Source organism: Cyanistes caeruleus, chromosome 2 (genome assembly GCF_971803275.1).
Source record: "Cyanistes caeruleus chromosome 2, bCyaCae1.hap1.1, whole genome shotgun sequence".
Lineage (NCBI taxonomy): Eukaryota > Metazoa > Chordata > Aves > Passeriformes > Paridae > Cyanistes > Cyanistes caeruleus.
Window position 1 is genome coordinate 61368482 of NC_141702.1, and position 288358 is coordinate 61656839.

A 288358-nucleotide genomic window follows, 5' to 3' on the forward strand; every position below is an offset into this window, starting at 1 on the left:
CTATTTCCCCCTGCAAAATTGTTACTTTACCAATTAAAATATATCATAAAAGCCTTCTTCCAATAGAAACAGGTATTTTGAATTGTTTCTGTACATTAAAAGACTTCATCAGTCCCTGTTAGCTTGTCTCCATCTATTATTCACAAAACTATTGGAGGAATATTGAAGATGCTTTGAATCCACCAGCAGTCAGGCCACTCCACTGATGTGTTTGTTACCATGTCCCTTCCAGTAAAAAGGCTAACTTTTCACATAAAGGCAGATTTCTCTGTCTGTAACATACAGACATGAACCCGAGGGGTTTTTTATGAATACAGAAGGATTCAGAACTGACTACAAATCCTATAAATTTCATTCACATTATGGACCAGTCACAATCAAAATAACTCATGTTCACAGTATAAATATTTAAGTTCACCCCAAACCTACAGATTTTGGCCCTCAGCTCACCTTTAGGAAGTTTTTACAACAGCAGTAGTGGGTACTTAGTTTGTATTCCAATTAAACCAAATTTAACACAAGACCTGAGGAAGATATTCCAGAAACACTAAGACAGTGACTATCTGCAAACACAAACTATTTATCCAAGTATCTGCTGTTTGTTTGCCATCCTGCTCACACTGAGTACTTCCAGCAAAGCCAATTCCAATGGCAACATTAACAGTCACTGAGTGCTGTAACTACAACACTCCTTGTGACGGATTTTATTTGCCAGGAAATGTAAAACTCACGTTAGGTAACAGGGACATCTAGCTACAAAACAGCTTTCCAGACACCTTTGTTTACAAAAGGCTTCCATCATAGTACCAAAACAATAAATAACCTACCCAAAAATAAGAACCAAGGAGTGGGTGTATATTCCTTGACTTACAAAACTGTATCATAGCAAGGAACTATATTCAACCATCAGTATAAGAGAGAGAAGACATAAATGAAAATACTGTTTTGTAAACTGAAATAATTTAATAGAAGAATCTAATCAGATCAAATCTGTAGGATATTGCTGATTTGTTGAATACATTCAACAATTACATATATAACTCTGTTCAGTGATAACTTGTAAGAAAAATATTCATAATTTTAATACACTTTTACTGTAATGAAAGTTTGCAGCAGTTGCCATGTCACTCATGACAGAATAGATATCGCCAGTACATTATTTTATATAGAATTTCACTTCAGAAAAAGTGACAAGTTACAGGATCTTGTTAGTGAGATTTGAACAACCCCCTTTGAGCAGGACTGGCAGAAGTGTGAGTCAGCAGTTCCCTTCTCAATACAAATGAAAAATTAGGGTTGTCTCCACAGTTTCATCAGGACAGCTTCAGACCTTGCACATTTTGTTTCAGATTGAGCAACTCTTTCTCTTGTCTTGTTTTCTCCTGTTTGAAGGCCAGCTTGTTGGCTTTCTTCTCCATTCTGCGTTCCTTTACATAGGATTAATGAGAAATTTAGTAAATAGGAATTAACATGCAAAATCAAACCATTCCAATAACTTCTAAATCATGAAAACAGCAATCTGGTCAAAACCATTATTTATGGCACTAATTATTAGTAGTCAAATTAGTATGAGTACAAACAGGATAAATATCTTTGGTTAGTTGAAGTTTCTGATATGCTGGCAATTTCTGTTCCTAAATAAGACAGCTAGGATTACATTGTGGCCAATTAGGATTTTCCACATTTCTTTCAGATACTTTTCACTTTGTGTGATCTGAGACATTGTAACTATTTCCTTTGCTACTCTAGGTTGTAAAGAAATCTGATATTCATTCAGAAACTGTATCTGCAGTAGCAGCCACAGTAAACGACCCCAAGTTTTGACACTGGAAACCAGTAAGCCAAAAGTCTTTCCAGTAGATTTTTTTTTTGCAAAGAAGCAATAATTAGTCGTTCGAGACCAACAAGTTTTTCCCATTACCTTCAGACATGACAAGTGAGCTTCAAACAAAGTTTGTAAGACAGAATCCAGGTAACATAAAATGCTTTGCAAGGTTTTATTTGCAGTCAGGCATACCTTTCGCTCCTCTTTTATTGCCTGTTTTCTGGCTTTGCGATCCTCTTTGCTCTCAGCTTTGGAACGAGGCTGTGTCGATGCTTTTGGCAGGTCACTGCCATTTATCATTTGCATGCGTTCCACCTGCTTAGCAGTGAGACCTCTCTGAGGCAAGATGTGTAGGGGAATTCCAGTCTTCTGAGAAATTTTTATTGGCTTGGGCTAAAACAGAGAGTGCATATGAATTAGTGGCCCCTAGCTTTCTCTCCAAAAAGTGCACATGGCACTGCCTTATCAGTGTAGAAACTTCAGATCCAGATTTAACAGTAATAAATGTTAAGTCTCCTCATACTATTTAACTCCCTCACAAAAACACACATTAATCCCAAAGTAAGAAATCAAAACATCTATGACAAAAATCTGGCCTTCCAGAACAAGTAATACATTTTTATTTCCCCAATACTGAAAAAATAAAGAACTTAAGTAGTTACTTAATATTCCCTTATAAGCTTGCAAGAGAAAGGCTCCATTTCAAATTTGGGGATATCGAGCTGTGCTCTAATGATGAGGAAGGCATGGAAGACAAAAGAAGTAGAATAAATTGTTTCAGACCACAGGAAAATAAACCTGAACAAATATGTGGCTGGGAGACACAGGTTACACAAAGGATGTGTCACAAACAGCAACAAAGGAAACTGCTTGCTCTGTTTCTGCCTACCTATTGGAGAAATTTTGAATTAACTCAGTTTTCCTTTTAATAAGAAAAAAATATATCCAAATTCTTCCTTAGTGAAGAAATAATATCAGAACCCTGCCCAACCCTCATTTCTGCTCCCTGTCTTTGAAAACAGATACCCATTGAGAAAATAAAGACATGTATCTCAAGTTTGCCCATTGTTATTCATCAGAGTAAGTTTATTAATTTTACCTTTGATGGCTCCTTAATAAGTGTTGGGTGATTATACAAGTTTGAATAGGTACCTAAGTCACAAAGAAAAAAAGAAAGTACTCAAGAAAGGCTTGCAAATAGAAATTATGAATTGTACTGCTACTTAGGTTTTGGAAATTCCTCCTGTTGTGCTCAAGAGAATAAACCATTTTACCTGAAGCACCGTCAGGAAAGTTCTGAAATCATCTATCATTTACTTTGAAATCCTAAGAACAAATAAGCAAACTCCAAAATACTTACTCAAAATGGATTCACAATCCCACTTTTCTTTTGACTCCTCAATAACTACAGTTACTATTTCTTCCTTTTCTTCCTCACTTTCTTCATTTGCAGGAGAGTCCAAATCTTCATCAGGTTCAAGAGCATCCATTTTCACACAACTTTGAAAAAGTTCAGAGAAGAAATAAATACAGTTTATCTTTTTGAAAAAATTACATAATCCCAGACTCCCTTAAGTAAAGCCCCAGACCCAAGAAAGCCATTTCCAATGAAATTTTCAGCAAAAATTGAGTTTCCTTATGTAAGCCTCCTCAAAATAAATTAAAAACATTAGAACAAAGACACAGCCAACAAAAGAAGTATTTCTACTTTTCAAGAGAACGAATGCCTCTAATAGATACTGCTTACATTATGTTCAACAGTTATACAAAAGGAGCATAACCTACTCAAATCAACAAAATTCCTCCACTTAATTTTATCATACAAATGGATAATACTCATATGCAGATGCTTTTATTGTGGGATGCAATCTTGGAGTACATGAACTTGAAACAACACACCTAAAATTTTCATATAAACAGAGGATTACAGAACTACTTATGTGAAGCACTACTTCTGGGAATACATACTTCTTTGCTTTCTCTTTGTAGTAATCATCCAGGACTTCCTGCAACCGAGCATTGTCTGTGTTAATGTAACCTTCTAACTCCACATTATCTAAGGCTCCAATCTCATCTTCATCAAATTGTTCATAAAACTAAAATAAAGAAGTGGATATCTGTAATTAGACCACATTTGTCATGCAACTTCTTGATAGCTCAAAGAAGAGCCACACGTTTCTTTATATTTCCCTCTTTTTCCTCTCCCCTCTGATATGCTGAACCACCAAGCACATCTGCAGTAGGATTTCCTCCTTACTGTCAGTATTCTTTCCGCATGGGACTCACAAAGTTATAATAATATATAAATCAGCTCCTAGAAAACGTCTTTTATTCTGATGCATTATTTCAATCTATGCCTTAAGAAGTCTGTCACTGCTCAGAACAAAAGTTACACCCTCTATTTCCACCCCTCTGACATCACTTCATGAATATATACTTCACCAGGGACCTGTAAATGGTTTGCTGTGTTGAACTGAGCCTCTCAGACAAAAGTGTTAACACTAATTATGAATGCTCATATTGTCACTGGAGTAATTTTGTTTACCTCCAGCAGTGCTAGGCCTTTCAATAGCAATTAACACTATAACCTGGGTGACACAAACCTCTAAATGTGCCCAGTACTAAACACATGCAAAGAGCAGTGGCTTGATGCCCTGACTACTAAAAGCAGTAAAATCAGCACAGGTATACAGGACACTGCCTGATGAAATGAAGAATACACAAAGACAGTTACACTCTTGAGCTGCCTCACCTTCTCAAATCTGTCATCCAACAGGGTTAACTGCTCATTTCGTCTTATTACTGAAGATGACATAGAATATTCGGTGAAACGACTCCTGGTTTCTTCTTGCATAAAAAGGAATTCCTTTGTTGGTCCATTAACCTCATCATCTGACAAAGGACCTTCTGAATCATAGTCTTTATCAGTACTGCAGCTATCCTTTTCATCACTATCATCTTCCATATCTTCCCATTCATCCTCATCCTCAGCATCTGGTCCCCTGAACAGAAGTATAAAACAGTTTTAGAGTCATGCATGGACCTTTACATAGCTCTGACCTATGCTGGGTTATCTGAAACAATTTGGCAGCAACAGATTTTAATCTTGAGCAAGACTTTTGTCTGAGAGCTGAAAGCATTGCTGGCTGGATGATGCAGCTGTGCACTGAGACTGAAGTTATTTTTATATTCAGCTGACATGTCAAAGCAGAAAAAAACCAGCTGCATTCTTGACTATGAAAGCAAGCAAAATTTCTGAATGTTCATGAAATTATGAGAATGATACAAAACCTAAGCAGATAAAATACAGTGGGGTATCACATGAAGCTTTTGCAAAGGTTTCAGAAACAGCCATTAGTCTTCACCAATACTATTACTGACGTCTTTTACATGCAATAGATGACAATGTTTTAAACAGTTCCAGAACACTATTATTCCAAACATTGCCTATAATCCATGAGCTCAGGGTAACAAATGAAACCCATCTCTTGGATAACACAAGAAATTTGACTTTGCAAGCTACCATCCAAATATCACAAGATAATACTTCTTTCAACACACCAAAGTATTCCATTTGAAATCTGAAACCACCACATTCAACAGCAAATAGTGCCTCTCCTATTTACATATGGCAAGTATTTCAACAAAGCTCTATCTACCGCCTCTGTGGTTTATTTGCTTGTAGAACAAAATCATCTTCCAGGATATTTTCTGGATTGTCAAAGTCAAAATCATCATCAAGAGCTGCAACAATATCTGGATCAAAATCTAGCCGTGGTCCTAGAAAGTTGAAAAAACAAAACAAATATTTACATTTCTCTGAGATAATAAAGCTACTTTCCTGGATAAAAAGTAATCCAATTGGGCTGTTAATTTGCAGTTATGAAAGCTTAAATCAAAGAACCACAAAATTCCTCAAGAATAGTTGTAGATTTGACAGAAGCCAGGGCATGTCACCAATCTCTTGTCAATTTTTATCACTCAGAAAAATACATTTCCCAGAGGTCTTAAGCTTCCATAAATGTATTTTAATACAGAATATTGTAAAAGAAAAAATATCCAGGTTAAAGCACCACATGATCAACTACCAGCATTAGCTCCAACCCTAAAATTCCCTCTATTACAAAATTCTCTACAATTACAATAGAAACATTAGAAAATGTTTCTCTGATGCAATTAACAGAATTGCCTTTAGCATCCATCTGTCAGGACAGAGAGAACTGCTACAACTCCTTACTGCTATGAAATATGGAGATAGCTGTGGAGTCAATGCCCAGTGCAAACACAGATACATAACAAAAACCTACTTACAGCCTGTAACACTGAAGTAAAACTAATGAAGGAATGTAAACACTATGCAGCATTTGAAAAGAAATTGAGTGAAAATCCAATTCCTGACTCAGATTCAAACAGACAGAATAGTAAATTAATAGTATTACCTACAGTTTTTCCCTGCTATTAGTTTTTATTTGCTACACAATAGTAAAAGCACATGGATTCACCCTTTTCAAGCAAAGCTAAAGAACTCATATTAGTGAATAACAGATTTAAGTCTCAAGTTGAAACACGGGTCTCACAGATAATTCCTTATGTCTGCTACTGAGCCTGTTCTAAGCCAAAAAAAAAATGACACCACAAGAGCAGCCTCAATTACCATCTATTTCCTAGATGGCAACTCGCATCACAAAAAGGTGGAAAATACCTGAAACAGGAGCAGCTTTATTTAACAAGCCCACGTCCTCTTCAAACTCTGTGGCAAATACCGAGGAAGGCAACTTAATGGATGGAGCCTTAGAAAAAGAAACAGAGAAACATGATCACAATGTATTTGTTCTCAGTTTCTTATTTGAGCTCACGTTAAAATCATGCAGACACTCCTGTGACCAAAAGAAACCCTGTGAGTGCTACTTAAATGTTCCAACAAGTGCTATGTTATCTGCAGCAAATTTTCAGAGTTAGACAATGACAGCTGCTTAAAAGGGCTGGCAGCATCAATTCTCATGTCAATGTTCTCCAGGTATAGAGACAATATTTTTTGCATCTCTGAAACCTTTTAGAGAATGGTTATGCAGCAGTGTCCTGGTTTAGGGCACACTGAAATTTTAAATTTTTTGTTTGTTTTGGAGAACATTAAGACACATCTGAAATCACCCCTTTACTGAAAGGCTTTTTTAAAGCTTCACAGCATGCATATCTAACCTAACTTTAAACCTTATGTAGTATCACCAAGCTGTACCTGAAAGGTACTTCTGACCAAGACTATTGGTTTTGAGTAAAAATTACAGTATTTGGTTAAATCAAACAGCCTCAGCTATAAGTGACTGGCAATGGCAAACTTTATTGCTTCAAAGCATTTACTGCTTTTCCATTCCAGCATCATGAACTTCCACAAGTTACGCCAGCAATTGAAGTTTTTTTTTATTCCATCTGGTTTCTATCACATCCCTCTTTACAAACCTGGTGTGCTGATAATACAGCTTGGCACATTGATAACTCCCAGAGCATTCAAAAGTTCTAAAAAAACCTTAAAAACAAACACCCACCCCAGAAAAACACATGACTTGTTCAAACAAACATCTTTGCAAGCCATGTCTGTAGAGAAAAGTTTGTCATGGATATGTGTTGTAACACTGTGCTAGCAAAATAATGTTCATCATCAGTAAACTCTGCCTTGTCAGCTTCTGGGTTTACTTGTAGGAAAGTCTGGTTGTGGGTCAAAAGGACACTTATAAATAAACAAACAAACACATATATATATACACACTCACACTTAATGTGTCTAGAGGATGTTAATGCTCCAAAGAACAGTATTACCATTAGAAAAAAATACTACTTACTGAAATTCTCTGAATTTCATCTTCTATGTGCCCCTCACTTGTGATGACAATTCTGCTTTGCTGTCCACGCACAGATGGGACAAGCTCAGAAGGACCAGAGGCTTCTTTGAGGTGCTGCAAGTAGTCATAGTCATCATCAAAGAAGACACCATACTTGCGCTGCTCTTCTCTTCTTTGCTCCTCATGCCCCTAGGAAGCAGGGGGAGAAGAGAATAATCAAAAGGAATACATTTAGTTATTCAAGTCCATTTAAAACTTACTAGCAAAAAGAAAAGCAACACATCTACTTGAGAGTATCTGAATATTGAAGTCCTTGTAGTCCCCTCTCCCTAATTCACAGCTAATTAGAATGTTGTAATCAGCTGGTTCCCTGTCTGGGTGCTGCCTGAGCAGGACTTTTCCATCAGCAATATAACCAACAATGCTTGTTTTATCACAGTGAGTCAGCCAAGTTTTGTTTCTGTTTTTTAAATACATTTACACTTCTAATGCCAGTTAAATCATCCTTCAACCATCAGGCACAAACTCACAACTATAAAACTCCCTACAACATCCCTTTTTTTTAATAAGCTGAACTAAAAACTACTTTCTCTCTGGCTATGTTTTTGAATTGCATAATTGCATACCAACTGTTTTCCTCCATGGCGTTTCTTATCTGAATGAAGCTCAGTATTAAAAGTGAGTATTTACTTTCTGTGTGGGCAGCAGAACTCTCTGGGGTGCAGTATCATCAGCAGCAAGAGGATCCCTCTGACTTCGGTGCACTAAGTGAAATGTTACTGCTTTCTTCTTCTCTATGAAGGGTTTTTTCTTCTTGTGAGGCTGCAAAAGGAAATATGGTTAACTGTTAACAAAAAACGAAATACTAAATGCACCTAAAGAGAACCTTTCCTCCGTAGTGTGCTGCTGCACTCGTTTTAAAGCAAGGCCTTATAAATATATGCTTGTAGACAAAGCATAGAGGCCAGTGGGAGCTTAACTCATCTCCCCCCACACACGACAGACATTTAATATGTTCTAACAGCAAACGCAGCTTATTCACCTGCAAAACGGCAATACATCGAACAGTAAATATCTGATAACAGCACATACAGCTTAACATACAGCCCTATAAAGGAATTCCGCAACACACTTCATCACAGAAACACGGGAAACTGATATAAGGAAATTCATCTAGACACATCTTGTTTCGTGAGAGCTCTTTAGACGGCTGCTCCTGCAGCAGCAATTCAGCATCAGTCATGAGGGCCATCCGCAGCACCGCTGCCCAGGCACAGCTCTAACATGGAAACACACATTCCTTCTCAATCAACAAACCCACCAAGTACTCTCAACTGGCTGGAAGCCATACCTACGAGTTACCAGGTCTGACCTGGAAAAACACTTCCAGCAAGGTTTCCGGCTTTACTTACCTAACAAAACGCGCTACAGCCGATACAGGCAACCTGGGGGGGTGACTCTATTGCTCTAACCTGCCTTGTTCCCCTGGCAATTCCGAGTACAGAGCCCCGCACACTCACCATGGCGCTGCCCCCGCCGCTCCCGGTGTCCCGAACCCCACTCGCTCCCACGCGGGTCAGGCCTCAGCGCCCCCGGGCCGTGCCCTCCATCTTGGGACAGACCAGTGACCAACGGGGGGAAGGAGATAGGCGGCCAGTCCGGCCACGTTTGTAAGGTTTCGTTTTCCAGTTAAAAAACAAAAACAAGGAGTCTTTTCTCAGACTGAAATAGTATTTTGGTAAAAGAGAGACTCAGTGAGCCCAAGCAGGATGCTCATCGGAGAGACATTTTTTTCAGTTCTCCCCTCACAATGGTGAGGAATGGTTCGGGCCGCCAGCAGTCCCAGTGGCAGCACGCGGCGCAGGCGGCCAAGGGGCAGCGCGCGTGCGCAGCAGCAGGGCCGGGCCGGGCTCGCTGAGGGGAGGGGCGGGCAGCGGGGGCTGAGTCTGGAGGAGCGGGAGGAAATAACGCGTGTTGGTGCTGACGGTGTTTTGCCATAGTTGAGTTCTTGTTTTTGATGAGCAACAGCTGGGCGAACTGGGTCTGTTCAGAGGAGAGACGACTAAAAGGGGGCTTCGTCAATGTCTATGAGTATCTGGCGGGACCGTGTCAAGAGTTTGGATCCGGGCTCTGCTTGAGGGTGCCCAGCAATAGGACAAGAGGCAACAGAAACTTATGCACAGGAAGTTCCACCTGAATATAAGGACCAACCTTTTTACTGTGCAGGTTATGGCGCAGTGGAGTAGATGGTCCAGAGAGGCTGTGGCGTCTCCCTCACTGGAAATATTCAAGAACCGACTGGACACGTTCGAGTGCCATGTGCATTAGGATAGCCCTGCTTGGGCAGGGGGGCTGGACCAGGTGATCCACTCTGGTCCTTTCCAACCTGAACCATTCCGCTGTATCACACTGTAGTTGTATCAGTTTTACCTACACCACGTAGTGGAGCTGTGTACAAACACAGGCACTCACGTACAGGCTCCTTGCTAAGAAAAACAGAAGTATGGGTGATATTTTAAAACCTGCTTTGTTATTTTTCAGAAGAAAGTGTAAAACGCAGAGCAGTTTTTTTTTTTTCCATGTGTTTGCCGGCAAATAAAATAGTAATGGCTAAGCAGAGGTTTCACTGAAGATTCAAAAAAGTCATCCACATCAGTGTGTATGGATGCAGCTAAATATTTATATATGCGTGTACCTTAAAGTATTAGCTTTAGTCATATTTGGGTGGATTTCACTGGTTTTCAGTAGGTGTCACTAAAGCTCCAAAAGAACCCAAATTTTCACTCTTCTGGCTGTTTTCTGAAGTCTGGAATCTTTACCAAGTTTCATCACACCACTCTTGCAGAAGTGCACAGTCTAGTCTGATCCACTCCATCAAACTGAAATAACTCCTCGAAGGATTTAGATGATCCTTGCATATATCTGTGCAAAGGCTGGACTTTCCTCTTTCTTGCAAAAAGTGCCCGGTGGGTGTTTTGCTGCTGTCAGCGGGTGTGCTACACACCTCATGGCACAAGGACATCAGCAATGACCCCTCCGGGACTGCAGGCTGCCAATGGATTTTTCATGACTGCACCCAAGAGCGACAAGTCCCTCCCTACCGTATGTCTGTACTGCCAACCAAGTGACAGCTGGAATAGCAGAACTGGATTTTCACAAGGTAATTAAGAGCAGAATCACTCAGCTGTTGAAAACACAGTACTTAGCATTTATTTGTGAGGTAATGATGTAGATTAGATTACTCCTTGTTGCTTCCAAGTTCCTGACATGCCTCTCTGGCATCCACAGAAGTGCATGTGTATACACATGGTGACAGGATTACACTTCACAATCCCTTAAACCTGGTGACCTCCATATCTGGTGGTGGCAGTACTGTCATTCTGCACGCCTCAGATCTGGTCTAGGAGCATTGTACTAGTTTGGATGTGGGAAAAAATAACTTTTGTTCTCAGCTCTGCTGTTAGTCCCCTGTTTCCTAAGTGTAATGTAAGTTTACCTGTTCAGTTAAGTCTCAATGTTTTCTGTCTTTAATTTACATCTTCTCCTGAATTTCCTGGCTACTTTCTAAGTATTTAGGGGGAAGGATATGTATTATATGTTCACACAGAGATTAAAACAGGTTCCTCCCCATATCACAGAAGATTGCTAATGTATACTAAGAGTAGTACATCTGGGGATGAGTTTGAATCGAGGATTAGCAACAATAGGCACCACATTGCCTCCTTTGTTGACACCTGAGGGCGAATCATCTCCTGATTTACATAAAAATGAAATATTTAGTATTACATACATGTGAACTGTGTGTGAGAGAGTGTCTCGGATACTCTGCTTAAGCTTCTCATTTCATCCAAGCCTTACAAGGCCATTCATCCCACTGCACTCTCTCACTGGGTTCTTTGCAGAGACTACTTACAGAACTCAGCAAAGAACATCTACAGAGACTGAGTGGGTTAGTGCTTAAGTCACTAACCACTTCTTTTATGCTTGCAGAGGAAAAATGGTCAGTATTGAAACAGTCTCACTGTCAAGGCAGCCACTTAAAAGATAATATGCTGGAAGCATATTCTTAACATAATCATCAACTTGCCTTTTGTGTGAAGGAATTTATGCTCATTTTTTTTTCTCTTAGTTCCTGCAAAGAAGAAATTATTCCAAAGTAATTAAAACAAAGGTTATTGTCAGTCACTTTGAAAGTTAAAAGATTGGCAGATGCACTGCTGTCTAGGCTGAGCCCTCAGCTGTGCAGAGGGTGTATTTCCACTGCAAATCTGCTGTGAATTAAACTGGTAAAAAACACTTCTTGCTGATAAGGGGGAATTGAAAACATAGATTAGGTCTTCAAACCACTGAGCTACAACCCTAACTTTGTATTTTTAAACCAAGTATCACCTCTTGGAACACACCTCTCCGTGAATATACCACACACAGGGAATTTACCAGATGTGTTTGAAGGACTGCCAGAATTCAAAGGAAGGTTTCAGGAAACTTTTTTTCATTTCATTTCCACAAGGAGGGAGTTTAATTCCTCCTTAATTTCTCTGGAGGCTCTCTGAATTTAACTCTGTGTGCCCATGTGCATGCTAGAGATTCAAGAACAAAATATTTTCAGTAAAGATTTTCTGGACAATTTTATTGAGATGATTTTTAAAATTTTCTATTTATATATATTCATTCATATATATATCTATAATTGAAAGAGCTAAACAATTGCTCTGAGGCACTTGGAACTGTGCACAGCAGAGTATCCTACAGTACTGTCCAAATAGGCAGCACACTTGCATAACATATGTACTGTATAACCCCCCCATACATTCTTTATGTTTTTCAGGTGATGATATTTGTGTGCATATATGTGTATGTATATATATATATATATATATATATATAACGTTACAGACAAAAAGAAGCAGCTATCATTAATTTGTAACAATTTCAGCTGTTTGCATTCACAGATATGACACACCTGTGTAAAATGCAGTGTCAGATCTGTGACCTCTTTAGAGTTACCACATTCGATCACAGTGAGCCAAGTAGATGCATTCACTTTATAATTGTTACATAAAATCTGCCCTGCGTAAGCTGAAAAGTTACTGGTATTGATTCTCCACAGCCTTCCATCTTTTGAAAGTAATGAAACATGTGGAAAGTACATTTTAAAGGGACAGCAGTTCTAAGCTGGTAATGTTTCAGATACATTTTTTGGTAGTTAACTGTAACTCTTTAGCATGACGGGCAGTGGGGAAACAAGGCTTGAATTTTGTTTGCCTTACTTAACTTATAAATGGGAACATTTAATGAAATCAAAGCAAGTTACTTAAAGAATAATTTTTTATCAAATTAATAGAAACAATAAAGTCTAAGAACTGGCCCAGTGCGTACGAATAGGTGACACTCTATGCAAAATTTTAATTCCAATGAAGTAGTGTGCAAATTCCATTTCAGGTGAATGTGGCCACCCTAGAGCCTATTCAGCAAGTAAGAATCTTCTGGCTGTACTGGACCCTTGGAAGACCCTCCTGGAGCTTAGCAACCCGCACTGGTGTGGATGTGGGATCAAGCCTGCCTTACTGGAGTCTTGTTCCACAGTGTCTGTGTAGACTTGCTTGGAAGAGGCAGGTGTGCAATGGTTCCTACAGCTGAACCTACCCTGGTGTACTGCAGCTCTGCCAGAAGGTACAGCTGGGTCCAAAGCACGGCACACAGATGTTGCCATGATTTACTTGTTTGAGCTTTTGTTCCACAGAACGCCAGGGGAAGTGACACAAACTTAGCAGCTTTATTAGCTCCTGTGTATACAACAGTGTATGTGCACTGCAGTCTTCTTGTGCCTCCCCCAGATTTGCAGTTGTAAATGGAATTCCATTTGTTTTTAAGGAAATCTGCCCTCCCCCCACAAAACTTAAGAGCTATTTAAACAGTTGCAGGCAATTAAGCATGTGCCATGTCCAGACCCTCCCCACGCTGCTGATACAGTCAGATGCCCGTTCACACAATTTTTGTTTCAAATCACACCAGCTGAAATAATAATAATCCAAAACACAGTATTTCTTTAATTCCAAAATTTGTACAAGTTTACAAATCAATATACCACCACACAAAGTAGTGAAAGGAAGAGATGTTAAGCAACGTTTTAACGTTTTACTATATCATAACAATGTTCAAATATTGTTAAATTTGACATAGTATTGCGAGATTATTTTTTTAATATAAAGAATTTATGCTTGAACAAGAAGATACAGATAATGCCATTGCTTTCTTTGTTTCTATCCAATGCAGTATGCAGCTTCTAGAAAATATTGATGAAATGCTGTATCTAGTTCATATGAGCTTTATTTCCATTAAAATCTTGAAACAAAATGGGAACACAAAGTGAAACAAAACCTTATTAATTATTAAAGTTAATAAATAGAAACCTGTTTGAACATTACAGCACATATATATTATTTTCACTCCATTTCTCCCTTTCTCTCTATAGATACAGTTTCCTAAGTTTTGGTGGTGGTTTTTTCAGATTTCTGTTAAATAGAAGTTTTAAGCTATTCTGGGGACTTGCTTTTTTTTCTTTTTTTTTTTTTTTTTTTTTAATTTGACCTTCAAAATATTTTTGTACTAACCTTATAAAATTTTTCAGAATATATTTTTTACTTTTCATCAGACTCTATGTCCCATCAGTGAGCATTGCACTTATCTTGGTATAATTAGAATACAGATAGGAACAGTAATGAAACTAAACGTGGAAGGTCTTAAAGGCAGGAGGCAAGTTCATCCATTTTTTTTTTTTTCACCCTGAGTATGTTTTTAGTTTAATTTACAGCAATGGCACAGGGCTCCTGAAGATCATTGAAACCAGGGACATGAAAAGTGTTAAACACACGGTTCATGTGTACCTGACAGTCTCATGCAAATGTAGGCTTTTAGCTTGGTTTGCTTTCATTATTTTCATTGATCATTCATTCGTCAAAAAACATTTCATTGTTTTTATCATTAAAGCATTAACAGACATTGAGACACGGGCCAATATTCTGCTCTCTGCTTAGGATGTCAGCAGTGCTCACACAGGCCTGTTCTGCCAGGTACCCAGGTGACAGTGTGGCTCTCCCTACCCTCACTCCAAGTCTTGCCAGCTGCAGACAGTCAGGGAGTTTTGGTTGATTCCCAGGCTGCCAGACTGGATTAGATGTTTTTAGTCTGTTGCTGGCTGGATCTTCTTGCACTTTATGATCATACAAATTCAGGGCTCAGACTGAGTCTATAGTCAGGTTAAGCAACTGTTCATTTGAAACAAATTCTCTCATGTACTATATTAGCTGTAGTATTATTAGTTACACATCTGAGTTTTCTCTGCAGGAAATCAAGCACTAATTTCAGCTGGAAGGAGGGGTCTAATTTCTGTAATATCAGGGATATTTCATCCCTTTGTTTCACAGCTTTCATTTGATTTTCAAGTTAAAAAATGGGTGCTCATCTGATATGGTTTTTCCATGTCAACACTGAAGTTGTGGTGCTTCTGTAAGACATGCTCAGGGTGGCCAAAGCAGATGTGGGGCTGTCCTGCCCCACACCACATCAGAAGTTCATAAAGTCCACCACAGCAAGGGACGTGCACAACTGTAGGTAAATGATAAACCCAACAAATAAATGCAGTATTGTAGAACTACAAATGGCCATTAATACTTACAGTGAATTTGAAGAGATGTTGCTTCTGGTCCCACCATGTTTCAAATCATCAGCTGAAATGGTATTTAGCTTAAATAATCATTAGCATTTAGTTAAATTATTTTTTTTTTTGTACTTGTTGAGTCAATATATATAGTGCAATTAAAAAAAATACAAATAAGACTGTGTTTGAGTTATAAAGACTAATATGTACTACCCCAAAAAAGAGACAGATGAGACACTCTAGAACCATTTCAATTTTTTATATGGAAAAGAAATTAGGATTTGATTAAGCATCCATTCTTTTGTGCCCACAGCAGCATGCTGTGATGTACGATTATACTGATAAATATTATAAATGAGATAATTTCAGAAACCACTACTTCAAGCTGCTCATTTTCTCTTTCTGTGGATGTAGACATACCTGATTCTGTGGAACATAGGTATCATGTGTGAGGTTTGTCATATATTGTGGATGACATTTAAATGATTTGTCCAACTTGATAAAAATTACCATACTGATCCCTCTTAGCCAATTGGACTGTACTACACTTTGGATGAAAAGTGCTATTTTTTCTTTGCCTGTTTAACATCTTTTTAACTCTAGGATTACTCACTCATGAATTTCTCAGGGCTCATCCCAATTTTTCCCTTCTAGCAGGCATGCAGCACCATAACTGGTATATAGTGTAATAATTCCAATGGGTTGTTGATGTAACTGGAAAACATTTGAAATTATCAATACAGAGGGCTAGAAGAGGCAGCAGAAATTGACTTCAGGCTTCTCAAAGCAAACTTGCTTCACTGCACATGGTGACATACCAAATACTCGTTATTTTTTATTTCATGGACAACATTTTTCAGCTATTGTTTTTCTGTGATATTTATATATATATAAAAATAGTATATAAAATTCTATAGCTCTGTGGGGGGATACAATACACTGGATAGTTTGTAGTTCTAATTCTGCAAGTATCTACATAGGATTTCTACATAAGTTCTAATAAAGGCAACTCTTTTTGTCCAGTTATGTAAATGTGTTTAATTAGTTAGCTGAACTGTGGGCCAAACAATGCATCTTGTTATTATCAAAACAGTAAGAAACTAAAAATTAGCTCAGCATCTCTACCAAGGCTAGTGTTCTGCATCTAGCAATGGCTTGGAGGGAATACTTTTAAAAAATCACCCTCCAACCCCAGAAGGAGGATAGGGAAAGCCTAAGTGATACCTCACCTATACATGTTATGACATAACTTCAGCTTGAAGAAGCTGAAGCCAGAAGTTGTACCTTCATTTTTGTGTTATTACTCTTAAAACAAAGTTGGCACATGACTTTGCATCCATGGTCCAGGCCTAGTATTGGGGAATTTCTTCTTGCAAAGTCAATTTTTTCACTTCATCCTAAGTTTAACAAGTTTTACTTTGCTTGTGTAACCTGTGTGTACCTTGGCATGGTGGTGGAGCTCCTGTCTTACATAAAATATTTATAGTCTCACCTTACCTTTGTCCGAGTTACTCTGCCTGTGCAACAGCTCTCTTTCTGCCTTCAGTATCTTGGCTGCTTTCAAATGTTTCAATGTGATTAAGGCAACACTAAGATCTATTTATTTGCTTCACTCATTTCCTTTGAAGTGAAATACTGTGTTTTATACTTCAAAGTCAACATAGTAGACCTTTATATGATTTTGGACACACATTCCAAAATTTGGCAACATCAGCAAAAAAAAGTTTAAGCAGAACTATTCTAGCATTACTTTTAAGTTTACCCTTCAAATTCTAAAAATAAAAATTAGCATTTTACCAGAATTGCTGACAAACCTTAGCTCTAATGCCCTGCTTATCCCTGTATGATTTAGTGCCAAAGAATACATTTTCACTGCTTCCTTGATGTCAAAGTGGTGTTTCTATATTTATAATATGATGGGCTTTCCAGAAGCTTGTTTTCTGCAAATGGAATCCTAATGGCTCTTATTGATTCCATTAAAAAAGGAAGGTGCTGCTTCCTTTTCTTTGCTGCAAGCATGTAGATGGCTTTTTAAATTCAGTTATTGATATTCTATGGCTTGTACATCATTAGATTTTTACCAATGTAAAGTGTAATGGATCCTAACAGTCATTTAAATCTTACCTTTCTAGAAAAGGTTTGCCAGTGTCTTTAAAAATAATAGAGTGACAGAGAGCGATGGCTGTGGGAAAACACTCTCCTGTTACTAGAGGTGCTCTTCATTAAAATAATCCACCTCATTTATGCAAACCTGGTCTTGTTGGAAATAGCTCTGAAGAGGGATATCTAATTTTAGCTACAAAACTGCCTTCCTGCCTTTAGGCTGACATCTCTAACAACAACCTTCAATTTTATAAACTAAACACATTCCGCAAGAATCTATCACAGGTTTTGAGGTAAAAATCACATCTACACAGACCTTTTATTGCCAGAAAAAGAAATACTTACACTTCATAATTAAAAACTGAACAGGACACATAAAAGACAAAAATAAATTGTAATATGTACACACATTAGAAAGGATAAATAGCAAATATATTGTAATACTGCATTAAATGTATGCATATGTGAATTCTGGACCCCCCCCCCAATGTTGTGTACACTAATTCAAAGGATAAATAAGTGCTAATATAAGACAGAGAATTTCTTAGTGTAAACAACACCACAGGCTTTTTAATAGGCCTTTGGGCCAACTTAGAAAAACCATGTATTGCCTTTCACACTCCATACCACTTAATTTTCATAGTACTGTATTCACATGTACAAGATAGTATAAAAAATTACGAATCTAAGAAGCATTCTCCACACTCAACATAAACAGGCTGGAGACACTCCAAGGATTTTTCTTTCACTTTTAAAGGACCACTAGCTGAAGACATACTGATTCACCTGGGAGTTACTTCTCAAAGCAGTGCAAGAGTCCTTAAATGTAAAAAGTTACATTAGTAATCACTGCTCAGGCCTATCAATAAAGACTTCTGTGCCTAATTTAAATTCTGACTTTGGATTCACACTAGCATGATGTCAAAGTTGTCACCACTGCCTGCCTTGGATGACAAAGATAATGATCCCTCTGGTTTGAATGGCAAGTAACAGACAGCAAGGAGTGTTTCTAAACACAAAGCATTTCATTGCATTCATAGTGTCACATTATTTGTCTTTCAAATCTTGTTTATGTATTTCTGAGGATCCAGAGTATGTCAACATTAAAAAACAAAAAAATATATTACTTATTCTGTATGAATGTTCCATGTGTTTTCCTGAAGCTTGTGCACTGGGATTTAAAAAAAGACAGTTGAGTTATACTAGGACTAATTTCTGGCAACTGTATTTACTGGCACCGAAGAAAAGGATAGTTCTTCCTAAAGTACTGATGACACGAGGACTTATGGCTTTCTATCGTTTTAAGACAGGCTGCAGCCACTAAAAAACCTACATGCACTGTTGCACTCTCATTTTTTAAAAAAAAATAATTCTTTCCACTGGCCAAGTGCATTGATGGGCAGACCCATCCATTCCATTTTTCTCTGTGGACTGACAAAGTCTCTTTTCCCCCAGGTCTCAGTTCTTTTGTCACCCCCCTCCCTCTTTGTTACCCTCAATCCCAACCCTATGAAGCCCGATGAGATCCTGGCAGCAGGCTCTCCAGCGATTGTCTTCAGCACTTCCTGACTTGTGGAGCTCTGACAAAGAAGTCGACTGGCTTGTCCCGGTGGGCTGGCCACAGAACCGTGGACTGTCTGGACATGGACAAACATTTCCCGTGGGTTCTCCTCCCAGACTAATCATTTGTCCATTGACAAAGACAAGGGCTACTTTCTTCATTAGCCTCAGGGTAAGCTGTAGCACACACTCATACTCAGTCAAGTTCCAGTGCAATTTCAGGTCTTCAGGACGCAATGGTTTCCCCAAAGAAAATTGTTACTTGAATTATGGGATGTGGTCAAACAGTTATGGACGATGAAACCTGAAAAGATAAATTAAAAAACTTAGAATTGTGTTATTTCAACTGACAATGACACTGATCCTCATCCTGCCCTCATAGCTGTTTCCTTTTGTGGGCCAATTATTCCTGATTTCCCTGATCTGTGTTAGTATGGACAGACCTGTTATTTCCTGCTGTCCATCTCTCTTCTTAGAAAACCAAATAGAGATTTGGTGTGGCTCAAGCACTGGTACTGGTACAGGTCTGTCTGTCCATACCATTAACCTGCCATAGTTTTGCTTCGGTCAGCCAGTGCTTTCAGGTTCTGCCTGGGCATGGCTGGGCTTAGGACAGCAGGAAGGCTGGGCAGGGGGGGACATCACCCTGTTTTGAGGTGAGAGAAAGAACTTAACTGCATGGATTCAAGCTGTGCCAAGCCTGCTGGCCTCAGGGCCAGAGAACAGTCTCCAGTCTGTTTTGTTTGCCAATATTTAGCCACAATTGCATCCATTATTTGGAGACGCTGTCAGTAACTATTATCAGAAAAGCTTTGCTAAACCATAAAAATTAAATTCCTGGGGTTTTAATCCTTGTGCAAAATGAGGCTAACAAAAATTTTGTATTTTCTTTTAAGTAAGCAACAAATTTTATAGCCCTTCAGATGATTTCTTCTTATTAACAGTGAACTGAGGTACATGAAGGCCCATATATACCTCACTTTTTTTTGGCTTTTAGGTAGGGCACGTACATCACTCCAGATTGCCTGTATGATGGCTAGAGAAGTGGGTTGTTCCAAAAAGTGTCACCAACCCTTTCTATAATAAGTTAGGAACCTACAGCAATTGAAATTCTAAATCATGTTAAGTGTAATGAATCCAAGCAAAAGGTTAAGGAGGGCACCAGTATCGGGTTCTCAACGTGTCTATTGACAGACATAAATGTCTGTTTAAATAACTTTAAAAATGTGTCTGTCCATGAAGTAGTAAAAGATGCAGCAGCTTGAAAAAGGCATAGTTAATGATGCATCTACACAACAGATTTACCTAAGTTTTTTTTTGACACATTTTCTCTTAATGGTTCCACACATTATCCCTCTAAGTTGATTCAATACAATACAGGGGTGCATTTTCAAATGAAGGAGGAGTGCACAAAGCCTGACATTAACAACTATGCAGATCATCTGCTAAATGAGGGTCCAGAGGATTGCTAAGAAAATAGGGAGTTTGTATGTTTGTAGAAAAACAATATACTGGACTATATATAACATTTTCATTAGAAACACATCATGAACACCTACTAATATGCTCCTCCCAAACTTGTATTCATTTCTCTGTTTTTAGAAACTAATTTTCTTGGATTTTGTTATGAAATAACAGAAAGAGTCAGTCTAAATTACTAGGAATAGAAAACCAGTCATTTGGCAGTCATTACAGTAAATGATGAACAATGAAGCCCATTGTTCTTTCTTTTCTAAGTTTAATAAAAAAATTTAACATTTCAAATATATGAAAAGTGCTGATTATAATATTAAATCATCTATATTTAATCTGCAATCATATAGGAAACTATATGCTATAAACTGTTTTTGTTTAGTAAGCAGCTTCCTTGTTTTCTAACACAGAATAGCCTGTGTGCTAATCAGGTGCCAATGCAAGTGCCTTTTGATTTGCATTATCTCAGTGATCTTCTTGAAGATAAAGTATGAGAAATTAATTCTTTGGCTAGAGACTTCTGTCTATGGTATTCTTAAATCATTTTTGTTGTATCAATCCAATATTATATAGCAGAAAGTACATAATTTTTAATGAGACATTTCAGAGAAAATGGGATCTCTTTTTGTTTTCAAAATTGCAATTGACTTTAGACATTTGCATGTTATTCTGCTCTTAATTAGTTTCTTCTAGTGTTACTCTTCTGACCTCTGTGTAGTAACTCCACAGCATGACCAGTGAAACAGAAGAGCATGGACAAGGAACAGAAAAAACCTAATTTCCCTCACACTGAAATTCTTTCAGGACCCTATAGAACCATTGCCTATATTTATCACAATTTGTCTGTGTCTATTCTTTACTCCATTTTCAAAGGCCCTCCTTGAAAAAATAATTCACTTTTTTACTGGCTGTCACTCCACTAGATTCCTGGTTTAGCTTTCAAGAATCCAGTTGTAATCTGTCTGTTCTCAAAGCTCATGAAAAAATACCCAATTATTTTTGTATGAATCGTGCCTGTCTGTACTTAGGCTTCAATATTGCAATGCAACTCAAGAAACACAACAATGTAAGCAGGGGGTTGGTTTCTATACCTGCTATTTTTATTCTCTCCCTTGGGATGCTCTTTCTTAAAAAGTAGTATTTTTATATATTCTGAAAAATATATAATACCTGTTACCTAAAGAGAATAAAATACCAGAAGCCAAATGAAAAGACACATCTCCTTGTTTGAAAAGGACATTTTCTAGTGGTCAGAATGCAACATTCAATTAAAACCATGTGTCCCGGTTCATCTTCTGGCTTAGGTTTACTGTCTGTGAAACTGGTTCAAATTTTTAAAAATGAATTTGTTTATGTTGTATCTACACAGAAGTGACTTTAAGAGTATTATTTTTTAAAAGTCCATATCTTGGTGAGAAAGAAATTACTGAATTTTTGAAATCAAGCAGTGAAGTAGTAGATACATGAAACACCCATCACCCATTATCAATTTTCTTTGTGATACATTCTTTAATTAGGTGATTCACATTCACTAGCTCAGATCCTGAGTTTGGTTGAAACAGTAGCAGGAAAGGGACTCAGTCAATTGTTTCTATTTGACTTAATTTTCTTCAGAAGCAAAGACATGAATACTACATGTACAATATTGGCCAACCCTAATATTCAGTTTTGATTGCTGGTGGCAATTTTCAGCCTTAGTAACTTCCAAGAAAAATGAACGCGTGCCAATGAAAAATGACACACAGAAAGTGCGTCCCTCCCCCTAGGAATGATTCTGCCGAATTTGAAAGCCTGCTAAAAAACTGTGGACACTTCAGACCTCCTTAAAATAATAATGCTTCAGACAACATCTTGGTGTTATCCAATGCAGAGAACAAAACAAATCCACATTAACACAACAGAAGTGACAACAAGGGAATCTATCTTGTTCCCCAGAAAGTGCTGCCAGGAACCTAAGTGACCCTTAGAAAGCTCGCTAAGACACTGGTCAGCTTTTCTGAAGTTCAAAACATCATCTAGTTTTCACCTAGGAAATACATCTACATAAATGTATACTTTAATGAGCAAGAAAGTGCTGCCAGAGAAGAAAATCTCTTTTATTTTGTGTGCTTGAGGATTACTAACTTAATCTGTAAGAATTGATGAGTTCTTTCAAAGGATTATTTTTTAGATTCCCCAAACAATCTTTTTCTACATGGTGACCAGTCCATTGCAGTCACCTGCACTGCTGTATCAGCTAGAGATGGCATCAGCAATCCTAGGAATTCCAACAGAATCAGTGGTGGTATTCAAGGGGACTCATGATAGGAATCCACACAAATCATGACTCAACTGAGAACTTGCAGAAAAGCAGAGGGTTGCTGTCATACTCGTTTCTCACACTTACAAGAAGAGGGATTCACCCACCTGGTAAATTGTCGACTTTCCTCATGTACTTCCATTTCTGTGCTTTTAAATTCATTCAGTTCTTTCCGTATTGCTGCCTAATAAACAATGATATATGCAACCGTAAGAAATACAGATTTTCAGGAAAATAAAGAGTCTGAAAGAAACATGCCCCTACTCTTGCAGGTGCCTTACAGTTCCCATTTCCATTCTCCCTTACTGTAATCCACAGCTCTCACACATTTCTGATCATCAACATGAACGACTTTTCAATTACAGCAGTTCAAAGCACTCGTCCACTACTAAGAAATGTGCACCAAAAGTAAACCAAAAAACACCAAATCAACTGCAATGGGTGAACAAAGCCCACACTGAAACAGAGCACTTTTGTGGATGACAATGAGAAAGGGGTTGGATTACCCTGACAATCACTTGCTGAGTAGGCAGACAGGAGGAGATTCTATCTCCAGACACAACCCTGAGGAGCTGGTGAGTCACTGCCTGCACAGTCACTGAATCTCTTGTATGTCCTCTCTGGAGACAGGACTAAAGGAATGCAAGATGAACAGCCTTTTTTGTTGTTGTTGTTGTTTGTTTGTTTTGTTTTGTTTTTGTTTAAGTGGAATTAGTCACCTGGTTTGATTAATTTTATGTAACATTATATGAATTATTGGCACATTTCAGGCTTGGGTTTTCATTTGGCAGATACTAAAGAACAACAAAAATTCAGTACAGTTTGTAAATGCCTTGGTGCTTAGTTAAGAAACTGATGAGCAATTTACTTCATCAAGTGATAAATACAGTTTCTGAAATATTTTAATATATACTACAAGGGGTTTTGTTTCTATGCCACACACCTTCTTACCTTCACTGTTAAAAAAAAGACAGTGTATTTTTACTCATTCTTTTCTTTCACCAATTTAAATAAAGTATCATTTCATTAATCCCTAAAGAAATGTCATCTGGTGCATGCCTTTCAGTGCAGAACAGACAAGCAGCACGATAAAATTATAGCATCACCAGGCTGCAGTCTTATAAATGAGAAACTTTTTTTTAAGCAGGGGCAGTCGTGTTTAGTCGCAACAGCACACTTACATGAGGCTGCTGTAGAGCTAGTAAAGAGACAGTATTTCTGAGCACCAAATCAGCAACAAAGACAGCAGAGCTCCAGCTCTGTAATACAGTTACAGCACAATTTTCTGCTCCCACTGGAATTAGAAGAATGATTTCTCTGGGAAAAAGAAAGGACAAGAGAGTTTCCAGGCAACCCCAAGTCTGCCTTTCTGCTAAGGCCAACAAACTTGGGGCTCACAGAATTGGCCTTGGGCACCTGTTAATTACAAAATTAATTGAGACTAAAAAATGCTACCCTGAAGTAGGTGGGAAACTCCACTGTTTTTTTTCTAGTGCAGTTTACCCTGATTGGACCTCTGTCAAAGTGGAGGTGCTGGGGTCCTCTAACCTCCCACAGACTATGGGAGGACTAGACAGTGCTCAGTATCTTCCATAACCAACATCTACAAACACTTATTAACTATTTTTAACTATTTCACCTTGACCTGATACGATTGTCAGATGAGCTGTATTTTTTTTAATATTAATATTAAAATACAGGCTGAAATAAAAGCAATGCTTCACTACCCTTAGCTAAAAGAGAGAGGGCTCTTACACACACCACTTTTCATGTCAAGCACATCTCACAGGAGTTCCATAAAGTCCATAAGTCTTGGTTCAGACCCAGTGCTTTAAGAGCCAGCACTTTTGGCTGAATCTTACAGCTCTCATTAATTAATATAGGAGAGAAATGGAAGAGTGCTTTGTGGTAATCTCTGACTGATAGTTTTTTAAAAGTGAAAATCTCAGGATCATGTTTCTCACCCTTTGTAGTCAGGCAGCAGAACTATTAACTGTTGGATGATAGGGGCAAACTTCCCAAGAAGGTGTGCTGGATGCATGTGGCCAGTCCCTGCTCTGGTGGTTGTGGCCAAGGACCCTGAGGAGAATGGAGCAGCTTCTACCTTTTTTCACTCAAATGATTGGCCAAAGCAACTCTTGGTAGCAGTGACACAGACTTCTGCCTGCAAACCCCTGCCTGAATTCCCACAGAGCAGGGCCACCTTTGGTAAACACTTACCTGTCTTAGAAAGGATTTAAAAATTAGAAAAAAAATTTAGAAATTCTGGCCTGAACTGTCATAAGAGAAGTGGAAAATATGCTCTTGATAGGCTCCTGAGTGGGTTTTCTTAGCTGCAAGCAGTAGATGCACAGTAGTACCATGACAATCTTTCTGTCACCAGCAGATGTCATTTGTGATGCTAGCATCATAAGAATGTAAACCAGAGAAAAGCTCCCCAAAAGTGACAGATGAAAGCATTTTCTTATAATCTAAATTTGTCCCTTGCCTTGTCTGCAGGAGTTAACCTGGCCCAAGGCTTGTCAGCACGACGGTCGTAATCTGGAGATTCCGTGACCTCCACGTACTCATTAAATCGAAGGATTCTTCTCGCTTGAAGTTCAGCCACTGTAGGCCTCAGGCTGAGCTGTAAGCGGGAGGCAGAAAATAGTATGCTTAATAAGATGAAATGAAAGAAAAGAGGAGGGTATGATGTAATCTCAAGAGAACTTTAATGGTATTTCTAAATAGGGTCACTTTCAGGTGTCTAAAAAAAGGCACCATCCTGGGAGTGCTGTGCAGGAATGGGGAGGCAGCCTAACCTGATTTCTTCAATTATAAAAATAGTCTTTGTCGGGCAGGTCACAGAGAATCATGACAGTTATCCCTGGAATATTAATTGTGACTTTGCAACTGTCACTACCCCACTAGGCCATTTGCATTAATGGTTATACTGAGTTAAAACTGTAATACCAAAAATATGTGAGATTTGGAAGTATCCACCTAACAAAAAGCCCTGGTTTTGACCATTTAGGGGTCATTATGATGCCAAATTGTTTCAGTCACCTCAAAGAATATTCACGTTAATTAACTAAGGATGATCATATTAAGGAAATTGTATTTTTGCAGAGACAGGCAAACCAGGGATATTTATGAAAACTCCCATCCTCTCCCAGAACAGATCTGTAACTGCTCCATTTCCAGGGACAATGAACATCATGATCCCACCTGCAGAAGCTAAGACCACTGATGTGGTTAGAAGAGTACTGAAGGGATTTTGTAGGGGCCATGTTGTTTTTCTGCCCTCTCCACTGCTGTAGGGAAGAATGGATCTACAGGTGTGGCTGCTCTGGATCCTACATGACAGGGGTGGTCATGCTACAGAGGAAATGTCACTTATGTCCCCTGCTTAGAAACACCAATATGGCCAGGCTCGGTATGCTTCTCCAGGTGTGGGGAGCTGGACAGCATGGGGTTTCTCCCAGCACAGACTTGGCTTGTACTGCTTTTTAAGGAGATTTATAATCTGGGAAAAAGACTGATGGGCATTTGCAGCAATGTCTATACACTGATTTTTAGATTCTTATAAACATAATTCTATGTATAAAAATACACAATACAAAAAAAGCACATCATCACCTTTCTACTGAGTCTACGTTTTATTTCTCTTTTGGCTTCCTGTTCCTCTTCTTCATTTTTCTCTGTTTTCAGAAAAGATAAAAAGGAGTGAATATTTAAGTATTATAACTGCACATACTGTATTTCTCTTGGTTGAAAGCTTCAGAACTCCAAGTCCTGGCTCATGTTTCCTCATATTTCTGGATGATGCTGTATGTGTTGTCTGCTTTTTGGCTTTTGTATGCTCTCATTCTTTTCCCTATCCGCATTTCCCCTGATTCTGTAGACATCTCAAGTCAACTGTGGGCCATGAGGACAGCAAAGAGAAGGTGCCTGTCATTTCCTTTCTGTGTACCAGCAAGCAAGTACCCTGGAAGAGTTGCCTGATGTTTCAATTACTTATTCTAACATTACAATCACTGTTGCTTTTACTTCCAACACTGATTTTAGAATAAGAGTCTAATTTGTAGATGCCAAATGAAGAGTTTGCTCTGGGTATTTGAATTATCCAAGTTTCTTCTACTGCTACAGGCCGCGAATCAATGACATTTGTTTCACTGTCATTTGATAGCAATTTGGTTTTATTATTTAAATTTTTTTTCTGTTTTTATAATGGGGGCATATGATCCAACACTCAAGCCTTAACTCTTGGTTAAGGGCCACTGGCTGGACCAAATGAACCAGTACAGCAGAAAATTATGTCCATTTTTAGAATGTATTTGGGCATATGAACGAAACAATTTCCTTTTAACAAACAAACTTTAGTTCTAACCAAACTTGATTTCTTGACTGACAATGAAAAGCACACTTAGAAAGACATGTTCATGTGGGCTCAGCATGTTTTTAAATTGATGTATGGTTTGAAGGACAGTATTTGCCCTTTCAGTCCAACTCTGGTGTTTATATGCAAAGTTTTGTGGCTGAAATATCCCACCTAGAGAAATCCATAAAATTCTGATCCTGTTTTATTCATGGCTGGGGATTATTGACTCTGCATTACAGTTCAAGACTAACTATTGACTCTGCATTACAGTTCAAGACTAACTATAAATTTAAAGAAATTCATTTGTTCTGGATATAGCCAACTTGTATAGATGAAAAGGGAGTTTTAAATCCTGGTGTATATATATGTTTTCCCTGATTCCTACGGCCAGCCTGCTGTGTTAGTAAAGGTGACCTGGCCACAGAAGAATTTCTGTGTAATGATTTTACATGGGAGAAAACACTGTGACCAGGACACCTCATGGTACTTGCAGATATCCTTTGCTTACTCAAATACTTTCATGTAAGAAGAATACCAGGGAAAAGAAGAGAGGACAATTAATAAAAAAGAGAAAGGGAAAAAGTAGGGAGAAGGCAATGCCTGCCCAAGATCTGCTCTGTGAGAGGACTCCAACTCCAACATCAGGTTTCCAAGAGCAAGGTGGAACCATAAAGGCTTGCTGCCAGGATTAGGTTGGATCTCAGGCTGATGTTGATGTTACTGAAATACTGAAATATGGATGCAATTTACAGTTTATTAATTGCTTTTCTCTTAAATGGAAAATAAATGGATAGCCTGTTTCCATAGAGGAACTGTAAATGGACACAAACTGAAGAATAACTATAACTGGAGAGTTACAGATTAATCTACATTTTAATTTTTTTAATTAATGCATCTATTAATAAATAAGTTGGGTATATTTATGGACTTATATATATTAAAGGATAACTCATAATATCCTCACCTAAAAAAAATCAAAAGGTTTTTGCTGTTTTAGCACAGATAAATCATCTGTTTTAGCACAGATAAATCATCTGTAGACTTTTGCAATCAATAGACACAGTAGGCAAGGTAATTAAACACAAACTATTACTTTGGGGTTCCATTCACTTGGGAATCATCTGACATAAAAAAAGTTGTCTCCTCATGAATGAAATTGCTTAAATCCTACCTCAGACAATCTCCAGTAGCAGACATAACAGGAAAAAAACAACTGAATGTACATATCACTGTACTGCCCTTTTCTTACTTTAGTTTGTAAAATATGCTGTGCATTATTCATATCTTGGCATTTCTTTGCTCTCTAAACCACAGTGTCTCCTAAGAAGCAGCAATAAGATGCTTCATGTAAGAAACAGGGGCTCATGCTGCTTAATGCATACCTTAAGAAAGAGCTACCAACCTAGAATGGCCACCTGAAATATTGGTTCTCTGTATTTTGGGTGAGGATAAAATACCTTAAAAAACTTGCTCTAGACATTTAGGAAGGTTGGAGATTAGCTGCCTATCCCAACCTGTGAAGCTACATCCCTGTAGAGCAGATGATTGCACACCAGGATGGCTGGATGAGGAAAAACCCCCCAAAAGGGCAAGCATTTTAGTGACTGGGCAGAGGGTCTGGGCACCCCTCAGAGCAGGCCATCTTCTGGAGGACAATACCAACAGGAGGCACTAGGAGCTTCCTTAAATCCTGGGCAAAGCAGGAAGGGAGCAGACCCATGGGGAGCAGACAGTCTTCTGCATGAGAGGTTTGGGACAAGATATGTTTTATACATTCAAGTTAGTTTACTTCTAGGAATAAAACTTAAGAGCTAAAGGAAATGGACTGAAATCTTGTGGCTGCTGCTAATACACTGAATTGCTGAATTGGCACATGGGCCCCTGTCTCTGGTACTGACTTGTACCTAAAGCACCTATTTCCCACCTCCAGCCTGCTGGGCAGAGTCTTGCTTTAAGCCTGGTGGTACAGAAACACTGCCTGGATACAAATTTCTACAAACAGTAAAAACGACAATGTGTTTTTGGTCTTTTAAGGGAAAAGTTTTGAAAGTTGCTGTAGGGAGTTAAGAAGATGTGTGGTGCTAAAAATAATGGGCATGGTGCTCCTGGTTCCCGTAGGTGTTGTGGAAAATTCCAGCCAGAGGGCCAAGATTTGGCTGCAGGTATGAACTGACTCACTTGGCCAAACAGGAACACATTAATGCACAGGAACATACTTATGACTGCTTTCCACCTTAAAAGCAGATCTAATCTGTGTGATGAGGAGAGAGGAAATATAAACACAGCGTTCTCAGCTGCAAGTTCCCTCCTCAGATGTCCTGCTGCTGCCCTACTGGCAAAGAACCAGACCAGCAAGAGCCCTTTGCTTGCAGAAGTCTCTGATTAGATCCCAGCAAAACTATGGCTTCCCTCCTTCCCTGCCTGCAGTTCCTAGGAGATCAAGCTGGGATTTGACTCCTAATTGAAACAATTTTGTTTAGCATCAGTATTTGTGGCCGTCAAGTTAAATAAACCACCAGTCAAGTCCAAACAAACAGCTTCCCTGTCATCTATACATTATTGCTCCTGCAACTTTTGCCACATTGAATCTGGTCATTTTCTGTTCTGTGGGATGTTTGTTTCATAGCAGAAGGGGAAAAGAGAAGAGACAAATTGTCCTGCCTGAGGACTGCTCTGTTCTTGACCAAAAAGTACTCCTAGAGCATAAAACTGAACTTTCCATTGTGTCCCTATGGGATTAGCTATGTTTAGACTTCTCTGCAGCCTTGCTAAGGAAAGAGAAAGAAAAGACAAACAAAGCACTTGCTTCTTGCAGTGCTCTGAAATGCACAGAGAGGTTTCTCTTTTCTGATTTTACAAGCAAAGATAACCATTAATATTCCTTAACAAGCATCCAAAGCTAAACCCCATTTTCTACAAAGCCATTGCTGGGAGGCATGCAGGTGCACTGTATAAGAAGTTCACTGTCCCTTACAAATACAGGAAAAAAATACAGTTATCTTAATCTGAAATTCTTGGAAGACTAAAAAGTTTCTTTGCCATAATGCAATACTATAAATACTGCTGGTTCAAAGCCAGTACACAAGAAGCCTGCCTTTATAAAAAAAAAAAACACAGGGCTTTATGTATTCCTTCAAGTGTACTCTTGAGTTATCGTAACTTTGTTTTAGTGTGGGAAGTCTCAGAAGTCTGGATAGTTTTATCCAAACAGTTTTTATACAAATCCGCCTGCAATGTCTTGCGATCGTACTTGGAAACAGGATTTTCAGTAACTGCTTTATCTGGAAATATTATCAAAACAAAGCTTCTTGCAAAACAGACTTCCTCACTAACTGGAAATACAAAAAAAGAAAAAAATAGGGATTTTTTTTTTTTCTCCTGAACTTCTTAGAAGATTTGAGCTGAACTTTATCCTGAAGTAAACATTTGGACCTTTACCACTTGATGTAACCTTAAATTCTGATAAATATTACTCAAAACAATACATCACCTTAGCTGCAGTTTACATACACACAATAACTCCTTCTCCCTATCCACTGCTTTAAAAATATTAGGAAGAATACTTTATGAAAGAAATCCCAAATAACTCACAAAAGTTGACTACACCAACAAAGGCATTTAAGACATGTAAACATTTTCAAATGACCCACAGGAAGGAATGGAAATAATTTTGATATAAAATGTAAGTGCCTTATGGCTTGGAGAGAACTTGCACCATGAAAGGACTCTGAGTCAGACTATCATCACAAACCCTGTCTTGCTTTTGGTTTGCTTTGGATTTTATAGATCACTTCAATCTTGAAATTTTTCATATCACAGGGGTATGAACAAAAAGCAGTTCCTCCATTTGCTCACCAGGGTCTCTGTGATTTTTTTGTGATTTACAATTCATCTTCCCAGCCTTTATTTTTTGCTCTCCCTGGCCTCTTTAAGACACCCCCCAGCAGCAGCAGGGGAGGATGGCAGGAGGCACTGAGTGCAAAGCCTGGTGTGCTGCCAAAAGCTTAAAGTAAACAAAGCTGAAACAGGAGAGGAAATCTATTAACTGCTTTCCAGTCTTGAGGCTCCTTACTGCAAAACCAGTGAATGGAATAAACACTGGCAAAAGGGATATTAAGTACATCACAGGTTCACTGCTGGGTTGGTTACCTCGAGATAAGTGAGAAAGGGCAATAACAAAGCCCAGCTGGTGTTCCCAGCTCAGTGGCCATATCCTGGCCCACCAAAGATGTTTTGGATTTGCCTTTCTCACATAGTCCAGCATGAGTAGTTTGTCATATATATAAAAAAAGTTCTTATTTACAATTTTATCTTTATTTATCTATGAAATTGATAGGTTTAAAAATTACAATTTTAGAAAGTCTGTTCACATTATGTGCCAGACAGGAGTCCCCTGATCCCTTTCCTGTGCAAACATGAACTGTAGCTTCCCTTTTCAGTAAGACATGGCACTACTTGGCATTTAAGAGCTCAGACAACAGCAGTAAGACTTTATTAGCATTTTATTTTCAGGATGGTTTGCTTGAAGGCCAGTAATTGCCCTCTCCCTGATTTGCTAGCCTGAGCAAATGACAGAGCCATCAGTCCATGGATATGTCACGTAAACATCCCATTTTCTTTTCTTCCCTTCCCATTAGCATGCCACACATCAGGGCTGACACTTGGGTTGCACAGATGAGCTCCAAATTACTGTACAATTGCTGGAAATAAAAGCATTATACCAACTCTTTGATCAGGTGTGAGAAGTTCTCATGCCTGAAGAGTTTTTTTATTTGTCTGATTTTTGATTTATTGCTATAAAGTGCCTTTTCTTCATTTCTTTCTTCTACGTAACCATCAAGTACTAGCTACCTCTGCAAGATGAGCACAGGTCTAGGTGGAGCTGGGCATAGCAACTGCTGCACTGTGTGTTTAGGTAACATCTTTATTATGGAAAGCTTCATAAAGGAAGACAAAACAACGCTTATTCTGTAGAGTTTTCCAGCCAAAGAACAGAAGCAACCTAAGTAAATGGCAGAATAGGTATAAATGTTAAACATCCAGTGTACTTTCTCTGCCCTTGACTGTTTGAATTACAGACTTTTTCCGAGCAGGAATGTGAGGAAGGATTCAATCAACGGGAAGATATTCAGTGAGAATCTCCTGCAGGTTTCAGTACAGAAATTTATGTCAGAAGTGGATATGAAGGCTAGCATGCTGAAGTAGTTGGCATATCCCTATTGACTTTCTGCTGAACAATTTTCCTTTCTTCTTTCTATTCCTCCTTTCAACCTCTGCCCTTACATCCCACCTTCACCTCCAGCTGATATTCCTTTCTCCTCCTCCACCTCATAAAAATCAGGTAGAAGTTTAACCAGCCTAGAAATATTTCTAAAGGGTATCCAAGTAATTCCTGGTCTTTGGGACCAGGTTCAAGAAGTGAGACTGTGACATGCAAAATTTGGCATATTGAATACATGGAATTTTCCAAAGCTACAATTACAGGTTAGTGTATAAATCAAGTGTTGACACATTCTTTTCTAGAACACAATTTCTCTCTATCAATGGTTCTAATACTGGAGCAACAATGGTGGGCTTCCATATGAATCAAACATATGCTCCCTTTCTAAGTAAACACTGTATGAAACCTGAATGAAATACTTACGCTTCAGGATGTTTCTTTGCTCCAGCTCTTCAGTTGTGGGCCTCTGGCTAAGTCTCCTGTGAGAACAAAGTAAGTGACTGATTTAAAACCAAATCTAAATGATGTATTAGGATTTGTAATACAGATTAAATAATGTAATTTCTGGAAGTAATTTCCAGCCAGTTACAATAACTGCTCATGCAACCAAGAGTGGCCATTTGTTTTAAAAGATGTTGCCATTTGAACACATGAATAACTGATACTTGAATAATATTACAGAATTTGTATCAACAAATTTAAAGTCCTCACAGGTATAAATTTATTAATGAATCCATAAACCTTCTTTGTTCCCAAGCACCATCATTATAGTCAATTATGCAACTGTTCGATTCTTCTCAGATATTTTGAATGAATTTTTGTATTTTTGATATTTTGAAGTCTTACTAAAGTTTTTTAAAAAAAACAAAACCAACAAAGCCCATCAGTTGTTCATTCCTCATTAATTTGTATGTACAATACAATTGGGAGCTTTACCTGAAACCTAATGCTTTTTAGTTACCTACATATAAAAACTGCCATTACAAAAAATCCCAAACTGAATGATTAATTTCCTGATTTGTACTGGGGAGACCATGGTTGATGTTGTCTCTGTGTTTACTAAAACAAGTCCACTTGTTCACTTGAGGAAAGGAGCAAGAAAAATTTCAGCAGTAAAACTTATTCTGCAGGTGTGTTCAAGATAGATGTCTCTCTGTTCATCAGCACTCACACAGCTCCCTACAGACTGTCTTTAGCCTTGTGACACTCTTCCAATTCAAATTACTCTTGGACCTACAGATTTGTCCCAGAGGACTGGCAGGTTTACCACAGGTGAAGAGTCCCAGGTGTAGCAAGTCCCAGGTGGGGACCGGACTCAACCCTGACTGAGCTGTGGGAACCGATTTTCCCCCAGACCTTGATGCTGCCAGGTGCTGACCGCCTTGCCAGGAATTTTTAAGGAACTGACATCAAACTTGGATGTGGTTTTGGGTAGGAGCACAGCCCTGATGCACACAGATGTTGCCTCCTGCCACCAAAGCAGAGCTGTGTGCGTTGCCTTTCAGATCTCCAGCAGAACCCACAAAGCAGCTTCTGCAGTTCCAGTCTGCCTGGAGGACTGACAAGCAGGATATGATCACCAGAGCTGGGATTTGTTCTGGAAAGCAGTGATAACAACCATGCCGCTTTATTAGCAGAAGAAAAATGACTCTTGGGCTCTACACAGTAGATGTATCACTCTTACAGCTCAGTAATGAAATAGCTGCCTTGGCCAGACACCCAGTTCACAGAGCAACCCAGCTCATCTTCTGGGTGTTGATGCAGGGTTGCGTACTCTGTACTGGAGCTGGACTACTCTGTATCTGGGAATTGCCAACAAACAGGACATCATCCAAATCTGGACAGCATTCCTGAGCCAAACAGAAACGAGGACAGGTCTAGAAAAATAAAGGCATGCTGTAGTCTATTCTCAGAGACCACAAAAGCCAAAATAAACATGAAGATTTTTTTTTTTTTAAAACCTGTAAAAGGCAAGTGAATTTTTTTATGCAATGTTCTCAAGTCCAGAGGGAGACAGTAACATATATCCCACAGTTCAACAGCTTGAGAAAGACATGCCTCAGAGGTGGGCACAGTAAAACACTAAACACTGACGGGCTCAACTTCTTTTGCTGGAATCAGCATTTGATATGAAAGAATGAAGGAATTGGAGAGCCAGGGGAGGAAGAGAAGGATCAGAAAGGACAACATGCACAAGGGGCAGCATGCTTTATGGGTCAGGAACTACTGCTCTGTCTGAGATGGATATACAAGTGGAAGTTCTACTAACAAATTTGAGAAAGAACCTGAACCACAGCACTGATTATTGTGGACTCATTCTTACCCTCTTCCTCTTCTTTGCTTTTTTCAGCCAAAGTACTCAAAACCCCAAAAGCTCAGATTTTGTTTTTTGCAGGACAACAAATCTATTATTGACAGTTTAAAGTTTTTTGAGAAATAAAAACACCATTTTCCAGGCAGTTGTACCACAAAGATCCTGCAGTGCATATTGGGCTGCATTTAAAACATGAACCCAGTGTTCTCAGTTCTCTTCCTCCACCTCCACCCAGTGAAACCACATTTACCCTGTGACTGATACCTCACTAGCTTCGTTCCAATCTGATGTCTGATTTCCTGCCTCTCCTCTTCAGATGTACGCTGCAAGATGTTTTTGTCTTCTAACTCTTTCTTAGATGGTCTGTTGCCAAGTTTGATAGCAAGAGTATCCCTACGACGAATTTTACTTGCCAAAGAGCCTGAGGAAAGGAGTAGGGTAGATTCAGTTCATTCATGCTCAGGTTACAGACACAAACTCTGAGTAAGAACTTCAATACCTCCCCAAAGCAACCTTGTTCCCACATGCAGGAGAAGAATTCTAATTAACATCAAAAGAAAATTTTTAGCTCAGTTCATGAAAATAAAAAACTAAAAGGCTAGGAGGAAAAAGCTAACAGCCAAATTGATACAAACATCACACATCTGTGAAGTGATAGGATAAAAATGACAAATCTACACTAAAATGTCTTTGAAGTCTAATACATTACAGGTTGGCTTATTTATCTACTTAGTATATTTAGCAACCTGCTGCTCTTTTACTTCAGCCTTAAATGGTTTAGTCCCATTCTATCATCATTTCCCTCATTCTTTCAAATTTTTTTTCAATCAATTACCACTTAGTTCTTTTATAGTGCTTTCCATCTCTAAGTTATTTGTAAATTAAAACAAAAAATACAGCTTAGAAAAGCGCTCTGAGTGCTTGTAAAGTAACCTAGGCAGTAGTCCCCAGACACTGAAGCCATCTGTTCTCCATAAAACTGACACTCTGGGGACAAGGGCTTTGCAGCTTGGCCAGCATTAGCTTCAGAGTGCTGTGGAAGGAAGGGCATTTTTCACAGCCTTTGTAGTATTCCCTTTGTGCCTTGAATTCTGACTGAGGTGGGCTACATATGCCCTAGGTTGGCAGATTTTCACTCTGTAGGGCAGTTTGGTGAGACCACAGGCTCCCAGCTCACCTCTCATAAGACACTGTACTGCTGTGTGAACACATGAACTTTTGGTTTTTATCACTCTGGGCTGTATTCAAACCCAACACAGAACTGCAGAAGACTTCAGCCTCTTGAGCTACCTGGCACTTCACCTTCTCCTGCACCAGTGGCCAAGATTAAAAAAACAAACATGTTTATTTTACCTCATGCCACTTTGGCACACTGGACCTTGGTGTTCAGGCCTTCTTTGCCGAGCACAGTGAAGCACCTCCTCCAGAAAAGCTGTGAGCAAGGCTCTCAAACTATGGTTTGATGGTGATTTCATACTGACATAAGGCCACCCTGGAGGAGGTAGAGGGAAGGCTGCCTCCTTCCTGCTCCTGACAGCCTGCTGCTGCCACCTTTTTTGCCCAAGCAAAGGAGAAGCCTTTGGGTGAGCTGGGGCAGGGAACCACAGATTCTATTGAAAATCAGCTCAACAACAGCTGCTCTGGCAAAAATAAACATGAACTTTAGCCTAAGGAAAGAACAGCTGGGAGCAGGGATTAGGCAGAAATGGGAGCAGGACAACCCCTTCAGCACAGCAGGGCATCTGCCCTGTTTGGGTGGTGATACAGTCATGACTCTAGATGAAATTTCAAAGCTGTAAAACTTAGATGTAATCTACTGTGATCTGCTCTGTCTGCTAAGGTTGCTCCAATGCTTAAAACATCCTGATCAAAGAGGTACAAGTGACTTTCAGACAGTGAAGCTGCTGACTGATGGGCTTCCTCTGTCATCCACCACACCTGTAACTCCCACAAGGAACTCATGAGGGGGGGCAAGCCAAATGAATGGCTTGTGATGCTCTAAGGCAGAGGCCTTGTTCCACCCTCATGTCCTTTGGAGCCTGTTCCTTCCACCTCCACTCTCCTCCATGCAATGATTGATCTGCTCTCACTCATGTACAGGCCCCAGCAGGTTTCTGATCATGATTGCCCAGGAGAAGCAGGACATTCATTTCTCAATAGTGACACAATACTAAATCCCTTAAAAGCATTCCCTGCAGCCATTCCTCTCTCTGCCTCACAATAGCATGGGTCAGGCATGCTCACAAAATGCAATCTGTGAAAGGCAGCCCACAGCTTCTGGGCAGGATGCTTACTTTCAGTACTTGCATTCTCATCATCGTCATCATCGTCATCATCTGTGTACAGGATCGGCCCGTCTGAGTCCGAATCACTGCCATGGCTCTCTCTGCTACTTTCGCTCTCAGGAGGGGCAGCAGCGTCAGAAGCCTCCTCCACTGCTTCAGAGAACGCTTGATCTGGAGCCTCCCCTTCTTGGTCTTCTTTGGTAGCCAAGCTGTTTATTCATGACACATTAATACAAGCAGAATAAAACACAAATGAGAAGCAATTGAATAAGCAAGGATGAAAATAAAAGTTCTGTTAAGCAAAGTAATTCCTTTCTAAAAAACATACATATGTAAGACATTTTTAACATATGCAGATATGTATGTCTCCATGTATGTGTGTTAGGAAAAAGGAATCTGGAATGATGTGCTGCATTAAAGACCGCATTAAGAAAAATCCTAATTGGTTTTTATTTCCTATAGGGTGGGAACCAGAGAGAAAACAGATCATAAAGCTGGGGGGTGAGAGGAGAAAGTTGGAGAGCAGACTGGAGTACAAAGTTTACTGTTCTGGAAGCCTAACCCTATTTATTGTAAATACAGTTTCACTGCAGCTGAGTTCAAAATGTTCATGCTCATCACTGATGAATGTAGTGATCAACAGCAGATTGTCCTTTGCCTTGGGAAAATCTTTATGTAAAGGAAGGGTAGAGCAGGGGGAGATGCAGCACTGGAATGTAGAGCTGGCAACAGATGTACCGGCAAGAATTTAAAGGACGGTCTCTAGGCTGCTGGCATCTAGACTAAACCCTCCTGGATTTATATAAAATATACTGATTTTTGTGGCAGAGAAAAGACAAATTAATAAGCCAGTTTCATTTTTCTGCCAACTATTTTGCTTAAAAAATGTAATTATGACTTTTCTCTTAACCAGTTTTTACAGTACCTGAGATTTAGATGAGTAACTAGGTAGTAAAAAACACCTATTTAAAGCCTGAAACCCTAATTTTCAAGTGTTCAAGTAAATTCAGCTATTGAACTGAGAACTACAGCAGTGAGATATTTAATGATACCTAGAGGAAAAAAAAACTCTACAGAAAAGAAGCCACTTATAATCTAGCATCATTTCTTGTTTGCCTTTATGAGAAATAAAAAAAAGAGTCATCAGCTTTAAGCTGAACTTTTGCTGACCCCAGTGCCAGCCACACAGTGAAGCAAGAGACAGGTCACGAGCAAGGACCTTCTGTGGAAACATGAGGTAGCACAGGTGAAAGGCTCAAAGGCACTGGGAAGGAACAGACTGTGCTGGGCTGCAGCCCAAACTGTTCCCGGTTAGCAGAAGGAACAGAAGAGATCCCCACGTGCCTACAGTGCAAAGAAAGGTGGTTTCCTTGGCTGTGGTCTTACCGCTGCCCCAGGAGAGCCATACTGTCTCACCTTTCCGTGTCTTCTCCTCCGGCATCCGGAGCGCTGCCAAGGGCTGCGCTGCTCAGACTCTTGTCTGTGCCACACTCAGTCTGGAGGAGAGGCTTTGTGTCTGACCTGGGGCTGCGTGGCCCTGCCACACAGCTGTCTGGCACATCTTGGGCATCTGAGGAGCCAGCAGGCTGACTAGCTGCAGCAGGAAAAGGAGGTGGAAGTGGAGGTGGAGGAGGGGCAGCAGTGGGAGGAGGGGGCACAACAAGCTTGCTCGACTGGTCTGCATTCTCCATTTCAAAAATTACTATGGGAGTTTGTTCAGGCTTGGGTTTTTCTGCCTTTGCTTCCAAACCGTCGGCTGTCGCAGCTGAGGGGGAAGAAGCAGCCCCATCTGGTGCTGTTCGTGGGGCTGACTGTTTCCCAGGTTTTTTCTTGCCCCTGGGAGTCCCTGATGTGCCAGATTTGCTGGAAGTCTCCTTAGAGGCTTTGGGATGAGATGATGTGGACGAAGGAGATGGTGATGAAGAAGACTTGGAGACTGGTAGTTTTTTTGCATGAGAGGAACCAGCTAAAACAAGAAAAGAAAGACATTTTACAGTCTTGCAATTATATGATTTTTGCACTGTATTTTCTACATGGATTGCCTTGTGCTGGTCTTTAAAAAATAAAAAAATTACACTCGATTGACCCTTCTACAATACTTCATGTAAATGATTGAGATGATTAAACCTTGCAGTTCCAATTTCACCTTTGTGTGGGAGACACTGAAATGATGAATATTTGCCCAAGAACAGCAGAGAGGACCAACCTTACACATGGGTAAGAGTTTGTTTTGAGCATTCTTCATTGGCCCATTACACCTGGCCTGGACATCATCTAAGAAGTCCACTACTATGTGTAGTGTCCTAGCTAAAAAAAAAAAACAAAAAACAAAACCCAAAAAGCTCCCTGGCAAAGAAAACTGCCTGACTTTTCCTACTACATGAACTTTTGGTCTCATCACTGTGAAAACCCTGTGACTTTCCTTGTACTTTTTGATGTACATCTGAGGACTGTTACTGAGTAGCAGTCAATTACCCTTCACAATGTTATTGCAACTGGTGTTCTCCTACTTAATGAAAAACAGCAGAGGGGCAGCAAAACAAGGTGTACTTTCAATTCCAGCTGGGTCTGTCCATAAGAGAGAGGCAGAAACCACTGCTGTCACTCTGCACAAATGGCCTTCAGAAGGGAGGAGGCACTGAAGGCCTCCTGTATGTACTGGAAGCTTTCATTTTACCAGTGACCAGCTTGGGCAGCCTTGCAAATGTAGTGAAACAAGGTTTGACAGTAGCTGTACAAGCTGGCCAAGCTGGCTGTTTAATCCTGTGGTACTCACCATACTGAAACATACATGTATAACGAATCTGACCAGAGATTTCAGCCAGCCTGCATTTCCATGTGCATTCCAGCCACATTTCTGATTGCTGTGTTAATGCACCCATCACCTGAGATGGGAGCTTCAAAACTTCTGACTTCCATTTAAAAAGCAATAAAAATGACAACTATCTAACAGTTCAGTCCTTTTCATCAACGTGCATCCGACTCAAACCCTTCTGATGGAGTAAAAATTCATTAACTTCCAGAGAACAATTGAAAGCGTTATAAAGTTACATAGCAGCCTTCTGGCAAAGCTTACTGAGTAAAACAGAAAGCTGTAATAGGAATCTGCTGAAAGGCCTACTTTACTTATAAACATTTAAATAAAAACACCCCCGAGCAGACTGGGAGAGAATCAAAGTGCAGATACTGGCCATAATAAGTTCGTGATATAAAAACAGTTTTCACAGTGAGCCTGTTCTCAAAGGAGATGGAAACAAATTCAAAAGACACATTTTATTGTTCTCTTCTGTAGCTGTTATGGTTTATAAACATTTAGAGTGCTGTGAAACTTTCAGTACATCCAAAAAAAAATCATAGAAACTTCAGGCAAATCACTGTTCCTCTTTGTGCTCCCAGGTGACTGTAAGGGGCACTGTCTTGAATCGACTGATACTGCACTTGTCTTCCCTCATCAGGTACAAATCACTCAATTTGCAATTTACATGCAAAAAAAAAAAAAAAAAAGAAGCAGAAAAATGGCATAGGCAGAAGTTCATAATTACAGTAGAAATAGATGGTGCTTCCAAACTGCATATTATTTAACAGAAATCTTACTGAGTAGGTGGATGGTAGAAAGAAAAGGCTCTGTTCAGATCCACTTCAGTGCAGGCTGGAGGTCAACAGAACCAGTTACATGCTTACACTTAAGAACTGCAGCATAATATAAATATATGGCCACACAATTGTGGCTGGGAAAATGTCAAAACATGTTTCCATTGTAAAAGTCCTTACATTATTCTCAGAACCTGCAATTAGATACAGAAGCTTAAAAGATTTCTCCCATAGAAAAGCCCCCTACGCATCCACATGGGTCAAAAGTGCTATTGCTGTCGTTGTTTTTGACTGGGCTGGCTGACAATTTTCTGTCAGGCGTCTTTTCCAGTAGAAGATTTGAATTCTTATTAAATGAAAAATTTAATGGCTGTTGTTTGCCCTTTGGCATACATCCATGCCTACATTTAAGTCCCATTCTCCCAATTCCACTATTTCAGTAAGGAAACCTTCTGTGTTGCCCTCAGGAGAGCCATGGCTCAGTTGTTACTCATATTCCTCTCCTCCTTCATGGGACCTGATCCCTGGCTGCATCATGTGCTCACTTTCATAGGGATCTGGCAAACCTCCTGTATTAATAGTGTTCCAAACCAGCTCTACTCACTAAGTACTGCCCCACTTTGAATGCACACAATGTATTTTTAATGTTGGAAGAAATTAGCAGTAGAATAAGGGATATTCATGGATATATTTTACATCTGTATGGTCTCCAAGCATTGCCTGACATTTCAGCAAAGCTAACAAAAGACAAATCTGCAACCTAAATGTGTTTTAATCTAAAAAGTCAGGTGACCCTGACAGCTTGTTACCAACCACTGGTATAAACATTTCTTTATGTGATGGATTGTTTTATTTCCGAAAGGTCTGCTGCTACAAGGCTGCTCCACCTAGGAGGAGCTGAGTTTTTCAGCTGCATGTGAAACACAAGCAGCAAAATCTGGATTTTCAAAATGTTTATTCTTGTAGTCGTCTGATGTAGTAGGACAGTTAATACCAAGTAAATGGATATTTTATGGCAAAGTTATTATGGTAACTCTAGAAGCCTTGCAATGTTTTCAAACAGTCCTCTTCTGTGTGCTTCAAATACAAAATGTGCCAAAATGTACAAGCTGTGAAGAGAAATACTTGCAGACAAAACTGGAGGGACTGGAGAGCTTTCAAAGACAGACAGAGATTGAAAACACAAGGCTTCTATAAATTTGCCAATACATATATGGGGCCCATTCATCACAATACTGCTTGTGTTCAAATGATGTGTGGATGTTTTAATTTTGGTCATTATCTACTCTGCAACCATTCAAACTCATGGTCAGTACCTTAAGAGCATCCACCTATACTCTTTAATCTTGCATAGCTGCTGAATTTTGGTTTAACAGTGTGGTGATAAACACATGTGCTATGTGCCTAATGATTGATATTTTCCATTTCCAGTACCTACTTAGAATCACAGCACCTGAGGGAAGCCTGGTCTTTTCTAATGGTTGTAAAGTTAATTTTTTTTTTTCTTTGTCAGCTAGATCAACTGCTATTCAACAGTCTTTTAAGTTGTCTTCATGGTTTTATTCTTAGTTTCTTTGTGATCTTGTAATATTGTCAAATTAATTGGAATAGTTGATACTTCCAGTAGAAAGTTACAGCAACACCAAATTAGTTTTACTTGGGGGTAACTCATGCTTGGTTTCAGGAGTCACTTTCTTTCCTGCTGATTCCTGAGCTGATTCTCTGTGTCATTTTTTTGAACTTGAACTGGGAACCCAGCGTTGTCTCTGACGTGCTCGGTGTTGCACGTGGGTTCATTAAACGACGAGTGTGTGTGTTGTTTGGGGGATTTGTGGCCAGCAGAACCAGAGCCCAGCAGGAAGCACTCTACAAACATCCATGGCATGCTCTTCACTAACGTTACTACGTACTGAGGCACAAGTCACCGTAAGAGCAAGGCAAGCAGCCCCATGCACATGCACCCACCGTAACTGCACTGCCTGGGCAGTACTCACCAGCTTCTCGATTTGCACTGGCACCTGTTGGCTTGGGCGGCGGGAGAGGAGGCTGCTTAGCAGGAGCCTTTCCCTTTTTTTTAGCATGAGGGGCTTCGTTACCCTTATGGCTGGTGGTGGTGGAAGCAGCAATGGCATTTTTTGGTGGTAGCGGAGCTTTTTTAGGTTTAGGCTTAGGCTTAGGTAGTGGTGGAGCAGGGGATGTCGGTATTTCTGGGCAGTGATCAGTGCTCTCTATGGATAAGAAAGTGAACAGAAGCCAACTGACACAGACATACACCACGTAAAGTCAACAGCAAGCCTCACAACAGTGACTACTTCTGCTGCTTGAGACCTTGGGAATCAGGAGAGACTTCAGCTTCCACCTGTTAATCAAGTATTATCTCAGAAGAAAATTACTGTTCACCTCAATTCAAGACTTCCTCATAGAAAATATTTACCTGGAACTTCTCTCAGACACATATTCTAGACCTACAAAGATCAGCCTTTACATTCAGTAACCCAAACCAGAGTGTTGTCTTCAAACTAAACAAGGTCATGCTATTTACTTCTCTAACAAATCTCCTCAGCTTCTTTTCAACCCTACCCACCCCAAGATCAACAGGCTATAAAACTCACATTCATGTGAACCTGAATGTGAACAGGGCTATTCTCTCAGCCACAGGCTTAAACATGGATATACAGCAGAAATTTTCCAAATTTTCCCCTGAAGCAACCCATTCTTCTGAGCTGCACACTGCTTGCTCTTAGGAGCTTTATTTTGGGTAACTTCCTCAGGGCATTTCTACTCTTCAGAAACAAATGAAGCTAAATAAGATAGGTTATCATTTGGCATGGAAATGCTCTCCCCTCCTGCAGGTCCTTTGGGTACTGTTACACAACTGCACTTTCAAGAGCCTAGAGTTCATTAGCCAGCAGGAATTTGATCTTTAAATCGTGCTGTGCAATAGGAATGGCTGTGCAGAGTGAAAGAGGACACTGAGGACCCAATATCCACAATCTGAAATCCACATTTCAGGAGACCTGACTTTGGACTGTGTTCTGGCTAGTTCTGTAGATTGCATGACTAGTGGTGGATGGACTACAAGTTCCTGAGTGCATCTTTTGACTTAGTTTTGTCCAAAAGAAACCTGGTTTGTTTCTGGCCTGCAAACCAGAGAAGAGTGAGGATGACCAGGAAATAAATTTTAAAAGTGCCTACCTAATACCAGCTGTAATGATAATACAGGTGAGCCATTTACCATCAACATACAATTTTGCAACATAATCACTGTAAAACTTGGTGTTCCCGGGTGGGAAGAGTTACAGCTCCCAGATGGAAATCTTTATCTATTCAATTAAATCAATTCTGTGCCCATTTGGTCTCAAGATAGCCTTCCAAACCTTTCTGGAAAAGGAAATCATAGAAGCAAGAGCATTCCATCAGAACCACACAGGCTTTGTTTGCATGTTACTAAAAACCATGACTGGGAAAGAAAGAAGACAAGCAAATTCTGCAAAGACTTTTTCCTATCACCCAAGAGAAAACCATTTCATTTCTTACAGTACATTCCTATTAGAGACTCACTCTTAACACACATTAAATGGATGTCCTCATCTCTCTTCTCTCCCATGTAAAAGATTCCCAAGGGATAAGCAACACATTTTAAGATTAGTAGATGAAGGACAAAATGTGTTAGACAACAAAGACATTCTTCCTCTCAGAAACAAAACCTTTCCAACTTCTAGCTTAAGGTTTGTTAACATGAACCTAATGCATCACCTGCAGTTATTAAAACCAACATGCACACATGACTTCATGAACTGGAGGAATTAACATTAACTGCCCAGAGTCCTCATTTTTTCCCAGCCTGTTATAGACTAATATGCTTTTGCTAAAGCTTTGAAAGAATTGTCTCATAGAAACCTTTTCCAATTTTCAAACAAAGTCTTTTGAGCAGAGCTTCTTGTACCATCTCTTTGTTTTCCATAGAAAGGCTTCAGATGGAGAAAGGAACATGCTTATCTGTTACATTTTGACCTCTTTTACAGCAAAAAGGTCTCCTTGTGAAATTCTACCTACCTTCATTCAAAGTTGAAATGCTGATATAATTCTGAAAAAGCAGGACATTTTAAAATTTGATATCCATTAATAACAAATATGGGAAGAGAAGATATGATTTTGTACTTTGAAGATCCTGAGGGATGTCAGGATGATCAGAAATAATTATGTGTAAACAATTCTTTGCTATATGTATTAACTAAAGATCCATAATGATAAATTTTATTTACTAGTAAGAAATAATTTAAAACATGTTTACTCATATACCATTACTGTGTTTTGTTTTAGGTCATCAGTAGAGAAAATGTTAAAAACAGAACTATAACCTAGGAAAAGTAATACACCTTTCACCATATCCTAAAGTAATATAGTCAATCTACACTAAACTATATAACTGATTAAATAATGTATATCAGAATTTATCTTCTGAATCAGGAAAAAGGTACAAAATAAAACAAAATATGAGGCTTAAGCTTTATCTAGTTGCAAATAAACACATCCTAGTGACAACCAATAATTTTCAATTTTTATTTAGACAAATAACTAAAAACTATAAATGAAAACCAAAGCTGGAGCAGTTCATTCACATCAAAGTTCTTGCTTGCAGACTTCAACTGTGATTAAAACTGGCGATTTATATAGCATTTATTTTAACAGAAATGCCTTGCCATTACTGGAATACTATCTTTGTCTGAGACAGTTCTTTTCATTCTCTTATGTACCTCATTCCAAAGACTGGCAGAGTGGCAGACTCCCGCACAGCCAGATCCTACTTGCTCAGGTAGTTACACCTCTCATCCAGTCCTGACTGCCCCTTGATTACCAGCAAACCTTTTTTTTTACTCACAGCCAGGAGGAAATCTGTGGTGAAGATTATTATCTTTGACTATGTTGTTCCTCCTGGCACCTTATTAGCTTTGCTGCTTTTACCTTTGTTAGCTTCATTTTTTTATCTCAGTGTCAGTCTGATTTTGCCCATAGTACAGCTTCTCATTTACTTGAGACAGATTCCCTATTCCTACCTGACCAGTCCATTATATCAGCTTTTGAAAGTGACAAGCCAAGTTTAAAGCAGATGCTTTTCATAACTTTTCCTCTGTTGACCTTCAAGCTTTGTGAATATTCACTGACTGCCCTCCCTCAAACTCCCCTCTGTTGTGATGCCAAAGCTGACAATATTTAGGCTTCCAGTACTGTGCTTTTTATTCTGGTCTGGTGTCCTCTTGTTTTCCAGTGCCTAATCATAATGTCCTTTCTTTTACTGCAAGTCCATTGGAAAATTTTTGTGGTTTACTGCATCTATGTAAGATGCTATAATAAATGTCTGGTATATACAGAAACACTGTAGCAATACAAATAACTAATAACTGCCACAGGAGCTTGATCTTGAACAATGACAGAGATGGTCTGATGTCTGTAAATGGCTACAGATACAATTATGTTGTAATTGTACCTCTCTAACATGATTCTACTTGAACATGGACCCTTGGTCTTCCTGCCTGCTCTTTGTTTTGCCAAAACAAGGAGGCATCTGAATCAGTTCAGACCCATCTATTTGTTCAAACCAATCCCCCAGGTACCTCAGGACCAGCTGCAACACACTTCTATTGCTGCTGTTTTTCTTAATCTAGACATCTGTTCATCAAGAGCTGACCTTTTAACAAAAGGTCTCCAAAATATATCAGATAGGAATATCTTTTATCCACTGCTGCCTTGATGGAAATAACTGCTGTAAAAGCAACTTGCCTATAAATTACTTCTTTAACAGGAAAGCAAATGTTAATATCTCATGAAAAATTTGGACCAATAATATATTTATATTTAGAATAAATTTTCCAAAGGCCAGATTTTCAAGAAATCTCACTTTCAAACCAGATTTTCTTGTTTCCAGAAATTGTGATTGGGGCCAGTCTCTAAACAAAACTCTGTTCTCATGTAAACACCTAAATGATGGTCAGATTTACAAAGTACTCAGTATACAACAGCTCCTGGGAGGACTCATCAAATCTGAAAGACTTTCAGAGAGATGCCAGTGTGCCACATGCACTAGAAAATCAGATTACTTATTTTCAAACTAAAATAAGTTTCGCAAAGGACTTTTGCAAATTCTGGACCTATGGATAATAATTGACCTATGCAAATCCTCAGCATACTTTCAGAAGATGACCTGTAAAATACAAGATTTTTTTCTTTACTTCTGTGAACTTCTAAGGGACAGAAGGCCAGAGCTTTCCTACCTGAGGATTTTGTCCTGCAGCACTGGTGTTTTTGTTTGTACAGCTTGAGCAGTGTTGTGGAGCTACCTGACAGAAAACCAGCAGCGCTGTAGCACAAGTGTATCATCTCCATCAACTGCAAAGCACCCTCCTCCTGGAGGATGAACACAACACACTGGAGAAACACTATGTAAAATGAAAGTTGGAAATAATGTGTCTTTGTTGTCTTCTGCAGGATGGCTCCCCGCACAATGAAACTTTAAGAGTTTTGCAGATCATGAGTTTCCTTTGCAGACTGTGCAGAGAGCTGTGTTTTGATTAATCAAAATCCAGGAAGCTGTCAGTCAGGAACATGGGACACAGGACTAGACAAGGTGTCTTTTGTCACTTTTTTTGACTCGTTGATTGTGCTGATGCAGGTGGTCAACTCAGACAAATCCTTTCATAAACCTCAGATTTAACCAGCTCCATTTTTTGTTCCTGCTATTGCTAATAAAATTCTGTTCAAGAAAAGACCCATTCTAATTATTAGAAAGCATCCTTTAATTTCCACTCTAACTGTATTTCAAGACACTGTTTATTCCTTTCTTCTTGTGCCAGCATTGTCCTTTAGCCATGCTCTCTCCTGGCTGTTTACCAACTTGCAACATTCATCTAATGCTCTCAAGCTCTTTCAGGCTCTGTTTTGCTACACTGAACCAGGACAGCTGTCTCACAATGTTGTTTGCAGCTCTCTCTGCAGTTTGGAATTCATCTTTCTTGAAGATGGATAAGCTGATCTGCATGTATGCAGGCTTCTAGATCTTACTGGTTCTGTAATTTCAACAGCACTAAGTTCAAGAGGCCTTATAACAAGACAGTGTAGAAAATAGAAGGGAGAAAGGGAAAGGTGTTACATCTCACCTAAAGAAACCACATTCAGGTATTTTGCATTAGTTCCAAGATAAAAAAGGTAAAAAAATCCTGTCATCTTACATTTTTAACTGCTCAATCTTTGTGTAAGAAGTAAGCTGCTAAAGAAAAGACAGAATGCCTAAGACATATTCACTGTCAGCTGGTCTGTGAGAATCTTGGAAGGCATGTAGGCTTCTACATTCTCTTATACTTTCTGTAAAGATATACTCAAATAATGAAATAGTTAATTAATAAAAATAATGTACACAACATTAATTCTAGAGCCACATTAGGATATCTTTCCTATAAAAGAGAAAAACTGAAACAAATAAACCAGCTTTACAAGTCAGGAGCTTTCTTCAGGCACTCAGTTTTTGTGGGTGAAAAACTCACATGTCACATGTCACCCTGAGCCAACCCTGCTGACTCAGTGGACAGGCTCTGGCCAAGTACAGCTTTATCTAGAGTAGCTTTCCTTTTAAGAATACTTGGATTCAGCCTCATTTACATAGTTCAGGTGATGAATCGAAGATATACTATTCTTAGAAGAACTGGTTTTAGCCAGTAAATAACTCAGCTGGAGTGAGAGATTCCTAGGAAGTCAGGCAAGAAAGCCCACAACCTTTTATGTATGCTGCTCATACCAATGATCTACAGAGCTCAGGAGTGTAGGAAGGCAGCTAGGCACACAAGAGGGATCAAAGTCTGCCTAGTTTCTCACAGTGACTGATTTCCAGGTTTAATCTTCTGAAACAAAGCAGGATCTTGTCTGAGACCCTGGAAAATGAGGCTTACTACGTTATATTCAAACAAGTTTTGTCCTGCTTTGGGGAAATAAAGAAAAGATCTCTGAGAAATGGAACGTAGAAAATTAGACTTTGAAGAACATTCCTTGGTAGACAAACTAAAGCATTAGAGAACGATGATGCATGGTTGTAAGACCAGAGTTTGTGCCTCAAATTTCTTTTCTTTGGTTACCCATATGCAAAAGAAAAGATTAAATTTAATGGCAGATTTAAGGAGAGAAGACAAAATACAGAGGAAAGAACCTGTAAACCCAATATAGTAAGGCCTGGAAGTTTTTTTCCAGCTCTCATATGAGAGTAAGCCTCTTGGGGGAAAAAATATGCACATGTAGCCCAAAAATTAATTTGGAAACAGGACTAAAAACTGTTTCTTTTACTTGTGTTTACTTCAGACATGAGGAAACCTGAGAAGATCAATCTCTTATAAATATCCCAGGAACATTCCAGAAGCTTATGCCCCATATCACCCACAGCACCTGTAACAGAGCTCTGGCTTTCTGCAATGCAATTATTTATCAAAGCAGCACCTAACACACCTGACTGATGGTATGCAAAACTGAATTTCTTACTATTTTTTTCCAGGCAGTATCTTGCTGATGGTTACTGAGCCTTTCACTTCTTCAAGCCCAAGCTAACTATGAAATCTGGAACCATCTGCAAGAATCATTAAAAGGTTTAGCTTGCTTTGACAAAAATGAGTAAGACCGAAGTTTACAAACTGAACTCAGATACAAATAAGGGGTTCTTTCGTGCATCTGGGTTTCAGAGACATCTTGGGAGGGCTGAAAGGAGAAAAGTGTCTCTGGCACAGTACCTGGAGGCTTTACCATGGGCAGCATGCATGCTGCATCACCTTGCTATGTCCTGATACCTAGGGAGGAAAACAGTGCCATTTTGACACCTATCCTACTGTGGCTTTTGATGTTGTCCAGCACTGCTATGGGGGACAGGAGGCAGACAGACTCCTTGGATCCCCTTTGCAATGCTTCACCTGGAACCTGGAGCTCTGGGCAGTGCTGGGGGTGCTGCAGATCAGTGCTATGGCTCAGGAGCCCAGGAACAGCTGGAGATTTCAGTCTGCTGCCCAAACATGCAGGGTGTTCTTTGATATTGCTGCCTCTCCACTTGCTGCTCTGTATCCCTTGCAAGGCTCACAGATAAAATAGCTACAGTTTAACTCTTCGTTTTCTGCAAAAGATGCTGGTGACTTTCCTTAGTCATAACAGAAGAATTCAGAAGTCAATCCAGTACAAACACAACACTAATAAATGATCTCAGAAAAAGATTTATCTAATTTTTCAACATCAAGGCTTTAGCCATCAATTGCCTGCTTTATGTTAAACTGTCACTTGTTTCTTATCATCCTGCCATAAAGGAGACATTTTCTTTTAAACACCCTGCTTGTATGACTGTCATCATTACTACAAATAGAAACAGTCATACTATTAAATTGCCCAAGAGAATTTTTCACCAAACACAAAAGGCACCTGTGAGCTGACAGTCAGCAGATGGGTACATAGCTTATGGAACTGCCTGGCAGCCAGGGAAACAGCTTTCAGGGGCTGTCTTCTTCACTTGCTTCTGCTTTACTCATTTTTATATGCATGGCTGGGCCTATTGCTTGCCTTGTGGATACTGTATTTCCATAGCTTATGCTGAAAAACTTTTTTTCCTTTAACTTGTTTTAACTCCTAACATACTCCACATTCTACAGCCTGTTGCTGCTGGCTCTCACCATGCTATCACAATGTGCCTCTATCGTGCTCTTTTTAAGCTTCTGGCTCCTGCAGTCATCACATTTATATGAGAAGGACATTTTCAAGACCCATTTCACTGTTCAAGTTGAACAAGAGAACAAATAAAGACCATCACCATTTCACAAGAGCATTTTAAAATAACTTTATAACGTCATGGGGCTGAGATGCATCTTTGGGCAAACTTTGACTCAGTGGAAGTTGGAAATCCAACACACCTGCTAAGCAGCAGGAATGAATCCTGCCTTTGGGTCTTACAAACATGGAAGGTGTATATATCTTCCTTCAATATTTACACCTAAGAGTTGATGACTTCAGAAGCCTCAGATTAACCTCATTAAAGATGAACTTCTTGCAGCCAGCCATTACTCCTGACTATCAATATATCAATACTGACTAGTATTCAATCCCCCTATCTCAGTTCTCATGATGGACGGTTGTGATCTGAAGCACCAGCACATTTTATGGTCTCAGCAGAAGACAGTGAGCCAAGAATTCCTGCTTCAGCTCTGATTTTGATGCTCTGTGAGCATTAGCAAACCTCCACTCTGCAGCTGTTGATTCCTCGCTCTGCCAGTGGGTGTGGGTGTAACACAAATGTACTGCATCTGCCATAAAAAAATCACCCAGGATTAATCTGCCAGGTGAGATGTTGTGGGCCTTACTCTTCTACTGAGTTCAGCAGGCTGGCTCACCTTTTTGCTTAGTGTGCTATAAATAGAGAATAACTGAAGTGTACTCACAGTGACTGTGGGGTGACTTGTACTGGGTTTACACAATGTAACACTGTTTCTGATACACAGAATTGATCCTTAACACCTTTTGTGGGTGTTAAACCACAAAACTCTAGGAGAACTTCATGTTTAGGTGCAGGAGGAAAGTATACTTTAAGGGGTTTGCATCTTCCAGATGCTCATATTGAGATTCAAAGAAGCCTAGAATACCAGTTTTTCTCATTTTTTTGTTCTCCTTCTTCCACATATTCTTAATTTTCTGAGAGGGACTGGAGTGGTAGCTATACTTTCTTTTGTATTGAGTCTATTCCTGTAGGGCAATCATTTTTAATTTCTCCAAAATCAAAACAATATATTGGGAGTGCAGAGTCTAATAAGATGTTTGAAATAGATATTGAACCTCTCCTGCTTCACTGGAGTTACACATTCTGCAAAGTCAGCTAGAGGGGATTTCAAGATGGTAAGAAATATGTATTTCTAAAAGAATAAACTGTACTTTAGGAAAACTTCCAAGTCCTGACAGTTCCAAAATGCTGTATTTAGTGATGCACAAAATAATAAGTGGTCTGATCTAACCTCAGAGTTAAACTGAACCATTTTAAAGGAGTTTTCCATGGCTTTTATAACTCTTTTCCCCTGACCCAATACACATCTGGTTCTAGTTGGCACCAAAAGATAGATGTATTTAAATGTCATGACAAAGGCTAATCTCGTATTTCTGCCTTGTTGGAAGACAGGAAGTACTACAAGTCTCATAAGTTTCTCCTTGGACTTCTATCCACTTTTTACATAGTCAAGTGATTTATGTAGCTCTGAGAAGAATTCAAATTTTTGTGTTAGCTCAACTGACACTCTCAACCTCCAGAGGCTCATTCATCACTAGGTAGAGTTTAATAGAAGACATTGGAAAGGCTGTTCTGTCCTGGCTCCATGGCTTCAGCCAGCCATGAAGGTCTTGATCTTTTGTATCTTTGCTCTTTCTGCTAGGGAAAGTCCATCAAATGAAATAGTATTTAAGAACACTTTTAGACAGGGGAAAGAAGTGGTGCATTATTCAAGATGGTAGAGAAAGAAAATAAAATTGGTTCAAATCCTGTGATTTCACACTCATCTTTATATTTCCTTTATGAGTCAAACTCAGAGTAGATCTGAGTAAAGGTTGCAAAATCAAGATGGACTCTGGAACTGCTAAATATTTACCAGTATTTACTACAATTCATCTATAGAAAACCTTATAGCTAAAGAGTGCATTTTCCATAAATGGCCTGGTTTCTGTTTGCAGGAGTGACACAGCCCTTGAATGTTTGTGAAGAGCTGGACTGCAAGTGCTTAAGATTTCATGAAAACCAATTGGAATGAGTTGCTGGAGTTACTTTCAAAATGATAGATGGTTTTCAAGCGACTTAAACACTTCTGAACATTCAACCCACGAGCCGCTTCTACAATGATACCGCAAGGTGATGCATATGAACTCAGTGTGTTCTTTCACAAGAGAAAACCTGACACCAAAACTTGGCCATGGCTACAAGGAAAGGCTCACAGTGAATTTAGAAACTGAACCTCCCTGCACGCATTGTGATGTTCAGACCATGCTTCTCTTTATGACCTTACCATATGCATAGGAAAAGGCATGCCTGCCAGTGACGGAATACTGGTGGTTCAGAAGTCCTATCTTCTCAGCAGGTTCTGCTGGCATCCTTGTGGCAGAACAGAACTCACAGCATGTATAGGTGCTAGTGGAAGAACACGTTAATGTTTAAAGCAGGCAAAAAAAAATCTGTGAAGAATATGTTAATTTACCTCCCTGATCTTCTTTTTTTCCTTCTGATGCTGATGCTTTCTCTGATAAGGTGCCATTATTTCCACTGCCTTTTACCACATTTTCTTCCTGTATGGTTTCTTCACCAATGGCTACGGTGTGTCCATTTGAAGTTTCAAAGTTTACTGTTACATCACCATCTGGAATGAAAATTAAGAAGTTACTGCCTAGTTTAACTGCTTACTTAGCACCTACTTATAGCACACAGCATCCCTCTGCGTTCAAGCTTCTGTAGAAGAAAAGTAGAAAGACTTACTGAAATGTGAAACATCAGGCTGTAGATCTGCTCTGGAAAGTAACTCTGTAAAGAAACTCTATAGGCTTTCATGTTCTCTGGGTGGACACCTCTGCAGTAGCAGGCTTGGAAGTCCATGCTGGTTTCCTTCTTGGTGTCTGTTCATGAGCATACTGTTCTCTTATCCCTGCATCTTGGTTTACACAGCAAAGAAACGTGTGCATGGACCACAACAAAGCTGTAACATGTTCCAGCATGTTCCAAACATGGACAATGGGGTGGTGGCAGAGTTGCAGAACTACTGTGGTGTACTCCCAGCACATAAATGAGCCAGGAATTCTGTCAGAAGCTCTCAGAATGTATGTGCCCATTTACTTAATAAAAATAAATCACAAAGATGTCATCCAGGTCTTAAGAGCCAAGGTGAAGTCTTCCTGTATCACATATCATATCATAATTGAATTCTGCAAGTCAAATGCTTTCTCACCTCTGATGATACTTTACTCACCAGACCAGCTCAGCTTGAGAGTTTTTTTGATACTGAAAAAAACTTCTTTCTTTTCCTATTTGTCTCTATATTGCCAAAAAGTGCTACTCCTGCTGGCTTACAGCTTTCTCTGCTCCATGCACTTTAAAGGTGCTATTGATTTTCTCCTCTGGTAATTTCTTTTTGCAGTATTCTCTTGCTGTCAAACCAAAAAACAAGCAGATCTACATGGCATCTCTTTGATTTCTTCCATTGGCTCTTCACTAACTGTGGCAATTCCACTTCTCTTCCTTGCTGAGTGTTATCAGACCTGGATGTTTGGCACTTCCCTGGTTTCAACACAATTATGCAGCCTCTGTCCTACCACCTTGGGTGCTTCCACTAAAGTGATTGTTTCATCTTCTGCACACTAACATCAACTTGATTTGTAAAAAATGAGTTCTGCCTTCCCAACTTTGTCTAATTTACTACAGCTGACACTTGCACTTACCTTAACTGCAACATTCCGTTTCTTCAGCTTCTCCCTCCCAGGGCTTCTGAAATCCACTCTTTCCTCTCCGCCTCCACATATGGCACTGCCACCTCTTATTCACGTCTTGCTTCTGCAAACACCTCCTGCCTCCAAGTGGCACTTGCCACTTTCCACTTCATTCTTCTGCACTCTATGTAAAACGCTGTCACTTCTTCACATTTCTTACCTCTCACATTTCAAGTCTCCATGTAATTTCCTCTTTTAGCTTTCATCCCCATAGTAATTCTAACTACCTTCACACTCCTCAACTCTTTCCTACCTCTCCAATTTTAGCACCTTCCAATTAACCCCATATTCTTTCAAAATGTCCTTGAAAATTATGATTTTCATCAAACATGAAGCACAATGTGATGCAGATAACACAGACCAGGTTGATATGGGAGAAAGAAGAGAAAATTGTTCATAATTCTATCCTTTTCCTCACTTTGCTCAATCCCTGTAAGGAATCCAAATTAAGGATGGAAAAGAGGGTCAAGGGCACTGATGACCAAAGTATTCATACTTCTATCACAAATGATAGTATTCATGTTCAGACTGTAATCAACCTGAGAAGTTACCACATTTCATTAACTGTCCCCACTGAAAATACAATTTACAACCTTCAAAGGACAAGATCACACAGGTCCCTGGTAAAGCACGTGGCAAAACCCACAACAAATTCACAGATGGACAAACTGAGGTATGGAGAGTCTGCAAGTCTTGTTTTAAGACAATGACAGTGGCAGTGACAAGTGCAGAAGCCAGCTATGCTGGATGTCATAGTCTGATAATTAGCCAAACTCCGTATGGACAAGTGATGTCACACATCAACAAACAAGCCCTTTACTTCTAAATATCTATGTGTATGATATAACCCATACACACTGATATTTTACTGATTCTTCAGATCACATAGAAAAATACAATTTCTAGGTGAAAATTATTTTTAGAAAATGTGGAGTTCTAAGACTCTTTGATAAAATTACAAATGGTTTAATTTTAAGCTACAGAAAATTATTTTACTCTACTTTTATTTGATCTAGATTTATAAAAAGATGAAAAATATTAGAGAGAATACTACAAGAAACATAATTGGATATAGCATAGAGGTATCTACCTTGGCTTACTAATGCTTTTCAAAGTGCAAACTCTGGCTAATGCCAGTTACTAAACCTTAGAGAATTTTGAAACAAGTTATTTCTTCCCCACAGTTTTATGCTGGTGCCATTTGTGACTGTGGCCTGTGTGACAGCAGTGGGATCCATATGATCCCAGCAGTGGTACTTTTTGATACCTGAAATGAATTATATTGATTTTTCCGGGTTCCAAAGCCCCTAATTTTTCAGCCAAAAATTCTCATTTTATACTCTAGTGGCTTTAGACAGCAGACCTTGACTCAAAAATAGATTTATCACTAATTAGAAAAAATTCTGGCAAGCAGTAAGCAGAAGCCACAGAAGTCACATTATTTACAGGGAGCATTCAAATACTTCAGGATATGACCAGAAGTCAGCTGTGGCACCTGTGGCAGAAGCAGTTACAGAGCACAAATCCCTTGACTTAACTTCAGTTGTCGGCTGGCCCAAATTACCTCTCACACCTCTCAGTTTGTCTCCTCATACCTATTTATACTGCATGGAAACAATGCAACAGTGGCTTTATCATACACATTTAGTGCTTAGTAGCTAAATTCTACTTAATGCATTATCACCTTGCTCAGGCATTTCCTTCAGCACTCCCCTTCTTATCAGCTCCTCTCTGCTTTGTCTTGTCGAAATCTTCCTTTCCAACACTAAAGAAAAAGCACAGTTAAGAATAGATTTACTCTCATACTGCTGATGCTTGTGAAAAAAATGTAGAGAACTATCTTTATTTTACAGGAAGAGAACTCTTGCTTCCTCTGATTCTGCAGGAGAAGTGGTTGGGGTTTTCATGGACAGTCCCTGAAAGTATTGCCCTGCAATTTCAGGCACAGAAAGTGGGGACTCATGTGATTCAGTATCTTCAGCTCAGCAAGTCTCCTTGAGGCTTCTTTCATGGTCAATGGGAAGAGGTTCTTTCAGGATGAAATTGAACTCATCCTAGCACAGGCGTTTAACATGTAAAAGAGCCTTTTTCCCTGACTTGATTGAGGAGCTCAGCTGGAGATACCTCCATCTGCTTCGTACAGGTTTTGAGCAGCGAGACACAAATCCTGCTCAGAGCAAGCAGCTCACAGAGTAGCCCTTGTGATGTGCAAACTGTTTAAAGGAAAAAAAAACCCCAACAAAAACAACCTTTAACAGAAGCCATAGAGTTGTGTTCTAAAAGGAAATAACATCCTCATCGATTGGTGCTAGCTGGCTTTCATGGAAGAAAAAATGCAGCATCCTGTTTTTAGATTAAAAATAAATAAAGCAGCATACACAAAACCCCCAAGACTGTGGCACAAAGCATTCTAATTATTATTTCCCATGGGAAAAATGCTGAATAGTTTTATAGGGAAAAGCATTTACAGATGTCAGAATATCTCCACACTGCATCTCATCCCCAAACTATCACTTGTAAAATCCTGTCTCCCCTGTTAGGAAAAGGTAGTCTCCCATCCTGGTTCTGTTTTCATACGGGCATCAAAATCCACATGACATTTGGACCTCAAGGTGAGGGCATGTGGTGAAGCTTCAGCTGTGCTGGACTTCATCCTATTAATGCTATGGGACAGGGCTATCTGTCTCACCAACTAATTCAAACACTCTCTAGGGTCAGTCTAATTGCTGTATGCAGAGTGATAATACCTCTTGCAGTGTTTAATCTCCCTTGTACCAGCCCAGTTGGAATGACTCAGGCATATAGTGAAGTGACAGGGTCCTGTGAAGGCATGGAGAGAGGCAGTTTGACTCTTCTGAGAAAGCTGCCCTTCATAAATAGCAAAGCACCTTCCCCAGCAGCAGGTACTCAGCTGCTGACACAACCAGACTGGCTGAGCTCAGGTGTCTGAAGGCATCACTGCTTACAGCTTCCCACTCCCCTTCTCCATCAGGGAAAGGGATGGTTGAACAGAATGATAGAATTTGGATTTCAGCTGGAAGAACCCTAAACCATCTCGTTCCAAACCCTCTGCCATCAGCAGGGACACCTTCCACTAACTCAGGTTGCTTAAAGACCCATCCAGCCTGGTCTTGAATGCCTACAGCAACAGGGCATCCTCTACTCTAGGCCACCTGTTCAGTGCCTTACCACCTTCAAAATAAAGAATTTCTTCCTGACATCTGATCTAAACCTGCCCAGTTTAAGCCATTCCTCCTTGTTCTGTTGCTACATGCTCTTGTAACAAGTCCCTCGGATTCTGCACTTCCTGAATTTACAGTACCAGATTTATTTCTCATACTGCAAAGTGCAGGGATTCAGCAACTCCTCAACATGGGATGCATTTCCCCATCAAAATAGCATCAAATCCTGGCAGAAGAGCCGGAGGAAGTAAACATTTTGACCAGTCCAGTTCCAGCTACTCATGCCTGTGAGATCAAGAGCTCACATATGCAAGCATTTCTGGCTCAAGAACACATAAGCTATCTGTGTCTATATACTCAGGTATTTTGAGAGATCTGTCCACTAAAGGTCAAACTTCTGCAGCATTCAAGTCAAGTTTGACAGCATAAGGGAGCCTATGAGTGTGGCTGCAGACTCTCAATACCAGCCAGCCTCCTTGGGAGAGTGTGGTAGCCTGAACTCTGATCAAGTTAGGCTGCCTTGGGTCCCACACTGAAATTATTCACAGGCTCTCCCAGTTTCTCCCCTGTATTTTTTAAAGCACGAGCCTTGCAAATGTGTCACACGTTGGCACAGGAGCACACCCTAGGCTTGCAAAGAGTTCTTCATGTAGGGAAGCAGTCCCACAAAGACTGTTTTAAAAGAGATGGGGGTAATGAAGACAGAGGACTACATGGGCAGGCATGGATGGAATGTCTTGGTCTTTCTAGAGACCAGATGCATTCACAAGCAGGGTGAAATCTCCTTTGACACAGCCCTGAAGGATGACCACCTTATGCACACACTTTATGCTTGCTTTGTTGCTGACATTGTAAATATTATTTTATTAGTATTTCAGCATTACAAATATTATTTAATTCCCACTCTTTTTTTTTCTCTCTTCCTTTTTACCTGTGTTTTCTTGGGGACAGTGAAATGAAATCTCTTACATATCTGTGGGACAATTCAATGCCACTTGAAAACAATAATGCATTTTCCATCAAGCTTAAGAGCAATAAATCAGACCTTCCCCCATCAATGTCTCTAGTTTTCAGGATTTTTTTTTTCAGTTCTACAACATCGAATTAACAACTGTGCTGAATTAATTATTATGGGAAATGCCAATTGTCATTAAAAGGCATGAACCCTTTACACTTCAACCAAAAAACCTCAAAGCATTTCATACATTACACAGGTTTCATAACAACCCTGAGACATAACTATCTCCATTTCACACATTAGAAAATTTGTGAACAGATAAGAAGCTTAAGTCCCAGTCCTCTATCTTCTATAATGTTGGCTATGATTGGTGTTTTTATGTAAACTGATTAAGCTCAATTAATTCAGCTTGAAATGATAATTTATTTTAAACGTTATTTGGCCCATGGAAAGAACATAAAAAAAATCAAGCTAGTGTTCCCTACTACTATCATAATTTTAATTCCTACAAAGAAAAAGGCAGAATCTTAATTTGAATCAAAGTGGCAAAAATATGTCCCCTTGTATAAGAGGAATGAGTAGTCTGTCAGCTTAGGAACTTATACTGGGTGCTGTTTAGTCAGTGTGGATTCATCATAATAATTTGAGGTTTGTTGCAGACTTTAGATTATGCAATACATTTTAGATTTACACAGTCAAGTACTTAGTACCATCCTCTCACCCAGCACCATCATTCAAACATTTCCTGACTTCTGAATGCTTGACTTTGTAACCCTATCATTTTAGGAGAGCTTTCTGAAATATAGCAGTAGTCAAAAGTAATTAGCTCAGCAGACTGGTTTGAGACTCTCAAAACTCTGTGCAGTTAGGCTGAGTGACCAGCTGATGCTATCAGTACAAATCTTTTCTGCAATATGTGTATATAAGAATATACATCAATCTAAGTGAATATATATTATCTCAACAAGTCTGTCATATATATGATACATAAATATATGTGTATTTATAAAGGTGTGAATATATATATACACATAAAATTTCAATAGGAACACCAACGTACTGTTTATAACTTTAAGCAGTAATAAAAAGGAAAGAACAATTTCTCCATCTGTGTACACTGAGACTGATTACAAAGAGATGAGTCCTGACTTTGAGGGTTACTGGTTATGAGTCCTCGCCTACTGAAGAAGGCTGAGGTGAGGCAGGCAGGAAGTCTCCAGTCTCATGCTCCAGAAGAATCAGAAAATTACAGATCAAAATCTTTCCCCTGCTGCAGTCAGAATCAGAGCTTACCCTGTCTTTAGGTGTAACCATCAAAAAGGATGTAAATTTATTGTATTGTAAGTAGCCCTCATTTACTCCAGTAAAACTTACTTCCCTTCACAAATATTTGCTTTTTTGCCCAATACAAATAATAGTAACTCTAATAATGGGAACAGTTTACCTCAAAAAGCAGCTTCTCTCTCTCTCTCTCCCCCCTTCCTCATCCCCTCAAAAAAGACTGCTTAGTGATGGTCAGCAGCTGTAAACCTCAGGCAGTCTTAAAATCCATTCTTTGACTTGAAGAGTGCTGTGAGATTCTGGATATTCTCCAGTATTTAGTTTTGTTCTTCTAAGGGAAGCCTGAGAGAATTCTGATTATTAATTTTTCTCTGACCTAGTAAGAGCTAAAATTGCCTTCTGATCCCTCTCTGTATATACTTTTGCAGTGAAGCTTTGAAGTGGCATCTACTTTGTGCCAAGACACAAACCGCTGCCTTTTCCTTCACAGCAAAACATTGCAGAGGAGAGAAACCCTTGAGATGTTGACATTTTATGTTTGCTTTTCCTTGCTTTTGAAAGCCCTCTAGGCAAAAAGCATGCAGCCAGTGCCCAAAGAATAGACTTCGTGAGATAAAGCGTGGAAAATACGTTGCTAAAGGGAAAAATTCCAACCATCATTCCCACACTGGAACAGATATTAACATCTAACATGTAAACATCCCTAATTTTTTGATGTTTGTGGTGTTTTCTGTTTACGAACATCTTTCAGTTGCTCCTAGGACAAAAAGCGGTCCATGGCACACGTCCTGGCAAGGCCGCAGCAAGAATCTATTTCAAAGAGCCTATTGAAAACCCAGAGAAAGTAGTGAGAGTTCCTGCCAATAGCCCATGTTCTGTCTTAGGAGAAACCCTTTCTTCAGCTGCCTGTGGACTGACCACGCTGAAGCCCTGCTAAGAGAACTGGCAATAAATGAGGGTCACTGTGCTCTCTCCCATGGTCCCAGGCCAGGAAATGGGCTTCCTGCATGTAAGAGGCAGGCACATACACAGCCCCCACTTGGTAATGTAAATACACCTCTGATTCACTAGTGTGAGGAAGAGGATATCCTGTAGGATTTTTATTTTGAACAGAAGTCTTCGCATTTCCTTCTCAAGTTAGATAAGCAAGTTATTTCTACCGTGTCACTAAGCAAGCAACGAGGAGCAACTTGCCATGAAAATGCATCTTCTCAGTCTCCACTGGTCCTGGGTCTATTTCCTCAAGAAATATGGGGAATACTATTTTTATTCATCCCTGAAATTACCATCCAAGGCAGGATGAATGCAATTCAAGCTACTTCTCAATTCATATTGCAGCCTCACATGAGGCATGTACACAAACGTAAGTGATCCCATGCACAGTTTAAAAGCAAATCAGTGTCTTGAGGGACGGACCACATCATGAACAAGACCAGAAAATTAAGTAGAAGTGAGTATCTAAGGAGGCACTTCTGAAAATATTGACCTTAATTTCTTTGTGCTTTATTTCCTGCTTTTGTAAAAGAAATATGAACACATGCTCTGCCTTGTTCTTATAAGAATTGATGCATCATGCTCTTGCAAGACTGGATTCAGGCCCTTGGAAGACAGACAGTACAACATAAGAAATGCTATCTTTAATATGAACTCACCAGATATTAGTTTTAAAAAAAATAACTGAAAAATGATACATGCATTATTATTTAATGGCATAACAATTTAACACATGCTAATAGGTTGTGAAAGTTTAGGGAATCTCTGTATACACAGCTTGTGCATGGTCATTACTCTGAAGAACTTGTTGCATATAAAATCACATACCTGTCCAGGAGAAGCTGCAGAACATTCAGGAGTCATTAACTAGAAATAGCTTTGCTTTAATAATAAGTACTGGGAAAAATGTAAAAAACGGTACTGGGAAAGCTGAAGGAAGTGGGAAGCAATGAAGGAGATATCAGACTGAGGGGATTTAGTTTTGATTGCAGTAGTAGAAGAAATTGGAGGGGGGGGGTTGCTGCAGGGTATGTGGGAAAATTGAAAAAAAAAAAAAAAAAGAAGAATTTGAAGATCTCAGCAATCTGTTCGAAACTTCAGCTGTCATCTGGAGTGACAAAGACACCAGAGAAAATGGCTTCTTTTTCCTTTTTGTGTAAATAAAGTTTGTTTTAAAAGTTTCACTGTCAAACCATAGAGCCTGTTGCTGTAACTGTCAGGGATTGGTATGGGTTAAAAATGTCAAGCATTGTACTTCCAAGAGTTCAGGGGAGCCTACTGAAAATTCTTTAGGAGACTAGTGTTGGTTTTATGGCCCAAAGCCTTGGAAGACAGTAGATAGAGGGCCTGCACTGTGGCAATGAATCTAAAGAGCTCACAGAAACTCACTGGACTCTAATTAGACTCAAGTTTAGGAAACCACATCATCAAATGTTTGAATCCCAAACCAGAAGTTTGGGATTTTTGTAGAGAAAGTTTGGCTAGAGCAGTGACACAAAGACACACAAACACATAAATGCAGAGTGGCATTCAGTTTCACTAAACGTGGATGTCTACAGCCACTTCAGATGCCCCAGGGTTTTGGAGCTGTCTGCACAGGGATGACAAATATGATATCAAACCTCCTGGGAGAGCAGCCAGGACACCCCAGAGCATCTCAGGTGGCCCCAAACAACTATGTTTGGCTAACTAAATCCCAGCCTTCAATATCCCTCTTTTTCAGACAGAATATAATTCAATCACAGCACTTGATTTCAGGCCATCCTTCCAGCCTTGTCAGTGGGGAAGTGAAGGGGCAGAGCAGCCTCTATGAAGGCAGAGATTGCAGAGCTGATCCTCATTCTTCTGCTGGGCATGGCTACATCTGCTTCTCCCCCAAACTTCTGTCCCCACAAAAGCAAGATTTTTTTCATAATTCAAGTCACTGACTACCAGGAGGACAGAGAGTTTTCCCAACATATTTGAGGATATGTATGGTAAAGAAATCAGCTGTGTATTTTAGGTGATGGGCTCAAGACAGAAGCTGAATAAGGTTCAGTTTTCCCTTGACAAGGATCAAACTGGTTTTCTGTATGTCAAATACCATGCCTAAATAATCCCTGCCATCTAACAAGTTCAAAGAGCTTTTCAAATATTATCCTGCAAAACCATCACAGTGTTTTCTGTTATTTGCCACCAAAGGGTCACAGACATACCTGCTGATGTTTCTCTGAATTTGTCACTGGTCTTCTTCTTCCGCCATTTCCAAGGTTTAAAGATTTTGCCAATGTTGGAGAGTTTGCCCTTCCTCTTGAAGGGGGGAGTTTGGGATCCAGGGGCTGGTCCATCTGAGTTAGCAATTGAAGCCTTGTCCAAACCATCAACTATATAAAGGAAAGAAATAAAAACAACTGAAGGATGGAAAACAAAATATTACTCAACAGCTAAACTCCTCCACTACCAGATTGCAACAGGCTGTGTGTGCATAACCATGGACTTCTCCTGTTCCAGAAGGCAGCCTTAGGCTTCACTGCCTCTCAGCACCTCAGCTGCTTCTGTCCAGAACTTGCTTCTCATGATGGTCATCTGGTGTATTTGCACAGTCCGGTGGTTTTCTATCACTACAGGAGAATTTCTTTCAACATATGTTCGGGTGACTTTTTCCCAATCCTTGGTCAAGTTGCATAATTAACTATCACCACATAGAAAAAAAACCCCTTGCAATGTGAAAACATAAACTATTTCTTCTGGGTAAAATGAATCCCTTCTTAAACAAACTCTAAAGATAACTGTTCTGGCAGTGGAATGGGAACAGGTCTGTTTGATATCCCTGGTAATCAGTCCTTCCCAGCACTGCCTGCCATGAGTCAGGCTTCTTATTAACAAAGCTTATTTAACAATAAGCTTTTGAACTGAAGCCAAAACTTAAAGAAGGATTTCTTTTCTGCAAAAACATATCGATTGATATAAAAGCCAATACTTAGCATCCATGGCCAAACTTTGAGTTTCATGAACCAAATTAAGACTCATCCCACAACATGCTGTAGCATACAGTTAAAATAAACTACCCTAAGAAATCTATTATTACTTATTTCTGTTTAAGAATTCAGGTTTCTTAAAGCCTTCCATTTATAGTCTTTCTAACTATATTCTAAAAGTGTTCTAACAAGCACTTCCAATGTGCTGAATTTTACTCCTATGAGCAATAAAGTAACTGCTATTACCTAAGACAAAAAAATTAATCATGGGCTTAACTGTTTGTGCCATATAGGCTCTGTAATTGCTTTCATGCATCTAAACATTCTAATTATAACCAATTCAGAACAGACTTGATGACACTCGGAACAGTAGTAATGATAATCATAGATCATTAAATCAGAAATGCTATTCAAATAAAGAAATATCAATGCCCCCATTTTACAGATGGAAAATATGAGGCACAAAATTGTTAAGTGCTTAATTTTATGTTTGCCAAATAGCTTCCTGAATCCCGGTCCTGTGTCCTAGCTGCTCAAAAGATACACATTCAGCCACATAACATCATGGTGCAATCTTATTATTCTGTTTCTCAGACAAATGACATTTAATGAGTCCTATATTTGTCCTAGGCTTTAAATTGATCCAGGATGCTAAAAAAAATATCTTTTCTGTTAGAAAGCTGATGTAAGGCAAACAGAGTCCAAGAAACTTTATTTCCAATGTTTTGAAATAAAGTACTGGGAAGAAAGATTTATTGTATAACTTCATTGAAGTCTATGAAGCTAAAACTAGCAATAAACTTCCTCACCTGGGTGCCCTGGAGAACAAGGTGAACCTTAGAGAGGTTTCAAAGGAGTCTGCCTTAAAATGAAGCAGCTACTCCCCCACACACCCTGAGAAGCCAGGTGAGAGGTGGGAGGATGAGATGATCACCAAAGGCAGTGAGCAGCTCTGCAGAGAGGTACAGGGCAGCACAAGAAGCCCTGCAGGGGCTGCCTTGCCCGAAATTAGGGATTTCACTTTTGTCCAGGCTTACAGGAATTGCCTACGGAGTGCAGTCCTCTATGGAATACAGAAGCCTCTGCTGGAAACTGTGGATCTAAGTGAGAATTACAGTTATTTGAAGTGCATTTACAAAGACAAGAGAGCAAAATTCATCTTTGCAATTCCAGCTGACATAAAAAGGGATGAAGGCCACGGTTTGCAGCCAGGCAAAGTCAGATAAGAGGTAAGGAAGACACCACCAGAAGTTAGGTAATGCAGCACTGAACAGGTTCTGGGAAGATCTGAAGGCTCAGCCATGCAAACCTCCAAAGCTCTTTCTGGGGCTGACCTCACCTACTGTCAGGACCAGCTCTGAGCAACCTCCTGACTCCCTCCCAGCTGAGAATCCCATGGTGCTAAGGGATGTGGAAACGCAGTTTCTCTGTGAAATCAGCACTAGTAAATCCAAATACTCAGAAGTGAGACCAGGATCTCTTGGCTGTAGAGTTTTGTCCTGGGACAGGAGCCAGGCATTGTCTCACTGGCAGAAGCAGTGAGATACCAGCTCAGCAGAGCGAGAGGATACCCACCCTTGAGGCAGCAGGACAAAACCCATGCTCTTCTCTCCAGTGGCTCAGAAAGTGGGCTACTGGTGTGAAGTGCCTGCATCCTGGTGATAGACAGCATAGTCTTACAAGCACTAGAATGCTGATCTTTTCAAATCCTCCTGAGTCATGGTGTACAGCCTATTGCAGGAGACCACTTTCACAAAAACCTAATCTAGTTTTTTTTTTTTGCCCTGTGCCTACCAGTATAAATGGAGGAGGATTAGGGCTCCAACAGCTCCCCAAAGAGAAATACAGATTTGCATCGGTCCCTGTTCTGCCTTCTGCTGAAAACTGCTAACTCCAATGCAAAGATATTCATCCTAGCTACAGAAATCTGTCTGCTTCAAACTGAGCAAATACATGAAATTCATGGACAATAATTCCATTCAGGAAGATTGAAACTTTTGAAAACAGATGTCAACATTAACTCCTTCAGACAATAAAAGGCAAGGAGTTGATTTATCTAGTGAGTTCAAAATTGTGAATTTACTAATCCATGCAACCTTGTACCAATTTCCCCATTTAAAATATGTATTTGAAAAGAAGAAAGAAACATAGCCAGATATCACAGATTAACTTTAGAAATAATCTAAATAAAGTAATATGTCTAGAAAAAAATAACTCATATATATTATGTGTACACATATATATTCACAAGCTAGCACATTTTAGCAATTAATAAACTACTTAGAAAAAACCCCACAACTTCAGCAATGATATTTCAGAGCATTTTTGGAAAGATCTTTACAAAAGTTATTACTCCTCTTGTTTGAAGGAATCTCCACAGGAAGCTGATGCTTCAGATGCACACTATTTGCTTTACAGGTCATGCACAACTTAAGAATAAAGTGGTATGTTTTTCACCTCAGAAAACTTATCTACCTTCTATTAATCACTGTAAACATTATACATATTCACTGAGGGGAAAGGAAACATCTTAGCTTGCCTAGGTTTAAAGGAGCTTGCTGACTTGTGTTACTCCTTTATTTTTATGTATAGTGTCTTGACGCATCTTTGAAAAGCCAGTGAGTCACTTCATTGCCCTTCAATAAACATTTTTAATAACTTCAACACTTCTGGCAATAGTACCTGCATAGTTTACATGACCATATTCCAGTCCTTTGCCCTAGGTGAAGACTTTCCAGCAGCAGGATCAGCTAGGTGCACAAGAAAGACAAGAAGTGAGGATATGGATCCTGCATGTCGATGTCACATGAAGAGGAGACCTTGCTGCAAAAGGCCAACAACAAGGCTAGCAGAGACACTGCAAAGCCAAATCATGTCACATGGGCTGCCAGTTAGATGAAAAGTACAAAAAGGACACCCTCTCCTCAAGCTTGTAGGCAGCCAGAGATTAGATCACTCTGTGGATGACCCTGACTTTCCTACAAATGCTTAGAGATGCCTGAACATGTCTTATCCCAGGAAGGCTACTTGCAATAAGCAGCGCTGATCTCTGTAGCTGCTGAGGAAACACTTTACTGCTGTGAATGATCTCCAGAGACGCTGTGTGGCTGAGGCAGGCATGTGAAATCATCACAGTTTTCCCAGGGCATGGTACATTTCAGCACTAAGATGTCAGCACTGGCACAAGCTAAGACTTTCTTCAGATAAGGATTTACAATTGACTTTATAAGAGCAGAATGCAACAGAAGAACAACCCATCAGATCATTTCAAGCAAGACTAATATAAATTCCTGTGAAGTAAATAGTGTGTTTCTGCTGGTTCCAGGCCTTGTGATCTGGAATGCAGCAAGACCATTTTTAAAAAAACCTTTGACTTAAAGAAGTTCATGATCAAAAGAAAAGAACACTATACTTATGGCATTAGATGTTCTGTATTTTTTACTTCTGTATATTTTTTCTCTTGGCAGGGAAAATGAAAAGCCAGCAGAAGAACCTAACCTACACTCCCCTCACCAGCACCTTTCTACACAACTGATCTGATCCAATCCTGCTGGGGCACTGGCATATATTTAAGGGATTCTTTCTCACATCAGGGCTGTAAAGTACAAGACAGTACCAGCAGAACATCAAGATCTCTTCTTTCCACCACCATGCTGCACCTTTTATACTTCAATCCCTTCTCTCACCCACATCAGCCGAGGCTCACCCACCTGTACTGCAATTCTGCTCTGGATCCTTGTCATACTGCAAGGTTAAGAGTGTCAAGATGAAGGAAAAGTCCTCCTCCTATTACTGAACAACATAACCAAGAGGGGGAAAGTCACATAATCAAGTGCTCCACTGGTATCAAGGCACAAAGATAGCACTGGTGCCTAACACTTTCACTACCAATAGTTCTCTTGCAGTGTTGCCATGGTATCACCACATCACTTAAAGCATGTGAGGAAAACCTTTTCATCCTGTCAGAACACAGGTAACTCAGAGTATTGCCACATCTAACCATGAATGAATTGAGAAATGCAGCCCAAGATGCCTTGGCCGCAATTCAGAGTTCCCTTATATGTGGATTTGGATACAATTTCTGTGCTTATTAATTACCAGTTAGCTAGTACAACTTTTTTTCCTCTTCCTCTCACTGCACCCTGCTGCCTTGCAGGGATGTGCTGCAGAAGTCATCTTGGTTTATTGAGACCTCAAAACCTCTTCTGACTATGATAAGATTTTCTATACCACCTTGCTAGAGGGCACAGAGTTGGAAATCATGTTTTTTATGCCAGAAAAATGAACATGTTTTTGCAGCTGCCTATTATCCCCAATTAGGAGTAAGTCATCAACTTGCTATAGAGTATAAGCTGCTTATTCCTTGAGCTTACTGGCAAACTTCAAGACATTGCATGATAAAAGGCTTGACATAGTCATTAAAAATCAGAAGTCATTCTGACACTATAAATGTAATTTTCAATATGTATTTCAAATTATTATTTTTCCTGACCTGAATCTGATGTAAATTTTTTTCTTCTTTCTCACATTTTTGTTTTGAGGGTGATTTTGTTTTGTTTTTTGTTGGTGGGTTTTTCTAATCTACTTGGAAGGGAGAAAAAAAATGCAGCTAATCCATGGTGGATAAACTGGTAAATGGAAGAGATATAATCTACCTCCAGGCAGCACAATGAATTGGCATCTGCATGTTTTTGCCTTGCCATACATCTGGAGTTTAACTCTGGAGAAACTCTGTCGTGAGCTAATTGACTTGATTGTGTTTTAATTAAATGAAAGGAAAAAGCTGAAGTTCAAACGTGGGCGGCAGAGCGGTAATTTCCATATGGAACTGCCAATATTGCCAAATGTTAATAGGACCTCCTGCTGGCAATGAGCTAAACAGGCTGGGTAGTGGCTACTTTGTAGGGATGCTGGCTGCTGCCCTGGAAGAGCCAGAGGGAATCCTCCTAGGATAACCACAGGGATGGAGATGACAGCCTGAACACCTTCAGGTTTCTACAAGGATACAAATGCCTTTAGGGTTGCTGGAATCACACTTGGATCAGCAGTGCCAAAGTCCAGAAAGGGCTTCAAGTCTGAACCCTGCAACTCCCACTGCTTCCAGAAGCAAAATATTACCTTGCTGCAGAAAGTCAAACATGGCAAGAGTGGAAAATTCATCTCAGAAGACCATATTCTGTTCTGCCTGTGATGAGCTCCTACCTAAGCTCTGCAAAAAGCACAGGTACTGCTACACAGGCACTTCAGAGGACAGGAGGGAAGCCTGTGCTTCCCTGAAAGTCATAGCCCGGATGCTCAGGGCTCCGCATTTCCAAGAGCTGTGTGGCTGAGGGATGCTCAGACACACTGTTCTGTTCTGCAGTGTGGAGAAAAGGAGTATGACCAGAGTTACAAACAATGATGTATCTATTCTAGTTCTCACTTTCTTGGCTGTACACCTGGGATTAACTGGCTGAAGGCCTGGAAAAGCTTGTTTAGCTATCTGTCTCTTAGGCAGAATGCCCTAGTCCTACAAGACACTGATCCCCAGTAAGCAAGCAGGGGACCTGACCTGGGCTTCCTACTAGTTACACAAGAAAAAGGATATAAAATAAGGGTTAACTTTAGGGCTTGACACATGTTTGCTGCATCACTGGGGTAGAGTGGAAAAAGTGTTGCTTTTTTTTCCCTGGTCACAATAACCACCTCAACTTAAGTTCTATTGGATGGTTTGCCAGGTTACAGGCTATCATTGCCACAAATTGTCTCTTGCTAGTGCATCCCAAGTGCACATAACACACTTGTAACATCCGGCTTCAGCGTTACTCCACAATATAGTTTTCACTCCCACGGGGTTAATTCTACAGAATAAAAAAGCAAAGTTATGATTGTAGGACACTCTGTAGAGACACTAGAAATACCAAAGGCAACACAGCCAGTCAGGACTACCCAGCCTCTAAATTACACTTCCCATGCAGGAACCTCATGCTTCAGAGCTCGTTTTCTCCATCTGCACTGGCATCTGAGCTGGGTGCGTTCTACAGCGCATTGAGCACTGCAGACAGACCTCTACAATCACACCCCCTCTTCTCAACTCTTTCCTATATCAAAACACACCAGGGATTCTCCTAAGTCCTGGAAAAAAATAAAGATCTGACCTATGCTTGCAATATGTCCACAAACATGTGTTTGTAAATTAATTGTTTACATTTTGGATAGATGCAATCCTTATTGGAACAGCTACACAACTTATTTCTCCTCTTCAGTAACATATTTAACTTCCACACTTCCAGCTTCCTGAAGCAGGAACAAGCAAATGCTCAGCCATCCTGTTACACAGGTTTGAAAGCAATCTGGCTGAAAATCTTCTTGCTACCTCCTCTCTAACCCTGGACACAGCTGGCTCCAACCAGAAGGAAAAGGATCATAGGTTTAATTCAGGTTGCTTATTATTTTTTTTCCTCAACCCCAATACTTGAGAAAAAAATCAGCAAATGGAAAGTTTCCAGACAGTTACATTTTCCAGATATACGAAGCAGCATATCAAAGGTCAAAGCAACTCCTCCACAAAAATGGGGGGGAAAATCCAGGCACAATAACAAAGATGTGGGAGGACAGAAAAAACAACTAAAAGCAGTGTACATAAAAGAGCAACCAAACTACTTTAAGCAACTGAGCTGCTAATTGCAAAATTAATGCTTCTTGTGTCTGAATATTAAGGGATAAATCTCCTTGGAGTACAATGGTATATATTTCTATTCACATTTTAAATATTTTTTGGATGATTTTGTAATGTCTCCTAATAGTAAGCTGCATGTACTCATCTTAGTAAATTCTATTGATATTTTAAAACCACGTCTGAAAAGCAGAACTGCAAAACTGGAAATATTTCTTTACTGACTTTTCTTGGCACAGCCTTAATATGGGGGAGAAACATAATTGTAATAAATTTACAACAAATCTTTTTAGCTGCAGGCAAGGGGGTAACTCTCCCCAGCAAATATTGGCTAGAAGTGTGAAAATAAACTGAAGCACCTGTGGCCTTTCTCCTGTGTGGTGATAAAGAGGAATTAAAAGCAACCACCTTTGCAGTAGTTAATAGGTGTATTATACCACTGCTGAGATAAAACTGGGTGAGGAGAGTCACAGTGAAGCCTTTGGCCCTGGTTTTCACCTCCCCAGCAGCAATTTACTGTCTATCTGCCTCAAACAGCCCAGGAGTCCCTGGATGGCTGGTTTTAGCAGCAGCACCTGCTAAGGCAAGGGAAGGCAGGGAAAGATCTCCAGTGCCACCTGACTGACAGGAAAGATGGGGTGGTAGGTGTGCCACACCCTCAGGTGGCCCCAGCTACTCACTGTCTACTCTGAGTCAAAAACCTAGCAAGACAGTAAAAGCATGGCCAAAGTTACTCTGGGATGCTTATAGCTCCTCTCCATCCCTAAGCTAGCTTGAGGCTGTCACAGGTCTCAGCTGGCTGGCTTTCTCGAGCTGTACATCACCCCTAAGGAGATGCTGCAGGATGTTAGGAGATTACTCTGCTAACTCACCTACTCTGCATCATTGGCTAAAGGACTCAGCTGCTGATCCCTCTCAGCCATGCTTCTGATACACCTGGAAAGACAGAGGCACTTCCCCGCACATCTCTGGCAGTGTCCCCAGAAGACATCACCACTGCAGGAGGAGGCAGGACACAGGTACAGCTTTACAGAGATGCTGCCCACACTAGTGGGCTTCCAGTCATCTCAGCCTGTGTTTTTGCACCACCACAGTAGAAACCTTAGCTGAACCACCAGCCACGCTGGTGACCACTTGTAAGGCTGCACATTATCACTGCACTGAGACAAAAGAAAAACAGCCTTTGTCTGGGCTTCTAAAACTGAGTCAGCTCCTTCTACTGAACTGGAGAGTGTAGCATTGAGCTGGGGCAGGAACAGAACAGGAGTGAAGGGGAGAGAGGTCTGTGAAGAGAGGGAAGACTTCTGCCAGGAAGTGATCACCTGAGCTCACTGCCAACAGGTGTGAGAGATGCTTGATGCTCTGCAACACATCCAGTGCTGAAGCAATGACCACCTGAAGGGCTAACATCATCAGCTGTTCTTCTCTTCAGCATGAAAAAGGTGAGGAACACACTCCAACTCATTCCAGACCATCCAGTGCCCTTGCCTAACACAATTCTCTATGAATATTACACTTGTTTTTCCCGTTATTTTCACTATCTTTAACCAAATCTCTCACAATTAACACGTTTATATATCTGAAAGCAGGTCTGCTTTTGTGAGCTCTCATCCCAATGCTTCCTCACTCCTAAGTACTATGACAAGAAGTTCCTGATCTATGAATAACAGAACATTTACATACCCAAAACCTTAGGAGCAATTTGATCAGCCATGTAATTAAATGCCTGGGACAGGACAGTCCAGAGCTCATTGTGCTGCCTTTCAAGAGCAACATTTTCTTCTATACTGGCACTGCTTCAACACCTCTTTTTCTGGTACAGGAAACAGCATATTGCACTTGTCCAAATGTGCGCGAGTCAACCTCAAAGCAAAGTCTTTCTCTCTGACCTTGCTGGCCTCAGAATCCTGCCAGGGAGGTCAAGAACGCTTTTAAACCCAACCAGCAAATTTCTGATTGTTGCTGTCATTGCAAATATTTGTACAGGCTTTTAGCTCTGCCGTCTTTGTAGAGAGAACTGTGTTTATTTTTAAGTTCGGTTTTTAGCTGCCTTTAAAATGCTCGTATTTGTTGCTGGATACCAACTTGAATAAATAATAATAGTAAAACTCCAAAATACTCAGAACAACCTATTAATGATTAAACAGAGTCTTCTTAGTCAAAATACTAATTTTCCAACTCTAAAACCACAGCCTGTAAAAATAATTCATATCATTCTGTATGTATAATATCATAATTCTTAATACAGTCTAAGTCATCTTCTTTGCTATGAGGAAAAATGAGTTGCCAAGTTGCATCATGTTTCATTACCCTCTCCATCCCCAGCCACACAGCCAACAGCTGTTTTATTCCCTGTAACTTTTTCTTTACTAGGGTCAAGGTGGGGAAAATCAGGCACAAGCTGACATATTTGTCATATGGCAGCCCAGTTGCCCTTCTTTTGCCAGCTTAAACTCAGACATTCAGGGGCATGTTCATGCCAAAGGATGAGTCTGTGCAACTGTGATGGGATTCAGTTTTACTTTAAAAAACAGTGTGTAAAAAACACAATCAAGAAACAGTAACTCCATGAAGCAAGGTAATGGCACTGTTAATCACCTACAGTAAAACCCAGCAGAATTGTAGTACCATCTCCATGAAGGTTTGAGGCTGTATTCATAGATTTATTTTTTTTTTTTACTTCAGTCTTTCCATGGAATCAGTGTTTATGGAAGTGAGGTGCTGGTAATACAAAAAACCAACCTGTAGTTGGAACAAATTACAAATGAGAAAGCTGCTGTCCTTCAGCTTATTGCACTGGGATGCTGGGCTGGAGCCTGCCCTGTTCACAGTGCACGCAGGTGCTTGTAACTTGTGGAGGCAGGGCTGGAAACCAGGATCACACTTCCCTGTGGGACAGCCAGCAGCACTCTCCTTTTAGATCCAGGCACCAGCCCAGGACTAACCAGCACATCAAGTACTCCTGGGAGGGAAAAGGGCTAAAGAAAGGAGCTTGTTGAAGCTTCAGTTGGGGAGACATCATCTTCTTGTCACAGAAGGCACTAAAAATATGCTTTGCTCTCCCAGCGGATTCTTCCCTTAGGGGAAAACAGCTACTCTGTAAGAGCACCAGCATGGCAGATACATAATTGATACCTTCATTTCCCCACTTGCTTGTTCCTGATGTATTTGAGACCTCTGCTTCTCCTCTGCTCTCTGTTAATAATGAATGATTGCATTATCGCTATGCTTAAAGAGGGCTGGCCATAGATCAGAACCTCTTTGTTTAAAGAGCGTATGGACAAACACCAAAAAAGACCATTCTTGTTTCAGCTCCAGGTATAAAATGAAGGACAATAGCTTGAAACACAGATTTCTGATTTTCAGTGACACCTGCTCAGTTGTTGCATTTAAAAATAATTTTTAGCTGTCCACAAGCCCCTATGAGGTTTTTTGCAGCATGTTCCTTTCTAACTTTCCCATTCAGACATTGGCATTTTAAGCAATCATAAAATATATCTTTGCTCTCTGTAGGCTAAAACAAAATGCCAACTTCAACTTTAATGTGCTAGTTTAAACTGAACTGCTTTAGCTGGAGTTGGATGAGCATCCCTTGAGCTGGGAAGCAAGGACCAATGGGAAAAATTCCAGCCCCCATCTCCTCTCCACCAGTGCATTCCAGCACTATACTACCACATGGCCTAACAATATTCATTCAGTACTCAGCTCCAGCACACAGAGCTTCAAAGAGCAAAGAGGAAATGCCTGTTTGCCTGTCAGGGGCACCTGAGCCCACCCAGTTATTCCAGCACACATCAATACACTGCTGTGCAGGAAAACCATTCCTTTTTCTAAGTGGAATTAGGAGTTAGTAGTCATCATAGCCCAATGAAACATTTTAAGCCTTCCAATTACCATTAAGATGCATTCAGGCTGATCATGAATCAGATAATCTATTGATTTATTTACTTTGTACAAAACCCAATACAGACCACAAGAATAACTTAGCCTATTTTAGCCAGATTAATGCAGACAGACATCACTCCAACTATGGAATGACACACTTCATTGTCTTTTGCATTTTCTTTAAGAATGTCTTTAAACCCTTAAAAAAATGTAGCTTTAATTTAAAAAATGTTTTTATTATTCCTTATTTATTTAGAGGCTACGTGACCCTTGAGTAATTACAAGCCGGGATACAAAACACTGACATGAATTACTTAAAAAAACAAATGAAACAGAAGCTGTTCTAGCAATTATCAGGTTCCTTTAGTTTTATGATTACAAGTGCCATGACCTTGTTGATACAGATGAATTGAGAACAAAAGCTTTACTATTTAGCCATGTGCTGATGAGTGCCATAGTAAGAACTTGATTGAAATGAAATAGGTGGTGCAAAAAAAACCAAATATGACTGGCAAGACCTGGACCTATTGCTAGCAAATCCAAGCAGCACTAGAAATTCCAAATCCTTGCAAATAAAGTATGTCCAGCATCAGCCTTCACCAAATTCATCTTTGGCATTATTTAAGATCTTTAAAGCTTTCTTTTTTAAACTGCTACCAAATGTTTTCCTAGAGAGGGAACATTATGTGATGGAGCGCACGCCTGTTTCCATCGGTCCCTGGGAAAGCGAGCCATTTCTTAGGAAAGCCCACAGGAATACTCCAGAAATTCCTGCTTGCAATTTCTGCCTGACTCGACTGTTTCTCATCCTGGGCTTTCTACAACCCACCCAGCTGCTGATGCACGTGACAAGGGAGAGAAAGGGCTATTTATCTGCTTAGCTAACGATGAATCAACACATGGACAAAGTGTCTCACAGAGGAATGAGCAATCACTGTTTCCACTGGTGGTACTTCCAGGGTGTGTCTCCAAGAGTTTGCCCAGAGGTGAGCAGTCCATCCTGGCAGGCAGGGCTTGCTTGGGTCTCTGCTCTTCCCATGTAGCAGCCCCCAAAATTACAGTGCTGCAGGGATCCAAGGAAGGATAGGAAAGCAGAGATCCCACAGGCAATGGATGACCTTTGCCCCATGCCCAGTGGGCACAGAGGGAACACTGAAGCCCTGGAATGGCAAGCAGGATTCAAACCCAGTCCCTGAGCCCCTCTGCAAGGCACAATGTGTTCACAGCCACTCCCCAGCATTACTTTGACTATGAAGTTTGAAACCTGTTGAGCTCCAATCTCAACTGAAGGAGCAGAAGGCCTTCCTGCAACCCCTGGCAATTTACCTCCCCCAGAAAATACCTCCTGAAAACTTCTATACCATATTGAAAAAAACTGCCTTGTAACTCCACCTCCAGTGAAAAATGCTTTCTGTAAGAACAGGTTTTGAAAGAAAAAGGTTAGTAATTATTCTTTAAAAGAACACCTTCAAGCAGCTTACAAATAAATGATGGCAACTTTGTTGAGCTTAGCAAGAAGCTGTGACATTTTGGAAACTAAAAGAAGTGATAAAGATTTCAGTCATTTTGCTTGCCTGGAAAAAGGTTTACGACTTCCCTTAAACCTCACTCCCACTCTTGCTAACATTCAAGTACTTGGCACACATACTCAACATTTTTAGACCCTGTACTCACTTTTCACCCTAGCTGGATGCTGAACTTTGGGAGAGAGTGGTAATTTTAACACCAGGAGAGACCCAAAAAGGGACTGGTGCATTACACCACGCAACTCCTTGCCGTGAAGAAGCATTGTCTTTCACATGCTGTGCTCACAAAAGCTATGGCAGATCAGGGAAAAACCTGGAATTGTGATGAAACATATATAAGCCACAATAAGCAAAACAGAAGATTTCTGTATTTAGTAGGAAATTTTCTGTACATCAATGCAAGTGAAGAATACAAGGAATATAGGTAAGCACAGCAGCACAGCCTGACTCAGGTTTTAAGGAAGTTCTAGAAAAGCACCACCAACCTTCACCAAATATTTTCTTGTTCTAGAAGGAATGAAATTAAACTAAATCAAAAACTAAATCAAATGTTAACTGGCTCTTTTTTTTTTTTTTTTTTTTCTTTAATTCCTGTATAGGATCATGAATAACATACTAAACTGAAAAGCACAGAAATGCAAGATGTATCCCAGTCAGAAGCTTTTTGACAAATGTTATGACATTTCATGCGTTTATGAATAGTGGTCACCATCAGTTTCACTGGTGGAACTGAACCAGTTCTGTAAGAATTTTCACTTAAGCCAGAACACTTTAGTTTCATGTTTGGGAACATGCACGTGGCCCACACAACAGGGCTGTAGCTAGCCTTGCATTTGAAAGGCTGCCTTTAGTTTTTGGACAGGGAGCAGCAGCCTGGCCAAGCATCCAGACGGTGACCCACTGTAAATCAGCCCCTGCCAGATCAGCTCAGCAATGCTGGAGCAGCCAGCTAAAGGAAAGGGTCCATGGATTGTGTCAAGGTAGCAGGGAAAACAGGATCCTATTTCAGGTAACACTTGCCCTGAGGAGGACAAGGAACCTCCAGATGTGTCCTCAAAGCTTCCAATCTAAACTGCTCCACCACCAACACCGCCCTCCCACTTCAGTCAGACTCTCTGCTGACTTTAAACTTCTGTCTTTTAAACCATGCGGGAATCAAAGGTTTGAGTGGACTTTTAATTATCTTTCATGCCAACACAGGCTTTTAGAGTATAATTGAATTTAGTGGGAAGTTTAGCTTTGAGAAAAGGAGAAAAAGTAATGAATAACAAGAAATAAAAAAAGGAAGGATTACTATGGCACGCACATTTTGTTCAGACTCGGAGCAAGACAAAAGATTGCATTTGCCTAATTTGCTCATGTGCTAGGAATACCATGGTTTATCACTAATACTGCACACTTTTATGCAGGAACAGGGCCAGCATACAGGCTGGGAATGGCCCCTGGCTGGAGTGTGGAGCTCACAGGGATGCAGTTTGCTTCCCCAGCAGTGGCAGCACTCTGGGCTCAGCACCTGCTCATCAGGGAGGCAAGGAAAAACTCAAACACAAAATACGAAGAGGGTCTTGTTATTCACGCAGAGGGAAGTGCCTCACTACTAAATACTCTGGAAGACATGGTCCTGCGTGCTGGCTTTTAGAAAGGACCTTTAACTCCATCTAATATTTTAATAAACCCATGAACTTCACAACTAAAACAAGCCAGAGCATAAAGCCAGGGTGAAATGTGTAATTGGTGAAAATACTGAAAGGACTGTAACTAAAAAACATTATGTAGGTTTGTGTGCAAGGAAAAGTTCTCATCACTAATTTCACTGACATGCAGTTTAATGCAAGGGGCTTTTTCCAGGCAAATACAGAAAGGAGTGGAGTGGAGGAAATGCAGGGCTATATCCACAAAACAAAAGGATCCAATTGACTTCTTATGGCACCTACTCAGAACTGGAGAGGCCCAGAGAAAATCTCTGCTATTCAAAGGACTCTTACCCTTGTACTTTTACTTCTGGGAGCTCCACGGAGCATTGCTCTGTCTCTCACCTTCTCTCATGTACCCTTCCTACAACTGCAAACAATTGCTACTACCAGACCTCTGGCTTCTCTATTTTAATGGACACAACAAATATTTTGAAAAATAGTTAGTTATCTTGAAAGTTGTGCTATGGACATCTACAGCAAAATATAACATCAATCCTAGTCTGAAGCTAAAAACTTTGGTGAGTGTATGTGACTCCATACACATGTGCATCACTCAATGGGACTTCACTCACAATTCCTGGGTTAGAGAAAAAATGCTCCTGCCAGTGTGTCATTAAAAGAGTCATCAATATGATACCAACAATAAATGCATCAAGATAAACTAATGGTTGCCTTTCTCACCTAATTTCACAGTAAGCTGCCAGACTGAAGAAGGCTAGTGGAAGTCCTCATAAAAGACTTCCCACTTTACTACCCATCTCCTTGAAGCATCACCTCTTGCACCACCTCAGCATTATCCCAGTTTCTCTCCCTCCTCTCTCAACTCAAACACAGTCTTTTTCTTTTCACTCCACAAGAAGGACATTTTTTGTCTCAAAACTTTTACAGCCACTCCTTATGTTAAAAAATTAATAAAATAAAAAGGCACCAAAAATAGTAGGCGCAAAGACTGAATTATAAGGAAATATACACAGTAATACAAAATAAACCTCTCTACATTTGCAAGTTTTCCCTGCGTTGACATCTGGACATGTAAGTAATCACTTAAACTAGAAAGAATGGGCTCCATGCTGGTATTTTTTTAATGAGATTGAAGTGCCTGCTATTTGCTTTTAGGAAATGGCTAATTTAATTAGAAGCTCTGCATCTGCTCTTCCTTTTCTCTCCACTCAGTCTTACATGGAATTTACTGCACAAACAAGAAAAAATCTAAACTGAAAGAAAGAAACCTCTGGACCCATATATAAAGAGGATGCATCAATTCTTAGGGAGTTAAGAAAACTCATCTGTGCAACCAGACACTTCCCTGCTGACATAAGGACATGGGTCTCAGTTCTGCCCTGCTGCTATATACAGGCCCTCGGGGAAAAAAAAACAGGTTGCCAAATATGCTAACCAGTAGCATTCCCATCCAGGGACATCAGGGTGTAATGATGCTATCTGCTGAACCACAGGCAGAGGCTGAGGAGCCTGCTCTCCTGCCAAAGCTAAAGAAAGAATTAACCACAGCAGTGGGATAATTCACTGGCTGTCTTCAGCTGATTCCTTCATCACGGTGAACTTGCCTAACAAAGGATTTCATACAGCAATGCTATTTTGGTTTTTTGGTTCATCTCACCTTCTGGTGATGTTTCCTGCAATGTTTCTCTTCTGTGGTTGAGGAAACCCTGAATGCAATGTAGGATGAGCTACAGAAAGGGAGAGATGTTTTCTCTACAAACAGATCCCTGAGGACAGCCGGTGGAAAGGTGAAACCACAAAGATCCATGGCATGACTTCAATCATTTGTGCTCACTTACGTCCAAGGTCCATGACTTTCAGGTCTGACACGCTCTCTCTATGGCAAGAGGGGGAGGGGAAACAATATTTAACTATCACACAAGACCCATCTTCAGGACTGATTAATACCCATGGGAAGATTTCAGAACTGGGCAACATGAACCCTTCAAGATCATGCCAGGGTGATTAGCTGTGGCCTTTATTCTTACATGCTATCAGATCTCGCTGATTTTGCACTGAAGTAGCTGGGAAAGGCTTGTACCTTAACAGGCTTGAGCTGCAGCCACTGTAGCCATTGCCAAACTAAAAACTAGTCTAGACACAGCATGCAATGATAGACGTCAAATCTTGTGTCCAGCTTCTCCTGCTAACTAGAGAAATCTGCAAAGTCCCAAGCTTTTGTTAATGGCTTAAACTGTATTGAAAATAATACTTAGCTTTGGTATACTTTCTAGTGGCCTAAACCTGTATTCTCAAGGTTTGTTCAACATTCATGGATGTCAGCTAGAAAGGTACATTCTTTTTTCCTTTTTCTCCTTCAAAAATGCATAATCCTAGAGATCCAATAGTGACATTAAATACTTTTTTTCCTTCAACACATTTTTTGACTATGCACTTCAAACTAAGCTACAGAGTTTCCAGGTGCATTAAACTTTTCAGAAACACACTGTTCATCTTGCTGGGTCTGTCTAAAATACACTCTCTTACTCTTCTCCCCCGCCTTGCCTACGGTAGCAATGGGAAAATTAAATCAGCAGGAGAAGAAGTGCAGGAGGGAGTTAAGAGAGGTGTTTCTGTAAGTGTCCAAGATTCTTGTTTTTTCAGTTTCAGGTTTCTGAGAATTCCCCTAGGCTTTCCCAACACAAACTTTCTTCCTCTTTTCAGAATCATGTTCTCTTTGTAACATGACACAGTTACATGACAGTACTGCCCAACAGAAAGCTTTTAAAGCAGAGTGACAGTCAGGTAATTTCTGAATGCTTTGTAGTTCATATCTCTTTCTTTTTCTTGCTGGCTCATGTTCTTCTACTCTCTTATTACTTCCTCATCCAACTAAAGTATATAATATTTCTGCTTGGTCTTTGTCCAGCTCTCAAGAAACTGTCTTTATCCACAGTCTTAGTTGTCTGCTTTAGTGTTCATTCCCTTGCACAGATAGAGTCTCTATTGTGTCTCACTTATTTCTTCCATACCCTATTTCTATGTGTCAAAAGAGGCAATATTCAAGCAAGAATAAACAACAGCATTGTTTTTCCAAGAAATCAAATCTAGTGTCCTCTCACATAAGAGTCAGACCAGCTTTCCAAAAGTTTCCTTCAAGAATTTAAGCACAGGAACTACCCTGCAATTTCTGCAATTGTTTTAAACCTCGTATGGATTTTAGCACTAATTATTAATAGCAATATTCTCCTTTTTTTATCAATCACTTGAACAATTTGTGAGTAAAAGAATCATTCATGGTGGCAAAATGTGTAAGGCAGGAAAACCACTACACCCTTCTCTGTATAAACATAAAAGAGGCCAGATTTGCAGTGCACTAGAACACTGCTTCACATTTTCAGAACAAGAATACTCTTAGCATCTGTGCCAAAACCAACACTTCCTTCCCCTCAGAAACGCAATAAAGCTATAAAACTCCAAGAAAAAAACCAGTAATCTTCAGACACATTGAATGAATTTACAGGGAAGGAAATGCACAGCCAGTTCTGAATTATTAACAATGAAATAAATTATAACACATTATAAATGCATAATTTAAACACATCTAATTTCTTGGCAATGGACTGTTTGGGGTTTTTTTCTCCTCATAAAGACAGATAGTATCTAAAAACCATTTCCCACCAGCTTAGAGGGACTTTAAGTTGTAACGTGACTCAAATTACTTAATTGTATCCCACTAAATCTCTTTCACAAGCATGCAACGAAAGTGTCATTCCTTTGTTGATTCATCCAGAATCTTGGGGGGGAAAAATGCCCACAGAGATTAGCTTTCAGTCTGTGTGACTTTATATTGCTTGTTATGACATAAATATTTCAGGTAAGTAGATCTCTGGGGGTTGTAAGCAAGGAGAGCAATTGGGAGAGGAGTCACAAACTGGACCCTCTCTTACTACTCACATCACACAATGTTTTTAACTCAGGAAGCTGCTGCTGAGTGAAATTCACTTGTTTGGTGCCCAAGCACTAAAATCTCTCCAACAGTAGAGGTGAGAGATGTACAAGTCACACCGAGGCTTTCCCCAGCTAGGAATATGCATCCTGGGCATCTCACTTGCTACAGGAACTGCAGCTGGGGCTCTTCCATGATCTCCTATTGCTCCAGACATCCACCCAACACTTACACTTACATCCACCCAGTACTTACACTGGCATATGCCAGCAGAGGCTGCAGGCTGCTGAGGATGGTGACATGGACACTGGCACATGGTTCTTGCTTCCCACCTCCTGGTTTTAGAGGGAAGATCAACTGTGCACCTGACTGCAGCAGGCTGAGCTGAATGCAAAGCCTGGCTCTTTGAATCACAGAATGTTTGGTGTTGGAAGGTGTCTTAGAGATTATCTATTTCAAACCCCTCTGCCATGGGCAGGGAACATTCCACATTCTGGCTTCCAGGCTTCCATTGCAGTAGTTTGTTTCTTCAACACACCATCCTCCTCCCTGACAGGCTGCCCTCCCGTGAGGTTTCCTGGGCATTTTTTCAGACCAAATTTCACTCACGATAAATGCTATTTTACTTAGTTGAGCTGACTACCAAACAGAAGCTGGGATCCAAATCACTTTCCTTTGGTTTTCTGCACTTGCTCTACAGCCATGCAGGTAGAAGGCATGAAGAGCCAGCCCTGCCTTCCTCCTCAGCAGAAAGCGTCAAGTGAAAGAACAGTTGTGCATCAACAATGTTGCAAACCCCAGAAATAAAACCAGAGGTGACAAACCCCCAGGCAAGAATTCACTTTCTGAGCTGAAGCTACCAGCAAAAATGTTTTAAGCTGAATGTGTAAATTATTATAGCAGTAAAAACATCAAGTTTCATCATATATCACAGTTATTCTAATTGTGCAAATCACTGAGTTAGCTAAAATCAATAAATATTAGAGATTGTCTGTATTTTTTGTGAATTATCTCTAGATCATAAACTACATGATCTGTTTGCATAGATCATGCAATAGCCCAGGCTTTAAAGCCTAACTGGTATCTAAGGTCTCTGCACCATTCCTGGGCTTTTGCTGGGCAACACATTAAAGCGTTCAGATTCAGAAAATACAAAAAGGATTAAATAACACTGGAATGACTATGGTGCATCTACCTGATGAGGATGTGCTGACTGTTTGGGAAAATAGTCAGAGTGAAGACATCTTAAAAAAATAATAAAAAAGCACATTCTCAGGGGTGAGGAATGCAGGCTGATCTTTTGGAACCAAGCTGGTTTTGCTCATACAGTTTCAAATGTTAGGACAGCTGTATCACAGCCTAACTCTGCTAGGCAAAACATCATCCTAATTCATATGAAACCAATGCAGGAATCAGAGAAGAAAAGGCAACACAGCTCTTATATTTTCATATAAAACTTCATTTTCACAAAGCTATAATTGACACAGATTTGGCTAACCCTCTGATGACCTGTCATTCTCATTCAACTCACATGCAACCTGACAGCATACCCTGTACTTCCCTACAATGATGGAGCAGCCAGATCCTCATTTCTCCCTAGCTTTTTCCCACTTACACTGATTATCACAGTTGTACAAAGCAGCGAGAGAACAAAAAGGTAAATAAAACTTTCCCTTTGAGACCAAGTCAGGGACAGACTAAATTCGTATTCCTTCACAGCAACCTTGTATCAAGCCTTGAAAGAAGCTCATGTCTTAAATCAAATTTCCTAATAAGAAGCTGCCATATGATTAGGAGAGGCAATTTCATGGTCTTTGCTGATTGCTAGTCCAAACCACTATGTGGACTACAAAAAGGCAAGGTTAAATTGATCCACATATTGTAATATTTAAACTCAGAAAAAAACCTCCAAACACAGAAGAGAGGACACCCAGCCCTGTTAACTCATTTGATTCTGGTCAAACACAGTGAGAAGAAGAACATCTTCGTACCCTGCATCACCTGGATATCCACAGTGATCTTCCTACCTAGTTCCCACTGAACCATTTCATAAGACACTACAGGAAATGGCACACTCCAGACCCCACCATAATTTTACATTTGCCCAAAAATACACTTGGCTGTGTCAGGCTTGTAGAGTTCATGTACAGGGAGGTGGGGGAGATATAAATTACTTGGCCTCACTTTTTGATTTTGCTTTGGGGGATGAAAAAACTAACAAAACCCACCCTTCGTTATCTGCCTACTTTCCCTGCCCATGGTTTGTAGTCACAGTTTCTTCTGGCTCAGAAGGGGCACCAGCAGCCAGTCCAGCTCTCTGGGATCCTCTGGGGGCAAAGCAGACCAGAGCTCCTGCTGCCTGTTATTACAGTAATTTTATCATCACTTAGAACTGGCCCCACTCGAAAGCCAATCCTTTCCTATCAGAAAAAGAACAGGATCAGGAACCTGCCTTGTGCCTGCTCGAGAAAACAACACATGGACAGTTCAAAAATGACTTCTCCATAGGACTGAATGGCAGTGAATTGGGGTATCTCTGCATATCAGAAACATTTTTCTATCCCCTGTTACAATTTTAATACAATGGGTAGAAATAAGTTCTGGGAGCGGGCCGTTTGCTGAAGGATTTTAAAAAATCCATCAGTGTCCAAAATGAATAAAGGACGATTTAAAGGAAAAACATATAAAGAAAAATATAAATGGGTACATTTTTTTCTGTTTTTAATAGGCTGGACTGTGATATGATGCAAACACTGATGAGGATATGAGAGCTCTTTGGTTTCCTCCTGGCTATCTTAGGTGATGTCCTGCTTCCTTGTGATAAGTTTTTCCATTTAAAGCAAGGAATGAAATAAAAAGGACTGGAAAGCATATTCAAATTTGTAACAGCAAATGCCATCTAAGTACGAGGCCATATGACTCAGGAGCAGTAAGGAAACCAAGGAAGAGAATCTAGGAAGGAAGGACAACTGATCCAAGGGGTGGCTGGGATCCAGCGGCATGGGATCAGTTGTCAGTGGGGCTTAGCACAGGGGGCTCAGCAGGAAACAAGATCTTCCAGGAGCTTTTCATCTGGAGGAAGTATCAGGGTGGTCATCTGAGAAGACAACCCCCACACAAACACAGGCAGCCAGCAGGGCTCTGCACCCTGCCTGGAAGCTCTCATTCTCCTCATGGCAGATGAGGAAGCCGATGATTAACACTGCGAACAGGTGATTAGTGGCTACCAAACATGAAGGTCTCTCAGCCAGCATGCCTGACATGAAAGGTCACATACCTTGGCAACTAAACGAGGAGAAATTCCGGTCATCTGTGAAGCAGCCTCAGAGGGAGAAGAGGTGAGACATCAACCTGTTGAGGACTACACCTTTGTTTTCACACACACGTGGTCCCTGTGGTGTGGCTGGTGCCCTGTGTCCTTATGAGACCCATGTTCTCGGCCATGGCCCAGGGTGCAGGCTCAGGTTGCAGCCTCCTCTGCAGTGAGGAATTGCTGCGGCCGCGGGGGCACCGCTCTGCTCTGGCAGATCACAGAGCATGCAGCAGCACGTACGCTTTATGTTCCATAAACATGCTACACTGAAATTTTTTCTCTATAAGTAGTGATTCATTCCACACACTTACATTCAGACCCTCACCAACAGCACAAATCAGAGCCATGGTGTTGGCACCGGGATGAGACCTACACTCCCAGCAGTTGCCATTGCTTCTCATATTTCAGCTCAAGAAACACAACTTTTTAAAAGAGCTCTTGCAGTTCCCATTAGTAGAAGGCAACTTCATAGCTACCCATCCTGTCTGAAAACGGGCTTTTTATACCTTTGACTAGGCATCAAAATATCCACTCAATCAGCCTGAAGTCTAATGCAAATGACATACTTAATTAACCCAAATTCTGGAGCTGCCACAACTGTAGTCCCATCTGACAGCACTAGTAGAGTGAAGAATGAGTTTCCCAAAAAGATGAAAAGCTTTGGATAAAAATTTAGTAGCAAATGAAAATGGTACACCTTTACATTTCACTTAAACTCTTGCATAACTTACAAAAGCATAAAAAAGCAGGGAAAAATGCATAGGATTCCCATTGTAGTCTTATGAGGGTTCAGCCTCAAAGTCCCCAACCAATTTAAATCTCATGAAAAAAAAAATAAGGAAGATGAGGCTCCCTGCTAAGAATGTCCTTTGTGGCTGTGGACAAGTCATTTGGGGCTTCACATCAAATGGAACTTACCATTTCATCTCAACAGCTCTGCTTTCCATTCTTTCAAGTGAAGCAAAACCTGAAATGACCAGCTGAGGTGTGTTGGGAGTAGTTCACTGCACCTGTAAGCTCTTTGAAATGCCTTCCTGTAAAGTGCAATGAGTTTCAAAATTCTTCCACTTTAGAAAGAAAAAATAACCAGAGGAGAAAAATCAATTTCCTTTTTAAACCCTGTAAGAATTATTACTCTGAGGGCTTTTCTGCACATTCAGAGTCATTATGGACTGAGTCAGGATGAGAATTCTGGTCTATGGCTGAGTATCTCCATGTCCAATTCCTCAGGAACAGGAGGGCTTGCTCCACAACAGTGCCCTCAGTAAGGCTCACAAGTAGCTACTAATGCAGAGCACTACTGGAACAACTTATTTTACTAGACAAGTCTTGGAATTTCTCCATGGATAACCAATTAGTTTGTTTACCAACACCTAGAAGTGCTGAAGCAAATATAGTTTTCCATTTCATTTCAGGATTATGACAAGCTTGCCCAGTTAACACAATTACAATTCCTCTGCTCAGACACAGGTGAAGCTGCTGTTTCCTCATCCATGAACAGGAAATCCCATAAAGCCAAGAGAGATGAAAAGCAGCAGTCTGAGAAACATGTCCACTTCTGACCTATGAGAATCATTTCACCAAGTGCCAAGGTCAACAAACAACAGGATCCTGCCAGTGACTGCTTTCATCTCACGGGGGGAGCTGGGTGGGAAATGGTTTTCCTGTGCTGTTGAAGTACATTTTCATGCCCTTGAAAAAAAACCTGTGTGTCTGTAAAAGGATGAAACGCAAGCCAGACAGTTTGTGCTCTGCTTCTGCAAAACGTATGCGAGGAGAGGAACTCCTCCCACCCCAGAGTAAACAGCCCTGCAGATCACATCATCACATCCTTGGCACGGGAGGTGAGCACAGGGGTCTGACCCCAGTCTTCAGATGGCCCCAGTGAGCATCCTGACCTGTGGGGCAAGAGTTTCCCGGGACCTTCCCTTTGCAGCTTGTCCTACCCCTTTGCATACCCTCTGCTTGTGCTCCATGCTGAGCTGCCTGACCTATTCCTAGGAACACTAACAAGGTCTGATTTTACTGGAAATTGCATTCTTGACAAGGCATCGCCACTCAAGAAACAACAAAAATCTTTTGCCACCTAACTAGTTCTGCTCTGAAATGCTACCTTCCCGATATGCTGATCACATCTCCCCTGTTTGTTTCTCTCTGCTATGCCTGGTACTGAACTACCAAAGAACAAATCTAAAAGGAAACAAATCTAAAACGAAAATAAAAACCCAAACTGAAAAAGTGCACAGCTCTGCTGCTCTTTGATAAGCTGTAGATCAGAAAGTAGAAGTGATAGCTTTTGCACACAATGGCTGATAACCCCCAAAAGCACTCAACTCCAGCCAGTAAACGGGGAGAGATCTCGTTAATCAAGTCCTACCAGGCGTGGGAAAATCAGAGAAGAGGAAGGAAAATGAACAAGGATAATATGTGCTCCTCCTTATCCACATATCTATACTGTCTTCCCAAGCTCCTGTTGCAATTGATGTTTGTTCACATTTTCTAACCATGGCAGATAACAAACAAGCTTTAAAAAAATATCTAAATGACTGGAAAGCTGCAGCCTAGGAGAAGGAGCAAAAGCTGCCTACGAACACCAGCCAGGCAATACAAGACCTGCTTTGCTGCCCATCTACCACTCATAGTTATGAGAGATGATTAAAGCCCAGATCCTCCTGTCCACAACACTTAAACAGCCACTCACATGAAGCTGATGGCAAACTCCAGCAGGACAGTATTGCTAAAGAAAGTTCCAATGGAGTATGAAAATCTGAAATTCTTCCTCTCTTTATTAGGCATGCTAATCCACCTGGTATGAATACATCTGCCCAGTCAAGAAAGACTTCTGAATTTTATGATTAGGCCTCAGTCCTGCCCTTAACCCAACAGGAGAGTAACATTAGGACTTCGATCTGTTTAAGTACTTCAACATATTTTTACATTTCCAAGAGTAAAACCTTTAATTTAAAGGAAACTTTAAAAACCCAACTGTTCAGGACACTGGCTGAGGTCCATCCTGAGTGTTGCATTATGTATATATTTTATCTCTTCTCAGTCACTCTGTGACTTTCAGGAAAAATGTTGTACTTTAGTTTGCTACATCAAACCACCACGGTGGTGGTGCCCTCCCCTGCACAGAGCCAACAGCCCCTCTGAGCCCTCCAGGCTGGCATGGCTGGGGGAAAAGGGAGTGAACAGGCAAGCAACTCCTCACAGCTGCTTTTGTGTGGCTCACTGGGGATCTGAATGCACTATTGATTCCGTAGCACTAAAACAGATTTGTAGCCCCTGCGTGTGCAAGACAGATATCTCCTTCAACTCTAATCTCTAGCAGCTGTCAAAGACTTAAATGGCTTGGAGCTGCCTGGCACGCCAAAATCAATGAAGATTTTAGGTCTGCCTGCCTAAGAGTCAACCCATGGAACAGAAACCAGTGGAAGTCACTCTCCTGCCCTGATCACAGATGGACAGGGCCTCCCAAACTTCACGATGGACTAAGTTTCCAGAGCACATCAGTAAAACAGATTAGAGAAATCAAATGAGTGCACTCCCCAAGAATCCATGCCACCCAGAAACCCACTTGCCCCTATGGTTTCTTGTTGAGGATACACCCTCCCAACAATTTCAACAATGATGAAAGTGCAGTGGAATTACTCTTCTGTGAAACCTCCCTGAAGTACTGCTACTGTCTCACCACAAACTGCAGTGCTCTTAAAATGAAGGTAACTAAAATTTACTTGGCAATATTGAGGCAACATCATCACAACTTACATCTTCAGATACCTGTCTCTTACTGCTCCTGATTGAAAATTTTGGTTTCAATCAGGAAAGAATTCAACTGTGACTTTTTTCCTTGAGGTAAAGCTAGAAATTCAGCCCAGTTATTGCCCATTATCACACAGCCAAGGGACCACAGGCACCACAGTTATCCTTAATCAAGATACAGGCCCCTCCAAGGCAAAATTCTCTCACAATAGACTTCTGCACTTAAAGTTTGGTCACTTTTTCTGTGCAGGAAGTTGAACAAAAATTTTTAACCAGCCCATCTGTTTCCTTACCTCAGCTTCCCGATGACTACCTTGAAACAATTCTAACACACTGGCTGCCGGGTGAAACCTTCAACAGGATGGTAACATTTATTGGAAATGGTCCAATTTCTCTTTCATTCGATGTTTGACAGGTGAGAAAATCATGCAAGGTTTTGACTGGGATGGTGTGACTAGGAATATAACAGAGTTAATCTGAAAATGATGTGTTAATACTAAAACTATTCACTGAAATGGCCATGAAGAAAAAATAAAAGGGGAAAAGAGAAAGTTTGTTGCACTGTCTCCTATTTGACAAAACATCCCCACATTAACAGCAATAAGTAAATTAAGGATAAAGTTCAGCTTTCAGTATTAAAGTCCACAACAGGATTTTGTTGTTTTTTGGGGCTTTTTCTAGTGGATGTAAAGGAAACAGGCATCGAGGAAAAACAGACATGCAGGAATTTCACAGGAAACTTCAAACCTTGCTGAAGTTAATTTAGACTCTACATCCTATTATTGTGGGAAGAGACACACTCTGTTTTTCAGTAACTAAAACACACCGGGTTATCCTAACATGCCTCCAAACAACATTCCCAAGAAGCTCGTACTTTCTTCAAAAAGTTGCAAACAGTCAGGACTGCTTTTTTTTGGGGGGAGGGGAAGAGAGAAAGGGCCCGCAACAGTTCCACTCATTCGCTATTTATTTATTTTCAACAGTCTGCTTACACATAAAATGTCCTGGAGTTAAAAGCAACCAGCTGGGCGGGTTACTAGCCGCGCTCCTGGGCGAGGTGCCAGACCTCCTTCCCTTTCCCTACGAAAGGGAAGCCTCCGTACTTATTTATTTAATAACGGGGAAAGAAGGAGCCCCGAGCCCCGGGGGAGGTGGGAGGCACGGCGGAGCCTCTGGCCCTCCGGGGGCCGCCGAGCCGGGCAGCGCAGAGCGGAGCGCGGCGGCCCCTCCCGTTCCGCTGCGCTCCGAAGGAACGGGACGGCGGCGGCGGCCCCGGCACCGCGGGCACCGCTCCGCCCGCCCGGGAACCGCGGCTCGCCCGCCGCCGCCACCGACCCCCGGCGGGAGCACCCCGCCCCGCCGCCTCCGGTACTCACCGCCGGCCGGCTCGGGCAGCGTGGAGACCGAGGTCTGGCCCATGGCTTGGCCGGGAAGCGCTCACGCCGCCCGCGGGGCGCGCAGCCTCCGCCGCGGCTGCTGCCGAGGGGACATCCCGGTGCTGGCCGGGCCCGCGCTCCCCGCCGGCTGGCGGGGGGCGGCTGCTCCGGCTGCGGGCCGGCGGCTGCTGCCTGTCATCCCCCCGAGCTGCCCGGCACCGCCGCCGCCCCGGCCCCTCGCCCCCGCCCCGCTCCGCCCCGGCCCCGCCCCGGCCCCGCCCGGCCCGGGGCTGCGCGCCGCTCCCGCACCGGCCCCGAGCGGGGCAGCGCCGGCATCGCAGGCGTCTTGAATAAATTAAACAAACAAACAAACAAACAAACAAACAAACAAACAAACAAAGATACAAAAAAAAAAACCAAACCAAAAAACCAAAAACCAAACCAAAAACCCCCTTTAGCTACGAGGACTTTCGGAAGGGTTTCCCGCGCTGCTGGCCTCCCGATCCCTGCCTATCCTCGCTTTACTGCACAGCGTTAGTCCAGACACGGAGTTATTCCCACCCCTTCTCATCCCCTCTGAAGGTACAGGGGAAACTTGAGGCAGCCGCAGGGAGCGATCCCATGGCCCTGCTTGAGGTGCTTCACTGCTGGAGCAGCTGTCAGGGCTGCGCTGCCGACACGAGAGGAAGAGGAGTGAGCTCCCGGGCAGGGCGTGGGATCCTGGCCAGGCTCGCTTGGCTGTGGCTGAGGTCTGGAAAAGTGCCCGACCCTCGCCACACACACACAGATACGTAATCGAAGACATTCACACAGGTACCTTCATCGAAGACTAAAACTACTTTTAGTTTTGAAAGAAAAAAAGTAGTCAAAGACAGCAGTATCCAGACAGAACTTCGCCATGACAGGTGACAAGAAGGGATAGAAGCAATTGGATAAACTTATGGGGAAGATGGCAGGAAACAGATATTGTGCACATAGCGCTAGAGCAAAAGGAACAATGGATAATTTGTCTTCCTTAAAGCGTAAGCATCATCGAAGCAGTGATACAAGCTTAATGCTAGATTAAACAAATTCCCACTGGTGAAAAAATAAAGAGAGAAAAAAATATACCCCACCCCCATCCCCACCAAAACTTGACCACCTAATAGCTATTACTATGCAGTATCCAGAAACAATCAGGGAGATGCATATGTATCACAAGAAGATGCTGGAGGCTCACCTAAAGAGCATCTGTTAGCAAGACATGGTGAATTTACAATTTCCCAGCGGTCTGGAAATCCAAGAGGAAAATCCTAGAGGGGTTGATGTCTGGCTAGCTGATCTTTGCATGTGTTGGCACTGTGGTGATATTTCAAGAGGTAGAGAAGTGTGTTAGTGTTGGGCCTATACCAAGGACACAAAAGGAGCACAAGAAGTATCTGCTGCCTGTGTGGTAGGCAGAAGAATTATGATTGTCAGCCAATACTTGGAGAATACAACTAATGCTAGACTTCATGTTTTTTTATAGAAAATAGGTCCCGGTAAACAGCTATTTAATTTCCTCATTTTATATGATTATGCATTAAATTGCTAGAGGCTTGAGTGTAATAGACTTCTGCTAGGTACTTGATTTAGTAAGAACAAAAAAAAGTGAGTACAGCACAAAATTAATAAAGCACAAACAGATGAAGATCTAAATGAAAAGCAGATCAATTGTCCAAGCAGCGCTAGCGTTTAATGAGGATGTTTCTGTTGGTGAGCTGCACGGAGACTCTTCAGAGTTTTCATCAGGAATCTAGAGATATATTATTTCAAACAGCTTTTAAAAGACCAAATAAATCACCACTGGCAGCAATTTTAGACAGAGTAAATATTAACAGATAATGAGAGCACGGCAGTCACAGAGTTAACTGGATTATTTAATAGAGTCAGGTCTTTCAAACAAGTATGTTTTAATAGGGTCAAAAAGAGAAAAAGTCAGACTTGCAGGACGGAACAACACAAGCTACATGGCCGAGGACTGTATCTCTGAAAGTCACTCCATATAGGAGCTTGGAGAAACTCAACATGAGCTCCTAGTGAGCTGCTGATGGTAGACAAGAGATTGATATGTACACACAGCTGTAGAAAAGGGTAGGTAGAAATCATTACATCTTTATGCTTTTTACAAGACAAAAAGTGCTGTCCCATATCCAGTTGTCCATCCCTTAAAAAGATGCTGTGTGATGTGAGAGAGCTGGAAAGAGATCCACGAGATAAGATGGAAACCACAGAAAGCGATCTCCAACAAAAGGTGTGAAAAAAGCCAATGCACTTGGGACAAACAGACATACTGCATTTTAAATTAACAGTGCCCTTGCAAGGAAAGAACAGCATTGCAACACTCCTGGATGTCCAAGCACTGAAGGAAGGACTCTCTGTCTGACATCCCCAAACCAAGGTTCCATGCAAAGCACAGTGTTGAAGACAACCAAGTGGGGTTTATGCAGAGAACAAGGCAGAATTGTGCAGTGAGAGCCAAGGGAAAGGTAGATGGCCTAATGGTCCCTTTGTCAACCCAAGGAAGGGCTTCCAGAAGGACGGCTTGTTGTATAGACAATTTCTGTCATTAATTTCTCAGGATTTTTTTTGCATGCAATTTGGCACGTTCATTTTTCTTACCTTGAAAAGTTATTTTTAAAGGCTTTGTTTTGAGAAACTCGAGTTACCTCTTTGGAGTCACTTGTAAACAGGAACATAAAAGTGTTCCTGTCTGCCTCTGGTGAATCTCATTAATTTTATCAAAGGAAATTGTGCTCCCCTCCTGCGTAAAAGCCCAGTTTACAATGCAAAATTGTATACCATCTGTCTGCAATGATTCACGTGAAGTAATAAAGTCCTCAAAGTCAATTAGTGAGCTAAATAATTGAAATTTAGTTACCACATCCTTCATGTAATTGAAGTAGTTACCAATTTTTTTTTTTGGTTTGGTTGTTGAGTTTGTATCTGTCTTTTTCTTCCTAAGCTAACTGATGGTTGGCAGCTTTCTTTTCTATGAATGGTAAGGGAAACTGGGCTGTTGAAAGATATATTACATTTCTTATATATAGAACTATATTTATGTATAAATAAATACATACACAGAAGGGATTCTAACATCCTACTGACATTCACATGTGAACATCCACACAAAATACACACATTTAATATTTGGTTTTATTCTGCACTATGATAGAGGTGTTCTTATCCACGCATTAGGTTTCTTGCCATGTTGATAGTTGGCATGTAGAACAGTTGAAAGTTTAACGATATAACAAATGATTCTAGCAGAGATTTGATATTACAATTATGTAGATAAAATACACTTTTATTTGGTATACTTGTGTTTTAGGGTGTAGATGATCTTAGGATATCTTAGGCTGTATATTCCACTTTGCATCTAAACAACTGAAAGGATAAGACACACAAACGAACTTCCAAGCATTTTGCAGTATTTTAGTTTCCTGGAGTTTCTGGAAATCCACAGTTGCAAGCAAAGCAAAAACAGGCAGGGGAAGATTAAAGTGAGAATTTCAGGATTAAAATTTCTATGACCGTTTTATCCAGGGCTAGTCTTCTACTGAAGGAAATTCTGTAAAAAGATGCCAAAATATGTGTGCCTTCCGTCAGGTGCTGAAGCAGTGGTTCAGCTGATGAGTACGAGAGGTGCCAGTAAGTCATGCCAGACTGTTCTGACACAGCATCACCACTGGGGCTCCTTGAATCTGTGTCCCAGTTAGATTTGAGATTTCAATGTGATTAATAATGTCTGATTGCTTCATGCTACACACACAGCCCTTCTCTTCTTGCCCAAAGTTACTGTGTTGAGTACTGTAGTGGGTACTCTCTTAAAGAGAGTCTCTTAAAGAGACGCTCTGCTGATCCTCAAGAACTGAAATATTCCACCAAAAGGGAAAAAAAAAATAAGAATTTCAGAAGTGTTTGTAAAACTAGAATGTCTCACTAGTTGAAACAGCTGATACAAGATCTCTTCATGGAAGATGATGTAAAACTTCCAAATTTTTCTAAAGTCAGAATGACATAATACACACAATAATCTATCTCATATATTGAAAGGGTAAATTCCTTCCCCTCAATAAAACATCAAAGACAGGTCTATTTCAGTGTGTTTACTATACTGGGATGATGGATGGCTTACAACTTGTAGGATGTTGTTGCCCGGTCTTTACAGTTCTGTAGGCTCATGTAAAGAGGCATTTTAGAAAGATGAAATTGTATTACTATTCTCTCAGTTATCAAGATTAATTTATGTCCCCAAACATAACAAAAGCCATGAGGAGGTCTATCACATTTAATCCAGGATTCATAATGCAGGACTGGCAAACATAACAGGAAAAGACTGTTTTCCAGGTGCTTATTAAGAAAAACCAAGGGGATGGCACTGAGTCCAGAGCAGAAATGATCCAAACAGGTAATTTTTTATGTGGTCCACCCACTCACAACTCCTGCCAGTGTGCAGAACTGCTGGGAGATGAGCAGCACGGTGTCTGGCAGGCTGCAGAGCTGAATGATACAACAAACAAAACGAAGGTCATGGCACGGAACAAACACAAGCAAGAAGCAAGGTCATTTTTTCAGTCATGGTCACAGTAAGGTTTTTAACAAGGACACTGAATTTCTACCTGCCTCTAGAGAACCTGCAGTTATTAGGGGAAGAGTTTGGGGAGGGTACCACCACAGCCTCCTTGCTTGAGACTGAAACACCAGTTGTGGTTGAGCAAAAAACTGGTTCTGTTTTCTGTGAAACTGAATGCAGTTCTTAAACAGGCATGATCAAAACAAAGTCATAGGCCATATTCATGGATTATACAGGCATTGTACTGGGAATTTAGGCCATTTCCTTCTAATAACCAGAGACTTTTTCAATAACCCCAGAATATTCTTTCATTTGAAAACATTTAAAAATATTTCTATGTGTCCTTTTTTTTACTTCTAATGGCTTAGCAATGCTGTGTCTTCACCACTGTCACCTGCCATTTTCAGTGCCCAAGTATAAGGAAAAATAAAAGAACTTGAAATCTTCCTTAAAAAAGAGGCTGTTGTTTTTGTGACTGGTCATCACCAGTCCTCCTCCCACAAGAAAACCCTTTGCACATACTGTCTACATAGTAGAATGGAAGGGAACTCAACAGGATTGAGAGGAGCTTCTGTAGTTCAGTCTCTAAATTTGGAAGCTAAGGGTTCAGAACTTTGGATCACAGGAGTTAATATGCAAATAAGGGTTATCCTGATCAAAACATACAGCAGAAATTTTTTTGGATGAGATTTGCTTGCTCACATTAAGATTGCATCACTGGGTGATGGGTAGCAAGGCTGTTACCTATGAAAGATCTGAGGGGCTCAGACTTGTTTAGTATTCAGGTGATCTCAACTCCTGTTTCAATGTCTGTTCTTATTTATCCTCACTAGATCTTTTCCATCAGAGGCAGGAGAAACAGCACAGCTGGGCAAACCCACTCCTGGTGATTTGGCACAGACAGGGTTTTTTTCTGCTCACAAATTATCTCCAAATAGATTCTGCACTTGCAAGCCTGTTTGCTACTCTAAATTATTCACCATAACGGTTTGCAAGCCAGTTTTGAACACTGGGAAGCAGGTAAACAATTCATGGCAACAGGAGCTCAATAATTTATTACCCAGGCTGTGTGCTAGGTGCCCTCAGCCATGGGCCTCTCTTTGTGCTCTCTGACTCAGGGGTTTAACCCTGCCTGGAGGAAACTTGCATAAAAACCACATAAATATGGTTTTAAATGGTTAGTAATGAATGCTTATGGATCTGCTTGTGTGGTTTCATCATCTGATCTGTGGCTTTCTTTTGTTGTAGCCTTTAACTTAACACTGATATTTCCTATATTAAAGTTGTTCTAGGAATGACTTCTACAGACTTGAACATTTGCAAGTATGTTGAAAAATCTCCATTGTCATTTTAATAACAGATTGCAGTTTCAGTGGTACTGTACACACTGGACTTTTAAAGTAATTAACATACTGTGTGTGGTTGAAAGGCAGAAAATAGAATGAAAATGGTCCCAGCACAAATATTTAGTGAGTCATGAAGAGCAGATCTACTCTACTCCTGTGCATATTCCTCAGCTTCAGAAACTGCCCTACACCCCCACTGTGCTTTCTTCCTACATTTCAATTTCTACGTGCTTCCATCCCAGCCAGTTCTGTTCCACAATGTCTTTCAAAGGTATTTTCTTTCACTAATGTTCCTTAAAGGCAAATTCCAAAACTTTGAAGCCCTCTGAGATTTTTGACCTTTCCCTCCATCCCACACTTGTTGCTAATGTTTGTTCACTTTGCTTGTGATGATTTGGAGTCAGTTCCCTTGCTTTGCTTCATCAAGCCTGGCCTATACAGGAACCTTCATTTTCTCACAGACTCAGTGTATTTCACTAATTGTTTGGAGTACTATTACTTTCACATCTATTGTTTGAAAAATTATCTGCTGCCTAAAGACTTCTCACATAAGTAGTAAAAGTGGTGTAATACAGATTTTGGAGAACTACTTGTGTAGTATTATGAAAGTTAAAAAAACAAGAGATTAATCAGACCCATCTGACACATGTGTTGGAGCTTGTAAATTTGAATTTACTGAAAACTAATATGTTATAAGAAATGTGGGCTCTTGAGGATAAGACTCTTGCCTTCTTTTAAGAAGGGCTAAGTGGTTTTCATTTGATGCTGGAAAAAGCTACCTTCTGTCTTTGTTTAAAGCATCAAGGGGAACTGGCATACTGATCACATTATGTCCCTAAGCCTAAATCAGATATTCCTGAAAAACAGGTGAAGAACTCCCCAGCAGGTGACATATTACCCAAAGTCTGTAAGGTCACACCCTAATACTTAACAATGTAAATTCCACAGTCCTGGTTTAAATTTTAAACCTTGAATTTTCAGAAAGTCTTCTACATGTTTATGACTGTTAGTTGCAAGAACTCTTGATATTAATGTGCTTCATGCATGATCATTTCCTTTGTGCCTCATACTGAATCCTGGATCCTAGCACCTCCTGTTTTGTGGCAGCACTGTGACAGCACAGGACAGAATTTCCTTTCCAGGCAGAAAATAACCATCAGACATTTTCCAATCAACAGTGTGTTTGTTACCAGATTTCAATTTTGTCCAGGGTTCCAGATTTATGATGAAAGACAAAAAAGGACTACATTAGAAATTATAAATAGCATTCTGCCTGTCCTAGTTCAAGCCACTGGGGAAGAAGAAAACAGTGGCGTAACAATGACACATTGGAGTGTAGAGTTCCTCAATAGTCGGGTTTCTGCCAGGTTTTCAAAAGCTTTAGCTGCTGCTAAAGTTTGTATCAGTAGCTACAATAAACAGAATGAACAGGCCCCTTCACTGATACAAGCTGGCATGTCCCCAGCAGGGAAAATCAAGTAGTGCAGCTAAAGGCAGCTGGAGGCCTATTCTTACCACAGGTGACCACCTTTCCTCTTGCACCTCTTCTCTCAGGGCCTGTTGCACCTTTCATTGTCTTCACCATAGCAGTGGCATGGTACTGGAGGTTCCTAATTCATCATTTCAAGGAAAGGCTCCTACCAGCTGGACTAATTCCCCTTGGGCATTTTATCCCTCTCCCATCTGGGCCTAACAGCGGCCTGTGGCACCTCCTGGCTAAAACCCAGCTGTCCAGGAGAACTTCTGCGCACTCCAGCCTGCCCAGCAGTGCCTTCTTGCTTCAGAGAAGGCAGCCATGATACTGATCCAGCTGCACTAACCATTTTCCTTAGGAAAACACAGCTTTCTGCTCTTCAGGGCACGTGTGGTGGTTGCTGGCTGTGGCTTTTCCTCTATGTTTCCAAGCTCCTTAATGAATCACTGCTTTTTGGCGCTGAAACAAAATAAACACATCGTTTTGGACGCCTTTGCCAAACGTATGTACACTTGGAGCAGGTTCTGAATGATAGAAAGCAAAAGGTTTAATGAAACGTGCAGGCTGCATAGTTAAAAGTTTCAGAAGAGCCAGAAAATATGAAACTGAGGGTCACAACCGTGTCATCAGCCCCCAAGTTGTTCAGATCTTGTGTATTTTCTGGAACACACAGAGGGGACTTAGTAGTAGTGTATCCACTATAGCTCTCAACAGGAGAAAGCAGTTAACAGAAAGCAGCACAGGGGTGCAGGATCACTCATCAGCATGATGGTCAGATGCCAAGATCTTTCTTTTCCTTTTCCCTTTCCTTTTCCCTTCCCCTTTCCATTTTTCTTTTCTGCTTATTAACCGATTCAATGTAACACATTGAAACAACATAGCACAGCAGAGTTTTGCGCTGATGCTTCCTAGCCTATGTGAAGGGGAAAAGACATTCAACAAAAAAATTTTGGCAGGAGCACTGGATGAAGTTTCTCATTTGCTCAAGCCAGTCATGTGTGTGCACCTTGTTGTGCACTTTGACCCTTCTGAAGTGCATCAGCCTGCACATGACTTCAACATCCAATTGCTGACTTGAGTGAGAATTGAGAAAACATTTTGAAAATGTTTGGAACCAGTGTTCTTCTAGTTCATCTCCATTCAATTGGATTTTAGAATGAATTCAAATGTATTGCTGGACTGTAATTAGCTCTGAAGGGCAGAAGTCCACTGGGGACTGGCTCTTTTCCTTTTAAATGGCCAGCTGTAAAGACACTACCTTGAACAATATCCTGAATGCCAGCAAAGTTTCAAACCTGGACCCATGCCTGATTAACTCCCAAAAATCAGAATCATCTCTGCCTTCAGCAAATCAAACTCCTTTCCTATGAAGCTGGCTTACTACAGAAATATCTGGACCAAAATGCAAGTTTCATCCTCCAGTCTCCTTTCCCGTATGTTTCTACTACTGTGGAAATGTGGACTTTTTTTTATCCTACTGGGAAAATGCATTTTTTCCACTCTCCCATGATTCAAAAACATCTGAAAGATTCTCTCTCCAAGCTGAAGAAAAAGAAGGGGGAAAAACTTCACCTTTTGGCAAAGATACAGATGGAAATTTTTGACTCAAAAGAGGATTTTCAAAATAAAATAAAAGAAGCATGTGAAAACAAGGGGTTATAATGGAAACTATTTTCATAGCCAACTCTAAAGTAAGCACTGCTGTTCCAGAGACACATGGTACTGATGCAAACATTGGTTTGAAGCCAAAACCCCTAGCATGCTAGTGGAATCCGGAAGCACTACAATATTAAATACACCTCAAAATGTATGTCAGACATCTCCTCCTGTCTGTTCCACTTATTCTTCACAGCAAGACATCGTACACTTAATTCATCGGTGGCTGCAGAGTTCAGAATAAAGAGCTGGTGGTGGACGTTCTTTCCTGCACCACACTCACCGAACAGTCTTCTGGATGACCTGAGCTTATTATTCCCATTTTGCAAATATTGAGCCAATATCCACTTTCCATCTGCAGCACTTACACAGAACCTATTATTACAGCATGTGAGCACCTCTTGCTGGTCCTAGGGAAGTGTTATTATCCCCAAGGTACCATTTTCACGTTTCATTTGGGGTGATGGGAGGAGGGAATGTGCTACAAAAGGTGTGAGGGCATCCTGCTCAACTGCACTCCTCCTTGGCAGACTCTTTCTCCTATCTTCTGTCAGCCTCTTTCACTGCTACACAAAACTGCTACAAAGCAGTTTCCCTGGACCTGGACAGTTTTCTATCATGGAAAATCCCCTTTGTCTGCTCTGGTGAGACCCCACCTGGATTACTGTGACTTACTCAGAACACGAAAGACATGGACCTGTCTGAACCAGTCCAGAGGAGGGCCATGTAGATGATTAGAGGAATGGAGCCCCTCTCCTACGAATACAGGCTGAGAGAGCTGGGGTTGTTCAAAAAAGAGAAAAGAGAAGAAGGTTCAGGGACCCTTATAGCATCTTCCAGTACGTTAAATAGGGCCTACAAAAGAGCTGAGAGGGACTTTTCACAAGAGTATGTGTAGCTGGGACAAGGGGGGAATAGCCATTCCTTGAATCTGAAAGGAAGTAGGTTTTTTATTCTGTATCAGGAAGAAATCCTTCACTGTAAGGGTGGCGTGACACTGGAACAAGTAGTCTGGAGAGCTGGTACATGTCCCATCCCTGGACATATTTAAGGCTGGACAGAGCTCTGAGCCAACTGATCTAGGTGAAGATAGCCCTGCTCATTGCAGGGGTGTTAGACTAGATAACCTTTCAGAGGTCCCTTCCAGTTCAAGCTATTCCATGGTTATTTTTGTACCTACCATGGTTACAGCTGTGGTGCTTGGCCTGCATCTTTGCTGATCTGTAAGAAAGCCCACAGCCAGTTACAAGTGTCCAAAACAAAGGCATAAAACGAATGTCCTGCTTTTGTACAGACTGTCTTTCCTCCAGATTTGAGGCTTTTGCTCACAGTTCTTGCCTCTCAATGAAATGCAAACACTAATTGACATTTTTCCCAGGAGTAGGGCTGGTGGAGTATCCCCCTTTCCACCTGTATTCCCCAGAAGTTTAACAGGGAAGCGATGTCCCTTCGCTGCTGGCTCTGTCATGGTCTGGATGGCTGCAGACACACACCAGCACTAGCAGAGCACTGACTGAGGCTGCTCCTTCTCTGCCTGTCTGGCCCCAGCTCCCCACAAGGCTCTTCATAAAGAGGATCCACAGGGCTCACAAAGAGCAGCCAGAGGCAAGCAAGCAGAGCTGCCAAGGCTCACAGCCTGCTCTGACAGGGATTCTTAACACCTCCGGAACGGGAATGTGTTCTGAGGGCGCTGGCCTTGATGGCTGGGCCACATGCTTTGGGTGGAAACGTCAGAGAGGTGTGACTGCTTCCAAGATACCATCAGGTCCAATTTCATGCTCACATGCACACCATGCACCTCTCTCCCCTCCCAAGCACATTTGGGGTTTTGGTTTGAATCTTCAGAATCAGCTGCTTTCATTCTCTTAATTGAAGCTGTCTTTGCAATAGGTTTTGCACACCACTAGTTTCTAAAGCCATCCTTGATGTTGGGAAACATATCATCCCTTTTTAACTTCCAAGTGTGCCTGGCTGTGCATAGGGAGGGCTAAAAAGGCTCAGGCTTTGCACCCTTGCCAGTGTGCTGTAGCAGAATTCTGATCTGGTAACCTGCTAGAATCCCTCCAGTGAGGGCTGCTTTTACCAAAGCTGAAAGCCTGGTGAGCTTTGCCTCCAGCTCCTCCTGTATGCGTGGCATTTAGTCTTTACATGGTGATTGTATAAATCAAGTGTCAATCTGTGAGTCTCATTTTGCTATTTAAATCCTCGTGTGTCATTCATTGACTTGCTGGTGGCTGGGGAACCAGCATGCTTTAACCACGCTAGTCCTGGGGGTCTTTTTTGTCCTTTTTTTGTCCTGATTTATTTCAGGTTCATTCAGTTGCAAACCCACACACAAGGAAAGTAAAACAATTATATTAAATAAGGCAGGAGTGGTTCTTGGGAAAAGTGATTTTACCAAGACTAAACATCAATATTACACATTTTTTTCTCAATACTTTTTTAATACAGCAGATTGTTAATGGAGCACATTTAGTCAATTCAAATGAAAAAAAAAAAAAATCATTAAATTAAAATTCAGCAGCATTAGAGCCAGACGAGCTGCAGGGGCAAAAATACAGAGACTTTTAAAGCTAATGTAAATGTAATATTATTGTTTTCAGCTACAATCCAATTAAATTGGGCTGATGGAAGAAATGCCCAGGAAGATAGCTTCTCTGTGAGGAAAATCTATTTAAAAAAAAATAGTACATCAGACATTTTCACAGTTCTGTGGCTCACTGAATTACATTCCAGTACAAAAACAGCAAAGTTGATGTGGGAGAGCCAGTAATAAGGCCTTCACCGGTATGTCACCTACTGAGAGAAAAAGGACTTAATTTTACAGTGTGTTTTGCAAGTATCTGACTGTAGAAAACATTAGCCCAAGAAGATGCCTTGTGAAAACATGACCTACCTGGGTGGCACTCGTGGCCCCTTCCACCATCCCTGGTACCACCGGAGCCAGGCGGCAATGCCAAACTCCCTCTAAAACTTCATGTGGGTGCAAGGACCAGCACCATGCCATGCAGAAGTGCACTGCAAATGGATTGTACTGGGCTCTCTGGATGGAAGATTTCCCATTGGTTGTGGGGTATTACCCACAAAATCCAGACTGGCATTATTTTCTGTAAAGTCACTTGGAGAAAGAACTGTGCTAGTTGGTGATAAAAAGGTACCCTACATAGGACACTTACACCCACTCCATTTCTCTTTTTAAACAGTTACCCTTTCCAGAATACCTGAGACATTTCCTTGCATGTTAGCAGTGTGCCACAGTAAATAGTTGTTTCCCCCAAAATCAGTAAGCAGAAGTCTATATAAAGGCTCACCTACGCAGGTGATGGAGCAGGACAAGGGGCATGCTGAAGCATTCTCAAGCACAAATCCCACTCACTTAAACTACTAAAATACAACACAAGATGTCTTTAGAGTTTTCCCATGAACTGCACAGTAATTATGAACCACAACCTTGACTCACACATGGTGATAAAACCCAGTGCCTGTAAATCTGTGAATGTAGCTGGCAGTCATAAAGTAAATTATGTGGAGGTCAGGTCAATGGTCCCTTCTATGTTTATTCCTCTTATTTAATGGTCCATTGCTGGAGACAGACTGAGAACTTTCAGAATGTTTTACAGTGTATTTATGCAACCAAGAAGTGTGTCCTGTGCTTTCTATCCCCGTTATCCTGACATGCTGAACATAAATCAGAGTGCAGTATTCAAATTAACATTTGAAGAAAGCACAGAGTGCTTTTTAGTTTTTTTAATAATGTATACAGAGAAAAAAGTATCTTCCTCTCTAGAGCAGCCCATAAGAGAGATTACCTTTTGGTTAAGGGACAAAATAGGGCCACCTTCATTTTGTGCAGCTGAGTTTCACAAAAGCTCAATGTCCCAGCATGGGATATCTGGATCCAGGCAGACTTCCATTCAATTCAATACAAAGTGTGGTTAAAATAACATTACATTGTCAGAGGTCAGATCTTTGCAGCTCAAGCCAATAAAAGTCAATTTTTTTAAAGGTGCAGAGACTTAACCCTTGTTCAGCACTCAGTACCAACTCCTGGCCTCACACGGCAGGTTGTGTTTAAGTAAAAAAAATCATAAAGTGAATGTATTTACAATTATGCATATATCCATGTATAGATGTGAAACAGATGTAAGTCAGTTGCATGCTGTCCCAGGTAAAAAGCCACACATTTTCCTGCGTGGTCAGCATCACTGAAAACCTTCTCAATGCACAGACATTTGTGTTAAACCATCCTATTAATCTCACAATATTTTTAGAAGTCTGAAGAGGAGTTCCAGCAGTGAGACTTCCTGCAGTTCAAACCCACAGACTGTAAGAGGTATAGAAAGGAAGACATATTAAAGATGTCTATTTACTAGTCTAATAGGAAAAAAAATCTGCTTTTTAAGGTATTTCATTATTAAACTAGTAGATGAAACATTTTATACAACTAGTAGTGTTATTAAACTACCATGGTGCTAGTAACCTATTAAAATCTGGCATTTCCTTATGATATGATAAATATTAGGTGGTTTAATAAATAATTTGGCCCATCAAATTAACTAATATGAGACAACTGGATCCACAATTCATGCTAGGCATTGTTTGCATACGTTGTCTAGCAACATTGGTTAACTAATGGACCATAACACCTTAGTAGGGAAAACCCATATTTTCTGAAGTTTCTTTAGGCTTGTGTGTTAATTTTTACACTGAAAGTAATTTGTCTGGCTGCAAACTATTCCAAACGACATGACATTACGTAGCCCTCAGGTTATTGCTTGCTAAAAGCTGAGTCAGTCTAAAGGACAAAAGACAACCCAGAACATGGGGAAGGGTGACCTTCTCCACAGACAGAACATTTCCGTGCACACGACAGGAGTCTGCTGCCAACAACCTGGTACTGAACTGCCAAAATGAGTCATCATTCTGCTCCTCCTTGGTGCTGTTTCACTCAAGTCACTACAATGTATTTCACCGACAAAAAGTTTTATACCTAATAAACGACAAACTTGTTGATGCGGTAAAGACCTCTAACGCCCAAGCACATGTGCAACAAAACAGCCCCATAGGAGCTCTGGGACTCCTTGTTTTCCCTGGAAAGGCATTTGATCAGCATTTGAACTGGCTCAAATACCATGCAAGGCCCTGGGCCATGTATTTTTCACATGCACGAAAAACCCTATCCCCATTATAATTGCAATCAAGCCTTCATGAAAGCTCTACTACCTACATCAGGCTATGCATTTTTAAAGAAGAGATGTGTCAATATAATTGACAAGCTATAAAATAGCAGAAGAGAAAGCAAACATTTTGTGTCCTTAGGTATAATATCCATCTCTTCCAGGAAGCTTCCAAGTTTTGAGAGTTACAACAAAGTTCCACGTGCTCCACCTTATCCAATTCTCTTCCTTGTGCATTTTTATTGACTCTTAGAAAGCTGGCATGTTTTATCACATTAGAATTCAGTGTAAGAAATCTGAACACATGCTCATGCTTCACTGCTCAGTGGTTATTAGAATAATCTGCAGGAAACAGCACCACAATAGGGCATTGTTTGTGAATGTGAGCAAAAGGTTACAAGAAAATCCTACTCCCAGAGCTGACTCCTTGACTCCCATTCCCCTTGCTATGAAGAATGCACATTGTGTGTGGTGGCTGTTTCCATCATAGTCAGTCTCTTCTGCATGCCAGGAGAGAAGAAGGTACAGCAAGAGCACATTTATCCTGAAAACATAGAGTAGGTGGAACAGTGTGCTCAGTGAGAGGTGACCAGCTATGGCATAAAGCAAACCTCAGACTCCTCCTCACTGCAATATTTGAGTACCCCACAGTACTCAGCAAATGGATCTGCAAAAGGCGTAATATAGAAACAACTTTGTGAGAAATTATTTCCTTTAACTGAAATTTGCTTGGATCCACAAACTCTCAGTTCCACAGTCCTCAACCCCCTCCTTCATTGCTGCCCAGCCACACAGGCACCAGAATGACCTGTACACTGAAGCTTTCCTCATTAGTAACTAAACATCCCCCTGGGAGTACCACCACAACTGTTGGCACCACAGCAGTGCCCTGCTAGCACTCACACTGGTGAAGAAATAGAGCCCAGTCCCTTTTGAAGAGTCCCAGAGAGTTCTGAAGACTGTTCTTGTTTCTTGTTTTCAAGTGACATGGGGCTGTCCAAAGAAGGCTTGTTTGCGGAAAAAGTTTATTCTCTCCCCTAGGGTCCCCATTCCCAAGGGATGAACTTAGATATGGCAGTGCTGGGTAGTGAGGCTGTCATCTCTGTTACAGGGGCTCTATTTCCAGCCTAAATCCCACACAACAGCATTTAGATGGAAAGACCCTTTCTGTCCATCCATGCGATATCTTGGGTAGGACACAGAACAGTTTAGGGGGTGGTTCTTGACTCAGTATTGTTTTCTGCTTGAAGGGATTAATTCCTGCTTCTCTGACTTTCCAGTGACAGAAATAACCTGATCTTTTTGCTGGTATAGTACCAGTATTTGAGGACTTTCATCCTGCCAGCTAGGATTAGGGGGAAATACTTGTCGTGTTTTTGCAAGGAGAATAAAGTAGTTAGCATAGTGGCATAGAGCTGGGCTCTTGTTTCTAGTTGTTCTTCTTCCAAAAAAAAACCCCAAAAAAACCCAATAATTTCTGCATTTTAAGTAGGTGCAGAGAGGGACAGACGAGGGCCCTCATCAGCAGGCTGTATTATCATATACATATGATATATACATACATACTTATATATATATATAAATACACACATACTTACATATTTAAGGCCTAATGAACTGCTTGTTATTTTAGGCACTGTGGAGTTTGCAGACATTGTCTGCATGCTCCAACAACAGCATTCACCCTCACCACAACCCACACTGCTGCTTCCAGCTCATTTGTCTCAGGAGGCCTCTTCTGGCAGGGGTGCCCTGTGGTGTAAGATTCTTAGCTGCCACACAAAGAATGACATCAAAAATGGAAGGGCATGATTTAAATGACTTGATTTGAAAAAAAAAAAAAAAAAAGTTAAAAAAAATGTTCTCTCTCTGGAATACACAGGAGAAAGCCACAGCACTTGCAAAAAGCAATGGTAATAAGACTGGAAAGTGTTGCCTTGCAAGAGCAGCACCAGTAAACTAAAAGTCAGGTTTAGCTGGTGAAACCTTCCTGCTAGTTCTAACACCCAGGCAGTGTTTATCCATGGTCTTCTCTGCAGATGTGTAAGAGTTCCAGCCACACTGACAGGCTGACAGCAACACTTAGAAACAAGGATGGTGCCTGATTTCAGAGATGCTGGAATAATGGCAGAATCTGCCCCTCCGTTGGTGTGAGTGGATATAAATGACTTAATTGGCTCTGGCTTACCCCTGCCGGCCCCTCTCTCACCAGTACTCACCACCTGAAAGGAACATGAGTTAATGCTTTGTACAGGATCTCTGGCTGCTGCTGACTCTGGGGCAATGAGAAAGAATTAAACATCTTTCCTTTAACTACCTGTGCACTGAAAAGCAGTATAATGGGCATCATGTCAACGAGGTTTTCTGGTGCTGAGAAGGCAGGATAGCCAAGGCTTGTGTGTGCCAGCGATGCCGTTCTGTTGTGTCCGACAGGCGGCAATTAAGGCAGAAGCAGCAAGACCCAGTGGAAACAAAGCCTTTATTAAAACTGGAAGGAGAAGTTCTGAGTGTTGATTAGGAAACATCCTGCTGGAGGCTTTCTAACACCTAGGACCCCCCATCTGCAGCCCTCTTAGCAATCTGTCTGACATAAGTTGTGCAATATTGTTTTTTACTTGTGCTACTTCGCAGTCACCTTCCTTTTTCAAATTTCAAACAGATTCAGCATCATCAATGACCAATATTTTAATCTAATATAGATACACATGGGCATGTTAGTGTAGACATGTATTGTTGCTGCCAACAATATACCTCTACAGAGAGATCTTTGTGATATTTATTCATAAATGGGAGCTAGGAGGTCAAAATTAGTATTTTCTAGTAAGAAACAATGGAACAATATGTAGGATTATTATGGCTAGAAAGCTGCAAAGGGATTTTTGGGTTAGGTACAAAGGAGATTCAGAATTACAAAATTTTCTTTTACAGTCACTCAGAGTACATTGTTGCAAGGCTTCCTGAACCCTCCTCAGATTTTTGTGTTTTAAGGAAGGCATGGGACACCAAAGCTTCCTTAGTATTCCTGAAGCAGTCACTCCAGGGCTCCAACTACAGCAGGACAGCACCTTTCCATGTTGCAAATACATGTAAGAGTGTCTCAGCTCTCTCAGACAGAGCTCATCAGCTGCATGTATGCTTCCAGCATAATGCTATTATGCAAGTATTTTTGAAAATCACTGTCTCTCAACACTGAGCCTCCCAATATGTAACTATGATCTAATGAGTCTTGTCCCTGATTATACGGCCTTTCCTTTGCCCATATTGAATGCATTTGATTCTTGCCTAAATATAACTCCCTATTTTCTTGCTAGTCAAGGACAGTGGCACCAGGCAGCTGGAGCAAAGGACCAGTTCTTGCTGGATACCTCCTGAATCACACCTGATGAGTGACAACAATTCCCAAAATACACTTGTATTTTGGAGCCTGGCATTTGGGCACAGAAGAACCCATCTGATACGCAGCATATAGGTTTTGAATCATTTTAGGTTCTATAAATCAGAACCAAGCCAAGCATCTTCTCATGCAGCAAGACATATGTATGAACTATTTCCCTCAAACCTGTTTTTCCTCTAACCCATGTTAATTAAAATTATTTGTATTCAATCTCTTAATTCTTTCTGGCTCAGTCTCTGTATCATCTGTTTCACATTTTTGCTTGGGACTGATGTCAAACTCACTAGCTAATGCTTAGGAGTCTACCTCATTTACTCTCTTTAAAAATTGTTGCAAGGAAGATTAATAATTATTTCTTCAAAGCATGCAGTTCTCTCACAAGAGAGAGACCAAGGGGATACATTGTGAACCTTACCTGGATAACTTCAGAATGTTCCTGAGCACAGGCAACTCATTGCCTTCCCAAACCACAAACAGAAGGCCAGAAAACCGTGCCAGCTCCATCTCTGGGCTACAAAATAAACGTCAGCTCTGTGCCTCCATGTGGCCAACTGTTTGCAGCTCTTTTGCAGCACTCTTCCTACTCACTACTATAGACTAAAACACATTGCAGCAGGCTGGGTCCTCCCTGCCTCCCTACCGTACTTGCATCCCTCCTATACATAGAGGAAAGATGCACCTAGCCCAGGATTCCATCTCTGAGAGTCTCTAAGCACTGCAAACTCTCCACAGGGTCCATGCAGTGGCTGAATGTCACCCCTGCAATCAGTCCTCCACATGCTGAGGAGTGCGTTGGTGTGCTTGGGAATCATCTTTGTTCCTTTGTGTTTGCAATGTCTCTTGACCTGCATAAAGCACGTGATGCAGCCATCCATAAATACTGTGAGAACACAGCTTGTTCTATAAATGAACACATAATGGAATTTGATTTAGTATAATGAAATAGGAGGAAAATATTGGGAGCAAAGTGGAAATGCTGATATGCTTAAGAATGGTAAATATCTTGGACTAGTCACTTTTGACAGAGTAAAAGCTGAAATAGGTTAGGGGCGACTTCTCAACTATGGGAAGTCCTTTCATACCTATGTAAAGAATCTCTAATTTCTCACATTTGGGTCCAGCTGATGTTAACAGGGAGCTGGCAAGCAGGCAAATAATGGAGCCCATGAAAATTTCCTTCACTTTTTCCCTTGGCTGAGAAGCAGCCCAGTTTGATACAAGTAAATGTTTTATGTTTCTGTTCCTAGAAACCAAGCTACTTTTAATATCCCCCTTAATATCTACTCTACTCCCCCTTCCAGATAGTATGAGACAGCCAATGGGTGATTCCTCTTGGAAGCAATCTAAATCAGCATTGCATACACTGAATTGACTCAGAAGACTCAGAAAAACCCTGGATTTGAGCACAGCAACCTACTTTCATGGCATCAGTTGCAGAACTGGAGCTCTGGTGCACAGTGCATAGCAAGATAAAGAGAAGAACAGAACGTAAGCACTCCAAATTCCTCTGCAAAGCCATGGGAAAGCTTTATGGTTGCCAAGCTACTAATATCATCAAAATACTTTTTTTTTTTTTCGCTTTTTCATTCTGTCTGTAACACACTGTGAAAATAGGAAGAAGGAAAAAAAGTTAAAAAAAAAAAAATTAAAAAAATAAAAATAAACCCATCATGCAGATTCAAACAGAGCATGCAGACCAGCATGAGAATGTAAAAGTGAAGGGGACCATAGGAGCTATGGGGACCAATCCAACTAGGTAGCAGGCAATAGAAGCTTTGCACATGAAGCACCACTTTTGCATCCCGTGGACACTTATGTGCTTTCCTGAGAAGCTGTAAAAGGCAAAGGTGTAAAAGTGTGGCATGCCAGAAGCAGAGAAAAGAAAGCCTGAGGTCACACAACTCCATCCACCATATGCTGGGGAGTTTATTTGTGGTGCTTTCCAGGTGAGCACATATCCGCTGTCACGGTGGCACCCCCTTCTCCGTTAGCAGTCTGATCAGCTGCATGAGGTTGCACTTATTGCCCTGGAGGAAAAGCTTAAAGGCAGAGCAGAGGAAAAGGAGATCCTGGCAAGAGGCAAGAACGACACAAAAGTGTAGTTAAATGCTGATCTTGGAAGGATTTTGACTACTGCCATCACCTTGCTCACCCTGAGGGTGCTCCTGTGAAATGGATGCACAACCTATCTGTGTCTGAAAAGATGCACACAAACTTTAACACTTGGGAGCCATCTACTTTACAAGGGGAAAAAAATTTGAATTTGCCCTCAGAATTTCAAATTTTACTTAAAAAACTCAAAGAAGTCCAGCTGTGATTACAAGCAGTGATGAAGGAACTTATGGCAATCTTGTCCCCAGATTTGCAAGCCATTCTGCAAAGCAGCTTACAGTGTTTCTCTGTCACAACAGGCAATGGGACTAGGGAGAAGCAGACTTCAAGACTTCACTGATGCACACACAGCATTTCTAGTGCAGTGGAAAAACACTGCCCTCAGAAAAGCGTTCTGAAACCACAGCTGCACAAATTGCCCCTTGGCTTACGTGGCATATCACTGACTCCTTCACCTGCAGAGCAGAGTAAAGCAGTACACAGGCTCCCACCTGAGAGAGGAAGGGAAGTCCACAATCTATCTTCTTCATCCTCCCTGGAAGAAGGTAACATCCTGGGAAATAACACTGGCTCTACCCTTTCTCCTCCAGCAGCTCAAAACAAGACTCTAATGGTGCTGAGTAGTGTGTCTACTTTGCCAGTTTTGTACCTTCCTGCTCTTCTTTGCAGTCAGGTTTCCTGAGATACAGTACAAGAGAATATACACAACACTTAAGAGAACTTGAGGGTTTGCAAATGTGACAGAAATTTGTGTGAAAATGAAGAGCTTTGTGTAGAGTTACTTCATCTCCTCTAGTATTTGAGTTAAAGAATTGTCTTGGGGTGACAACACCCAGAGCTAAAACAAGGAACATAGATATTACATTATCTTGAGGACAATAAGATAATATAATGAACTGCTTGTCACCCTTAGATGTTGCAAAGTAAATTGTTCATCTTCAGGGACCTCAAAATCTTGCTCAAGACTTCACATTAACTTTTGATTCCCACATGTAGGTTAAAAAAAAGTGGTTTTTCCCCAGTACCTAGACTATCTAATCTCAGGAACTGCCAAGATGCCCTCACATGGCACTGTGTAACCTTCTCCAGCTTCTAAACAAGACAGGTAATTCATCAAGGTAGATGGCACCTCCAAAACAGGCTTTTAGGCCTGTTTGCATCACAGTGCTGAAAGATCCTCCAGCTCAAAGTAAAACAGCTGTGTCCTGAGCTGAATGCTGTGCAGGTGTAAGACCCTGCACCCCATCTAACCCCAGCTGGCTCACCAGTCGGGGTCCAGCCCCCTGTGCTGATGTGACTGTGCTGTCTAGGGGCTCAGATTAATGTCTGCTGGGCAAAAGGCACCACAGCATATCAATGTGGTCAGAGCTGCCTCAAGGAGCTCCGTTCACCCAGAGCAAACATGGCCTTCATGGGGTCCCAAGGGAGAGAACAAACAAACAAAAAACCCCATTGCTGAGTTTTGTAGGAAAACTGAGAGAAGCAGACTCTACCATGGCATCCCATTTCCCTTTCTAACCCCAAAGCCATCGCTGTTCCTGAATTCTGTGGTGCTTTATGCCTCTTGAAGCCGCCCACGCCAAAGTAAACAGCTACTTCAACCTCTTGCGGGCGCCTTAAGCTGTTTTGGAGGAAATGCATGTTTATGCCTTACAGAAGGCATATAATACATTACAATCACTGTGCTAAGCGATACAAACTGGAGAATTTAAAAGTTATGTTTGGCAACCTGCCCTTACTGTGCTCTAATTATTCCTTAATATCCCAATTTAAGGGCAGCATATTGGCCCCATTTATAAATTGTCAGGCTTTTATGAGTTTGTGTCATAGAATTAATGTTAAACAGTTTTCAGATTCTTTATTGAAAACTGCTGATTGTGTATTGCCTGACAAAGCAAAATGTCTCCATTAGAATAATGATTTATTGTAAATATGGTAGTATTAAGGCTGACTATTCTGGATGTTAAAAATGCATGGAAAAAATCCATTGTAAAAAGTGTTATGTGAGCTGTCATAATTTGTCAGTTTAATATCTTTTTCATTTGCATTTCTTTTTAAAATGCCAAGAGCAATTAAACCTTATCTCACCAGTAGAAGTTGCCAAATTTCACTTGAAATTAAACCAGAATAATGTGTCATGTTAGTTATTTTAATAATATTAAACAATAAAAACAGAAACAGAAAAGAGAATAAAAAGGAGCCATATAACAACTGCAGCTATAAAAAAAAAAGCAGCTAAAATATATAGCCTGTTTCTGTGATAAAATCACAGTCATGAACTCTATAGGCTTCTTCCATCAACAAACCATTTTCCCTGACACTAAGGCCATACCAAAGTCTTGCTGAACTATGATTTAAATGTCAATAAACAGCTCCCAGCAGCACAAATTTTATGCCTGAGATTGCCATATTTTCAGTTCATCTCCCCACATGGTTTCCAGGCAAGCCTCCATAATGAAGTACCCCTTGTTTTTTGGACTGACTCAAGTCCCAGTGAGAAAGACAGAAGGGACTTGTGAGTCAGCAGGAGCTGGAGCTAGGACGAATTGATCACAACTTTGTCTCCTGTGGAAATACCAGCTGCTGTCATATTTGTGTTGGAACTACACTGTGCATGCCTTCTAGCAATGGTCAAGTCATGGGTGAAAAAATTGTTTCTGGGATTGTCTCCCACTGTGCCTGCCTCTCAATAGAGACAAAGAGTTGCCTTTATGTTGCTATGAAATATTCTGTTGCTTTTCAGAAATATATTTAAAGGGGGATTCCCATACAATATGTTGCAAAATAAGCAATCTCTGATAGTTGCATTACAGGAAAGATGTTGTGGAGAAAACTAAGATTAAGTGAATATTTGGCCTTGGCCAATTCATTTTCCCCTAGCCCTTTGCTTTATTTGAAACCTGGACACTAAGAGGGACCTAATTCTTCACTCAAGTCCACTATTTGACTCATATTTCCAGCAACTCAGTACCTCATTGCTGACAAGTCTGGATTAAGTTTGTCTCCTCTGGGATGAAAGCAGACAAATCACCCCCACTTGTCTGCTCTGCAAGAAGTTCTTGTGCTGGTACCTCTGCCCCCATGGGGTGCTTGGAGAGGATGCTTCTGTACAGGTATCAGTACCAACCACAGCAGCTTCCATCTCCCAGTACCTGCAGTAAAGGTGATGGATTTCTTCGAATGGATATGGCTACTTCCTTCTTCTTGAATCTCCAGCAGCAAATGGAGACATCCCTTCTGGTGTCGAGCTGTCAAGCACACAACTCCGTGGGTGTAGGTAACAAATCCCATTGCCCAGTCTTCTCCAACACCCTGCCCCTCCAGTCTTCTCCAACACCCTGCCTCTCCAGCCTTCTCCAACACCCTGCCCCTCCAATCTTCTCCAACACCCTGCCCCTCCAGTCTTCTCCAACACCCTGCCTCTCCAGCCTTCTCCAACACCCTGCCTCTTCAGCCTTCTCCAACACCCTGCCCCTCCAATCTTCTCCAACACCCTGCCCCTCCAGTCTTCTCCAACACCCTGCCTCTCCAGCCTTCTCCAACACCCTGCCTCTCCAGCCTTCTCCAACACCCTGCCTCGCCACAGGGCACCAGCTGGGGACACCCACTTTGGCCTGGGGACCTTCATGCTCCCCCAGGGACTGCTGGGCCCTGCTTGCCAGCAAGAGTGATTAGAAACAGACTCAGCAGTTTTATTCAGGATTTACTTCTGTCTGCTGAGAGAAGGTTGCTAGGTACTCTTATAGTCCTAAGCTACTTATATTTTCCAATTATACTTCAGGAAGAAGTCTTGTAAACGTTTTATGTGAAAATATAAAAAAATGCTTAAAATAGTGAGACAAAGGGGAAAAAATAGAGGAAGGGAGGATTTTTTGGTAAAATTCCATCCAGTCTACTTTTTGAGCCCAAAGAAATACCCCTGCAAATCACCCCACAATTAGGTATCACATATCATAAAAGATTCTCTGTCAGAGACAATGAATGATGATGAAAGAGCAGCAGACTAGATCCTATTTACCAGCCACCACCTCTTTGGTCACGCAATCTTGTTTGCCCCTTGCCACTCACTTCCAGCCCCCTCAGCCTGGAGCATTTGAAACCTCTCGAACACAGGCTGGTTTTCTTGGAACAATTTTTGCCAGTGCTTCTTAATACAACCTTTCCTTGTCTGGACTGATTTCTTATCCTGTCAGAATAACTGGCCACTGCAGTTTTGGTTTCATCTGTGCTAGAAATGTATGGGGAAGTGCTGCCTCTTAAACTAGGATTACTGCTTCTGTACATGACACTTGCTTTTTCACCATAGGTGGCAGTGATGATCCAAAGTGCATAAAAGGGGGCTGAAGGCAGCTGGCCAAAAATGCCACACAACTAGAAGATGCAAACTTAGGGCATGAATTCAGAACCTGACGGTTTGATGCCTGCCAGCTTCTACCAGAAAGAAGAATCAGAAATTATTAGTAAGTAAAATCAGTGTTACACCATCTCTCCAAACCAGCTAGAGTTCATGCTGCTCCTCCATAAGAAGCACTGCAGCAACTGGAATCATTGCTTAAAATATCATGAGTGTGTGTCAGCACAGTGGAACCACAGCATTTCTAGCTAAAGAGAACCATTTTCAGCAGGGTGGGTGGACTATCTCCACATTATAACATGCTCCATCATTTTAGTGCTACACAGCATTTGGCTACCTCTAGTGCAAGTTCCTGTATAGTCGTTCTATGTGCTATGTGTACAGAGACTTGAAAATAACACGGGGAACAGCAACATCACAAAGAAGTTTAATCCTCACAGAAATGTTTTCCAAGGTCATGGATTTGTAAGCACTCTGTTCCAACTTCTGAGTAAAGGGGTATAAGCCATGTATATTATTCTAAAATTGTAACAAGAAGAAATACAACTTTCTGGCAAACAGTGACCTGTGATACACTAGAGTGTTCACTTCAGCTGGGGGCATGGGTGAAAATAGAACTCAAATTAGAATACACTGTGTAGTATAAAGGAGTTACTTTTTACTTTTTATTTTATTGTCCATGAGCTAACAATTTTGTGATCTACACAACATGGCAAATGGACCCAATAAAAGAAACATGGCTTCATAGATAGCCCCCTTTACATAGGAGTGGGACAGAAAAAGGAGGTGCAGTCGTCCCCTCTAAAAACACCTTCACACTTGGGGAGAACATGGACAAAGTACCATCAAAGATCAAAACAGAAGCTGCCAAAGGATGTGACTGATTTTGCTGCTGGAGCTGGGAATTGTCTCAAGGGCTCACAAACCTGTACTGACACTGCCACTGTCTCCATTGCAAGTGGTTTTGTGTTAATGGCTTTCCAAATTCATAGGGACAATTCAGACGAGCTTAAGCCTTAGATAGACAAAGGATTTCAGAGCCCTTTATGGGCAACAAATGAACCTTACAACTCACTGAGATTGTTATTTACCCTAGTTCTGCACACAGATCAGCTCAGCTAGGTTAGAGGTTTTTGAACACCATGAACTGATGAGAAATCAGGATCATAAACTGAAATCCTCCTCCCAGTTTTGTTCTTCTGTCTGCTTTTTTTTCCTCCTCTGTGTTTTAGAAAAATACACCCTGTTTGCCTCAGAATTAGGTAAGATATAACACAGTATCTGTAAAATCCTCAAGCAGCATTCAATTCCAGCAGTCTTATATTTAAATAATGCTAAGTCCTATTGACATACGGAAAGACAAAAATGACCAGTTACTTCAAAAGCAAGGGAATTTCCGTCCACAGTTTCCTCTGTCTCTTACCCTTCCTGTGAACACATGATGTCATGCAGAAGGCTAAATTGACCACTTGCTAGCCTCCCCATCCCACAGCTTTTCAGGCCTTGGAGTTAAAGTCTCACCTCAATGGAAAGCTCTAAGTTTTAGCATAGGTCAAATATAAAGTTTGATGTTGCTACTGGATATTCCTCAGAGATAGGCTGTACAACAGACAAAACCTCCAGTCCCTTTAAAACACATTTTTTACTTGAAGGCATAGCCTGCAGCCACAGCTGCAGAACCTACATAATTCAGGGTAACAATTAACCACAGCTAGCTCATTACTGCTAAAATAATAATCCAAGTGCAAAGAAGTCATATAAATCCCCAAGAAACATGAAACAAGGCCTCCTGGTTTTGTTCACTACTGGCATGGTATGCATGACACGGGACCTCACCATGGTACCATTCACCCCCATGAGATTCCTCCCCCAAGCCTCTGGCACATCACACTGGCATTCTTCTTGGTAAGAATGAGTGTATAAAACTTGTCTGTTTTAAGGTGAGATGTCTGTCTCAGCAGGACACAGCTGATTAGGAGCTCTGGGGGTAGGGATGTTGCTGATCTCACTCCTTAAAGGAAATCCCCTCTAAAAATGCATCATTTAGGGGCACTTCTGTTTCCACACCTTCTTTCTTCCTGCTTCTGCAAGTTCCTTGCTGCTTTTATATTTTGCTTTCCCCTGCCCTCTCCCCCGCCAAGTTATTTCCAAACCTTCCTATATTTTAAAAATGAGTTTTGTTACCTCACTGCTGTCTCCAGGCTTGATGTGTTCGGCCCAAAGTAGATGTGTGCAGCAAAGCTGGAGCCCAGGACCTGCCAGTGGAGGCTGCTGGCTTCCCTGCCCTGCCCAGAGCAGCAGGCAGCCTTGCAGCTGAATGAATACCTGCAGATAGCCTGTCACAAACAGCTGATGCCAAAATAGGCAAAAAATATGACTAGAACTGTCCTGTTGTGCCCTACACAGATGGATGAATATTTAATTGTTATTCCAGGAAAGGCTTTTAAAAGAACACATGAGACAACAATTATGTGGAGCTGTCTCAGCACACAGAATAAAAATAAAAGCAATCTAACGCTTAAAAGAAAGGACTTTTAAAATTGTTTTTTAAACAATTGTTTAAAAATTTTTAAACATTGTTTCTAAACCCCACAAAATGGCATCAAACATAACAGCTAAAAGTGTACACAGGTGACCTATTAGTAACACTGATCTTTTTAAATGACAGTTTTGGCCAGAAAATAATGTTAATGATGGCAGAGGAGAAGAGAGATGAATTACAGAGATATTTCTGTTATGTGGAGCAGAAGATGGAGTTTTGCCCAACAATTATCCATGGTCTGACTTTGAAAGTCTCTTCAGCAGCATGATGAGTTTAATAACAGAGGCCTGATTCACTGACACTGATACCAAACTGTTATTTCTAACACTCAGTAGCTAAAACACTCAGCTTTGCTAATATTCTGCAGTTCTGTATTGCCAGAAATAGCATCTCTCCAGGAAGGATTTGGGCAGGTATCCAGTTTATATACATCAGAGTGTTTACATTTTAGTTGTCAGACTGCTGAAGAACAAATTAATCAGGCAGTTGAGCTTAGGGATGCAAATAATCCTGCTGCTCTCTGATCTCTTAAGTGCCCAGATGACACCACAAGGGTTTTCAAAGGTGCTCTCCCATCCCTGTAGATGTCAGGGGGACAGGCCAGATACAGAGAGGTATTCAGCTGCACAGTCCCCACACTGGCATCCCAGTTAGGAATCAAAATCCCTAAACATTCCCCTACAGACCCAGCTGTTTACCCAGTTTACCCAGCACCCTGCAGGCTCTTTGGAAATGGATGTGTTCCCTATAGCACTCAAAGTATGGAAGTGGCTGGACTCTTAGAAGAGCTGCCTGGAGAAGGGAGTGTGTCCATACCGCCCGTGGGGCTGAAGCCCACTGGGGGATTGGAGCAAGCTGACCACAGGGAGCAGGAAGATCAATGGTAACCATGAAAGAAACTGGATCACAGCCTTACCTTCTGCCATAGTGTCTGCAGTATGGCTTAGCTTCATCTGTTGTTGGGTTGGTTTGGGGCTTTTTTTCTATTTTTTTCTTATTTTTTTTTTTTTACAATTAGATTTTAGTTATTGTCTGAAAGGATTCTTTTAACCAATTTCAATGGTATATAGGTAGTTTTCTAAACATGGCAAGCATCAGTCATTGTTTCCACATGAGAAAAAAATACCTCGAGTTATTCAGAAAACTAATGTTATAAGAAGCTTTGAGAATAGCTGGTAAGTTGTACAGACATCAATCCTTACTTATTTTAACTTTTTGCAGATAGTAACCAAACTGGTTTCTTCCTTAGGACAAAAATCCCCAAACCAAACCAAACCAAACCAAACCAAACCAAACCAAACCAAACCAAACCAAACCAAACCAAAAAAAAAAACCAAATCAAACCAAACCAAACCAAACCAGCAAAAAACAAATCAAACCAAACCAACAAACAGAAAAAAAGCAAACAAAAAAACCAACACCCTACACAGAGGAAAATCTGTTTCTATGGTTTTCAGACACTAGCTTCCCTCTTCATCCCCCCTAAAACTGGCCTTTAAAATAAATGTGACTCATTCCAGAACAGATACTTATAATGGGGTTCAAGTGGTATCTCTGTCAAGACTTCAATAGTATTAGTTGTTGATGCTGAGGAGTGTAAAAACCTGGAGGAATTACCACCTTTGCCTGCCAGGATATCTCTTGCCCACAGGCATTCTGTGTTGGAGAGCAGGGATCCTTCTCCTCCAGCAGAAAATTCTGCCTCGTCATGCAATATCAAACACAAGTCATTATCATTTATTATGTTAAGGCTTCTTAAAAGCTAGCCAAAGCACCAAGTGCAAAGAGTATTGGTAATCTTATTTATTTCTAAAAAAAGAACATTTTACTAGGACAATGTCAGGTTTCTTAAATGCTGGCAATGTAATTTTCCATGATGTTACATTTTATATTTTAGAAAAGCTTTTTTTTTTTTTGGTCTTGGACTTTATAGAAATAAAGGCAGCAAAACCCTTTTATCTGTTTGTCACAGAAGTTGATAACGATACATGTGAGATGAGAATGACCTGGACAGCTTAGCAGACATAAGCAAGAGTTTTTCTTCTACTATTAAAAAAAAAAAAATTCAAAACACCCACAACCCCCAGAAAATCACTGAAAGCTATCATAGAATAATCTTTGCCACACACTGTAGAGGTGATTGTCACTTTTAAGGTCAACATTAGACAAATCTGATGATCTGAGCAGGTTTCAAAGGGCACTGAATCTACTGCAGATTGTGTCTCCTAATATGTATTACACTAGTACCAATAAATCTGTGAGATCTCAACACATTCAAGTTTCACGGCAGTCAAAGCAGCTTGCAAAATAGCTGTCCCAAAAAGCTCTCTTTTTTCTCTGCCTTGTGATACAAGGTAATGCAAAAGGGAAATGCAAATAATGCATTTCATCACCGATGTAATGATGTGTGTGCCTCCTTAGAAACCGTGAAGTGCATTATTTGGGATGAAAATGCATGATCTGAAGTTGGAACATCAAAGAAAATAAAAAGTGCAAATATATTCAATATTTTATGTACTAAATATGAAAGAGAGTAAGGCATTACACAGAGAAAACAAAACCAGCTTAAAATAAGACAGATGAGAGCTAACCATTATCTACTTTTTGTTAGCTTTATTAGTTACCTATCCACACCTATTTCAAACTGCGAGAGAGATTTCTCTCTGAAGTACACTCATTTTCCCTTCCTGCCACATTTCCTGCTTATAGCTTCCAAAATAACACTGAATACCTTAAAAAGGCAGATCCTACATTACAGTTTAGCTTCACATTTCCAGGAAACAGACTTAGAGCAGAAAAAAACCCAGACCGTTAAGGGGTTAACAACTTAAGCGTGTCACATTTTAGACATAAAATTTTGCTTTAATAAAGGACATTTAAAAGGAAGAAGCCACAGAGGCTAAAGAAACACATCTCCTGCAGCAAGAGAGAGAGGATACAAACGAACCCCGTAGCTCCACTAAGAATGAAGATCTGTTTTATTTCACTTACCGGTATTATCCATTATTCCCTCTCGGTATTCAAAAAGCACAGTTCCCAAGAAAAGCAGCCGGTACAGTCTCAGGCTCGATAATGAAGCTGGCTGCCCTTCTCCTGGTTATTAGACCTTGCTGGCAGTCAGAGCATACTTCATGTACTGACTGCAGTAGACATCACCAGGAAATTTATATCTCCAAGGATGACAAACAGCCATTAGCTCCATTATAGGCTGATTAAGATTGTGTGAGCCTATCAAGTAGATACTTAAATCCCCCAGGGTTTTACATCTATGGGGGGAAAACAAAAGAACTCCCAGCCCATAATACTGAATATTTGTTTCTGAAAAGTAAAAGTAATGCTGATGAGGAGAGGTTTAATGGGTAGGAGGGCAAAACCTTAAATACAGCAGGGATATATTACCGAGGAAAGGGCTGTTATTTATCAGTGACGCAACAGCAAAAGTTTTAGGGAGAGAAAAAGAGGGGGAGGAATCTGTGGCTGAGAAAGTGCTGGGTTAGGCTACAATTTGCAGACATTAGCTTTGGCTAATGTGTTTTAAATCCTGCAAGTTCTGCACCTGATGTTCTCTACATCAGGTGTTCTCCTTTTTGTGAGAAACAGAGCAGATGTGCTTGTCTGTGAATGCATATCAATATATTAATTGCCTGGAAACATACATTATTATAGTGATCATAGCTGAATATAAGGAAAGGGTAAAGAGTAACTACAGGGCTTTACTTTTAAAGTCAAAGTGAAAACCACTGGATTCTGGAGGGATTTGGCTCAACAAAATCTGAGTGACATGCTGAAATGAAGAGGTATTAATTCTAAATTTTCCATATCACCTGAGACTGTGAAGCTCAGGCTTTTCCCCCACAGACATAAACAAACAAACAAATCCAGTACAGACTCATAAAAATTTCCATGTACCAGGATATTCGGGTTCTATCCCGTATTTTGGTACAGATTTGCCCTGTAACCCTACACCAGGCACTTTGTGCCACAGCATTTGTTCAGTGGTGACAGGGGCTCCATTACACACATGGCCTTTGGTGAAAGAGAATGTCACAAAGTACTGGCACTACATCAATGCTGCACAGTATTTTCTCAGTATTTGTACCTTCCATTAGATAATTCACTCCAATCCTCTTTATTGCAATGGAGAAGGAATACAGGTTTTTTATGTCTCCATTATATGGACCCTCTGCCTCACAGAATCACGTGAGCAACAAAATATATTTTCAATTCATCACCCCTTCAATGTCCCTTTGATCTCATTGCTCTTTTTAAAATTTTGAATAAAAAGAGGTTGCAGCACTGATCTATTTACACTGATTAAGAAGTGGAAAGAATCAATGGCTGAGAAGTAAAGTCATCAGCAAGAATGGAGAATATCTAGGGCACACTGGATATATTTTGTATTTCCAGAAAGGAGGCGCTTGGAGGGCTAAGGAGAGACTAAAGATTAGAGATCTGTCACACTTCATATTAAGCTTCTATTTATAAGTGGCTTATGAAGAGCTTATAGAAAATAGAAGTTAGCATAAGCATGTTGCATTATGCATGTCACAGATAGCTACAGCCACACTAATACAAAGGGTTAAAGATGACCAATAAGGAGTTTATTAATTTGCTAGGTCCTGCATCAGTTAATGACAATTGATTAATGTGCCAATTTGGGTAATTGGTTAAAGTGCATTTGGTGAAATCTAGTTGCAGAGGAACACTAAACTGGAGGCTGTGCGATGGCCATCTGATAAAGGCAATCACTTTTCTCCAGCTCCTCTCTGGAGACAGCTGCCTGGATAGTGCTGGGTTCCTGCAGAAAAGAGAAAAAGAGCAGGCTCTTGGTGTGTCTTTAAAGCCCCACGTGTCCTGGAGAGAGCTGGGGGATGTACTGCAGCTTTAGCACACTGCTCAGGAGAGAAGGGCAGAGGATTGTGCTCTTTTGCTAGGAGGCTACTGCTAGCCAAGGGAACAGCAAGCTGCCTGTGTGAAAAGAAGAGATGGCTTGGTTTTGAGATGGGGCTCTGCAGAACTGCAAATCCTACAGGTGTCTGAGCTCAAACTGCACTGTGGGATGGTGACAAAACCACTGCAGGGCAGAAGGACAGATATCTTAAATCCCACTAAGTATGTAAATGTCTTATGCTGACTAAAGCTTAGAGAATCGGCTTTGAATCCAACTTGTTTGCTTTGAGTTTCACTGGAAGCTGGAATTGGGGAGCTCTGCACTTGAGAAGTCACCAGGCAATGGTGCAGCTATAGGAAACCAGTCCCGACCCTTGTGGCTGGGGAATACAGGTGGGCAACTCCCTCTGCCAGAGATCCCAAGGGATGATGGAAAGCTGCACCTACACAGGCCTCAGGGAAGTGAAGAGCTCCAGACAGCGACTATTTCTCTGTGCAGAGCAGTCCCAGTGTGTGTGCCACGGCTGAACCTCAACTGCCTCAGGGCAGGTGGGCTTCATGGTGTCCTTCAGGGTGCTGGTCCCCCAGTCACACAGATGAGAAGACCTCACAGGAGCACACCACAGCTCCCTTCCTGCCCACATGCACAGGTTTCCTTCCAAGGATGCCCTGGAAGAGTCTAATGAGTACCCAGGTCTCTTCCTGAGACGCAGTACAGATTCACAGCTTCAGGTCAGCTAAGGATCAGGACTGTAAGGTGCTAACTAGAGTATGGGAAATCCCAATTGCAACAGCTTGATAAGCATTGAGTTTGGGTGCTTCATCATGGCTGTGTGACAGGAACTGCCAATGAAATTAACTGTTAGTGGAATTTATTAACTCTTGAAAGCTAACTATAAATGGAAATTTCATATGATATAAATCTCCTCCATTTGAACAGAAAGTATCTCACCAGGAAACTTCGAAAAAGAGAAAGCTTTACAAAATATGTGAATTGGGGTGGAATTTTTTTAAATTGTAGGTAACTAGGTTATTGCATAGAAATCTACAGATGTGCATGATCAGATGCCATTGTTACAGGATTAAAGCAACGTCAGCCTGACTGAACGTGAGGAAAAAGAAAGATACAGGTAATAGGTGGAGTTCAACAAGGAGACTGTGATTGTTATTTAGAAGTAAAATACACATATATTCCAGACATACATTTACTTCATTTGTGAGGACAGAGCAACCCCATCACAATACACAGTTGCATGACACCAAAATTACTCAGTCTTTTTAAGGACAATTTGAGGTATGGGCTAAGAAGATCAGATCTAAACAGGTGTAAAGCTCTCTGTTCATCTTGTAAAAATCTCATACTCCATCAGAATATATCCTGGTTTTCTTCACCTATGAGGTGGTCCTGTCTAACAATCCATTTCAGCCATAGGCACTTAGGACCTGGGCTCAATTCCTTGTTCATCCTGATTTTGTGCAGACTCCTCCAACATCTGACCTAGGAACAGTTTGTACTGTGCTCGCTTCCCACACCTGAGCTGTGTGAGGACAAACACACTGGAGGTTGTGTGAGACCCCAGTGCAGAGCTAGGAGCCAATGAAGTTGCTAACCCACATAATCAGGGCCAACCCTTGGAGAAGAAAGCATTACAGAGTACATTAGTTGCACTGCTAATTACACAGAACCCTAACGATCCCGCTCTCCAATATACCTGATGTACACAGCCTGCTAGGGCAATGACATTTCACTCCCAGGAAAATCAATGAGGATTAACGGAGGCACAGAAATCTGCCCAGGTAAGCAGCAAATAAAGAAATCAGGGTAAACACAGACCTCAGTGCCCAGACATCAAAACACTTAGAGTCGACAAACCTGCAGAATCGATGGGCAGCTTCAGCTTTGGTGTTTCATATCATGACAAAAATGCCTAAGGACACATTTAGAATATGTGAAATCTTGCTCTGTTCAGTGCACATTTGTCACTGCAAAGATCTGATTCTGTAAGATGCCATTTCGGGCAAAATGTTTCACTTCCCTTTCACTGTGTCTGTTTCTTCCTACACAGAAATCATCAGGGAGGTGTCTCTGGGATAAGCTATACTTGTTTTTAGATGCTGTGGGCTTGAATACTCATCATCAATACTCTAAATATACAACTTCATGCAATTCTTGTAAGTATCCACCAAGTCCCAGGCCAATGACTGTACTGAGTATGAGGGATCTGTAGCTCTCCAGAAGGTATTTCCTTTTCTGAAGTGCCTTTCCATCCACCAGTGGTGAGGTGGTTTTACTGGGAGGGAAGGAAGGACATTGTGAGAAGGTATGGGAATGACAGCAAAGGATCTGCACTCTGCTACAGACGAAACTCAGTATTTCAGACAGTAACAAAAATTGCCGCTTGTTATAAAGTGGTTTTGGTGCTCATGAACTGCACCAAAATCTGGAATTAGTAACATGTCTATAAATACAAAGTTGCTAGGTACACATTCTTCAGGCTTTATATATATGAAAACCATCTCTGGCACTTCCTTGAAAATTTCTAGGCAAAAGGAAAAGCCTCTTGATGATGTGCTGAACAGTATGCATGGAGTAGGCTTCCCTGGGAAAGGGCTGAGGATGTGGCAATGTGCAGAAGCAACCTCTAGCAGAAGCCTTCCCTAAGCCTCACTAGCAATTCCCAGCTGGAAAAGGTTTTGCCAAACGCCTTTTCCCTGCCTTACAGAAGCAGAAGAGTTTGAGACCAGGATGCTCTTGTCTTGGGAAGAAGCTCCAGTTCAACCTGGGAATATTGTTAATACACAGCTGTAAGGGCACAGAGTGCTTTGTTTTGCTGAGCAAACAGCAGGAGCCTCTTTTTCCCCAGGAAGACTTTATCCTTGAACAGCCCGGACAGATGCAGTGGTTCTGACTCTTGCTGAAAGCTGCAAGAGGAGAAGCAACACCTCTGAAGTCAAGAGATTTAAACTGAGAAAACAAGGAGAGAGTGGGATCCAGACAGCAAGATGGGGTCGTTGTAGGTGGGGAGTTTCACAGCACAGATGGGTTTTCAGAGGGAGCAGGAAGGGGCTGGGCATGTGCTGAGTTCTGTGCAGAGAGGGCGGCAGGGCTGAGTGAAAGGAGGGACAGAGGAAGTGGGAGGGGAAAGCAGGGACTGGGACAGGTGAAAGAAGAGGTTTCAGCATATCGTAAAGAGGGGAGCTCAGCAGGATATAAAAGCATGGACAAGAAAAAAATCTCAAAATACATGATTATTTAAGAAAACTGTAAGTTCTCCCTGAATCCCGAATTTTAATGAATTCCTATCTACAATGCAGCATGGTATGTGCTCAATTTGAAATACTTGGAAAAATAAACTGAAGGTTTTCCTCTTTAGCTTTCTCACTGATTCCTTTATAGAGGCTTGCATGTGCCTAACTGCCTACCCAGCCCTGGAAATCTTCAGAGGATTTCTTGGATTTGGAGATGCTTGAATGAATTGTGCCTGGCATGGCCAAAAGTAAATATATATTAACTATGTGCTGCTGTCACCATGATCACAGCTGCACGGCTGGTGATGGGGGGGCCTCACAAACAAGATGTCTAATGGCTTCAAGCATTTTTACTACTTTTAAACCAGCTCAGAGCTGTTGGCAGGCTGTCTGCCTTCAGAAAACAATTAAATATACTCAGGTCTAATTGACATGCTGGTAAGAATGCCTCAAGTTGCAGACTTGTCTGTGTTCCATCCTCCCTCTTAGCCAGCCATTACTTCATTTGCATCACTTGCCCTTCTTCCCTCGTCTTGCCCTCTCATGAGCACACGTTCACACACAACCTAGGCTGTGGTTATTCCTCTCTGTTCTGCCCTTACTGTAAGTCAGACTCTCAGACTGTGCCATGTACCAGCTTGCACAGAGCCAAGAGCTTGCTACAGAGGGAAGTTCTGTAGATCTGAAGCTGCCACACGTCTTCCACTGAACTGCCAAGCATTTGCTGTCAGAATCAAAATATGCCCTTCTGTTTGCTTTTTGCAGTCTCCCAAAATTGGAAATTACTTAGAAAAGCAAATGGCTACCAAAGGGATTAGGGCTATGGTTTGGGAAGGTCCAGAAGATCCATTTTCCTCTCTGTCACAGAAAACTGGGTAAGTGTTCCAGGTGAAAGGCTACAGTACCTGAGCAGTCATTTACAGTGCCTGGCGTGGGTGTTCGTGCATTAATATAACATATTGCTCACATAAATGAAATCTGTCAAGCAAACTGAAATAACCTCTCTCCTTTTATCTTTAAATATCACAAACAAATGCTTTGAAACAAGTTACTATTCCTATGGAAACAGAGATGTGCTGCAACCAAAACCTTACTTCATGTCATGGCCTTTGCTACCCAGAGTGCTAAGCTAAATCAGGTATAGAAAATTGGGACAACCACTTAAAAATAAGACTTTTTAAGTGTCATTTTAAGGTATCAGGCTGCTATAATCCTCAGTATTATATGCTTATAACAAGGAATAAAAAATTTGCTTCCATGTGTCCACTGAAATCAAATTCCAGACTCAAACTCCTTTTTACGGGCTGTAGGCTTTTCACACCTGAGGCAGAGAGTTACAGAGCCTGTTACAAAATGTTCTGACTTTGGAAATCTAATGACATCTTTAAATGTTCTGAAACCATTATGATATTTGACCAGATTGAGTATTTTTCTTAGAACAGGTTTTCTACAAAGAGGCCAAATGGAAGCTCTGCATAAAGGGAGTTTTGGATCCCAGTTTGTCTCTGCCATACTGAGGCTGGTGTGGAAACCTCTCCATCTCAGCATTTGACCTCAGCAGGATGGTAATACAAAATAAAATAAAATACTTCAGCCTTCTACTGAAATGTGAAAAATGAGCACATTTTGTGAGTCACAGGGGCCAGGGCACCAAGAAGAAACAGAATGCCTTTTACTTTGTCAGTGAAAGTTACAATAAAAAACAATGGTTGAAAACTGAGACTAAGCATGTTCAAGTAAAAACTATCTATTGCCACAGCAAATGTGATTAAGCTACCAAGGCTTTCAGTGGATCTTCTGTCCCTGGAGGTCATCACATCAGGACTAGATGTCTTTCTGGATGACAACAGTAAAACACAAGTTACTGAGCTCAACGAAAGTGTTAATGGGCATAATTTAAGGGCTTGTATCACATAAGTCAGCCCAAATAACCTCTCTGGCATTAGTGCTGTGAATCTATGTAAAAAGGCCAGTCTTCATTATCCTTGCTGAAGTGAAATGTCAGATTTTTATCATGCCTTAATGACTGCATACAATAGATTTACAGAACATTTTACTCTGCTCCTTATCTCAGGACCTTATTCTTACCTTCTTCCCCCCACTTTTCCTTGTGTCTTCTGCAGATTTTTCTCTTGCAATCTTATGTGCAATAAAAAGAGAGGGAATTTAACCCCACTGAGAGGCATAAACAAAGCTCTATTTCTGTTTTCCCTTAAAATCTTCAAACAGACAATCCAGTAGAGAAAAAAAACATAGAAAGACATATATCCTGGTCTGAGGACCTGAAGTGATACCAGCTTCAAGTGAAGCCAACAGCAAAACTCCCACTTCAGTCAGGCCAGGACTTTGTCTCTGGACATAAAACATGTGGCCACATTTATGCTAAGGATAGGGGAGGTTCTGGGTGTTTCAGTTTAAGTAGTGTGAGTGAAAATACATCAATAAAGGCAATGGAATAGAAGACTGTATTTAAGATATTTATTGGCATTTGTCTTAACCCTGTCTCCTAGCTGAAGTAAAATTTAGGCAAGAAAATGGTAGGTAATGATCACTTAAATATCAAATGTCACCCTTAGGAAAATGAACAATTGAAAATGAAAATGAATCAAGAAAGAAAAAGCTTTTCTAACTCCAAAGGCTTGACAAACAACCTCTAGTGTGCAGCCATGTGCTGTACATGATGCACTGTACATTTAGCCAGACAAACTTGACCGCCTCTGTCACCCTGGAGTTAGAAAAGCTCCTTCAACCTCCTTAAGGGACCCAGGTGGACTAGAATCACAGCTCCAGATATTGTACAAGGTGCTTCACAGTTGCTCCAAAGGATATTTCTTTCTAACAAGTAATAGCCAGAGTATGTCTTCACCTATTTAAGTGCAGAAAGTGTGGTGAATTGATTGCTGTGTAATTTAACTCTCAGCACCCTGGTTAGTTAGAGGAATGTCTGAGCAATTTGACTTCCACTCAACTCCTGTCCTGAACTGCTTTAGGTTCTGTATCAAGGATCCCTTTAGCTTGTGCAGCTTGATGATCTTCTAATGCCAGCAACAAAACATTCTCAAATGCACCTCAAAGGTACTGAAAGGATGGGTATATTTTAATTATTATAAAACATATATTTTACCTGCAAAAGTTCATTAACAACACAAGTTATTTTAATCTTATTTGGTGGCTAGTGTTCTTGCCAGAACTTACTGTAAAAAGTGTGTGACAAACACAGAGCCTAGACAATATCAGCAGAGTACATGAGGCAAACTGGCAAGCTGGAGATGTGCCACATGCAGGTGTTGGGAAAACATGCATTAGAAAGAGCTTGCTTTCGCTGAATGAATATACAAGGTAAATATTTTCCATTCCAGGATTTACTGTGTCACCATAGGCTGTACTTTTGTTAGGCCACAGCTAGCCAGCAGAAGTGAAACCCTGGAGTCATTTCAGGTAATAATGCTGATAATTCAGCATCCCAAACTTTTTTATTCTGAGTCAAAACTCCAACTGTACTCTACTGCAGCATATGGAGCTAGAGGATAAACTATTGTTTATACAACAACATGAAAAGTTCCAGTGCTGAGAAGTGTATTACAATGAAATCAGCAGTGTGTTGTAAATCTGGTTCAGAGTGCTTGGTTGCTTTGCACTGAAGTGTGCATGTCTGGATAAGAAAGGCAGAAGGACCAGAGAATTTGACCAAAGAGGCAACAGGGAAACCAGGGGAACTCTGGAAATACACCCCGAGCAAAACCTATGAACAAACACCAGCTGAAAACAACTGTGCTGCTAACAGAGAAATGATGCCCTTTTGTTTGATTCCTGCTGGTTTTGGAAAACAGACTTGATGTACTGACAGATGAAGAAATTAAAGACATTTCTGTTTCTGTTATCAGTTTGTCATCCTAAGTGAAGCAGCACACAAAGGTGTGTGAAAGTTCAAAAAGGGATCAAATCCACATGGCAAATTGGTTTTTGCAATTTCTCTCCTTCCTAAGCTGTTACCCAAAAGACCCTGTTTATTGCAACATGCCTTTCACCTAGGCATCCCTTCCCAGGGTGTCATGCAAGGTCACTTAATCCCTTTTGTGGCAAACAAGTCAGTTCTCTTTTCCTGGGGTGGTAATAAGACGTAAAAAGAACTCCCAAGTGACATTTGTATGGCATTGTTCCTTTTCTTTTCCCCTTACAATAGCACCCACTGGCAGTTGCCTATTTTGTGCACAATCAGGTATTCTGCAATTAACTTCTGAACACAGGTCGTTCCATAAAAGCATCAACAAAGGGGTAGGAGGGGGAAATTATGTATCCTGCTTCATTTATTTCTAAAAATAACAACATTTCATCAAGAACACGACGCTTGAATTTGCCTGGAGAGCGTTTTTAGGTAATGCAGGGAAAGGTGCCCTCTTGAGAGCAAGAAGAAAAAGCTCACTAAAGCTCTTACAAAAGGTGGTTGGGTATTTCAGAGCTATGTTGCCCTTCTCTTTGCATTCAGGGTGGTGAAAAGTATAAGCTTATTTCCTTCAATAAGAAAGAGAATATTATAGAAGGATACTGATAAAAAGTATTTTAAATCTTTTTATTTACATCATTAATAGTGGTTTGATTATTAAAATATAATGAATTTGAAATATCTGGTTATTTTACTACTATTATCCTTTTTTCTTTTGTTACTGAGGTCAGTCTGGACAATGGGATTACAATGAAGATTGTTTCCTCTTTGATTCCCTGTTATCCATCCATAGTTTTAAAGCACAGGCGTGCTGTCTTTCAACAATTTCCTTCCTCCCACTTGCATTCAGTTTAGTGTGGGTAAATGGCACAATCAAATGCAGTCTTAATCTCACAACTCTTCTGTTCTCTACTTATGTTCTCAGGTTGCTGCCTTTAAGTCCGACAGACCCCCCCCAAAATACAAGTATTTTGAAGAAGCCTTGAAACTACATTTCTTGTAGTAGTTTCATCATTTTTCTAATACAGTTCTTCAAATATCTTAAAATCCTTGCAAAACCTTAGTACTGGACATAAATTACTTGACAGTGTGGCTTGGAATTTTACCTGGATTTTGATAATGCTGTCTTTGCACACCCTAGTTATGTGGAAACCAAAGCAAAGGAGGAGTATGTCAATTGACAGAAAGCTGTATTACCTCTTTGCTTGAATCTGTCAAGAGCATTTGTCAAGAGCAGTGCTATCCAGTGCTTGCAACTTTCCTGGCTCAGCAATAGCTGCAAAATTTGCAAGGATATTCTGTAATCCTACGTTCAAATCAGAACTGAAGCACTGAGTAAGAGCTGGGCCAGGGACTGCCCCATGAAAGATCCTGCGGGAGATGCCCTTTCGCACTGACAGAAAACTACGGATGCATATCTTTGAGAGCAATTTATCAAACGGTTGTACCCGTCATGAAGATAACATCTAGGCCATGTTTCCATGACATTGACTTCTGAGCTAGACCTGCCCACAAATACAGGACAAGTTTAACATTTACATTTCTATTTTATAAAGGAAAAGTCAATTGAAATAGATAAACCTTAATGTGCTTAGCCAGAACCTGAAGATTCTCTGCTATATTTCTCCCACAGTCCAAATCAGGAACAAAATCCCTTTGGAAGTAGGCCAAACTGTTAAACTAAAAGGAATAATTCAGATATTATGTCATTCTAAGGTTGCAGCAAGCAATGTAGTAGACCACCCTATTAATTGTATCTTTAGGTCAATATTTTATCTTTATCCAAACCAGATTAGTGCATAAATTTAAAATGAATAAAAAACTCCAGACCAAACAATCAACCAACCAATGAAAAAAACCTAAACAAACAAACTAAAACCAACCAACCAACCCCAAAACACCCCTATGTTTTTCATCCTCACGTAAGATTATTATCAGTTATTATACATTTCAAGACCCGAATGGAATTTCACCATGCTATCTCCCCCAGAGTCCAGGAATGAAGAATTTCTACCACTCTGCTCTAACAACAGAGGAGCCTGCCCCAAAGCTTTCAAAAAACCTGCAGCAATCCTGGATATTCTTCAGCCACTGGGGCTGAAACACACCAGGCATTTCTTGTGGATGCTGTGGAGTGAAGGAGCTTTGGATCCTTGGGCTTGCAGGTGGTGCAGTGATTGCTCAGATGTGGCAGCTCAAGGCTTGCACTCACCTGGCTAAGAAGAGCTATTCAAAGGCTTTTTTTTTAAGTTTCTCCCCCTCTCTCTCCTTATTCATCTGCACATATATGTGGGAGATGGCCAGGACTTATAGATGTAATTTTCTCAACATGGATGGCATTCTATAAAATAACACAGTCATTTTTCACGGAGTCACTTTTTATGATCATTTCAGGCAGTATTGAATAAATAACAGAGAAATGTTTTGGTAAGTTAGTAAGAGTGCTATTTTCATGTTTCATTCAGTGATGTGTCATGGGAAAACTGCTTTAGCTTACTTTTAGTCATATATCTACTATCTATAATTTTTAATATTTCAAGTAGAAAAAAAATTTCTGTTGCTGATGGACTGGTATATATGAAAATTTTGATGATATCTTTAATACCTACCAATTGTATATGAACCACTTAACATTACTGTGGGGTTATTTTTCACACAATACCTCTAATGGCAAAAATATACCAGGCCCTTCTCCTCAAAGAATAAAAGAAAATAATTTTTTTTAAAAAAAGAAAGGAAAACAAAAGATTTTTCCTGCCATAAAACTGTTTTGAGGTTGGAAAGAATGAGTGACATCTCTCTTTTAGGTTTCTGAGGAAAGTCTTTCCAGTGCTGTAATTTTCAGTCTGGGAGAAAGAATGACTATTTTCAGTCTCATTCAGTCAAGGGATTCTGCATCTTCCCTTAGAGCTGCATACACCAAATCTAAATGTCTGCCAGGCCAGGAAGACATCAGGGTACGTAAGTGCACAATGCTAATCAAGGCCTAGATGTATTGCTGAACACATTTTAAATAGACCCAACTGATTTTGATTTAGAAAATAGTACTTCAGGTTCAGCACACACAAAAATTTTAGTCCAATTATTTTAATGATTTCTTTCTCAGAAGACTACATAATAAAGGTGCAACTCAGCCTGAGAGCCTGCCTTTGCAACGTGCTGTGGACCAGGGTCAAAGCACTCTGCAAAAATACTGGAAATCCTGGTACTAATTAAAGCCAGATTCCCTCATAATGGATCAATATCCAAGTGTGCAACAGGCTGCTGGCAAAGAATAAGAGCTTCTGTTAGTTCCCAAACAACACAGACAACAGACCTTGCTCTCCCACTCCTCAGCAGTTTCTTTGACAGATCAATGCAGAACCCACAAGCCCTGACCAAAAGTACATCAGAATCAATACAACAAGGAGATCCAATTTCACCAGCAGTAATGCCAAGCTTGCAGCATTACTTTGGCTGAGAGAAGACCAATGGCTGATAATAACATTTTGTGTTTTTTAAATATGCATTTTATGGATTAAAAAAAAAAAAAGGGAGGGGAAGAAGGGAGCATTATGAAATTTAAAATGCTGACACACCATCCCCATTCCATCCCACTCCAGCTTTGTGCCTTTAAAGACACTTAAGGCACTGAAACTAATGAAGGTCCTGCTGTGACTTCCTCTGGGGAGGAGCAGAAACCAGGTGAAACCAGCTCAGGGCAATCTGCTGCTGATCACTCAATATAAACAAGCCTATATTTCAGATCCTGTCTGCAGGCAGGGGCCTGATCCAGGCAAAAATCGAGCACAGAGAGGCAGGTTTTGCAGATCAGCATCACAACCACTCCATCTAGTGTATCAGCCTCACACAGCAGCATCTCCCTGAGAGCCAGAACCTCTCCCCAGCCGAGTTCTCCACAGCAACTCCTGACAGGCAGCCGGGAGGTTAAAGGTACCTAACCAAGCTGTGCAGGTGGGAGATGATGGGAGCCTCATCAGCAAATGGGTGTGAAGGCAGAGGGGGAATTTGGGAGCACATGGTGTGAGGCATTCAGCGTGTGTGGCTGGGCTCAGGGGAAGCTCTTTGGGTGGTGGCAAGGCAAGATGCTGCAGTAATTACATTAAGGATGCTCTTAGCCCTTAAATCCTATCAAAAATAACTGGAGTAAGGAAGATGCAACAAAACAGGAAGCATAAGGGGGTTAATTCTACCTTATCACTGGGTAACATATTCTGTTTTGACCATATATTGATGAATATAAGCATACTCACAAAACCCAAAAAATCTTGGCTTTTCCAAATTTTTCCCATTTCCCTCCCCCTGCAGGAAGGTCACTGAAGCTGTTGGGCCTTGTAGGACAGGAAACAGCACGAACAACAGCAGAAGAAAGCTCCATTACCTTACACTTTCATTACACAGGGAGAAAATGAAAAAGATTGCTCACATAAGTGAGGCTTTCTTCAGGCAATTACTATAATGCAAACAAATTGTTTAAAGCCACTAACCTAGTCATCTGTTGTTTTCTGACATTGTTTTCAGACTCCTCCACAGACCTGTTGGAAAATCTCAGCCTATGGACAATTCTCCTTGTATCTATAGCAGAGCAGAGCTGGATCTGCTAAGGGTCCAGCACATCACCTCTGCTGGCCACCACAGGCAGATGGACTCCTACAGTAATTGTTGCTAGATGGAGAGCATCCCTAGTTTTCCCACACTTGGTGGGCATCATAGTACAAAAAGGCCTGGAGAATAAAGATTTTCCACTGAACAAGAATCAGAGATGCTGAGACAAAAGGTAGTTTGTTGAAGTTAAAGAAGCAGAGCAGAATCAATGGATTTATCTAGATAAAGATATCATTTGCTCTGTTTGTGGACATAATGGCAGACTAACATAAAAGAAGGTATCAAAAAATTCAGTGAAGTAATTTCTTCTGGTTTTGATGGGGATCTTTTACATTTTAAACCATTTCAATTTTCCTTTGGTATCTGAGTCAGTACTTTTTCATCTAGATTTCTCCTGGCCCTTCCTACTCCTCTTGGTACTATAATAAGGGCCCTAGCTGTGTGGTGAGAGGTAATACAGCTCACATCAGAGAAGAGCTAATACACTCCTCTCTCCTGCTCACATGCAGCAGAGGAAGTGATGCACAGATAATCATGGACAATCCCATCCTCTTTCTGTCCTTACCTGAGTAACAAGGAGCCAAAGCAGGGCTCTCCTCCCAAGAGAAGATCCTCTTCTCCGAAGGTGGGCTGCTTGCAGACTCCCACATCATCAGGTGGACCTTCATAGGGCTTTCACAGGATAAAGGTGGAAGCTGCTGTGTATTTTTACCTACTATGGAATTGCTGCAGATGCTTTGTACTTGCTCTTTGTTTAATTTCCCTTGGAAAACAATCTCACATTTATTTTGATCCTTATTGACCCTGGCCAATCACAAAACCTGTTAATGCATCTCATCCCTGTTAATGCATCTCATCTCTACTTACATCAGGATTTTCTTAACAGGCTGGAACAAAAAAAAGCCAAACTGCTCCCAAAGGGACTTTTGCCTTCTACAGGACTGTGATATTTAACTTCAGGTCACCTCATCTTTGTAAAATGGTGTAAAGAATTCTTCCTGGGATAAAAGCTGCAGCAATCTATTCCAGCCCAAGCCTTTGCTTTGACCCTTTGGAGTCAATAGCAGCACTGCCAACTACAAGTGCACCAACATCATGAATAAAGCCCCCAGGAGCATGGAGATGCCATAGAAAGCATATTATAACTTGTCTTGGAATAAAAAAGAACAGTAGTTTTTCTGCCTCTTTCTCCTAACCTCTGAATGACTGGGCATGGGAGAATTGTGCTTTCAGAAGTTTTCAACACCAAAGAAGTCCAGCAGCTGCTGGAAGGAAAAGAACCCACAACTGAGAATGTGAGTGTAAGAGCCAAAACACAACAATGCTGAGCACTGGAAAGGGCATTGGAAAGTCACAGTGAAGTCACAAGGCCAGAGACACAGCAGTAGCCTTCACTGGCAGTGCGCTCCTGCATTTCAAAGGGGGCTACACAGCACCTGACAGCAAAGCTTGGGTGGGATGCAGTCACAGTGATGGCTTGGCTGGATCACTCTGGCTTAGCCTGGGTGGCATCCACTGGAGGATGCTTGGTCTGCTGGAATTGCTGCATCTCCTTGCTGTTCTCAAAGCGAAGGCTTTTGCTGAGAGATCAAAACGTCTGTGTTATCTACTTACACTACCTCAAATCACAGAAATGGGAGGGAAAAATGACAGCATGGACTCAAGAAGGAAAGGAAAGGGGTGCCCAGCCACTTCTCCTTCCATGGTAATCTCAAAGTGCAGTGACTGAAGCCTGTTTCCTTGTTCAGAGCAAGGGTCCATGTGGCCAGTCTTCAGCATTTCTCTTGGAGATACTCGATAGCTACCGAGCAGCTCCTTCCTTCCCTGTGTCTATGTACCTGTATTTCCTAGCAGAAAAAGCAAGGCCCCATCAGTCTGATGTTTATATTTCAGTAGTTTAGAAAAATGCCTAATGGATGTTTATTTTAATTAATTTATTATTAATATTATTATGATGTTAATATTATTATAATATTACTAATTAAATGAACTGGACCGGACTGAAGCTGGGTAGCTATTTTTTCATATGAACACATGTTATCATACCCAAGAGCTCTTCAATTCCTATGTACAGAGCACCCTTGACATGCTCTTCTTCCTCGTGTCCTGTGAATTCCCAACAGAAGAACCTGTACTGCAGTTTTACAGAAAAAAAAAGATGCAGCCCTAATAAAAACTGTCCTGCAGTTCTGTGGCAGCATTTATTTCAGTATTTATTTCCATGCCTGCTATCACATGACTCTGCCATTTGCAGGGTCCCTTCTGGATTTTTCTCCCCTCTATCCTATTATTATGATAATCAATATTTGTATAAAAACATTTTGGACCAAATATCATTTATTTCTTTCATGATATGCATGAAGTTTACTTTTCTGGGGTTTATTTCTCTATGGGGCATAATATGAGACAAGTTCATTAAAGCAGAAGTATGTAAGTTCTAATAAATATTCAAATAAATAACAAATATTAATAAATAATAATAAATATAAAGAAGTTCTAATAAATATTATAATTATCTTCATTAGTTAGTGCCTGAATTAAAATCTCTTTGATATAATTTATTTAAAGAAGTTGATTGTCTTAGAAAGCAGACTAAGTTTGTTTATTTCAAGTACTTCTCACTGTCAAAAACACATTGCCTAGAATTCATCTAAATATTCTAAATATTCACCCCAAATAATCTAAATATATATTTATCTTTAGCTTAGGATAAAACTGTGTATAACAAAACTCCTCATCAAAATACTAGGGGCAAATTTGGCTTTGCCCTTTCATTTAGCTTATCTAATTGTCAGTTATTTATCTGCTGCTTGGGAGAATTCCTTTCCATCTCTTTCACTTCTGTCTGCTTTTAAAGGAAGTGGAGAGGACACCCTGCCACTGGGGGTGGGTCATGGATGTGGCTCTTCCATCCACTAACAAAGCAAGATCCATCTTTATTTACTCCACCCAGTGGGTCTGGCAGATGGATGGCTTGTATACTCAGTCCTCTGTCCCTCTGCTGTCATTCCTGACTTGGCCTAAACACAGCAATAAAAACCCAAACCAGAGACCCCCACACAAAACATCCACAATGGCAAAAGACCCTGCTCATTGTTCTTCTTGCAAAAAGTTTCTTTTTGCGTACTTTTTAGTGCATTTCCAGCTCTGGCTTTAAGTGCTTCCAGCACTTAAAGGAGAGCAACTTTCACTGTTCCTCCTGGGAGGCCATTCCCCAGCCCAATAAATCTCACTCCCTAGAAATCTCTTTTACACATCCCTTCCTGTGCTTACAACGCTTTTCCAATCTCGGCCTATCATGAGTGGAACAAATTTGTTTTTCCCCACAGAGTTTATATAATAATGCAATAAAGTTGCAAAAGCCATGTGCTCCACTGAGTTACTTCCACTCACCAGAAATTTATGGGATAACAACTTCTGTGTTGCCAGCAGGACGTATTTCAAATTTCAATAAATTACAAGATTTCTACTGAAACGCAAAGCCATCTGAAACAGACAATATTATTACAAACTTCATAGAAGATGCAGGAAAAGAAGCATGGAAAATCTTTAAACTGCTGACACCAAGGTAAAGTCTGATGGGTTGTTCTCCTCCTGAATTCAGCAGACTGGTTATAGATAGCTTGCCAGCACTCACTCTGTCTGTGATGCTTTCTTTCTCTTTTCAAAAGACCAGCAACTGAGTTATTTTAGAAATTACAAAAGAAGCGCTTTGGTTGCATTTTATTTAACCCAGCTTGAATTGAAAGTGATTTCAATGCCTTAGCTGCTGTTAGGCAATTGCCTTGCTGTTTGAGGCTGTGTGCCATCTTCCCTCACCCAAGGATAGGCAAGCCTGTGGAGCTGCCTGGCACTGCCTCCACAGCAGGCACTGAGTGAAAGGCAAAAAACCCCAAAATTCCCCATGGAAATTGCAGGTGGGGAAACTTTCTTCCAGATTCTGGTGATCATCAGGACAGCTATTTGATACAGAGCCAAAAAAGGGGCAGCACATCTGAAGTCCTGAAGTCTTTTGCCCCTGTAGCTGCAAGGAAGTCATTCACTCTGCCCATTCCCTCCAGGTCTGGCAAGTGCTGCAGTGCAAGGATGTAGCTTTCAGAGCTTGTTTCAGGTAGACCACTAAATGCATGAGAGTGTACAATGCTCTCCTTTACCATGTGTGCAGTGATAAACATCTGCACCATGGCTTGCGAGCTGAAATCGCCAACGAAATGACACACATTCACCAGTTTGCCATAGAAGGATCCCATTAGAAAAATCTCAAGATGACCAGCTAAATATGAGAAAGCTCTGGAAATTACTGCATCAATTTTTGGAAGTCTTTCCCCAAAATGATTTTTGCTATTTGTAGACCAAAAGCTATTGTTTATCTCAACTTCCAAAGAAAGGCGAAACTCATAGCAGATGTGTCTCCAAATACTTAAATAGCTGGGTGGCAGACTTGTTTTTTATTTGCTATTCACTAAAGTAAACATGATGGGAATTTGCCATTCAGGTTGTTTTTTTTGCAGGAAGGTACAACAGGAAGGCACCATGATTTTTAAAAAATGTTAAGGGCTCAAAAATCAGATAGCTGCAAGAAAGATGCCACGCTCCTGGGAAGGTGTAATTCTCTCTCTTGGCTCACTCCTGAGGATATAGAGTTGAGAGCCTACTCAGAAACATAGGCAGAGGTACCTATAAACATAAGTAACAAAGGCAGCTTTGCCATGCTTTATTCTTGGGGCTGGAGCAGTTCTTATCATATTTTGTGTGAAAAACAAAGTTCACTCTTTAAAATTTTTAAAAGTTTAATAAGGGATAAAAGGGATAAAATCCAGAGCTGGGATGCTTGGCTATCTGCCGAAAGCACACCCTTAGCTTAAAATAATGTTCTTTATATACAGTTACATTACAGAGGGTTACATGCATATTCATAAGAATTTACACACATTCAAACATTCTTTTGAGTTTAGGTGTTATTGTGCTTGGTTTTCACCTTTGACTTGTCTTCATGCCATGCTGCAGATTAAACTAATATATTTTATTTCTTCTTGTGGTTCCATTCTGTTGTTTTTCCACTCCCTGGTAACGAGGAGTTAGTAAATTTGGTTCTGGTTTTTGCCACTGTTATCTTGTCACTCAGATAGTCTACAAATGCAAAGAACTACCTAATAATCTTACACCATTCCCTGAGTTAGTTACATAAAAGCATTTTAACATCACATAGTCTCTATTTTAATACTATGCTGTGGCCTAAGATATATTTATCAAATTACTATTTACTATTTATATAAACTATATGGTGGATATATAAACTCACAGATAATACTATATTAAAAATCAGTTTAAAGGAAACATAAATTGTACCATATCAACATCTTTGTGATTAATAATAATGTGCAAAAGCTAATAAATAAATGCAAAAGCCAATACTGTATTGTTATTTGTAACATTTGGGATATCCACTAGTCCCTGATCAATTACCCTGGCTCTGACTGTGTAAGCAAAATAATATATTTCAGTTCCAATCCTTCTGAGCTTGCCAAAACTGCTTTAAATCAGAATAAAAATCAGAATTATGTCTTGCAGACTCTGCCTTTTTGTGCTATCCCTTGGCATGACTCATCTTTTTTCAGATAAAAAAGTCACAATTTCATTGGTGGCTTAAACCACCAACATTTACTGCAGCAGTGACACTGGGCAACAGAGGAATTAAATTAAAAAGTGGCAAGCAGATAACTGCTAATTATCCTTTCACTCATAACATTCAACTATAGCCATCTGTGTTTGAACACAAAGAAGGCCTGCAATTAGGGCACCTTCAATTGCAAATGCACCACAACCCCTCTTTACTGTGCTTGTAGATGATGCAAAACAATACCTCAATACCAATTCTACTTAGTGGCTGTAATTTGCTACAGTAACATGTGTATTAGTCACAGATATAACTTAAAAGATGTTATTCTACCCCCAAAATCAAGAAAAGCAAATACACATGCTCTGGAGGGAGAGCTTTGCTCAACATGCTCTTTACTGTCTGGTTCTATGATATATTTAACACCTTATGATGTGAAGAAGGCATTTGCACCTTTTGATATCCAATAATTTGTAAAGGAATCTGGCAGTGGTTATCCTTGCCTTGGAAGAATGTACACTTGATGGACAAGATCCCTTGGGATAATCACATTTCTCTGGTGGGGAAATTCTGGCACTTCTCTGCTGCTGTAATTCCTCTTCCTGATCCCCAAACTAGAAGAAAAAAAAAACCCTATGCCAAATATCTCTTTGATGAAAAGTTGTAGAAGCCTCAGTTAACTTTTTGAAGTGACAATTTACCATTTTCAAATTTTTGTCAGATATTTTTCCTGAAAATTAAGAAATATGCCTGAAATCAGGATTATTTCTATAGAAAAAAAAAAAGTTGTTCACAAAACACTTATTTTATCAGGCAAAAACTGTATTCAAGGAAATTTAAGCTAACTTAATAACTTTAAATGAAGTAAGAATGATGTTCACATTTTCTGATCTTTGCCACTGTGACAAGCTTTATCTTAGAAAGGCTCTGAAGCACTTCTTCATTCCTAATACTCAGCAAGCCTTTCTTTTAGAAGTTTTAGGAAATCTTTTATCCTTTCCCAATGAATTCTTAACAATGGAGGAATCCCTGCTTGGCCTGTACAAATTCTGACCATTATCTCTCAGTGACAACGTGAAAATAAACTTACTGTGCATTTACATGAAGTTATTAATTGCAGGCAATTGCATTATTATATTACAAACTTAATGTCATTAATTGGAAGTTCCTAGTCCCTTCACATCTCAGTGCATTAGACTCAAATGGGCAGGGTACAACAACCTCACATGTACCTAACCAGACCTTGACAGAGGATCACCAAAGGTGATGTGTAGGCTCTTAACACAACATAAATTACATTAACTGGAAGCTATGGAGAATGCAGAAAAGAAGTTAGTAGAGAAGAGGGGAGTGAAAGACTGGCCAGAAGGTGAAAGGAAGAAAGAGATGAAAGGAAGAAAGAGGTGAAAGGAAAAAAAGAGATTATAAAGGAAGAAAGGAATTTTATTATTTCCAGTATAGTTTGGACAGGAACAGCCTGGTAAAGGTGCCAAAACAGAGCTACTGACTGGGGAAATACTTATCTGGGAAAACAGTGAATGGTGCTGTGCAACTGGGCAAATTCCCCAATTGGGAGCCACCACAATTTGTGTGCAAAACTGAAGTCAAGCCTGAAGTTGAAGGGAAAGAAAAAGCAACTGCTTTTAATGGAAGTCCACTTTCTCTAAACAAATTTTCTTCTGGATACTGTAAATTGTGCAAACATTAGAAAATGTGGGCCAATCTACAAAGCACATATTTAATTCAAATAACTGTTGAATGCTACATTGTCTGAAAAAAAAAATACAGTAAAAAATTAAAATTATTTTAATTTTTTTTTTTTAAATATTTTATCTCATGGGAAGTGTCACCTCTGCCATTTGTGGTTGAATGCTTCCTCTTCCACATTTCCCTCCCGGCCTTGCACTGATGGTCCTGCATTTCTCTGAATAGAGCCAAGCATGAGAAATGTGCAGGGCAATGCAGGATGTGTCAGAAACATGTAAGAGACATGAGAGAAATGGGAGAGGGTAGAAAAGAGTCTCATCACCAGAGGATGCAGTGGTTTAAGCTGCCCTTTAGCTCCTCTATGCAGCGCTCCCTCCACCTGAGAGTGTGGCCGACTTGCAAAGAGCAGCGGCTTTGCAGCTTCAGGCTGTATTAAAGCAGGGCCAACACTTCTGAGCCCACTGTACTCAGTACTTGATGCTGATAAAATTTACTAATATTTCACTCTTTCAAAACTCAGAAATTGCGGCAACATCAAAGGCACTAACGGAATATATACAACACACAATCTTAGGAGTCCAGTTCTGCATCAAAACCCCGAGATGGGAAGCAAGTTTTCTCAGCACACCCCCAAGGGAAGTATTGACTGCCTACAAACTCTGCTTGCATTTCAGGAAGATCACAGTGCTTTCCACATGAATGAAAGGGTACCCCTTGTTGTGGTGGGTTTTAAGACTGACAATTTCAAAGTGAGAAGTGAATGAACTCAGAACACTGAAGTCAGGATTTTGTGTTTTCTTCTGGATACTGTTCCTTTCGTGCCGCTCGGTTTGTGAGAAAAACTAATTTCTGCACTTGTTAAAAGTGGCAACATGCTAGGTAAAATGCTAGGAGAAAAGGAAGAAAAAGAGAAGATTATCACTAAAAATATGTCTGCTTTATGATAAAGCATATTCAATGAGAGTTAGTAAAAATTCAGAAACATAACTAATACTGGCGTTATTGAAAGCTGAAATATTACAGGACTTCTGGCACTGAAAAGATTCTGATTTCAAAAAGCCTAAATAAATTTTAAAAAAATGTAAATTCTTCACAAATCTTTTAAAAAAACTAGTAATTCTCCCCAGTCTTTTGACCATAAATTGTGTCTGCTTTTTCAGGAAACAATGGCAAAAAGAGAAGGACATGCAAGAGTGGGGAGGAGAAGAAAGACAAACTATTTATGCTACCGGTGGATTTGGGCAATGAAATGTTTAGGTTTTAAAACCAAAACAAAAGCTTCTTTTGAACAAGTTGCTTACATTCAGTAAAAGAAAAAGAAAAATTTTTCTTCAGCTACTCTCTGAATCACTTCTTTAGCCTTCACACTTGACATGTGATCTGATATTAAATGGTTACTTGTTAGGAGCCACAGAGCAGCAGGAAGTGCTAAATGCCAAAGGGCCTTGAGAAACTAAAACACACTCAGCAGCAAACCACTAAGCAGATCTCACCATCAGCTACTGGTCTAGCTGCTGCAAAACACGCATTAAATACTATGCTGCAGTTGTTTGGAGTTAAATTTCTACTTAGCCAACCATCACTATCATCACATGTAAATTATTTTTTTTTTTCTTTTTAAGCCTGAGCCCAAGTCTGAATATATTATTGTAAAGCTTCTCTCTCAGAAACTATGCCATGTGTAAATGACATGTAGAATACAAGGTTTATATTTGTAAACCATGGTATTCCCAGGGTTTCCCCTTCCATGCTTAATCAGTATGGGCTAATAACAAGAACCTACTCCAGTTATTCTGCAAGAGCTGGTGGGGGTCTTTTAGTCTGGTATAAAACAAGCAGGTTCTTATTTTGTGTATATTCTGTTATATATAACTCACATTAGAAATGGCTGACTATATTCTGACACATGTTTCTTTTCTCTAAACTGAACTGTCTTTCAGGCAGACTTAAACTTTGTAAGTGTATGCAGTACAGATGATTCCTAAATTTTTCCTCAGCATCATTCTGAAACTACAAGTTACATGTAAGGTTGACCAGGATGGGATTTAATATTATGAGATGATGGCCTAAACAGATTATTACAAAGTAGCTGCTTCAATTCTAAAAGTGTAAGTCAAATTTCATTTGGTTATACTTGCTGCCTCTTCCTAATAGTTTAAATTTTAAAATTGTTGCGAAAATATTAATGTGAACTTAGGACAGGATGCACTAACTCTTGGAAAGTACTTAGTCATGCTGAGTTGAGTTTCTAAATTCCCCCCCAAATTATTATTTGTCTTAACTTCTACTATAGATTTCTGCCAAAAATTGTCTGCCTTGGGCTTCTTGCAAAATTCTGTACTTCAATTTAAGTTGTAAACAAGTCCTGCTTAATACGATGGAGAATCATGTTTTCCCATATCTCCCATATTTTCATAAAATGTACCAAAATCCACTGCTCTATTTTTGGTGTTCTCCCACAGCATGAATATTCTCCCTCATCAACTCCATCTTAGGACTGAAAAGCAACATTTTTCTAACTCCCAGAGAGCTTGGTACGACTCTTGCTTTGTGTATGTGGAAACAGGAATTCATAGTTATTTGGGGAAATATGCGTACAAGTGCAGAAGGAAATACAGACACATGTTAACAGCTACCTATCTACTGGCCCCAAATTTACCTTTTCCCTAAATTCCATGCTCCCAGACAATCAGGTCAATGTCTAGAGCATATTCTGTGTTTCACCCTTTCTAGATTCTCAAATACCTGGAGCCAAAGGGCCAGCTTCCACCCCTTATCATGTCAAAAATGGGTCCTTTGCATCAACCAGAGAATTTGTTCCATAAAAAGAGAATCTGACATTTGTTAAGTTTGCAAAGTGGGGTACTCTAATATGAAAAGCTTAAATAAGTCAAAAAATCATCAATTTTCTTCTCATCTAGTACCAGCCACTTTGATGCCCTGATCACAAGAAAGCTCCACTTAAGTGGGGGATTTTAAGCAATCTTTTCCCCACCCTACTTTAGAGTCAACAGCAGATGGCATCATAGATGTCACTCCTTATCATTTTGAATAAATTAACCCCCAAAAATACCCCATATCATCCTGGGATGTACAAGTGTTGAGACAGGACTGCCATTTTCACTCAGGCTTTCATTTTCTTCTGCAACTCAACATCTGGGCTACAGACTGAGGTACTGAATTGCTGTCAGAGTTCTTAGGTAGGTTTTTTTTGTCTGTCATCAGAAGCGCTCAAAGAGCCTCATGAAAGGAATGGAAAGATGCATGAGGAGCTCACCTCTCCACCTGAAAGGTGCATTTCTTACTAATGGAACAAATTATCTGAAACTTCTTGCTGCCAAAGAGCAAGACCTGAGGAGGAACTGCAAAAATACGAGAGCATCAATCCCAGAGCAGAGAGATGGGTGGTTTTCTGACTTCTGATCTGAGCAGTAAAGTTCCCTTTTCACCAAGATGTACCTCACCACAGACCTCACCGCCTTCGGAACAAAGTGCAAGGCTGTACAATAAAACCCACAACACTAAAAAGAGAGTGAACTGAAAAGTGTCTGCACGGACATGCAGACAAAGAGCAGGCGCTGCAGCAGCGGAGATGAGCTCCTGAGGGCTGTCACAAAGAGAACCACTGCCACAGCTTCACCATCAGATGTGATGTGAAGCAGCACCTCTTCCACCCTGCAACCCAGGACCCACAGCTCATGCTGAGAGCTACCTTCAGCCCCACAACCACCAAATCTAGGTTTTGAATGAGTTCTTTTTTCTCGGTGCAGTTCAGTCCTCATTGTGTTGGACACATTAAGAAACTCGACTAGCTTGATCCACCTTTAAGGTGGGCTTCAATCCAGTCAGTAATCGTGGAAGACTGCTTAAATTCAAGCAGCAGTGTGTAATTCAAGCAGCTTTCTGCAAGTGGCTTTGGTGTTGTCCTGAAATTTTAGGAGAGTATGTTTTACTTCACTCATCTCATTCAGATGCTCTGACAAATCAGCCAGTTGTCAACTGGGGCATACCACAACACTGAAGTGATGCAGAAACTATGCCTGCCACAGAGACTTTGAACTTTGCTAACACTACACTTTTTCAGGGTCTAAATCAAAATTCTAGCTCATGCCACCCATACTTGTGATGAGTATCACTTTATTCCTCCTAGGGGCTTACCATGAATAAAAAGGCCTGACAAAAAAGTGGATGAAGTAATAGCCCAGAAAGAGAAATGAAGTAATCTTCTACCACTAGCACTGAAAGAAAAGGTCAGCTTTAAGAAGAAAATCCTGAAAATGTATTGTCCTCACATACTGGATGGCAGCTAATGAAGTGAGATGCTGTAAAGTGATAGCAGCAAGCTGTTTCTGTCAGTGTGTAAGAGCAGCAGAAGAAGGAGTGGGGGTAAGAAAGCACAGACAGCAGAAACATGGGGACCACCCTACCTCACTGCACTATCAAGATACATACTGTACTGACCTAGAATTACAAGCAGATGCATTTTATGAACCGCTACCAAAGCTGCTTTAAAAAAAGCTGTTATTTTTTCCCCTAGCTAGAAGGGTCTCTAAAAATACTGCCTTTTCATAGCTCCTGTATTGAGAATGGTGGATCAGAAGGTGGTAAAATAAATGATGGTGTGAACCTCCACAGGGGTACCAACTAATCACTGAAGGAGCGTGAGGGGACAACACCTTCTCAGCTCAACTCATGTCAGATTCTAGAAAATGGAAACAAATGTGCAACAGAAGCTGCCAACAGTTGCAAGTGACTCAGTCTCGGGACAGGCGTAAAGCAAACATTTTGCAGGTTATTTAAAATGCAAATTATTTAAAATGCAAATTGTTCTTCTATACACGCAGATGTTGGAGCACAGGTAACATCTGATGTAAATGAGTCATCTGCTTTAATCAAATGGTATGGCTAGAGAAAAAGGTAGAAGCAAAAATAATGACTCATATTGTTTCTTCACATTTCTGTCCCCAGTATAGTTGTTCACCAGGTTAGCAGGGGAATGAAAAAGCAGGTTATTCTAATGGCACCTCAGTATAAAACAAATTCTCTAACCACCATATTAAAATTTAAAGAGCTTTGCATCTTTAATGCATACTTTCCTTTTTGAAGATGGAATCAACAGTTGTGTGGCCATATGTAAAGTGTTTTTGTTGTGTCCAATCAGCAGCTGAAAAAAATATACAGGAAGCAGCAAGGGAGAATTAAAGAAAATATGACCAAAATAATAAAAAACAAAGAAAGCAACACTTGATTTATACTCTCAGGAAGCAAATCCTCAAAATTAAAATAAAAAAAATCAAGTCAGGCAACAGGGATGCTAAAATGTTGTGTTTAAGAAACTACAAATAACAACACATCTTTGAAAACACTGTCATTTTGCCTCCACTAGATTTGCCAGTCTCTCATAATGAACCCAGCTTGTTACCAGTAGTCTTTGTACTTAAGCCACCAACCAACACTGTCTACATCGATATGGTCTCAATCTTGTCAGCCTTTATGGAGATCCCTCTGTGGGGATCCCTCTGGATCCAGGGGTGTACACATCCAGTCACAGGGCATTGTTCATGCAGCACTCTCCAGGCAGAGCTGAAATACACCTTACATCTAAAAGTAGTCCTTTCTGAAGCACTAGAACCTCCTCCCTCCTTCCTGTCCCAAATATCCTTCACCATAATTTTAAGTAGACACAGAAGAAGGTAGAACAGAAAATGATAAACAGAATGGCACAGAGTTGTTTTTGCTAGCAGCCTCTGGCCCCATAAGCTGAATCTACTTGCTCCTTTGTGACTAAGAAAGTTTTCATTCCCTCTCTCCTCGTCAAGCAGGCATAGCTGTATACTTGATCTTCCCCAAGCAAATGTTCTGCCTCCTCTTAAGACTCCCTGAGGAACAATCGTAAGAGAACATTGTGGTCCATTGCAGACCCAACCACGCACTGCACTATCTTGTGCTGCAGCAGAGGAGGTCCCTCAGTGCACTCTGAGCTTCCCTGACGGTGTTTCATGGGTACCTCTGTGCCCTATTAGGTGAGTGCATCCAAAGTACCAACATCGCCAGGGCGTATGTGCCTACAGACTTCTTCTAGTCAGCAGAGCAGGGCTGATTTGCAACTGGGCAAAGTACATTTTCAAAATATGCTCAGCCCTACAGAGACCAGAATTTTATTTTCCTTAGTGCCCTACCTCAGGAAACAGACCTGTAAAGCACAGCCCAGCCACTCTGGCAACTTTCAAGTATCTGCACTGTAAACTAGGACCCTCACTTCCTCTCATTTTATACATCAAAGCTTCTCCAAATCCTGCAGGAAGCCTACTCTGTCCCAAAGGGCCAGCTTCCACCCCCAGTCATCCTGTGTGCACTTTCAGGGATTGACTCTTGAACGAAGATAGCGGGATTCTGATTTACACGTTGGTTTTTCTCACCTATTAAAACCCCAAAGCAGATACAAGGGCACAAGGTAAAATTCTGACATGCAGTTGAAGCATAATGTGTGAAGCAGCAAGATGAGAAGTTCTGATGTCCCGGCAATACACCCTGAAGCCTTCCTGGGACTTTTCCTCCCTTGCAATCGGAGATGCTTTGGCAAATGGGTGCGTAGCCACGACGCTACCAGGATTCATTCATTCACTTGTATGAACATGGGTATAAAAAGCCTGCAACTCTCCAAACTTCTTAGCAAGGAGAAGATCAAGCACCACGTACCCCAGAAATCCACACCACTGGCCACCGAGAGAAGACAAGTCCTAAGTCTGGGAGAGCAGGACAGGGTATCGGCGAGGATGTCTTTTCCCAAATTTTCTTTTCCTCGGCTCCGAGGTCTCGGACACAAGGACCCTTCCCTCCCTCCCCCTTACCTGAGCCGCCCACGCTGGACCGCAGCAGGCAGGTCCTCCGGGAGGAGGAGAAGGAGGAGATGTCGCTTTGGGAGCGGCCGCGGGGACCGGGCAAGGACCAGACGGGCAGCAGCGCTGTCCCACTGCTCCCTGGCCTCTCAGCCATCGTCGACGGGGAGCCGAGAAGGGCAGGGAGGAGAGAAGAGGAGGGAGAGAGGCGGCGAGGGAGGGGACAGGCAAAGTTTGCAGAGGAAGAGCCGCCCCTCTCCTCCGACCGCCCCGCCGGGACGCCGGCGGCGATTTTGGGTCTCTGGGAACATAAATTTTGTGTTTGCACCGGAGCAAAGCAAAGTGGGGGGTTGGGTGTGCGGATGCACCCATCCCCCGGGGTGTCCTCATGCTCCCGCCATTGCCATCTCTCGGGGGAAAAAAAAGAAAACAAAAAAGAAAAGAGAATCAGTTAAAAAGAGCAACCCACACCACCACTTCTGGTTTGTGTAACAGGGTGCCCTCTCCCCCGCAAAGCCGGAAGGTTGCACAAGGCACCGCATCCATGCAGAAGAGCCGTGAGGGAGACGAGTCAAATATCCTCCCCCCCATCACTTCCCTCCCCATCTTTCTTAAGGATTGGGTTGCAAGAGACTTAACTAACTTCGGCAGGAAGGTACTCGCCTGCCTTTCAGATCAGTCACACAGACCTAGGCAGAAGTAAAATCAAGCTTCGTGGTTTCGCTTCCTGGTGTTTTACAGAAACCCTTTAACAACAAGGTGCATCTTTAAAAGGATATTTAATGTTCCCACTGCTTCTTACAAGCAAATCATATTACATTCTACCTCGAATAAAGTCCTCGCTGCCGTGCAGCCACGATGACAAAGACAGAAAAGACCGCAATCTATATTTTTCATGCATCCAGAGCTGCATTATCTACTTATCCAACGTGAAAATTGCATTCAGGCTGCATTTTAACAACTACGGCTCTCCAGGTTTGTATCAAAACCTATCAAGTCTGAAATTTGTCCATGCGAAATTCAGTTTCTGGTTTCTGCTCCCACACGGGCAAGTGCCTTCGTCTCAGTGCCGAGCCCGTGCAGCTCTCCAGGCACAGGGGTTCTGTGATCTTCCCAGCAGCCACCCTCCGCACTCCTCGAGGCAATTGATCCAGTACAGGAGCCTCATATGTCAACCATTAGTCAGGTCAAAAGGTCTTTTCTGCTCAGCTTCTCTCAGGGAATTGCCTTTATTATTTCCTCTCCTTCTTCCATCTGCTGACAGAGCAGCCTGCTCCTTCCCCAGCCGCAGAGCTTTCCCAGCGGGGCTGTGCTGTGAGAGCAGCAGGGCCTTCTGGCAGGGCACAGCAGTGAGCTCCATGCTTACAGCCCCTCTCACGGGGCCCGGAGGCTGCATGGTCACACAGGCAGGAACGTCGTACCCATGCTTAGAGAGCTTTTTGCAGCTGCAAACACCAGGCCTGTGTTATTCACAAGATCTGACAATGTGCTATTTTTATTATTTACCCTTTGCAGCTTCCATTATTACAAATGTGATCGTACACCAAGGACCTTTTTCCCCACCAGGGATTTCAGTACCTGGGTGTGTGTGGGCTGGTGACATTTTCTGGACCTGTTTATGCCTTAATCACAAGTGTACTCATCACTGCTATTTATTGAAATGTTTGCCTTATTTTCATTTCATTTCATTTCATTTCATTTCATTTCATTTCATTTCATTTGTGCAATCAAGTTAGTTATTGAAATACACAGTCCCTGCTCCAAACCTCACCAAAGTTTATGGCAGGTCAGCAAGCTTTGGGTCAGACCATGACTGTTTTTAAAATCATTTTTTCTTCCAAAAATTTTGAGCTACAGAGCAATTGTAACTTTGTCGTGCTGTACAGAATGTGTGCTTCAAAGTTCCCACATTAAGGAGCTGCTCAGTGTCTGCAATCCTTTGGTGGGATCAAAAAGGAGAACATGAAGAAATTGAATGATAAACTAGAAAGGATACCATAGCAAGAGGTCAAAGGCATCTAAAGATTCCTTTTGAGAAGCAAAGTGACACCTAAAGGGGTGAAGGAGAAAGAAGACGTAAAGTAGGTCAACAGTGAATGTAAAAGAGATATGAAGAGGCTCTTGCTGTAATATGAAAGTGCTTCGGTAAATCAGAGTAATGTGGAACAGTCAGTCAGAAAGAATAATATACTGGAATGTTTTTTACCTGCCTGTAACTTATTATATTAATCAAGGTATATAAATGAAAATTTTACAAAACCTTGTTTTCACAGCCCTTTAAATATTTTTTTTTTAATTAGATGTAACAGCTGTGGTTAATGGCTCTGGAAACTGAAGCTCTATTTCCATAGAACAGCAGTAAAATATACATTCTTCTCAATTGGAAAGAGATTAATTAAGTTGCCTGCTCATTCATTTTCGACTGTTCTGATGAGATTGCCAAAGAAATTTCCATTTGTGTTGATGATTATGGAATGTTAGTACTTGCTGATTAAACCAAATTAGTTCACAAAGGCTGTCCCCATGGTAGCTGGGGGCTGAAGTAAAAACACAAAATTCGGGCATCAGGAAAGACTGGAAAAACACCAGCTTGGGCAACAAATTGCTGAAAGATATATCGTATGTGCCTGCCACCCGTGATCCGCAGCACAAACGCAAAGTGTAATCTACTGATGTGAGGCAGCTTCCGCACAGGCTATTCTAATGATCAAAGAGAGAAATATTTCCTTCACAGGCTTTGGGCCACCTCTCTGCCCGGGAAGCCTCCACTACAAGTCGGCTGGAAGGAGCTGCAAAGCGATGTTACACCCTGTCCTTCTTGGGAGGGCGAGGCAAGCTGAGCCTGTGGCGGGCTGCAGTCGGGAAGGACAAACCAGGAGGCTGCCGAGGCCCCCTCTGGAGCGGAGCATCTGCAGATCCAAGGCTGAGAGCCGGCTCCGGCTGTAGAACCGGCAGACACCGTCAGGCCGCTCTCGGGCGAGGCTGCCGGGCCGGCCGGGGGAGGAGCCGGGGGAGGAGCCGGAGGGGCCTGGGGCGGGGGAAAGCAAGGCGGGATGACGGCCGAGGCGTCAGCCAGTTATTTCGTTTTTTCTTGAACTCCTTAAAATCAGAGGGGGCAGTTTGTGGTCGAGCAGCCAGATGGAGCGGCACCAATGCGGACGAGCGCCCGGGCGGCGGGCGGGACGGGGGAGGCGCGAAGAGGCAGCGCTGCCGGCCGAGCGCCGCCAGGGACAGAGCCGGAGCCCGGCACTCGTGTTCGGCCGGCGGCCTTGGTGGGGCGCGGACAGTCCGAGCCTGCCCCGTTCGTGCCCCGCTTTTTTTCCTTTCCCTTCCTTTCCCCGCTCCGGCCCGGCCCGGCCCAGCAGCACTGCGAACGGCGTCCCGTGGAGCCGCGTCCGGCCCCGCCGCCATGTCGGGCCCGGGCGGGCGGGCCGCGCTGCTGCTGCTGCTGCTGCTGCGGGGGCTGCCCGGGCTGCTGCAGGCCCGGCCCCGCTACGAGCCCACCTGGGGCTCGCTGGACGCCCGGCCGCTGCCCGCCTGGTTTGATGAGGCGAAGTTCGGCGTGTTCATCCACTGGGGCGTGTTCTCGGTGCCCAGCTTCGGCAGCGAGTGGTTCTGGTGAGCTGCAGCCAGAGCGTTCTGGTGGCACCGGAGCAGCTGCGGCGGACGGGCCGTGGCAGCGACCCGAGGGCTCCGCTTGGAAAGCAGCGCTCGGGGCAGGCGGGGATGGTGTGGTGTCCCCCCGTACTGCGGTGGTTTGGGTTGGAGCCCCTCTGCAGGCTGACCACGGAGCTCAGGTGTGTGGGAAGAGCTTAGTGTCCACCCGAGGCCACAGACTCCATGGCGCCGTTTGCAGAGGAAGTGGAGTTTACAGTGCTTCTGGTGTGTCTGAGCACCTGTCTGCCCAGCCCCAAAACTCCCGAATACCTTGGCTGAAGTGCCTAAATTCAGCAGAGAGCTGGTAGGGCTGAGAGAAGTGCTTTGCAGCACAGCAGTGTTGGTGGGAGAGGTGTTTGATGGAGTGGCCAGAAGCGACCCCTGGAGGACCGCCGTGAAGGGATGGGTGAAGGGGTTCTCCCTTGTGCGAGCAGGAGTTTGGCATCTCCCAGCCTCGGGAGCCGCCTTGTACAGCTGCTGGAGCACCCTGGGGAGCGCAGGAGCCCATCGCTACCCTTACTTGCCAAGCAGCTGTGCTGGTTTTTTGTGCGCCTTTTGTGCTGCTGATGGTTTTCTTCCCTTTTTTTTTACTGTTATTACCATTATTCAGGAGTGCTTTGCACTTAAAGCTCTGATCCTTCAGATAATTTTAGTTCAGGGGCTGAATGAAATCTTTGTTCTGTGAGTGCTCAGTGGTTCGGGCCTTCTGGCTGTAAGTGTTTTTGCTGTCACCTTTCCTTGCTCTAGCAAGTACTTCCTGTGAGACTTCAAATGAGATACATTATTATTTACAATATGAGGATAAAGGTAGCTTTGTGACAGAGCTATGGTGAACCTTAATTACAATGACAATATTTGCAAATGAAGCCAACATGTATCTAATAAAACCAATGCTTTCTGACACCTGTTCTTTTCAGAATTAAGTTCAGGTGTTTCAGCAGGTTTTTAATTCAGACTACATTTATTAATAAATTACTTTTAAAGGGGCAGGACAGAATTAGGTTTGCATTCAGGCCTCACTCAGAGTGCTGTACTCTGATAGTTTTGTACAGACTCAGTTTCTAGCATTTGGGTTTTGACCCCAAAACTCTAATTGCTTTTTATTAATTGCTCCTATCCCATGGCAGGTGTGGGTGTAGAGTTGCTTCAGGGCCTTCTGACAGCATGTGCAGTCAGATGATTGAGGTCCTGTATTAGCAACCTCAAATGGAAGGTCATAAACTATTATCACCTATCCTATGTGCCTTCCCTCAGAGCTCCACAGCCTTGGTAAGGATGTTTCTAGAATCTAATCATGTCAGCATGGAAATGTTCATGGTAGCAAACCATATGACTATGGGAGAGAAGCAAGGTTGTTACTTTTTAATTTAAGAAATTACATACTTTGAGATCAGAGGGATTTTAAAATGTATTTGTTGTGCTTTGGTGTTATTTCCTCTTCCCCTGGCTCTTTCAATGAGGAAAGCTGGCTCAGCCTCTTTCTTCTAAGCTTTTTTTCCCCGCTGTTGGCTGCCAGACATTGTATCGGTTTATGCTGGAGTGTTTTTGGGAAGGTCACAACAATATTCACACTATGATCTTAAAGAACTGAGGTCAGAGTCCTGCTCAGGACAGGAGAGAGAAACTTATTTCAAACATTCAGATTCTGGCATGTTTTATTCCTTCACTTACAGTCTATTTTCTGATGTACCTAAATTTGACAAGAGGGTTTTTGCTGCTTGGTTTTGTTCATAGAAAGGTGACAGAGGTGCATTTGTCAGTGTGTGGCATTCTTGCAGGGGCAGGTTTTGGTTGGAGGTCATGCTTTCTTCTAGCAGGGTGCCTTTGCCTGCAAGCCTCAGGTGTGCAGAGTCTGCAGTGACCTGGTCACAGCTCTCTTTGGCCCTGGGGCTGTGGACATTGGGTCACTCAGCTGCAGTTCTGTAGAGGACTCGGGGCTGTTCGAGAGGTAAAGCTGATGATCCCCCTGTTTGTGGGTGGCAGAGCAGAGATCCTGATGGCTGAGGTGTGAGACTTGAGGAGGTGACTCATGCAAGTCCAGGAGAAAAGCATTTCCTGTGCCACCTGAGCTGCCTACACAGCCTGTCTGTACCTGCTCTCTGGTACAGGTTTGAGATTTTGGTATTGACCAAGACTGCCATTTTTCCATTCTCAAAGTGTAGCTGCTTTTCTCATTGCTTCAAATGAAATCCTGAGACCTTTCCAATCTGGAGTGCTTCAAAGATGTAGGACGTGGACAAATAAGATAGAAAAAAAGGAAATCTTTGATAATCAATACTCCTCTGGAGCAGTTTTTTCTTATTGCCAGTGTCATGTATGTCCAATGCCTCTCCCTCACAGTGTTAAATAGGAGCTGATGATTTCAATTCTCTTTTCTTTGTCTCATAATACATCAGCAGACATGCTTTGCTCTGTATTTTGTAGGTGGTACTGGCAGAAAGAAAAGAGAGAGCCCTATGTGAAATTTATGGACACAAATTACCCACCTGGCTTCAGCTATGAAGATTTTGGTCCTTTGTTTACAGCAGAATTCTTTGATCCCAACCAATGGGCAGATATTCTGAAGGCGTCAGGTGCAAAATACGTTGTCTTAACTTCAAAACATCATGAAGGTAAATGGAAGCTTTGTGAATGTTAGTGATTGCTGCATTTCTGTCAACAGACGAAAAAAGCAGGCAACTTTCCTGCCTTCTGAGAGACACGGAGAAAGCCAGGCAGGCTTACCTGCCCCACCACAGCCAAAGAGGAAACAAAAACCAGGTGATTTCCTGACTCGTACACACAAACTGTGGCCATGGAGTTTGCATAGGAGGAGCAATAGGTTGTGCCACTGTTCTCCTGCTGTGGGTAAGATAGCCTGAAGTGGTGGTGGTAGCTGAGCTTCCTGTGGTGGCTTTAGTTTATTTTTTATTTCTGTGCAATTTATTGCTGAAAGAACCGTAAAAGTGAATTGTGCACTGTTTAACATTTGGAGAGCTGCTGTGAGCAGGCAGTTAACAAACTCCCTTGGTTTCTCCAAGGAATTTAGGAATGTGTTCCAGGAGTCAACTTCAGATTTAGGAAGGTATAGCTCTTCCTGATGTAGTGCACAGAAGCCAAAACCTTGAACCAGATCTGTAGCTTTACAGGCACTTTTTGTCTTTTTGCACTGTAATTGTAAGATGCTTTGCAGAGAAAAGTAAAGAAAAATAAAGCTTCTGGAAGGAAATACAGTAGTGAAGAAAGTATAAAATATTAAGATACTACAATACTTGTAATGAATGTTGTTGGTCTTTGTGAGTTGTGGGTTCAAGGCTGGCAACTTGTGATGCGTCAGTTTTAATCTCAGCTCTGACAAGAATCAAGATAATTCTTGATCTTGATTCTTGTGGTGAAATTCCCGGTGACTTCAAAAGAACCAGGATTCATTTAGTCTGTCCAATAGCCTTGTGCATGAATTTTTAGGTCATTTAGTCAGTACAATTGCATGTATCCAGTTCACAAAAATAGCACAAGATTTATTAGACAGTGAGCATAAAGGGGTTAGAAGGTGAGAGTGGAACTCCTCTGGCAGTGGTCTGAGTGTGCAGTGCAGTAGTATTTGTGCGTGCTTGCGCTGGACTGATGTGTGTCTCAAAGGTCAAATCCCTCCTGATACTTAATCTTGATGTTTTAAAAGCCGTTTCAGGAGTTTTTGCCCTCTCCTTATACATGTACAGAAGAGTTGATTGAGCTATTATAAATATCAAGGCAAACAAAAAGCAAACATTTGCATAAGATATAAACAAAAAATAGGAGAACAGTCTTGGAATGCAAATGATAGCTTGGGCTTTATGCAGCTGAGAAACAATTCTATCTTCCACTTGCTGATTGCATATTTACAGTTCACATTTGATGTAGATGCCTCAAAAGCTGCTGTATTTTTGGTTAATTTCAGAGTTGTAGAGTTAAAGAATGCCTTATGTTGGAAGAAGCCTTAAAAGTGATCTAGTTAATTTAACTGGGACATATGAACAGACTGAATAAATAAAGAGAAGGAATAATTATCCTAAGCAGTACAGAACTGGAAAGTATAAATAGATATGTGTACATATAAAAAATACATGGTGTTCTGATGCTAGAACTAGTCCCATTGTGCATAAACAGGTTATAGGCGCACTTTATACCATGACAACAATATTATTACATATATAATTTTTATTATTTTATTTTTTGCAACACTTCCAGCCACTTTCCAGAAAGAACTGTAATGTCCTCTCTTCTTCTTTTCTTTCTTATCCTCTGATTTTTCTCTTTTTAGGCTTTACTTTGTGGGGGTCCAAATATTCTTGGAACTGGAATGCTGTTGATGTGGGACCAAAGCGAGATCTTGTTTCTGAACTAGCGACATCTGTTAGAAACAGGACTGACTTGCATTTTGGGTTATACCACTCCCTGTTTGAATGGTTCAATCCTCTCTTCCTTGAGGATGCCACCAATGCCTTTAAGACAAGAAAGTTTCCAACCAGCAAATCATTACCAGAACTCTATGAAATTGTGACCAAGTACCAGCCAGAAATAATTTGGTCTGACGGGGATGGAAATGCTCCAGATACTTACTGGAACAGCACTGGTTTCTTGGCTTGGCTGTATAATGACAGGTACATAATGATGCTGGTTTATCTCCTTATCTGAAATTCTGCTCTGTGTCTAGTTTGTTTCATTTTCTGTCTGTTTTGTGGAAGCTGCTACCTCTAATTCAGAGGACTTAACAAAATATTAATTGTCCTGAAATACACAATCCAGATATTTCCTAGAACTATCAAAGCTGGCTTTAGAAAAAGACTGTTTTGTATTTTTTAAACACATTTGCAAATTAATTATTTAATATGGTATTGGCTATTCTGCTGAATCATGGTCTTCCCCAAGTATTAGCTGTTGCACAGAAACACAGGATAGCAGGACAGTTTGAGAATATGGGTACATTGTTGTCATTGCAGGCTGAACATCTGGCAGTGGATATGAAGTGCAGAGTGATTTTTTGGCAGAGCTCCTGTAAAAATCTGGAGCTTATTTCCCTAAGAAATTCTGATCTGGACCTTTTATTAGAAAAGCATGAGTAGAATTCCTGACATTGAACTTAATCTTATTGTAATAAATTAATAGTATGGAAGTCATCCAAAATGTTAGTTCCTGGGAGGGGTACGTGTGGGAAGGGATTAGGCCGGCTGCATTTTATGGAATAAAATTAATAAAAGTCCTCTGTTCCCAGCCCAGTCCGGGACACAGTAGTGACCAATGACCGCTGGGGAGCTGGCAGCATCTGTGCCCACGGCGGCTTCTACACGTGCAGTGACCGCTACAACCCCGGGCACCTCCTGCCGCACAAGTGGGAGAACTGCATGACCATCGACCGCGGCTCCTGGGGGTACCGCAGGGACGCGCGGCTCCAAGACTACCTCGCCATCGAGGACTTGGTGAAGGTACCCTGCGCCACAGGAGCTGCTGCCACTCCCCGCTCTCTCTCCTGATTGTTGTGTTGTGCTGTTTAACAGTTCGATTATGTTACTATTTTTATGAATAAGATGATTTTAATTCAATAGGGAATCCGTGAAATAATAAGTAGTTTTGTTAATTTCCAGCCTAATGCTGGCAGGATGGAATATCCATGTAATTCTTAATCTTCCTCTTAGTTGTTTCTGTAGAATGAATTTCTAGTGAAAATGCAGTCTGTTTGTTAGCAGGCATTTTCCCTGTGAGTAACTGGCAAAGGACTGATCTTTAATGTCATTAATGATGACAGTCTCATCATTACCTTTTTGACTGTGTTTCTGTGGTAACTGCATACACAAGCTGATGGGAAGCTAAGAGTTGCAGTTTCGCAGCTCCTGTTTAGGAAGTCCTGCTGGAAGGCTACATCTTTTTCCTTTTACAGACAGAAACAGTTTATGACTCAGCAGTAGTTTTACTTTGTAGTGAGGAGCTTTCCTTACAGACATGCAGGTAAACGCTACCAGGAGCAGACAGCTGGTGTTGTTAGAACATTGATTCCCTTACTAGTCTGAGGTACTAAAAAAGTTTTGAAGTTTAGGAAACCTGAATGAAAGGAAGACTGATCAGTCTTTCAGAATAATGCATTTAATTTCAAAATTCAGCTAGTGAGGGAAAGACTGATTGTTGTTGTTGCTTAATCCAAAACTGTTTCTAGTGCTGTCCTTGCAAAAGACAATTTCAAATTGAAGTAACCTCTTCTCAGAGGCAGAAGGTTTGAATTAATTCAGCAGCTTGTCTGCAGCTGTCTGTTTCTCAGACTTAAACATCTCAGTCCATGATCTCTGGAGGGCAGTGTGGATGTGAACACAAGCTTTATAGGCTTTGTAGGAGGCTTCCTTGTGTTTTACAGATGTTCCTGTAAAATAGGAAAAGCATCAAACAGGAGGAAGGAGGAAGTTGCTTTTCTAAGATTCAATAAAGATGAAGTAGCAACTATTTGCCTTATTTTACTCTGGTGCAGAGAAATCATCAGTCCTGTTGGTAAAACCCTCATGACATTCCTGCAGAAGTTGAAATGATAAAGAGTTGCAGGATCTGATTCTAATGTAGATTCAGGCAGACGTATTGGTGCAAGGAGGTATTTGGGGCTGTGTTCAGATGTAAAAATTGACAGCAGAGCTTTGTTTTATGGGAGCTTAAATTTTGTATTAACTTTTGGGATGAACCCTGAAGTCTCAGCATGCAGCAGCAGCATAACACATTTGGCTCATCATTCTGAGGCAGTACAGCAGACTTTAGAAGGTACTTCAAATATACTCATAACTGTATGCTCTGTGTGTTTAAAAACACTTCAGCAACTTGTGGAAACGGTGTCCTGTGGAGGAAATCTCCTGATGAATATCGGGCCCACTCACGATGGTCGCATCGCTGTTGTGTTTGAGGAGCGCCTGAGGCAGGTGGGCGCTTGGCTGAAGGTCAACGGAGAGGCCATCTACAGAACAAAACCATGGAGAGCACAGAACGACACAGTCACACCTGGAGTCTGGTAAGTCTCATGAACCAAAATGCAGGCTCTGGAAAGCAGTGCCAGTGTTGTGTCAAACTTTGAAATCCCCAATGACTTGATGCTACAGAAATCACTGTCTTAGTTTGTATGTGGTGAAGGAATTAAGGCCCTTGTTAGTGTGAGTAACTGCATCTAAAGTGGTATGAAGCTGTAGGGAGAGACTCGTTTTGGGATGATGCCAAGGCTGGAAGGAAAGCTGTGCAAGCATTTCTCTGGTGATCTTTTGCTTCTTGGTGTCAGCTAATCTGTTAGGTAATTCTGTTTGCTGCTAGTGGGCAACAGAAAGCAAAAACAAAATCTGGAAATGCAAGATTGCTATGAAGTGTTTCTCTGGATAAAGAAATACTCAATATCACTTCATGTTTAGAAAGAAAGTGGGAAGATAACAGCAATTATTTGGGTTGCTAAATACAGTCCACCTCTGGCCTCCCCTCTGCCCTTGTTACCTGTAGCTTCCCTGAAGCCTTCATGATCCATCAGGGTTTTGGTCATCACCCTCTTGTCTCAGTGGGTGTTTTTACTCCCATTCCCAGTAAGCCATCTGGCTTTAGCCTGGAGATGCTGAACTGTTGACTGCTTAGTAAAATTCCTTTTAAGAGCAATAAAAAATTGTAACTGAAGGAAGGAAGGAGGAATGTTTCAGGTGTATGCCGCAAGATTTCCAATGGCATAGTGATCAAAACAGTATTTTTAAAAACTAGCTATGCAAGGTGGAAACTCTGTTGCTCATACTATTTTATAATTCTTTTAGTCTGCATGCTAGTGTATAGATGGGAATTACCATGTTTTTCTGAATATAACCTAAAATTTTCTGTTAATGATTTCCCATCCTGTATCTCCTTCCTATATGGCTGAGTTGTTACAGTGTGCTAAAGTAACTACAGATGTTTACCTCTGAATTCAGTTCTTTAATAGTCTTCATTACCTCTAGTTTGTTGAAACAAATTTTCAAGGAACAGTACATTATTAAGGTAATAATTAATCTGACAAGGTGGTTACCTGTGTGAAAAATGTAATTAATCCTGACTTTTCTAATCAGTTTTTCCAGTCTCGAAATCACTCATATGCATCACTTCTAAAAATTTACAGGGAAAAGCTGACATGCCATTTTGGTCCCCATTTCCAACCAGGTACACTTTTAGCCCTGAAGAAGGGAAAGTCAATGCTATCTTCCTTAACTGGCCGATCTCTGGGATTCTGGAACTTGGTGAGCCACAGGCTAAGGTTGGAGAAACACAGGTAAAAGTGCATGTACACACACACACTCACATACCACCCCTCTCCCTTCCTCCTAGCATGTGTCATGTTGCATCTTGTTTATTTAAGTTTCTGGCATCTTTGGGAATGCATAGCTCTTAGGACAGAGTACTTTGGAAGAGACCCAGAAAAATGTTTGTTTTCTTTCTGGGACCTCCTTGTCATCGTCCTCCCAGTGGGATGTTTCTTCTCCAACAAAGTTAGACTGAGATGTTGCTGGGATATATTTTAGTTTGCAAACTAAGAATCACAAAGAGGCCAAGGAACAGGGGAAAAGACTGTGCCACCTCTCCTGTTTCCTGTGTAGACTCCTAACTCAGCATGACTTTTCTTTAGAAGTAGCTGTCCTCATGACTTTGGTGTACTGGAGTTGCTGTAGTGCTGTAGTTGTTGTTTGAAGTCAAAGCCTTGCAGGAAGGGAACATTCACAGAGGTTTTTATTGCCCAGGGAGGCTGAAGAGCAATCAGTGTGACCCTAGATGTGCATCTTATACCAAGTAGAGGTCAGAAGTTGAGGGCAGTGATGCCACACCTACACTGGCAAGTAACAAGTAAGCCAGTGGAAGCAGAAGATGGTATCAACTCTGTGCATTTAAGGGGAGATTCACTTTGGCTTAGCTCTGCTCTGGTCTCATGCACTGCACGTCTGTTAGCTGCTGAAATGTGCTAGGAGTGTTTCTGCACTGCCCTTTCTGGTCTAGCTCCATACAAAAGTAGGCTGACTGGTGCCAAGATAGAGTTACTTCAGAAGTGATGGAGATGCCTCTGGAATTTTGGGGAGGCAGCTAGACTCTGTGCACTAGAAAGTACTGTTCCTCAGCAGCAGAGACTGGTCTGCAGCTGCTCCAGCAGGTCACCAGCTGGTGTAAGTGACAACATCAACCTATTTGTGGTTTTTAGTTCTTCAGCTTTCTCTGAGATACCTGGCTGCATTCTGGAAGAAACAGTCATGCTTATTCAAGACTGCAAATGGAACCATGGGAAGCAGGCAGTTTGGAAACAGGGGATGCAAAGCCCTGTACTCTGGCTCCTAGATCCCTGCTTAGACATAAATCCCACCCCAAATGCTTCCAAAAGGTGTTTATGTACCTTCTACAGCCCTAAGGACTTCTCAAGACCCAACATTAATAGCTTTTCTCCTTGTATACCTAATTGCAAATGTTTTCCCATTACCTTTAATAATCGTCACTTGTTTGGTTGGTAAGTGGCATTTAAGGATACTTGGTAAGGTAGCTATGGATCAATATTTATTTTGTCAAGATTGCACTTACATGTACTTTGAAAAGGCACTGTTCAACTGTAGTGTGTCTTTCTATTTTAGGTGAAGCTGGCTGGGTACAAGGAACTGCTGAAATGGGTTGCCTTGGGAGAAAAGGGAATGGTTATTGCTCTACCTCAATTGACGCCTCAGCAATTGCCTTGTCAGTGGGGCTGGACCTTACAAATGACTGACGTAAACTGAGCCATGCTCTGCTGGAGCCCTGGCTAGCAGGGAATGCTGATGTTTCACTCTTTCTTCTCATTGGTTTTAAACTTACTTGTTTGACTGAGAAAGACCAATAAATTCACTTTTTCTATGAGAGGTGGGTTGTCATTAAGGGATGGAATAGAATGGAACAAACCTCACAAAAAGTCTAGTATTTGATAATTGATCCTGTGCACACAGTTTCTTTGAACTTGTGTGAAACATGGAGCAGCTACCTTGATCTCTACACTTGGTTTAGTCAGTTTCTGGCCTAGTTATGTGAAGAATGAGGTGGTGGGGAAAACAGGCACTAGACTTTTAGAGACAAAAGAAGGAATGAAGCCCAAGCTGGTGTTCAAATGCACATAAGTCAGTTGTACACCCTCCTTAATGCAAGAAATTTACCTTCCACAAAACTGCACAGTAAAACCTGTAAGTTTTAGAGAAAAGAATATACTTTTTCCCTGTGTGTTTTGTGGGAGCTGGCAGTATCAGCTGAGTAGGGTAATGTCTGCACAAACAGGCCTGTAAGGGTTGGGAATTAATCATAAATGCATTCAGGCAATGCATCTTTCTTATCATGTTTCTTATCATGGAAATCATTAATTTTACATGTTCCTATTCTTGAGTAACTCCATCCATTATTGGGACACAGGTAAACTGGGAGAGAGTTGGCTTTCTTATATTTTGTATAATTTTATATGGGTAAAACTTGCCTCTTGTTTACAGCCTTTGTTTAGACAGTTACCAGGGTGCCTCCTGTGGACTATTAAACAAAACATGTACTTCAGTAACTAACTCTTGAAAAAGGAGAAATAATCAGGAGTTGCTAGGGATCTTCAGCTTTGTAAAAGAGACAACATTTTAAGCAGAGAGTAGACTGCATCCAACTTGAAAAATTTCCAAATTTATCATGTGTCATGATTTGTAGGGTTAGATATACAAGGTAAAACTTGCAAAGAAGAGAAGATAAAGAACAAAAAGCGTGAATTATTTCTGTTTCAGGGTAGAGACTGAAGGTTTATTTTCCCTGAGTAATGTTCATGAGTGCAAAATTAGTACTGTATAAGATAAATTTATTCTTTCAACTCTGTCAGGATTTTGAGTGGTTGACCAGGTCAGGTTATTCTCCTCCCTACTAGTAATGTTAATACACACACAAATTATACATTAAAATATTTTATTACAATACAGACAATTGGGCTCAAAATTAATACAAATTAAGATAAAATATTTACAAGGTAATGTGTACAGTGTAGCTGTTTGAACAGCAGAAACAAGAGAATGTCTAAAAAACCACATTCCTTTAGTATTAAGTCATGGAGAGAGCAGACCCCCAGCTTGTTCAAGGGGAACATGCATCCATTGGCAAAGGCTTTCTGAAGAATGAGAGACTTTGGAACAAGATTTTTAAAGTTAAGGGGAAAAAGATTTACTTTATAGAAAGAAAAATCTGGGGGAAGAAGAAGAAAAAAGCATTACTTCATTCTGCTGCTCTGTGCTATTCTTAGATCACTTATCATTAGTTCTTCCCAAAACTTACACATCCCAGGCAAAAAAATGGGTTTTTTAGTAACTTTCTGTAATACTGCCACCAAATGTCTTTTAGATGCAATAAGAACAACCCAAGGAGTTACAGAAGAGTTTAACCACTTTTTAATAGAAAAGTCTTCACTTACACTGTTTTTTTCAATAAGAATATTTTTAATGGGTGAAACATAATTTGGTTAGAAGAGAAAGTGGGCTCACTCCCACTTTCCTCAGAGTGCTCTTTTTGCTGGTCTGCCACTCCTACACCATTATAAAATTAACCCAAGTCTCATCAGTAGTCACCAGGGATTTGTTATAAATACACCATCCATTCATAAAAATGTGCAGGTCATTTCTCTAGTTGCTGAGGGGTACTGAAAGCTTCATAAACATTAGCAGCAAAATCTTTCACTTGTTCCATCATCAACAGGTCCTGGAAGAAATGTATAAAATAAACTTCCTTAATCAAATACATTCCCCACTATTCTGCCTGTGCTGTAGTACAGAATTCCTATGAAAAGCACCTGGCACTCCCATAGGCACAACTCAAACTTCTTGCTTTACAAAGGTTTAGGAGCAGACATGCAAGCAGTACCAAGCCAAGACAAGAAGTCTGTGGTTCTGTGCAGTTCAGCAGAAGAATGAAGTTCTAGAAAAGCAGTGTATTTTTGGAAGATACAAACTGACAAAAAGTTTTGTTACTGCAATTGTTTTCAGTTTATTTTTTAAAGCCACTGAAATTAAATTATTAAAAAGAAATACACAACATTAAATTCAATATTTTACTTGGGATATTGTAAATAAGGCAGAGTCTTACCTGAACAAAGTGACTAGGTGTTTCACTGCATACTGAATGGATCTGTCCGTTTATTATTGGAATTATCTTGGCTAAAGGAAGACTGACACTGGAAAGACTAGGAGACAACAAAAAATATTGACCTGCTTTGACACAGATGAAGCCACTAAACAGTGATTATAGAATTCTAAGTAAGTACCACTTAAAAAGTAAGAACTGAAAGACTGCAAATTAAAACCTATGGATGAAGGGTTTTTTCCTCCATATCAAGGCTTTCCTTTAATATAGAGAAGTACCAATTCAATTCCAGTTCATGTTCCTATTGCAGTTTCACACTTGCTTCTCATTCAAGAGAATAATGGTTTTGTCAGAGTCTTTGCATATGTATGTAAGTAGACAGGTCATAGAAGTGCCTGTCTACAGTTTCATGCTATTTCAAACTAAACCAGGCTTAGGCAGAGAGCCAAACAAAATATTTTAGGGTATTTTAAGTGATGTAAATAGTATATATTTAAATTAAAACATAACTCTCTAAAAGCCATTAGTCACTAAAATAAACATTCATAAATGCAGTTATCATTCCGGGTTTTAATTTTAGTATTTGAGAAACAATATTTCAAGGATTTGAACCCAGCTTTTGGATTTGTAATGCTCTCACCACACTGCTTAAAACCAAAGTTAACTTCAAAATAAAAGCTATTTTTAAACATTCTTCTAGAAGGATGTAGAAAATCCTGAATATTACTGCATTTTATCTGCATACCATGAAACCTAAAGCTCCATGGCTCCCTGTCACTGGAGGATCAGAGCAATGCCCACCCCTCTTCCCTGAGAGCCACAGGAACTGATGGAGGCTGGGGCACGAGGGGCTCGTGGGCTGCAGGGGAGGGCTCTCCTTCTCACAGCCTCACTGAGCACATCTGCCAGGAGTCACCACCAGAGGGTAAACCCTCCCAGCCCAAAAGGCACTCTGCCTGTGCTGTGTTCCAGCAAGAAGTGGAAGGCACAGGTCATCTGATCTCTTCTTCTAGGTCTGCAAGTAATGGTGGGAAAGAACCTTGCCTAATTCTAGTGATTTCATGGGTGGGAGGAAACATGAATCCTCCTAACTGCCCACTTGGCCAAAGAGAGAAGAACGTAGTGATCCTTGAAGACCAAGAAGCAAAATAATATTTCCAGCAAAAGAATTCCAAGAAGTCAGGAAAATCAAGAGCCTTTTTGGAATTCACTATGAACCCAAAAGCATTACTGACATGAGAACCATAACAAAAAAAAACCCCAAAACATTTACCTATTTACAGAGCTGTTTTGAGAAAGGTCCTTTTCAGTAGGTCTAAAAAATTCTGCCATATTGTCCAGCAGTCGACTGAATCCTCTGTTTAAACATGTGCTCAAAACTGTACTGAAGTCTGGACTGAAAAGAAAGAATAATAGAAAAAAAGGTTTTATTCCTGGGTTTAATTTTTTTCAAACTAAAAAGCCCTGCAAGTATTAAGTGCTACAGGTGTGCCTCCCCTCATGGGTGATGTGTGAGCCAGACAAATGCCACTAGCATTGCCACCTCATGAAAACACCAGCTTCCTCAACAGCCTGAACTCTACGCTAAGATTACTAAAATCCAGAAAAACAGGGACTTAACCGTACACATCCCTAAAAGCAGCTAAACTGAAAGAATAGTTTGACATTTGTCTCAATTCCCTCAAATCCTATATTTATTATAGGAGCCTCACTTTTACCAGCTCTCTGGTAAAAGGACACAACTACCCTCAAAACCATGCATAAAAAAAATTTCCAATAAGCCAAATCTAGTGTTCACCTTATCAAAGCAAGTAAATCCAGTAAAATTACTCTCAATTTGCCCTGCTTTATCAGAAGTACTCCTCTGTTCCTAACTATAGAGCATGTGAGGAAGAGAGATAATAGGTCTGATTGCCAAGGACATCCTGGGTATCTCATTAAGACAGAATTATTTCTTTAAAAGTTTCAGCTTCCAAGTTTTGAAAATCCCAGCCTACAACTGATAAATACAAAAATTTAATGCAGAATGGTCACATTTCTCAAATGAAAAGTTTTCAGCTTTTTGTATGAAAGTAATCGTCTTATAGAAACAATAGTTTTGAGGAGGAGTTTAATATGAACACAGCATCTTTCTCTGTACCTTTCTAGCATATCTCTAGTTTCATTCAGTAATTTAATTGTAGCAATGTCTCTCTCTGTGAGTCCACAGGCCTAGAAAAACCAAAGACAGACACTATTAGTAAGTGCCATCAGCAACCGTAAGAATAAGAATAGAAATAGAGAAGTTGAGTATCATGGAATTAAGTCAAGATGTACAAGTCAAATATGAAAGAAAATATTGTTGTAAATCAGTTTCTTTATAATTTGTGTTTTAAATGGTCACTGTAGGATTTTTAACTAAAAACAATAGTAGCAGGAAATACTAGACTATTTGAGGAAGTAATTTTTCCAATTCTGACCTTCAATACTGAAATCAACCCAGAGTATCAGATACAGTTAAAGCAATAAATGCACGTAGTCACATGCTGCAGCCCAGGCACCTTCACAAAATTTAAGAAATTAGTGTTGTGACTGAGATTACACTTTTCTCTTGACTCCTGTTCATTTTTCAGCCCAAAGTATCAAAGGACTCCAGGACATCACTCTCTTGTGCACCAGCCAAGATGCTCCAACACTCCATGAATACTGCTGGTACACAAGTGCAGATGACACAATTTATCTTAGGGCTGAGTTAAGCTGTGTTGTGTCACAGGCTAAAGGCAGTAACTGGGCTGCATTTCTGAGCACAAAGCTGATGTTCTGAGGGTGACACTTGTTTTCTATCATATCTGAAGAAAATACAACTGCCTAGATTAAAGATAAGGACACTTGATTTATGAGAGAAGAGGCTTCACCATTTATTAAAGACACAGGTGCCATGATACACTAGAGGACTGTGACGCACCCTTTCTTCTCCAAAAACATGCCCACCCAAAAAAAAAAAAAAAAAAAAAAAGCAGAATGAAAAAAAGATAGGTGAAAGGAACTGAATCAAGTACCTGACTAGCCAAGGGGTTTTCTTCATCTGGCATCAGATAATGACATAAGGGAGAGTAAGATGCAATCTGTTCTGAATCTCTATGTTCCACTACTTCCCTGATATCTTTAAGTTTCTGTTCCAACTCCAGAAGAGACAGGGTCTGCTTAAGGGAAATACTGGAAAGGAAAAAGACTACAGTGTTGCTTGCAAAATGAGTAATGCTGCTTTCTCTTTCTACCAATAAAATGTTTACAAGTAACAAGACTCCCATCAGCTACATGGGTTTGCAATGGCAGACACAGCCTGCTATAATAAAAGCATGATTTTGAAAAAGTCAGTATGCCTGCTTTCCCCCTACCCCCACAATTCTTATAATACTCTTTTTTTTTGGAACAGTCATCACAATAAAACTTAAAAGCTAACCACAGAGAAATACAGGCTCTTACCTTCCAAAAACTTCATGCACAGCTTGTTTAACAATAGTTATTAACTCAGTCAGTCCTAAAGGAAGAAAGTCAAAATTATTCTAAGGATTTGTTCAAGTCCCAAAAAAGGTAGAATTTTAGAAGTGTAGTTAGCTCACAATAAGCACCATACCATCTCCTAAAAGGTGCTGAATGCTTGATAGATATTGCTGCTGGACTTCAGGGGGAGCTAGTGGTGTCTGCGGGGGGAAAAAACCCAACAGTTCTGTAACATGTCAACAGTAGAGAACAGTGCAAAAAAAATTTCAAAAATCATTTCCTTAATCTTTGTAATACTCTTCAGCAAACAGATTGCCTCACTCTCTTCAACTTTCAACTTTGTACTGACTCTTCCTGCCCATCAACCATGTCATTAGTCCTCCAGCATTCTTTTCTTCAAACCTATACACATCTCTCTTCCATACTCAGTGGCACAGAAAAATCACTTTTCATTCACCTAAAGGAAAGTCTCTTAAAAACCTTTACTGCTGGTGAAACTAGACCCTCCACCACCCCAGAAATTAAATCTAGTGGACCAAATTATTTATGCTCAAACCTAATAAAAGCTTATCTGACAGAAAAGAAGCTTTCAGAAACTAAGACAGGATTCCAGATTGTCCCAACTGAATGCCTCAGAGCTGGCCCTGTCAACCCACTTCTTTGTTGAGAAACTAACAGAAAAGGAAGTATGTTTCTAGTTCACAAACATCTTTCCCTTCTAAACAGCTTTTTCAGGTTTTCCAAAATGAAGCACTACCTCAGTCAACTCAGGCCTTCCTATTGAAAGCTTTTTTCCATCCTGCCTTGACATGCTGTTCCTTGACTCTCAGCAGGAGCCATCACAGGGGGGCAGATGAGAACTAATCAGCTTGTATCCATTATTTATAGATGAGCCATCCAGCAATTTGCAGGTCCCATTCTCTACAACTGGCACTTGCTTACTGTGGGAGTGATCTATTTTTATTGAGCAGTGATACTATATCAACAAAAACCAGCTCTTCTACCTCACTTGTCCCCACCAACAGACATTTAGGTAGATGGCCTTTTGGAGTCAAACCAAATAGTTTCAAAAAATTTCAAAGACAACATTTTCATTCTTTAATCTCAGAAAAACTTAACTGGAGGAATTAATGTATGTACTAGGAAGACCTAATAATATATATACACTTTTGCTTACGCATCTTGAATCACTCACACGGTATTGCCGTTTCACAAAATATCAAAACAAATAATTTCATGTTGGTGTTTAGACAGAAAGCAGCCTTCTTTAAGCAAAACAACTGCAGACAAAAGGCATTCTCTAATACTGCTGGTATTCAGGTAAACAACAGTACCACTATGTCATCCAAATTTAAATGCTATTAAAGGACATCAATATATTGTACTGCCAGTAATGCTTCCATGTACCCCACTCTTGTAAGGACCCTTGGTTTCATTCCAGCAGTCCTAAGCTATGCCCTTTTCATCTCACCAAATAATCCTTCCCCTTCCAAGGAACTAAAAGTCCTACCTTTGAACCAAAGCAAGACACTTACTGTGCCGTTCTTGCCGAGCGCGGCGTTATCCAGGTAGATGTAACCACCGATGATGTTTAACTGGACTCGCAAGAGAACCACGAGCATACAGGTGCTGTACACAGCGACAATACTGCGTGTGAAACCTTGGGAAGACAAAACAGAGTGACTGCAAAGTCAGGGAAATAAGGGTGAGGCAAGGGGAGAGAGTGCTCTCCAAGACTCCCAAGTGCTGATTATTTTTAAATATGCAGTCACATTTCTCTCACTGGTTGTCATAACATGTTTTCTCAACACATACCCAAGATAGTTACGAGTCTAATGTGCTGGATCTACATCTAAAGTGTCCCATTTAAAGTCCTATATTAATACCATTTTGCACACTGCACAAGTTATTTTGCGAAAACAAAAATCATACAAGTTGATCCGGAAGGAAAATGTTTAGTGTCAAATCATCTTTCTTCATTAGGCCAGGAAATACACAGACTATGTCAGTCCTCATCATGCAATTCAGACACAACTGCAGCTTGTCGAAAATGTTACCTAAGACATAAGCAGCTAAAGAAGATCTAAAGAAGGAAAATTAAAATGAGCATCAGCTACCAGCCAGTAGGCAATGAGGGTGTGTAGAAGTATCATCATGAACAGATACATAATGGAAGAAAGGAGCCAAATCAAAAATAGGATCTGTAAAGGTGCTATGAAATGGAGGAAAAAAAAACAAAAGAAGAATAGCAGAATGGTAGAATTTCACTGCGTTATTATCCGAGTTTACTTTTTTCTTCCCTTGCACTGCTTCCATCAGCCAATAAATAAGAAATGATAAGGGCTTCATGACTACTGGTATAGTGGTTCTCTCCAAAAGGCTCAAAAAGAGGGAACTGACGGCCAGGTAAGGGCTAATCTATATTTCTGACTGAATTTCCAATACATCCAGCATAGAATTTCTGAAACTAGTTTCATTTTATTGTGATGGCACAGAGAGGTCTCACAAAGTTTTATTGAGTAGAGTGGCAGGAAAGCCAAAAAAATTATTCATCTTGGTCTCTGAACTTTTAATTTCCCATGGGGCTAAGAAAAGTTCCTTCTTGTAAAGCCTTTGGGGGTGCAGGGGGGAGGTTTGCCATGTGTGTTACACTATCTTCATATCTACTGAAACAACCCAGTGTGAAGTTTGTTTTAAATGGTGTGAAGGACATTTAAAATCTACACTAAATAATTATGTAGATGTAATCTTTAATTTCCACTTACTTATAATCTTTAAATCCTCCCATATTTCTAACTTGTTTGCTGGCCTGTGGGAAAAAATAAATGGAAATATTAAGAATTATATTTTACTTGGAAATTAACAAGTATGTTAAATGACACAGCAGTGCTCTAGGGTGAACTTATTTAGCTACCACAATTACTCAAACCATATCCAGGTCTTGATCTCATTCAAGAAAGCAGTATATGAACAACACACTATAAAGGCATAGAAAAGCTATTCAAACTGTAATGTATAAATGTAGTGTTTAGTGATGTCAATTACACACTTACATGATCAGTTTTGAGTTACTATATTATGCAGTCAGAAAAAGCCACTGATGGTACAAAGTGGTCTTTTCTGGGGCCTTGACCATATATTTAATGTTGACTCAGTTTAGCAGGACTTTCTGTGTGCAATAAATGCAGGATCATTTCATTCCATTGTCCTACTTTCTTGCAAGATTTGCCATTGCCTGATGTGTTAAAAGTTCATAATTGATCATCAAAAACCAAAGAGATCACAACCATCAGTGGAAAGGAAATCTTGCACCGTTCCACACCAATACATGTTGATCTTTATTCTTTTGCTGAGGCATGTTCACTTTTTTTGACCTAACCAATTCCTAGAAGTTCATATTCTGCAGTCAACAAAGCAAGACTGTAGATTGCATAGATACACCTGAACTGCCTGAAGTACATTGCATATTTATAAACACTATCCAGAGGTAATCTTAGCTATACAGCAGCAGTAGCAGGAATAAGAGCAAGTAAACCATCCAAAATTTTCACCAGCCATTCTCATCTGTCAAGCATTGTCAGTAAAGAATGGCTACTGTATTGTGGAAGACAGATATTGTAAAAGTCACTTAGGGAAACATTTGGTAATTTCTTAGAATCAGGATTAACATTTAAATATTTAGAGCCAAGAGTTCAAATTAACCTATACTTTACAGTAACCTAATTTATTTTAAAAAAAAATCCAAACACCCCCATGCTTCTCACTAGAAATCATTTCTCTTTACAGGCACAACACGTGCACTTTTGCATTAGTTTGAACATTCTATCACTTACATAAACAGAAACTTTTATGTTCACCACTATCAAATAATGCAAATAAACTGATACAATAAACTATTAAGTCTACAACTCTGAAAACGAAAGAGATATTAAATAAACAATAGCTAAAAGAGATACACGGATCTATGGCAAACGTAGCAGATTCACACACTTTTTGCAAGCTACTCTATGCAAGTTTTTAAAGCTTTGCTAAAACACAACAAAGGAAGGACTTTGTAAAAATGTACTGTAATATTTCTATACATGAAACATAATGGGACTCAAAGCTATAGTTGTTACTTTTCAGGGGTTAAGTTTTTCATGTAGAATGAAGAGATATAGAGAAGCCAATACATCATTAGGCAACTACACCTGCACCTATTACATCAAAATATTTTCTGAAGCTCATGCTTATAGAGCTTCTTTTTGCAGCATAAGGCAGCAGCCAGATAACATAACATGTTAAGTATTAAGCCTAACAGTGGAAATTAGTTTTTCAGTCTTCATCCCCTGCAATTTACTAAGACTCAGCTGCTACTCAAAACTCAACTTTTATTTCATATTTATTTATTTGGAAGGCTGTGCTTGCTTTGGAACCAAAGGGCAATGCGAACAGAAACTAGTGGTTTGGGATAAATCTAAGTGCTGAAGAGGTGGGAGATGTGCAACATCTGCAATGCTGCAGAAGCAGGGATTTCACCTTATCTATAATATCCAATCACTGGGCTTTAAAAAGAGAAGGACAGATTGAACAAGAAGATCTGTGGTCTTGGGTGCTGCTCCCTCTTCAAAAGTTTCTCTGGAGGTCTGAAGACTTCAGCCTCTTTACACTCCCAGCGTACCACTGCCCACTCCAAATTTAAGGAAGTAAGTGGATTTTCAGTTAAAGGAGATTACCTAATACATAATATAATCTGTAACATATGATAACATAGATCCATAACATTTTAAGCCACAACACAGATTATGTGAGAATAATAATACATCTTCAGGAACATGAAAGAAGGTAAATCTCCACATCTGCTCTTTCATATATTCAACAACAGCACTCAAGGGTCTGGAGCTGTTTGATTGATCTTCCCAAATGGATGTGGAAAGCAAAGAAATCTATACCTCCATACTTAGCAGAGCTTCTTCAAAGAATCACTTCAAAGAGGAGCAAGCTTTGATGGCTGATTCCATTATCTGTGCCTTCACAACCCCTTCCCTACATTTCAGTTCAAAACTTTCAAGCATCCAGTTAAAACTTCCTCAGTGTAAGTAAAATAAGGAGTATTAAGACATAAATTCCACTGTAAGATACACTCTAAATGACCATCCATGCTTACAGAACGTTGCATTTAGCAAGCATTAAAAAAAAAATTGTTTTCATAAGTGCATACCAATAACAAGAAGAATGCCTAATCTCTGTTTTCACTAGAATTGTTGGTACTCAGAGGTGCGTCAGTGTATCCCTACACTGTTTCAACTGGTCAAAGAATTTAGAGACAGCAGGTGTTATCTTGATAAAAGAATGCTTGCTACAGAGAACAAACTAAGGTATTATATGTCTTCACCACTGAACAAAGGATTACAAACTGTTGCAGACTATTTTCTGCACAGTTCAGATGACATATTTGGTGATCCACAAGCTCTTTTGTTCATTCAGTTTAATTTTTTCATTGAATAAGACTTCTATTATGATAAATACATTTATTCCATTAAAATTAACCTTTCCCAACTTCTTCTTGTTTGGGGTAAATAATATTCAATAGAAGTTGTAAATACTCAGAGTTTATTATAAAAACATCATTCAGGCTGCAATTCCCCCTTTAAATCAGATTGCTTTGTTGTCAAGTTTTTGGACTGAAAAAAGCAGTGACTAAATAGGTAATCTATTAAATGCTGGACAGCTGAAGTTATAGATGTATAAATAAACTAGTGGGAAGTAAACTAGAAAGACAGTCTGGAGTGAGTCAGAAATCCCGTGTTAATTGCCTACATAACACTTTTACTCTGTGCCATATGCCAAGCAATTTCTGTTCCAGGTATACTATTATGCACTTTATGTATTTAAAAACAGGCTATTTGTTCCTGCAGTTGTAAGGAATTCCAAGGTGTTTTCTGACAGGAAAGCATTTCTGTTAATGCATGACATGTTCCTATTTCTTCTATTTCGAAAAAAAAAAAAAAAAATTAAAAATGACTTCTCATCACTTAGATGCATTTGCAATCTCATCTTGGATACTTTCCACTGGTACTCATGTCTGAACTTGGTAAGATTACATAAACATTTTTTCAAACACAACATCAACAACTCAGTCAAAATATTCTGCTCTGTTTAAGAGAGAACTAGATCCAAGTGCTTTTATCTACCTATCTATAAATAATTTCAACAAAAAACATGGCTCTTGCTGCAGCACCTTAAAGGAAGTATTATTTCCTGTAATTTTGGAAAATGCTAGCCATACCTATTAAAATACATCTAACATGAGAAAATATTTACACAGTGATTTCAAAATACCTTAAGAGTCATGATTCAATGGGACACTAAACCAAAATTGTGCCTACTCTCTACACTATATAATTTGAAAAAAATTTGTCATCAAAACAAGTGGAGTTCAATACATTGAAGACAGTCTTACCTATTTTTAAGAAGAGATGTGAGACTCTCAGAGTTTAATTGATGCATTAAGGCATCCCTCAATGTTGGAAGCATTGACAGTACTGTTATTAAAAGAAAAAAAACAAACAACAAAACCTCTCAACATCAACAAAAAAAACCCATATAAGCCCATCCTCAGCTCACACTAGGATGGACATCCCATTGCTTAACAGACAAAGCTGGGAGGACAAGGGAAATAGGAAACCCAGGGAGAACTCAGAAGGGCAATAACCTGTGTGCCTCTCAGGAACTGGGGCACCCTGCTGCCCTTACCATGACCATGTGGTTTTACTGGCTCCAGCTGCAGATGTGTATTCACATCCTGCATATATATGCTTCCAATTCCCCAGAAGAAAATCTGGCAAAAACCTATACTGCTGCATTTCTCCCAGTGAGAAGAAAAAGATCTGAGGTTTGTTTTTCTCAGCAAGAGAACTGGAGAAAAGTATGTTATAAATGAGAGAAAGCCAGTGGGAAAAGATCCTTTACTTTCAGAACAGTGTCTGATCTGCTGTTACATGACTGGATCAGGAAATGGAAAACATGATAAATACTAACAAAGTATGAAAAGTCTTGTAAGGAATGCATGCTGCCAAATACAAGATACTTTGTATAAAGAAAGGCAAAGAAAAACCTAGTCCTTGCATCAAGATCACTCCCAGCAGTACCAAATGAAAAAGATGAAAATTAAATATCAATTGGTCAGGGTAAACAGGTTGGACTTACAGCCACATTATGAATTTCAACAGAAAAAGAAAATACTGCCGAACTTCTTTAATAACAGCAGTTTTGAATGGCCTGTATTTACAATGGCAAGGAATTTGTTGAAAAAGTACTTTCACTTTTTGCTCTCCAGCTAGTCAGGTACCTTCTAAATGTGTAGGAAACTGATGGGCTGATGTGCTTCTTATTAAAAATTACCCACCAAGTTCTCCATGCAGCTTACTAACAATGTGCTATAATGAATAAAAAAATCCTGCTGTAAATTCAGTACTGTTTGAATCTAAATGCTGTTTCACACCTCAGTATCACATGCAGTTTAAGCAAGAGGGTCCTGTAGTGACAAAAAATTGTAACCTGCATGTATACTTGTAGGTTTATTGACGGTACGGGTTCAGATGTCGCCTAAAATCCTTTAATCCCCTACTGTTCAGACTCACTTTATTTGCTAAACCACTCTATTTATGCACCAGTATTTAATTAAGATTTTGAATTTATCTACATTTCTTACTGCTCTTCCATCCTGACAATATGTAGCATAAATCCCCAAATACTTCCCCTTTATCTAAAACAGTAGCTATCTCCTTATCTTACCTGTCATATTGCACGTCCTCTGATTACTCTCAAAATGGTACTGCCTTCGTGCTTGGGCAATGTACTCCGCTGCCTCTCGTTCCTGGATTTCTCTGATTTTCTTCTGTCCATATTTTCCCAGTAAATAGACTCCTACAGAGAAATATACATATTAGAAGGTGCTTTTAAAAAGTGATAAAGGTCCCTTAACCCCTTTATTTGATTTTAAAGCATAAGAGTGCATAGTGTGGGATTCTTTGATAGGGGGTCTTGAGTATTTTATTAATTATTGGCTAAGCAGTACTAAGAAATAATGTTTTAAAAATTGATTAAAATGTCAAGGCTTATGACTTGAATCAGTAGATGAGACTTTCCTGAGAAAACAGAAGACATTTTGGTACCACTGCAATGTGAACAACTAGTACTAAAGAGACTGCAACGAAAGAGAAACAATGTAGGGTAAGAAGAACAAATAATAGCGAAACAAACAGAAACGCCTATGTCTAGAGATGGATGAAAATTTAAATTTCTTAAAAGATGTATTTCTAAAATTAGCAGAAGTTAGAAAGAAAACTCAAGTACTAAAGATCACATATGAGAAAAATTTTATAGATCAACACTTCCTTAATTTTGGTCCTGAAACTTCCATATGAAGAACCTTAGTTTCAATTGGGCTTGACTGTGGCTCTTCTTTTTTTACCACACCTGGTTCCTACTTTTCAGCCACATTCTTCTCTTGAGGGTCAGAGCATCCCTCATTACTCTCACCATGAATCTTCGTTTTTCCATAAAGACACCAAAAATCTTTGCTTTGCATTTTCACCTCTTCCAACATACAGCCCCTCTGATGTTTCCCCCAACTGCTTGTCCCACATCACCAGGGGTTCAGGTATCTATCCAGGCTGCCCACAGCCCTCTTCCCATCCTTCCTCATCTCTGCCCCCTTTTCTAAACCATTCCTCAAGGTTCCACTACACCTTCTAGGCTTACCCTCAGCACCTTTGCCCACTGTAGGCTGCTTTCCATGAACTTTGCCCCCTCCACCCAGGCCTTCTTGTAGCACCTCCTGTGTGTCAGGTTCATCTGCTGCCTCCTGTGTGCACTGGCAGCTGCAGTTTCCTACTTAGGTGTGTAACCAGCACCTCCCCTGTTCTCTCATGGAAGATTTGGAGGGGGCACAGATAAGGGAGGAACAAACCCATGCAAGGAAAAACTACAATTTAGTAATCTTCTGTCTGTGTTGACTAATACTGTAATTACTGAAGCTCCCCTACAGAGAGTCAGCTCCAAAACTGTCAGGTCAATAACAGCAGAAAGAAAAAATCTGAATAACAAATCAAGTATTTTAATTTTTTTTCCCCTCAAAGTACTTTCTAAAGTTGTAAACACAAAGTTTTCTTCAAAGTTCAATTTTCACACTTAGAAGCCAATATTGGAACAAATGAGGCACTTAGCACTTGCTGAAAGTTTCAAATCTAGTTTTATAAACCAAATCTACAACTAAAAAAAGAATAACAAGCAAAACAACAACAAAAACCAAACAAAAACCCCCACCCTAACCAAAAATAAACACACAAACCCATAAACAAACCCTCCCAATATTTTGAATTCAGCTATGTTTTTTAGGTTATTAAAATCTTTCAAAATATTCCCTAAAACTATCATCATTGTTCAAAAAGCCTTGTTAACTTTGTGCTCCAACATTCATGGTTGTAAAAAAAATCTGGCCATTCACACTGGCATTAAGTTTGCTCATAGGCAACTACTAGCCAGACCAGTCTGGCACAACCACAGTCACTTCCATTTCCCAAAAGCCTCATAAAACAGAAACATCTTAAGTCTCTCCCTCACTTCAGCCTTTAGGCAGACTGCCCATTTGCCATATGAAATATTCACTTCATTAGATGCAAACTTTAGTATTATGGGTACATACACAAAAAATGTGATTCCACCATTAAATTGTTAACAAAAATGAGACTTCACAATCAAGATTATTTTCATCTAAAATGTCACCAATTCGTGCCAAGAATACCTATTTAGAATGCAACTTCCAGGCTGCTGCTATTTTTTCAGCTAACTTACTGAAATGGAAACATTTTTTTTTAGCATTAGTGATCAATTCTTGCACATGAGATTTTTCCAATCATTTTACCCCATTACACTATTCACATTACATTAACATATTGTCATTTGCCCAAATGACTACTTTTGTCTACTTTCCCTGCACCCCAAAATAAATCCTTTTAACTCCAGGTTTTGTAGCAGAAAAGTCATAAGTATAAAAAAAGACCCTTCCTGAATGTAGACAGGTCATAGCAGACATGCAAACAGTCCAAGAAGAATCATGTGCATGCCCTAGAGCGATGCACAGGAGCAGCAGCTTTGAGATTGAGACAGGTAATTGCTTAACACCTGCTGGTTAAGGCTGTGTGCCTACTCTGTACTAAGAGCTGCTGTGGCCTGTAAGGGTACAAAGCTGCAGTAGCTGTCATCCAGGTTCAACAAAGAGTCTCCAGAAAAAAAAACACCTGCCTAAAACAATGCAATACCCAGCTACTAAGTCTCGTTTCTCCCTCCCTTCTCTGAACTAAAGTATAACTTTGACCCACTGTTAACAGATGTTGCTTAATCCAGGATTATTCTCCTCTCTGGAGTGTGAAGTTAACCAAAGTAAAAGCTCCACCACCCACCTGCCCACCTTGAGCAAACCCAGCAAACAACAATAAGCTTGAGCTTTGGTTGCCAGCAGCAGACTCTCTGCTACCAACTGCATGGCTTGTAAGTGCCTCTAAGTCACCTGGAAGACACTGCACTTCACCTGTGAAACTCAAATCTCAGCTGTGACAATGAACTTATGCCCACTGCACTCACTCCTGAAAACAGCAGGGCAGCCTCTGCAAGTCTCTGCCTTATGAGACATCTCAAGGAGCTGCCAGCTGGGGGGGCTGGCTTGCAAGGGTGTTTGTTAATCCAGGACAACCTTGTGGATCTATATTAATACACTGCATTAATTCGGAGGACTTGACAACTATACAGATTTCTCAGAAGTCCAGAATGAATGCATCACACAAAATCATGATGTGGAGTTGGAAGCAGGACCAGAGAAAGCCACATCCAAAAACTGCCATGATATCAAATCAGCTAACGAACCTGCAAAAAAACTAAGCTCACATTGTGAAAGTCTGTTATCATAAACATGCAAAGCCAATATCAGCATTTTATAACTAATAAAACTTAGTTTTACTGCTCAGTGTGGGATAGGAGGTCTGCAAAAAGCTGCAGCAGCAAGAATTTACTCATGTCTAATTAGCTAAATTGTTGTATAGATGGAACTTCATGCTGAATCTTCCCATATGTTTGACACAAAACAGGAATTAAGAAAATTCAGAAACAGTGAGGCTGTCCAGGAGACAATTCCTATGGAAACTTTTTTCTATCTTCATCAAAATGTGAACTGTACAAAATATTATAGTCCCAACACATCTGACTTGGAGGGTTCCAAAACAGGTGAGTGATAAAAATATCACCTGATGTCATACCCTTCAAGAACAGCAACCTCAGTAAGGAGCTCAAACTACAACTGATACTGTTTTACAACTGATCTAGAAAGTGGAATGTATTGACATGGGTACTGGCTGTCTATGTTGGATCTGGTTGGGATAGAGATCATTTTCTTCATACTAGCTGGGAACAGTGTTGGTAATACCTGTTTTTGTAATTGCTGAGCAGGGCTTACACAAAGTCAAGGCCGTTTCTGCCTATCACATCACCCCACCAGCAAGGAGGCTGGGGTCACAAGGAGCTGGGAGGAGACACAGCCAGGACAGCTGATCCCAGAAGATCAAAGGGACACGCCACATCACAGGATGTCATCTCAGCACTAAAATTAGGGGGGAATACAGGGGGAGGGGGGGAGCACTGTTCAGGGGCTGCTGGGCATTGGTCAGGCCTGATTCTCTCCCTCATCCCACCAGAGAAGGTGTGTGTGGCTTTGTGGTGCTTTAGCTGCCGACTGGGAAGCACTCTGGGGTTTACAGCCCCTATATCCTGTGGAAGCAAGATTTTTGATTTGAGATAAATTTGTCTCCATATCCTTCTTTGGCTGTAGCACTGTATAAACTCTTCCCACCTAAATGTAAGTAATGCAAGAAGTTTACAGAGTCTGCAGGCTCTTACATGCTCACTCTAGTAGCCTCCAAGAGGTAGAGTAATTCTCACATCACCTAAGTGATGGTTTCCCTCTCCTTTCTTCACAGGTGGAACGGAGGGCTGAGCTGAAGAATGGCATAGGTAATTAGGAGGCATCAAGTTTTCAGGAAGTCTCTTTGCCTTCTCTTACCACAGGAAGAAAAAAAGAAAAAAAAAAAAAAAAAAAAGGAAAATTTCAGTTTTAAGAACTTTATAATGTAGGAATTGTGCTGACACACAGAAGCCTGCATCATTCCAGGACACAAACAGCTCCATAAATTGTGGTTTGTCCTTATGTTGCAAGCAATGCCATGCATTAAGGGACATACAATTATCCTGTTATGGTTGAAAACCATCTTTAAAACATGCAGGCACTAAAGCCTTATTCTCTTGGTAACACTTAGTCCCACTGGTACATATTTAACACCCTGTGCTTACTCACAAACCAAGCCAACTTTCTCTGCTAAGTAGAGAGATTTCTGAACTGAAATGCTTTTTCTGCAAGCCAAAGGTTGCAACAGATGAAATTCAGCAATAATTAATGTACCACTGAAATCAGAACCATACATTGCAGACACACCCTGAGCTTGTTCTTCCACTGCATCAACAGAATTTCAATGGTGAATCTTTTGTAATATCTATTAAAATCTGGCTTGAATGCTGAGCACCAAGATAAAAAACTATTTTAATCAAACTATCCAATAAATACGTGAACCTAACGTGTCCATGCAGATCCCTGCGTCTCTCTCTCTACATATTTCTAGTGGGTTTGATTCCCAGACCACTAGATTTTGCTTGCTAGAAGAGATTTAAGTTTTTTCAGTATGCAACCTATTTTATACTGTTAAAGAAACAACTTCTAAAGAAAGGTTTGTACAGGGTCTTTGCTAAGGTGAGGCCTTCTTAACCCTGTGCTTAAGGGGAAGTCAAACATACTTTTCAGTTGCTTTTCCACTGAGTTTGGGCTTATTTTGTGAGATTTGTATCTTCATAAGCAGTAAAATCTGTTGTAGTGTTGGGATTGAGAAAAATTGCACAAAGAATGAAAGCTACTGGTAACACACATGGAATCCACTTCAGTAAAGAGAGGAAAAGTTACCAACCAACTCTGATTTTGGTGCAGTAATTCAGTAACACAACACTGATACAATACTGTATCAGTAATAATGCAGAAACTCTTCTATACTGTCTAATGAATCATTAAATATTCACATTAATCTCTGACCATGTGCCAGTTAAAGACTTAAAATCATTAAATCTTGTGATGTCCCATTTTCCTTGTTATACCCTCCTTCCCAGAAAACGCACCTGCAGCTCATAACACCACATAAATGTAGATTCCAGGCTCTGCTGTTAAATCAGCAAATTTGGGTGCTTTCCTTAAATCATTCAGCCACTTCCAAATATTCAGTCTTTATTTAAAAGCAGTGTGTAAAGTTGCATTCCATCTTTCAAGATTTGTATTTTCTGGATGTATTTTTGTATTTTTCTCAGAGCTCTGGCTCACCAGTGGTGTCATTACCATAGCTCGTGGAGTTTTTTTAAGGTCTGATCCATAACTATGTAGATGTCCAAAGCACTCAAGATTCAGCTGCTCAACAGCTATAAAGCAGCACTCTGCAGTAATTCACTCCATCTCCCTGCCTCCCATAAAACACCATGGTGCAAAGTTGCTGCTGGTGGCAGCTAATGATGTTCACCTGCTTGTGGAAGCCCAGATTTACTTCAGTCTCAAATACATAAAAAACAATTCTCTACAAATAGTACATGGCCTGAAGAAATAGATAATTGATCCATGCTGTAGAAAATGAGCACAGTTTAATATTTTCAGTCAGAGTTGAAATGCTGATTAGTGGAAGAGCATCTTGAGTTGCCTTTTTTTTTTTTTTTTTTTGGTAATCCTTTAAATAACATTATTTTAGTCTATAATTATTATTTTAAGTGCACTTGATCCAGTCATTAGCATTTTAGTGAAAGTGAAACTGAGCTGTATATAAACAACACCAATCAAAAGGAAAAAACTGCAAACTCAGTTATGTTAGGTTGGTTTGCAGGCTGGCAGAATGCTGTTTATACATGAGGAATTTAAGATTTCAGGCTATGAGAGCCACAAGTTCCCAGATACCTGCCTTCCCACTTGGGAATTGATCCATGTTTACGCATTGAAACTGGGGGAAGTGATTTTTTACTATTCCCATTTGTCCACCCACCACTCTCACACAGACAGTTGAAGGGGAGGGAGAACATCTTCCAGGTGACAGCCTGGTGCGTAAAAGCAAAAAAATAAATCCGTTTAGTTAACATGGTGGGCTGCAAGTGTGGTGGTAAACATGACAGTGTGCTGCACTCGCAGAGCCACAAGAGCTGCAGGTGAGGGGGTGAACTGGCAGAGCAGTCTGACCAGTACTTTAGTAACCATCACCCACCCTATTATCATGGATTAATTGGCACTCCTTGGAAAACCGCAGAAGGAATTAATCATGAAAGAATGCAGACGACACAAGAACCAAGACAAGCCAGAAGTAAATACAAGTCACCTTCACAGGGGACTTCACCTGAACATATGACAAATGACAAAAGCCCTGTAGCCCTCAGAACGTTCAGTTGTTCAGGCAAGTTCCAGTTCGATGTCACTTACACTGGATATAACTACTTTTGATGACTGAGTGCACACAGACACTGCCGTGCCTTTTGAGGAGGATCTAATCTCCAGCTGCACAGCTATGCACTTCATCATTAAACAGAGAGGCAGATCCAATGTGCTCTTTTAAATCCATTTCCAACTAAAAACAACCCAATAACAACTTCAAATGAAGGTGGAGCTTACTAGACCATAAGCACCCTACAGGTTCAGCAAGAACCTTAAGGGAGAAAGTTCTTGAATAATTAATGCAAATCCTCTCAGTGAAAGTTTTGTGTCTGCAACTAATCTATATTTGTCCAGAGAAGGGCAATGAAACTGGTGAAAGGTCTGGAGCACATGTTCTATAAAGAGCGGCTGGCTAAGGGAGCTGGGGGTGTTTAGCCTAGAGAAAAGGGAGCTTAGGGGGAGCCTTATCACTCTTTATGTACAAATACCTGAAAGGCGATTTTAGCCAGGTGGGGTGGTCTCTTCTCCCAGGTAACAAGTGACAGAACAAGAGCATATAGCCTTAATGTGCGCCAGGGGAGGTTCAGGTATGGCATTAGGAGGAATTTCTTCACAAAACGGGTGATTAGACATTGGAATGGGCTGCCCAGGGAGGCGGTGGAGTCGCCGTCCCTGGAGATATTTAAGGAAAGACTGGACGTGGCACTTAGTGCCATGATCTAGTTGACAAGATGATGTTCGGTCATAAGTTAGACTCCATGATCTTTTTTTCCAGCCTAATCGATTCTGTGATATTTGACAATTCACCTCACCGCACGAGTCACACATGAAAGCGGAGGTTTTCAGCCTCCATCCCAGAAACAACACAAGTGTCACCCACGCTTTGCACCCTTCAGCGTTGTTTCAAAGTAACGCGATCTCCCGCCGCAGGAGCACCCGGGAAACCCGAGTCCCCGTCTTTTAGGGCTTAAAGACACGTAGACTCCCTCCGTGCCTCGGGGTTAAGTCCTGCTGCCACCCGCTTCTCCCGGCGGCAGACAGTGGGAACACTTGGGTGTCGGCAGGCGGGCGCAGGGCCCGGGGGCACAGAGCCTCTCCAGCCAGCGTGGGCCCCCCCGGCCGCGGGGGCTCGTCGGGCCCAGCGCCAGCTCCGAGGGGGCCGCCCCGGCGGGAGCCGGCAGCGCTCCGCGGGGAGGCCCCGCGGCCGGCGCCGCGTTCCCCCGGTATCACCGCCCCCGCCCCTCGACCGGGCACTCACCGCCGAGGAAGGTGCCAAGGACGAGGCATTTCTTCTTGTGCCGCTTAAGGAAACTCCAGAGCGACCGGAGCATCCTGCGAGCCTGGCCCGGCCCGGCCGCCCCTCGGGTCCCCGCGGCGGCGGAAGGGGCGGAGGCGGCGGCGGCACCGCCCGCGGTGCCCCGGAAACAGCGCCGGGCCCGGCATGGCGGAGGCGGGGGAGGCGGCCGTGCTGGCCTGGATGGACCAGGCGCTCGACGTGGTCAGTGCGGGCCGGGACTCCCGCTGTCCCGCGGGGGAAACCTCGGGCAGCCCCGGGGCCCCTCACGGCAGCGGGGAGGGGAGGGAATGGGGCCGGCGGCAGCTCGTCCCGCTGCTGTGGCGCTGTCCTGTGCCTCTCGCCAGTCTGTCTGTCTGTCTGTCCCGCAGGCCAAGGAGGCGCTGGAGAAAGGAGAGGTTCCCGTGGGCTGCCTGCTGGTCTACAACGGCGAGGTCATAGGCAGGGGCGGGAACGAGGTCAACGAGACGAAGGACGTGAGTTGAGGTCGGCCCGGGGGCACCGCGGCTCGTCCCATTGCTGGGTCTCAAACGTGCCCTCCTAAAGTCACCCGGGGGTTAAGAGCCAGAAATGCCTCTGCAGCCTCTCCTGATGGAGTTCTGTCCACAGGCCAGCGCAAAAAAAGCTATTTCCTGTCGGTTTTTAGACCTATTGCAACTTTAACCATTAAATTAGGTATGAGATCTGGTGCCGAGAGACCTATTAATGCCAACAGAGATTTTGTACAACTGGAACATTTGTAGAAATTAATCTGACTGCAGGATCTGACTGTAATTTTTATTAGTTGTCTCAAATCCGAAAACATAATAAAAAGTTTAAATTAGTCTTTTAAGCTCAAAAATGTAACAGTGCAGATGAACCATTATAGTAATTTGTTCTGCGAGACAATCTGTAATGCATTAAGAGGATTTTAATACAGCTTTAAGGAAGCCAGATGACAGAGAAGTTAGGTATCTCATGTTACACCATTGTAAACACTGTGGGGAAGCAGACTCTTCTTGGGAAAATCATGCCAGGGGTACTAATATTGTGAAGAAATCACATGTTAATAGACAGAACATAACTGAAAAGTTACGTAAAAAGTTTTGAAAAATTTACCAAAATCAACTTAAAAATCTCAGGGAGGCTTTGAGGCATTTTTGATGTCAGGGCTGTCTGAAGGAGCATACTAAAATGCAAGTAGCCTGATTTAAAAAAAAATTGGCCGGGTTTTGGAAACAGGAATCTGTTAATATCTTTTAAAGCCAAGCTTTTTTTTTTTTTAAATTGCTGCTTAGCTCAAGTTTCAGTTCTTTTGTGGCTCAATTTTCATAAATGTTTATATTATAGTGATTGGAAATGCTGGGTACTTAGTGCTTCTAAATTTTTTATCAGATACGTAATTGCTCCATGTTGTCTAAAAAAACAATGTAAGCTTGAAAGAAGTACTTGGTATGAAATGTGAACATAGGAAATTGTTTTCAGTTTTCTCCTAACGATTTCTGGCTTTATTTAGGGAATAAAAACATTTGTTTTATTGTGGAAAAAACCCAATCCTCTTGAACATTGAGGCAGTTCCAGCAGATATCATAAATGTCAAGGTCTGTTTTAAGACTAATTTCTTGTCCCACCTTATATTGAAGGCCTTCTCCAGAACATCATTCCTCAGATGTCTAAAAAAATATCTGATTTCCAGTTTCAAACTTTTTATGTTCTGTTTATATCCCCCTGCTCTTGTGCCAGCATCATCACTTATTTTACATAGCTTGGATGTATTTAAAGTCTTATTTCTTTACAGCTTTTGTTTTCCCTGAGACAACTGTTTAATTTCCTCTCAGAAGACAGGCTTGTTTTCTGTGTTCATTATAATAATTCTTTTACTTAGCCATTCCAGCTTTGATTCATTTTTCCTTGAATTCACTTAACCAGAACTCTGTATTTTATTCCAGATGGACTTGTGCTGTTTGATAACGAAAGTACTTCACATTTTCCCTGGAAAAAAGTCCACCCATCTTTTCTGGAGCTTCCTTGGTCTTTTATGCTGTTTTGTTATTTTGAATTTCTTTTTTTTTATTCCCATCTAGAAGGCCATCCACCTCCTGAGTGAGAGCCTCACCTTGTCACTTCTCGTGATGTCTTTCATACAAAAGACATCATCAGCTGTTTTCTGTAGCATTTCCAGTTAATGCCAATGACACAACTGAAAACACTGAAGCCAAATGATCTTTGAGTGTCTATGACAGTGAGTTCCTTCTGGACATACATTTCTCCTGTCAATGCAATGTCTCTTCTTTTCTTGCTCACCTTACATTTCTAACATTAGGCTTTTTTCCCCACTCACAATAATTTCACAGGTTGTGCTGTGCCAGATGCACTGGAGATGTCTAGGAAGACTGGCGTTTCTCTTGCCTAGAAAAAACATTTGTCAAAGAAAATTACTAGGTTAATTTAGTGTCAGCTATCTTACTGTGTTTTTGTTTAATTTACCTTTTATAAGGACTAGTCCTTATAACACTGCTTTCAAAGGTTTGTAATCTTGCCTGTTTTATTATTGAGATCCTCCTGGATCTATAGGTGTCAGGATTGTATGACACCTGTCCTTCCTGGTTTTTATTACAGTGACTCTGTTTGCTCTAAAGGTTTTACTCAGGCAATATTCTGCCTTAATGTATTAAAACATTGCTGTAAGACTGGCAGCTTTCTGGCCTCCATAATGCAGCTTTATAACATACTGACTTTTTTAACTTCATGAAAATTTTGTTCCTGCTTTGCAAAATAGATCTTCAGTCCTTCCCTGCAATTCTGCCTTTGGTCAGGAATCAGCTTGCCTCTGAGCCTTGTGTCAAATAAATTCTGTCTTCTCCTTAAGCAGGAACCTGCATCCTCTGATGTAACAGGCTGAAGTTAGGAGCAGGTACTGTCTTCTTTAGGCCCTCTTCCATTATGTTCCTAAACTGCTCATTTTGGCAAAAAGATTTAGTTGCCAAAAACTCCAGTGTTTTCAGGCTGTCTCCTGTCACCCTGCATCCTTTTTTTTTTCACCTGCAGCATCCACAGCAGAACACATTAATGTCAGAAATACTGCTGCTTACTTCTGTGGAAGTTATTTGTAAAATTACTGGTCATTGTATTCTTCTGGGAGGAATTGCTGTTGGGACAAGGGAGTTTGTACACAGCTGTGCTTGGTTTATTTAGTTTTATTTTTTTAGGAGCATGGCTGTGACATCAGCATTTCAAAATAGTCAGACATGGCACTACTTGTCTTTGTTGGGCAACAGTGAGCAAATGTCTGTGTAAGACATTGGATTTAGACAGACTGGCGATTCGTTCACAAGCTTGTGCCGGTGCTGCGTGCCCTCTGGCAGCTCCCACACTTGCTTGTTCACAGTCTTGCCTCAGACCAACCTGAAAATTTTCTCCCTTACAACATGTGTGACCCTTCTCAGCTAGAAATGGTTTTTTGGCATCTCTATTCCCACATGTGATGCAGTCATTCACTTCCCAGTAAAATGTGCTCTGTCTTAGGTCCTTTGTTGATACACACAGACATCTCCTCTTTGTTCTGTCCTGTTGGGTCATTGTAGCAAGTGTCCTGCAGGCACAGTACTGGATAATTGAAAATGAAGTATTGTTGTAGTAGTGAAGCCACAAGATAACGCAGAACTTTGAGCTTTGGCCCCCTTTACTCTCACATGTTAATTATGGGCTAAAATTTAGTAAGTAAGCATTTTAGGGCAGTGGTGATATCTTTTTTTTCTCTGTGAAACGTTTGGGGCACTGTCAAGCCTTTCACCCCACAGAGTCAGCTTTTTTCCCTTGGTATACCATTTGCCACTCTGTAACAATTCTCATTTTCCCTTGCTACTCTTAACCTGCTTTTGCTTTCTTGACTTTAAAGTAGTGTAAAATATTTGGCAAGTTAAATTTATGAATTGAGTCAGTGATTCAAAATTAAAATAATCCCTCTAATACGTTATTTCAAGTCTAAATAGGAAGTCAAAAAAAGGCTAGCTAGTCATGGCTTAATACAAAACAAAATCTTAAGACAGATCTAGAAGGTCAGTTTTTCCCTTATATCTTGTCTTTAAGATGGATCTTTAATAGGTGTGTAAGGAGGGAGCTCAAGAAACAAGAAGAAGTAGCATAAACCTTTCCCTTGCACATTTTTCCACTTCTGAAAGTGAATAACTTAGGGTTATATAATAACTTGCCAGAGTCCAAGACTATATCTGGATCATTGTTTCTGATAGCTGTCCATGCACATATCCTCCATGAATTTGTCTAAACCTTTTTTGAACTCATTTATGTTTTATGTTTCCATAGCATCCTGTGGCAATGAGTTTCACAATGTAATTATGTGATTTGTGAGAGTACTTCCTTTTGTTTGTTTTATATCTGCAGCCTGATAATTTCATTGGGTGCTCACTTGTTATGAGAAATAATAAATCACAGTTATAACTGATTTTTCCACATTTTTCTTGATTATTTTAAAAACCTCTACTGTAGTCCTCTTAACTTGGAAAACTAATGACTGTATCTGTTAAGAGCCACAGTCTAATTAGTCTCCAAATGGAGACTGTTCTGTAACTTGGGTGACTCTTTCTCACCCTGAGGTGAATTTGTCCTGGTGTTCCTGTGTCTTCAAGACACGAGATGACCAAAACAGTGTGTGTTGCTTAATATATGAGTACACTGGTATGTAGTAATGTTCTATATTAGTGTAATTTTGTTTTTGTAGCTGACTTCTCTTACTGCAGAAGCTGGCAGAACCTGCAGCAGCTGTATGGCCTTTCTAGGAGTTTTGAAATGTTTTTGAACAGTATTAAACATGAGTCCTTTGTCATGTATTATAGAGCATCTCAGTGTTATCACCAGATCTTTACAGTGCTGAAACATTAACCCAAGTTCATGTTTTGAGAGGAAAATATCAAGGGACATATGAGGACATGCACAACAGAAGTACAACTGTAATCTGGATTGATTAAGTCTTACTCTAATGCTTGTGTCAAAAACACCCTTTTTTTTTTTTTTTCAGAATAAATAGGAAAGAAGGAAAATACTAATAGTCTTAATTCAGATAAGCATCAGGCTCTGACTGAAGAGTCTTTTCAAAACTATTACTTCCTGAAATTTTTGCTGTGATATTTCATTGGTGTAACACAGTGTTGCAGACATTTCAGAGCAGTACTGGGACATTACTGATTATTTTGGTCTCTCTGCAATTAAAGTCAACACTTCTGTTCAGGTTCTTGTGCCATAGACATTGAGATACTAATCATTTCGTTATCTTAATAGAAACGATAAAAGAAAGAGAAATTAATATTCTTTTGTCTTTTTGTAATAAGTCATATGCTAAACTCCTTGCCTATTACTTGAGGGTCTTATTGTACACATATGTTTCCCCAAGCAGCATTAAACCTGAGGCAAACTGAAAGTGTTGTGTGTACAGAGCACACCAGTTGCAGAAACATACTGAAACTGTTGCATGTTCACAGTGTATTCATTCCTTGTGAGCACAGAAATATTGGCAGAGGGAGGAGCACTTTGTTAATATTTCCAAAGAAAGTAATCGAGCCTGTATTCTTGCTTTTGGAAGTAGAGTGGACTATGGGCTACATCAGTTGTGCCAGTGGGCTTTGTGTGTCCCTTAAGCCTCAAGCAGAGCTTTCATGTCTTGCCTCACTGTACTGGCATGACTGAGAGAGGAGAACTTCAGAGCATGCTCCTCTGCCTAGGAAAAAATAGAAGAAAAAAATGGCACTTGTACATCTTGTGTGGTACATAGGTTGTGGTTGAATATTTTCTTTCTTGGGTTGAGTATTTTTTCTGCAGTCTGGGTGGTATGAAATTTCTTTTGCAACTTGAACCAGCAAAGAGCATTACATTACTTCTATAACAAAATCGAATTAATGCAAACTTTAAAGAAAATACTTATTTTTATCTTCTAGGCTACTCGACATGCAGAAATGGTGGCAATCGACCAGGTCCTTGACTGGTGCAAGCAACACAAGAGGGATTATAGGGAAGTGTTTCCACAGCTGGTGTTGTACGTAACTGTAGAGCCCTGTATCATGTGTGCAGCTGCTGTGCGCTTGATGAGTATCCTTTCGTGCTGACTCACACTGGGAAACTCTGTGTCAAACCATTACTCCTTTGGCAGTGAGCCCACAAAGAAAGGCTTGGCAGTGTCAGGGAAGAAAAACCATGAGGGGTGGTTTGAGGGTCTGCACCCACCTCCATGATGAATAGTGAGAGACTCAAGAGTGAAAGAGAGATGCAGTTGTAACTATAGAGAGGTGCAGTTATAACAAACAACAGGTTACAACAAACAAGATCTTGGAGATTAAAAATACATTTCAGATATGTCTGTTAGCATATAAAGTGAGCTATAATACCACTCATATAAAATGAGTGTTCAGTTTTGAATGTTGTATCAATCAGTAAACCATGTCTTTGTATGCCCCTGCTTTGGGGATTCATGATTCCCCTTTTCTGAGATAGGCTGGATGTGCATCTTCAGCAATACATCTTACATCATTCAAGTAAATTCCAATTTTATGAGGGAGAAATTGTAGCTCAAACTAATTTAGTTTGAAGAGTGCAAGCACGTTGTAGGAAATTTGATGACTGCATAGATCAGGCTTCTGTACTTCCTGCTTGTTTTTCACTCATTACCTTGACTCACTCCCATAAATTCCACGGGTCGTGTATGGCTGTCGAAATGAGCGATTTGGAGGCTGTGGCTCCGTTTTGAGCATCTCGTCCGATGAGATGGTGGACTCAGGAGACCCATTTGAAGTAGGCTGTAAAATGTTTTCCTTTGTTATCCAGCTAGAGTACTGGGCTTCCTTACTAGGCTTCGAGAATGTTACGCATCACTTTAAGGGGACACAGATGGAAGATGATTACAGTCAAGTAAACTTGGCTTAATAAGAAAATAACATAAAAAAATTAGGTTGTTAAAGAAAATTGAGGAAAGCCCTGATGACAGTCTTTAATTATTTAAAAGGATGTGTCAAAAGGTAAGGGAAAGAATTATGCTTGTGGAATAAGGTAAGAATTAAATATATCTAAAATATGTGTAATACTTAGAACAGTAAGTATATGCTGCAGGAAGAGATTGAGGGAAAATTATTTTAAGCTGCAGAATGTACAAACACATAATCAATAAAGATCAAGTAACAGCAACTTACAAAATTAATGGGTTTTAGTTGAGCCATCAGAAATGATTGTATTTTTGTTTTCAGTCTGTGTGTTTATGAGATAAAATGTATTAGCTTACATTTATTTCATGTAGTTCAAATCCCAGAATAAATCTGAACTGCAACAGTAGCAGAGGAAATTCAGTTTAGGTATCAAGAAACTTTCTGAATAGTAAGGATACTGAAAGAACAATGTCTGGGGTGATTAAGGCATCTTTGTCATGTGAGAAAGGCTGGACAAACATTCAGTGGAGGCGGAGTATAAGTAAATCTAGGTGCTTTACAGCATGATGCTGCCTATGTGCCCATTACATGTAGAGAGTATTTCTAGCTTTTTATTTATTACATGATCCACAGTTGTACATGAGCTTGCCTTGTAAAGTGATACTGATTCCTGGAGTTCTTTTCCACATTTCACATAAAGGATTTAATGAATGTAAAAAACAAGTAATGTATTTTGGCATTGTAAATAAGCACTAAAGGCTCAAGGCTCAAAGAATTTCAGTCAGCAAGACAATACTGTTTGGTACTCTAGTGTAAACATATTAAGCATCTTTCTGTCAGTGTGTCAGTGAGGCATCTGAATTAATTGGTGTACTCAGTACTGAAAGGGTGTTCATTTGCTAACATTGGCATGTGGTATTTAACTTTTTTATACATTCAGAAGACAGAAAGGAGAAGGTTCTTGATACTATGAATCCTTTGTTTCTGTAGGCAACTGCAGTGGAATGTAAGTAATAGGAGTAACTACTTATTTTCTAGCATGGGTGGAGATTTATTTAGTGTGGGTGACATTTAAATGCTTTGTCATTAGTATTCATGGCATGGAAAAGCCATTTAAAGGACCAAAAAGATCTGAAAGGTGACTGTTAGGAATAAAGAATAGGTATGTGGAAGAATTTTTTCTCTCAGGAATCTTGTATGTCTCTTATGTTTCCAAGTGCTTGAGTGTGGGAGGTTTGAAACACATTAATAAGAATGAAATTGTAGATTGCATAAATTTTACATAATTTACTAAGAAAGTTTCTTTTGCCTAATATTAAGTTATTAAGGAAATTACTTGCTCTACTAAGCCTCAATATAGTGTTTTCCTGATGTTTTAGGTATTAAACCTGAAATGGAGATTTTTTTCTGACCCCTAAGTTGACAGTACAGTTGTTTAAAATTGTTCTGTACTCAAGGCATTATTGTGAAGCACGGAATATGTTATTCTCAGATGTGCCCACTAACATCCTTCTAATTTGAACAGTGCTCTTCTGGCTATCGTGCTGAAGAAGCAGTGGAATTGTTAAAAGCTTTCTACAGACAAGAAAATCCCAATGGTAGGTTTTACATTAATGCATCCATTTTGGTGCCAACCTAATTTAAAAGAATGTTGGCACTGGAATTACTGTAATTCACTTCTGATGATTCTTTTCCTTTCCTGTTTCTTGGCAGCACCAAAATCAAAAGTACGGAAAAAGGATCGGCGTCAGTAGCCCTACACCGGTGGGACACAGAAACTTACCAGAAAATGATAGGTTTCTTCAGCATACTGCTTTTTTAAAATGTACAGGTCAATCAAACTGTGTTTCATTTTCTCCACAGAGTTTTTACTAATAGGATACTTATGTACCTGCTCCTGTGTTCCTATATTTATGATTTCTTGTTATCATGACAAAACAAGAGAATAAATGGCTGTTTTTGGAAAGAGGAAAATTGGTGGTTCAAGTCCACTCATTTACAGACAGATCCATTAATATGGTGCTTTCTAGAACACATTCTAGAATATTTTTTTCCTTCCATGTGTGGAGAAGCATCTTGCTTTTCAATAGGAAATGTTTGTGTAGGCAAGCAAGTAACTCTTGGGGGGTTAAATTTTTAAGTCCTTTACAGTTTGTGTGTGTATATGTATTCAAAAGGAATTGTACAATCCTTGAAGACTTAGGACCATTGCAAATGTTTCCTTGTTTTTTTTCCTACCTTAGAACAAACCAGATTTTCAGAGGTAACTTCTGAAAGTCACATGCCTGTGTAGACAGGGACATACACACAATCATGTGTCTGTGTGTGCTGTTGCTTAGTAAGAAAGGATAAGCAAATGTCATTTGGCTGCACAGCACTTCCAGACAAAGTTGTGGAGACACTCTCCACAACTCTCTTTAGACTGTCCACTCCTGTTGTGAATATCAGTGTAAGAAATACTTTATTTTTAAGAATCCACTAAGAAGTTTTCTCAGCTCCTAAATTATAATAACCAAGATGGGCAGATAAAAGTAAAAACCAGGAAATGAAGTTGGTAATAACATGAATATAATATATTTAAGATATTTATCTTTTCATAATGTTGGTTTTTCTTTGTCATTTCCGTGTTCTTTGCTTGGCCATGCAGTAATTTATAATCCAGAAGAGGGCCTTCAAGTTCCACTAATGAATTAAGAGTACAAGAACGGTTCAGTCTTGATTGTATACCTTTTAGTGGATACTTACGTGAAGGGTGAAATTGTTTGTAGTTTATTTGGCTGTTATTCAGAAATTTGAGAAATGCCATCGCTTTTTTTATTTCATGCAGAAGAGTGTTCAAGGTTTTATAACTATAAAAACTGAATACTATTAAGCTTTTTAGATATTTCAAATAAATGCTTTAAAAAGTTTTTAAAAACAATATTAAAAGCATTACTTTGTCACCATTGCTCTTAATAACTTAGAATTTGTATTTTATGTATTTACTTGATGTTTACAAAGTGACATGGGAAGTAAGCATTTTTACCATAATATCTATTTTTAGAGTTTAGAAATAATATTTCTTTGACTTAAGCCTTTTAACTGATGTCAGTAGCCTATCCTATTCTCCTGACCATTACTTAGAACCCTCTTTCAGTCTTTCACATTCCATAGGCAAAAGTTATGACTGTGTTTGTACATTTAATCTGCTTCAGAGCTCCAAGGGCTTGTGAACCAGACAGCTAAGCTGGAAAAGCTGTTTAGGAAAAGACCATTTTTAATGACTGGGATGGCTTTATTGGAAAGAAACAGGCATGCCTGTGGTTATGGTATTTGGCTGGTGATAGAAGAGGGCAATTTATCACTACAGATACATTCACATCTCAGCTGGACCACAATTTTCTTATACCTTGAAGAAGTCACTGAAGTCCAGATTAAAGACATCAGACATCTGGCTTGTCACTGACATCAGTGACAGTAGGAATCGGAGCCTTCATGCTGTTTTGAATCAGGACCTAAACCTCTCCACATCTTTTCTCTTTCAGAGGGGCTATGAACACTTTCCCATTGTCTTCTTTCAAAGAAGGATATTACACACACTGATGTGTGACGGTAGGAGCCATGTAAATAAGTAGAAAGATTACTGGTAGGACAAAACACATTTTAAAAGCTTTGTCCAATTTTTCAGCCCTTAAGTTGGAACAGAATTTTTTTGTCAGTGGTAACCTGTCACTTAATATAACAGTTCAAATCTTGTGCAAAGCCAAAAGAGAATGAAGAGGGTGGGAAAAATAAAAATTTCTGTTGAGAGTGATCAAGGCTAATAATGTGCATCTTGGAACAGAAGTAGGGAGGGAAAATAGTGTAGCAGGATAAAAACTGTAATTTTATAGAAAGGTTGTAAAAAATACTTCTGTTTAATGTATAAGCAAAAGGACAGTGGTCTAGTACTGAGGTGAATTTGGATGGGGGAGGGGTTTATTTTGTGTCTTTTTGTTGTTTGGTTGGTTGGCTGTGTTTGGGGTTTTTTAGCATAATAATTAGCTTGGGGAACAAACTGCTGAAAGATTACACAGGAAGCAAAAATGCAACCTATTCATCTGAAAATCCTGCTATGTACCTGAGTAAGAACAAATGCAGATACACAGGTATTTTTATAAAGCAAACAAATCAACTCCTGTGTGAACACAAGCCACTCCTCAGAGCCATGCAACTGACCCCTCCTTGCTTCCCCCCCCCAAAATAAATGAACCACACACATCTCACCAGGCAGCAGGAGCCAGGGAGGCTGGTTTTGTGCCACTGCCCTCAGAGGTGCACCTCAGGCCAGGTGTCCCGGTGTGCTGTGCCACAGCTCTTCCTAACCATGACTTTTGAGCTTGTCAGCATGTTTTAGAGTCAGATTTGCAAACTCGAGAGATCCACAAGAAATTACAGAGGTCCTGGGTAGAAGGTTCTAAGTTCAGGCTCAGAGAAACCTCTCTGTGACTAAGCGCAGGGGCTGGGAAAAGGCATGAGGAAACCATGACAATTACAAGCCAATGAACTGACTGGTTTGGGTGCTCCACATCACCAAACGAGCTTAGCAAGAAAGAGAATTAGAGAATACAGAAAGAATGTTAGGAAAAGAATTGAAGCATTCTTGGGAGCTTATTCAGTGATAAGATTCTTGCTTATGGCTGCAGAAGCACAGGCTTGGTATGTAACTGCTGCCACCAGGTGCAATCCTGCAGCAAATTGGGTTACACATCCTGGAAGAAGTATTGCTGTCTTTGCTGGGGACCTGGTGTCAGGCTTTGGCACTAGCTTTAGAGGAGTGTCAAGAGCAACAACTCTTAATTGTTACTGACACCTGGAAAACTCAAGAGCAGCAGCTTATAAATGGTGCTATTCATTTCCACAGCGCTTTTACTTATTTTTATCTATTTGTTTCTAGGTTGCCACATAGCAGGCCTCAAGAGCAGCAGTAAATATATTCAGCTGGTTTATTTAAAGAAGTTTAAATGCTTCACCATTTTCCCCTTGCTGCTTGATAAATAAACGTTTGGGCTTCAGGGTTACATTTACCTTGGACTGCATTTTTGCCAGTTCATCACAGGTAAACATGATTTTATTTCTGCCTTTGGTTTGCTTGTCAATAGTCTGACATCAAATTATATTGAACCAGCTAGGAGGGCAGGAAGCAAAACAACACGTCTTTGTCTCTGCTAAACCGATTACAATTGACAATCCAAGGCTATAATAAATATGTCTTGTGACTTGCACACTAGAGGAGAGCCTGAATTTAAATTATAGCTTTGGGTTTTGAAATGCTCACTGATCCATTCCATTCCCATTAAGAGCGCCTTCCGCTCTGCAAAATTAAGTGATATCTTTACATGACAGTTTAATTTAATTAATTTGTTTTTCGATATGTACGTTTATGGAGTTTCTCCATTAAGCTTTTGAAATGTCTGTAGGTCCTATGCATTAATGTAAATGCGCCATGGTCCGTAATTACCTTTGGCAGGCTTAGGGCACTGATAAAAAGATTATATTTTTAAAAACTAAAGTCTTCAAACTTCCTCGGTGCTTGGCAGGAAATCTATTTCTGTGTTTTATTTGGAGCAAGGCTGTGGAGTCTGCAGCCAACAACTCCAGTGTAGGCAGTAACTGTTAAATTTTAGAAGAAAATACATTTGAGGCTAAATGAGAGAAAAGGACAATTAGTGCAAGAGTACTAGAAGCAGCTGTTTGTGTGTTTTGCCTTGTGGCTGCCAATATATACCCTTTATCATTAAAGTACATCTAGAAACAAGGTATTTTCCATGAAATTACTTCACAAAACATGGATCTTTGTCTTTTTAAGAGGCTGCTCCAAAGTGAGTTTATCTTCCTTTTTCACAATAGCTCTGCACCAGCCAAGAATACTGGATTCTCCCTTTGCCTCCTCCTCCCTCCTTTCTAAAAATGAACTTTTCAGGAAAATACGGATTTCAGAGAAGTTTGAAGGAGAGCAGATGGCCAACAGTGATCCAATAGGATGTAAAACTTTAGTTAGGTAGTTGCTTGGCAGGCAAGTACAAGTGAGCCTGTGATGTTTCCATAGTGATGTTTTCACATGGTGCCTTCCTTTTGTCTTTTAAAAATCTAAGTGATTTAAAAAAAGAAACAGGGGGCGTGGGGGTAGAGGGGGGTGGAGGATAAAATAAAATGAAGAGCTCTGCCAGGGGCAAAGACTTGGGCTCATCTCTGATTTGTGCTTGAGCAGTGATGCACTGTCCTCAGCTACAGTGGCACTCATAAGCCTCAGTTGCTGTGGTGCTTGTGTGCTGTCCTGCTGGATAAAGCAGGGACAGCTTCTGAAATTATGACTGAGATTGTAGTGTTCTTGGAGGGACACTGATTTTTCTGGTGTCAGGATTTCACATTTACCTGTGGGGGAAGGTTTGCTGTGGCAGTTCTCTAACCATCAGAGCTTTCTCTGCATGCAAGGAGGCACTGCAATAAAAATTAACACTTCCCGTGACTTTGATTCCTACTTTCTCCTTTCAAGCCTTAGAGGCAGCCATCACAGCCACATTAGTTTGGGAGGATATAAACAACAGCCATTATCTGTGCTGCCCCATTGCGCAAGAGAAACGAGGTTTTTTAGGGAGGGGCAACATCTTCTATTAAGCCAAATGACACTTGGAAGAAAACAGGCAAAATTTTCAACATCCAGCCATAGGGACACAGAGTTCAAAAGCTTGCCAGCTTTTTCCACGCACTTAAAGGAAGTAAAATGAAGACAAGTAACTGTGTTCCATCTCCCTGTAAAACCTGCTTTTCTTGAAAGAAAAAATACAGGACAATTTGATTATCAGCTAATTTGAGCAGGAAAGGTTTGTTAGGAGACTGGACTCACGGTAAACTCTGTTTCAAACTCTGCAGAAGAGCCTTCCACTGCCTCTGCACAGATGTGTCAGCGCTTGTGCCAGCACTCTGTGAGGCTCCAACGCAATTTTCCCTTCTCAGATTTTCCCTTCCCATTCAGCAAGGTGCTGAATACAGCAGCTCATTCACTGAGCCCCTCACCCTTGAGCTAGCGAGACTCTTCGGAGGAGAAGCAGGTTCCTAGCAGGAATGCTGTGGGACAGGGGCAGACTGGTTCACATTGCCCATGGTTTATGAATCCCAGCACAAGCTGCTCTGGGTGCTGAGGTACAAGCAAACAAAGTCAATTTATCCCGTGAGCAGAGTTACCTAGCTGCCCTTTCGTGCTCTGCCTCACCTGTGCATTCAGAGCTGCTCGGCAAGGGAGCAGCCCGCTGTTCCTGCATTGACCAGCCTGTGATTGCTTGGCCCTGGAGACAGAAAATGAGTCCTTTCTAAAGAAACTGATTTTCTTGCCCTCTGCAGCCTCTTGCCAGTCATGCTGAGCAGCACTTGCACTGGCAGCAGCCTGAATGAATCAGAACTATACCTGTTTAGTGCACTTTTAAATATTTTAATGTGTTTACCCTTTCTGGGTGCTCCATAAGGATGCTTGAGACACCAGTGATAAGGGGCTGAAGGCTTTCAGCCATGGTAGCCACAAAAACTTGATTTCTTACAAAGTAGGACACTTCAGAAGCATTTCCACTGCATGGGAAATCTGACAACTTTGGTGTGGGCAACTGCAGCTCAGGGAGAGTCAACCTATGGATTGACCTATAGATGCAGAGAGTCCTTGCAGTGCTGCTGTGCCACAGAGGACAGTTCAGACTCTTGCCCATCTTTACCTTCACCCTGTGCCATGGCTCTTCCCTCAGCACTCACACACTTCAGCATTTTGTTCTGAGAGTTTATCTGCTCGTTCCTGTGAGCCTTTGATCTGCCTTTATACTCCGCACGACAGAGCTGCAGAATGCTCCCATTTGGAGCCACCTGCCTGCTCGCTGCAGCTTTCAGACCACCCTCGGGCAGTGCTGCTCAGCAGCCATCAGCACTGCCTGTGTGCCGAGGCTGCAGTTACAGACCCAGCTCCAAGATATCTCTGTGTCGGGTCCTGTGAGGCGGAACACGCGCCCTTGTTGTTCTCCTCTCCCATATTTTCATTTTGTGCCCTCATCTCTCTCCTGCTGCACCCTGAGAAGCAGTCAGAAGCTGCTCCGCATCGCAGTAAGCAAGGATCTTCTTCCTTCCTGCCTTTCTGCTGCTCCAGCTAGAATAATGCCAGCTACCAAGAAGGAATAACCCGCAAGGAGCCTAATGAAACAGCAATCTGGCATTAAGATATGTATATAGTTGCCATTTGTTAAATTGACAGATGACATTTGGAACATGCAGCCCCTATTCATTTTTTGGAGCTAAATACTCTCTTGAAATAAAGTCGTTGCCATTAGTGTTAAAGCTGATTTGCAGCCCAGACAGGGCCAGCTGTGCTTTTACACATTTCTGGGCATCAGGTCAGATTCCTAGCAGCTGTAAGATTTATTTATTTTTTTTTTTTTTTGCATTGGACTGGGCAGTTCATGAACAAGATACCCCAAATTACCTCAAGCTCCACCTTTCCTTTTCCCTTCCTACTTTTTCATGTAGAATTTCCTTATACAAGAGGAAAAACAGGGTTTTGACAAACAGATTTTAGTCAACTTAAATTTCATCATCTGCTACCTAGTCCCACTCGTCTACATTTTTATGTGTCTATAATAACAAGGTGCCAAAGAGAAGATCCAAACACCTTCAGCAGTAGTTCGAAATTTTTTCTTAAGCAACAAAAACTCAGCTTTCTTAGAGACAAATACCTCAGACATCATTATATTTTAGGAACAGTTAAGAGTGTGAAGGACTCTGCTCATCCAATTCAAAAACATAGAAATCATGGTAAAGATGCAATATTCCTTTACACCTTCAAATTGCTGTCAACACTTTCATGATGACTTCCATTTCCAGCTCCAGAAATACTCAGAAGAAATAGGTGCCCAAACTTTATCAAAGTTGTACTTTTAGACAAGAACTTGGCTTTTACCTCATATGCTGCTTCATCAGTTTCACTGATAAAGGCCCGGAGAAGTCATCTGACTTGTTTATTTAATGTCTTTTCGATGTCATTCCATTTTAACACTCAGATGTCATTCCACTACCACTTCAACTTATTTTTGCACATAAAAGAGCAAAAATTAAGCCTTCCAATATGCAGAAAAGCTGGTAATTAGATGGCTACTATTGGCTGAAGGGAGTGAAGCACCTTCCACGGGTGTATGCCAGGCAGAAGAGTGTAGAAGATAACAAAGCTTCACTTCACATTTCTTCAAACACTGACCCAAGGCTGGGAAAAGGTAAAGTTCCCTTGACTTTGGTGCTTTCTCCAGCAGCTAAGGCAAGAGAAGGTGAGAGCCTAGCCAGCAGCCTTCTCATTCTGATTTGCCAGGAGGCACAGATTTCCCAGGAGTCACAGCCACACAGGAGCCACAAGAGGAGTAAGAGCCTGCAGAATGTTTGAGTCATAGGAATGTTTTCTTTCTTTAACTTAAAAAAAAAAAAAAAATCTTAAATGATTTACATATGAATTGCTTCTAATGAGGACACACAAGATCAGTTTTCCAGCAGACTTTCAACAAGGCCAAAATTAAGGATACAATTACATGGCAGAATACTAGACTGAGATCTTCATGGTTTTTATGTCAACAGTGAAGTCAGCCACTGCTGGTGGGTGGGAAGCAGCTCTCTTTAGTGATGTTGAGCTGGTTGATTTTCTGATTACTTCAGAGAATTTTAAAAATAGCAAATTATAATAACAGGCCTATAAGACTCTCTAGCAGCTTTCTGATTAATGTCAACCTCAAGTTATATGCTGAGTTCATGTCCATAAGGTATGCTGCTCAGACATTTTCTAGATGCTGTTTTAACCTGTCTTCTGAGTCACATTAGTCGAAGAATTGGCCTGTAATTTAATTATTGCAAATGGTGCATTGGTGAGTTATTTCCTAGGAGAGAGAGTTAAGAAAACCCAACATTGCAATTAATGCTGAAAGGGAACCCTTTTGCTTTGGCCTTTTGAAAATTTTTCCATATGTCAGAAGCCAAGTGAGACTAGGAGAGTTTAGAAAATTCTGTTAGAAAGTCATCTTCACCCAGAGCTTTCCTAGAGACCAGAGGTTTTATGACTCCTTTTTATTTCTTCCTTTGCTTTGGGACTACATAACTCTTCCCTAATTTTCTGCAGAATTGCAGGTATTTCCAATTTACTTCAGAGACCATGAATCTGTTCAGGTCGGTGCAAATGACTCAGGCTAGTTAAGGGATTTTAGAACTCAAGAGAGATGTCTTTAAGGTCCACAGTGTTTGTAGCTTGTACAATAGATGACCATCAAAGCAATCATTTAACACTCAGTGCTTGCTTTCTTTCCTGAGCTGTACGGCCAGCAGTTCACAGACCTTTCCTCATGGCTCCTATTTTTGGTTTTCCCATTATTTTCTAAGGAAAAGGTTCTCCACCTTTAATACCTATAGAATTGGAATTATGATCTGAGACCCTCACTCTTGCATCTTCATAACCACGCAGCTTGAAAACTTGGAACAGAAACATTTACATCTGAGCAAATTAAACAACAAAATCAGCAGTATAAGAGATTCTCAGTGGGGTTCAAAGACTCTCCTAAACTGAAGCAAGAAGGTTTTTAAGTGCTATTAAGTCCAAAAGCATCATGAGGTGAAAAGCACAGCAAGTTCTGTGACCCACCTCTCCAACCTTCCTTCTATACCACCATCTTCCAACTCCACTCTGCATCTTCTGGCTGCTTTGGGCCATCCACACTCTACAGATGAAGAGCAGGCCTTGCTGCCCTTCCTGGTGGGCCATGTTCTGACCAGGCCTGGCTGATCCAGACAATGTTGGACACACACTAAGCTGGCAAGTGTGCCTGGGCTTCTAGCTTCAGAGATCTCCAGGACGCAGCCTGCAGCCATGTAGTGCAGGTGCTCTGGGCCATGCAGGTGGAGTTTGAACAGGAATCAGCTGGAGACCCCCCTTACAGACACCTGTGGGTGAGGACTCTGCCTCTTAGCAACGTGGCTGAACTGGGCTACCATTGCCTTAACTCTTTTCAGTTACTGCTCTCCAGGGACAGCATTTCATGCTACCCACGAGATATCTAAGTGATGCCTTTTTTTGGCCTGTAGAGTGTGTTTGTCTTCTGTCTGACAAAACAAAAAGATCAGAAATAGAAGTGAATGGGAAAAAATGACAGAATAGAAAAATTCAAATAAATGCAAAAGATAAGGCGAGTCAGAGTGCCACAATGCAAAATGCTAATATGCAACATCACTGAAGCCTTGATCCTGTGAAATGTGTAGGACACACATGGGAGCCTGCTTAACTTGCAAGGAAAGAAAACAGTTCTATTTTCAATACATTGATTTTCTAACTTACTTTTGCTAAAAATGTATTTGTTTTTAAATTAATTACATTGGGGAAAGGGAAGGGAAATGGGAGCAGTGGATTTGGAGGGAAAATTACTTCCAGTTGGAAAAAATTATCTGTGCACCTACATGTGCATGGTGGACACGAGGTTTCTGCTCTTCAGATATTTCTGCAGGCTGAAGGAGAGCAAATGGGCTGAACTGTTTCTTCCCTTCATAGATGGTTGCACCAGAAGATCTGCACCCTGTATCCTCCAAAGTACAGAGCAAGACTCCAGGAGATGTAAACGTAATGAGCCACACAATCCATATACGTCAGGTTTTTCACTTGATCTTTAAAACATGCTGCATTTGGGAGACTTGAAGACTGGCATGCCAAAGCTTGGGGCTGTTCTGGAGGCAATCTTTCTGCTGTGGCAGAGCTGTTCAAAACTATGTCCAGTAGGCTCTACTCTCCACCCTTATAGCTACTGTCTAGAAACTGGTGAGCTGATGCCTGTGTTGGCAAAGTGGCTTCACTGCTCCAGGTGGACTCTTAGTGGGAAATCCCACCAGCTATAAAAATCCCTTCCCTTCTCTCTCACCCTAGAAATCCTGCTGGCTCAATGTATCCACATCCCACTGGAGTCAGACATATTTCTCTGGCTGCAAACCCCCCAGCTCCCTCCAGTGAGTGTCCAGCACCCAGCCTGGGCTTTGATGGTCCCACTGTGCTTGTTCTGCTCTGCACACGCCGGCTCTGAGCCTCAAAGGTTCTGACCACCATGCATGTGTTTAGTTTTAAGAGCAATTCAGACTTGTGCTTGACTCATATAGCAGACATACCTTTTGTTTCCAGGGTACATATTTTCAGTGTGTCCTACCTGGCCACCGTTTGCAGATCAGGCTGTTCCTGTGTTGCAGTATAATAAGAGAAGGCAGATGAACCAGTCCTCAGTGGTTTTGCCTGGAGAGATATAAATCATATTGTTGGTATTATTTCTTCACATGTTGTGTCATTTGCTGAACAATTAAGTGCTACTTAAGGATTAATAAGTGAGCCAAGGCTTCAGAACATAATGCAACTTCACTGGAGGAGATGACAATGTAACTTTTTAATATTGTATTATTATTTAATGTAAAACCAGCTGATGCAAAAATCAATTCCATGCTAAAGTGTGTTTTCTTCTTTGATCCTTTTAAACTAGTTAAAAAAAACCCAAAAAACAAAGGTGGGGAAGATACCAACACCTTAAGTCTTTTTAAACTTAGAACAAAAATTTTTAAAAGTGGGAAACAGCCCATAGACAATCTCTACATAATTTGTTACAGACTAATGGTAAGTGGCATTCTCCCAAACCCATATTTATATTAAAAAACCTCATAGGTGTACGTTATATAGACTATCAATTATAATAGCTGAAAGTTAAATAAATGTCATAACTGTACATCTACTTTACTATGCATTACACCTTGAGAAAATGGTATTGTTATACCAAGCTATATACCTCATAAAGTTATCCAAAACAAACTGTACACTTCAGCAATATCAAAATCTAAATACCAACATCTAAACCAAAACATAACATCTAATACCAAAATCTACATCCAAAACATGCACAATTACAAAAATGTGTATTATAAACTATATATAAATTAATAAAAACCATTAGTTTTAGGCTGTTTCTCTGTGTAATTCTATTAGTGTTTTGACAGGTAAATTAATAGACTCATCCACACTAAATTGCACTTCTTTCAATGAAGATGAGTCCCTGGGGTGTGATTTTGGATGGTATGTTTATAATCTAGAGCAGCTCAACATTAAGACCACTGGGACCCAGAGTGGGTAAAAAACCAATCAGACAGTTCAAAGGTTTGCACTTTTGGCTCTCTTTTGAATAAATTCATGAGAGCCAAAGGGTGCTGGTCCTCCCCATATCCCAGGGTGGTATCACAAGGAGCCCATCTCTGCAGTGAGCACTGGCTCTGGCAGCCACTGCTTGATAGAACCAAGCAAACACCTGTGTGACATTTTGTGGGTGACAGGGACAGCGGGATCAAGTGCACCCCCAGCAAGTTTTCCAGTGACGCAAAGCCTGCAGTGCAGCTGACACACGAAGGGAAGGGATGGCATCCACAGGGACCTGGGCAGGATTCAGAGGTGGGACTGGGTGAACCTCAAGAAGTTCACCAAGGCCAAGTGCAAGGTCTGGCACCTGGGTCAGGGCAATCCCAAGAGATACAGGCTGGGCAGAGAATGTATTGGGAGCAGCCCTGAGGGGAAGGACGTGGGGGTGTTGGTGGAGGAGAAGCTCAGCAAGACCCGGCCATGTGCACTTGCAACCCAGAGAGCCAACCTTGACCTGAACTGCATCAAAAGCAGCATAGCCAGCAGGGTGAGGGAGGGGATTCTGCCACTCTGCTCTGCTTTGGTGAGACATCAACTGGGCCTCCCCAGCATAAGAAGGATATGAGATCTGTTGGAGCAAGTCCAGAGGGTCACAAAGAGGAGGGTCATCAGAGAGCTGGGAATCTCTCCTGTGCAAACAGAGTGAGAAAGCTGAGATTGCTCAGCCTAGAGAAGAAAGAGAAGGCTCTGAGGAAACTTACAGCAACTTTCCAATATCTAAAGGGAACTATACAACAGTTGGGAAGGGACTTTTTGCAAGGCCTGTAGTGACAAGGCAATGGAGAATGGCTTAGGGTAGGTTTATATCAGATATCAGGAAGAAATTCTTTACTATGCGGGTGGTGAAGTACTGGAACATATCCAGAGAAATTGTGGATGCCCTATCCCAGGCTGAACGGGACTCTGAGCAACCTGGTCTAGTGAAAGGTATCTCTGCCCATGGCAGAAGGTTAAAAGTAAGCTATCTTTAAAGGTTCTTTGCAACCCAAACCATGATCCTACAAAATCATCATTCCTTCCTGACAGAGAGGGCTGCTCCCTTTATCTATGGAATATGCTCGGCTGCTGCTAGCACAATTACACTGCAGGAAAATCCTGTTCCAAATAATTTAGTCTTTATTTACTCAGAAGAAAAAAATAAAAAGCTAGAAGGTAAAGGCTAATAAAATACTGGTATGGGAATTATTTTACAGGAATAAAATACTTGGCATGTTTCTAAGGTCACAACATCATACACAGGTCCACAGGGAGTCCTTCACAGCAAAATTTCCTGAGGGCCTTGTATGTGTTCACATAACTTTTTAGGGGGAAAGATGCTGGTCCATCATTATGTTCCATCACAATAAGAAGGCAGGGTACAAGTTAATTGAAATGACTAGACACAGCATCTGCAACTGGGGAAAGCAAACAGGCACAGAAAACAAATATGTGCCTTTTGTTTTCATGTTAAGATTACATGCAAAATGAATCTTGAACCTGAAGTTGAAACAATTCCATATTCCATCTCTGTGGTCCCACTGTTTGTCTAGTTTACAAAGCTCCTTCTCACATATTTGCAATGTTTCTCATTTGGCTGCATTTTGAATTAGTATCTTCATATATAAATAAGCTAAATTAGGATATGCTTTATCATGTAACTGGCACAGTGAACTGGGGAATAAGCATGCTTGCCAAGTAGTACCAGGAGCATGGATCAGGCTCCTGGCAACACGGAGAGTTTGGCTATTCATTGTGATGACACCTAGGAAAGGAATGATGCAATACAGAGCTTGAGGCTTTCATGTGTTGCCTCTGCCACCATCCTTCTCAGACAGGGTGAGAGATACTCAGTGTCTTCATTTGCTCCTCTAAATTACAGCACAGTCAGTAACATGTCATTTGAGGGGTTTGAGGCTAAACTTGTAAACCTGTTTTGATTCCATCCATCATGTCTCTCATTAAGTGTAAAGCGCCTCCAGGGAAAGGCAGCTGATTAAACAGATTCCTCAGTGACATAATGAATTTACAAAGCCCTCAGGTTTTGCTGGGGATGTTTTGGGAAAAATATCTTCAGCCACCGAGGGAGAAGTCCACTGAGAGGGAGAATAATTTCATTAGGTTTGCCTCGGGGCCTGAGAAATATTCCCCACCCAGCCTGGGGACTGAGAGGAGATCACTGTTGAGCATTGGAAGGGAGGAGGATGGGCAGGGACATGGCCATCCATCCATCTATCCAAGCACACCCCTGTCTTCCCATTGAAGGGTGGGGGTCACAGCCTCCTTGCTTTCCTTGGCCACTCAGCTATGTCACCTTTCTCCCAGCAAAGCTCTGCTCACAGAGAGGTATTGCCTCTCAGCACAGGAAAGAAGTATGAGGCTTTTTCCAGCATTCAGATCCTGTTTTTAGTGTGACTCAGCTCTGCAGAGTCCATAAGGAAGACACGGGTTGTGCTTTATTAGCACTTAGGTTAATGTTTGGAAATAACAAGACTGATGGTTTTATCTGTTTAATCATTTGGTGCTGCCAAGAGCGACCATAAGCACAGCCCAATGGTGCATGAAGGGAGTACAGCCTGACATTAGTTTCCCACCACTAAAATCCAAACATTAGCACACAAGTTGTGTAGCAGGCTGGCAGGGGCAGGCAGCCAGATCACTGCTATTGGAGTGACTCAGTGATTGCGATTTTTCTTCATGGAGATTTTGAACCTCCTTGCAGTGGAAAGAAATAGGGACAGATGAGGTGGGCTAATTTTGAAGTTTGGCAGATCATTTGTGTTTGTCCAGCTTTCCTATGCCCTCAGCTGAACTAGGGTACAGAGCTAAGGACTGAAAGACTTCTCTAGATTTCCCCAATATTATTATTTCACGTGCTTTTCGGTTCCCCCTCTCTTTTTCCTTAACTCTCCTCAGGTAAATTCTTCAGCCAGCAGTAGCTGCCGTGCAGATTCGCCACATGTCACCAGGCAAAGCTCCTGAACTGCCACATGCAGCCAGCTGCAGCTGTAGCCATTCATCACTGAAGAGCAATCGGATGGCTGGATCATGCGGTCAGCTGGCACCCAGACAACACTGGATGTGGCAGATGCCATCAGTGCAGAGAGCAGAATAAGAGACAACAGGAGTCAACAGACACAGGGATGTTTTCTTAACAGAGGATAGCTACCTCAGCTAGTGTTTATCACCATTTATCACTAAGTAAGTGCAGCTGTTGGATCCTTTGAAACATATGTGGAGCAGTAGAATTTGGCGAATTTTGGCAGAGTTACTCAGAGAACCTCTCCTGTACACAAAATCAAGGGGGAGAAAAGCCACTGAAATAATCACAGTGGAGCTGTGCTCCAAGTAAAGCCTCCTTGGGTGTGCAAACCCCTGTGCTTCACCCTCTCCTGGGAAGGCATGTGGCTGCACACACCGTGGTCCGGCTGCCCAACGCTTCCAACCAGCAAGGGCTGCACTGCTGGAAGAGCACTGCAGAGCTTAGAGCTGGCCACGTAAAGTGCTTTTTGCAAAAGCTCCTCAGAAGCCACACAGGTGGGCTGTCGTGTAGGGGACTGGCTAAAAGAGACAGAGCATCTGCAGGGCTGGCAGACCTCAAAGACCTGAGACTCTCAAAGCTTCCACAGTTGCCCTGCATCTAATTTATTTCTCCTGTTTGTGTACTGTTGGTATTTACTCTTTCCAGTAAAAAAGGGCAGTAGCAGCCCATGCCCTTGACCACCTCATATGTCTGAAGATGCTGTCTGGAGCTGGCCATGGCTTTAGCATGTCGGATCAATGCTTTAAATCCTTTTTCCTCTGCAGAGCTATGCTGTTTGCTAGCACAAAAATAAGCAGAGCCTGTGCTCTGCCTACTCTCCCTGCTTTTCCTCAAATACGTACCAGAAAAATAGCTGGAGCACAACTCCCACACACTGTACAAGATCCAGACTTTAGCAGTCCTAAAACAAGCTTTTTCCTGTCCCAAGCCTATGCTAGAACTAGTCAAAATTTAACACTTGCAAGATCGTAACATTTTTAGAGCAGAGGAGGTAAGGGTGGGAAATCCAAATAAGCCTGAACACATCCAAAACATGCTGCCACTTCCATAACTAACAGAATCCCACAATACTAAGCTAAAATAAAAATAGAATAGAGTCTTATCACTTCCTCTTTAGCTCTAACCTCAAGGCCACCTCTGCTCTACAAGTACGTAGTTTCCCTCCAGGTTCACATTTTCAGCCTTGCCATCTTAATGAGAACCTTCTGCCAGCTGGATCCAGCTCCCAAAGCACAATCTGTAATGAGGACAGGCACCTGGGGACCTACCTGCCTATCTCAGGAGAAGAATTTGGTTTGTCTTTCCAATCCCCCGCACTGCAGAGTCCTTTGAGGCTGCGATAAGGGAATGCCAGACCACCTGGCAGCAAGAGCAGATGCAAAGGGAGGGGACTGATGAAGTTGAGATGTGGGTGGTAGCCAGGTTGGAGGAAAGGGTTAGAATAAGAGAACTGTTTATCAGAAAGGATGTCTGAAATTATCAAGTTCAGCTGTTCACTGCCAAGTCCACCACTAAACCACATCCCCAAGCACCACATCTACATGTCTTTTAAGTACCTCCAGAGATGGGGACTCAATCACTTCCCTGGACAGCCTGTTCCAATGCTTAACAAGCCTTTAACTCTTCTTTAGTGAAATTTTTTTTCCTAATGTCTCATCTAAACCTCTCCTAGTGCAATTTGAGGCCATTTCCTCTCATCCTGTCTATTGTTACCTGAGAGAAGAGGCTGACCCCTACTTGGCTGCAACCTCTTTTCACATAGTTGTAGAGAGTGATAAGGTCTCCCCTGAGCCTCCTTTTCTCTAGACTGTACTCCCAGCTCCCTCAGCTGCTCCTTACAGGACTTGTGCTCCAGACTCTTTGCCAGGTCTGCTGCCCTTTCCTCAGCATGTTCCAGCCCCTCAGTGTCCTTCCTGTAGTGACAGGCCCAGAACAGCACTCAAGGTGTGGCCTCACCAGTGCCAAGTTCAGGGACACAATCCCTGCCCTGCTGCTGCTGGCCACACTATTGCTGATCCAGGCCAGGATGCCATTGGCCTTCTTGGCCACCTGGGCACAGCTGGCTCATGTTCAGCTGCTGTTGACCAGCACCCCCAGGTCCTTTTCTGCCAGGCCACTTCCCAGCTGCTCTTCCCCAAGCCTGAAGCACTGCCTGGGGTTGTTGCAACCCAAGGGCAGGACCCGGCACTTGGCCTTATTGAACCCCAATCCACTGGCCTTGGCCCATTGATCCAGCCGGTCCAGATCCCTCTGCAGAGCCCTCCTGCTCTCCAGCAGATCAACACTCTCACCTACCTTGGTGTCACCTGCAGAACTGATTGAAAGTGCCCTGAATCCCCTTGTCCAGACCATTGATAAAGTTGTTAAACAGCACTGGCCCCAGTACTCAGCCTAGAGGAGCACCACTAATGAAGGCCACCAGCTGGATGCAGCACCATTCACCACCTCTCTCTGAGCCCTGCCACCCAGCCAGCTTTTTACCCAGTGAACAGTGTACCAGACCAAGGCATTCTCCAGGAGAATGCTGTAGGAAATGATGTCTAAGGATTTACTGAAGTCCAGGTAGACTACATTCATAGCTTTCCCCTCACCCACTAAGTGGGGTCACCTTATTGTAAACTTAAATCAAGTTTGTCAAGCAGGACCCACCTTTCATAAACCCAATTTGGCTGGGCCTGGTTTCCCAGTTGTCCTGTATGTACCCTGTGATGGCACTCATGATGATCTACTCTATAACCTTCTCTAGGACCAAGGTCAGACTTACAGGCCTGTAGTTCCCTGGATCCTCCTTCCTTCCATTCTTGTGGATGGGTTTCATTCAAATTTGGTAACTGAGACCTCCTCAGTTAGCCAGGACTGCTGGTGAATGATGGAAAGGGGATTGGTGAGCACTTCTCCCAGCTGCCTCAGTACCCTTGGGTCGATCCCATCCACCCCTATAAACTTGTGTGTATCTAAATTGTGTTGCAGGTCACTGACCAATTCTCCTTGGATCATGAGGTCTTTGTTCTGTTCCCCATCCCTGTCTTCCAGCCCAGGGCACTGGGTACCCCAACAACCACTGGTTGTATTAAAGACTAAGGCAAAGAAGGCATTAAGTACCTCAGTCTTCTCCTCATTCTTTGTAAACTTCCCCCCACATCCAATAAAGGACGGAGATTCTCCTTAGCCCTCCTGTTGTTGATGATGTATTTACAGAAACATTTTTTATTGTCTCTTACTGCAGTAGCCAGATTCAGTTCTAGCTTGCCTTCTAGTTTTCTCCCTGTATAACCTCACAACATCTTTGCAAACCTCCTGAGTTGCCTGCCTCTTCTTCCAAAGGTCATAAATGCTCTTTTCATCCCCAAATTCCAGCCAAGCTGGTGGTCTTCCCCACTGGCTCATCTTTCAGCTTGTTGGGACAGCCTATGCCCTTACCTTCAGGATTTCCTTCTTAATGAATGTCCAGCCTTCCTGGACCCCCTTGCCCTTCAGGACTGACTACCATAGGACTCGGTCTCTTACACAGGTGAAAGTCTGCCTTTCAAAAACCCAGTGCCTTTTTTGCCTTTACACAGATTCTTATCTATAAACACTCAACCTTACTGTCACCATCAGTAAGCTTCAGAAAATCAAAACACTCCCTAACATACAGGGGTGTCCCATTGTCTCTTCTTCCTTGCCTATTCCTTCTGACCTGTGTCAGAATCCTGTTTGAGAATCCAGTTTGCTCCCAAGCCTGAGAAGAGGGTATAGGGTGCTGGTGGCCCCTTCCGCAAGACCACTTTTTTTAATAGTTTTGTTTCTTCATTATACCTTTGTGTTTTTCTCCTCTTTCACTTGCTGCATTTAAGTCACAGCTTGCTGGGAAGGCTTCAGTTTCTCACGAAGTAGACTGTTCAGTCAAATCCCCACTTTAAAAATACATTTTCTAAATATGCACTATTCACTGTTGTCCTCAGTGATTTGATTGGCAGAAATAAGAACTGCAAAAGAGGATCTTGTCAGTCATTCTCAGGCATTCCTTAATATGGAAACAATCACCTGCCATTTCAACCATTTTTTGCAAGGGACACAGTGGGCTTAATAAAATGCACACACCTGCAGTCTAAACTTCTGTTCTCTGGTAAAAATTTTTTTGTGGGGATTGCAGATGTGCACGTGCAAGATAAGAGACCATTCTCTGTGACGCCTGAAAACCCATCCTGGCCTATATTCTGTAATTTTCTGGAAACGCTCTGCACACTGGTCCAGCTCTGAGTGTCTGTCTCATGCGATTCAAAGGACAAGGGTGACAAAACCCCAATGTTGTGCAACACCTGCTCATTTCAGACTCATCTTTCAGAAGTGGTGAACATCTGTGGCACTGTCTGTATTCTGAGACATGGAGACATTCAGCAACTTAAAAAGAAGAAAAAGGAGGCCTGATACTGAGGCCCTAAATTATGTTTAGAGAATGCTTCCAGAACAATCAAAACTTTTTTTTGTCTTTTTTTTTCTTTTTTCATTAAAAGATCTCCTAAGGAAGAATTAAACTGGTAGTATGCTATGGTAAATTTAGCTACAGTGTTTCTGGGACAAGATGTCCACGGAACAAGCATCCCTCATTTATCACCAGAACATCTCAATTCTGACCTGAAACACAAATTTGGTGCCACGTGTAGCAATGTGTTTGTGGTCTGTTGCAAATGCCAGCCAGTGAGGGAATGTGTTGGTTTAAGGCACACAAGTAAAAAGCACAGCTTTTAAAAGTTCAGCTTCATTTTCCTTTGCTGGGAAAGGAAATAATTATTCTATTTATTTTGCTTCCAAGATGGGAATAGTAAATGTATTTCTCACCTCACTGAGAGGAAAAAACATCACACACAATATGGTTAAGGTGCACCCCCTTTAACAGAGCGATGTGACAACCTTGCAACTTGAACACAATTTTTTTCTTTAGCTGCTGCCTTCTGGATTTTTTTTCTTTAATGTAGTTTATTCTTGAGATGCCTCATGCATAAGCATCTTGGATTGTTTCCTACAAAACAGCGGAGCTCCTAAATTAAAGGAGTGGGTAGGGCAGAAGTGAAGCCTATTTCAAACATGGCTTTAGTGGAGCCGATTTTGCTGCCATGTGGAGGCAAATATTTGGCCATGGAGGAAGAACATCTTAAAATGAGCTATGCTCCAGGAGTGAGCAGATCAATCCTTCCTAGGAGCCTGTGGTAATTCATTTTTTGGATGATGTGAGCTGTGATTCCGCTGAGGGTGCTGCTTTTGTTTGTTTTCTTCTGCAGTGAGCATGCTGCAGTTGAGATCACCTTTTCCTAAGCTCAGATGCTCCTTCCAGAAAGCCAGGGCCCAGATGAGCATTTTGATATTTGTGTCCCGCGATCAAGGGCAGGGCTTTGGGAGAAAAACTGGAGCACAGCAGATGTTCAGACCAGGACTGCACACAGCACTGCTCCTTTTTGACCCACTGTATGACCCTTTTAGGGATGCTCCTTTGTTTTTCAGCTACTGGATGCTATGACACAAATTTCTGTATGTGTAGTGTCGCTTCCCATGACCAAAAGCCCTGTGAAAGGGAACAAGTTCCACCCCCTCCTCAGCTCCAGTGACAGCAACCTGTGTCCTCACACTACTTCTTGGCTCCCTCACAGTAAGGTGATCCACAAAGGGAACATTAGAAGGCGTTTTCTGAGCCAAGGGTTTTCCCCTGGCAGGTTGCAGAAAGGCCCATCTGCTTCTCTCGGGGCTGGTGTCGCCTCCATCCAGCCTCCACAGCTGCGTGCAGCTTTTGCTCTGACCGCAGTGATGCTGGTGACAGGGGAGGAAACCTGGCTCCAGGTAGAGATGAGCCAGAAAAAAGTTGTGTTACAGGTAGGTCCTAAAACTTGTTGGACTGGACAAGGACTCCGAGGCACAAAAAGGGGCTGCTGCTCCCGGGGGCGGTGGGACCTCAGTCGAGGTGCAGCCTGCTTCCTCCCTGGAACAGCGAGGGGAGCATGGCTCAGCTGGAGGCAGTGGGGCCAACACCGAGTGGCCACACCGGGCACGCAGTGGGTGAGTTAAGGACATACTTTCAGCCTTAATTCTGAGTTTCCTAGGTTTTGTCAGTTTAAGCCAGATTCCTAATGTTATTTTAATGCAGTTGTTTTGTGTGTGAATAATATGCTTTCTATGCCAAACCACAAGCCCTGGAACTAATATCTCATAAAAATGCCTGGAGTCCAAAGCTAATAGCTGTAATTCAGCTGATCGAGTGATGCCTAAAAAGTTACGGATTAACGCTATTCCTCAAAGGGAAGTAAAATTAAACTCGACTTCTGAAGGGCTGGGTGCTATTTTGCACAGCCTGGGCTGAGGGATGCAGCTCGCTGCAGACCCTGGGCACCCCATGGCAGGGCTCAATGCCCTTTGGGCAGAGGTTGGGGCTGGCAAGGTGAGGGATTTTCCGCATTTTTTCCCTTAAAAAGCTCCCACCCTTCCAGCAACACCCCACCCACTGCTGGGTCACCACAGCTCATCCTCGAACAGCCCTGATGCTGTGGGCAGTGAGTCAGACAACACTGAAATGGGGTGGGGGCCGGTCCCCCTCTCAGGCTGGGTGAGTGGCAGCTGAGGCGACATCACGAGCTGTGCCTGGACCCAGCAAGGGGGCAAGTGCCCCTTCCCCCCCAAAGGGTTTGGATGAGGCAACAGTGACTTGCAGTGAGCAAAGAGGGGACATGGGAGGGGGGGCAGAGCTGTCCCTTCACGCTCTTTCCAGGCCCCCGCCTGGAAAGTCGTGCCACAGGATGTCAGTGCAGCCTGTGGGAAGGCCCTGCCTCCCGAAAGAAACCACTCTCTCCTCTCAAGAGCACACAGGAAGATCTCTTTCCCAGAATATCTTATTTAGGAAACTTGCATCACAGCAAGCAGCAAAGCAGAATGCTTATTTGGGAAAAAGAAAATGAGATGTGGCCCCAAGTCAGCGCTTGCCTGTAGGCTCTGTGGCAGAAAGTTTGAGGAGGCAGCAGAGGCAGCTGCTGGCTCACAGGACCAAAGGCAGAGCTGGGTGGGCTGGAGACCCAGCTGGTGTTTGCTGCCTGTGCCGTATCCTCCAGTACTGGCTGAGGAGCTCTAAGGTATCAGGGATTTTCCTGTTACAACACAAAGGGATCAGCTAGATTAGCTTCTGCAGAGGTGAGAAGGAAATGTGTCATGTTGACTGTTTATTTTGCGTTAATTGGATTCAGACCCTCTTTTTGAATAAATCTCGGTTTACTCCAGCTCCTGTGGTTTTTCATGGCTGTGAATGCAGAGGAGCTGTTCCAGGGATAGGCAAGTGATTCTCGGCTTCAGTGGGGAAAGCAAAGGGATCACACTGCGGTCACTAGAAGCAGGCAGCTTGCAATCAGCACGGCTGTTTGAAGAAGGTCTCATGGTCACATCCCAGATGAGGCTCTGTAGTCACGGACAGCTTCTGGCAGTACGAGGTAAAAGCTGCTCCTTGAGCAGGGAATTTTAAGCTTTTCACTCCTTCAGACATGACATCTACAGCTGCTGTGGGTAAGCTGCAGCAGCACAACACTGTGACCTGGGGGCAGGGCAATCCTGCCTGTATGAAAGCAGCATATGTTGGTCCACTTGAACAGGGAGAGCTGCGCTGTCAGCGAATCTTCTGCACTTCATCATCCTTCTCTAGCTGGTGTGGAACACTGTAGGAAAATTATCTTGGTCTGCTGTTTTTCTTGGCCTGCTCTCTCAGAAACATGGAAAGTACCTGCAGCAGGAGCGGCTTCTCAAATTTGTCCCTTAAATCTCTGGAAACAAAATGAACTCAGATGAAAAAGAAAGGAGAAAAAGTGTAGTTTAAGAATCCTAGGTCTCAGTGGCTGCAAGCTGCTAATCGACCTCTCTGGCTTAATTCCTCCAAACCAGCAAATACTTTTCACTTCTGTGTCCCTTGCACTGTGGAAACTTTTTGACATCTCTGTACTGGCCAATGTGGTTTGAATCCCTGCCTCTGAGTCACATGGGTATCAAAATCCTCAGGCCAGCTGGACTAAATAATGCTCTCTTGATGAGCACAGCAGAAACTAGACATAAAATAAATCATTAAGTCAGTGACATTTTTTGGGTATCTAAATTGTGCTTGCATACGCGTTACAGAGTCAAGTCTTGATTTTGAAATTCTTCCACTTATTTCTTGTTCTTACAGGTGCAAATGAATGCTACATCAGGAAGACACATTTCTCTGGAGAGCATCTGCTTCTGCAGTTTCCAAAGACATCCTTTATTTGTGAATGTATCTTCTTGTACATGAACCTATGACTTGTCTGAGAGTCTCATCTTATTGGAATTGCACATCAGAATTATCTTTTATTGTTCTTTCGGTCACGTTTCTCTCTGTGACAGATTATTGTATTTTCTGTTGGCTTTGATATTTTTTAATTGATCGCTGAAGGACCAAATCCAGATGCTGGGTACATTCTTGATGAGGTGGGTATTGAAGTACTTTGGTATATAGATTGTCATTGTTTTCAACCTTTTGCCTTGATCATTTGCTCTTGCAGAACTCATTTCTTTCAGTACTTTTAGAGCCCATGGGAGGTGCTAAATAAACACTTCAAACTATAATAAAAGTCACTGGCCAACTGTGAGGTGCTAAAATTAAGTAAAATGCCCAGCATCGCATAGGTAAGCAGAACAACTGTTTTTCTCTTCCTTTGTTGTCCTGATTAATTTACAGCACATCAGATCAGGCTTTTACATTTTGCCTACCTGCAGAGCTTCCTACTGGAGCAGTATCCATCCAAATTGAACAAAAAAAAAGAAGAAAAATGCCCAAGATAAAACCAGTATGATCAGCTAATATGAAGGAACTTTTTTTTTTTTTTTTTTTTTTTTTTTAATATGGACAATAGAGTCAGTTTTTGCTTATCTTTGGTTTTGGAGTGCCTGAGCCATCTTAGAAAATTTAGCCTGAATCAGACATGTAGAGTTTCCTAGTGAGGAACATGCCAATCTACAAAATGAAAATTAGGTTAAAGGAAAATAGCTGAAAACAGAGACTGCTACCAGAAAATATGATACAACATGGACATTGGGAGACACTGTAATACAGGAATCCCTGCATTTACTGAAGTTTGCCACCTCTACAACAAAGTTGTTTTGCTTCCACAAAGGAGTGCTATAGAGGTTTTTAGGGAAGGAAGCAAAACAGAGCATTATTTCTAAGGGAAATCACAGGTGCAATAGGAGAGCTGTCGGTAAAGGCATCCCTTTCCCAAGGCAGTACGCAGAGAGCACAGTGGGAATGGCTCGATAGCAGAAGCAAGAACAGGATGGGCTTTAAGTGTCACCAAGTGAAAAAACTGGTAGGGGCACCAACAGGCTGCCAGTCCCTCTCTTGCTGTCCTGCCAGGAAGAAGCATTAGTGAGAACAGGCTACTCCTCTGCAGACTGAAAGTAAAGATAAATTAATTACTCAATCCAGAACTTTAAAAAAACAGCAATATGACTTTTGGAAATGCAGAAAGACCCATCCATCTGTTGCCTTCTTAGCAATATGAAAATTGAAGGACACTGTGTAAGCCAAGGGAAAACCCCAACACTCTGCAGCACAAAATTCAGTTAAATCTCTGCCCTCAGCAGGTTCCAAATCACATAAACATCAGGAATATTGGAGGGCTGGGGCACACGGCCTTAAGAGGCCAGGTCAGAAAACACTGTTGTTTCCTTGCATGAGAAGATATAAATAGTATTTAGCATCTTCAAGCAGGCAAGTTCATAAGTGAGCCTGCCTGACTGTGAACTGGCTTCTTTGACAACTTAGTATTCAGGAGAGGGAAGAATTGCCATAGCAACATTCCCATCTTCTGACATGTATCATGCAGATCATGTAGTCAAGGCAGCGCAGCACCCTCTCACACATGTGCTCTGTGAACTTTTGCGTTCCTGACAATATTAAAGAGAGAACTGTGTCTCATGATTGACACACTTGCCTGTGTGTCTTTATGATTCCTTAAAAAAATATATGGAAATGCTTCCCTTCCCCCATCCCTCCTCCTTTGAACTGTTTTCTTTTTTCCATCCCACTGAAATGATGAGAACAGTTCCTGCCCCAGATCTGTAGATATATGTTCCTGACAGTAGTCCTACGCTATGCAAATGTGTAAACTGCAAAATGTAGAGGGCTTTAAAAAATTAAGTATATCCAGCAGAGTCTAAATTCTGAGTGCTGAAAGGAACTAAAAATCTTTCAGTAGCTGCATAATTAATGCTCTATTAAGCAAAGCCTTACATCGCTTTTCTTTTGGGTTTTTTATTTATTTATTTTTTGCTTTGAGTTAGCCTGAAATCTCCAGACACACACATCAACCATTCCTATGGCACATGCCAGTATATATGCCACCCTGTGTGGGAGCTGAGTGCACAAGCAGAGCAGAATACTTGTTTGCAGGCGGGATCTGGCTAACCCCTGGGATGGCTTTGGCTATGTGGACTTCCCACTGTAGGAAAAGCATTACACATCACACAGGGCTATGCTGTGGGCCACTACAAATGGGATGCTGCAACACTGTGCAGTGACACCCTTGTCTGTAACCCTGACAGCTGTGACGGCCAGGTGCTTGACTTTACAAGTGCTCTTGCTTTAATTGTATGATAGGTCTGCCCAGTGGACGTCTTCCTAAGCTTACTGCCTAGTCAGTATTTTGGCTCCTTTCAAAAACTCTGTAATGCTATAAAGAGTTGGAATATAATTACCCCACTGTATTTATGTGTGTCTCTAACTACAGCCACCCCACCAGTGGTTCTGACATTAAAAGTACCACAATATACTGTCACATGCCTACATATTTTCTCCTCAGACCTGGGATTTCATATACTGTGCCGTCCTTGGCAGGATGCCTATTGCACCATCTCTGCATACAGGTTGGCCTCAGTAACCCCCTTCTCCAAGGAACAGGCTTAAAATCCTGCATAACTCTAAGGCCTTGGCAGAAAGAGAACAAAACCCACTCAGACTGAGTGCTCTCTCTGGACTGTATGCACCTAGCTGTGGGCTACACCTGAGTGAGGTAATTTTTCTAACCATGCTGTTTTATACTCTCTTGGCTGCCTTCTCACACAACTCCCCAGAGCTGCCTAATAAGCATTCACTGCAAAACATTCCCATTGGATGGCAAAAGCTCTCATTGTTTGTGCCGTGGGGGCTCCTTTGTACAACTATCTGCTGGAGGCAGGTAACCTTTGCATTGGAATAGCTTCTTCTATCTTTCCCCCACCCATATTCCTGTTCTCTCCACCACTTTTCTCCAATGTTTAGGATTACTGTACAAAACTTTGGTACTTTATGTGGTACCAAAGGAACCAGGACCTCACCACGCTCCAGGAAAGGTGAATGTAATTATGTTGTGGTCCGTATCACTTGGTTGTTCAGCTAGGATTATATCTCCAATGAGCCATCTCCTGAGCTTCACTCATGTCTGAAAGCCCTGCCTGCTTTGGTGTACTCCACACCTGCCCATTCCAAGAAATGAAGATTCAAGAAGTCCCCTCTTCATGACTTGTTCCATGGTAATTCTTGGCCAGAGTACACACAGGTAGCTGAGGTCCTCCATTATGGTAATTTTTGCTGCCTCACTAAGTATTGTGTGACTAATTGCCTCTTCCTACTCAATGACTAATAGCACTCCTGTTAAGCCACCTCTAGAGAGAATGGTTTTGCAGCTTAATACCAGTTACAGAAGAGTGACCACCTCCCTCTTTTATCCCATTACATATGTCAGATGTGAACTTCAGAGGCAAACTGAGAACCATTATTATATAAAAACAACTTATTTTATTTTACATAGTAAATAAGCTAAGACAATTATATGTAGACAGATAGCCAGGCACTGTTCTGCCTGCAGAAATGCAGGAACTGCAGAGTCCTGCAGCCACAGACTGTCCCTGTTGCTACAGGCAGCATGGCCAGCAGCAGACCAGCCTTATTCCCGGGAGAAAAGTAGGACAAGGGGCTGTCAGTTTGGAGTTATGGTGGCATTACTGTCCCTGTCAAGAATGATGCCTTCCACAGTGCCTGATTTCTTTCCATGCTAAGTAAGTAACTGCCATTTAACATCTGACTGTCATCATTTGTTTCTGCAGAAGATCCTGTGTGTATATATGTGCATATATATGTGCCCATGTGTGTGGTTAACTTCCATCTACACAACACACATACAGAGGGGACTATGCATAATAGAAAGCAAAGGTATATTTTGTCCTAGAACTGACTGCACCATAGCAATTTCTACATTTAGAATGCACACTGCAGAGATGCTTCTCCAGCCTAAAGGTATATGTTTATATTTTAGTACACAAGCTACATATAAAATGCTGAACTTGAACACCATGGCTAGTTACAACATTAATAACATGAAAAAGATGCTATTTAGTTTCTGTCTCATTTTACACAACTCTAAAGAACAGCAGATACCTTCTCCAGTGGGCCACAAAGTCTGTGGCCTACCTTTCAAATTTCTGTACTGGCATTTATTGTGATGAGGTTTAAATCCCTTTACAGCTGTGGTCTGAACAACAAAGGGGCACTTAAGGGAATAAGAATACAACTTGCTCTTCTGGGTTACATTAAAACCCATTGATTTCCATCTGTTACTTGAACAAAACAGAGTGCATTTTTGATAAAAATAAAATTGCTCATTTTGGAGAATATATGCTAAATATATTTCATGTTTGTGGTCTGCAAATTGGGCAGTTCTGTTCTTCCTAGTTACTTAAATGATACAAGCAAGAGGAAGTAGCTATGCACAAAATGTATATTTTCACCCTAAGCCCAAATCCCTGTCATTACATCATTAGAAGCACTACACAAAATGCTCCACCTGCCAGCCCTCTTGGCCCCTTACTCAGCAAAGCTCCTGCAATTAAAAGCACCTGTGTGTGTGCTGTGAGCTCAGGATGCGCTCAAGAACTCTTCTAAACAGATCTCAACAGCTACATCCTTTTACTTTTCATTTAGTTTCATTCTCCCTTTGTTCTTGCCTTAAAGAGGAGAGAGAGATCATTGCCACTGTAGAGAGCTGACCAGCCAAACCTCCAGTTGTTCTTTTCTTCCCTGGGACTTTGGCAGTAGTCAAGCTCCCAGGTTTCTGTCCTTCCCAGCAACACCTGTGACCCCAGTTTAACCAGCTGGCCACAGCAGCAGGTGAAGCTATGAACCACAGGAGCAGAGCAGCTGGGATACTCTGGTGGAGATGACCTCCTCTCCAGGCTTTGATCAGGAGCTTTCTTATGCTGCTGCAGAAAGAAGACACCTGTCACCAGTGTTTGACCCCACTCATGTGACAACAGAGAGAATTAAGAGATAGGATTAGTGGCACTTTTCCAAGTCTGCATTTGGAGGTGACCTCACCTGCACCTCTCCTATTGCTTACTTCTTTACTCCCAGGCCAGGAACACCAAACCTGCCTTGGTGATGCTAGCCTCAGGTTGATGGTCTCTTCAGGACTATACATCAGCTCACATTTTATATGATGAATCTTTTGAGTGTTAAGCCTAATGGTATCTGAGTCTTCAAAGGCTACTGAAGTGTGAATCAGAGCAGAATGACCAATCCTTATAGAAAATAAAAGGCAAAGAATAAATTATTGTTAGGATTTGAAGCAGTCTTTGAAAAGCAAATTCAATAGGAAAAATGAACTGAGAAGTACCTACTTTATACAGTGCCACTACAAACTGCCCCCTGGAGCCTGCAGAATGGTGAGCCATTTGTCAGTCTACTCAGTGTTCAAGTGGCTTTGACGTGCACTGGTGGTGATTTTGCTAATATTACTCCCATGGGCAGAGAGATGTAAAGAGTAGGGGAAATCAGGGAAAATATTTGTCATTTTCCTTTAAAATAAGGCAATGGTTGCTACAAAAAAACAACAAATTACAGTTTTGTCCTACACAAGCCAAATTACACACTGAAATAATTTAATGTTGAAATTGTGGCACAAGTTTGCAAATTATGACAAAGCCTTTTTAACAGAGTGGTATGGGAACTATGAATATGTGTTTGGGGGCAGCTACATGAAGGCAGAAAAGAAATGATGAAAAGCCAAAACAGGGGACATAGTCACAATGAAATTCATGACAACGTGGTGGCTAGACTTTCTAACCAGCCTTTTTTTCTAACCTCCCTTTTTATGTTCTATTACTAAAAAAAGAGATTACTAATTTTGAAAAGTTGGGTATTGGAGAGTGAGATAATGTCAGCATTTAGGCTGTCTGTTCAACCTTAATTTGGCCCCTTGTGAGTATGAATTATGATATTGCCTTTAATTAGATGATCACATAATATTTTTTCCTGTGCCTCACTCGTAACACTTGATGGATGGTGCTCACTGAATGATGAAACTGTATTTTGTTTTTTCCTCGTGGTTCAAGGTGTGGCAGCCTTCCTTATTTACTGCACACTGTGCTCTTCTCTGACAACAAAACTAATGACTCCTTTGCAGAGTTTTCTATGTGGTTTATCATTACAGCTAGAGCATAACAAACACTACTAATTTCATTTTATTGCAGTCCTCGAGGGAAAAGCTAGAGGTTTTTTCACTTAGTTCATCCATTTAGAACCTATTCTCATTGCTCAAGTTGCCATCAAAGCTTTGCTTCCCTCACATTTCTATGCAGCTTTATTTGCATCAGCTCTGGGGAGGTATTGACAATTCATGGGAAGCAAAGTGGCTTCCCCATTCTGGTATTTGTCTTGGGTAGTCAAGGCATGGAGACGATCACCAGATCAGGGATGCCAGGGAAAACCCTATTCCAAGCCACAAGACGGATGATTCCCAAAGCTGATAAACACTCTGGAGAATTACCTGTGCACGACACGGAAACGCAGGCTTATTTTTTCCTAAAATTTGGACAAAGACAAATAGCTATCTGCCATAAATTCAGAAATGCTACAAACATAAATGTTGTCTTCAGACAGAGTTCCACAGCAAAAGTAGAGAAAAGTTTTCCAGACTTTTTTTTTTTCATAGACTTGCACTTGGAAATAAATTACTTGTTCTGACAAAAAGCTTTCCACCAAAAAAATAGTTCCCCCAAGAGAAATACCTTTCAGGGACAATTTCAGCCAAGATGGTTGAAATTTGGCAAGTTTACAAGTGACTTTTATTTTAGTCATCATTCATCCATCATCTTTCTTAAGAGTGATGGATTGTGTAATCCTAAAGGGAATGAACACAGTCTAGAGGAGTGCTCTCTGAGTACACAGACCCCCAAGTTATTTATATCATGGTTCATACATCAGAGGCTAGATTTAATGCTCTAAAATGTTTTTGACTTTAAGTACGATGATTCAAAGCTCACAGGAGGTGGGGAACTTTTTGAGATGTGAGAAGACAAATTGAGTTCAAACCTTCTTGGAATACTATAAATTTTCTTAAACCAAATGGAACCCACCACATTTTCTATCACATATATTGCCTTTGGCTAACATTGACAACCTCAGGGGCTTAACTGAGATCTAAGCTTGGTGTCTATTTTTTTGAGGTGCTGAATATTCACAAATTCACAGATATGAGGGATGACAACTTTAAGCATACCTATGCTATACCTCTGAAAGGGAGCCTTCTTTCACTTGGACACCTACCTATGGATTCGTCTATGCAATTTTGATCTCTGACATTTCTGTTCTCTTTATATTCTTCCTACATCTCTTATATTGCATATAATGACATGGTATTAGAAGAAAAACCTATCTTGAGCAGGTGCAGAACCTGCCAAGAAGGAGGAATCTTTCCATCAATGTCAGTTTTTGAGATCTCAGACATTCAGTACTCATTGGTGCCATATATACAGCAGACATGATCAGAGTATGCTCTAGCAGAATGGGTACAGCTCTGTGGCATTTTGGCACTTATTTAACCCATTCTTCCTATTAGAACGAATTCTTGAATTCTGTGAAGGAAACACAGAAACTGTGAAATAAAACCTTTTTAAAAAAAGAAAAAAAGTCCTAGACTTAATAGCAGAGCATAGGTTATGTAAATTCTTCACATGACAAAAAGTCAATAGAATTTCTGCTTTGAGCTTCCCGCCCCAAGCCGCGGTTGCTGCTGTTGGAAAGTACAGCCAGATCCCCCAGAACATTCACTGTCCACCACTACTTCTATGTGCTACCACAGCTTTCAGAAGCAGTGGCTTTAAACAGTTCCTAGCTCACTAAACATGACTGAATCCATGCATTCTCTCCTTCCTGAGTTTTAAAAGCCTGTCGCAAATAGCATCGTGCACATGTAATGGGGAGTTCAGGAACAGCAGAACATAATATCCCTAATGCAAGGCCACATGGCTATGGCCATTTGCTTCCAAATTCCACTGGTTTTTGTGTGTCCTGTCCTCTCCCTCTGTAGGACGGATCAGTAGAGGAGCTCCTTTATCTGGCCACTTATTTCAATGAAATTTCTAGTAATCTGCTTAGCTTCGAAATCTTTGCAACTCTTGATCAGCAAGTTAAAAATAATCTAGCAGATGGACAGAAAAAGACAATATCATTAATGAATCTTATTTTTGAAGGAAACAAACCAAAAAGCACATTGTTGGACTTGTGCTGTTTCATATGATAGTGTGTACATACATTTAAAAAGTACTGTGGAGGCATGTAATGAGTTGCACGAGATCAGTTTTCCCCAGAGTTATTCCAGAGCAGAAACACCATTATATTGCATTAAAACTCTACAGAAATCCTGTTACTAAAAACAACACATTAACACCATACATACTCAAAGTGCTCTGCATGTGTTAGAAGAAATGACTAAATACACTAATGAACAAATATGTGATATGAATACCAATATTTGGAGCATAAAGCTAATTTTTAATAAATATTGTCTTGTCAAAAATTATTCTATTCAGTTTAATTTAGTTCTAGACGATTTTTCCTGCCCACTAGACTTAGGTCTTGATTGTCTAGTAGTTAAACAGAATCATATCAAATAACCACTAGTTTTTTGCAATTGAATTCCTTATACAAACAGGCATGTGCTTAACTTTAAACATTTTCTTATGTACCTTCCTGAAGTAAGACTTTAATGCTCTCTCTTGTGCAACACGAACAGCTCAGCCCACCTGTTGAGAACTTTCAATTTGAAAATGCAAGATCTGTTATTTTACTATGAAAATAAGATGAAAAATCCTCATGTAGAAATTATACAGTCTACAGTTGACACTGGAAAACCTGAAAATGTATCATTCAAATGCCATCAATCCATCAAAAATGTCAAGAATCAGCACGAAGAAACAGAAATGCAAGGATAATTTCATTTTTATTTAGGTCTAAAGATCTTAACACTGCAAGTAAGATTTCACTGAACTGGTAAAATTATTAACATAATGAATTTAAGGCAGCTGTTACATAGTGTTACATTAATATTTCAGTCAGACTGAACTCTTCTTCAGATACATTCATGCAATTAACTTCTATGCTGTAATTTGAAATATATAGGATTGCTTTGTTTCCCTGTATTAGACCTATCTGGTTAAGCTTTTCTCAAACAATACAGAGAATGGACTCATTGTTCTTGGCAGAAGTAAAAAGATCTAATGACTTAATGGTTTAATGACTTATTTGATTCAAGAAATGCACATTGAGAATGCCTTGGAGATAAATATACATCTTATATGTGTATGTCACATGCAAGCATGGAGAAACTGAAGTTTGAAACATTAATATTATTCTTAGTTAAAATCATTTTCCCCCCATATAAAATCCAAAAATATCCTTGCACTGAGAAGTGGGCCCATGAAACTTCTTCCTTTCCAGAAGATTCCTCTCCAGGCCAAGCTCTGTTGGGGATGAGAAATCTTCCATGGAACTATAAACAATCCTCTGTGTTGCCTCTTATTGTTCACTCCGATTTTGGCTTTTCTTTTCCTTCTTCAATACCTGAAAACATACAGAGAGCAGCTTTAAAAAATCAGTGAATACAACTCAAGGGTTTGCTTAGAGAGGTTCCTCTAATGCATTAGTCTTTCCTTTATCAATGTTGTTTCTCCTGAACTTGCTCTCCTGTGTTACCTCAACTGCTGTGAAGGAAAAAAACATCTGCACACCTGATGGCAGTGGTTGTCCAGCAATGGAGCTGCACAATCCTCCCTCCCTCACTCCCATTTTCAGATCAGCCTGACCCCCTGCCTCACACCCAGCCTTTGACGGCTGCAGGGGTCTGGGAACATGTAGTTCCCTCACCTGCTCTGCTTGCCTACTAGCAAACTAAAATAGATGTTACTATAGCTGAATATAAGCAACCAACTTTGTTTGAAAGAAAATTTTAGTAATTGTGTTTCAAAATTCAATAATTTGAGGTCCCTCTCCATTTCAACATTGGATTTTTAAGTATGTGCAGGCACATCTCCCTTTTTTGAAAGTACAAGAATGGAGAAACAATTACTGCTGAGAGGGTGCCTCTCTCTTCTTGCAATAGCCATTCCTTTCAGTAATATCAGGAGGGCTGAGTTGAGTGTAGGGCTCCTTAAAGAACTTATTCTAGCTGCTGGACTTGTCTCTTTTCTATGCTGAGCAAAGCCTGGGCTGGGCAGCGGACTGTGTTTTTTCTGGCAATGGAAACATTCAGCTATTTCATATGCCTGTTCCTGGACAATGAATTACTACTGGTATCTGACAAAAGTATTGTTCTTCTGACTAAGCCCTCTCTGCCAGACATCTCAAATACAAATATTTCTTTTGGAGGTTTTCAGGCCTGCTGCATGCTGGAAAAGAAAGACTTATGATAACCAAAGGCAAAAAAGAAGCAATGCTTGAGAATGCTGAGAGGAAAATCCACTCACAAGTAACATCACCAGCTAGTGCAATAGATGCATAGGCGGTAAGTACACTGTAAATCACTTCAAAAAGATAATTCATGAATTCCAGTGTGGGAAACAAAGAGACTCGTCTGCAGTTAGAAAGCACAACTGCAGAGCTGCCTTGCAGAAAGAAACAACACCAAGACAAATGGGTTTGTGTGTTGCCAGCAGCCCAAGTACAATGGCCCTGGGTGTTGCTGGCACACCGGTGTTAATGGGAGAGCCACAGCTGAAGGTTTAACAACCAAAACAAGAGACTGGGACCAAAAGATTACAGATGGTTTACAATTTGCTCCAAAGCCAATCTTAAGTCTTCTGCTTTCTCCTAGAAGGAACTTTTCCAATAATTTTAAAAGCTGTTTTATTTGTCTTTCTGAAAGCACGTCTTTCCTTTCTTCTGAAGCACTCTACTGCAGATGCATCAAATAGTTTGGCAGGAATGCAGATATCCACAAAATTGTGGACAGACACTGGCTTGTACAAAGGGCAAATTTTTCCTTCCCTACCATGTTTGTGGTTTAACTTGGAAAAACTAACTGCAAATCATTTTGTCAGTAGTGAGGTTCTATTTAATGCATCTCCAGAGGCAAATAAAAATACTCCAAACCCAAAACAACCCCTTCTCACCCCAGAAATCTTCTCATGGCAGACTGTTTGGATTTGCAGTCTTACTGCTCAAAAGCCCCTTTTAAGTGTACAGTTTTCAAATAATATTTTCCCAGGCCTCGCATGGTGACAGACTGGCATAATTTTACATCTCTGTTGTTTGCGGTGTTCCTGCCACACGCTTCAGGTTAAGTTTGCGCAAAGTGTTTCAAGCTCAGCAAACCAGCAGGTGACTCATGGCATTTCTGTTTTCCAAGTGCTTGAGCCAGAAAGGACTTGGGATCAATATTCCTTATCTACATGAAGGAAATGATGGAGAGGACAATAATTCCAGGGTAAACCGTGAAAGATGCTGGGAGAATGACCCAATTGAGTTAGCTCCTCTAGGGCGGAGGCCTGCAAGGACCAGGCATTTTGTTATGCATACTTTGGAATAGTGCAGGAAATTTTCCACCATCTACTTATTCATGGACTTGCTAAGAATATGTGATTCTTTACCACACTATTATTCTTCACACAGGACTTAGGTCAAGTGAAATTATTCCTTGCAGCTGCCTTTTTTAGAAACATCTTTCCCGAATTAACTTAGAGAAGTTAAATAAATGTGAATTTGACATCAAACTGAGGACTGAATACCCATCTTGAGTACTGTGACCAGTGGTTGATGGTCCTAGAGCAAAAACAAAAAGGCATTTTGCACCTGGATGCTAATATGAGCAAATGGAAAGTAAAACTGCTTTGAGCTTCTAGCATTAGATTCTACCTGGTATTGAAGGACTTGTTAAAGAGAGTTGTGTGTGCCATTAACTACCAAGTGAATTTATTTCCCTCCAGTTGTGATTTGGCACAGCAGCTATAATGAATGTTATTTCATTCAATTTGATAAATGAAAACCATCTTTCATAGATAAAATGAACCTACTTTTAATCTTGTGTTTGTTTTGTTTTCCCTTTTCCTCTCCTCAGCAATGGGTGGCCTAGGCAGGATAGATGATGTAGAGTCTGCACAGTTGAGCTTACCCTGCACTAAAGTGATCTTTCATTCCTGTTATTTCACTGACAAGAACATGTTCATTTTCCCTGAGTAAATTTATACGCTGAGAGAACACCTTATACCTGAAAATACTAAAAGAGTATGTTTTCATTTCTCGGTCTAAGCTTACCATTAATGGCATCCACATTACATTCTAGCTGCATTTAAAGGGTTCATCAGCTAATAAGTGGGTTGTAAACATCTCAGGTAATTGCCAAGAGCTCTTAAATTAGTACTGTAAAAGAGAATACATATTCATAGCTCCTCAGGCTCTCCAGCAGCCATTCTGTTCATCCGTCTGTTTTTAAGGGCAGGCAAGCAAGATGTTTCAGTGGAACTTCTGTCATTTTCCTTTGTTTTAGTCAGCTTAAAACATTCTACATTTTCAGAGAAACATACTCAAGTCCTGATGGTGTATTTCACGAGATAATATTCCTAAAACAATACTCACATTTTTGTGTATCCCAGATGTAGTTGTTCAGGACTTCTCCCACCAAGTAGAATACATTAATTATTATGGTAACAGCTGCAAAAAAGATTACTTTGACACCTGGGCTGAGGTGCTCAAGCAGCGGGTACACCCACACTCCTGTAACGTGGTGAATCCAGCACACCCTGAAACAAAACAAAAATAACAAGCACTGACTCTTACAGCCCTGTTTTACAAAAGCAGCTTGGCCTGTGCGTTTAGCTACTGTAACCCAAAAAGCAATTATTTGAAAGGCCTGCAAGTTGCAGCTGAACTGGAGCACATGCATGCCATCCATCCCGAACAGACATCACAAATGATGAAACTATGACTGATTTCCCACATTCTTACTGCTTTGCTTTCAATTTATTATGAGCAGTTGGCCAGTTTTCATTTCTGATGTAGGCAGGTATTTCCTTGCTCACTTCTATTTCTGAGGAAACCCCTGTTTCGTGCCAAAGCTGGAAACTGCAGCAGCCTCTGTTCCAAGCAGGTTCTTTATCCTAAGAGCATTCAGGGTTCTGCAGGCTCTACTACCATCTCGCTCTGCTTCCTGCAGTATCCTACTTTCACGTCATACACATTTGCGATTTCCTTTTGCTTTTCCTCGCTACACATGGTAATCAGTTTTTGGGCTTGCCAGATGCATATGGTTTAGATTCTCTTTGAGAGAATAGTTTCTTCAGCGACTGTGTTTTAGATTGGTCCTCCTTCCAGCTACCTGCTATAATTTGGAATAGAATAATTTTTCTCTAGGAAAGATAAATATTTTTTGAAAAGACCAAACAAAACCAAAACTCTGGTGACACAGAGATTTTTATCACTCAGCTACAGAGGACATTGTTGGTACACCAACTCTAGAGACAGACTATCAGCTTTACAGCAGTGCAGCCTGAAGAAGCACTCCAGGTGTGTGGTTTTGCTGTGTGTGGCTGCAGTGGACACCTGTATCCTCTGATGGGTTCACTTTTGTGTTGAGCTCTGATGCAGTGAGTGGCGAAGTCAGAGGGAGCAGAGAGAGTCCATACATTCCAGTATGTATGGAACTTCCAGTGGAATTTAAGAAAAGCAAATACTGGCAAACAACTGAGCAAACATCTCCGAAGCTAACTGGGTAAAGTGCTCAGTGAAGGCAGGCTAGGGCTTTGCTGGGCTCTCTTCAAGAATGTAAATCTTTTCCTTTCTGACCTGGAAATTTGAGAGGAAAGCTCACAGTGAAGCACAGCTAGAGCAGCTGCACAGACTTATAGATGGGGATTTCCATGTCCACATGATTTGCCTCACTTGCTAAGTTTCTGTTTGTTTAAGGAAGATTTTTGATCACTAGATCAAGTCAAAGGCTCCTAAAGGGTAGAGACAGAGAAGTTAACACAAAACTGCTACCATAAAATTCTGTCACACAGAGAGTACAGAATCCCTGTTTAACAATCACCCTGGAAATGTCCATGGTTGTCACAGCTTCCCTTCTCCTTGGAAAAGCTTTTATTACAGCCAAACTCTTAACAGTTGCACGCTTCACCTGGGAAACTACATGTGTCAGTAAATTAATCTGCATGATCTAAATGCAATTAAACCCTCTTCTCCAAATCAGTTCACATATGGGAAATTATCTCTGTACTTTACAGTTATTTTCCCCAGTATTCTTCTGTGACAGAATTAACCTGACTAGATAAAATTATCTATGAAAAAATGAAAGGCTCCTGCATAACCCATGGTAACAGGGGACACCATGACCCTCTTGATGAAAGAAAAAGATGAGACAGTTGGGTAGAAGGTAATGGGATGTCCCCTACTACCAGGTTGGCTTAGCAGGGAATGTCTATTATGGCTTAACAATTTTCAGTTTCATTTGCTTTTTTCAGTTTTTATTTGCCTTTTTTCCTAACGATCATTCTGTGAAAAACAAGCTCCAAGGAAAAAGACCAAAAAGAAGCCGGTCTCTTTTTCACTTATTTTCTGTGGTATGATGAAACTTCTCAGGATTATAAAGTACCTTCACAGAGGGACTTTTCATGGGACCTTCTAAACAGCATCTATGTAGCCAACTTCATGAACCAAGCAGAAGCGGCTTTTACTAGAACACATTTATGCTAGAAAGAGGAAGCATTTTCTAAATCCAGCCAATGAATCACTGATGGGCTCCTGCATGTCAGCAATCTCTGGCTAGTTCAGGCTTTGCAGAGAGCTCCAGCATTCTGCTCCCTGCTGCCCAGCACAGGAGCCCTCTCCCTGCGTGGTGATGCTGCTCGTGCCTTCAGTGCAGCTGTTGTTTGTCTGTCCCCGGGGTGGCCACACTGTCACAACTGCTTTGAGCACAAGAAGGACCAAGCACTGCTCTGGAGACAACAGTCACAAATCCACCTGATCCTTCTGAAAGTGAGCTGCACCACGCTGCTGGCTATGCTGGGCTGCAGTAATATTAGCCTTCTCTCCACCGAGCAGTGACACGCTCTGGCATTGTCTGTGCTACAAACAGGAGCAGCAAAGGGACGACTGCTGCCATGGAAACCTCACCTGGTGGCCTTTCTTAGTGGGTTTGCTCCTGCTGGAATACAGGTGGTCTCGAGGCTGCACTATAAAGGGCTGATCAACCATTTGCATAAATCTTCCACACAAGAGTGCTGATTACCAGTGTTAATGAACTCCTTCAGTGTTGCAGTTCCAGTAGCCATTACTCTTATCCAACCTCATTGTTAGTTAAGCACACAGAAGCATGCATTAAGATTTTCTTAGGAGTGCAAATCTAGATCAAATTGAAGATTTTGTTATTGAACAGGTGTAAAAAATGTGTAGTTTAGATAGAAATAAACTGAGGAGAAAAAGTTTAAACTAAACCTGGAGTGGCTACTTCTGAGAAGATAGAATTAACCTGAACATCCCTGTGATTTGGAATAGTAGCAGCTGTATGTAGACATAACTGTATATTTTAAAAGATGAATGTGTTAGAGGTCATGGAGTTAATCTAGCCATTTGTTAGAAACAGTAAAAAGAGAACGAATGGAAATATTCACACATTGTATTCAAATTAAAATGTATGTTAAAAAAAAAGTGGTTGTTTTTAGAAATTTTCAACCATTTGGTGTAGAAATCAGAAAAAGCTATTTGAAAATGCACAGTATTGCTTGTTTTTAACAAATCTGTCAAAAAATGTGACTTTGTAGCTGGTTTTCACTTCTACTGTACAGTAGATGTTGTATATCTCTCCTATCAAAGTAATCAAGAGAAAATTAAAACTATGCAGGGAATATACATTTATTCTTTGGATATAGATCCTTAGTTAATGAGGAAAACTAAACACAAAAATTTGTTGGAACCTTGTGGTTTATGTGTACTCTGTCAGTTTAAATGATACAGCTGATAAAACAGCATGTGTAAGACCTTAGTCCTGGTAGAATCAAGCTCAACAAGTGAGTATAATGGCAGATAATAACCATGACACCACCTTATGAATTTTGTAATGGGAGATGTTGCAGAAGGCAGTTCCTCCTTCATGGTGGCTGCTCTCAGCTGTCACAGCTTGGCAGCACTTTGTGGTCTGGGCTCTCTCAGAGAGAGTCTCTACCTGTTCCCTACCCAGCTTGAGTCCTTCATCATAATCTGTAGTCATCAACAACCAGTACTGTGAGTTCTGGAGAAGGGGATGTTTGATGAGGGGCTATGTAACTTCTCAAGAACAGCAAATGAAAGGACACAGAATAATAATAGATGACATAAAATGGGTGAAGAGCTCCCAGTTTTCTTCCTTGTGACAGAAGAATCACATCAACACAGCTCAGAGACAAGAAATTCAAATCTGATAATGGAAATATCTTTCTGAATGATACCTAATTAATCTCTGGAATGCTCTAACCTACCTTTCACTGATACATCACTGAAATATCGATACTCAAAAAAGTTTTGAAATATGAAAGTCTGGAAGCCTACTTAGTCCACTCCTCTTCTCTAGGCCCTGTCATGCAACTCTATCAAGTTTCTGAAATCAGGAGATTGTACAAGCAATAAGAATGTGCACAATTATGCCTAAGTTTAAAGTGTACAAGGTATATAAACCATCAAGACCAAAGGATCTAAGCACCTACATTGACATAAGTTTTGGAAGAAAACTCTCCTTGAAGGCTAATTGTTTCATAATGGTCTGCTGAGCTCTCCTGAAGCATCTGACATTAGCTGTACAAGCCTGAGTACATGACAACTCTCTGTGAAAGGCAGTTCCTTTTTGGTTACTTCTTGCAGCATCAAATCCTCTCCCATATCTTCAGTGCTCTTCATATTTCCAGTGACTGGCACAAAGGAAGGCTGAATCCTTGGTTCCAGACAAATCATAGACCAGTTCCCAGTGGTTACTCTTTAGCAAACAACAGAACATGGGCATTTTCTTACGCCTTTATTTCATGATCTTTTCCAGCATCACTCTCTTCCTTTTTCACAAAGATTGCTAACTTGACCCAGAGCTATTAAAATGTGCAATGTCTTCCAAACGAGGTGATGGACTTACAGCAGTTGTTCAAAATGAACGAACAAATCATTTGTGGTTGTAGTGTAGGACCAATCTTGTGCTTTCAGGGACAGGAGCACAACAAGCCACACTAAATTTGTTCTACTTTTGGTTTCTAATATTGATTGATGTGAGGTACATCTTCCTAACTCCCCCTAAAAACACAGGAGAGCTTGTTCTGCATCTAATCAGAATTCTTAAGATCTCAGCTGTATTAAGATGCTGGGCTTCTTATATTAACAGCCAGCCACACCTAATACACCTACACCAGGAATGTACATAGTTTAGAAATTTTAAAGACTAAACAGTAAGTTCAATAAACAGTCATAATTTAGGAAATAACAGCCATCATCCCCTCTTGTTCCATCTTCTTAATGCTGGATTCTTCTCCATTCATCTGAGTGGAGAACAATATGTGGGTCACAGTACTGTGCTACTGGTGTGGAGTGGCTTATGCAGTCAGAAGTAGACAAGTCCTGAGAAACTGAAGCTGCAAATAATGTCACATCCAAAATGTACTCAGCGTGACATGATGCTGGCTTCCTCTGGGATGAACAAAGCTTAGCAGAAATTTGTGTTTATGTACAGGTAGCTACAATGACAGCAACTTAGCAGATTCACTGCAAAGCGCTGTCATCTCTGGAAGTCATCTATTTTGATAAATAATTTTTCATTTTAAATATAGTAATGGTTGCTATGCCTTCTTGAGCTGTATTTTAAGGAGCTGCACAAGGAAGTGAGAACATATTACCCATGCATGTCATCTGTGATTGTGCTGTTGCTTTGACTGAAACATTTGAGGATGTGGAGGTGGAGGCAAGCCAGAAAGTAACAGTCATAATGGCTATGTCAGACCTAACAGGCTGGGGATCCATACAGCCTTCTCTTGCTGAAAGCACTTCTGCCCTCCCACCCTCCTTCTGGGTCAGGGACAGGGGACACTAATCTTCCCCTGGCCTATTTCTGCTGCTCCTGTTTCTTTCTACTCTTTCCTGCTCTGAGCAGCTGCAGCTCCAACCCTTTCCTCCTCTGCATTGTCTCATCTATCATCCACTTCTACATCAGCCTTCCACTCTGATTTCAAAGTCTGTTTCTCACTCCCTCTCCCAGCATTCCCCACTTACTCACATGATTTCAGCTTTGAAGCTGCTGACCTGTGAGCTGCACATTTCCTTATCCACTTCTCTTTTAACCCATGATTTTAGTTAAAATCTTTTACTTGTCCCCAGGACATTTAATTTTATTTCTTTTTCCTCTAGCCACCAACTCCTCTGACCTTTATCGAACTTTTATCCCCAGTGCTCACTTCCAAAAGCTGGCATGATGCCCTCCTACATACAAACCCTCAGCACAGCCTAGCAAAGCCATGTTGTGTCTTTCCTGCTCCACTGGCACCACCAACCTCAAAAACCCTTCTGGTTTCTCAATCCTGCCCTTCTTTATCAATATGACTAAATTCTCACCAAGCTTCACACTCTAACCCACCACCCCTCTCTTCTGAATGTCAAGGTTTGTCCTAGCAGTCTGTGCCAACATCTGCTCTTTCTGATCTTCCTCTCCTTCTATGGAGAATTGCTAGTGGAAATCCTACAGCAAGCCTGATAGAATCTATCTCAAATTCATTCCAAATCCTCAGTGTACATTCCTTTCTTAAATTTGTTCAAGAAGAATTCAGTGAATTACCCCATCTAAATGGTCTCCCTCGGTGAATCTACAGAACTCTCCTAATGTCACTTCAAGAGAAACTTTATTCGCGAATGAAAGTTTAAAAGCTCTTTAAATAGATTTATAAAAGAATTAAAGAATGAATCAAGTCCAAGCTTGGCACATGTGGAGGCAGCTCCTAGTGGATTTGAGATAGCAATAAGAGAGCAGATCAAGTATTTTGCTCCCAAACATGCAGCCCAGCATGACTACAGCAACGGAGTCAGATTTTTAGGGTCTGTTTTTTTTTGGCATCCTGAAGTGCTCAAAAGTATAGGGAAAAAGAAAACCATTTAAAATAAATGTACTTGTTTCAGTTTATTTTAGGGACATATTAGGCTCTGATATTAGTTACCATGAGGTCATTCTTATTACAAGGAGCAGCACATTTCTGGCTCTTTTCTGTTCCTTGACAACCAACTCCATAAACTCATTGGCAGAATTTTCTGGTAGTACTGGCAAACGCTCTGATTTTCTTAGCACTGTCTAGATTTAACAATTCAGTACAAACTGCGACCTTTTCAAGCCATGCTAAATAAAGCCAATAGGCTTTTCCCATCTTATCCCATGGCCTCGATCCTGAAAGTCCATGTATGGTCTGCAACAAGCAATGCAAGTCTCTGAATGCTCTGCCTGGGCACAGTTCCTTGTGAGCTCCCCTCTCACAGAGAGTGCATGAGCTAAGTGTGCCTACTCTAAAACTCTTTGACTGAAGGGAGAGAATGCAAAAATAAAGAAAGAAAAACAGAAGAAGATTTTACTCTTCAAGATAGGATGTTTCTCAGAAAACAAGTCTTTGAATCATGCTCAGGAGGTATCCAATTTCAGTGATGCTATTCAGAATTGTTTGCCAGTTTTCTTATTTACCAATTATACTTAAAAAAGCACTTGCTATTCTACCACCTCTCTCATACATAACAGATTCAGTCACATACAAAACAAAACAAGCTTTCCTCTACTTGGAATTGAAAAAAGCATTCACAGAATCAAACCTAAACAACATCCTCCTGTATGTTCCTTTCCAGTAAAAAGTGCAACACAATACATAAAACATGTAGATGTTAAGGAAGTTTCAGCTGAGATGGGAAGAAAATTCAAAATTCAAGAATAAAACATAGAGAACATCTGATTAGCAACTGTCTTCACTTTATTCTGAGAGTTACAGTGAATACACTTCTGCTGAGGGAAAAATGGAATAGGCAAAAGGACAAATTCTCAAGTGGCAGATCCCTAAATTCTAGTTAAAAATCCATGAAACACAAACTAAGTCCCACAACAGGACGCATGGTCAACCTTAGGTACAAAGGAAGGAAGTTTCATCAGGCTGTATGGAACTAGGTGATTTGCAGGTATAGTCTCATTTTAATACACTGTGCTAACCTTGAGGATTCTGCCAACAAGGACAACAAATCCCAGTTTAGCAATTCCAAGTCTTGTGAGTGATTAAGGTCTCTACTGCAATGTGGTCACTTGGCAGCAGGAAGACAGTAGATTTCAGCTTTGAAAAGAAGGCACACCCTGAATGAGAGGGATGATAAACTTCTCACTTTTCATACTTTCTGGTAGATTTTTCCAACCTGTGAATAAGATATATCATATTGATATAATGGGACCAAGATTTGGCTTGCAGCCTCAAGTACATCTTGGATAGAGTCTTCAATAGCACTGCAGGCTGAAAACATGCAGAATTCGCAAGTGATGGCACAGTGTAGCTTTTGTCTGCCTTCACTAGCCTGCAAAGGCCTCCTTCCACAACAGTAGAAGAAGAAACGGGTTGTATGTGCATAATTAATAGGATGAACTTTTAAGATTGTCTCATCTCATTTAAAGAGAAATCACAACTTGGAAGAACATGAATCAATTGAGAGTAGCCATACCTGTTTTGGAAATAATATATGTGTAAGCAAAACCAATAAACAGCAAAAGCAAAGGGAGATGACCATAATCTGTGCTTGAGTAATTATTAATGCAGTAATTATTTAATGCAGAATCTTCTTCTACCGCTTTACTTGTCCTACAGTTTTCTTTAACCTTGTAGCTGCAGGACACAGATGCACTGTAGTAAGCAGTATCAAGGTAGATGAGCATCCCACTGGTACTGTAACAGATTCTTAAAAGATTTTAAGGCACATCTGGTTTTATTTCACTTGTAAAGCTGGATTGTTTCAATTTTAAATTCTTATTAAATACTATTGCATGTGTCTACTTAGATGATTTTGAGAAAACGGGAGTTGCCAAAGGAGGTCATGCCATAGGTAATCTGTCAATCTGTCTCCAGGCACCATTAGAGGAAGGTCAAGAACTATCACAGTTAAGCATTACTATATATGGGTTAAAAGCATAGTTATTTTTTTCCTGAAGGAATAATCATGTGCCTTTTTACATGAGGCTGCCCTTATCTTACAATTACAAATATTATTCTTCTTTAAGAAGTGTATGTATGTTTTTAAGAGCAAACGGCAGAATGTGGCTGTTGTCCTGGGACACAACACCCCACTTCAGCTGGATTAATAGCGTTGTACAATCACTGAGTGTACATGGATATGTATGAATAATGATCTCTCTTTCACTGGACCAAAGGCATAAATTGCATAGTTGAAGCAGTGTGATTGTACTGCCTTGAGACCATGTTACTATCACACTAGTCTTATCTCGGTTGGTGGAAACTTTGGAAAATACATTCTTAGTTGAGAGAAGGATGTTGTGAAGTGAAAAGAAAGAATATGAAATGGGGGTCATGAAATGCAGAAAGGATAAAGGATAGATAGCATCAAAGGAGAAATATAAATAAAACAAAGGTTTAGTGAAAAATAAATACCAGGGTGGCCAAAGTATATTAACTCTGTCACGCAAGTCAGGTCCTTGATTAGAAGCTGCCCAAAGACTTAATTTAATGTTGTACAAGAAAGATTATTTCTGTTTTAGTTTAATTTCTCACCAGCATTTCCATTTCTTAAAACAAACTTTAGAGTGTTTGGATTACTGACTTATTTTGTAATCAATTTTACAGAAATAATTAACTAAGAATTAACTAAGAATTTATTAACTAGTAAAGAAAAAAGACAGTGTTCTATCTTTTCTGTTGCCACTTAAATACTGATGCAGGAAATCATTTGCCTATTCTCAATTTTATTTGATAGAACAAAAACCCCAAGCAATAAAACTAAGGTCCAAGGAAAACATTTAGCTTGAAAAAAGGTTGAAAAATGTACCCTTGGAAAGACCACTGCTTACATGGGATTGTTCAACAAATTCCTGTTGTGTGAGGTTTGGCATATACTTTCTAAAAATACAAGCATCTGGGGAAACCAGACAAAGCCCAGGTCTTGGACCAAACGAGGCATGCAGCGTGAATCTGTTAGCGATTATATCCATAATGAAATATGTGCCCAAATTTAGCAGTACAAAACCCCCAATACAATGTGGAAACACAGCATGTACAGCCCTTACCATAAAATATAGCCAACAGCGAAGGTGCACACTGCAGCCAGTCCACAGCTCCTGCTGGGATACTGATGATATGTTGTTCTCATCTCGATTAATACAAAGGGCAAAACTGTTGTGTGCTGGAAAAGAAAACCAAAACAATGGGGAAAAACAGGTGATACAAATGGTTCTCTATATTTTCACTTCAATTCTACAGTAAGAAACTTAATCACAGATACCTGAAGACAATTCTTGATGGTTAGAAAGACAAGGTAAAGTAACTATAAAATTGATCAATAACCCAACCAGTATCATCTCTATGATGTCCAATTGTTCGAGAGAGCAGAGGAAAACTGAGTAACCAGAATGTGCTTTTCCTTTTGTTCAGGAATCCAAGGCAGATACTCAGTAAGTAAAAAAGGAAATGCGTCATGAAGGGACACAGGTCCCAACCCCAGTCTGGCCCTGCAGTTGCTCTATGATGTCTGCCATGTCACTTCAGTTATTTTGACCATTCTAGTTGGAAGGCAATGCATCTGGTTTTCAGAGACTAAGTACAAAGAATGCCAAATGAATGAATATAAATGGAGATACTTAATGCTTCTGAGATTTAGGTTTAAATGTATTTCAATCTGGGGACTTAAAAACAGGAGACATATTTTCAAATTATAGCATCAATACCTCTGTTCTTCCATCTGCAAGACAGAAGCAATTATATTCAGAAAGGTGTTGTGAATCTTAATTTGTTAGTTGTGCAAAATAGTTTTAGATTCCCAAATGAATCATATGAAAGCCTAAGCTGTAAAAACCATTTTCAGCCACTTGTCTTTATTTAGCTGTGAAACTCCTTATTTTGTTATTTTCCCATACACATTTCCTACACTGCCCTTCTGAGAAGGCCTGTTCATCCAATTAATGTCAGCAGCATGAAAAACTGCATCCAGCCTGCCCCCAACACTCAATGTCTACATTTCAGAGTGCTGGCAGGCATGAAAATATACATAAGAACAAATGTCCCAGGAAATAAACCCCATAATTTCTGAATATACAGCTCACTTAAGACCAGCACTAGTGGTGACTGAAGAAAGATACCCTGCCTTGCCTCCATGGGGCCAAGTTTTTGCTGGCATCTAAAGGGAATTACTTCAGTTGAGAGCATAGCTCTAGGGCTTGGTAAGATTGACTGTGAACTCTGCCCACTCCGCAGGAAGGCCTGGAGGTGTAAGGATTGCAAGGGTAGCCTGAGTCCTAATGCAGGTTCAGTCCTTTGCCAAGTACTTGATCACCAGCTGGAAAGTTATGGCACACACTGGCCACATTCTGCCATCATATAGCTCTGGGGGATGCTGGAGGGTCACATTTTTAAGTTTGCAATAATTACAATGTGAATTTCACCTGCGTGCAGATAGGAGAGGCACGGAATAGAAATATCTTTATGTGGATTACAGGTTCAATGGAGAAGAAACACAGTGGGGTCTAAGCCTTTAAAAACTGCAAAGAAGAATGGTTTGAATGGGAAATGGTAAGATAAAGGAAATGCTCTTGCTAAGAGATGTAACATAATTGAATTGGGTATCTGCTCTGATTTTCAAGGCATTAGTAATTAATGACTAGCATTTGAAGAATGTCAGGTGGGTAATGCAGCAGCTAGGGAAGCTTTCAGTTTCTTCATCTTTTAACAACTTGTTCCACCCCCATCCCTTTAAATGGTATAAATCAGCATCAAGGGAATGCAGAGATGTTTTACATGTGGTCTGCTATAAAGATGCCCACCATTAGATGAGAGGTCTATGAGCTGCAGAGGACCTTCAGAGCCCATGAGCAGGGACTGACAGCAAAGCAGACCCTTGAGATTCACCTGCACATCTTATATGGAAAAGGTCTCCAGGAAGAGAGATCAGTGCTTTGCTCTGCAGAGCTCCCAGAGCAGAGCAGCTCGAGGCTGTGCAAATGTCTCCTGCCCTGCCCCTGTAAATTATTCAGAGAAAAGAAACCAGAAGAAAACAACTATCAGTTCCAAACTCCACCCTTGATACTCCTTGTACAATGTATTCTTGTAATCCAGTCACTTAGTTTTAACTCTACATTCTATGGATGATTGCTGCAGAGCTTGTGAGCTCGGCTTTTCCAGGTAAATGTTTACTGCTTTCAATACTGCTTGTTGATGAGTTCATCATTGATGATAACAACTCAACAGCTTGCCAATTAAAAAGCAGTTAAAACAATTTCAGCAATCAAGCCTTAATCTAGAATACTCTTCCCCTTCCCCTCCTCCCAATTCTTGTGGTTATATAATAAAATAGGTTATTATTTTCCTAAATTCTCACTTCTGCTCTTTTCTGAAGGTAAGGGGCGAGGGGAAAAGCAGATAATGAGCTGTGCCACTAAAGAGTTTGTGTACAAAATCCTGTTTAAAGTACAGTGGAATTAGAAGTGTAAGAAGAAACTCAGAGATGTGTATCTTTAATCTCAGTCTGTTAGAGCGAATGTCAATGCTACATGCAAACACTGCAGTTTTACAAATTTGGAGTATGAACTTTGGTTTAAAACGCTTTTGTGAAAGTGCCACTCTAAAAAGCTGCTTCAGATCCTTTACCAAACCACAACCAAGATAAAATTTCCTTTCTCTGCATTTCAGCTCCTCCAAAAACCTTGATTTAAAAAACATGAAATTTTGTAGTCTGGGATACCTTCTATCCAACACTGCCAATTAAAACTCTAGACTGAAACACAGTGAAGATGATCAGGGGTCAAATGTGCTTGCAGTGGGATCCATCAGGGCTAGGTATTCTGCAGGGGCCCTAAGATTTCATATCCTCTAATGTTTTTGCCACCTGATTTCTGAATAAACAGGCCAGTGGGAATCTGAGGCTTAGAGAGAAAATAGCATTGATATTTCCCTGACCTGCCTAAAGATCACGCTGTGCCGATCAAACATACCCAACTGGTACCTCTGGGACTGATCCCTTTTACTTACTGGCACACTGGGGGACAAAACCACATTTCTCACCTTGTTTGCCAAAGTATCTCCTGAGGCTTGCTTGCTTCACAAAAGACTGAGGAATGAGGAAGTTCAAATAACAAGGAGGTTTAAACAGTAAGGATGATTAGCTGCTCTAACAGCTTTCCAGTAGTTGCCATTTTGCACCATGAAAAGTTTTTAAAAAAAGAACAAATATATAATTAGAATATAATGACTGGTATAATAGCAGTAATCTACGCTAGCACTACTAATTAATGCTATATTGATAAGGCACTTTCAATATGGACTAAGTAGTTACAAGCAAAACCATATTTTTACCTAGACATCCTATTCTCCTCCCACTGAGACCAGCTGCCCCTGTGAGATAGTTTTGCCTGTATGACTGTGCTGACACAAGAGGCTTGTGCCGAGCACTGCTGTGGCCACACCAGGGAGCACCATTCCCACTGTCCCAGGAAAGCAACCCTTTCTGCACGTGTTCCCTGTGGTCACCGCAGGCTCGGGGTAGTCCCCAGCCCCTTCAGCCCAGGCAGCAGTGGGGGAGATATCCAGCCACTTATCATTAGCTTGAGCTCTTAGATTGAGCTTTTTCAGGGCTCAGTAACTGCATTTACTTGCAAAATGCACCCTCTCAGCTTCTCCATCTGTGACTGTAGCGTTATCTGCAAGATGTCCTTGCAGTCACAAGTCCTTTTTTTCTCTGGAGTTCCAAGACAGCAGCCCTCAGACCCATGTTTTGCCCCTCTCTGAAGAATTCATCTGCCAAAACAACTTTGTGACCTGAAGAGTTGACCATAAGCCCCCATTACCCAGCCACGACATTGCCCTGCTCAGACTCCTCACCGCGTGCCCCTGCTGCTGGAAAGGCAGCTTTGATAAATTTTTTTGCTAGGAAGTGCTGGTCTCAACAGAGCAGAAAGCTGCAACTTCCTCTCATTCTGTGTCTACCACACAGCATTGCTTTCCAAGGACCCATCACCTACAAGTGGTGAAGAAATATGGCTTGCCAAAACTTTAACTGCTAGAAAACAGAAAGCAGCACAACACACAGAGCCTGGATGAAATGTGCAGGAAGGTTATCGTATGGAGAATCTGATCCACAGGACACAGACTCCAAAGAAGCAACCTCTGAGTGAAACTGAATTAGCACACACTATAAAAAAAGCCATCCTGGGATCTTGCAGATGGATTAATTCCTAGAGCCACTGTTGTGACTTCTTGAGAGAAATTCTGCTCATTAGTAACTCTTTAAAAGGTATTACTAAAATACATATCACCCCCACATGGTATATAGTGCCTAATTGTCATAATGACATTTGAGTCCAGAAAATCACATTACAAATATGTACCACAACCGCGGGGCTGGCTCGGGAAGCTGAGCTTTGATGGAGGACTGTGCTTCCCCATTTTAGGTGTGTTCTGCAACAGTTAGTTTAAAAAAAAGATTTTATGCAAATTAGGTACATTAACAATGAGTTCTGTAACAGTCTTCTGGCAATTAAGTGCTCGTTCTTGAAAGCCTGATGATATATTTTATCTTCCAACCAGTAAGTGGTGCTTTTTTTAACACTGGTTTCAACAGTACCTTACTTGGCCTTTTCTCCCTCCCTTAACTGTGTTTTAAATGGAATCTTAAAACTTTTCAGAAGGTTCTAAATTGACTGCTTTATGTATTGTATAGTCAGCACAAACATGATAGTGATGTCTTCTGAAGTCATCCTCCTAATCTGCACTGACTGTCCAGAAGTACCTTTATGACAAGGAGGCATCTCAGATGCCCAGGTACCTCGCAGAAGTTCTATAGGAATGGTTAAACTGTTTGAGGATCACAAAAATTGTGATTATAATTCATTTCAACCAAAAGACTGCGACTTGTTTCTCAATTTGATCAGACTAAAAACTACAAGGGTATAGGACATTTTAGTTCAGTGGAGATACTGTGCACCTCTGAGGCCTACATCATGATATTCATTTTCTTAAGGGTCAGTGAAAGCTCAGTGACAAGAAAGGAGGCCTTGCAGTTTTGGTATCCACCAGCAAGTTAACTGATGGACTGGGAGCCTCCTGGGACTGCTGGTGTGCTCTGCAACAAGGAGACTGCAGACAGGTTTTTACCCACAGAACTTGTGCAGCCTGGGACCTGGAGGGTTACATCTGCCACCCAAAGCTGTGTCCACTTCAAAGCCTTCTTCAATATCTGTGAGGGGAACTACCCTGCAGCACACTGCCACTGTGCCTGGGACTTATGCTGGTATAAATTTGGCAGTGCCCCCCTTCATTGCACCCTTCTGTGCAAAGTCCTGTGTTTTCTGGCTGCCTCTGCTTTCTGCCTTTTACAATTTGTCTAGAAAATACGTTTTCCATCAGTAGGATTTACTCTTCCCCTTTTTCTTCTGAACTCACAACAAGATTATGTTGTTAAACAGCTGATCCACATCGGAATGAGTGAAACCGTGTCTGCCACTTTTTCTTCCCTCTCAGGGGTTTGTGCAGCACCTTACGATAAAAGTTTTACAGAAACCACCAGCAAACTGACCTATGCCCATTCCTCTAAATTTAAAAATGCTACTAGTGTGTTCACCTTGGAAACCAATACTTATAGGCCTAAAAATCCCTACAGTAGTAGTCAGTGCCATTTGTAGAGTAACAGGAGCAGTAAAGTTCATTTTTCTGCCTGCTCCTAGCCAAGTACCATGGAAAATCAGATCAGGATCTAGTAAAATAGGGGCATGATTATGATTTACTCCTTGAGAAACTTCTGACAAAGGAACAGCTGGCAAGAGAGTATTTATGTGTTGTCTGAAGGATGATACCTTCTACCAAGGCAGCAGGATATCAGAACTGGGTGCATAATAAATTGGAATCCTTGGGTGAGTCTGAGCCCTTATGAGACTGAAAGCGCTGGTAGCACTTTTCCTCTTACAAATGAGAAATTATGACTATTAAATGAGACATGCTGATGCACAGGATGCACTCTGAGGCAGCCACAGACGGCTCGCTAATTGTTATGGTAGATTGGAGGGAGGAAAAAGTATTATATGATCTAAACAAAGACCAATACCTTATAATGCCACAAAACACACAAGAGCCAAAGATAACCATTTTCAATCAATATGAGAGTGTGGAGTTCTTTGAAAAGAAAATTACATTTCCTCTTTAATCTTACCCCTCTTTTCCTCTTTTCTGTAGAAAAACACAGTCGACACAGCATTCCAGACTTAAGAGGATTTGTATCACTTTCTCTACACATACCTGATGTTGACAGCTTTGTTATTGCTTTTTCAGACACCTGCCGTATATATGTGTACTGAAATAGCGGTGTCAATCTGATCTCACCCTATGACTGTACTAGTGTCAGGGAGGTTATATATAGGTGTTTATCTATAGAATTTCCACAGTGCCAATCACTAAAGCACTTCAGTGCCTCAAAAGCGTTACTAAACATACCCTCACAGCAGTCCTGATCTGTAGGAGCAGGATATCCTATCCTCATTTTGAAGAAGGGCAAGATGGAGATGGCATGCCTCACTCAAGGTCACGTAGGGTAGCTATGAAGGAATGAAGAGCTACATCACATTCCTTAGTTCCATTCCTGGGTGTTAGCCTAAGATGAGCAAGCATGTATAGAGAAATAACAAAAAAATTGTTATGAAAGCAAATCTAATCCTTCAAGTTTATTGCTCTGAGACATCTTGGCCCTTTCAGCATCTATCAGTTTTTACCCTGATTGACCCCCTGTCCCAATTCCCCTCTGCTTTTGGAGGCTTCTTCAATTGCCTCCCTTTGAGCTGTCTGTCTCTCTCTCATCTCAGCTCCTGCTGCTCCAAGCTGCTTTCCTGCAGCTCCCATCCTTAATACCTTAAGATGACACACAAAATCTTGGTCACTTGGACGTGAAACAAGATGAGGGTAGGGGCCAGACACAGTACATACAGTATAGCAAAACTATGTAAAACCAGTGCCATGTTGCCAAATGGAACAGCATTGCTACGTGTTTCATTTTCTTTAACTTTGTTTAATTCAACATAACTGCTTTTAATTCTTGTCATGTATACAGATATCATTAAACACATGCCAAGTGCAATGTCACATAAATCAACTCTCTCCTTTTGCTGGGATCCCTTAACCAGGCTTTCTCGTTCATTTTGTGCTATGCCCAAACTCCCCAGTCTGCTCCTGCCAGCAGGCACTGCTTGACCCTTAGCAGACTTTTAAAATACAAGACAATCAACAAAGTCCTGGTTCTGTGCACTCAGCCACAGCTGAGCAAACCCTGCAGACTCTAATTTATTTCCAACCTCAAGTCCTTATTTTTGCCATGAAATCCTTAAAAAAACACACTACTAACAGCTTGGAATATACACACAGGTATATCCTGTGCGAGGAGCACTCATTAATCACAGTGTTATGCAAAGTAATTTTTCTACATATTTTTCTCAGTTTATTTGCCACCTTCCCTAGAATATCTCAAAGTACTATTTGCAAAAAGGTTTATCTAGGCAAAGAAATATATTGTTGTCTCTTAAAATTATCCTTAAAATCAGTGTTTACACACACACACACACACACTTTTACATGTGTTACCAAGATTTAATTTGCATGAATGAATATTTGACTATTTTTGCAGGTCATGCTGAAAAAGTGCTTGTAAAGTCATTGAGCCTCATGTATTCCTAGCAAAAAAAAAATCACTAAAGAGAGCTTGAAGATGTATTTTACCAATGGTTTAAACAAGATTAGTCATATGGAAAATAGTATTCATCTCCCTGAAAAGTGAACTCTTTCCATACCATGACTTGAAGGCCTCAAAAGGGGGAAAATTTGTATCAATATGTTTTCTAAATCTCTTTAACTAATTTGAAAAGTTTATCAGTATATAAAATACTCTATATTAAATACTAACATCTGGCAATCTCCCAGGACTAGTACTAAGACTTTCACAGAGGGATATTTTTGGCTTCCTGATAGCCAAAGTATCCTCCTTCCAACCTGAAAACATTGGACTCTGAATCTGTCACTGATCGAGGTCCAAATATTGCTTGTACTGGGCTTTGGGCCAGTATAATTTGGGGAAAGAAATTCCACATTTGGGAAAATAATAAAAAAGCACATTATTTCTCAGTTTCTTTTTCAAGTGGTGACTCTTTGATGCTATTCGGAAATCTAAAATTTTGGAAGTGGTTACTGAGGGACTGGATTTATTGGGTGTTGTGTAGGTGAGGTAGCCAAAGGTCAAACTTTGGTCTATCACACAGAGATTGCAACTATCTGCAATGTGGTTCAAACAATTTATCTCACAGATATTGTTATTATCTTTATTTCACTTCTTTACACTGTACATGTAAACTCCTTTAACAAATAGCTCTAGAGGACGTAACCTCCTAAGCTTTTTTGTTGTATTACAGAAAGCAGTAGCAGACTAAGGTGAGAACAGTCTTACTGCTGCACCCAACACTCTGCCTCTCTGTCTCTCTGTCTGTCTGTCCAGTTTTACTGGATGTGCACTTTCCTGAGTCTCCTAAACAGCCCGTACTCCACTGCAAGGCAGAGGTGCATGCCTGTGCAACAGCCCAGGGCTAAGCTGTGTGACAGCAGCTGCACACGAGCAGCTACTGCTGAGTCACCCAATAGATGGTGATGAGCCATGGCCAGGCACCAAGGCAGCTGCTGGTCCTGCACTCTGTGCTCAGGATGCAGGAGGCCAAGGCTGGCTTTCGTGGCATCACTAGATTACTAAAACCAGGAGTGACTAAGGCACTAGCCTGTGTTGAGGTGCAGGGAAGAGGGGGTATGTTGTGGGGGAGTAGGGAAGACAAGAGGGCATGGGCTGGGTTCCTGCATTGGTTGAAAGGCAGATGGAGTAGCAGGTATGGTTGACAAACTTGTTGAGGGTGAAAATGAGTTTGTGCAGGAAGGCAGGCAAAGGACAGAGATACAGTCCTGTTTGTGGGTTTTCTAGAGCTGCTCTTCCTCTGCAAAGAAGGCACATGAGCAAACAACCTGAATGAACACCTTCTGCCATGAAAACACACTGACATTCCCTACTTGTTTTACCCATTGTATGACACACTTTATTTAGGAGAGTCATTTTGCTTCAAATGCAATTAGTTGTAAATGCTATTGTTCATCTTAAAACAACATAATTTTGATTGATAGTAAAAGCCTACACACCATAGTAAAGACAGCAATGTTGGGCACAAAGACATTACAAAATCTATAGCCTGACCCTTTAAAACCCAACTTGAACCATCAGATTTGACTTATGAGACTAGTAACAATAGTGCCTCATGCAAAAAGCATTAGGTTAAGGCTGGATCAGGCTAAGTTGCCAAACACACCCTGGCATAATTAATCAAGAATATTTCAGAAACAGATCACCTCCAAGAGGTTATTGATTTCCTGTCACGACACGTTTTCCTCATGAGGTGCTACAATGCTATGTATCTGAGATGTGCTGGTGTGTATTTTTCAGTGACTAAGCCTTGATCTATCTTCCTGGATTCCTGCCACTGGTGCACTGACATCTGCAACTACTCATGTTTGACAGTCCCATGCATGAGCTATGTGGCTTCCCACTTGGATAGGATTAGTATAGGAGACTTTCAGAATACTTCAAATGTAATTGAAAGCAGATAAATACAAGGGTCTCAAGAGGGTGGCATGCTTTTTACAAATGGAATCACATTAAATCACGTGTATAAATGCTTGGACTAAGAAAGACCTCAGTGCTAACCAGTATAGTATGCAAGAAAGCATTTGTCCTTGTTTTTAAATATGTATGAATCCTGATAACGTCACTTCTTTCTAAAATCTAAATACAGTGCATGGCTGAAGTGCAGTTTAGACAAGCATGAAAAGGTACACATTTGGGGAGAAGGGCAGGAGAAGAGGAACATGTTCAGAGACTGACAGGTGCTCTGCCTTTCACCCATGCCTGCACTAAGGCATTCATATCTTCTGTGAACCATCCCTGCCAAGAGATGAGAGCTGAAAACAACATACATAATGTAACTAAAGGTTATACTGTTATAGTGTCAAATATCAGTAAATTACAAGTGATGTTTTCTTTTAGAGCAAAATCCAACCACGTTCCTTACACAGAACACATTTCTATTTATCTGTTTTTTTCTCAGAAAATGTGGACATTGATATCGTAATCTGCAAATGTATTCTGTACATATTTACTGAATACTGTAAAATAGAAGATGCAAATAAAACTGATGTTAACACTGTTGTAAAGAGTTTATCTTTCACATTTCATTACTTTTTTAGACTCTGAACTCTGTAAACATAAGTTATCTTGCTTTAACACAGATAATGCAGAGCTTGGAAGAAAAAAAAACCTTTCAGTGGGAAATGGCCTTTCTTGCTGTCAAATACCTTTTTGAGGATTGCAGCAATGGTCAATATACAAACATCATGAGAGGACAGTGATACTGAACATATATAGTATCAAAGGGCTCCAAGATAATCAGGTTGCAGTGGAGCTCTGACATCCATAGTATTAGAGCTATGGGTTTCTCTGGGTTCTCTTGCAGATTCTGGCCTGATTTTTTCTCTTCAGTTTAATGGTGATATGCCTGTCTCTGCTTCCCTCACTTACAGCTCTGTCCCCAGCCAGGCTGATCTCACTGAGCTGTCAGTGACCTGCATAGCTTTTCTATTTTAAATGTGAAAAAGGAAGGAGAACTGGAAAAAGAACTGTGATTCTTCTCATCACATAGTAGCATTTTTCCTAGCAAGCAGAGGAACAGAAGTCACCATGTGTAAGGTCAGTTGATGCTGGGAGAGCAGTGTGTGCACAGCAGGGTTCATGTCTTGTACTCGGGAGAACACTGAAGGAAGGAAGACTTCTTACTCTGCTTGGTATCATTGCTCCTGTCATGGAGTAAAGTCCTCAAGAACTTCTGCTCTAGCCTACCAGATGAGGTCCAAGATAAATTGAAGTAACCCTTGGTTTCCTTCCCACGACCCTGATATATATGGCCTAAAAACATCGTTACTTTGGTGAAAATTGTAGTAGCATAACGCATTCTTTTGGTACCTATTGACACAGGTATTCCAGACAAAACTTCCTTTGCAGCACCTGCTCATAAAGCTGTGCAATCAGTCTTCTGTGAAGTTTTGTCATGTATGCTCCAGCTGGTCTGAGCTCTTCTGTGCTGTGTGATGGATGCCAGTACTGGGACAGAGGTCACTCACACATGCAAATGGTTCATGAAAATTTTTCTTTAAACATAAGAAACACATTTTTTGACTCTGAAGGTGATCAAACACAGGAAGAGGTTGCCCAGAGAGGTTGTGGAGTCTCCATCCTTGGTGGTATTCAAAACCTGACTGGATACTATCCAAGGCCACTGACTCCAGCTGACTGTGCTTGAGCAGAGGGTTTGGATGAAACAGTCTCCATGAGTGCCTTCCCACCTCAGCAACCCTTTGATTCTATGACCCTAATGGCCTGGCTGTTATAGTCATTGGCCTTTGTACCCAGTCTTGTCAGCCCTCGGTGTCTCTTGTTCATCTCCACTCCCTGGCCAACACTGGGTCTGTAAGAAGTTGCTGCAGTCTGTACATTGTCTTTGATACCACCCCCTTGGTTCTTGGGTAAGAGTGGAAAAGGAAGCAGAGATAAACCAACCTGACCTGTAATATTTCCACTCTCTGCCCTTCTGAAGTGTCTCTTGAGTATTTTCTCTCTCGAAGACTCTTGGTATTTTCTTAATAGAAATGTAACTCACCATTTTTTTAACTGGGGGGCAGAAAGATGTCAGAAATCCCCAGTTTCTACATGTTTGCCTCATTGTTAATGGTCACATTAATGATGTGTGAATGCGTGTTTGAAGCAGAAAATTATGGAAATGCCTGTGATCTGGGAGTGGACTAACCAGTCACTAGATGTATTTCATAATGTTAGCTATAACATTGTTCTGTTTCAGTACTCAAGTACAAGAATTGCAGCATAAACCATTTAAAACAGGGAAGATCACTACAAATGTGTAATTGAAGAAAGTTGCCTGAGACTATCTGATTTACCTTATACTGGGGAATGGTGTCTGTTGGGAATGGGAAAATGCACAATTAATTAGGAGCACTTGAACTTCTTAGCAGTGATATTTTCCACAGGGATGAAGCACTAAGGATAACCCCATTGCTAAGAGAAAGACCTAAGAAACACCTCAAGTGCATTATGCTGCAGTGCAGGTGTGGGAGCAAGCATGGTGGGCTAGGTGGGCACAGGATGAGATAAAGGAGACCTTTTCCAAACAGCAATACTGTTAGTGTATTCATTATGGGCTTCCCTAGGACATTTACTCATACTACAAATAAGACTGTATTTGCATTAAGAATTTGGAGCCACTGCTAGCAAGTAGTTAAGCACTGCTGCTCAGGGGCACCCATGTGTGTAGTTCACTTCTGCAAGTTTCTAGGCAGGGTCTTGTGCCAGTGTTATTTTCAGCAAGAGCACCTAAGTGACTGAACCCGGCCTGTGTGACTGGCAGTAACGCTGGGTAGAGAGAGGGTACATAATGTACACAGGCTCGTCACTCTTGTTTCTCCTTTGCTGCTGCTGCTGCTGCAGTGCATTCTTAATAGGTTACTAAACTTTGTACTGGCACTTCTGCAGAAGAGACCTGGCAGTAGGCTAATATTCGTATTTTAATTACTTGACCTATTGGACTGCCTTGTTGGGCCAGACAGGCTTCTTCAGCCCTATAACCAACTTCTTAATGAGCTTCACTATTGAACAAAATCAAAATAATAGGAAAAGCTTGCTGCTCTGATGTAATGTCCAAGGGCAGAGGAACTACTATAAAAAGGCTTAATATTACCTAACGGTTCTTAGATAAATCTTAACATTTTAAACAGCTATCTCTAACACATTCTCCAGTGCATAAGACTGCTTTGTTACCTCAGGAATATCAGTTACCACTTTGCCATTTTACTGCAAATTAAAGGAATGAAATAAACCAAAAATCCAAAGTTTTTAGTGAACTGGGACAGGAAGTGGAATAAGGGACCCTTGACAACCTTATAGGATCAGCTGTTAGGATTACCAGAGCATAATTCTTTGTAATGGTCTTATTAATTAAAGTAACTTCCAACTGTCAGTATGCTTTATAAAAATTCCAACTAACCCTTACAATATTTCTGTGAGACAGTAGGGAAGAAAAATAAAAACACTTGATCAGTGAAGACATGCACACAGACAAAGAAAAAGTATCTTGACTAAATCAAAGCAAAAGGCAAACCGTGATGGATTTTGAACTGGAATGCAGGTGCTGGCGATGCCTTCCACGGGGCTCAGCCCACTATAACACTCCTTTGTCAGGAGGTCGAAGTGAGAACAATATTGGTGGGAAGCGCACAGCTACTTAGGGGCATCAATGTACTGACCTCTTACATTCATGGCAACAGAAGAAAATCATGTGGATAAAATCCAAGAGTTTAGGCACCCAATCAAAGCAGATTATTGCAAAACTTTTTATTAAATGTGAGCTCATCTGCCTCTCTAAATGTCAATGCAAACAAGCTAGAGGGAACACAAAAAGGCCAGAGGAATACTTGGGTGCTTGCCTGCTAAATTTATTCTTGTTCTGGCCCCTCTCTTCTGGTGAAAGCAGAGAGCAACTGGGGGCTTTAAACCAATGGACTTCAGCTTCAGGGCAACTTAGGTTCCACAAACCTAAGCACAGGCTTAGCAGCACGTATCTTACTGGCTCATATGGTTGAGATTCAAGAATTCATGGCAAGTCTTCAGTAAAGCACATCTCAGAATGCAAAAAGGATGCAGCTCCCTGATTAGGGAGCCAGAAACATTATCATAGTATTGGTGAAGGAGTTTCTGTACTGTTTCCCATCTCCCCTTCCCAGGAGAAGTCAACAGCACCTTTAGGAATAACCACAACTCTAAAGAAGCTAATAGAAGTATTGTGTTTTAGAAACAGAACCGAGTTTTTGTAACTATAAATTATTTATAAATATATTTATATATATAAATATATTTCATATATACTGCATGTAAATAATTTATAAATATATCTATATATATATTTATAAATTATTTACATACAGTATGTAAGTGGCAGCACTAATATCTGAGCTTTGATCCTTCAGGAAACCCCTACTGATTCTTCATCTCTGCTGGTAGCTGGGACATAAGCTCCTTCCCCAGGCAGAAGGACTGAAGGAGATCTCTATTGTACTTCCCCCAGTGTACTTGACAGATGATGGACTGTTTTGGCCAAAAAATTGAGAGGCCTTCTCAGTCCTTTTTGGCCAGTAAATCCTTTTCTAAGTGTTGAAAGCTGCAGAAAATCAACTGCTTACAGCTATTTTTGTGGTGCAAGGGTTAATAGAAAAATATTTTATTTCTGTGAAATGCAAACAATGTGGATTGTTTTTTTTTTAATTTTGAAGTAAAAACAACTCTACTTTTTCCACTCAAAAATAAAAAATTGTTGAAGTATTTATTTGAGTCAATCAGAAACACCTCTACATTAAAAAGTAGAGAAACATAGAATATCCTGAATTGGAAAGGACCCACAAAGATCACTGAAGTCCAACTCCTAACCCTGCACTGAACACCCCCAAACCCACACCATGTTCCTAAGAGCCTTGTTCAAACACTCCTTGAACTCCATCAGGCTTGGTGCTATGACCTCTTCCCTGGGGAGCCTGTTTCAGTGCCCACTCACCCTCCTGATGAAGAACCTTTCCCTAGTATTCAACATAAACCTGCCCTGACACAACTTCATGCCTTTCCCTTTCCCTGTCAGTGGTCACCACAGAGATTAGGGCCTGCTCCTCTTCTTCCCCTCACCAGGGAGCTGCAGAGAGCTATGAGCTCTCCCCTCAGTCTCCTCTTTCCCAGGCTGAACAGACCAAGTGACCTCAGCTACTCTTCATACGGCTTCCCCTCACTCCATCATCATGGGTGTGAAGAAAGGTGTGAAGGCTGAAGGCAGCAATGTTGGTGCCTTGCCACGATTCCTTTGGCATGACTTTTCCAGCCCCTGTGTCCTCTGAGCTGAACTGGCTTTCTGAACTCTAACCCTAATCCTAACAATAATGGGACCTTGGTGCTAAGGCTGAAGTCCGTATCACCATGGGTCACCCAGATTAGAAAGGTGTGAAGCCAGAAATGTTGGTGCTCTGCAGAGATCCCTTTGACATGACTTCTCCAATCCCAGTGTCCCTGGAGCCTTAAGATTTCTGACTCTCTGAACCTTAACACTAACTGTAATGGAATCTTGGCACTGCTTCTGATGTCCCCAGCACAACAGTGGCCCAGACTAGAAAAGTGGGGAGGCAAAAAATGATAGTGCCATGTTGTGATTCCCTTGGCATGACTTTTCTAGCCCAAATATCCATTAAGTAGTAGGCTTTCTGTCTCTGTGAACCATAACTTTGTTTGAATTTAATATGTGACCAGCTCTGGTTGTAATATAATTGACCAAGGATGTTGAAAAATGCCCTAGTGCCTGCTAGAATTCCTTTGAGAAGAACAGATGCATGTAGTAGGACTGAAATATAGTTGTAATTGGAGGAAATATTTGGAAAATCTTGCTAAAAGTAATTTTTCATCAAGACCATTAGCACTCTATTTGTCAAAGCATTCAGAAAGCTCCTTAATTTTGTTGGACTCATTGGTAATGCTACTGCCTATGTTGGGACAGTAATAATCTCCCATTTAATAGGAAGCCACATTCTTTCATTTGGGGTGAGGATTTGTAAATGGCAGTTTATTCATTCATTTATTGATTCCAGATGTATTTAATAGCCCTTCTAACTGAAAGTGAGAAAGCAAAAATTAGATTAATTGTAATATGGCAAAAGTCTTCAGTATTTGATACCATGCTTTCTGCCCTCTAAGGACTCCTAAATCACTTCAACTACTGTTTTGGTGCCTTGGTTGTACTGAGAGCAGGGAAACCTCCAGCCAACTTCATTTGGATAAGCCACCACAAGCTGAAGTGTTCTTTCTCCTCCCACCTTTCACCTCTTTTCTCTGTAAAATCCCTTTTCCCCTTTCTGCTTCCAGCTTCACATTGCATGGACACTGCTCAGCTTCCCCATTCTCTCTCTACCTGTGCTGATGTGTGAATATGGTTAACAAAGTCTTTATCAGTGGAAGACCTGTCTGGATTTGGATAGGAAAGAAATTCCCTGTCTGTCTTCTTTATGCTCTATTCTGGTACCACACACAGGACAAGTCACTGCTTCATTCACAGCCACAGCAACAGGCAGATCTTATGGGGACAGCACAGCTATGAAGTCCTTCAAGGAGGATAGCTTATGGAGGTTGGAGAAAAATTATTATTGTTTAAGGATATTCTAGTTTAAAGTGTGGAATGGGAGAAAAGAAATTACCCACATCAGTAGTATTTTTAACATTGTGAAAGTCTTTCAAGGACAGGAAAAAAAAAAGCAGTGGCAAAAATCAAGCCAACTGGACATCCAGAGCTCAGAGAAGGAAGGCAGGCAAAGTGCAGAAGCCACTAGAGACAATGCAATGCACATCACAAGTTCAAGTTCTTGCTATTAATGTGGCAAAAAATACTTATGCTCTCTGCTTACTTCTCAATGAGGGATGGGTAACTTACCTTGCTTCTGAAGCAGATGTATGCATCGCAAAAGCACAGAGCAGATGGAGAACATGTGAGTCAAAGCACACTCTATAAACAGATATTACAGAAGTAGATAGGTAGAAGACTTTTTTATTAAGTGCTCTTAGCATTTCCTTAGAAACCTATTCCTTCAGCATAAATTTCTTTCTTGTAAGGAACCAAAAAATATTTACTTTACTGATTGCTTTCATGCAGTTATAAGTTTTGGGAGTCAGACCTACAGGATGGAAGCTCAGCACTGCTAGTGATATTTTTGGAGGATGTATGTATCTGTAGTGGGTTGATCTTGGCTGGACATCAGGTGCCCACCAAGCCAATCTATCACTCCCCTTCCCAGCAGGACAGGGGAAAGAAAACAAGATAGGAAACAATCAGAAGGTTGAGATAAAGCATTTTACTAAAGCAAAAGTTTGCACATACATAAGTAAAGGAGAAAAAAAGTTTCATCTCTACTTCCCATTGGCAAGTGATGTTCAGCCTGGGATATTCATTCCCAGGATGCAAGGCTTCAGCACTCACAGGGGTTGCTCTGGAAGGTGAACATTATAAAATAACAAATGCACCACATTCCTCCTCCCTCCCTTGGCTTTTATATCTGAGCTGAGGTCATATGGTATGGAATATCCCTTTGGTTAATTTGGCTCAGCTGACCTGGTTGTGTCCCCTCCCAGGAATTTGCCCACTCCAGTCCCCTAATGGGAGGTAAATGTTAGACAGTGCTGATGTTGTGCCAGCACTGCTCAGGGAGATGTTTTGTATTTGTATCACTCCTTCCATTTTCAACCTAAAACACAAACAATTTTAAAGTGTCATGCACCTTCAAAATAACATACATTGTTGTTTTCACCCATTAGCATGTGTCTATGAGAACTACATGGATCTTTAAATCCTGATGAAGTAGTCTGATTTCTTGAGGTATACTACTTCTTTGTAATATTTTCAGAGAGAAATCTATTGTAAGCTTTTCCTAAAGCCTACATGAAACTATGCAGTAAGTATATGTCTCCTTGCAGGTCAATTATTCTCAAGGTTTCCACTCAAAACTCTACGATTCTCTCATTTCCCTCCTCTCTTTGCCATGTTTGAGTTCTGACATTTGCTTGCTGAAAGGATGAATGAACTCAAAGGCAATGTTGCTATATTTTATCTCCCTAAAGAATGGCCAGCAAGTAAGCTTGGTTTATTTTCCTCAAAGCCACATTGCCATAATATCATCTGCATCTGCCCATGTCAGATAACTCTTAAGAGTCCACATACAAATGGAAATGATCTTTCCACTTCTATGTCTCAAATATTTTTTTTCACAATTACTGGATTACCTAAAATCACTTAGATAACCTTGGGGTTGTTTAGATATACAGGAGAATTTAGCATAACCAGGGTTTTCTTTCCAAATGTTATTTTTTAACACTTCCTCCTTTGAATCCAAAACAACTTTTTGTTATTCATCTCACTAAGCATTCGTGGATGAATGACAATTACTGAATGTCTTAGAAACAACACCTTGAAAATGTCATTCAAATCAATTTTTCAACAGCATGAGAGGCTAGGAGGTAATTCACACTTCTTTTATAATAATATTCCATAAGAGGTACTGTAGTCATCTGCCTTCCTGCCACCTCCTCCAGAAGTAAAAGATTATAAATTCACTCTGATTTAGTGCAGCCAAATGTACCAGGCAGAGAAAAACACTGCAGACAGAATATGCTATTAAGACTGGTACATTATGAGAAAACCCATCTCTATTATTGCCCCAAAACTAACTTGCTCCTTCCAATTCAGCAAAAGCATGGAAGAATTCTGCAAAGCAGAGCTGGAAAATGTCTTTCCTTCTGTAAAGAGCATTTATCCATGGACAGCAACTCCAGAAGCATCCAAACCTGATATCCTGAGCACTGCTTCTTTCTAATGAGAGAAGCTCAGAACCCTGCTTTGGCCTCCTAAATATCAGCTGCTTATTAAAATTCAGAGTTCCTCTTCCTAAAGTGGTACATACACCTTAGGGGTCCACTGAACCCTGAATCTTCAAGTACCATGACATCACTATTCCAGCATTTGATCATATCCAACTCCGTCATGACTAAAACCAGCAAGAATTCAAGCCCCAAAGCTGGGACAAAGGAGCTAGAGACCTGGCAAAAAGACTGCTTCATCCTTTCAAAGGGAAACTGAGGAATGAGGAGATGCCACCTAAAAAGCTCATGCCACAGTATCTGTCACATATCTGACACTTGAGATCAGTTTCTGCTGTTGGCACAACGTCCCCAGACCCCTAAGCCAAAGCAAGACTTGAACCAGAGCTGAGGAATGTGTGAAGAAATGAAACCCAAACTATCTACTTTCAAAGTCTGCCTGTATTACTGGATGCAGATGTGAAAAAGCACCAGCACTGCTACTGCTAAGCTAATTTCCACAGTATATTCTACATACACACACAAAGATTAAGCCAAAGGAATTAAAAAATAGAGAGAAATATTGCCTATTTCCCCATATCAGATATGCAGACCAGGCATCTTCCTGTAAGTCAGTTCCTTTCAGGCAAAACCTCTGATAAATCTTACAGTTAAGAGTGAACCCACTTTTTAGCATAACATTTGAACCCAAGCTCATTGCTTCTGATGACTTCATATGAAGGATGCTGGCACCACACAGTCAAGGACACTGTAGTTCAAGCTCCTCTCAAGGTGGATTCTGCATAATCTCTCTTCCATTTGATGTACAGAACAGCATGTACTTGCCTTGAGTCTCAGCCTTACAGGGCTGATGGAAAGGCTGTGATTATTCTGCTGTCTTAAAGGTCTTCTCCAGTTCTCCTGGTCAAAACAGTTTAACAGTCTGACCAATGTTAGTGCCTCACACAGGGAATAATTCCTCTTCCATCACATCTGGAAGCAACAAAGCTGACTTGCAGGCCAAAAAACAGCCTGACCTGTTTCAGTCCTTCTATTTTTCGGCATGTTCCAGGACAATTTCTGATCTCTGTCATGGGGTAAGAAACTCATCACACTCTCACCTGATGTAATATCCTCTTTCCCACAGTTCATCTGCAATCACTGCTGAGCATAACCACCTCTCTGTGCAGCTCCTCCCACATGACAGAAGACAGAGAGAAGGGACTTCTGTGGGCCCTAGTTTCTGGGTCAGTGCAGGGCCAGACAGGTCCCTCAGGAACATCAGGGGACGTCAGAGACTGCCCAGCCTGAGAATAAAGATGTGATGTTGTTTTGGTATAATTTTTGAAGTGACTTCTTCATATTGTTTACAGGTTTGAACCTTTCCATTATCAAAGTAGCTGAAGATTTAAACTCCCTGTGGTGCTCCCTAGCAGCACTGCAGCTATCGAGCTGATCACACATTGTCTGTCTGTCCCATTGGAGAACATTAACTGTAAAAAGAATTTTTGGCATGGCTCCTCCATACTGTGCCAGGAGCAGAAAGTTGATGCAGAGATTAGCAATCGATTTTCTAAGAAGTACCCCACAAATCAGGTCTCCTCTCTCTGTTTGCCTTCACATTTCTGCTGGAGCCTCTATAATTAATTTAAACAGATACAAGCACTTCTCCTCCTCTCCTTTTTGATGCGAGCTGTTTCAACAGACTGTGCAGCGAAGCTGCAGCAATTTCAAAGGCTTCCGCTCTCTGTGCAGAAGGGAGCAGCTGCAGGAATAGCTCTTTGAAGAGGAAATGGCACCCAATGGGACTGGCAGGCGGCTCCGAGCTGAGCTCAAAAAGCCCCCAAAGTCCTTGGGAGCATTTGAGGACATCAAAAGAGGAAAGAACTAGGCTGGGAGAAGCCTGAAGAATGACTTCCCCCCAACCCTGAAGCTTTTTTCTGTGTAAGCAGCAGGATCTGAGAGGAAGAGTCTTCCTCCTGTTTGGCTCAGATGATCCTACTTATATTGAAACCGATTGGTTTCACCATTGGACACGATTTCAGTGTTGGATTATTCATTAAACTGTAAATGTATAAATATGTATACAAATACAAACATATCTATACAAATTCTGGACTCCTGTATATTGTTAAAAAAGACATTATATTTCTGTTAATGTAAGTAAGTATACAAACAGATTTCAAAATGACTATAAAGCACTCAGAGGGCTTTATTCATGTTTAACTGGTTAACTGATGAACTCACTAATGTGATTCATTTCAGTGAAATGGTACTTTTTTATGATATGCAAGTATACTATCTTGTTATTTACAGCACAGAACATATTTTCCTACTGTCTCATTTAAGTGGTTTATAGAAAATTCAATAGACAAAACAAAGGAATATTTGTTTCATGTATATGAATTTGTGTACAAGTACATACATACCCTCTCTGTCCCCAAAGTGTGTAACATCACTGACCCACTGCTGAACTTCATAACTGATGGAAATTTCTACTGCAGATTTAACAGGCTTCAGACCTAACAGGACAGTATTCATTGAAGCCCTTTGGCCTGTGCAACTCCTAAAAGACTACTCCAGCTGAGGAGTAGCTGACACAGCAGCCAGTTTTTAGTGGTATGCCCTCAACAGAAGTATTACACCCAATGCATGTTCTTTCATGAAACCTGTATCCTTCCCGAATTATTTATGTATAAATAAATGCCATTTTACTACACTGCTGCAGTGCGTAACCAACATGTTGTCTAGAAAAAGAACTGACACAACACATCCTGTAAATGCCTCTTCCTTGTCAGATTGCACTAATTATACACACTGCATCAAACTTCTCCATCTTTGTCCTCCTAAATGCCAAATTCTAACTTTCCCAATCAATTTCACACTGCTCTTTTTTCTTCACTTTTCAATTTTATTTTTGGAATAACTTAAGTTCATGGACATACAAACCTGAGATAAATGGTGCACAGAGCTACAACACATATATTTCTGCCCACATTTCTGCCCATTCTTTGGCACAGACGTGGATGGGCTTTATCTGAGACCATATTGAGTTTGGCAGGACAACCCTGTATCATGGCAGGAACTGCCCTCAGACAATATTTCTCTATAAACAGTTTTGCCCTGCTAACAACATTAGGCCTTATTGTTCTGATATTGCCCAACAAATTATGATAAAACATTATACTGTGACTATTTTATTATACACTGCAATTAATTGGCTACTGAACTCCATGAGAAACTTTTTCTAAGTGTATAGGCTGCTTAACTGAGCTATTAGATGATGTGGAAAAATGTAAGGAACTAAGTTGAGATCAGTGGAATAATTATCATTTCCACTTCTCTCTGAAGTGAAAGGTTTGCTGATGACTCTTTGACACCTCATATCTTAGCTATATTTTCAATGTCTGACGGGGTCAGTTGTTGAGAGACAAAAACTCCACAGCCAGCTGTATATACTTCTGACAGCAAAATTAGAATGCAGAACAGGAAATAAACTGAAATGGTCGCATACTTGAACGGAATATAAACATTCTGCTTAATTAGGTCACTAAGCATATGTTTGTTTACTTGGATATTTTCTCTCTGGCAGTTCATCTCTGGGTAACACGACTATCTCACTGGAGAGCGTGGAATTCCCCTGGCAGATAACATGAGATTGGTAATTTGGGGGTCAGAAAAATATGCTTATTAGCATACTCCCACATAATTAAGCAAGTTAGAGTGTGAACAGTACATGCCTCACTGCTTTCTGTGTCAGGTTGGTGTCCACACAAAGGATAGCGGGGCCATTAGTGAGCTGGTTATAGCTCTCTGAATTTCTGCTTGTCCCTGATTTACCTTCTTGGCCAATTATAAAGCAGGGAATGGTATAGATGCTAGTGATGCCTATTTCCATATCTATTATATAGATATGGAAAACCTTCCCTTCCTGCAAACCAAGATGCAATATTACCACCTACATTCATCTCTATCACTCTGTAATTTTTTATATTTTATTTTTATAATTTTCTTCTACATCCATCTATGCATTAAGTTTCATCTTTGTTTTAAGGCTACTTGGAACATGTATCTAGCCTCTTTGTCTTCAGAAGTACAAGCACACTTCTGGTGGTGCATATAAAACCCAGTAATTTCTGGTTCTGTTTGCATTAAAGTCCCAAGCCCCAATGAGACTAAAGGAAATCCTTCAGAGACAGTCCCAGTGCTGACAAGTCCACTCAGGCACTGTGGAGAGAGCAGATCCCCTCACTACCACCAACACCTCCTTTTATGGGCCTGTGCTGAAAGCAGGACAGGGCTTACAGAAAACCATGTGTGCTGTTCCCTCCAGACCACAGTTCCAGGGCATGGTGCTTTACGGACAGGCGTGTTCTACACAATGAGCCGGTATTTTCTGGATGTAGCACCTCAGCAGTTGTTCCTCCACGATCAGTCTCACATCAGTTCCTGGGATGAGTTGTTCTGATTTCTCGATAGAGATTACTTGCACCTGGATGGGAATGATGGGGTGTTGGCAAGGACACTGAGCAGACGAGAGGAGAGGGGAGAAACCTTGCCAGCCTTTGTGTGTACAACTGCTGAGTCAGTTCAACAGCATCAGAAATCCCCACCCCCACAAACACAGGTGCAGATGGCCATGTAAAAGTAATCTGAATTTGGCTGCTGCCCAAATTCCACATTCCTCTTGGCTCCACTGTAGCCTTTTTCCCACATGACCTCATCTCCCATACCCTTGCAGCGGACAGCCAGGCAAGCAGCGAGCAGTTTTTCTCAAAACATCCAGGAGTTTTTGCGGAAGTGGGAAGGAGATGGGAGCCTGATACAGGCAAGAGGAAGAGCATATAGGCATGCCTGGGTCTGGGCCTTTGACCTTCAAAACTCCCACACAGCCACTGAAGTCTGGAATCCAGATCCTTGGAGCTACCAGGCTGCCTTTGTGTCCTTCCACTCCAGCAATAATGCACAGGCTGCAGGAAATCCTTCCATGTGAAGGACTCTGCCAGTGTAAATCTGCTCTGCCCAGAGCCTGTCAATTCCTGCTTCGTCCCCCTCTAGGACAGGATTAGAGGGTATCAGGATGTCCTCGTGGGAGACTCAAGCTGTTGCAAGCCAGCTTCAGCTGCTGATGGAACTGGTCCAGCCCCTGCCCCTCCCCATACGCAGCTCCAAGCAGCTGAAGACTGACATGCAGCTACGTGAACAACAACTTCAGTGCCTGCTGGAGGGCTGAGGGCTAATTCCCACATCCATCTCAATGCCTGAGTTAATACTGAGTACAGCTACAGCATATGGAGATCACAGACTCATTGCAACACAACCACTGAAGATTCAGAAAGTTAAGTTTAACCTACACAAGCCTTACTGATCCTCTTCACGACTGTGGAAGCTTTACCTAAAAGCAACAACATTCACCTGTCTACAAAAGAAGAGTGAAGTCTTTATTTTAGCTTCACTTAAACAATTAGCAAGTCCACACATTCACCACTTGTTGGGGAGACTAATGAAACCAAAGCCAATGGCAACGAAACACATGATGTCTGACCAAAGCCTGCTTCCATGCTGTGTTTCAGTTTCCAGAATGAAGCCACTTCATGTGCACAGCTAACAAACTTTGTAACTTGCCTGATTTGATTTTGAGGGAGTCTTCAATCATTTTTAAAAGAAAAGTGAAGAAAAAATTGGTTGACTTTGATTAAAGTAAAACAGAGACAAAGCCTGGAATATTTCAGATAGCAAAAGTTTCAGGAATTCACAAGCAGTTTGAAAAAGAAAACTGGACTAGAAATCGTGATACAATTTCACTGTAGGGACCACTGCTTCAGCTTCTACAATTGGTAAAGGAAAATCAAAATCTGTAGCACTCAGATATGTATCATATTTCATGACAGATATCTAAGAACCACCCATCTCATGTTTAGCATATCCCATGTGTTAGGGCAAAAAATAAAAACCTGAGCAGTAGGCATGAGAATGACAACACCATCGGGAGCCTCCTGCTGTTGGAGGCTTTATCGAGGGGAACTTTGACTGTCAGCTTGGCTGAGCTTCAAATTTACCCTAAATATGGTGCAACTGGCTGAGAAGAGCTGGGACAACAGGGTGAGAATGCTTGCCACCAGAGAACTATCAACATAAGAGGGTGGCTACCTTCCTGTTTGCTGGATTGTCACACAGAATGATCAAAAAGGGAACACTAATACAAACTACACAAATTAGGTACAGCATATGCCAAGCTCAAGCAAGGCTGCTAATGCAAAGCAGAGGCTGTGGCTGTGTGCAGAGTGGGCATGGAGCAGCAGACAGGTGTTTGCACAGGCACAGTGGAGCTTGTGGTGGGGGACGGAAAAAATTAATTGCAAGAGAAATTCCATTGTTAACAAGTTGTTATGAGGTGCTATGTGCCTGTTTAAATCTGAATTGTGGAAAGAGTGGAAACAGAAGAGGAATGGTGAGCAAGGTTAGGCCTACCCATTAAATTTCCTGGACAGGCTAGGAAAAAGTCCTGTCTGGCATCTGAATATGCTGCAGGAGGCATTCTTGATGTTGTGTCTGTATCTTTAGCTTCCTTTAGGGCTACTGCCATATGTCACAGAACTTCTCACCGCAGCCATGAAGATGCTTCACAAAAGTGGAAAGCTTTATTCTTTCTGTCAGTCTCAATCATGGTCACTGCAACTCCCCGTGGCTGCAAACTGCTCCACTCGAGCTCTGGGTTAGGCTCTAGGCTGTAATCATGCTGTGAACCTGGGAGTAAGGAGGTGTGTAGGAAGGAAGAAACAAGAACAGAAGGAAATGACACCGCAAGAGCTGACAGCAGGATGGAAAAATGGAGATATATACAAGGAACTTGTCCTTATAAGAAATGCAGAACAGAAAACTGTTGACATGACACCCTACATGAAACAGCTACATGAAATACTATTAGCAGTTTTGGAGGTGTGCATTATCAGAGTAGCAAGGAAGCAGAAACATCCTGAATGTGAATCACTCTGTCCCCAAAACAGACAGCTAATTAATTTCCGGTTTTAAAAGCTGTAAGAGATCATTGATTATTTGAGCCTTTTTCAGCACAATTGAAAACAAGTAAGGAAAAACCTAGCTTACAAATACCAGCAACCCATGTTTGGGATGCTTTGTTTTTATTAGAATTTTTTTTCGAAAGAGCATTTATAAAAATCCAAATACAGATTTGTTGCTCCATATGTATGGTAAGAAGAACATTTGGTTGCACTGTGGTCATCTCAGTGGTATTAATCTTCAGTTTCATCATTCATTATTTATAACATCACTGTCTTTATGAAGTAGCAGGTCACAATCACCATAAATCCCAGATACTTCACTTAAGTACTAAAATTTTAATCAGTCTTTAGAGTGAAAAAAGGAACAGAAATTAAGTCACCCAAACAGGCAGAATAATCAGATTCTGTGGGAACATACAACAGGACAGGAAGATCATGCCAACAAAAATTTTGGCTATAATATGCTAAAGTGTGAATAAAAGCTCTCATGCCATGCTTGTCAAAAGACCACATGCAACAGCTTGGCCATGTAGGTGATTACCATAACCTTCTGTGGACCCATAAAGTATTCCAGAAGTGAACCAGCATTACTGATCTCAGCTAGTAAAATTCAGCCCTGCTCCCACTTCTACAAGTTGTAGCAGTCCATATTCTCATTAGACAGCAAGAATTCAGGTCAAGGATCATCCTCTACTATGTGTTTTGTACAGTGCCAAGCACCAAGGGTGGAGGACTCTAGCTGTCACACAATATAAATAACAGTAGTTCATCTTTCTGATGCCTCCCTATTAGCTTGATTACCTGGCTTGATTCACTCAAGGTCTGTAACAGCTTCTGTGGGCTGTCAGAAATCTTATTTCCTCAAGCTGTTTATGTTGGTGCAAAAGACATCAACACCCCTGCCTCCTGAGAGGATGGATTTGAGGCAGGGCACAACACAGTCTTCCCTCTTCATGCCTGAACGCAAGTTTTCCTGAGCTGCTCTTAAGGTGACGATGAAGAATGGGAATCCAGGCTCTGTATCTGCAGCCAAGAGCAGCTTATCTGCACCTCAGGTGAGACTTATGTTTTGGGGGAAACATAATCCCCCAAATTGTGCTACACCTACTCACTCACCCCTGCAAGGGACTGGAGGTTCCTTTAGCCCCCTGACCACAAAGGGGCATGTGCAGAAAGCAGGTCCTGTTGCCCCTACTCAGCACTAAGCCATGTCTTTGGCTCTCTTCTTGGTACACCAATTTTAGGGAAGCAGATATTTCATTCAAGAAAGGCTTTTCTCTATTAATCAATCCTGTCCACATTCTCATCAAGATCCAGACTCTTGCTCTGTCTGGACTCCAAATGTCCCAGACATTTGGAAAGAAAAGTAATGCTTACTTGCTCCAGCCATATTTATCTATTGTTTGTTTTCACAATGACCCATGCCATCTCTTTTGTTTCTTTATAAGCCCTTGTCACAGCTTCATCAACCCACAACCTATTTCTACCTGTCCTTTTTTTTTTTCATTAGCATTTAGGTATTGTGCTTTTACCTGTACTGTACTAGAATTTAGCAATTTTTAGCTTGCTCAGAGCCAGAATCTTTCTAGGTTTTATTTTTTAGGCTACAGTCTAGCCATGTGGTTTTTCATCATGTCCCCCTGCAGCTCTTACTTCCAAGAGCTCATGATTGCATCGAAACAGCATCCTTAATCTATGGGTACTGTTGTTTTCAGTGGAAAGAACAGGTTGGTGAGGAAAATGTAAAAATATGAAAAAGTTTGGATTGGATTAATACAGTCTTCATGTATGACTCTTTTACTGAAAAGCTAATGAAGTCTCTACCTAACTTTCCAGGTCTAAATTTTGAAAGGGTTGGTGTTTATTCAGTAACCAGGATTTCAGTAAGTAAATCCTTCACACAAAGACAGGATTCCCTTCTAATTCCTACATCACTTCAGTGCATACTTTTCTCTTTATCCCTTCCTGGCATTGTCTTTTAAAAACGTTTATGAAAAAATACTTGTGGAAAAATCACACTTGTCTTTGACCTCCACTATTTTCCTTCTCTTCTGTCCAAAAACCATGACCAAACCCTTCCTAGTCATTGAGAAGTTGTACAAATATTCAAAGAAAGACAGATACCTTTTCAAGTACATCACAAATTAAATTGTAATCTACAGCAATTACACACACACTATCAACCTCAGCTAATTATTTATTTGTGAGCTGTTCCAACCGCCTTCTTCAAATACCCTCCAGCTAAAGCAGGTGAAAACCTATGAAATTAAATACTTTCAACTTCTAAAAGCAATGTCACATCTCCTCCTGTTGAAATGTAATCAGTCTATACAACAGAACTGCAACTCCAAATACCTGCTGAACATTGACAATGTGGGGTAGACATTACATCGTGCACTTTTGAAGAGTAAAGACCATAAATCTCTCCTACATAGCCAGTGAGAAGCAATTCCCTGTCAGCAGATGCAGGAGACATGAAGATAACCTTTCCCTATCTGTGTTGCTGAGGCTCCAAAGGCTGTAAATCTCTCCAGAGCAGCCGCTACAGTGATGGTTCTGCATGTTGTGCTTGAAGAATAGTGACATTTCATCAGCTGCCTACAAGAGATGCAGAATCAACAGAGAAGTATCTTACAGTTTTCCAAGGGCACACAGGGCCAGCAACACATGCTGCTATTGCATCTGCTAAAGCTTTTGCACTGCCCATTCACATGTTATTAGGAATTTTCCCATGTGCTTGTAATGGACTTATCCTGCCACCTCTGTCAGAGGTACCTCTGCAACTACTTCACTATGCTGCAGAACCTCTGCTCAAATAAACAGGTCAGCAAATGCACACTTTGGCTTCTTGCTTTACTGGGCTTGCAATGATGGCCTGCAATGATCTACTTCTCATACTGGAAAATAGCAAAAGCCAAATGGCAGCATTTTAGGCCATATGCAGTCAAGCAAAGGCCACCTGAATCAGGACTGATGATACCTGCTGCTTTGTTCTATGTCTGAAAGACTCATTTCCTAAGTTGCTAAGCATAGGATAGACTCTTCCAAAGCTGAGGTGTGGAGGGACCTCTGGAGATTCCCTAGTCCAAGCTTGTTGTTCAGACAAGGCTTTACCAGAACAAATTGCACAGGGTAGCATGCAGTTGAATTTTGATTTTCAGTACAGATGAAGACTTCACAGCTTCTCTGGGCAGCCTGATAAAGTGTTCAGTCCCCTCCACAGTAAAAAAGGCTCTCCTTATGTGACCTTAGCTCAGTATACCATCTGGATGCTTTTTTTCTCCCCACTTCAAGGAACTGCAAAGTTGCATACACATTTGAGGGAAACTTTCTGCAAAGTATGAGCAGGAAGGGTGGGTTCCCTGTCATTCATACATCATTCTGAAGTTTTAAAGACATGAATTCACACCGTAAGTTGCTAACATTGAAAAGGTGTATTTATTATCATGTCTATATTCTAGCTCACAGGCAGCAGAAATTACACAAACATAACAGAGTCAACTTACCTAGAAAGCCTACTTCACAGCACTCACCTTTTTCTTCTCTCTTTGCCAGTTTCCTGTTGTGGAAGAAGATTTATATACAACACTGATGATGCCACCTGTCTCTGAGTTTCTTGAGCAGGAAGAAAATAATGCATTTACTTTACCTATCCCTTGGTAGTGCAGTTTAGTACCTCAGTTCATGACATCATACAGTGTCTATATTCTGCACATCTGAAGAGGAACGAGGGCTTCAAATGGGTACCACCCACCAGAGGCGGCCTTGTAGCCAGCCACTAGGGTCAGTTGGATTTTTCACCAGCTTGTCCATCACATTTCCAGATATTTTAGCAGCATGCTTACTATTATCAGGACTGGATGAGGAATCTTCCACACCCTACTTAGCATTTTTTTTCACTAACTGTGTATTAACTTCAGGGGCTTGCTGCTCCATTTTACAATACTTAGCTACCCATTACAGGTCTTAGCTATGTTTCAAGGTCAAATCAAACCAAACCAAACAAAGAGGTGGGAAAGAACTCTTCTGAAGTTTGAAAGCAAAACACACAGCTATGCACAGGATTACTGCTAAAGTTCTAATTGATGTGATCTGTACACAGGTAGGGTTGATTTTTGAAGTTGTACTACCTGTGCCAACCGTATACTCTGCACCCTAAAAAATACCTAATTATGAAGGAAGCATAGGGGATAATGGGTTGATATGAACATAACCAACTTCCAAACAGTACTTAAGGAAATGCTACAGGCTAGGCCATGGTCAGGGAGGGACTTACGGGATTTTATTTAGTAAAAACAAGAAGCAGACATGTCAGAACATGAAAGACAGACATATAGAATAGAAGTAAGAGACCTTCCGAAGTAAGTACAAAGCACAATACTGTTTGCAAAGATTAAAGAAATTTGGGCAAGATAGGATTCTTATCCCTGAAACTTTATATTGAAATAAAAAAAAAATCAACTGAAGATAGCCTTGTTTGTACCACAAAATGACTGTCTATTAATATGTATAAAATAACTCTTCATGAAAAGATCAGGGCAGACAAAGACTACTACATTGAAAGGAGCTTGATGCTAACCAGAACAACAGATGATGATACAGAGTTAAGGATGACAGTGCTACATGTCATGTCAAATTTAGCTCCTGTAAACTAACATGATAGTTAAAGGATGTTCATGTATAGTTACCAGATGGAGGAGGGAAGAAAAGTCAGAAAAAAACTAGCTTAAGATGATTTCTGATGATTTTTCACTGAAAGGACACAATCAGTTAGTTAAGACTACAGTAAAAAGGGAATGTAATGTCTTGCAGGAATACTATCCCACCAAACAAAAAAAGCAATTTATCTTTGCCTATATGCACAGTCCTGATGACAGATATGGTGACTGAATAAATATAAATAGAGAAAATTGCTCCAGATTTCTACCACTTTTAAAAATTCTGAAAAATGCAACTGAGGGATGGACATAACTGAAGTAAAGCACAACATGCCAGCTTCTCAGTCCAGATAACAGTAGTTTCTGACTTCATGTGCTTTCACAGTAAAGCCCGGTTCTTCATCACACCCATGCTCTTGTCAGCATAAACGCAGAGCAAGTGCTGGCCTGCAGACATAAAAACCCTTCACCTTTTGTACTACCTGGTCCTAACTAAAGGCACTGGTGTCAGTCTCCAAAAATATAATGCAGACAATGAGATGTATCTACACAAACACTCCACGTAACCCCAACTCTGCACAGGCGGTTTATGTTGGCAGAAAATTCCTTGACCAAAATAGGCTATAGTGACAAAAATACTTTTAGAAGTATAACCACATCCACTTTGGTATAGAAAGGAAGCAACATTGGGCAACCTAAACCAACACTGCCACAGCACCCAGAGTTTCATAAAGAACCAGCTTTCACATATGTTAGTTACCACATTTCTTCTAAATCAGCCTCAGACACAGATGATGCAAGGGGCTGGAAAATCATGGCTGCGGAAGAAGAAAAGGACTTCATTGTATTCTGTCGCAAGTGATTTCCTTGCTGCAGAAGAAATGCTCCAGCAGCCTTGTCCATGTTCAGATTCTCCCACTATTTGGCCACTACAGGTAAAAATGTGAGATTGAACTGGAGAATGCAATTTACACTCTCTTTTCTCTTTTTTCTCAACAAGCTTTAGCTTGGGGCACTAGGGAAAGAACAAACTAAATAAAGGAGCTATAAAAATCCACAACACTAACACAGTAGCATTTTCTTACATCTCATTATGAGAAAAGGCAAAGAAGAACATTGATTTTACACTCTTCTTCCCATTTCTTTCCCACACATCCCATCTCCAAATACATGACACAGCAGAGCAGCATCAGTGAACTCCAGCTCCCTTCTGGCTGCCACACAGCCCTGTACTGACTCACTTCAAACTCTTGCAGCAGAACTGGGAGGCAATGCAAGTCCTTAACAAATACTAGGTATATGACATTATAAAGTCCATGTCTTGTATCAGTATGTTAAGTCCTATTTTCTTTTTCAGAAAATACAGAGTTGCAATATTATGATCTTTCCTTGTAGAACTCTATATGCTTCTCTTTTTCAGATTCTTACACATTTTCAAAATCCTCTAACGCAGTTGATTTGAGGAAAAACTTGAAATGTGGCAATTTTATCAATTAATGTTATCAATTATCAGGAGAAACTGAGTTACACAAAGGCGCTTGTTTTTGTTGTGTTTTGATTGGTTTCTCTGTGTGGTTTTGTTTTCACACACAATGCGAAGAAAATAACTTATTTCTATAATTGGCCAGCATTTTTCTATCACATCAGAAAATATTTTTGAAATTTGGATAAAAAGTGAGAGAGCAAATGACTAAATGTGCCCCTGCCCCTCCATCAAAATTCCCTGTGTTTTTCCTTAAAAATCTGTATTTTTAAATGGCTGACAGAGGCTTGGCTCCATATCTTCCATTAATATTAAGAAAAAAAGGTGTGGGCAAACATTTTAATGCAGTTTTCTGACAGTCTCAACCCTTGATTGTGCCAAAACAAAAGTAGTTATAATGTGGTTGATGTAACATGAATGATTCAGTTGTTTAAGATTTAAATGATTCCATGCTTCCAGAGTATGGATAGTTTGGTTTCTGGGAAAATAGCAATTTGGATAGTTTTTTCATTATTTCATATCAACTGGGTTTTTGAGGAACTGTTGGTCGATTTGTATGTATGTTGTTCTTATTTACCAATGAAATACTATATTCAAATACAGCACAGAGTTTTTCCCATTTGTTTTATATAAAAATAATAACAATTCAGCTGTATCCCTGAAGGAGTAATTGACAAAATCCTTCTAAGGGTTGGTTACTTTATCTTCCTTTTTTGTTCATGCTTCCAGTCAGCAACTGGAATAGTAATTAACTTGGACTGTCATGTTTTCTGTACCATAAATAGAACTTTTAAACAACCCTGAAAGGCCCTGTTTTCTTTAGTTTTCACAACATATCAAAAAATGCAAGTGACTGAAAACCACTACACAATGGGTATTAATGTTTTGAGTTCTGAGAGAAAGTCAGCTGCAGGACATCCATGTCTGTTTTTCAAGCCTCGGGGTGAATGAAAAGTCAGTGCTCTTCAAATGCTTTTTAAACAGGTGTATGGCAGTGCTCTTTGCTTTTTCACTGCCCATGGAAATGGTGGTTTATTCCTAGTCTAACAAACACCTTTGATGGATGATCGAGGACCCCTCAAAGAATCTGCTTTCTTAGGGGCTCAAAAAAGATGACAATAGACAAATTTGCAGGTAAGTATTTATCAAAATGCTAATCCACATGATTGCTACTTTTGAAGACAAATGTATAAATTATTAAATAAAGAAAATAAAGAAAAATTCCTCACTCTTATCCCCTCCCTCCAAATCTCTACAGCTGTAGTAGCTGTGTCATGATGTTTCTTAAAGAGTTGGGACAGCATACTTCTTATTATTGTAACAAGATGGGAAAAACAGCAACATGACATCAATACATATAAATATGGCTGTAAGAGAAATTTATTGTAGTTTAAGACTGTCAAAAATATCTTGTTTTATGAAAACATTTCTCCTTAGTTTCAAAAGGGTTGCATTATGCCTCATCATGTCTGATATATTTTGTTGGGGGGAAGTACACTAAGAATAAGGAATCTGCCAGAAATATTGACTACAGTGTACTGCATTTAAGTACACAGTGAGACGTGATCTTATTTTGGGACATATCCTGTATTACTTGGACTAAAACAACAACATACCACTGTCAAAAAGATAATGGAATATAACTACTGAGGAGGCTCTTTTGCAAAGGATCACATGAAGACATCATAAAAGCATAAGCCCCTCTATTATTAGATTAATATTTAGATCTATTATTAGATCTAAATTATTAAAACTTACAGTTTTGTCACTATGGGCTTTCTCGTACTGAAGTTAATTTACTGCAATTTTTCTCCCTCCATGGTTTCTCAAAAAAGTGGGGTGAAATCCATGAAACAAACCCCACAGTTTCTAGACTAAGAGATGAACAGCACACCGAACTTCAAAAACTCCAATCTGGTTCTAATAGTTTAATAATCCTTTCTCCAGAGGAAAACTGGCACTCTAAAAATACCAAAACAGAAACAACACTCTGATCCAGTTTGGGTTAAAGATTTTTCTGTTCATTTTGAATGTAGAAGATCAATTTAGAGAAACCACCTTTTTTTGAAGTAAATGTTTAATAAACACTAAAGAGCATTCCCTGCTGGCATTGCCTATGAAAATATACACTTAAGACTTCAGTATCTGCAATATTCTGTCCTCACTACTGGGGACCTGGCTGCCCTCTCCACTCTCATATCACAAGAAGCAGCTATGCAGCAAGTGATTTCACGAAGCTGTTTCTCATGACATTCTGGAAAATTATTCAACTAATGGCTTGGTGGGCAGGTCCAATTTTTTGCCTCATTGTCTGTGTTCTGACTCCAGCTCCGTACAATTTTTTGGAGAAAGTTCACCTTCTTTGCACTGTGCCGAGTAAATATTTTGTCAGTTGTTAAGGATGAGCTACAAAGTAAGTCCCAGCAACGTATCCAAATTCAGCAGCAAGAGTTGGAACCATATTAGAACTTTTTCCAGATTGTGATTTGTAATGTATTTCAGAAGCCAGAAGAAAACCAACCACTTGAACTATTACGGAAAGGCTGAATGAACCCTTTTCAGAGCTGTGAAAATGTTTTTCCCCACAGCTAGAAAAAAAAAAAAAATTAAAAATCATTAGTGCCAGGAGAAAGGGCTGGGTAGTGAAGGGGGAAGTTTCCTTTCAGTGCAGCATGTTCCCCAAGGAAGAACCAAATTGTGACAAAACTGTGACACCAAACTGTCCATGTCAAAGATACATCCATAGCACTGGCTGGTGAGCAGTGAGCAAGGAAAACACTTAAAAGAGGCTGCCCTCCATCCTGCCTCCACAGTGGAGCTATAGAGAAGGAGGCATAAATGAAGTCTAAACAAAGATTAACTTCAGGAACATAACTATTTGGTCTCTGCTGAAGCCAGGCAATTAGTAGAAGTGATGATCACCAAAACTGAATTCCACTATTTAAGTAAGCAAACATTCAGCTTTTAAGTTACTAGATAGGGAAGCAATGTGAACACATCTATATGGCTCAGCACATATCTATAACCATGTCATGGTAACCACTTGTTTGTAATTCTAGCCTTATGTCTAACATAAAATGACAATAGTAATAATCTGGGGGAAAAAAAACCACAGACCTATATACAGGTGCTGCTGTTTGGACAAATTAAGAAGTAAAATAAAAAACTCCTTCCTTTCCAATAGAACAGTCCTTCTTCATACAATCTTGGATTAAAATAATCTGTATCTTGAGGTTAGTATGCCAGAGACTCTGTCTCTCTTATACTATTATGATTGGTGCCAGAAAAATATTTTTTCTGTCTGCAAGTCAAAGTACAAAACCCCTACATTAGTGAAAAGAATGCAAAGGATGAAAAGGGTCACAAGGAACACAAAGATAGAGAAGACAGAATCTGAAAAAATGATGTTGTATATCTGAATGTTTATCTGAGGAAATTCCTGTCACTACCCCAGCTATACAACACTAATATAAATGGCAAGCAGGTCCCTTCCCCTTCCCCTTCCCCTTCCCCTTCCCCTTCCCCTTCCCCTTCCCCTTCCCCTTCCCCTTCCCCTTCCCCTTCCCCTTCCCCTTCCCCTTCCCCTTCCCCTTCCCTTCCATTCCCTCCCCTCTTTCTCTGCTTCCACTGCTTCTCCTCCTTTTTCTCTTTCTCTGCTTCCTCTGCTTCTCCTCTTTTGGTGCTTTATTTGAGGTAAAGACTTTATATGGGAGATATTAATAGGCTTTTTATAGAGAAGAGAATACCACTTATTTAAGCAAGAATTTTTTTTTGGACAGCATTTACAATCAAGCTCAGCTAATAGTTCTAGTCCCTGATTGACCTCTGCAACTTTCTGGCATGCTCAAAGCAAAGAACACCAGTCCTTCAGGAAAAGCCATACCAAAAAGCTAGTAGAAGGCCAGAAGGATTTAACTTTTGTTTCAGCTTCACTTTGCTATTGGCAGTAGATCCAAATTGTCTCACTGAATCATGAGGCAATAAATTGAGACATAAATTGATAAAATCTACCAAGTTCCATTTTTAAAAGAGTCATTCTTGACTATATTTACAATTTGAACTAAGAACTTCTCCAGTTTTGCTTCTTTGGCGCATTCATAAGCTGCTATTCAGCTTCAGGGATATCACATCAGACAAACATAAACACTGGTTTGCCCTCTTCCAGACCAACACATTGTCTGTATGTGTTTAGCCCAGAAGTCCTTTATGTGGTATCCTCCCATTTGATTTTAGGACCTTCCTGCCACACTCATAGGTCAATGGCTCCTCTGTATCACCACTGTCCTTGTCCCCATCCACTGGGCTGGACATGTTCTCATGCAGCTCTTCCCTGCCATACCCTGAGCCTTGGCTCTCCTTTTCCTGCCATGTCACAGCTCTCTCTTCCTCCCTCCCCTTGCCTGTGTTGTCCTTATCCTCTTCTCCCTCGCTCTTTTTTGTTTTCTTTTCCTCCAGACAACTGCTCACATATCAGTTTTTTTCTGATTTATCAGAAGTGAAGCAGAAGTGACACAACCATCAGAAGAAGCCACAACCAGGCTTTTTGTGTCCTGCTTTTCTCATGCAGCTCGTGCATTGGCACTCATCTGTGACTGGAGCTCTGCAGCATGGCCAGAGTGCAACCAGCCAAGCTTCAGAGAAACTGAGCCACTGGTCAGGCATGGAGACGCATGATGCACAGCTCTGTCTGCACTGGTCAGAAAGGAGGAATAGAAGACTTCTAGGGTAAGACTAGAGAAAAACAGTTGTGTGCCTCACAGCACATGCTCGTTTCTGGTGTAAGAACAGCTTTTTGATCACCTTTCAACAGCAATCAAAACTCCAGATAAAAAGGGAAATAGTAAGAATCTGAGCAGGCATTCCCTTTTTTACCCTCGTGTCCTTTTCTGGTTCAATTTTACAACTCCACTGCAGACCAACCAGAGACCAGCAAGTTAACAGAGACTGGAAGATCTGCCTAGGCCTCAGGGTAATTCAGCTCAGGACAAATCCCCCTGGGTTCGGGGACAGAACAATGAAAAAAAGAAGGGACACATTTCTGAAAATGCTAACCCAATTAAGTCATAGAATCACAGAATGGTTGGGGTTGGGAGGGACCACCGGAGATCATGCAGTGCAATACCCCTGCTAAAGCAGGTTCACGTACAGCAGGTTGCACAGGATCATTTCCAGGCTGGTTTTGAACATCTCCAGAGAAAGAGACTTCTCTGGGCAACCTGTCCAAGTGCTCTGTTACCCTCAAAGTATCTTTGAAACCCCCAAAGTGAAGGACCTTCTCCTCGTAATCAGATGGAATTTCTTGTATTTCAGTTTGTGTCTGCCACCTCTTGTTCTGTTGCTGGGCAGCACTGGTTGGACCCATCCTCTTGACATTCACCCTTATGATGTTTGTGTGCATTTATGATTCCCTCTCAATAGTCTCTTTAAGCTAAACAGGCCCAGGTCCCTCAGCCTACTTCATAAGAGAGATGCTCCAGACTCCTAATAACCTTTATAGTCTTCTGCTGATCAGTGAATGAAGTTCTAAGAATGTGCTTAAATACTTTAAAAATGATAGCTCACTTATATGTATTTATTTTCAGATAAAGCCAGCAATTATTCTTAAAAACTAAGTACAGTCCAAATGAAAGTCATTGTTTCAACAGCAACAAAAAATTATTGCTTTCCTTAGCAGTCTCTCTCCATAAGGTATTTCATGTGTTTAACAACTATAAAATTTCACTGAGGCCAAGTGAATGAAGGGATAGAGTCAGTGACTAAGTGAGGAGACAGCAGGTGACAGAATCAGGAAACAAAGTATATGCAAGCAGAAGAATATAACTCTACAGACACAGTCTTCTGATCTACTCTGTTTGGCACCTGACCCAGAGGAATGCACGGTGCATGTATGCTCACTGCTCAATTTCAGCTATTTACATGCACTGCCTGTCCCTTCAGTTCTGCCACATTTCTGAAAACTTGTCCTTTTTTGGCACATGCCATATTCAAGACACTTGGTTAGAAGCAAAACACCACTTTTGGTGTATCTGGCAATTCAGACTGCAGTACTTAATTTTTTAAGCCCAGAAAATGTGACCAAGTTTTTGCAATTTTATTTACTGCTCTGAAGAAATTCACACTGCATCCTGACAGCATGTAAGATGACATATGACGAGGAAAGGCCTTAATAAGGCAGGTAAATATCAAATGACAATTCAGTTTAACTTAAGAAAAACATTTTAAAGTTTTAGAAAATTTAGTTATATGTAAAGTCTATGAACATGTTTCTTAAGAAGCAAACCACTGGACAGGACCTCACTGCACTGAAAGGAATGGCCCTACTTGGACTGATGTCAAAGGGGTAAGGAAAGATGGAAGACAGCCTTTAAAAAACCTAACATCTCCATTGTTTCTCTCTTCTCTAGGACAAGTTGAACCCTTCAGAAGCTCAGTGTAGAAATTTACCCACAGCTCCTACACCTGTGAACTATGTGTTTCTTAATTTTTAATTTATATTGCCATCTTCCACCCAAAGACCTAGCCAAGTCTACTTCTCCTAGTAATCTGGAAGGACTGGAGTGCTGTGATTCAAGCTTTGGCTACATCTTTCATCTAGATCTGCTCTTGATTTTGTTAGACGATTGCATTTGAGAAAGCTGAGAAACAAAAATGAAGTTAACATTGGCATGGACTTAAAAAATTACTTCTATAGCTATTTTCTGCCTTTAATCTTAAGAATTATACCAAATAAAAAAAAATATATGGAGGAAAACTGATGAATTTTTAATTATTTTATTCCTTTCCAAGTATAATTTATTATTGTTTCCAAAATTATCTTCCACAGACTACTACAACAACACCAGTCTGTGCTGATTAGAATATCATCTCATTGGCTGATCTGATCTGACTGAGAGAAAGAAAGGGAGGCTTATAGAAAATGTTTAAGACTAAACAGTGTAACTAGTGCCAAGTTTCATCTGACTCACACTGTATGGAAGCTGAGGCCCAAATAGCCAATGTTCTTCACTGCCAGACACCCGTGTTCTCAAATCTAAACAGGTTTTATATTTGCCAGTAACACTTACAGTAATCACCAAGCTGTGCTAAAGAAGACATTTAATAATTCGTTTGATACCATATACTATATATTTTTTTCTTTAAATTGCATTAAGAAATATTTTGGAAAAAAATCAAATTCTTTATAAACAAAACGTAATCAGAATGGGTGTGTGTACCCAGATGTCTGTGTATGAGAGAAATTTTGGAAACGAAAGGCTCTAATTTCTCTTTTCTGAAAGGCCCTAGATTTTACAAGGTCAGAACAGGAACTTTTAAATAAAGAAAAAATGGTGAATGCACAGAAGGAACACACATCTGTTATGCTGCTGTTCATATTGCAATCCAAAAACAACACAAGGACAGGCATGCAAACAACAAAATAATTTTGGTGTTCTGGTGGGATTTTAGATAACCAGTAAATTTTTGGTTAAGAGCAAACTAGAAAAGATATGGAAACAGCTTATTCCAGCTCTAGCTCCTATGGCTACATTGCTCTAAAGAGACTGCTGAAAAAAAGACGGAAACCTCTGACATTTCTATTCCTCCTTCAAGAGGGAATCAGAGAGTCTGTGAGTCTTCCTTGTCTCAGTTTGGAGGCTGCACAAGTGCACAATTATGTTTTAAGACAGAATAGGGATGTATCAGAGGTCAGAAAATCCCTTTCCATGGGCTGTTTTAAACAAAGCTGTGGGACAACAGCAAGGAGAAGCGGTCTCAGGTGGAAGCCCATGGTTGGGGAAGAGTCTAGGCTGCCAATCACCTGAGGCGCCCTAGAGCAAGGACCAGGACTTGCACAAGGTACATCTTCACTTCATCTCACCTAGAAGGAATCCTGTAAAATATAATCCCACTATCTGCTGGGATTTGTAGACCTCCACAGAAAGACATATTTGGAAAGAGTTAAAGATAGATGCAGCTTCCTTTCTAGTAATTTAGGAAAACATGAAAGAAACTAAAGATCATGCTCATCTCCCCTGTAAGCAGGGAAAAAACCTTCCTTGTTTTATTTTCAATGTCAAAGTCATTGACAGCCATTAATTCAACTACAGCAACACCTGGTACAGTTTTAACCCAGTGAGCAGGCCTTTTTATTTTGTGAAACCTACTAAAAGTGGTTTTACTAGCTTGTTTGTTTAGACTTCGCGACTAGAACTCTGGGGAGAAATCTCTCTTCAGAGAGAAGCTGTTTGTTTGTAAAATAACTCGATAGGCAAAGCCTGTGGGAAAAATTGGCCTGTAACACGTAGGAAAAGCAAACAAGAGTGGTAGTGGATTCAAAGGTTAATGTAGAGACAATGAAGAAATTAATCAGGTCAATGAACACATTCTGCTACCCACCCCTTCATCAAAATATAATGGCATAGATACACCCCAGCTCTGGGCACATCCTCAGGAGGTTCAGATACTGAATCAGATACTGCAAACAGTGTGAGATGCAACACAAAGGAACATATGCAATCTCCCAGAGTGTCACCCAGGACATGTGACATGTTCATGTGTTAGGCTGCAACACCAATACCTTGCAGACTGCCTGCCTCCAGGCCAGGAGGGTCCTGCTGACAGCTGTTTTACCTCCATCTGTGCACAGACCCCAGAACTTTTCTCTGCAAGTGAAGGAAACCATTATTTTCAAACATGTGCATCACCATGCATAGCTGTGGTATGGCTAAACTACAGACCTGTGTGCAGGTGCAACACTCACCCATTTCCCAGCCCAACTTTATAGCTGGATTTTCTTGCACTAGCTCCTAAAAAGCTTAAAAGCAGCTAAATTAACTTCCTAGCACAGCTTAAATTCAGGCAATATTTCTGAAGTGACTCCCCAGTCTTCTTTTCCCCCATTTGGGATTTAACAAACTCCACCCAAAATTCCACAACACATCTGGCAAACAATTTATCATGACTGGCTTATTTAAAATTACCCTTTCGGTACTTCCCCATTACCTCCATAAACTACCTTGAAATTGTAAGATTCTGCAAAAAACTGTTTATGTAAATTTAAAAAAAAAAATAAATTCTGCCAATCAATTCTATAACATGATACCAAAATCAAGGTAATTCATGTATCTCCAAAGCTGAGGCTGAAAAAAACATCACACTTAAAATATTGTGTTAGGGTTAGAAAATGTCTTTCAAAAGATTTTTTTGACAGGAAATGTTGTTTGGGTGTAGCTGAAATTTTGTAATTAAAAAAAAAAAAATTGCATGCTTATAAGCAATCTAAAAGATCCATCAGGCTACTTCAGTATGGCTACACTGGGGGCATTTTGCCTTCTCCCAGTTCTTCACAACAATGTAGCCTTGGAAGAATTTAGTTTTCAAGCACCTGACACATCAGTTCTGGGCTCTGGGTTTAGCTTCTGGCTCTCACAACACAGGTTTTCCTCCTCTCAACCCAACCAGTTTGGAGAAACAGAAGTAGAACCATGACGTCCCATATGAAGATGCACTTCAGGTTTACACTAACTCAGAGGAAATTATTTTGCGACTTACAGACTTAAAATGTACAAAATAATGGAGAAAACACCATCCTACAACAACAACAAACCAACCAACCAACCAACTAATCAACTGACCAAAAAAAAAACCAGAAAAAAACACCACTACAATTTTTTGCCTCCATTAATAATATAAAGAGTAAATACAATCTATAGATATATGAAAATCTGGTGAATAATGGCTATGCAGACTGATGGGTATCTATAGTAGTGGTATGTTTGGGTTTGTCAGATGTGAGACCTTGGAAAGCCCTACCTGTGCCACATTTATGAGTAGGTACAGTATCTCTTTGGTAAGCTCTATCATTCTATCTAAGTAAAAGAGAAAGAAACAGAGACTGGCTTATTTTAGGCTGCATAAGAAAAAAAAAAAAAAAAAAAAAAAGAGGAATAATTAATGCAAACTCACAGTCAGGTAAACTAAGGTGCAGAATTTGCTGCATGCAATTCCCCTCCCAGGGGAGATGTTTTTTGCATGCAACAATAATAATGGACTGGGGAGAGCTTTAAAATTAGTTTAAGGCAAAGGAACTGCATGCAGACATAAAGTGGCATCAACAAGTGACAAGGTCACATCTGTCTGTAGCAGCACCAGAAGCAGCTGAAGCACTACAGCTGGTAGTTAGGTCAACCATGTGTAAACAGTTTACTGTATATAGCTTATTTTTCTGTCTGGCATTACTCCTAAAATAAACAATACTGCGCCTCATTAAAGATAGGTGGGTGACCATCTTGTCTTGTGCGTGTGCTGATTTGCTAGGGATGATCAAAATGACCTGTGAGGGGACACCAGACCCATGGATTTGTGTAGATGGCAACATAATGATAGCTCAGGTGCCCTCCATTAAAAGAGGGTATGGGAACAGGGGTAGTAAGAGATATCGGTGCCTGGGAGATTGTCTATCATCTCCTGAGATGACACTTTCAAGGGTCTTAACCTGATCAGCTTATCCCAAAGGAGACATAAGATCTCTCCTTGTATGGAAAACCATGATACAAGATGAGAAATAAAAGACTCTTTTAACAGAGCAGTGGAAAGCATAACAAGCTGAAGCTGGACAAGTTAGAAATTTGGAAAAGAATTAGCAGTGACAGTGAATAATTGCAGGAACAAGCTGCTAAAGAAAATAGAAGATTGTTATCTTTTCAGATCATGACCAAATGCCTTTCTGGAAGACAAACTTCAGTCAAATGAATTACTGGGCTCACTAAGGTGCAAGTGAAATGTTATGGCTTGTGTTAAGCAGGAGGTCAGACAAAATCACCTAATATTCTTTTCAGACCTTAAATGCCATGGATGTTTGGGTTTGTCTGTGTAGTATTTTGTTGGTAGGTGAGGACTCACTCTCTTTCTGAGTCTGGATAAATCCTTTCCAACAATGAACTAGAAGTGTGTAGCTGTGGTTAGCATGATGCACAACAAACCTAATAACTTGCTCCTGACCAGGCAGCAGCCAGCTCACAACACAGAATCAAGTTGCATCTGTCTGCAAAATACCACCTAGACACACCTACCCCTAAGTTTGCAAGCTGGCAATCCAGCCAACCTGGTGCATTTTTATAGATAAGGAGACAGGAGGCATGTCTGTGCCAAGCCCTGGAACGTGGTGCAAGGATTTCCGAGATAGCACCCATGGTGTTCACGCTGGAGTTGGCAGCAGTAGTACAGCCATCTCAGCCCACCACAGAAGCCTGGACAAGGGGAAGGCTAACCTAGATGCAGTGCTTTCAAGACCAAGAGGTGTACAACATGGGCACAGGCCAGGCCACACCAGGACACAGCAAGCCCCAGTGATTACCCTGCTGCAGGGTAGATGAGCATTAGGTCCTCTTGCTGCATGTGGTACTCAGAGGAAAATGGTATCATGGATTCTCTTCTTCTGAAGCAAGGATGAGGGCTCAAGATCAGCTCATTGGTCATAGCTGGAGTTTAAATGGACAACCTGCATTCCCTTCCATCAAACTCTTAGCATCTGCTTGGTGACCTGTCTCTTTTTCTCAGCATAAAATGAATGAAAACAACTCCAAGTACAAAACAAATGATGTAGTCACACTGTTTTCTATGCTCAGCATCTAAAGAGTAGAAAAATGAATAGGGTGCTAAGAATATGCACTGCACATGCAAAGAAGGGCAAATAAAGTGATAATGGGGTAATATCATTGCCACCATGTAGTTTGTCTTTACAGAAGGTACAGTGAGCAATACACTGAAAAACCTTGGTTTCTCAGCACAGAGCTCTACACTTGCAAAACACAACTTGAAGAAAGAAGACAGAACGTGGGCCTGAGGGAGGAATGTTGTCCTAAAGGACTTATGCCACAGGACTGAATGCTATGAAGAAATATTGAAGTAAAAGGGCAAACTAAAAGTGAAATTCAGATGTTTATTCCACTTGGGACAATCTGACTCAAAATGGTAGGTTCTGGGAAGGAATTAATGTCAGAGAATAGATTAACTATTTTTCAAGAAATGTAAGTACAGAGGAACACTTTTGAAAATGCCTAAAGATTTGTAAGAAGCAGCAGAAATTTACATTATACAGAGGAGTCAGTAGAAGTAAGAAGGACGAAGGTAAAAACAATGTAAGTTAAACTTTCAACCAAAACCTCCTTTGTTGCAGGATGTATTTACTGAGACATAGTCTCCTCTGGGGGCTGGCACTGCGCCCCCTCAGCCCTCCTTCTTAGGGTATCAGAAACTCAATTTACATGATGAGTTGATAATCTCAGGTTTTATGGCATAAAGAAGGTTTTCCTTCATGAAGTGAAGAAGAGCTTAAAACTGAGACCATAAGGATTAACCTATCAAGATAAAATACACAAATTTGCATATTTCTGGGCCTCTGCTATTCTTAATTCTGACCATTCATACCCTAATGCTTGCAAGCTTACATCTCAGGACCACTGACACCTGGTGAAGAACCCCAGAATAATGACACCAGTGTAGGAAGCTCAGGAGTAATCCCTATATTTCATGGAGATATGTAAAAAAATGCTCAAGAAGGACTGGTGCATGAGCAGTACAAGCACATATGATGAATTCCACAGGATAGTTCCTGAAAGCACTGAGTCACTGGTTTTGTGGGAGGATAGTTCCTTGAAAGAATAATGTCCATCTGGAGGGGCAGAGTAATTGGAAAGAAGCACTGCGGGTAGGATTTAAACAGTATCACAGCTACTGGATATCAACTATAAAACACAGTAAACATTTCAAAAACACTTAATAATTGCAAACCAGAAAACTTTAGAATTGTAAGAGTGTCCTTAAAGTTAAGCTTTTCTGCAATCATAGAACCTTAAAAGTTGAAAACTCTCTTCTCTCTATTGTGTACCAGTATGATTTCCACAAACACATCACTTCAGTTGCTGTACTAGGAACAAAAACAGGATGGGTATTAGGCATTGGAAACACTCCCATCTGCATTTACCACAAGGGTATTTTTTCCCATGGATCATAAGAAGGGCAGACGGGCATTCCCTCGAGGCAAAGAGATGTTTTCAGAACATTGTGCAACAGGAATACTCCCTGACAACATGTCTATAACATTATGTTCTAAGTACAACTTTCTGTACTGCACCTTAGGCTATTTGGTGGTGGACATATTTTTCTGCCCATTCATTTTCCCTGAACTTGTGTAGAGACCAACTGAGCTAAACAGCCTTTTAAAAGCAGGACATTTCATTAAGCCACACAGATGTTCCTTACAAGTCAATAGGTCCATAAAATTTTCTGAAAAACTATCTGTGTATCATTGTTACCAGTTTCTCAATCAGCAAGGTGGAAAAGGTTATGATGAAAGAATTGCACTTAGTCACAGAGTATCTTGTGAGCAGACAGATTCCAACCCACTCCTTGTCCCAGCATCCAGTTTCCTTACAGAGCCTCTATGTGGCCAGAGTTTGATAAAGATGTGAAAAGTGAGACAGAGTCAAATGCCATCCAAGGCTTCCCTGTGAACAGCCTTACAAAAGAAAAGAAAGAAGATTCTGAGTTTGTTTCAGTCCCACAAGACTTCATTCAACACACAGCTCATCTAAATGCCACCCCAGGATTTAGGCATTTCCCCAGGCACTAACAACAGGCAAACATTGATCCCTGCCCTGAGGAGTGTGCTAGAGAGCTCAGCTTGGTTCTCCCTGGGTAGCTCACCAGTACCTTTTTGCACCTCTATTAGCACAGCAGGTTCCGTAAATTCCCTGCCATGAACACAGCAAGTGGAAGAAGATTGTTGACTCTCATGGTCTGCGCAGCTACTTTCTCTCTGCATCTACATGAATTCCAGCTGCAGTAGCCCTCCTGAGAAAAACAGTTTTTCTGTGCTGCTGATGGTCCTTTCCATTTCACATCTGGAGGTCATTAACTGTATCCCATGTGGTCTGAGTTTTAGCAGTAAAAACACTCTAACAAATTCTAGTAAAACAGATTTATTTATATTAACTGGACACTGGATACCCAGATAATACTGTATAGAATCACAGAATATCCTGAGTTGGAAGGAACCCACGGGGAAATATATTTCCTTTCCTCCTCACATTGACATTTCACCTTGACCTGTCCTTTGAAATCAATACTAGGAAAACCTCATGTTTTAGTGGTTGGAAGTTCAAAACTGAAAAGGTCAGAAGCTGAAAATAATTTAAGCATGACATCTCCTCTGGTTAAGACAGCTTATGTACATATGAGGGGCGGAAGTCCCAGCTAAAACTCAAACTTGATGCTGTGAGGCTGTGACTTCCCCTCAGCTTACAGCAAACTCTGTTTCTGCAAAGTCATAATTTGCTGCCATGGAAAGAATTATGTTAGCAAGCACTGAGCACACTGCTTCAAATCTTTGAAGATTTGAAGGACACAACACTGCAGAAGGGGAAAAGATACATATACATATATATACATTATGCAGCTACATAAAAGAGAAGATAAATAAAGTGGGGGGAGTTCTGACTAGAGCTGTAAAAATGGTTTTAAGTTGCTAACATGGAGGAAAAATTACCTAAGTGTTGGACAGTAAAATTTACTACCTTTCCAGAGGGTGGACTGTTATGAATTTGATGTCAAAGACTTACTTAGTGTAAACATATTTCTGCAGAAATATCTTTCTTTAATATTTGAGCCACTCTTCGGTGAAAGCCAGAAGGCCAAGCTAAATGTTCTTCAAAAGTAAACTACCACAAGTAACTAAAGAAACCAAAGTATAATACTTACACTTATATATAAAATATATAATATTATACTTATATAATACTTATATATAAACAATCACTACTAACTAAGGAGAACTGATTGAATAGCTGCAGAATGCTTTCCACTCCATTCAAACTGCAAAAACCCTCTTGTATTCGATGACCAATGTGCCTAAGTTGTGTGGCAGAGAAAAAATTGTTAGAACTGAGAATGTGAGAACAAAGGAGATGATGGTTTACATCAAATACTTGTTCTGTTATTTTACTTTCTCATTTTAACTTAGTTTTGAGCCCATCACTGCAAATTTACCAGCCATCAGAGCTCTTTGCTGTCCTCAGTGCTACATAACCGTGTTGTATGAGGTGACAGAAGACCTAACACAGCCCAAAGCCACTGCCTGAGGCTTGCTGCCGCTGCTGCCACTGCTGTGGTAGTGGAGCATGCTCTCACTCACTCTGCCAGAGAATGTATCATTTTGGGATTCATGTCATGGATAAAGGTGGTGTGGTGCAGGATGCAGGAAGGCTGTGCTTGGCTGCCTTGTATCTAATTTATGGATGGGCGAATGAAGGCATGAAGTGTTAAGAGAATGCTGCGGACCACACAAGGCTGCAGCCATGCTGTGGCACAGCAAACTTAAACAATGCCCTTGCTCCAAGCAATGACTGGCTCCTGGGGAAAGCATTTATTGCCCAGAATTCATCATCAGGAAAATGAAAGAGAACAGGTTTTATTTGTGCTGTAAATCATGTACAGGACAAGAACACTTCACTGCAGTCAGCAAACGAATTCTGGTGCGGTATCTGACAAAGAGGCAATTTTGGTTTTGTTTTTGTAACTGAGACGAGTTGTATCTTTGAGATAAGTGAACCAATTAGCATTTTTGAAGAGTCTTGTGTATCATTCTCACTTAAGGAGGAAAAGATATTGAAGTCATAATATGATGGAGAGGATCCAGTACTGTAAGAAACAAGGTTTGAAGAATTTGAAAGCACCACAACTGAGCTTTCTGGTTTGTAGGCCAGTGCAGGAAAGCTGAGGTAAGAGCTCTGGCAGGAGGTGAACACCTGCCAAATTCCTACTAATTGTTAATAAGGACAGCTGAAGAAACTGGTCTCTGAAAGGAAAAATAAAGCTTGAAACCTCAGACCAACTTCTTCAGGAGCAGAACTATTGCTGAAGAGAGTAGTAGATCCATGTGTGTGGATAGATATAGGCTAATGCCTATAAATAGCTCCAAGCTGGCAGCGCTATGGCAGGAACAGAAGCCAGACTGTGATAACAGCCGGCTTTGCTATAGAAATTTTCATCTTAATGCCATCTTCCTTCTTCCTGTAGGAGACACATTAAAAACAGGCCTGGATAGTATTTTAAATCTCTATCAGGCTTTCAACAAGGTTTCATAGGGTTACATGAGCATTTTAAAATTTTGTTTAAAAATTCAGTTCAATCTCTATGCAACACCTATTAAAATCCTAGGTTTCACTGCTTACATGAAGATGCCAAGGAACATGACCCTTAAACATAACTTTTACATTTAATCTGGTAAGTTTTCTCTACAAAAGTAGCAATAGTGGTAAGGAACCTTATACTGTAAGCCTTTAGATAAATTCACCAGATTAAAGAAGCAAATATCCTTTACTCCTTTTGCTGCTGCTAATTTAAACCAATAGGCAATTTTAATCTTCCAGAATTAATGTCACACTTCTCAATTAAGAAAAGAATATATAAGCCTAAGTAAACTGTTTTAATACTCTTGTGAAGTTTAATTCATTTGTTTGCAAAGTGATCTGAGATATCTGGAAGATTAAGAACTATTTTCTTTTCTCATCAAAGGTTAGAACATGGTTGGGAATTCTGCTGCAGTAATACACAGGAGGCTAGTTTCCATGAACATAACAGAAACACTAGATTCCCAAGTATATTTCATCTGCATTGAGTGCACTGAGTTATACTGACGAAAGTAAGAGGAGAGGAAAATCATAGCACTTTTCTACCCTTCTGAGGTTGCTGGGGTTCACATTTCTTGCAAGAGTAAACGAGGATAATCATGCTATTCTAACATGTACTGACAGAAGCTGTCAGGTCTGTGTCACCTGTGAAGGGACCAAGCAGGGGCTAGTTCTTTTAAATGCTGTGCAGTTAAAACACTATCATAGAATTTTCAATGCCAGGGAATTTTACATATTACTATTTATATTTTGAAATTGCAGTCACAGAATGTTCAGACTTGCCCTTCTCTGCCTAGCAATGTATAGGTGGGATCTTCCACGAACAAGTAAATTCGATAAAATATGCTTGCAGGGTCACCACAGAATGTTCTTCCTGACACTGTAAAACTTACCAAGAGGCTGCACACTATTATATTACATGCTAATGGTATTTCCAGAAAAAAAAAAAAATTGCACATGAATAAGGCAATGAAAGTATGCAGGTAACCATGGCTACTGTTGTGAACTAAATAACATTTTTTATACAGCTGTGAATATTTGTGTAACTGCCAGCTAAGCCGTAGAGTTCAGATTTGAGACAGAGCTGATAAACACTGAATTCTTGCCTGAAGAAAGGTACTTCCCAAAGTGGATCCAGACCTCTACATTGTGCTGCTACTCATTCTGGTGTAACTTTGTCTAGTAAACATACACCTTATTACCCCAGTCAAAATAATCAAAATACAACTCTTCATGGCCGCTTCTTACAGTTTACTGTCAGTGACCCACGTTTGCACAAGCTATTTTCTGTCTTAGGGGTGTTTTTATTTCCTCTTACCCACAATCACAGCTATTGACATAACTTCTGAAATAGCTTTGACTCCATAAAAGTATTTTGAAAGATCTTTTAAAACTTTGCAGTTTATCAGCTTTGCTTGATCTTCATTAGTGGGAACACCCACCCATCCCCTTAAGCCCCCTGTCCCCCACTTTGGTCCAAACAGCATTCCCAGACAACAAAAGAAAAAAAAAACATTTCCAAAAGGACAGGGCAAAGGCACATGAGAGGGAACTCTTCACCTTTGACATATTTTCAGTTTCCAAGTTCATCCTTCTTAAATCATCCTTCTACTTATGTATTAGTGTCTCTCTTCCCAAATCAATCATCATCTGAGAAGGAATGGAAACCTAAGGGATTTTCCTCCTTACACAGAAAAGGTACACCCAAAATCAAATTATTTGGAATAGGTTGTCAGTAGTTGCTATACTAAATGAAAACATAAACACAAAAGCAGTTGGTGAGATGAACCTGTACTTCCAGTGATATAAACAAAATGAAAATAATGAAACGCCTATTGTAACTAAGTGAAGCAGGACTTAGAGCAACATCTCCCTATTCAAAAATTGAGTCACTTCTTCCTTCCAATAGTGTCTAAGTTTGAAACCCAAGTGAATGCTCATTCATCCACTGTGAATTTGTTGTCCTTGCCTGGTTTCTAGAGAGTGAATAATTTCTTAACAAAAGTACTGACTAATGAAGCAAACGCAGATTCACTTTGCAGTTCAATCTTTAATGAACTGCCTGTACCTTCAGGCAAACCACAAATTCCATGTTTTCATTTCTCCTCTGTAACAAGGGGAAAATACTAACTCTCTTCTGCTGGTCTTCACCTGTCCGTTCATTTAGGCTGAGAAAAAATTAAGGAGTAAACATGTTTTGTCTGTATCGAAAGAGTTTAGATAGAACTATAGATGTTCTTTAAAATTATACTATCTACCAATATAATTACTAACAGCTGAATGGCAATATATTTATTATGTATTTCTCTCTGTGTATGGGGGGGGTGTGTGTTTGAATGCATGTATATACACACAAACACTATATATACACTATATAGTGTATATATACACATACATGCATGATAAATATATTACCAAAGATTTACTATATATAGTAATCCTATCAAACTGATGTCATGGAGAATAAAACTATGGGAGGCTCAGTAGCACAGTGTTCAGACAAATAACTGGGAGATCTAGAGACCCACAAACTGGTGACAGTAGAGGCACCAAGTGTGCAAAGCAGGGCATTCCTTTGGTTTCTGAATGCATAAAAATGCTGGGAAAAGAGAACTGTTCTGTAAAACAGTGGTCACAAGAAACCAACTGAAGCTAAATTTCTGCATGTTGGTCTAAAATAAACTGTGGATGCCGTTTTCAATATACACTGGGCTCTTTAAACTTCTCTCTCAAGCTTTTTCTCAGTGAAGTACAGTACACACAATTATCACCTCCACCGTTCTATGGCTCTCTCCAGCTGACTACTATTAGCACCTCTTTATTTCAGCATTTGGTTTCCTCTACTTTGTTTTCTGTCTTCTCCTCCTTAACAACTTATAAGGCTATCACTTTTTCTCTTAGCTTCTGACACATGATTTTCTTTCTCCTTCAAATTCTCTCTTCTTTTCCAGCTTTAATTCCTCTGCTTCAGGAGCAGAGACCAAAATGTCATCCACCTTAGTCTCTGATCTAAGAATATGTATATTCATCTTCTAATATGATTTGCAGCTATATGAATTTTTAAACAACTTGCAGCCAACAAAAAAATTGTTCCTTAATGCAGACATAAGTAAATCTGTGTGTTAGTAAAAAAAACACTTTTAATGGATGTTTCCTTAATAGAAAACCATATAATTTCCCATTCCTTCATTTTAAAATTTGCCTTAAAATATGAAGTTCAGTAGATTGATGTACATATTTCCTCTTTCCCATAAATAGTTCATAAGAAGAAAAAATCTACATTACATATTGCATTTGCAAAAGAAGCTACAAAAATGTGCATTGCAGTGACTCAGCAAGTTGGAACCCTGTATACTGGCTTTATAGAAAGCTGGTAAAGCTCAAAGTAACAGAATAAAAAGCTAAAAGTCCCAATAAGCATATCAAATTTCTTCCTGTTGGAAATAAACTGAAGGATGTGATTTGACTGTTACAGCCATTCTTATAAGGAGGAATTTCCTTTCTAAGTATATTCGACTCTCTATAGCATGCCTCATGTCACCCTAGAATTTTTATGATACACCAGGAACACTAAATTTGTACATAACCATGAGTAATGTTATTATTTGTAGTAGAGGCCACTTGTGCTGTGCAGCAGAATGGACAATACCAACGCTAACTCTTAGTTGCATTTGCATCCATGAACCTCAGAGGAATCTGCAGCAGGCAATTCATCTCTTCACCATAAGTGAATGTACAGATTGCTGAGGCACATAAATGGGAAATCCCTCAGAGGTCTCAGCAAGCCCCAGCACGGTGAGAAGCAGAGGGCAGGCACAGGCAGCCTGGTCTGGCACAGCAGCCCAGCCCCACCTGGGACACTTCACAGCCACAATCAGAGGCACAGTACCATAAATGCTCTGACAGACAGCGGTGCTTTCCTAGCTACCACCAGAAAGCCCCACAAAACACAGGCACTAGCTAAAAAAGACTTATAAAAAATGTTTTTGATCAAACACTACATAATTTCCCTCAGATTGTTTAGTAAAACAGATCTAGGAATAAAAATAGAAATATGAAGATAGGGCTTAAGCAGCACTTCAAATATGCAGCATTCCTTGTTTTGAAGAGAAAGCAAGCTGTGAAGAGTTGAAGGGTATCAGTTAATAATACAATGGAGATGAAAGAGCCAATCATGCATTGGCCACTGGTCTGCCTTTTACCATTCTGAAACACTCCACACCCTCTGCTATGCCTCCATGGTCAGAGCTGTTTCCTGCTCAGGTAACTCTGGTGTCAGAGGGAGGGAAAGGGTCACCTTAGTCAGACTCACGGTCTCTGACAGAAACAAGACACCTCTGAAAGGTCATGGCTTTTCCTGACCAGAGCACCAGGATGGAACTTGGGTGCATTACGTAAATGTCCAAAGGTAGAAGGGACAATTGCACAACTGCATGACTAATGGCAGTGGCTTACACATTTGTCAAAAACATCCTCCATGCTACATCCCGAGTTTGAGCCTCTTGCATTTGAGGAGTTACTAGAAATGCACACTGTTTTTATTTATTTGTATCTATGTGGGAAATTTTAAAATATGAGGATTGAACATAACAGGTTATGTTAAAGCTTACAGTCTTCCATGAGCAAAGATCCCGAAGTTGTCCCCAAATTCTTAATTTCCTCCTATCAGCACGTATAAAACATTACTGCTGTGGCACTATTTCAACATATTAATCACCTGAATATGAAATTACTTCTGCAGAAATGATGTCTG

At 40.8% G+C, this 288358-nt stretch overlaps 6 protein-coding genes and 4 long non-coding RNA genes across 19 annotated transcripts in view; 5 read left to right on the top strand and 5 right to left on the bottom strand.

Annotated features, from left to right (window-relative positions):
* Positions 1-943: 943 nt before the first annotated feature.
* Positions 944-9650, bottom strand: LTV1 (LTV1 ribosome biogenesis factor). Its single transcript, XM_023923465.2, has 11 exons — positions 9183-9650; positions 8353-8484; positions 7663-7851; positions 6528-6615; positions 5485-5605; positions 4578-4827; positions 3794-3921; positions 3186-3325; positions 2925-2977; positions 2018-2218; positions 944-1427 (listed from the first exon to the last, which is right to left on the bottom strand). The coding sequence occupies exons 1-11, from the start codon at positions 9183-9185 to the stop codon at positions 1314-1316; spliced, it is 1419 nt and encodes a 472-aa protein (XP_023779233.1). The 5' UTR covers positions 9186-9650; the 3' UTR covers positions 944-1313.
* On the top strand, positions 9498-14089 carry LOC111926763 (uncharacterized). The gene is made up of 2 exons (XR_002863162.2): positions 9498-10822; positions 13105-14089. It is a non-coding gene; the product is annotated as an uncharacterized LOC111926763 (long non-coding RNA).
* A 3622-nt stretch (positions 14090-17711) lies between these two features.
* Positions 17712-147525, bottom strand: PHACTR2 (phosphatase and actin regulator 2). Of its 7 annotated transcripts, none has more exons than XM_023923466.2 (13): positions 147029-147184; positions 62656-62823; positions 55731-55811; positions 52768-52926; positions 42523-42756; positions 38354-38903; positions 36947-37146; positions 34917-35073; positions 32762-32817; positions 26376-26437; positions 25246-25383; positions 22865-22941; positions 17712-19289 (listed from the first exon to the last, which is right to left on the bottom strand). In XM_023923466.2, the coding sequence occupies exons 1-13, from the start codon at positions 147171-147173 to the stop codon at positions 19274-19276; spliced, it is 2043 nt and encodes a 680-aa protein (XP_023779234.1). In that variant the 5' UTR covers positions 147174-147184; the 3' UTR covers positions 17712-19273. The 7 variants fall into 7 exon arrangements, with proteins under 7 accessions (XP_023779234.1, XP_023779235.1, XP_086725153.1 ...); XM_023923467.2 differs by lacking the exon at positions 147029-147184 and adding an exon at positions 119158-119257; XM_086869027.1 differs by lacking the exon at positions 147029-147184 and adding an exon at positions 89518-89711.
* Positions 132003-134374, top strand: LOC111926764 (uncharacterized). Its single transcript, XR_002863163.2, has 2 exons — positions 132003-132181; positions 132770-134374. It is a non-coding gene; the product is annotated as an uncharacterized LOC111926764 (long non-coding RNA).
* A 257-nt stretch (positions 147526-147782) lies between the features above and the next one.
* On the top strand, positions 147783-178914 carry FUCA2 (alpha-L-fucosidase 2). Of its 3 annotated transcripts, none has more exons than XM_086869068.1 (7): positions 147783-150634; positions 153098-153285; positions 154953-155292; positions 155904-156114; positions 157480-157670; positions 158822-158930; positions 160270-160528. In XM_086869068.1, exons 1-7 carry the CDS (start codon positions 150426-150428, stop codon positions 160408-160410), a joined length of 1389 nt encoding a protein of 462 aa, XP_086725194.1. In that variant the 5' UTR covers positions 147783-150425; the 3' UTR covers positions 160411-160528. The 3 variants fall into 3 exon arrangements, with proteins under 3 accessions (XP_086725194.1, XP_023779238.2, XP_086725205.1); XM_023923470.2 differs by having other exon boundaries at positions 150025-150813; XM_086869079.1 differs by lacking the exon at positions 160270-160528 and adding an exon at positions 178252-178914 and having other exon boundaries at positions 150031-150634.
* Positions 161577-182208, bottom strand: PEX3 (peroxisomal biogenesis factor 3). 2 transcript variants are annotated; one of them, XM_086869117.1, is made up of 12 exons: positions 182032-182208; positions 174017-174148; positions 172683-172764; positions 169006-169049; positions 167776-167900; positions 166374-166440; positions 166223-166277; positions 165796-165952; positions 164898-164968; positions 164031-164153; positions 162761-162857; positions 161577-162376 (listed from the first exon to the last, which is right to left on the bottom strand). In XM_086869117.1, exons 1-12 carry the CDS (start codon positions 182102-182104, stop codon positions 162293-162295), a joined length of 1110 nt encoding a protein of 369 aa, XP_086725243.1. In that variant the 5' UTR covers positions 182105-182208; the 3' UTR covers positions 161577-162292. The 2 variants fall into 2 exon arrangements, with proteins under 2 accessions (XP_086725243.1, XP_023779239.1); XM_023923471.2 differs by lacking the exon at positions 182032-182208 and adding an exon at positions 178172-178329.
* On the top strand, positions 182173-190946 carry ADAT2 (adenosine deaminase tRNA specific 2). Its single transcript, XM_086869131.1, has 6 exons — positions 182173-182271; positions 182439-182543; positions 187995-188145; positions 188738-188844; positions 190498-190570; positions 190686-190946. Exons 1-6 carry the CDS (start codon positions 182215-182217, stop codon positions 190724-190726), a joined length of 534 nt encoding a protein of 177 aa, XP_086725257.1. The 5' UTR covers positions 182173-182214; the 3' UTR covers positions 190727-190946.
* A 6534-nt stretch (positions 190947-197480) lies between these two features.
* On the bottom strand, positions 197481-199869 carry LOC147654850 (uncharacterized). Its single transcript, XR_015280990.1, has 2 exons — positions 199636-199869; positions 197481-198422 (listed from the first exon to the last, which is right to left on the bottom strand). It is a non-coding gene; the product is annotated as an uncharacterized LOC147654850 (long non-coding RNA).
* A 10614-nt stretch (positions 199870-210483) lies between these two features.
* LOC111927017 (uncharacterized) lies at positions 210484-227203 on the top strand. The gene is made up of 5 exons (XR_015280998.1): positions 210484-212667; positions 213393-213673; positions 216046-216255; positions 223923-224058; positions 226974-227203. It is a non-coding gene; the product is annotated as an uncharacterized LOC111927017 (long non-coding RNA).
* Positions 222480-288358, bottom strand: part of AIG1 (androgen induced 1) — a 122800-nt gene continuing 56921 nt past the window's right edge. Inside the window, exons 4-6 of the mRNA XM_086869165.1 lie at positions 235795-235910; positions 226128-226291; positions 222480-223118 (exon numbers count right to left, since the gene is read on the bottom strand). Of these exons, the coding sequence (XP_086725291.1) occupies positions 223081-223118; positions 226128-226291; positions 235795-235910 (318 nt within the window). The 3' untranslated portion in view covers positions 222480-223080. The remainder of the gene's footprint in view (positions 223119-226127; positions 226292-235794; positions 235911-288358) is intronic.

What these genes read in the sequence shown, in the direction of transcription:
- LTV1 (XM_023923465.2), bottom strand. An exon ending in TGGATGACAGATTTGAGAAG is followed by an intron (nt 3,922 to 4,577) that starts GTGAGGCAGCTC and finishes TCTTTATTTTAG; the next exon opens with TTTTATGAACAATTTGATGA. An exon ending in CAATAAAAGAGGAGCGAAAG is followed by an intron (nt 1,428 to 2,017) that starts GTATGCCTGACT and finishes TCCTATGTAAAG; the next exon opens with GAACGCAGAATGGAGAAGAA.
- PHACTR2 (XM_023923466.2), bottom strand. Translation starts at nt 147,173, where the DNA reads ATGGCTGAGAGGCCAGGGAGCAGTGGGACAGCGCTGCTGCCCGTCTGG. An exon ending in GTCCAGCGTGGGCGGCTCAG is followed by an intron (nt 62,824 to 147,028) that starts GTAAGGGGGAGG and finishes TCCTTTATATAG; the next exon opens with TTGATGGTTTGGACAAGGCT. An exon ending in AACGTAGACTCAGTAGAAAG is followed by an intron (nt 25,384 to 26,375) that starts GTGATGATGTGC and finishes TCCCGCTTACAG; the next exon opens with CTCAGCCTGAGGCCTACAGT.
- FUCA2 (XM_086869068.1), top strand. Translation starts at nt 150,426, where the DNA reads ATGTCGGGCCCGGGCGGGCGGGCCGCGCTGCTGCTGCTGCTGCTGCTG. An exon ending in GCTTGGCTGTATAATGACAG is followed by an intron (nt 155,293 to 155,903) that starts GTACATAATGAT and finishes CTCTGTTCCCAG; the next exon opens with CCCAGTCCGGGACACAGTAG. An exon ending in CTAAGGTTGGAGAAACACAG is followed by an intron (nt 158,931 to 160,269) that starts GTAAAAGTGCAT and finishes TTTCTATTTTAG; the next exon opens with GTGAAGCTGGCTGGGTACAA.
- PEX3 (XM_086869117.1), bottom strand. Translation starts at nt 182,104, where the DNA reads ATGCTCCGGTCGCTCTGGAGTTTCCTTAAGCGGCACAAGAAGAAATGC. An exon ending in GGAGGATTTAAAGATTATAA is followed by an intron (nt 167,901 to 169,005) that starts GTAAGTGGAAAT and finishes TGTCTTCCCAAG; the next exon opens with GTTTCACACGCAGTATTGTC. An exon ending in GTGCATGAAGTTTTTGGAAG is followed by an intron (nt 165,953 to 166,222) that starts GTAAGAGCCTGT and finishes TTTCCTTTCCAG; the next exon opens with TATTTCCCTTAAGCAGACCC.
- ADAT2 (XM_086869131.1), top strand. Translation starts at nt 182,215, where the DNA reads ATGGCGGAGGCGGGGGAGGCGGCCGTGCTGGCCTGGATGGACCAGGCG. An exon ending in AGGTCAACGAGACGAAGGAC is followed by an intron (nt 182,544 to 187,994) that starts GTGAGTTGAGGT and finishes TTTATCTTCTAG; the next exon opens with GCTACTCGACATGCAGAAAT. An exon ending in CAGACAAGAAAATCCCAATG is followed by an intron (nt 190,571 to 190,685) that starts GTAGGTTTTACA and finishes GTTTCTTGGCAG; the next exon opens with CACCAAAATCAAAAGTACGG.